This window comes from Amblyomma maculatum, chromosome 5, assembly GCF_055883805.1.
Source record: "Amblyomma maculatum isolate TAMU_Amacu chromosome 5, ASM5588380v1, whole genome shotgun sequence".
NCBI lineage: Eukaryota > Metazoa > Arthropoda > Arachnida > Ixodida > Ixodidae > Amblyomma > Amblyomma maculatum.
In genome coordinates, this window is record NC_139348.1 from 135,126,529 (window position 1) to 135,414,886 (window position 288,358).

Genomic DNA, 288,358 nt, shown 5'->3' on the forward strand with positions numbered 1-288,358 from the left:
GTGGCCAGAGGTGGGCCCATCATGGCAAGCAAAAAAGACATCGGCACGGAGGTCGGCTGGCACTACGAGGAGGAACACTCGGTCAACAGTGCTGGAGTTCTGTTTGTATAGAACGTCATTCCGGACACAGAAAGCAGACAGGTTCCGAGCAATGTATATATAGTATGTATATATATAGTCAGTATGTATATATATGTATATCTTTCTTGTATGATAATTAAACACAGTGCTCACAGACATCCTTCAATAGTATTTTCTAAGTAAACCTCCAATATATTGTTACGGTAAAAATAAGAAAAGGGGGTGTTTATTTACAGTGCTGAGGACGTGGGACAAGGTGAGGCCTACTAGCCCCCAGAAACCAATGCTTCTTTCTCCTCTTCTGCCACAACATCACAATCCTTCATCGTCGTCAGTAGCGTGACATTTCCCCCGTGCTCAGCCGTAGCCCTCTGGGCGTGTTCGTCAGTCGTGCGAGGCTGACACGGCTTCAAGCGGGCAATATGACATAGTTCGGTTTTGGCAGACCGACGACCCGATGCTGTAGGCGGGCTATTGCATAAGTTAAATCACTGATACGTTTGACAACCACATATGGGCCGTCATAGTGGACCAAATCTTATTTTTACCGTAACAATACCTTGTACTTAGAAACATTGAAAAGAGCCGTAGGAGAGCTGCACGACTTACGGGACTGATGAGGGCCAGTAACGCGTGCGTGGAAAACCCATTCGGTCCGGGTCAAAGCCTAAACAATGGGTCTCATGCGGTGAAATTACTGCCACCAGTATTAAGCAGAGCAGAATTAAGACTCATGGGCAAAGTTCAGCATGCATTGAATACATAGCAGTGCGCACAAAATCAAAATTAAGGCGCGAAGAAGAGACATACAGCACGGTCGTAGCCTTTCATGGGTTTAATAATGGAAAATGATATCACAGTAAATATATGCAGGAAAAATAGTAATAATTACAGTAAACAGGATCGCAGACAGGCATGTCACTCACGCATGCGCACAAAGCAAGATGAACAATGGTTGAGGAAAGCGTCAGTGCTCTAGCAAACGTTCAGGCAAGATACTTGTCATGTCCTCTAACCGAAACATTGGCACTCTGAGGCTTCCCCTAAACCATTGTTTATTTTGATTTGCGTTCTCTAAGAATTCCATGACGGTCCTTTCTCTCACACATTGGCAGTTATTAATCACTGATAGCTTTTTCTGCTTGGAATGAATCAATTAAGTACACCGAAAACAAGTTCTACCAGGCCTATACACATATCTGGAATCTTCGCAGCTCAAAAAATGGCGTCAGTCCGTGACTCGTGATTAGTCCACGAGTGGAGCCGTAGGTGTGTCGTGCGTAATTAAGCCACAGCCCATAGTTCTGTGCGACCTGTTGTATCAGGGATCGCCGATGCATCCCGCACTGTTGCCGAAATGGCCGTTCAAGCGCACGAATCCGAGTTTTCAACTCAGCTCGAAGCAAACCACGGCGGTATTTGCGCGACGGTTGTCGCTGTTCAACGCTGTGCGCGCATTGTCCTCTTCACCGTCATCGTCGGCCGTCGCTCCAGGTCCCACCTTTTTCTCCTCCGGCTGCAAAAACATCAAGGAACACAACTCACTCAACATGTTCCTTGTACAGTGCAGCAGCGCTGCCTTTCAGCGAATGACAACGGACCACTGTTGTAACTAGTTTACCGTGCTCTGAAAGCCGTACCTCGAGCACTCGACGAAGAGCTCGGAAGTGCCTCCACAAGTTCAAGAAGACAGGGCAAGTTAGGGGCAGATTCCGCTTGGTTTCACGCAGGCCACCTGCAACAGTCGCGAGGGCAGAGACGTGTCGTTACCTGCAGGTCATTGCTTTCATAACTAGCGCGGCCCAGATGGCATTGGCATTTCGTTCTCGCGATTCCCCATGCACGTTTTCATGTGCTGTATACAAACAAGTGTCAGGCTTAATTGGGAGACCGATGGCTTACACCGTATAGGGGAGCTGCAGCGCAACCACTTGACCGAGTGCTGTCCAAAAGGTCGGTGTATTTGCCTGCCCCATTGCACTCCATTTGTGCCATTCGTAATGGACTTGCCGATAACAAGAGCTGGAGTAGCGTACATGACACATTGTGTGCATTAAACTAAACATCACGGTCTCCTTAGGGTGTGTCATATAACTCGCTTAACGAGAGATAAAAGTGTTTATATTGCTAAGAACGGCTCATGTCGCTTCCTTTCTCCTTGCACGAAAAAACGGTGCTCTTGTCCCGTTGCTTGTTGCGCTATGGAACAAGTAAATTACCCACTAGCCTGACCCCTCGCCCTTCTAAACATCACAAACAAGTTTAGCTTCGCTTTTCAGAATATTAATTATTTATTTAACCTGCGGCAATAATATCAAGCTTACAAATCCACGCATTTTCTAGACGTTTCTCCTGCAACTACACAAACATGAATTCCAAAGCCATGCTGTCTTCCCACTAGATCTGGTTATAACAATCACAGTAGGGTGTGCTACGGGGGAGACGTCTCGGTCGATGTACACGATCTAACGTGGCGCAAAGCGCGCACACGCCAGAGGTAGGCTCCAGAACCAAGACAATGCCAACGTACGTCACTCTGTATTCTTTGCAGCTACTCTATCACGTCATTATGACGTAATCTTGCACTGGGTTTCCTGGGAAACGATGCCTGATGCGGCTTTTTCAGGCGAAGCGACGCTCCCGCAACTAATGAAAATTGACGGACACGGAGGAGAGATGTTTTTCTTTGGGTATATATCAGAAACTAAACCATCAATATTGCTATACGGAAATAAATATATTTACAAAAAAAAGGATTCTGAGATATGTACAGGGAAAGACAGCGCAGTGTTGTTGTTGGCCTCTTGAAAAATGGCAGTGTTTGAAAACACTTCGTCTTCCTCGGTGACCACACCCCTGCACAACACTTCGCCCTCTTCGTTCTCCAAGCTTAAGGCCGTGAAATAATCCTCATAGGCAAGTACACCGTCTCGGCGCGAAGGGGAAGACGTGTAAGAGGTGTTGTGGTGTTTGAACAGGACCACGTGAACGACACCATTCCCAAGGCGAGTGGATGATGTCTTCTAAGATACAGGACTGATTTCGCACACCCCGTTGGTCCCCTGCCAGACGACTCGATGAGGCCCGGTCTATTGGGGCAGCCGTTTTTCAAGAATTCCAACGCGACGAAACGAACACCACAGGAGGACGAGGGACGTCCTTATGGTTGGTCGTAAACGGCCTTCTGTTTAACTCGAGATGCGGTGAGACAAGACAGAGCAACTCTGCGCGCCATGCTGACGTGTGCAATGACATCCAGTGCCTACTCTGCAGTCGAAGCGATAGCAGGTGGAAAACTTCTGTCTAAAGGCAAACGAGGGTGTGTGCCTACCAAAATGTAGAACACAGAAAAGCCGGCGGAAGTGTCATGGCGGGACAATTTATAAGCGGATATGACAGGAGGCAAAACTTCGTCCCATTCGGGATGGCCGGCACAGAAGTGTACGTACGTACATAGCATATCTCTCAATGTTAAATTCCGGCAGTCGATAAGCCCATTAGCCTGAGGATGGTAGACTGATGAGTTTGTGCTGAAAGATCGCAGACCCATATTTGTGAATTCTTGCCGGATGACAGCATGAATTAGGGAAACTGAAGGAGTTCGGTCGAGCGTTCTTAGCTATCGACAGCTGACATGTCCTACGTAAAATTTGCGGCAGGCTCCCAGACGTAGGGTTGGGGAACTGCGGAGTCTGGTCAACGCACGACGACAGCGCAGCTGTATTCGGAAGCCATGAGAACCGGTGGGTGATGCTTCTTGTCGAATTATCTTGTTCGATGCGGCGATATTCCTGGATCATCCCATTAACCTTCGCACAGTTCTTATAAACGAGAATCCCGAAGGCGTCATTCGCGCTTCCCTCTCGAACCATATCACTCTCGGACATCGAGGGATCGATCGTAGAACTGCGTGCACGTAACGTTGGCGCGCGGTGTGCGTGCTCCTACTTGGCAGTAAGCTGTCGTATCGGATTATGAAACAGGTCCTCGTGCTTCTGCTTGCACCCACGCCATGTCCTTTACGTAGATGACGTCAGCTCAAGGGCAGAGTCCTCATTTTGTGTGTGCTGACGCGCTCGTACATCGTGAGCCAATCCTACACGTCGGCACCATCTATTCCGCAGAAGGTCTATAGGGATCGCGTGCGTGCGCAGTGATGACCGTGGGAGCGGCAGATCTCTTTCTAGTGGCATGGTGGAACAAGTTGGGAGAACGAGTCCACTGTGGAGGAACCACTAACATCCCACAAAAGCAGCTAAAATATGCAAAATAAACACCAAGACAAATTTATTTGTTTTGAGCAATGAGTTCCCGAGGCTACGCTATGACGTTACTGACTCCCAAACGAACAGTGATCGTGAAGTTATCCTCCGCCGTGACGTCATGAGTCTGATAAAAACTGTGGATAACTTTTGATAGTCATATTTTCTAGGCAATAAACACGTTCTTTGAAGCCGGACAAATATTAACATATCCGAGTGACCCACAGAATTTGCTTTTCTTAGAGCAAATGTTAGATGAAGTTGCTCTCAGTGTCCCGTCAGCGGTTTTCAAGGAACAAAATTGAGAGTTATACCACGAATAACATCCTTCACATGCTCTCCACATCACCTGATGACAACATGTACACAGATGGTAATCAGTTCTCCCACAATGAGTATAAGAATTTTTGTCAAAATAGGGGCATCATTTAGCCAGAAGGGCTGCCTGATGCCCTTCTGGCTAAATGCGTTGGAATCAAGCCAAGACACCTGGCACTCGCCTGTGACCAGACTGAGGACTGTGCCGAGCAGCAGCGTCAGTAGGGCTCCCACGCAGCACACCCACAGGAAAGAGAGCCGGTACAGCGGGAACATCAGTGCCGCCGAGGAGCTGCATAAAAACGGTTCCGGCTCACGCAAACAGGTACGTGCCACATGGCCCATGTCCCAAAACGAAACTGGCACATGGACAGTTTTTTGAATAAAGTAGCTGGTAACTGACCGATTTGCTGGAAGGATAGTTTGTAAAAGAGGCCTGAGTCAAACTCCGTCGAACGTGGCTTAAACGGATGTCAAGAAGGTTAAACCGAACAGTAAAATGGCATGTTCATGATGACATTCTTCTTACAGGCTTTAATGCCTTTATGGCTATGAATATCACTTTCGTCTATTTAGAGCCTATAGGTTGCATGTAAAACGAAATTTTATAGGAAATAAGATAAGAAATAAGACTAAGAAATAAGACTAAGGAAATAAGACTAAGAAAACTGCAGCGAACGGCTTGCGCTGTTTATTCTTTGAGACTAGTGTCTAATTCACATACGTGTATAGAGAGGCTAGAAGGAAGTCTTAGAAAAGGTCATTCCCATAAATTTACACATGATCTGACAATCTGTGTAGGTGCCCAGGATGTCCCTGCAGGTGGTATAGTACAGAAGTTAGTGTATAAAGTACTGGCACGTACAGTAAAAATAAATTTATACAAGGAAGGTTGTGGTCAAAAGAAAAAATAAAGCGGTTCGCTGGACAGCTTTAGGTTTCAATCGCCTGTTTGAAAAATAATAGATATACAGAATTAAAATGAGCTTTACTTCGATGACTCCTGAAATTGCCGAACGGACAGAGAAGACGAGTCTGATAAAATGCCCCAGCCCTGGCACAAAATAAAATACGGTTGCAAATGATACATGTGATACCCAAACTTTAATTGGTTTACCTTCCTTGTATTATCGTGCACAAATCTAAGTAAATTTTTATCTCAACCGTGATGTCTGCTTAGTATAGTCCGCAGCGCTCCCTACAAAAGCCCAACCTGCGCGCGAGACGAACCTAGTCTGTACTGTCGGCGGCGGTACTACTGTGCCGTTGTCCAAAGGGCAGCGGTCCACGGAGAGCGGCAAGAGTGGAGTAGGGTCCAGGAGGTGGGAGGACAGGCTCCTGCCCACGGCGTGCCACAGCTGTAGAGCACACACCAGCAGGCTGGCCCAAGCGGCCCCCTGCGACGTTCAGAGACGCGTGAGCGTGCTTGCAAGTGTGCCGGCTTGAATATCCGCTGGCTAGCTGAGGAGTAGTTTCGGAGTCGTTTCGTACATCTGAATTTGGGTTGAACTGGTTAGGAGTACACAGAGGGCAGCGCGAAACAAGGGCAAACAATAGCTGACTTGACGGACGCTGAAACTAGCAAGAGATCACCACCACCACCATCATCGGCAGCAGCAGCAGCCACCGCCAACGGCAGACAGGCCTCTCCCACATCCATTCAATCAACACTTTCCTGCATCAACTGTGGCCGTGCTAACCCCACAAGCATTACAATCGCATTTGCCCGCTTGACTCGTTGCCGTCCTCTGCCACAGAAGTATAATCTTGGCACTGCGTTTACCGAGCACCGGTCATCGTGCATTCGAATTACATGCCCTGACCATGCCAGTTTCATTTTCATAATGTAACTAGGATGGAATCAGTCCACGTTTACCCGCTGGTCCATTCTCCTCTCTTCCCCCTTAAATTAGCGCATATAGCACCGCTTTCCTTTCCATACATTGCTGCATGCGCCATTCTCAAAATAGTTGCAAGCCTCCATTTTTCTGCTCCATATGTTAGCGTCGGTACGATAGGCTTATACTCATCTCTTGAGGGATGCTGGTAAACAAGCATTCATTATCGGAGAGTACGAGCATTGGGAGTGAGACAATGACGGCGCTCGCCATTGCGTCTACTCTTCAGGCGAAGCTTAGGTGTCCTCCTAATTCTTTTGCGTTCATTTTTTTCTCCTGTCCCAATGCTCACGTCTCCTATAAATGCCTCCCTAATAAATGCGATTATGCTGCAGAACCCAGCAGTTAATTCACCTGATGATGGAGCTGCTGTACCAAGTAAAGCAGGCCTAGCTTGCTTCAACCCGGTCTTTGACAATGTTCACTTTGAAGCACCATTTCCAGCCAGGCCACATCACGTGGACCACAGCGCTCCTTGAGTAATGGGCTTCTTCATTGATACCGTAGTCATTCCGTCAAATGAAGCAAAGAAGCATGTTTCGCTCCTTGGCACAATTAGCCCGGGCGGTCCCGCACTTGCGTTTGCCCTGTCTTTTTCCCGCCACCAAAGCTAAGAAGAGGCCGCTGTCACCGCTGTCAACAAGGCTATTTGAACCAGTAAACACTTTTTTCCCAGCGAAGTTTTTTTTTTCTTCTTACATCGAAAACAGCTAGTATACAATGACTAGCAAGAGTGTGAGGATGCGAAATGTGGCGACCTTTGCGTTGACCCAAGGCGACGAGATGGCGAGGAGAAGCAGGCCGGCAAATGGACCCGCAGCCGAGCCGTAGAGTGATAGGAACAGCTGCAAACAGAATGAGAGAAGGATGGTACGCAGAAGCGAACAGCGTTCAAAAGCTTAGCGGTGGAACAAAGTAATCTGAACTATATACGCACCCGAGTTGCTGTGCCTAGAGCTGGCACCGCTACCGCAAAAGCTGTCATCACGGTGCCACTGACCACAGCTGGAAGGGAAGGTGTTGAGCGAAAATACTCGTGTTTTTCCCGAAATTGAAATATATATTAGAAAGATATAAAGCCCAATGGGCTGGCTTCTAAAAACGCCTTGTAGTGAGGCTTGTACAACCTTTTTAGAGTTCGCAATCTCCTAAACTTTTTCGAGCTTAGGCATACCAAAATGTGCTTTCGGGGACTCCTTTAAAAGCTTAGAAGCAAAGAACTTGGATTTATATGTTTGACAAATGCTTTACACGGCATGAACCTGGTGTAGAGTGTCCAGTTGAAACTATATGGCTTGTAACTTGCCGTATAACACTTACGTTCAGTCATGTTGTGATGTTGCTGATCGATTACTCAGTCCAAATAATATATAGGGACATCTAAATGTATTCAAAATTTCATGCAGTAACGTGCTGTATAGACACTGTGCATTGTCGCTAAGTAATGGCCCTAATTAGCAACATTATCAGTAGGGCTAACCAGTACGGCTACTGAGCAGAGCCCAACTGTACAGCTAAGAGCATTGCTTCTTAGAAGGGCTTAATAGTGCTAATTTTTCGTCTCAATTTAATTAAGGCAGTGTGTGGCTGCTGTCTACTCTACGGCGTAGAGCAGTCGCATAATCTCTGTAAACTAAACTCTGTATCAAACACTCCTCAGTTGTGTACCGGACGCGCGCTCGGCTTGCAACCCTAAGGAAAGCGGTTCGATTGCGCTTGAGCATCTTTTTTCTTTTCAGCAAAAATAACTTTGTTTGTTCAGAGGCCTCTTGCAATGCTGTTTTCGAGGTTTTGACCTTACAGAGCCTCCTGCATGAGCGCCTGCCTATTCGGCCATGTCATGTGGTACTGAAATGTCGCACGCGTTGCTCGGTCATATGTCACTTGCTGCCTAACCGAGTACAACCACCTCGGCAACGAAATTCTGTAATTGGTCAAAATATTAATGATGTGACAATGTCACACGACCCGGCCTAATGCAGAATGGTCGCGGGGTGTGTGATGTCAGAAAACGACGTAACTTTACCGACCAATCAGAAGTTTTAGTGAGAGACGCAAGGGTGCTACTGGTTTTTATCCGGAACGTGTGCTCTCATGCTATTGCATTAAAGTGCTGAGCTCTGTGGTTGCAGCAGTCAACCAGACTGTGCATAATGATTTAACAATTCAACTATCAATTGTAATTTGAAAACTAGACTAGCCTGATCTTCATAGAACACTTGAGGCCTGCGCACCCCTTCGCTGATGCCGCGTACCTGGACCGAGCAGGGTGAATCGCTGTCAGTCAAGCCGGTCTATCAAGTCCGTGCTTAATGTCCCTTCGATATTGCGAAATGTTCCTAAAAGAAGCACTACTCTTTCTTCTTTTAACGCTATTTGGCTTCATGCTGCACACGTGCGTTATATGCTTCATATGTGCTTTATGAAGTGAAAGTACCAGCAACACGGGCTGAGCATTGCTACGCACGAACTATCGCGGAAATTTTGGAAACATGCTAAAGGATAAGAAGTAGGGGTTTGTTAATATTCGTAATTCTGAATAGCGAATCGAATATCCTCGGATTCGATTGCTCGAAAAACTCAAATACTGCGGTTTAGAAATAATACACTCTGTTGGTAAAATAAATGATCATTGATTGATTGAAATATGTTAAACTTTTCGAATAACTGGCAGCAAGTTCAAATAAGACCCGCCGTAGTATATTTCCTTAATGACTGATCTAAAAGCAGGGCGCACACCAAAGTTGCGTGCCATCCTGCAGGGGTGAATATACATGGTATGAAGGGATCGGTGCTTCCACGAACTCCATTCGTGTAGCAGCGTTCGCACTACTCATACATGCCTTTAAGACTGGACGATGCGGAAAGGCTTACGTGACAACCTTGCCTTATTGCCGGAATCGGAGGCCGCGGCTAAGACGCGAGATTGCCCGCCTCATGTCCTGAGGTGTGGCTACACTTCATTCCTTTTCGTCATCGACAAGCAAGGACAACATTTTTTACTCGTATAACTTGACGCGCATAGTTAACATACTGAGATCGCATTGCGGCCTCATAGTTGTCTCTTAACGGCTGCAGTTTCAACTGCATAAGTTAGCGATCGCACCACAGTACGGTATATGGCGTTTCCACGTTTCACGATATTCCCTATTTCATCCGATGATTAGCAAATGTAGCGAATATTAGTACAAATATACAATTTGTATTTCCTTCGGTGTTGTAAATATTCGATTCGTATTCAATTCGGTAAGAAAGACACACTGTTCGTATTCGATAGGGTAGCGGAGATGCACTATTCGTAGTGGATTCAATTAAAAAATTATACTTATTTCCACACCCTACTAAGAAGGCAGCCACTGAGCGGCAAAAACTACAAACCTTTGAAATAATCAACAGTCGACTGCCACCAGTAATGATATGGAATAAATGTTTTCTGTGTAATATTTTTTTTGGGCTTCTGCCCTCTGATCCTTGTTGAGAAATGAAAGAAAACCAGACGTCGTGCTCTGACTCATATTGATTATAGCTTCGCTAACTATGTTGCCATTGTTGAAGAGCTAACGCTTCGAGTTCACTTGCGTTGCACATGGAGAACCAGCTTTCGTGCTCGAACAATGCTCTCCGTCATTGCTCGGCCAAATTGCGTGACATCAAGGAGAGAGTGTGCAGGTCACAGCCTTACAACAAGCATATCAAGCATGGTGACGGAACTCAATTGCTTCTGCACTTTCGCGCGCAAAGAAGTCACAGGTCCACACGCATATATCCTGTTTTAAAGCCGCATTCGGTGTCATAGTCTGCTGAATCTGGCTGGTAAAAAAATTTGGTTGCTACATTGATCGCACCTTGCACACATAATCGCGCTCGACGTTTCTTAGTGTATTGGGTGACACGGAAAAATAAAGCGCTATATCGATCGAAACCATAGATTGTGCGTAAAGCCAGAAACTTCAAAACATGCTTACTTCGTGAGCTTAACATGGTAGGTAAGCGGAAGACGGCTCACCCAACAGTCGCACCACGGTGGCAGCCGTCCTCTCACTCATCCTCACGTACGGCGCGACCATGTCGACGTAAATGATGGCCGCATGGGAGTTGACCACCGACGAGACAGTGCTGCGCATTGGAGATGACGTGCCCTTATTTCTCCGTCAAAGGTAATGCGTGGTATACGATGAGCAGATGCACACTATTTTGCCATTTTACTCGGCTCAAAGCTAAACTGCATGCGCACGAAAGGATTTCCAGCACAGAAAGCCTTCTTTCTGAGCCCCAAAACTTTACCTCAGATGCCAGGAATGCACGAAATATCCTTAATCACCACATATAAGCCCCCTTGGTGCTAGGGAGAAGACTGTGGTAAAATTATGGGTGCGGCCCACGAAATGGTCGCTCATAGCAAACATTTTATTTATTTATTTATTTATTTATTTATTTATTTATTTATTTATTTATTTATTTATTTATTTATTTATTTATTTATTTATTTATTTATTTATTTATTTATTTATTTATTTATTTATTTATTTATTTATTTATTTATTTATTTATTCGTTTATTTATTTATTTATTTATTTATTTATTTATTTATTTATTTATTTATTTATTTATTTATTTATTTATTTATTTATTTATTTATTTATTTATTTATTTATTTATTTATTTATTGTACCCTCAGAGCCAAAGGCATTACAGAGGGGAGTGGGTTAATTTTGATACAGAACAATGAATATAATACAGTGAAAACAAGTAGTACAAAATAAAATTCCTCCAGAATAAAACAAACAACATTCACAAAGCGTAAATAACATAAAATCAATGTACACAACACAGTGGAAACAGATATAACATATGATCAAATTCCTTCTTGTAAAGATAACAAAATAATATGTAACTTTCGTTGTTATAATGAGAACGGCCTGCTCTTGAAATTAGTTCGTGGTTTAGTTTGTGGGGTACTTTTGGAGAAGGTCGTCGGGGAAAGAGGAAGGAGGGAGTATTTGTGCAATGTTTACTACACTTTTAACGTATTAAAATAGCGTTTTTACTTTCTTTCACGAAGATCTAGCCTTAGGCACGGCAGGGCTAGATCAGACCACCCCCCCCCCCCCCTCCCCCTTCCAAAAAGAGCCTGAAGGTCATTTATATTGTTTCTGTAGTTAAATTCGCCCCTGCGATCAAGTGGCCAGTAGAAACTGAGGATATCTGTCGTCTGTTAGTCGGCCATTCATTTTGGACTATCAAATGACTCGAAAGCGAGTATCCCAAAAGCAGAAACGACAGGAAATGCACTGAATATGGTCTGCTTTACTTGAGCAAGTAGGTCACAATACCCTATTTACTCGTATAATTACCTCAAGATATAGTGGTTCATAATTACCCTTGCGATAATTGGTGATCAGATAACTATGATAGTGATGAGATAATTAGGAATATGTAGTTAGTCACAGGTACTTAGTGATAAGATAATCGTTGTAAGATAATTGGTGATAAAGCTAATTATTTCTAAAATGATTAGATAATAAATTGGCGATGAAAAATTATTAATATACTAATTGGTGATACATACTAGTGACCTGTAGTTAGCGAGGGTAGCTAGTAAACACGTCACGGCAGCCCTAACGCTTTCGCATTGTCCCAGTGCAGTTTCTGCAGTTTTTGGGAACATCAGATATTACATGACCCTTTCGTGCACCCCTGCTAAGCCAAATGAAGGCCTATAAATACCCATCAAGCATATAGGCTGACACTGCGAACAACGGCGTTTTGTATTGAACTTAGGAGACCAAAGCGCGCCAACACCTTCAAGAACTAAGTTTCTTGTGCACGAATCAATCATGCAGCATCAGTGCACGAGACTCGGAGCTTCCTGCATGCGACGTCTGGTACCTGCCCAACATGCAGAACCCCCCTGTGGTAACGCCCTGCCACAGCATCGTCCAGTATTATGGTTGAGATGCGTACAGCTTACCTTGTCGATGCTCCGAGGATACCAGCCAGGAATAAGCCCCGCAGGGACGTCACGGCGGATAGGCTCTCCATCATGTAGTACGGAACAATCTTAAAATATGACAAAAGGAAGTTGGCAGACACACTTAGACTGCAACCAAGGTCGTCCACTGTGTATTATCGAATTACTGTGCATTATCAAAATACATCACAGTGAATATAGTATTTTTGTTTCAGTATGTACAGAAGGTATTCCTACATAAAGGCAGATAAAGACACGCAGGCAAATCCATGCAGGAAAAAGAGGTAAGCGCTTAAAAAAGGCCTGCAGGCCTGCAAAAAAAAAAGCGAGAGAGGCAACCAAAGAAGGAACGCGTGTAAACGAGGAATGTAGGCCAAGTATGTAGGAAGAAGAAGGAGGCATGCATGCAGGCAAAGAAAATAATCAGCAGATACCTTTAAGACTGCTTTGATGTGATAATGTGAAAGCATTACTGCCCCACACCGAGTTTTGTCTTCGGATGTGTCCGCCTTTAAATAGCAAGTATTCGGAAGGTACAGCTGTACAGTCATGGAGAATATTTGCAAGTTTCCGTTTTTTTTTTTTTTTTTTTTTTTACTTGTGCATATCCAGAGCGTATTCGTCTCGGCCTTTCGTTACCGAATCACTGCGTCTTGCTGGAGCTTTTGTCGCATCTATCGGCCCCTCTTAGTCGAGGTTCTTGATCGACATGCCGTCGGGCACGCTAAAGACACACACGACAAACACGGCGCTTGAACGGTGGAAGGCAGACATTTTTTTCAACACCTACTGAAGCATTTTTCGTCTGGAAGGCTCTCTTTCCATGCGTGCAACGACCCATCACTGCGAGGAAGAACGCAGAGACATGCTGGTAGAGAATATCCTTGGCGCGATCTCTGAACGATGGCCTTACACTCTCGCCACTACTTCCCTCGCACGTATGCTTAGAAGGGCTGCATCCCTTCCTTTCCACACGCGCCCGCTGGCTTCGTACTGCTGGCGACGGCAGGTGAGTTTTGGTACCACTTGAGTGGCTCTAACACCGACGGCTTTTTTGATCAATGGGTGGTGAAGCGTTCGCCTATATGTTCGCAGGCAAAGCTGGTGGGTAGGCAAGAATGTGGGCAACCAAATAACGTACACAGATAAAAAGTGAATTCAGGCAAAGTAAGTAAAAAGGTGAAGGCAAGCAGGTGAAGCCAAAGGCAGCCAGAGGAGACACTGAGGTAAGGGAGGCAAATGGGCAAAAAGGTATAAAGGAAAAAAAATGCTGTACGCCAGCAAAGGAGGCCGGTAGATAAAGAAGGTAAGCATGTAAAAAAATGCAGGCAAAGGAAGTACAGAGAGACGCAGGGAGCCAAGACAGCCACACAACTAAAGCAGGAACTGAGGCGAAGGAGGCAGGATGGAAAAGGGGACAGGTAGGTATAGAAGTGTGTATAGCAGCTAATGAAGATAATAAACATGCAGAAAAAGAGAACAGGTTGTGGGAGGCACGCAGGCATAGGAGATAGGCAGACAAGGAAGTAGGGGTTAAACTTCGCACGTAGGATTAGCCGGAACGCAAGCCAATGAGGCAGGCAGGTGAGGGAGGTATGCAGACAAAGCCGGCACGCGGGCAGATGAGGTAGGCAGGAAGAGTCTGCAGAGAGGCAAAAGGCATGCAAGCGAAAGCAGGCTAGCAGAGATAAGCGTGCAGTCAAATGGTTTGCTTTGGTTTGGTTTGGTTTGGTTTGGTTCAACTGCGCCACCCCGGCTTTTTTTTTTTTTTTTTTTTTTTTTGTACTCGAATCAATATACAAAGGTTCCATCGTGTATTTGCGGCCTTCATTTGGTCGTCCAACTGGGAACAAATTAACAGAGATAATCTCTTTCGGCGAGTTAGAGACGGAGGGTTGTCTCTAATGCATCTATATGTGCGGCAGATGGTTTTAAGGATTTGTTTCCTACGTGACCAAAAAGATGCATTCCTGAGAACCTTTATGCAAATCATGCTGTCCAGTGCAATTCCAGAGTTTATAGTCTCTTCATGCTCTGTTCGGAGATACACTGTGTCACGCTTCCTGTGAGAAGTGGTGTGGTCGTTCAGGTTTTTGCGCGTGCGGTACTATGTAGAGTGTTTAGCGACGGTACCACCTAAGCGGCTGTACAAGGATCTTATTTCACAATTGTTCCCAGCTCCATTGTACAGAACCTTATACTGTGAAGGCCCAGGGAAAGACGTGCTCAAGCGAGTTAAAAACATGGCTGTTGCACCGGGCGTAAAAACATTCTTTCTTAAATTGCATACAGGAACCCTCCCAGTCAAAACATGGATGAAAGAAAAGGGCCTTTTTGTACCTTGGGGCTCAAACTGTCTACTATGTATGAAACCTGAAACAGTTGAGCATGGTTTCCTGGATTGTTGGGATGCCGTGTTTTACTGGGATGTGTTACAAAGGACACTTAAAAAAGACCTGCCATTGACGCCACGTGGAATTCGGTACTTGACAACTGTTAATGATGATTTTCAGTATGGCCTCATCATACTATTGGGCCTTCACAGTATTTGGAGGAGTAGGATGGCTTATAGACACTGTGATGTCGATGCACGATCTGTATGTGATTATTTTGTTGAACAAGTGTATAAACTAAAAGAAATTTTGAAGCAGCAAGACGCTGCGGAGGAGGTCTTGAGTCTGACGGGCGAACTTGTGGTAATGAAAGTCCATTAGACACGGTTGTCAGCCCACGATCTTTTACTGATGTATTTGTACCAATTCATGCAATAAAGAAAAAAAATTGCGCCATGCCGGCGGGGCGTGCAGTCAAATGGATGGACTGACCACCTTTGAACCGGGTGGTATAGTGAGGACCCCTCACCTGGTCGTAGTAATGGATAGCCCCTCGCTGAAACGGGTCGCAGTCTCGATACCAGTAGATAATGGCCACCCCTGAGCACGCCACCACGAGGAAGAAGAAGAGCACGAATCCACCACCAGCGATAGCGATCCTGTAACGGTTCGCAGGCTCGCGCAGGATGCACGAGTGTATAGACTGAGTGTGTGTGTGTGGATTCGGTCCTTATTCAAATACACTGGCACATGGCGCCAGAGCTCTTATTTTGTAGTAAACGAACACATTTCCTTGCCAAATGTTATGCCCCTTATGGCCTTTTCAGTGGTATCGTATAACATCCGTCTATGCCTTTTGAAGCGACATCTTTACGGATTCCGGTTCATGATCTTAGAAATCGTTTAATTTTCATTTCAACCGTTTTCAAGTTCTCCAGTCCGTGACAATGCTTTGCCATTTGTGGTAGGGAAGCAAATGTTAGGCACGCATGAGCCCTGTGTGACAATGTTACAATTAACGAAAACTGGAAGAAAAACATATGGGTGACATAAAGGATATGACGCAACAACGTCAATGGCTCCCGTCTGCGGCTCTCTTTGTGGTTCTTCTCTCGCGCACATGTAGTTTCTGGTGGATTTATTATGAAACTCTTAACACGTGTCCACGACATCTCACACATTCAGATTATCATATAATCATAAGCTACTACATTATCCAACTCCAGACGTAAAGGACAACCTAACAAAGATATAAAACCCCCCTTTAACCAAGCTGTATAAACTGCGCAGTGTGCTTGACTCGACATATAAGAGCCCTGGAATGTTGACTCCTATTCAATGACCTCAGATGAGTGACCTGAGTTGCCAGCTCTTCCCAATTTTGTGGCAGCATCTGGCACCGTGACATTGCACAACTCATTTACCAACCAGTGCTCCACTAGCCAGCTATCACCTGCCAGAGCCATGCTCCTCATTTTTCGATCAAGACGCCAACACCAGATTTTCTGCAGAACGGAGCCTTTACCGATCTTGCGATAAAGTTCAGCAGTTGGAACATCATGCGTTGGACCAATGAGCGCTACTCTATCATCCAAGAGAGCTTACCAACAACAAGTGAAGAAAGCGTGCGGAAGATTTTCCTGTCGACCGAACAATTTTCATTTACACCGTCACTGCCTCCGCTACGGCGTGTTGTATATTATACTTGCCTTGTCGGATGGAAGGAAGCTAGGATGCGCCAGCTGTGATTTCCCTGTAAATGTATCACCTCAACTTAAGATCATTATCATCTTATCAGCGTATCAGTGCAACCGAGTGAAAGAGAGCCACGAGGAAGTCAAGAGTAAATGATAATTTCTCAGAAAAAGAGCCATCAGCTTTGCACGCCGCTCGATCATGGCCCTCCTTTCTCTTATTTCTGCGAAATTATCTTTGGCTCGTGAGAAAACTAGAGTGCTTTGTAACTGCACATACATACATACATACATACATACATACATACATACATACATACATACATACATACATACATACATACATACATACATACATACATACATACATACATACATACATACATACATACATACATACATACATACATACATACATACATACATACATACATACATACATACATACATACATACATACATACATACATACATACATACATACATACATACATACATACATACATACATACATACATACATACATACATACATACATACATACATACATACATACATACATACATACATACAAGCATTCCTAATTCTTTGCGTCAATATATCGCAGAAAGGCTTCAATAGTGGCTCTCAAATCATCCTCAAATCTCGTAATCGTCCTTAGAATGTTTTATTCCTAAATGTGCAATAAAGACATTGTTATTACCCTTTCTGTTCTTCGTTTTAGGATATTATCGAATGGAAACTTCATCCATGAACTGTGGGCTTGGCTCAATTAGTACGAGGTGTTGCTCTTTTGATCTGTGCTCTTTCCGTCAAGTATGTTGCTGGACCAGTTGGTAGAGCATAACGGAAAACCGCGCTAGCAGCTAGACGAAAGGATAAGAAAAAGGAAGACGCACAACAGCACAGTTGCGTGTCCTCCTTTTTATTGTCCTTCTTCTGCTAGCGCTCTTTTCCGTTATGCTGTTCCAGTCCACAGATGTGGTCGGCCTTCTACGACTTTTTTTTAGGAATGCAAAATTTAGGGCGCCTCATAGGGCGCTCAACACACCGCTGCTTTTCCGTTTCTCTTGGCTGCTTCCTCAAGAAATGGGACTGAGTGAAAGAGGAGTGTGCGTACCACTTTGCGTCTACCGCAGTCCTGGCAGCTACGAAACGCTGCACGGCCATCTGGTCGAATCCGACGCGCACCAGGCAGTACGGAAGCGCTGCCACCAAGTTGCTCCAAATGTTCTCGTCGCTCGACAGGTCCAGCTCTGTCCTGCAGCACGCGTCGCACAATAGAACACTGCAGGCACCCTGCGAGCAGCTCTCTTTCCTCTTTTACGAGCGTGCACAGATGCAACGTGAGACATATAGAAGCCTCTTGGACATTCAACGGGCCCCAGAAAGCACATCGGGCATGAAAATGCGGACGCATATACGTGCCGAAGGCACTCGGGGATAAAATATGGATGACATGAACTGTATGCCAAGGCACACTGATGGGGTGGAGCTGCGGGAGACGCAAGGATACTTGATTTATTGATAGAAAATACCACAGCACTCCAGTGGTGCATTGCTGTGGTGCAATGCAGAAGCATGAACACGGCCGCAAATGCTATAGAGCCTCTTCACATTACACCCTACAGCGCCGGCACGGCCTCCGCTTCACTGCTTACGCAAGCTTTCACGCGCTGTTTTAGCTTACCGTGATCCGCGATCTACTACCGTGATCCGCCACCGCGCGTTCCACTGCGCTTGCCCAGACCCCCCTTGACGCCGATAGATGGCGCCACATACTGGATGTCGGCACACAGACCTGCCGCGTTGGGACCAATCAGCTTGAGCGCCCCACCCACGCGCGGTAGAGAGTCACGGTGGCGGATCGCGGATCACGGTAAGCTAAATCTCTCTAATATCTCAGAGCGCACACATCCTTCTGTTCCCTTCTGTTGAACGCACTAACGTCTCCAACAAATTGCTGAGGTTCAACACTTTTTACTTATACAAACCTTTATTTATACGAAGTGAGAGGAGAGCTTTGGTTACCCTAAGTATTTCCGGTTAGGCTCTTGTGCATAGTAACGACGAAACATGGTAAGTGTGGCAATGATTTATTTTCGCATGCAGATTAAAGTGTATCTCTAATCGTTGCAGATACTATCTTATGGTCGTTGCGAAATACTCTTCGTAATGTTGTGAGATGGCCCAGCTACGTTTTGATCCATGGCGAGGCGCGCGCTGCCTAAGTGAGTAACTTTATATGAAAGCGCACGCCGTCTGACAGCACCGGCTCCAGCTGCGGCGCACGGCCAACTGTGTAGGTGAGGCGCGCGGCGGCGGTGGAACAACTGCGGTGAAGTCTCTTGGCTAATCGCGGGGCGAATGGCACGGTGCAGCTGGGGAGCGGCTCAAGGTCGTCTCCCGCGCTTTCCTGACTCTACTCGACAGCTTTTACATTTGTACCTATGTCACACGGACTGTTTCGATCCTCATTGAACTCGGTCTGCATTCAACTCAGCGCACATCGAGGTTGTCACACGGCAACTTTCAAGTGCAATCGAGCTCGAGCCTGCTTGACTTCAAGCTGCTTCCTCAATTGCTCTTCGGATTTCAAGCACACTCGAAAGCGGTCATCGACACCCTCGTCATCAGCGAGCTCTAAAATTTGAAAACGGATGAATAACATATAAATTAAGGCATGATAGAACATTTTTAGACATTGCTAGAGCATTCGTAGAGCATTAAGCTTGTGAGCTAATTTTATAATCTCGACACCACAGTCCACCACCAGTGCAAGCAAAGATGGCCTCTTCATCGACTGCCTTGGCGCTGAAACTGTGGAGCGAATGAGGAACTGCGGCACTCATCGACTGCTGGGAAGATAGATTAAATGACCTGAGGCGCCAACACGAAATGCTGCTGTGTACGCCGAAATCGCGCAATCATACCCCAGTCTTGCGTTTCCTTTCCTTTTGAGACTCGTTGCGACTGACGGCAGACGACAGAGAAGAGAGACCAAAAAGAAAACTTCTCAATGCTCATTGAAAACGCCCGTGAAGCACCAGATGCTTCAATCGTTCTTGAAAGCCTCAGTGTAGATCGAGTTCAACGAGGATCGGAAGTGTTCGTGTGACAGAGGTATTAGTGAACTGTTGTGTACATGCAGCCTGTAACGAAGTCGAACAAGTCAACCTACCCTTTGCGGCAAAGTTGACTCAACCCCTCGACTGCCCGATGTAGCCCGGATGCGTTTACACGAACCCTGTAACCGGTTCCTTACCCGATCACTCATCCACCCCTGTCGGGTAGATGTAAACGGCGCTAGTATGTCCCCTTACTGTAGGCGCCCGTAAGCGATGTGAGTGCACCTTTAAAGAACCCCCGGGGTGGTCGACATACCCAGAGCACTTTGCTACGGATTCCCTCACAGCCTGAGTAACTTTAGGAGAAGGCGTTGCTTTGGCATGTTAAAACCCTATATAACATCCAACCATAGCGTGGTCGGTGCCTAGCGCTTACACGTTCGCGCGATGCATTGCTTCGCCCGACAGAAACCGGCGTCGAACCATGGTATTAATCCAGCCGAAAAGTAATACAGTCGATGGGAATCGGATCGTTTCCCTTTCGGCAGCGATCTGGCCACGCTGCCTCTATACCGCTAGCGGATACGCGCTCGCTCATCAAGATAAATAGGATGCCTTGTGAGATCGTCTCACGTTTTGGAGTGCTACTTAACTCTGGTGATTAGAACCACTAATTATATGATCACTTAGAAACAACGAATAATGTCCATACGTCAATGCTACCGCTTCAAATCTTAATCGCGGCTATCTTTAACAGCTCGCTCGTATCACTAGGTTCAAGGTGCCGTAGTGGAGGGCCTCAGACCACCGCGCTGTATGCTTTCGCCTGGAGTTGGAAGGGTGGCTGTTCCTGGCCCCACGGGGCTGGGACTGGTAGGTCAACGCTGCTTGCGGTGGGGGCTAGCCTGCCACCATATTTTTATCTGTTGTAGGCCGTCATTGCACACGCCATCGCTTAGGTAGTGGACGACGGCTGTTGCGGCTCGCATCTTTCTCTCCCTCTTCCTTTTCTTTCTTTATTTTCTCTTCTGTCCACACGAGGCAGCGGAGGTGGCTCAGCTACAGAGCCAGTAGCAGGCCCGTGCATTCTCTCTTCCTTCTTCCTACAGCCACAACCACAACAACGAGCCTTAACAACAAGTAGTGTTCCTGTATATGCTCCCGCAGGGCTCTGCGGGAGCATATACAGGAACACTAACAACAAGTGGTCTAAAGTGCCCCCTAGCATTTTTATTGCGAAAGCAGTACTACGCCAGGTTTACCCGCTCGTTGCTGCGTGCCGTGTCCCTGCCCGTGGCCCTTCGCCTTACAGAAGAACGCTCGGTTACCCGCAGCAGCTAATGCTTTCGCTCCATATTCGGATCAGCAGCGTCGAACCCTTTTCATTTTTTCTTGTCCAGTAACAAACACGTTGATGCATGGCTGTGCAGAAGTTGTCCCATTGAAACCTTATACCAATCTTAATTACGAACGCTCTGTTTGACACCCTAGCGGCGTCATCTTATGGGTGCTTTAAATTCTGCTTTATCTTTTTAGACTGCCCATATTTTGTTACTACTTGCCCGCTCCTTCGGTAAAATCCCCTGCGCACTTTCTGACTTAACGCTCACGAATGTCCGGGGGGGGGGGGGGGGGGGGGGGGCTCAGTGATTAGACGTTCGACTACCGCGTCCATGGGATGCGGGATCGAATTCCGGCATCGGCGGTCGCTTTTCTATGGAGGCAAAAAGCAAGGCACCCGTGTGCTGTGCGATGGCAGTGCACGTGCGTTAAAGAACCCCAGGTGGTCGAAATTTCCGGAGCCTTCCACTACGACGTCTCAAATAGCCTGGGTCGCTCTTAGACATTAGATCCCATAAACCAAACCAAAGGAATGTAGTTCTATTACTTGATTAACAAGGCTGTAATCGTACGCTTGCTGCGGCAGTACACTCTAGCTGTCTCTCAGAACGCAGTTTTTTCCCACTTTTCTGAAGCATCCTCTATAAAGAAGCACATTAATCCAGCGACGGCAAGCAACACAAACTAGAGCACCACTTGCAGAGAGCTTTATCGGCGGTCATCAATAAGGCAAATCAGGTACTTGGCGCAGGCCGGAGAAAAGGGACTGACCTGAAAACGTACTCGGAGATGTTGAAGTCGGCCATAGACCTTAGCGGAGGACTAGCACTTTGTGCGTCGTGCAGCACTTTGCCGATGACGGCCAGGGGCGATGCAAACATTACCAGAGCCTGCGCGCAGTCCGCCCACACGACCCCACGCAGGCCTCCCTTGGACGGCAAAGGAAGCAGGCCGGGGAAGGGCAAAAAGACACCCAAAGCGCATGACCATGCTTGTTCACGAAACGTGCTGGAGCGCAAATATCAGACAACAGTTTTCATTCAAAATTCTAAATAAACAGGAACACTCTTGTCGGTTACTTGTTGTATACGCTTAGCTGGAATCATAAGCGTTCAAAGCACAGACGACGGAAGGAACGAAGTGGAGACGACCGTGGATTACTCCAACTTCCTTCCTTCTGTCGTGTGTGTTTTTGCGCCAATGATTCCAAGTCCAGCTTAGTTGTCACTGACTATTTTTTTGTTTTCCTATTTCAAGCAAACTTGTTAAAAGCGCCCGCTGTTCGTTATTTTATTACAGGCCAAGTACAATTGAGGTTAAAAGCTGGACCGTTTTTTATCTTTCTTCTACAAAACTGCTTCGCGGCAACAACCTGCACTTCATAGCGTATCTCCTTTCATTCATTCATTCATTCACTCGCACTTCATAGCGTATCTCCTTTCATTCATTCATTCATTCACTCCCCTCTAGGCCTCAGGTCATCCTCATGAATAAAGGTTTATGAATGAATGAATGAATGAATGAATTTCTCGCTTGCAAAGAACATTTGTTATTATCAGACTAATCCTCCCATTATTCACAGTTCAGCAATAAGTCCTACATCAATAAAACGCATAACGCGCAACGTGATATGTGTTTTCAAGCGCGCGTACGTTTCTAATTATCTCAGCTTCTTCCATGCCGCTTGCATATCATTGTTCTTATTAGGAACACAACTGGCGAGAAACTCATTCTCACCAGCGCCGTGTAAACTGTCCCAGCCAGACCAATGGCCACGTTCGAGTACAGCAGAGGCACAGGGAACACTGGAAGCAGTAAGCGTAAAAGGGTTTGCAGACGTTTCATTTCCTCCCTACAGTCTAAACCTTTTTTTCCTCAGCACCTTCCGCACGCCATCTTATGTTATAAACACTAAAACCATCGAATCGCTTTAAGCCCATCGATCGAGATTGGTTTTTCGTCGAAAAACACATTTTTGACTCTAAAATAACTACGCCTATCTATTTGACTAGCAGGCCTCTCATTCCATGTATTCGAGACGCATTTCAAAACCAGACTTTGGGAAATTACAGCTCGTGCTTCAATAGCGTCCATTTTGTTTTAATATCCATGCTACTTTTATTGAACTGAGCTAGAATTATGATTTTGCAGTAAATACTTGAAATTCTGTAACTTTATTTCCTTGAAATGCAATTTTTGGTCGTTTTCATGCTTGAATACTTATATAGAAAAACAAAACAGTTGCTTAGACGTGTATTGTTCTAGATAAGCAGCTTTTCATCTTTGTATTCACAAAACTGAAAAAAAAAAAAAAAATAGCATTCTACTTTTTTCAATTCCTAAAAATAGGTCCAATGAAAATATGTATCTTGATATAAAGATAAAAGAAATGTTTGCTACTCGATTCCGAACAACCTCCTTTCTTCGTACATTTAAATACAGGCATCAAGCAAAAAGAAAATCCGTACTTGTTGACACGGCCACTGCAGCGCTGTAGATTCCGACTGCACCGAGAGTTTGCTGAAACACAGTACGCGGCTTTTCAGTTCAAAGAACTTCATATGCAGTACTAGCTGTCCTCATGGAAGCGGACTTTTCGTTTGGCTCTCCGGTCATAGTTGCCAAAGCATAATTCAAAATGTGAATCGCACTCCAAGACCAAGTGGCTGTTACTTTTTCTCGAATCCGCTCATTCAGCAGAGGTGCCAGGCAGCAGGAGCGAAAGGAGTCTTGGAACAACGGCAGAACCACCCACCTCATCCTCAAACAACTCAGCATTATGGTCAATTTTTTTCACGAAGAAAACACCAAATTCATCATGGTCTACATGGCGGCATGTCCAAGATACAATCAAGCACCGCAACACAGCATGACATTTTGGTATACGGCAGTGAGAATGGCTCACTTCTAGTCCGCGGGTTGTCGCCGGCGGCTTTCTTGTGGCAAAATGGCTACTTTATTTATGACCATCTCTCGATGAACATTTCAGTTTAGCTCCATGTATTCTTTCTGGCTGCCTCAAACGGTTTCTTCTGGAACATTTACCAGCCACCTTTAAGTAACGAGGTAGCAAGCAATTAAATAAAGCGCATTATCTTCAAGCTTTGATGTCGTGGCAGACGATACGCGCGTGTCGTCCAGCCAGCTAGGATGATGTGCATGGATGGAGTCTTGCGCTCGCGTAGGGAGCCTACATAGGTGCGAGCAACCACTTCCTATAATAGACGCACTTCTAGGAGCTTGCAGGCTCTGCACTCGAGGGGGACACTTCACACTGTAAACACGAATAAGCCCATAAGGGAGTAAAAAGGTAGTAGCTTGTCCTCTACCACACTCCCTTGTAGGCCCACGGCATACTCTCTTAGCTCTGGGCTAGGTTATCAACACTAATGCACGGGATGTTATACTATTTACAATAGAGGCACATTCCCTCCTCAAATCAAAATAATTTCTTGCAATTAGCAATGACAGGGAACTTTTAAGTGTTGCACCAGGCGTTTTGAGGTCACCAATTAGCAGACATTAAAACTGCGGTTAAAATTCTAGCAGACCTCACATGTTTTAAGGTGTAATTAAGATTACCATTGCGGATCGTAGGCATTTTGTATTTCTAGCGATGAAATCAACTCCAAAGCTTGGAGCCAATACCGTAGCATACAAGAAAGTGCTCTATAGGACATGTTTTTTTCTTTTTCGAAAAACTTACACTCAGGACGAAATAGATGAGGCAGGCTGTAATGCCGACCTTGTTGTCAAACCGCATGCGTAGGTACTGCAGAGCAAAAAAACGACAGTCAGTGAAGATGTGTCAAAGTGCTGCTCATACCGTCCTAGAGGCACAGGCAAATAATTGGTATCCATTACCTGTGAGGACTGATGTGTGTGGAGAGATATAACCAGTTAAAAGGTCTAATAATGCTTAGCTCAGTGCGGTTCCGACTAAAACGGGGCCTCGTTTGTTGGTTCTGTAATTCACTAATCCCATGGACGAATTCAGATTCGGCAACATTTGACTTGCTAAATACAAACTTTCTAGGCACAGACGCACATGTTTTTTTAAGCTTTACCACAGCTTGACTATTCCAGTCACAGCCGATGCAATGAAGCGTTTTACATTCGCATAAAAAAGGCAACTACACGGAAATTGAACTGGGCTGTACACCGAAGCGAAGGACATATTCAAAAATTGCGTGACTGCAGAAACATCTCGCTTTCAGTGAGGCTATCTACAAAACACTAAACATGTTGCGAGCGTCTAGAAACAACAAGAAAGGGATACGCACGTAACGCGCTGTATAGAGGAACTTTTCCAGACGTTTGTATGAGAAGGTACTTCAGAAACGCCTGTAAACATCTAACTCAAAGACACGTGTAAAAGACGTTCTTGTGCTAAAGCAACTCGAAGAAAGACAACAGCCATTTGGTTCAAAGTTACCGCCATGAAGAAAGGATGTTATGTAATCACAGCAAACGTTTGTAACTGTCGTGTGTTTTATTCCATGTTTTGAATAAAACAGATACATGTACGGCAAGTAAATTATTAAATGATTAAACGTTACTTCAGTTAGCCTAGTCTCAGTCAAGATCGTGGTCACAACTCTTACGGGCGGACTTGGCTAGCATGGTGCTCCTGAAAGCTGAGTGTAGTTACGCGAATACTGAAATTGTTTCGTGTTGTGAATGCCTCTTCACTCCGGCTCATGTTTTTCAATGGTCCCACCACCGCATCTCCTCCACCCTCCTTCCAGCCTCCCCTTGCACGAGCACATTAGCTGCGCTTCTCGTCATTTATTTGCACCTACTTGCTTAATAAAGCATTAAAATTCTTATTGTATTAATGTCAATCAACCCTTTTTACATTGTTAACGACAGCCAGTACTCATGTCCTAATTGGTTTCTGTTTTTGTTTATGTACGTGGATACAGTAAACGATATCACAACCATTGGAAGAGCATTTTGTTCTCACCTTTAGCATCTGACTTTGTGGCTTTTGACTGTTGCTCTTTCCCCTTGCAATGTGTACTGGTTTTCCTCATAACTGCAGGTAAGCTTCGGGCTCCATACTTAAGAAATATTGTCGAGAAAAGGGGACATTTCTTGAGCTCTATAGTGTTTAAAGAAAGCATTAAAACCGAACTTAAAGAGACACTGAGGAGATTTTCAAATAAGCTAACCTTCTATTGTTCTCAAGTGGACTCACTGTTGACTACGTTCATTTCTTTTTATTAATTTTTATGCACGAAACACCGGCACGAGCAGTAACCTGCTAATTTAATCATTTTTTCATCCTTCCTCACATACCCCTTTGGTGTCCTTAGGCAACAATTGTCGTTAAAAAAAAGCGCGCCACTCAAAACGCCGATACCCCTCACCGGAATAGAATAGGGGAGAAATAAACCTTACCCCATTTGGCGTCACGCGGCTATCATCTAAACTGTTAAAAAAATTGTAACTAAATTTTTTCCCTCATCTGTTTAAGTTTCGGTTATTAGAGCAGTCGAATGAATGTTACGAAGTCAAAGTGAAGAATAGGTCACGTGATGGGATGAAAAAGTTAGTAGGGATATTTATAAGCTCCACTTTAACCATCTGACATGTAAAGCCTCCAGATGGCGCCGACACATGCGAACTTGTCTGCTTGACCTATAGGTTTAGCGTGCCCGACTTGGCATCCAAGAACCCTGAAAGGTTGACTCCTATCCCAGCAATCCACCTCGAATGAATAACCTGATTCCTATCCCAGCATTCCACCTCGAATGAATAACCTGAGTTCTCAGCTCCTCCCAACTTTATGACACCATGTGGTATCGATACATCATAAAACCCATCGACTAACCAATTCTCGGAAACATCACTTGCCAGGTATCACCTGCGAGAGATACACTCGTGATTATTCTTTCACAACGCCGACGAGGGATTTTCTGGGGAACAGGGCCTCCATCACTGTCGGATTAGAACTGAATGTAAGGGGCTGCTACTTCCGATTCTAATTCCATTACTTTGCTCCAGTTTAGGATTTCAGGTCTCGCTTGTATGTGAGCCTTTGCGCGATTATTGAAAGCGAGCAGTTCACGAAATGCAACCTATATAGGACGGGATGAGCAGACAGCTACGACGCGTGTATGTACTTTTGTGTCTCCTTTTCTTTCAGTTCAGTTCAGTCGTTCAGTCGTGTCCGACTCTTCGTGACCCTATGGACCATATCACACCACGCTTTCCGGTCTCTCACTATCTTCCTAGCATCATATAACTTCATCTGCAGCGCCTCGAGGATGCCATCTAACCATCGCGTTCGCTGCCTACCCTTTCTCCGGTGACCCTCAACCTTTCCCAACATCGAATCTTTCTCCAGCGACTCCTCTCTTCTCATCAGGTGACCAAAGTAGCTGAGCTTTAACGTTAGAATTTGACCCTCCAATGAGCAGTCAGGGTTTATGGTCAACAATATCACAAGGATAAACGCTGCAGGCTCCTGCATGCTCTAAATATCGCCTAAGTCATCAGCCGAACGTACTCCTGATCATTCGCGAGCGAACAGGCGATTGAAGAAAGCCTGCTGTGTCGAGGTCGTGCATGCTCGACGAGAAGCCTTAACACAGATACACGTCTGACCTGCTCGAGGAACCCTCTTGAAGGGTCAAGATTATGCAACGCTTCATAGCAAAGGTGCAGCATGCAAGCATCGAAGTGTCGACATGTTATATCGTAATTTTGCGCCCGTTTCTGCCTCCATCCCAATCATAACTACGTGACTGAAAAGGAAATGTTCGACACAAGTTCGTCTGGTTGGGTATACAAATTACGTGAGAAATGAGCGTCAACGAAGTTCTTGTTACGAAACTAGGCGTTTCGAAACATACTTTGCCGCCTTTATAATTTATAAACGTGTGGTAGCGGGCTAGTTCCAGCTTGGCCTAAACCCACGTATAGTTCATCAGGGAACACCAAATTTAAACATATTTGTACGAAGATGGAAGGATTCTAAGGGCCCGATTGAATAACCGTTTCCCAAAAAATCAGATCCTGCCGCCTCATTATAACGCCCAGCGGAAGTTAGCTGCGTTTTTGAAATAATGCCCTGTGACGCGAACTGTGGATTATAAGGCGGTTGCCTGTAAACTGTATATTGACGCGTATAGAAGACGACGCAAAAGATGAGATCGGAGGCGACAAGCGCGAGCCTGGAAGAGAAAGAAGCTTGAACGCAAGACTTGTTCTGGTTGACCATTCAAACCATCTATCGCTAGGTTCTCCTTGGTGTTCTACCGAGACTTGACACTGGTGGAGGTGCTGGGTATGCATAGGACTCCTTCCGGCAGTCCACAGCGAATCCCAAACATCGACACGCCTGTCCATCGTGCTAGCCGCCACCTTCTAGGCCTAGCGCCGGAGTACAGCCATCTGCCGAACGACTCCTCAAACGCCCAAGTTCCTCAGACCTCCCAAGCCATGGCACATACCAACCCTACGCCGGTGACTCTACAGAACACCAAGGTGCCAGAGTGCTTTCGCGGTGAAGCGTTTGAAGATGTGGAGGACTGGCTCGACCAGTTTGAGCGAGTGGCCAAGATAAACCAGTGGAGCGCAGACCAGAAGCTTTGTAATGTTTATTTTGCCCTTCAGGATAATGCTAGGACGTGGTTTGAAAACCACGAGGCCAGCTTATCCACATGGGACGACTTCCGCTGCCAGCTGGTCGACACTTTTGCGAGAACTGACCGACGGGACAATGCGCTGCGCCTGCTTGAAGTGCGCATCCAGAAGCCAAATGAGAGCGTGGCTATGTTTGCGGAAGACATGGCTCGCCTTTTTCGCCGTGCCGACCCTGATATGAGTGAGCCAAGGAACCTACGGCATCTCATGCATGGTGTCAAAGAACAAGTGTTTGCCGGCTTGGTACGCAACCCACCTAAAACGGTGAGAGAGTTCGTTAAGGACGCTACTGCTATAGAGCGAGCCCTACAAGACCGGTGCCGCCAGTACAACCGACCCGTTAACTGTGCTTCGATGACTGCGGCGGCGCTGAATGCAACCGATAGGACCGCTCTTCGAGACCTCAATAGGGAAATTGTTCTTGAGGAGCTCCAGCGAATCACGGCTACGAAGGCTCAGTCATCACAGGCCCTCGTGGAAACCGTCAGGAATGAAATTCGGTATGCCTTATCACCGTCTGCACCATGTAACCAGTCTCACCCCGTCGACAACGCGGCAGCTATTTCGGAGCCATACCACGCTCCACAACCGGTCAGCTTCACGGCCGACGTTCCTGCACCTTACCACGAGCCGCAACATGAGAGCTATGCCGCAGTCCTTCGTCGCCCGCCTCCAGACCACGCCCCACCGAGCTCATCGAGCCGTCAGGAGACGCGACTCTTCCATGGAGCTCAGTGGGCGCCTTCCAGGTGCTTTCAACCACGCCGAACTGACAGGTGGCGCAGTTATGATAGCCGGCCACTCTGTTTCTACTGCGGACAGCCTGGCCACGTGTATCGGTATTGCCGCTACCGCGAAGAAGGGCAGTCACCCTGGTACTAAGCCGAGGTGTTTCTATAGCTCGGGGGCTAGTCAACTTGACCGATGGACAGACCGAAGTGCTGTTGACAAACTTCAGCGACGAGCGTCAGCAAATTCCAAAAGGCACAACTGTGGCCTTTTTCGACAGCATCCTAAATGCGCAGCATTGCTTCTCACTGCAACAGGAAGGGTCAATGTGCAAGACGCCCGTAACCATCGTCGATGTGAGTCCAAATTTGTCTTCTTCAGAACGGGACCGCCTTTTGGATCTCATTGATCAATTTCGAGACTGCTTTGCTTCCGAATCACGGGTCGGCCAAACGCCCTTGACAAAACATCGAATCATTACGGATGACTCGATTCGCCCGATTCGACAAAATCCTTACCGTATGGCTCCGAAAGAACGTGAAGCCATTCAGCGCCAGGTGACCGAAATGCTTAGAGACGACGTTATCCAGCCGTCACAGAGCCCCTGGGCTTCCCCCGTGGTGCTTGTTAAAAAGAAGGACGGCAGCTTACGATTTTGCATAGACTACCGCTAGCTCAACCAAGTGACTAAAAAAGACGTGTACCCTCTTCCTCGCATCGACGATTCCCTTGATCGTTTACGAAATGCACGTTACTTCTCATCAATGGACTTGAAAAGTGGATATTGGCAGATAGAAGTAGATGAAAGGGATCGGGAGAAGACAGCATTCGTCACTCCCGACGGATTGTATGAGTTCAAGGTGCTTCCGTTCGGTTTGTGCTCGGCACCAGCAACATTTCAGAGGCTGATGGACACGGTGCTCTCGGGACTTAAGTGGCAAACATGCCTGGTGTATCTTGACGACGTGATTGTGTTTTCGGGCACATTTGAAGAGCATCTACGCCGTTTGCTAGCTGTGTTTCAGGCCATACGATCTGCAGGCCTCACCCTAAAACCCGAGAAGTGTCACTTCGGTTACGAGGAGCTGCAGTTCTTAGGCCACGTCGTTAGCCAAGAAGGTGTCCGGCCTGATCCTGAAAAGTTCTCCGCAGTCGCCAAGTTCCCAACACCTACGGACAAAAAGACATTGCGGCGCTTCCTGGGTCTTTGCGCCTATTACCGTCGGTTTATTGCTGGCTTCTCACGAATTGCCTGGCCATTAACTTCGTTGACGCGTGACAACGCTGTCTTTAGCTGGGGTGAAGAACAGCAACAAGTTTTTAATGAGCTGCGGAGGCGTTTACAGACACCACCTGTTCTGGCACACTTTGATGACGACGCCCCTACACTGCTTCATACGGATGCCAGCAACGTGGGCTTAGGTGCTGTGCTGGTGCAGCGCCAGGATGGTGTGGAAAAAGTAATTGCTTACGCCAGCAGGACCCTATCTAAAGCGGAAGCGAACTACTCGACAACCGAAAAAGAATGCCTTGCAGTGGTATGGGCGGTTATGAAGTTCCGCCCTTATTTGTACGCTCGCCCCTTTGAAGTCGTCAGCGACCATCACTCTCTCTGTTGGCTGACGAACCTAAAGGACCCTTCAGGGAGACTCGCGCGTTGAAGCCTTCGATTACAAGAATTTGACATGACGATTATTTACAAATCTGGAAGGAAGCACACGGATGCTGATTGCCTTTCCCGAGCGCCGGTCGAACCTTCCGCTATGACCGATGAAGGCACTGCGTTTTTAGGTGTCATAGATGACGCAACGCTTTCCCAACAGCAGCGAGAGGACCAGCGATTGCTCCCTCTTATTGATTTCTTGGAAAAGCGAACTACGGTTGGGCCTAAGATTTTCGCCCGAGTAATGCCTTCGTTCTTTATTCGCAACAACGTACTTTACAAGAAGAACTTCCGCCCAGGGGGAAACAGTCATTTACTCGTCGTCCCATCAGCTCTCCGCAGTGAAGTTTTGCAAGCGTGTCACGACGAGCCAACCGCCGGTCACCTAGGCTACACCCGCACTTTGGCTAGAGTACAGCATGGATACTACTGGCCAAAACTGCCGGCGACAGTGAAACACTATGTACGTACGTGCATAGACTGCCAGCGCCGTAAATCACCCCCTGTAAAACCAGCTGGCCTACTCCACCCTCTTCAAGTGCCAACGACACCTTTTAAACAAATCGGTATGGACCTCCTGGGACCATTTCCGACGTTCACAGCCGGGAATAAATGGATAATTGTCGCCACCGATTATCTAACCCGCTACGCGAAGACCAAGGCTCTGCCAAGGGGTACCGCCGCTGAAGCAGCTCGGTTCTTCGTTGAGAACATTGTCCTGAGACATGGCGCTCCGGCACTCATTATAACAGACCGAGGAACTGCATTTACGGCCGAACTTTTGGAGACCGTTCTCCGCCTCAGTGGCACCAGTCATCGTAAAACTACAGCCTATCACCCCCAAACCAATGGGTTGACGGAACGTCTCAATAAGACCATCGCAGACATGCTTTGCATGTACGTCGACGTGAACCACAAGAATTGGGACGAAATTCTTCCCTACGTCACGTTCGCCTACAATACGGCACGCCAGGACACCACTCGTATGACACCATTCAGCCTCCTTCACGGGCGACCAGTAACAACTATGCTGGATGCAATGTTGCTCCCGAATGCTGACACCGATGATCTCAATCAGGACGCCGAAGAATTCGCTCAACGTGCAGAGGAAGCTCGACAACTAGCGCGTGTGCGGATCAAAAATCAGCAAGAGCATGATGCACGACGCTACAATCAGAGACACCGACATGTCATGTACGAACCTGGCGACAAAGTATGGGTCTGGACTCCTATTCGCCGCCGTGGACTCTCCGAAAAACTATTGCGGCGATACTTCGGGCCCTATGTTGTTCAGCGACGTTTAACCGACGTCACTTATGAGGTGGTGCCAGACAAGGTGTCGACATCAAAGCGACGTCAGCAACAAGCAGACGTCGTCCACGTTGTGCGTATGAAGCCGTACAACTCGGACTGACCTCATCGAGACGATGCTTCCTGAGGAGGGGGGTAAATGACGCATATAGAAGACGACGCAAAAGATGACATGTGAGACGACAAGCGCGAGCCTGGAAGTGAAAGAAGCTTGAACGCAAGACTTGTTCTGGTTGACCATTCAAACCATCTATCGCTAGGTTCTCCTTGGTGTTCTACCGAGACTTGACAATATTTAACAAACCTATGTATCTATTTTTGGACTTCTTTACAAGAACTACAACCAGCAACTTTTTAAAATCCGCTCTTTTCATGTAGAAACACCTCTGATATGTCGCAAGGGGATAATTAAAAGTTCATTCCTATCTATTTGAAGTCGGGATACTATTTTGTGACGGCGCTAGATTGATGTTTCCCCACTGGTCTTTGTTGCATCTGCGGGAATGGCACATACCCATGATGGAGATTTGGCCAGGATATTTGTGCAGGGTTTTGTGGAAAACTATGCAGATGAACAATTCACCTTCAGTCACCTTAGTGCAGTTTGAGGGGCCAAGAACAAAGACACTCGTCGTAACACTGGTGATGATGCGAAAAAGGATGGCGAAATGCAGCCCCTTGTAATGAAACGTCAGTTAATTATACATGGATGCAACACGCTCTCTACGGATACGTATAACTGGAGAAACTCAGATGCTAGAAAAATGGTAGCTTACTTGGAAGACAGAGGTGATTCGCAGACGATGGAAGAGAGGGGCCACAGTGGCCGCGGAGACAACAACTGCGGCCGGGATGCCCGCCAGTACCCACATAACGTTGAAGCCGTACGCGTACTGGTGTCCCACGAAGCCCACCACGGACAGGCCGTTGGCCACCGACGCCATGATAGAGATGGCTAAGGCTGAAGCCGGAAGGCTTCGGCCTCCTAGACATGCCTCCTCGGCCGCGCCACCGGAAGCCGCCAGACGCTGTGGAACAGGCGTAGGTATTCATTTAGACCACTGCCACTACCGTGTATCGTGCTCTGCATGCAGTCATTCCAGTTGCAAAACTCATCGCCTGCCCAGACCCCCATTTAGTCTAGTTTCGAGCTCAAAGCTTATAATAGCATCATTCATGATATTTAAGTGATTATAAGCTTTACATTGGCGAAATAATATTGAGGGGAAAAGGGGGGGGGGGAGCATTCAAGATCCGCATTTAACGGTTTGATGCGATATAGTTATTGGTTAGTGTCTGCAGCTTCTCTAGCGGCCGGATCCCCTGTTTGCATACATCCACCACTTTACAACGCGCTTCATATCTGGTCATTTAATTTGTGCCTCTGTTTTCTGATACCTATTATCTTACAGCGTGGTAGCTACCCAGCTACGCCAAAGACCACCCGACGCAAATATAAAGTCCCGCTTAAAACAAGCCATACGTAAATGTCTGCGTGCCCTGAGAATAACCCACCTCTCAAGGTTCCTGAAAGGCTCCAATATCGACGGTTCGACCCACCCACCTGAAAATAGAAGCCCCGATGTCGGTATAGCATCTGCCATGTCATGCGGTCTCGTGTCGTCGTACAACACACCGACCAATCTGTATCCGGTCATAGCACCTGCCAACTAGCACCTGCCAGAGCCATGCATGCTAATTTCGCTCACAACGGCGTCCCCGCCAATGTTCTGCAGGACAGTGCAGAGGATGCTTAACTCATAGTATGAGTGGATTACGACATCATAGAAGCGACGTTGCTTCCATCGGTTTCTATCATTGCAGCCTGACGTACTTGTTCTAACTTTCTAATTGTGTGTTGTTTTTGTTTTTAGCGCAATAACGTTAAAGTACACGTTACGCAGAAAATTCGGCGTCAGCATCGATGTCATGGTATTCGTGAGCGAACGATCACGAGTGTGGACCTGGCAGGCAGATGACATTGTCAAGCACTGATTCTTCAATGGTTTATGCGACTTACCGAGACCACAGGATATCAGAAAGTTTGGAGGAGTTACCAATTCGGGTCGCTCGTTTAAGGTGGGAAGGTGGAATGGGAATCAACCGTCCAGTGCTCTTGAATGCCGAGTCAGGCACCTAGGCTACGCAGGGACGTTGATACGACTTGGTCACGTGGTCGCCTACACTGTCGCGACATACCCTTAAAGGCAGAGCTTAATGGTAACGCTTAATGGACTTAATGGTAACGCATAAAAACGTCTGTGTGCTCAGCGTAGTCAGCCCATATTACAAATTTCAAGGTGAACTAAACTGATAGGATCGCTTCATCAAGACATCGGTGCATTCACCAGAATGCACCAATATATAATTTTTTTTAGCCTTAAAAAAATGAGGGAACGATACTCGGCAACTTCTCGAAGACGGAGAAAGGCGCGTGTCAGAAAAACGCAGTACTCACGTGTCGGCGGGGTGCCAGCGAGAAGTATAGGCCCACTAGGTACCCGAGTGCGGTGAGGATGCCGAACACAGCGCAGTCGGCGGCGTCCAGGCTTTTGGGTGCCCCGCTCATCTCCGGTGGCTTTTCGGAAACTTTTGTCTATAGTCTCTTGGATCTGCAGATAACTGCGTTCGCTCAGCAACGCTGCATGGAGACGACGTTCCGGTCGAGCTGCACTGTGAAGACCTGGCAAGCACAGCGAGCCTTATCGTGTTAACGAACACAGCTGTTCAGCTCCGAATCTGTTCACTGCGTATGAGCGTTTAATTAAAACAACCGCACTTTGTCGACAGTAATAGTAATGGTAGTAGAGATCACCAGAAGGAGAAAAAGGGGAAAGTGTTAAACGAGCATGTACCTGGCTGCTCTCACTGCCATAATCACTGCCACTTGCGAATCCTCAGAGGAAGGGAGAGGGCAGGAAGAGGAAGGAAAGGATAAAAAAAAGGTAAGAGAAGGAGGGAGGGAGAGAGGGAGGGGGCCTGCTGGTTCGCATATAGCGTAGGAAGCATGTAACCGCGCTCGAGCACTGTTTCGCGTCCGTCAGGCGCGGAGCAGAGAGTTGTGATCAAAGACTGTACAGCACAGGTGGCTGCTGCCCTGAAATCTAAAAAGATGCAGAGCATACCGGCACGAAAGCTGTATTCGCAAGCTTTTGACGCGTGATCAACCTAGAAGCGAACTCACACATGGGATGTGCAGCGAAGCGTTGTGTACATTACATTCGTGTCACTTCGCGTTATGAGCTGTTTTATATCAACAGGACTGACCGCCTATACGTCTTTTTTAACGCAAGTTGTATCGTCATGTCTGTGCACTTTTCGCCTTCAGGCATACAAGTTTAGAGTTCCAATCCAATTTAGAGCTTATTGGCAGCGTTTTTCCAGTGAATTTAAAACTTCTTTACGACGTTATACTCCTCCATCTTCGATGTGTCCTTGTACATTTATCCTTGATTGGCCTGGTTTGTTTCGATTTTTCTTTGGCTTTTTTTTTACAAGAAAAGGGCAGGCAGGTACAGAGAGCTACAGACCCTTCTTTCTTGAGTGTATACTATGAAAATTGTTTTAACGTTTGCAGATTTCGTCTTAAATACAGTAAGAAATACGCCACTGCAGCGAGGTTGCACAGGAATGCAGATATTACGCACAAGATAGATCTCGATAACTGGACGCCTAAGAAAGTAAATCGACTAAAACCTTTAACTTTTGTTACAAAGGACAAAATTGTACAGGGAAATTGAAGGCTGTCAATATGCCCGCGCATGCTTGACTTCAGATCCAAGGGTTCCGGCGAGTTCAGTTTTCATCTCAAAAGTTCTGCCCATGTTGACAGTTCCTGCCATGGTCGCTTCAGGCACAGACGCCACCGAAGTCGGTCAATGGGACCTCTATAGCAAGCACACTGAAGCTCTTGCAGACGGCTACAGACCTATATTATGATTTTCGCTAAGTGCTCTAAAATCAGCCATACCTTGCAATGTATGGCTGAATTGAACTTCATCAAACATGTGGCTTAAGAGACCGCGGTCAATTAATACAGTTTAATCTATATGTGAGGCGTACGGTTTTGTATCATTGCAGGGACGGGCGGGAGGAAATGGCACTGCTGCGAATTGACCTGGCCAAGGCAATAGATCGAATGCCCAAATAGTTTGCAAAAACAAAAAAAAAAAACACAACCTCCCTCGGTTTGAACATTCTGGCTACAGAATAAAATGGCTAATATTTATGGCATGTTTGCTAAACTATCGCTACTTTAATTATTTCCTTGTACAGCCAATATATCAATATCATTATCCAAAAGCAGCTTGCTGACTTGGTACTGCTTACGCATACTTCATGCAAGGCTGTTACCCATTAGCAGTCGTTCAGAAAAATTAAACGAGCCGTACGACCTGACTACTTTGGAGCGAAGGTGGGCCTCGCGGTACAGACTGGCATGTTGCAAAAGCACCGCCCCGCAGCGATATCGCTAGCTAAACAGCGAGTATAGAATATTAAGTGTGATTTCTCTTGTCCATGTTCCAGACATATGTCCGAAGCCATTAAGCCCCACAGATGTACAGAGCAACCAAGAACGCAGGACTCCTCATGGCGAAGGTCCCATAAACCTAGTGGAATCCGGCTGGGTGGAATGTTAGGGCTCGGAAAATGATCAGCGGTGGACGGTTTCTCATACCTGGCCTTGCTGCGGGCATTCGTCGCGTCACTAACACGCGTTGTTTTGTACCCACACCACAGATTATGATGTCATATACGTAACTTAGATCCTGCTTCATTTGAAGCTGTTAGCGCTGCAAACCAGCGATGGCGCTTGCACCGGAGACACTTGTTTCGGCTTTTTGAACTCTCTCTTTAGGTTGCAGAGCAGGTCCGTGCTCACTGATCCTAATAAGTTGTGCCGACTGGGGTGTCAACGCCTTCCCTTCCGTCCGGTCCTGGTTTACGCGGCGGGCGTCCGCCTTTTCATCCATAAGGAGTTCTGAGAGGGGGGGGTCACTTCTCAAGGTCATGTAGAGCACTGGCATACGTTTCAACACACCGACCTTCAGTGTGAGCATAGTGATGATAAAGGCAACATCGGGGCCCTTGGCACCCACGTCGGATGCGTCCTGTGGACTTGAACCACACGCACAGAAGATCCTTGCTCTGGACAACAACAAGCGCTATAGCTCAACTGTTATATCCAGCTTGCGCGGAATTCTAACGTTAGTGATCCCGCTTTTCAACTTGAGAGTCGTTGTTCTCATTGTCGGTCACTTATCTGCAATAACGTTCCTTTGAAACGTCGGTCACACTCTCATATGGGAGCAGAGAACACGGATGTCGTCGTCGCTAACGCCGTGCAACAACCAGTGAATGTTGAGGCACACCTTCGCGTTCATAGCCGCTAGCAGCTTCTTCGATGTCTCGGGGCTCTTAATCGTAATTGTCCACACGTTATTCATCTGACAAACTCAATTCAAACACTTCGGGGAGTACACCGAGATGAACTAAAGTATCCCTGAGGTTTTCTACGTGATATGATTTTGCCATCGAGTCTACGTATATAAAATTTGTGTCCAGAGCGATTCAGGCTGTTGTTAAACGGGCAAATATAACCTTATTATCTTTATCGAATTAAGCAAAAGAAAAAAGCACCCTGTTTCCGCGGCCAGACAGGGCCGTTGACACCTCACTGACGGAGCTCGCGGCCGGAAGCGTTACATCATAGGCGACGAAGGCTTGTTGGTTCAGGCGTGTTAAAAGAGGCTCTAGTGAACACGTTGCAGCATTTTGCTTAATGGTTTGTGTTGGAGGCATATAGTGCTGCTAACTGCAATTAAGAGTATGCTAATTAGCAGTTAGTATTTGCACACAAAGCATCGTCGCTATAGAAAGCAAATGCCGTTGTGAATAAAAAAAAGGAAAGAATGTGCACACCAAAGCAGTGATTGTCTGAGTAAATCGATGAACAAGCTGGTGGTAGCGAACGACAAGAAGGATAGGCGACGACGAGGTTCATTAACACCATCGCGTTCAACTCGGAGCTTAAGCATCCCCCAAATTTTCCTCTGATCCTCACTGTGTCATCTAATATTTCTAACCAACCGTGTTTATGGGGCGTAAAGCAAGATGTGTGTTTGGCTGTTCGTCTTCTTTTTGCTTCTTTGTCCTCTGAGTTCCTGTTTTTTAGTGTTGAGGAAACGGTTGTACAGAAATTTAATTTATACACTCTCTCCAACACCCATGTGCCGATCTTTGTATTTTGGTTTATCGGGACAAAACCGACTCCTAAGAGTAGCTAAAACGACTTTGTCCCAGCGTGCAAAGGCTTTTCTATGTGTAAACTACACTCCTAAATATTGCCCTTTAAAATATGGCTAACCATCTTTTAAAGAAAACTGCCGCGCCTTTGCGATGCCCCAGAAGCAATTTAGTGTTGTTTCCTCAATCGCGAAGATACAATAATCTCTTTGGATATCTTGCAAAGGGCACGAAGAAAGACGCCATTTGACACGGCACTGTGCACGATATATCACTGCACTGCCATTTATTTGTTCATGAACCCTTAGACATGTAGCTTCTAATTACACTACCCAGTCTCTGCAAAACACTCTTGACGGCTCGGCATTGTGAATAAGCTGTTACAGTAAAATACCACTTCAGTAGAATGATTATTCCTTTAATGGAAGCGTATGCTCAGACCGAGTTCGAACCTGAGTTGCACTTTTCTAGTGTTTTCTTGCTTCTGTGCGCCGTTCTATGCATGACGTATTGACATATTTTTTTTAATAGTTCGTACATTGCTCATATACAGGAAGCATTGCTTCAGTGTAATAGATACGATGTTGAAGAAAAATTAAATGAAAGAAGTTGCTTGGCCTAGGGATTCCCGATAGGAATACAAGGTTCCCAGCTCCGATTCCCACCTCACACTTCCTAAATGATTTTTTTTTTCCTTTTCACCCCTGAATGTTCAACGTCAAACCTTTTCGACTAAAACAGATTTCTTCATGGCGTCAAGGGGAACTCTGCTAAACGGAAGCGTTAAGGCTCTCGCGTTAAATGTGTTGTCCTAGAAAGCTGAACATACGCGCTCGCTTATAAAGCATTGCAATGTAAAGCTTATCTGTTTTACATGGTCGCTGTTAATGCTTCAGTGCATCACACGTGCAGAGACCTACATGCATTGCACGAAGAAGGAAGTGCTGTACAGGAATATGTGCGCGACTAAATAATATATAAAAAGCTATAAAAAAACGAATATCATATTTAACAAACTTTATTTTAGCACGTATTTCGTTTTTCAATTTTTTTTTTCTTAAAAATTGTTATTTAAAAAAATGTGCTTTTCCTCCTGCATAAAAAAAAATCGCTCATAACAAGGAAAATTTGTGTCAAGGCAAAAGAAAATGGTCTAAAATTTGTATTATAGTAATTTTGGAGAATAACTCAATTTTTTAGCCGAAATTCGAATTTAAAAAATGCTGCCTGCTTTTCACCTATCGAATTTGGGGACAAAAACAAAAGCGTAAGACGGAGATCACCGTATATATGCAGCAACAACAAAAAAATAAATTACAAGGGTTCAATGCTGTTGAACCAAATATTGAGAGAAAGCATTAGCTTCGGGTGACCGAGCGTTCTTCTTCTCTTTTTCTTCTTCCTCAGCCCATATAAAGCCCCGCTTTAACCAAGCCGTATGAACGTGCCTTATAGTGGCCTATAGGGGTAACGTGAATACCAGGGTCTGGCAGGCTGATTCTGACATAACGGTCCCATCTGAAACGAGAGACCCAAGTTGGTAGCTCCTGCCAACCCACACCCTAGGGTCACGTGGGGTGTGACGTCACAGCGTCACGTGGGTAAGACGTGGCTACCGGCCGCGCTATGCTGAAGGCTCGAAACCTAGAGTATTGCTTTTGCAATAAAAACATCGTGTGTGAAATACATCAAATGATTTGTTTCCTTTCTGTTTAGCCTTAACGTTCCCGTTGTTCAGCTGGCCACGGTATTGAAAGACAGTTTTCGCTTGCGACATTTATCAGACTTGGAAAATTACGTGCGCGTCATGACAGCGTATAACGGTCGTGATGGGGAATTGCACTTTTGGGTTTGCCTAAATAATGAGGTTATGCATAGCTTTCTTTTGTAAGATTTCTCGCTAGGATAAAGGAGGACAAATCCGCCCCTAAGGGTGGCTGCTTTGAAACATGCGCTGGCTCTCAAAACGCACCTTGGCTGACTGAAGATGTCAGTCGAAGGGAGAAGCGCCTTACTGAGCGTCGAAGAGTTTCCACGAAGTAGTCGAAATGTTAAAGCACGAACCCGTGTTCACGCTGGCTGGCAGACCAGAAAGCCGCGATCAAGTTTCCACTCCGCAAAAACCAGCACAAACACTTTCCATATGTCATTTGTGGCCTCTATTTCGATTGCCACAGCATTGTCGTGCACCGTTATCGACACAAAAACCTCTTTATAAATGGAACTGATTTCCGATTTTATAGTGTACAGCATGAGTTCTTTTTTCGAACTCGGTCACACACCAGCACCCAGCAAAGCTGGCGGGGGAGAGCGTTCATGTGCGCGGCAGTAGTCGTCCAACTTTGCATCTGAGCTACGTAATAAAGCGCAAATAGCCGAAATGAAGCGATGTAAGACAATACTTTGATGACGAGGTTGAAGTACAGCTGGCTTACACCTCTGCGTGACACAACTGTATATCATACTTATATTTATTAATGTTATCACTATGTTTTTCTTCCGAAACGTTTCCGTCTCGTACAACTTGCCGCCCGTGTCTAAGCCGCTCCCTTATAATGGGTATGTACCATAGTATTTGAGACCAGCCAACCAACCACACATGTGCCCTCATCTGTGCTAACGGCAGATGCGTACGTAAGCAAACGAAGCATGATATTCCGTTCTAAGTAAAATTATAGCATTCCGAGAGGAAATTATAAAACATAGCTTGCTTTTAAATGAACGCGCAGGCATCCTCCACTTGTAGTCACCTACTATAGCCGGTAGTTTCAACTAGCGAACGCTTGAAAAATGTTAGAATCCAGTTGCGAGCTCTGCTTGTTTTCGTGCGCGCCTGTACAGTACGATAGAGCTCACCACGCCGTTACTGGGTATAACCGCGACCATCAGCACAGTGAGTTGTAGTTCAGGGAAAATTTCAAAGTTCAATTCTTCTTTGTTTCTCTCCTGAGGCAACGTGGGGTGAATAACTGCGCAGCCCAGCACTGCCAGAACAACTAGCATTGCATTTCCGACGAATTTGCTTCGAGCGGCGCTCATCAAATGTCTTCATGACCGACTCAAGGACGTGCATAAGTGCGCAAGGTGCTGCCGTAACAAATGTTAAAAAAAGTTACGATGGACTTTAGCGACTAAAGTAGTGAAAGGCGAAAACCTGATTTCCGTATTTTGCTACACAACTTGCACTAATTAGTAATAATTAATTGTCTAAATAATCATTTGCTTTTTGATCAATTATTTAGTTATAAAAATAATTAATAACTTAAGGAATCAATAATTGCTCAATAATTAGTTATTTTGAATTACTTAATTAGTCATTGATTAGTAATTGATGATTGGCATATGGCAATATAAGGCACGCATTTGCCCATACTGTGGTGGTGCTCTGTGATTGGTCGAGACCTCTATGACGTCATCCCGCCTCGGCCAATCAGAGCCGCCGCAAAGGCTGGGCAAATTTTGTCCACGACAGCATGAGTCATTAAAGGCTTTCGTTAACATACCTTTTCTCAATGCTGACGATCTGGTATATTGTAAATGCATATTCGCTTATAGGAAATTTGAAAAAGCGCAGTGTTTGTCACACTTCTCGGTGCGCATCGCGACCTCACCGTAAGAGAAAAGAGGATAAGGCAGGAGTGAATGAAGAAATAGAGAAAGTATTGGAGGGCTTCAGAATAGTTTCGACCACCTGGGGATCTTCAACGTGCGCTGACATTTATAACTGAAATTGTCTTTACATGGTGGCTATAGGTTGTGTTATTTTTTTTCATTGTAATAACGGCATTACTAATAGAGACACACAGCGCACCAAGAAGGCGATCGTTGTGCTCGGGACGTTTGGCAATAGCCGTATTACAAAATCTGGTACCTCGGAGAGGACCGTGGTGTCTCCGATTTTCTCTGGTGAAGATGGTTTATTCGATTTGGTCTATAGGGTTTAACGTCTAAAAGACTCAGGCTATACGGGACGCTGTAGGGGAGGACTCTGGATGATTTAGACCACCTGGGGTTGCACGCTACACAGGCGCCTTGCATGCTTTTCTCTTCCATCGAAAAGCAGCCACCGCGGCTGGGATTTGACCCTGCGCTCTTAGGTACAGAAGTCAAGCGCCCCGAGAATTAAGCCGCCGTTGCGGGTCTCCAGGGAAGAGGAGGTCGAGGTAGGGCACATACCCCATTTTCTTGAGGACGATGGCGATGGGAATCTTCTTTTTGCATCGGGCGCTCACAGCGGTCACAATGAATGTGCTTTGTAGCTTACACGCAAGTTTAAAAAACACACATATAAATAAAAGGATTAATGAAATCGCATGGGGATGCCGGCTGTTTGTCCTCAAGTCGCGTTTCATGAACACTATCCTAAGCATTTCACCCCAGAATAGCCGCTCGAGCATCAGCCCGAGAAAAATCTTGTACCCATTGAAAATCATTGGGTACCGGCGGCTGCAGGGATCGAACCTGGTACCTCCCGAATGCGAGGCGGATGCTGTCAGCCGTCAACAGCCAAGACGCAAAAACGAATGAGAATATTTTCATTCACAATTTAAAAAGAAACTAAAACATCATTTTAAGTGGTGTTTGTTGATATTTTGTTGACTACCTTTTCCGAGCATCAGGTCGGCGGAAATCTTGCACTCATTGGAAAACCGGTTGGTAGCTGATGACGTCAGGAATCGAACCTGGTACCTCCCGATTGGAAGGTGGACGCTCCTGCACAATTGAGGTCATATCGCTTCATTCTCACTGAACTGTTTGGCACTTACTGCCATGCGGCACATGGTGGCCGCTACGCAGACTAGAACAGCTTGTCCGCGGATTTCCTGGGTTTGGTTCACCACATGATTTCGGATCCATGTCGCTCTCAGTGAAGAAAAAAAAATTGGCAGTGGCTTAGCTTGGTTAGGCCTGCTAATTGCGAAAGCAATAGCTGTGGCTACGCCTAGGTTCAGCTGGTGGTGTAGCTGGTTGTGGTGCTTGTGGTTATGCTTATGGTTATGCAGTGATTCACTCTGGCCACGGAATATGGTTCAACTATTGCTTATTGCGGGGTGCTACCTGGGTATTCTATGTATTAGTAGTATCGAGGCAAGGAGTGCCGTGGCTGCAACGATATACTTGGTTGTGGGTGAGGTTAAGGCAGAACGTACAACTGCCGCTCCGGTACCGGCTGCAACGGCATTCTTTACGCCAGCAGAAATGAAGGCATCCCTGGAGACTGCGTTGGTTCCACCTGCCCCTAGGCCACCTCCAACGTTGCACCCCCGGCGGTAGCTGAGGTAGGAGCGGGAGTTAGGCCGCGGTTGGTAGCTACCGCCTCGCGAGTTGACGGCGCGAGTTGGGGGCCCTGTTTTTGCAGCAGATGGGATGACGTCACAGCGCTCCCTCACGGAGGGAGTGGGAGTTAGGCCGCGGTTGGTAGCTACCTCCTCGCGAGTTGACGGCGCGAGTTGGGGCCCCTGTTTTTGCGCAGCTGTGCTTGGCGGCGCGCCAAAGGTCACGCTAAAGGTCAATGGTAGCTACCGCCTCGCTACGCGAAAGGCTGAAAAGTGAAAGTATTGCTTTCGCAATAAAAAGAGTTGAATATTGTGCCATAACACCGATGTTTGGGCCAGTTGGTAATGATCCATATTAAAACCCATTCGCAGCACGAATAAAACAACGACAGGAAGAAAACACACACGACAGGACGAATGCTGCACCTCCAACTAAAGTTTATTATGAAAAAACCAAGCTTAAGTACAGAGCTACTATCACCTTCTGACAGTCAAACATGCGTGTCTAAAAAAGCCACCTCATTATCATGTAGATAGAGGGATGGGGTAATGGGGTAATCAAGAAAACTAACTTCAAGAAGAGAATACAAAAGACCACAGCAATAAGGATGCTCCAGGATCTACACCTTGATTCGCTTGCAAAGAGTGTGAAGAATTCGGAAAGTTGCACACTAGAAGCATTCTTCTCATGCCAACCGCACAAGCCTGATTTCCCATTCAGAGTGATAGTATCGGAGAAGGGTAGTTGGCAGTCGGTTATAGGAAAGTTTCTCCAAAAGCAGCTGTCGACATTGAAGACAGAAGACCCCTTCCTAGTCAGGAGCTCGCACCAGATCGTTGAAGCACTGAAGCAAGGCCTCGGCAGCACCACATCAGCCACCTTTGGATTCCCTACTGACATTGAATATTTTGTATTATTCCATACCGCACGAAGATTTGTTTAAGGCTGTAAGGTCGGTAATTGATGAGTCGGGAGAAGTGCCTTTTCAAAACTTGTCGGGTGCAAGTAGCGACCGTTTCTTAACCCTATTAGAGTTTTATCTACAATCCATTGCCATTAACTTTAACAACAGGTTTTACACGCAAAAAGCAGGTATTTGCATTGGCTCGTGTGTGGCGCCAGTTCTGTGTGACATATTTTTATCTCGCGTTGACAAGAGTTTGTTAAACTCGCTTCCTGACGTGCGTATTTTTAGGTATGTAGACGGCTATCTAGTGATAATGGACAAGCCGCACAATTCATCTATTGACGAGGCTGTTGCTGACGTTCTTGACTCATTCAGATCGGTCTCAAATGGTTTAAAGTTTACCCATGAGCTCCCACATGACAATAGCATACAGTTTCTTGACCTAAGAATTTCATTTTTAGAAGGACACATATGTTGGATGTACAATCCAAGGTCACAAAAGGCACTCCTCCCCTATAGTAGCGCTCATTCTAAAATAATCAAAAGAGCAATTGCCATGAATTGCCTCAATTCCGCGTTAGAAAAATCGTGTACGCACCTAATGTCCGAAAGTGTCAAAATGCAAACAGAGCGATTGCGTATGTCTGGCTTTCCTCCTGATACTTTATCTGCAGTTGCAGAGAGCCTGCTTCAGAAGAAAAAGGCTATTTAAAAGAAAGATAAGCAAGATCAGAGGCAGGTCACTCAAGTAATTCCGTACCTTCATAAATTATCTCACAATCTTAAGAAAGTTGCCAAAAGATATGATGTAAACGTGGTCTTTTCTGCACTGAGTAAGCTTTCAAAAATTTGTCCTATGATGGTGAAAAAAGAAAAGCCGATTTGTTCGATCAAGCACCACCTTTGGTTCACTCGGTGCACTACTAAGATAGTGTACAGCATTCCACTCACCTGTAATCGTGTGTACATAGGTCAAACTGGACGCTGTTTTAATCAGAGAGCAAAAGAACACCACGATCAGGTGAAAGAAGGAAAAGGCAGCAATCTCGCAATTCACTGCCGAGACTGTAAGTGCAAACCCATTTTTCGGAAAACTAAGTTTCTTGGGCGGGGAAGGGATCAGGTAGAAAGAGAAATAATTGAGGCATATCACATCAGAAAAGCAGGCGATCAATGTGTCAGCACCCCATCCCTCTATCTACATGATAATGAAGTGGCTTTTTTAGACACACATGTTTGACTGTCAGAAGGTGATAGTAGCTATGTACTTAAGCTTGGTTTTTTCATAACAAACTTTAGTTGGAAGTGCAGCATTCGTCCTGCCGTGTGTGTTTTCTTCCTGTCGTTGTTTTATTCGTGCTGCGAATGGGTTTTAATATTGTGCCATAGGTGACGCTTCTGTGGGATGGACTTAGGGGGAGCGTTAGAGACATTGAATCATCAGGGGTCGCAGCATATTTTCACGCAGGATATCTAAAGACAACGTATTTAAATCATCTATCGGCTGAGGAAGACGCCGGTAGCTTTTTTTAGGAACAGTAATTGTCTTCACTAAGGAATTCAGTACAGAGTCTAGATGGTGAGACACTTTTATTTCCTTCGTATACCAAGGCCAACAGAACAATATGCGCAAAACCTTTCCCGTACTCAGCGTCATACCCCCTTCCCGACGCACAAGAAGCGTCCTTAACACCCTCTCCCCCTTTAACTTTAATGCGCGGAACACCAGAACAACCTTCGAGAGGAGGAGAAAAATTCCCCGTGCTCGCAACATTGAACATTTTCGTTCGTTTTCTTTTTCAAATGAACGATAAGTAAAACCGGAATAAGTGTTGCGCGCGAAGTGAGTGTATACTCAAAAACTGGAGCACATGCGCCTCCTTCCGCGGCGGTAATCCGTCACCGAATATCCGCCGCACACACCATCCACCCCTTTAAGCAAAGCAAGCCTTGGCGAATCAACGCAACACTACTCCAAAGCGCCAACAAGCCGCCATTTGCGGGCTTCTCCCATTTAGCCTAGAATGAAAGTATAGTTGGATGAAAATGAAGCCGCCCCTAAACACAAAGCGAACAGTTTGTGTGAGAACAATGTCAGTGAATGGTGAGTGCGGTGATTTCTGCTCGAAAGATGTGAGCGCGAATTCGAACTGCGAGTGAACGCGAATGAAGCGACAGAAGGAAAGCATCGGGCTGCCGAGTGTTGCCCCTTCTGGTGATGCATATCGCCTCCCGACTACGATACGCGTTGGGTGCAAGAAGGGTCACGTCTGGGCCATTGGGAGGTAGGTTTCTATTAGGGAACAAACAGTTAGAGTACGCCTCAATGTAAGCCATGTAAAGTGGCTCATCCGGAAATTGAAAGTTTGTCTAGTTGGAGGTTTTTGCCGCGTTATATAATTACGATGTCGGCCGCCATTTTTGGAAAATGCAGGAAGCAGAATACAGCTTGAGGGAGGCGAATATCTTTGTTTTATGATACAGGCCCAGTACAGGTATCTTCCTCGGGAGTACCGCTGAAGAAGAACTGAGCAAAAATTACGCTCGACGTCAGTGGTTACGTTCGATGGTGCGACAGCAGTAGCACGCGTTAATATACTTTCCAATGTCGTCTCTTTCACGCCATGTACTTTAGCACCGTGATAAACAGAAGGAAAAATGCGCCCAGGAAAAGGATTGAGTAAAGTAAGCCATGGTTTTGAAGATAATGCAGCAAAGAAAAGGGCAAAAGGGCCAAGAGCAGGAGAGGGCAGCTTTTACTGGAAAGGCTCCCACGTGAAGTAGCTGGGAGTTCGAGGTATCTTCTACAAGTGTGCGATGAGGAACAGAGCAAGGAGGAGGAGGAGTAAAAACTTCATTTAATGAAAATTAAGTCAGACACTCCCAGGAAGGCTCCTTAGTTATGGAGCCCTCTGGCCGTTCCCTCTAGCTTGTGCCGCTCTACCAGTAGTAGCTGACCGGCTGGTTGCGTGGCCAGAAGGGCGGCCTCCCAGGAAAAGGGGGAGGGGTTTTGATGAAAGGAACGCGGACGGGATTTGGGCATTCTCATAGGTAATGGTAGAGAGTGGGTGGGGTGGCATCACAAGTGTTGCAGTATGGTGGGAAGACCGTGGGATGAAGGAACAGGGCGAAAAATTCTGGAAAAAGGTCGAAAAAAGGTGGGTTGCGCATGTTATTGACGGAGACACCAGAGGGGCAGTGCTCCAGAAAACGGTGATGGAAAGGAGAGAAGGTGCGAAGAAGGTGCTCCGGGTTTTTCTTTTTTTAATATTTATTGTCATTTGTCGAGCGAGAGTTGTGGCCCAGTCGTCGCTATTTATGCACACAGCTCCAACGCTCGCTGCGTTTTAGAACGGACCCATGCCCTGTGAGACTGCAGACACGGTGCGACATTTGTAGCGTGGGCGGATGGTAACATTCGCTGTTAACGGCGCGGAATATGGCACATCTAACGTTTTGTTGAGAGGGCTAGAGAGAAGAGAGAGCAAATAGACATCGATCTTTTTTGTTCGTTTGGTTCCAAACGAGGCAGTCACCTCGGATGGTTTCCCTGCCTACATGCGCTGGACAAGTGTCACATCCTTGCTGAAACCAAATTCCATTTCATTTTCTTAATTTTCTGCCCTTCACTTTTGGCTGAAGTGACGCCATGCTCCCTTTTTTTTCGTTCTTGTTTTTGTTGTTGACTTAAGCCCAGGGTTTAAACCCAGGAACGTCGCTGCAGCCGATATCGAAGGGCGGAAAATTACAAAATGAAATAGAATTTGGAAAAGTCCATTTCTTACATCGACCTCGGGTTTGCTCTAGTTTTTGTCCAGCGCGAACGCTCAGACCACACGAGATAAAAAATAGGGTTTCACGTTCTTCGCCTTCGCAGTGCGAGTGCTGCTCGTGGCATTTGACACATCTAGGTAGTGTAGCGTCCGTTCGCTGCTTCTTTGGTTTTACTCAAGTCATCACACTTGTCCGTGCGGCAGACTGGCCCATGGTGAGCTCTCAGGCGCTGATTTCGTTGCAGGCTGTGCTGTTGCCTCCGCAGTGGCAGGTTCGCCCCCACTGTCCGCTGGGTAGGCACAGGTGTCGGCATCCTCCGTTGAGATGACTGCACGCGTTGGCCACTGCGCACAGGAAGAAGAGCGACACTGCATTAGGCGCGCCAGGGAACTGCGCTCTCTCCATCACTCGATCCAGACCCTCATCATCCCTTCCCTATCTAAAACCGGCGCACCAAAAACCCGATGACACAGAGAGAACAGGACGGACAAGGAGCTTCGTTTTTGATGGATCATTACAACTGCCCCAACTTTTTACTTTACGGATCCTGATGCCAGTGGATCATTGGTAACTTTGTTCGGGCCTTGTCAGTGTCTTTTGTCTTTCGCCGCCAATATAGGCGCCGAAACGGAGAGCCGTGGTTTAATTTAGGCCGCCTGAGATTCTTAAACGTGCGCGGACATCGCGCAGCGCACGAAGGCCTTTAGGCACGAGAGCTCTTTCTGAGAGGTCATCTACCCCGCGGACACACACACGAAGTTCTTTAATAATTTGTAATGAACGTTTACAGCGCTCGCTCACCCTAAGCCGCTGCCTAATCTAAAAAAAAAACATGAGAAGACGATGAAGCTCCGCCTTTCAGGGCATATGACTGGATCGTCTTAATGGCTCCTGCCAGCGACACCCCTTGCAGACCCCGTTCGCGTGCATGCATTTGCAACCCCTTTATCCCTAATTTCTTAATATGCGCATCTATTATCCCACCCATACTCTTTAGCATGCAGTCGAAGAGCTACGCACTACATTATGCCAATGATCGCCCGACCAGCCTCAACCAAACCGTACAAACGTGCCTTGCAGCACTAGGAGCTGTGTGTGACTCGGGTACAAGATCTGCGAAGGATGCGATTGACACTCGTACTCTTATCCCGAATGAGTTACCAATTGTTAGCATCTTCTCCAATATCGGCCATGTCAAGTCGCCTCATGACATCACACAGCGTGCCGATCAGGCTTGCTCACCAACCTTCCAACTGCCACTACCATAGAAATGCTAGTGATTCTTTGTTCACAGCGCCAGATTTTCGGGTAGTGGGGCTTTAAACAATATTATGCCATTAGGAAAGGAGTGATAGCAATCTTACATAGTGGGCGCACATGAGCAGCATCATGTATGCCGTAAGCAAAGTGGGGAAAGATGCACAGGTATTAAAAAAATAACGTCTATGCCCACCCCGCTGGACTTCAGGACTTAGGTAGAACATAAGCGTATAGACACTTTTGTCATTTTGTCAAACATGCGGCCTCGGCAGCAATGGCGATGGTGGATAATTAAATCAGTAGCTCACTCGCTCAAACCGTCACCTATCTAAGCTATATCTGCAGTACGTGCGCGCGCATATGTTTTTATTAGAATTGATCAGGTACGGCTTCTGGAAGGAGCCAGCCGCGACACGAGCGACGAAACAGGACTCACATTGTGGGCAGCGCTCGGAGACGGCGGTGATGCCGTACAGCTTTCCGTTCCCTCCAAGCGGCAGTTTGAAGGGCTCGGCAGTGCCGCCGTTTCTGTCAACCATGTGAATGAACGGGCTGCGCGAGAAAAGAAAAAAAAGTCATTCCAAACAAATGCTGACGCTGCGCGAGTTTCCCAACGCGCGCCGAGTGAAGAGGTTGCGAACCGTTTCAAGACATTCATCATCATCATCATCATCAGCCTGATTATACCCACTGCAGGGCGAAGGCCTCTCCCATATTTCTCCACTTAACCCGGTTCTGTGCAAGCTGCATCCACTTGACCCCTGCGAACCTCTTAATCTCATCCGCCCACCTAACTTTCTGCCGCCCCCTGCTACGCTTTCCTTCCCTTGGAATCCAGTTTGTTACTCTCAGCGACCATCGGTTATCCTCTCTTCGCACTAGATGTCCTGCCCATGTCCATTTCTTCTTCTTAATTCCTACTAGAATGTCGGTAACTTGAGTTATTTCTCTGACCCACTCTGCACGCTTTCTATCTCTTAATGTTACCCCTACCATTTTTCGTTCCATAGCCCTCTGGGTTGTTCTCAACTTAAGTAGAACTCTCTTGGTTAGCCTCCACGTTTCAGCCCCATAGGTGAGTACAGGCAAGATGCAACTGTTGTATACTTTCCTCTTGAGCTATACCGGTAAGCTGCTAGTCATAATCTGCGAGTGCTTGCCAAATGCGCTCCATCCCAATCTTATTCTTCTTGTTATTTCCTTTTCATGGTCCGGATCTGCGGTTACTACCTGTCCTAAGTAGACATATTCGTCCACTACTTCCAGTATTTCGCTACCTAATGCAAACTGCTGTTCCTTCCCGAGGCTGTTGAACATTACCTTCAAGATATTAAGGAAATCTTAACAACACTCACATGCTCCAGTCGGTCCAGTAGACCCTACCCGCTGCCAGTGCAAGCCCGAAGGGGTATTGGGCGGGCGTGTACACAGTTCGCCGACCCAGTCCGTTCAGATTGACGCACTCGATGGTACGGCGACCGGCATCCGTCCAGCACAGGTCGTTGTGCTCCAGGTCGATAGCAAGCATGTTGGGCGTTTCCAAACCGCCACCTTGAACCAGCACCATGCGACCGGAACCATCCATGTGACACGACTCGATACGCGGTGACTGCCTGTCCCAGTCCGTCCAATACAGTCGCCCCAGTGCGGGATGGACTGCAATACCCCTCGGGTTGACGAGCCCCGTGCTGACGATAACATGGCGGTAGGCACCGTCCAGGGAAGCCACCTCGACTGTGTCGTCTATTGAGTCGGTCCAGAATAGGTTGCGGGAGGCCCAGTCTAGTGCGATGCCCTCGGGGGACCGCAGGCCCGTGAGGAACACCTCGGGCGATGAGCCGTTGTAGTAGGCGCGACGCACGGCACCTGAAGCGGCGTCCGTCCAGTAGATGCGCTCCTCGACGCAGTCTGCTGTGATTCCCACCACCGTCTGGTGCTGCTCCATGAGCAGCAGCTTGCCTGGGTTGCTCTTGGTCGGGTTGAGAGGCATCTGCAGGATGGACATGCCCTGGCCGAACAGCAGGTACTCTTCGCCGGAAGCCCGGGGTGCCGGCGCACACGTCTTGCCGTCACCCGTGAAGCCCGGCTGGCACTGGCACACGTGCGATACCCTGCGAAGCGAACACACCGCGCAAAGTGGCGGCCATCAGCACGTAAGAAAAGGTAAAGTGCAGGTGTGATTCTGTTGCATCTTCTTACCGTCGCTTTCGTCCTCGTCCTGCCGCACGGTTTCATTTTTTTTTTTCGGGTTAATTTTTGGCTGACTGTGCTGCCTCTGCCATCTCTCCCGAAACATCCCAGTCGGAAAAAAATACAGAACATTTTCTGATGTTACGACAGAATTTCTGTACGGTTTTTGACGGGAAACCTGTTGTGACAACACAACATTCTGTAGTAACATCAGAAATTTCTGTGGTTACAACAGAAAAGTGCTACAGAACAACGGACAACAGAAATATACTACAGAAAAGTACTACAGAACTACAGAAAAATCTGATGGTTACAACAGAACTACAGGATATTTTGTCGTATTTTTGACACAGTTCTGTAGCTTTTTTTTCGACTGGGATATGTCAGTATAAAAATAATGAACGGTTTCTATGTCAGCGTATTAGAAACCCTCGTAAGCCATATGGTTTGTTTACCAAAAGCTTTAAGTCAGAAGATGGTACCGGGTTTGTTTATTTCAATAAAAATGCGTCAGATGTATTACATAGCCTAATCTGCGGTAGCGCGAACGTGGAAATACGTGACAACACACTTGTTAGTGTCGCCTAGCTGTGACCCGCGCTGTTCAACATTAGGCCCATTGCGCTGCCTTAGAAATGCACCGACAGACATTAAAGGCAGCTTTAACTGCTTTTGCCCCTCAAGGCGAGATAATGAAGCCGATCGTGGGTGGCAGCGTTTACCACTAAAGAAGGTCGCGGCCTCTGATGTGCCCAAACTTCCGAAAGCACGCTTGTACTTTGAGCTACGAAAGAAGCTGAGCTCTCGTTCGTGTGTTTAACCCGTCGAACAATAACTGCTGGTCAGGGTACACGACCGCCATACATTAATGGCACACAGGGGCCGAGTGGCCACAGGCGACGCTTCTGAAGCATTAACATCGAGCGACTCTCACCCATGTCCCTGGGCGTTTCGGGCAACGCAGTCAGCGTTCCTGGAGCACAGGGACGGGTCGTCTATGCACGACAGCGGCCTGACGGCCGAAGGGCGGCACACGTAACCATCCCCATCGGTACCCGGTTCACAGATGCAACGGTGCGACTGGACCGAAGGGTCATACACGCACTGGGCGTATGGGCCGCAGTTGTGGGCCACGTTGCACGGCAGGGCACCTGCAGAGGACGGTGCAGCTGTTAGGAAAAGCGTGTGGGAACCTCGTGCACAGCACTTACCGTCTACTCCACCAGCAGGCCTGCAGGTTTTGCCGTCGCCCTCGTAACCGTGTCCGCACTGGCACCGATAGCGCTGGCCGTCATAGGCGCACTGCGCGTTCGGGTCGCACTGGTCTGGTGTGGAGCATTCATCTACGGCCTGGCACCGGTGGCCGTCACCTTCGAAGCCGTCCATGCAGCGGCACGCACGGCGCCCGTCCGCGCTGGCCACACAAGCACCTCCCACGGGCGCGCAATCCCGCGACGTCTCGCAGCCGGACTCTGCTCAGATCACCATGCGGGAACGCTCGTTGTAATGATGGCAACCTGCTCATTGTCTCGAAATTTTCAGTAGCATGTACATTGGGGCTTGTTGGTGAGTCATGATGAAACGCGCCCACGACAAGACTGGACACAAAACGAGAAGACAGAATCAACACCAGAACACGTTGATTCCCATCGTGTCGTGCGCCGCTGTTCATCAAAAATTCCACATCTTGTTTGGCAATCAAGCCATAATACAACCACCTCACGGTGGCTTCCGAATTGAGGCTCGGTTTGTTGTATCTCGAATTATTTTGCCAGGAACTGTTCTACCGTGTGAAAACATTAAACAATAATTAAAATATGTAACATCTATAGTTCTGCAATCTAGCAGATTTTTGTCACTCATGCAGAAAGATTATTCAACTTTCACTGTCATTTTATTGCGATAGCAATACTGCGCCAGGTTTCGAGCCGTCACATGGTCCCGGCGGAGGCCACGCTTGACCTTGAACAGCCGACAAGGAGGAGAAGGAGGAGCAGAAGAAGAGGAAGAGGAATAGGAAGAAAAGGAGGCAGAGGAAGTAGAAGAAGAGGAAGAGGAGGAAGAGGAAGAAGAAGAAAGAAAAAGAAGAAGAAGTAGAGGAATAGGAAGAAGAAGCAGAGTAAGAAGAAGAAAAGGAAGAAGAGGAGGAAGGGGAAGAAGAAGAGGAAGACGACTGGTAGGTTACGCTCTCGCGTCACACTCCTAAAGGATGAGCTTAAGTGTCCCCAATAATGTTGTAACTTACACTGATAGTGCGTGATAGGGGAATAATGTTCTTGACAAAAACGAGGAGGCCCAACCCCTGAGCGGAGAGGTCTGTACAACTCACTAGATTATGGCCTCCCTCGATCACCCCAAGCACCACACTATCTCCCATGGACAAAAGAAGAAACTCACGGCTCTGGACGCAGTGGTAGCCGTCACCGCGGAATCCCGGCATGCATCGGCAATGCTGCTGGCCTATGGACGCGTTGAAGATGCACTGCGCCCTGGGGTGGCAGTCTGAGTGCGAGTTGCAGCCGTGGCCTCCTCCTACGCCTTGCGGGTAGCATACGTAGCCGTCTCCGGAGAAGCCCGGATTGCAAGCGCAGTAGTGCGAGTCGACGTGCCTGTCGTAAACGCACTGCGCTTCTTCGTGGCAGTCATCCGCCTCCAAGCATGACTGCTCCACGCAGAAGGTGCCGTCACCGCGCCATCCAGCCGGACACCTGCGCGCAGGAGCATCATTGACGCTACTCTGTTCGCCTTCTCTGAGCAAGCACGGGGGGACCTCGCACCCGTGTCAAACACTCTACGCTACGCAAGCACGATCTTATGGACTGGTTAAACGAAGCTTTATAAATATGTTGGGGGGGGGGGGGGGCTCTAACAAAATATGGTAGCTTATAACTGTACACTCACGAGAATGTGTCAGATAATAGGGGCAGAAATTAAGGGGTCAGTGGTCAAGCGAGTAGCATGTACGCGAGCCAAAATGCAGTTGATCCACGGACAAAAACCATTATTACAGCCGGGTAATAACCGTAAAAACGAAACTTCAGTGGCCCGAAGGTCTGTCAAACGCCAAAGAACATTTACCAGCGAAACATCGGCATAGATCTTTCCTTCCGCAACCAAGAAACAATGAAAGATGTTAGCTACTCTAGAATCACTTCTCTCCCTACAAAGCTGTCTCTCATTTCACAAAGCATGATCATCTAGCGTGCTGTAGAAAAGCAACGCTCATGGGTAAAGGTCGCATAAATCTTATCTATTGTCTGCGAATTCTCGAGCTATGCAACGTCGAAAATGAAATACAGGCGTTTCCATCACCTGGCGCATCGCAAGCCCACTGCAATGTGTCAAGAGTGATTTATATACTGATCTGTGACACTGACCTATACACTATCATTCCGTTTAAAAACGGTGGTAACGGGATCCTTCTGTCTTGACGTTGCAATTTTGAGTGGATTAGAGCTAATTTTTGCGCATCTTTTTTTTCCCGAAAACTAATGCGCCCATTTCCAGTTGGATAAACGTCAACGTAGCCCGAAGAAAGTTTTGGTTTGGTTATAGAGTTTACCGTCTCAAAACGACTTAGGCTACGAGCGACGCCGCAGTGGAGGGGCATCAAGTTTTATAGCAGCAGTCTTATACCTGCATCCGTAAGTCCTGGTGCGGGAGTCATACTGGCACTGCGCTTTCATGTGGCACATAAGTGGCCTCTGTCGGCAGTCGGTGGCTTCTGGAACGCAGGTGGTGCCATCGCCCGTGTAGCCCACGGGGCAGTGGCACTGGGGAGGGTGCCGAGGAGTGGGCTGTACGCACTCGGCCGCCGGATGGCAGCGCAGAGACGCACACGTCGCTTCCGGGAGCCCTGTGGAAGAAAAACATGCACAAACTCAAGCAACACGAAGGACAGCGCAGCGACTGATGAACATAAACCCGATAGTTAATACAAGCTCACAGATAAGATTCATCAGCAGCTTTATCTAGTGTTCAATATCATACTGGTTATGTATCATTATTTGCCATCTCCTCTGATGGTGCGCGCCAAACTTCACTGCTGCTGTCCCTCGGGGTGCTACTCTGATCGGACCACTCGGCGCAGCGCACTATAGTGACGTCACTCATGACTTCCTTACAAAGTGACCAACCAGCGTTGCGCAGTATTTACACGTCGACGCTGCTGAGCCGAGAAAAGTGTCCGTGACAGCTGTCAGTGTAGAAAGGAGGGTACCGCGGGCCAGCGAACAAAAGAGAGCCGTTGATATTCGGGCCTCGATCAAGACGAGGGAACAGAACTGCTCTTTGTGATAGATAGATAGACTGTAAATCAAGTGTATGCCGAGAAAGCTGAATTCTTGGGCAATATGGGCGAGCTAGAGTGTCCGCGACAGCGGCAAGACAAGGCTCGTTGAATATCACCCGCTGTTGACTTAGTTGTACAGATGGCGATCTGTGCCGTGCGACTTCATCGAAGGGGGTTTAATGTAAATGCTCACGCTGGCAGCTGGCGCCGTCCCCGCTGTATCCTGGCTGGCAGCGACAGGCGAAGCCCCCGTCCAGGTTGATGCACTCAGCGTGCACGTGACAGTTGTGGCGGCCGGTCTGGCACTCGTTCACATCTGCGCACCATAGCCAAAAAAAAATAAAAGTTATCCAAGCTGCTCAGGATCAACAACCAGTGCATTACTGGTTGCCTTCCTTTACACTATATTAAGCGCAGCGACGTAAGACACACATGGACAGATAATAAAAGAAAGGCAGGGAGGTTAACCATACAAGGCCTCTTCGGCTAACCTATACACGTGGGGAGGGGAACAAGGTCATCGAAAAAAAAAAGGGAGGAGAGCAAAGTAATGTCATTTCTCATGCTGCATAAAATATGTCCAGGTTGAGCCGTGCTTAGTTTGCGTCCGCTGATGCCTACATCAGAGTCCTTTATTACTCCTGCGGTCCTAAACGTCTGTTGTAGTACGTAGCGGTGAAATTTTATTTCGAGCAAAATTATAGCTGGGCTAAGGTTTGAGCCGTCCCGAAAGCCGGTACTCGACGCGGTCAGAGCGTTGGGCTCGAGCCGCTCGGAAGACCTCTGCATCGGTCTCGGGCCGTGCCCGGACCGGGTAGATCTGTCTCGGGCCGTTCGGAGTAGAGCTGCTCAATACCTTGCTCAATAGCTGTTCTTGCTTGCATAGTCGTTCTGCCACTAGTCAGGACTCAGAACCACGAATGAAATTGCCGGATTTATAAGAAAGAAACGTCGCATAATTTTAATGTATAGTTTGTTGTTTTTGCATAACTTACAATGATAAATGTGTGCATGCGTTCAATCCTGCGCCTCAATATATTCCACAAATCTCTCATCTTCACCTTATAATGCTGGAAAATTATTATTTTTCTTCTGTACCGTCGCTTCAGTTGCAAATATAGCAGGTAAAGCCGCGCTGGACCACCTGTTCCAGCATCAGGCCGTGCGCACCTCACAAGCTGTTCGAGACAAGGTCGACTATTGTGAAGACGTCATGTAAGTCGTGCATAGACATCTTGCAGAATCAGGCGTCCTTCCAACACCTGGAAAGGATCTCCTGCCACTGTACAGATCACGAGACCTCTATTATATAACAATCGAGAACAAGAACAGGAGTGTCCGTTGAAGAATAATTATTTGAGGATTATGTGTTGGCAACTATTTTTAAGTTCGCATATACTCTATTTCTGAGCTCTATGGAGGAGGAGGAGGAGGAGGAAGAAGATGAGGAGGAAAGGCAGGGAGGTTCACCCGTAACAGTAACCGGTTTGCTACCCTGCACTTGGGGAAGTGGGTGAGCGGATATAAAAGCTCTATGAGTTCACGTATTATTTACCTGGGAATATCGCAAGATTTGAATACTTGAACAGCTGCGCTCAGATTTTTCCTTACCCTAAATTTATTTATTTTATTTGCTGAGAGGCGCCGCTCGCCCTTTGATGGGGTTGTGGCAAGATCAGAGAACAATGGCTAACAATAAAGATACATCTTCTCAGGAATCAGAAAACAACATTGCACGTTGACAAAGTCAGACATAAAGAGGCGGCGTAAACACTTATAATGGCATTTACACCATTCCTTCCCGAGCTCACAGTGGGTTGGCCGCACTGCCTTCTCAACAAGACCAATCACAAGGGCATCGATTTTCCTTGCTCACCGACGCAGGTCGAGCCCCGATCTCTGTGCATCAGCGTCTCGTAGCCGGCGTCGCACTGGCAGCGGTGCTCGGTGCCGTCCGCCACACAGATGCTGTGCTCACCGCACTCGACGCCATGGCATGGGTTGCTGCCTGCACCGATACAGCGAGGACAGGCTAGTGAATTGCGCGATACTGGAAGCTGAACAGGAGGAGTAAAAAGGATGTTTTATCTCTTATCCCTTTTATCACTTCATCGACAAAAGGCCTGTGGAGGGAGTGAAGCTCTCTTGAGTAAATACTGAAAGCGAGAGTAATCGCCAGAATTGGCTTAACAATTGGATTCACCCCTACTTTGGCAGGGGATAAACCCACCTGTGTATTTCCGTGCAAGAAAATGCAGACGGAGGATAGCTCTGATATTTTTAACTTTATTACCAAGATCAGCCGCTCTATCTTATGACCTGCATTTCTACAAAAATTCAGTTAACAATTTTTCTGACTACCTGCAATTATGCCTTGTGCTTTTTGAGCAGACGAAAGAAAATAGCTTATACTGGCAAATATATTCAATCGGTACCTTTTATCGAAAGGCATAAATTTCGTTATTTCGGTTTCAGAGTGTATGCACGTCGCCAGGCGTGCGTTTCACCTCCATAGCAACACACAATTCCTCTCTCGCTATATCATTATGTCCTTATCACCTTCTATCACCGTCTGAACAACACCCATCTTATCACACTATGTAACCGTAACATAGTGATAATGCATTTGTAACATCCAGTGATACAAACAAAAGGTTTACCTCTATCCTTCAAGTAACACGGCGCTGTCGTAGCTATGGGGTCCCGTGCTCGATTCCCGCGACTGAATTACTGAGTTCGAATCCACTCTACCGGATTTCTAAAATTTTCTTGTTTCTTTAAAATACATACATACATACATACATACATACATACATACATACATACATACATACATACATACATACATACATACATACATACATACATACATACATACATACATACATACATACATACATACATACATACATACATACATACATACATACATACATACATACATACATACATACATACATACATACATACATACATACATACATACATACATACAGTTCTGGTTAACTTATGTCCTGATTGTCACCACGTCCTTTTCAAGCTTTCCGTTGTTCGTTCCTAGCACCTCCGGTACTGTGCAGACAACTATCTGCGTTTGCCGTGTTATCGCCTAGGTACGTCAATTCCCTTAGCTAAACTTTCCACCATTCCTGCAAGGTCACCATTTAAGACATCGTTCAGCACCGCGGCTACTATCATCATATTGCGCTGTGTGGAATTTTTCAACAGCCTATTTTTACGCGCTACCGTGGCTATCGTGTTCGATTCCAACGACTGAATTCCTGAGTTAAAATCCACTCTTCCGGATTTTTCTGCGATTTTCTTGATTCCTTTAACGCACGAAGACTACAGTCATATCGCTGAATTCGCTCACCGCGGCCATTGACGCTAGCGCATTAAAGGACTCCAGGAGAGCGGGGAATGTCCTCTAGAATGGTGACGCTGAGACCCAGTCATAAATTTCCACGGGGTCTCCTTTGGACCGACAGAATCCCTGCCAGTGGCACTCACCATCGACGGCAGTCACCTTGGTGGTCTTCGCGTAGCGCACGATGCCGTCCTTCATGTCGAAGTCGATGAAGTTACGCGACACGTGGACGCGCTGCTGCGGCGAGTCCGCAGGTGGAGCGTGCGGACACTGGCTGAACGCCACGCTCGTGTCCACCATGTACTCGATGGGCAGTGAGCTGCCCTCCAATTGGAACGAGTGCGACAGGTGCGACTTGATCGAGCCTGCGATAGAAACACGCAAGTCACGGACGCTGATCAGCTCTTTGCCGTCGCTTCATCGGCGACTAAAGGACCATTCAACTGAAATTAGTTTACACCGCAGACAGACAAACAAAGAAAGAGACGAACGCACTACTAACAACTGAGTTGTTAGTAGCGCTCTGTCCTGTTACTTCGTTTCTTCCCGTGTTTGTCTGTCTGCGCTGTAAACCATTTCAGTAGTGCACCAACCAGCCTGCAAAAACGTTCTCGCAACCATCCAACTCATCAGCATTATAAGAAAAACACGCCCCTCCTATACGAGCTCGAGATGCGTTGTTTTTTATCCCTTTTTAAGTACTAGCTCACGCCCCAGGTCATTGCAGTATTCCTTAAAGACAACCGGTTCAAATTAAAAACCACCAGAGAATAATTCATACAGCAGATAACGTTCAAAAATGGTTCAAGAAGAGATGGCGGTCTCCAGCACTCGGTGAACAACGTTAAAAAGAACGCTAATCAAACCCAAACGTAAAGTGCCCGAATCCGAAATGTCTGCGTTAATCAGCAGCATCACCACCACACAAACTGCGACATCATCGAAACTTCATCATTTTAATTCAAAACACGATGCGGCCAGCCTGCCTCAAAAAATGGAATGATAATGAATGAAGAAGGCAGCGATTATAGCTGATTACCTTCAACGGACTCTGACGTCACTGTCATCTCGCGGCTCGAGTGATTTCCTTGAGCTTTTTTAAACCGAGATAGGGACAGCCCAAAAAAATAATTTTGTAATAAGTTACTTAAGAGGTCGGAAGCAAATTGCACCTGATGATCCATGTCACTTACGCAAATTTACAAAGAAGCTAACGTGACTATTAGCGACCTGTTCATCCTACGCGCCCCATGTGTGCTGTGCATCAGGGCGCAGCGTGGTTCATGCCAATACGACACGCTTCAAGACTAGATGTAACTCACCGGGTCCGACCAGATTGTAGTCCTGCGTGAAGTCCCCGACGGTGACGCCCGAGCCCTGGGCAACGGAGGGCAGGCTGCCGCGCACCTCCAGGTGTACCTTCATCATGTTGAACACATCGAAACCCTGGAAGCTGCCCACAAGGGTCACGTGATGGCCCGTCTGCTTGAAGTGCACCTCCGAGGTGAGGTTGCATTCACCGCCTGAAACAAGTGACCTCTAAATGGGGGCCATCGGCGAGCTCCCATGGCAATATTGCAAGGGATTCCCCCGTGTGAATTGCTGCGCTAGTAACATTGTGATAAGAAAAGTACTTAACGATAAGTTAAGCATGCTGTTACGGAATCATATGGTTGCAATACGGCATAAACTCTGAACATACTCTGAACATACCACATGTATAGATTGGTTCGGCATAGACTCTGAACACTACAATAAGCCTATAAAGGAATAGAATATTCTTTAGCGCACTCCCTTGTACGGGGCTAGGGGCGCAGTATTCTCTCTGAGCTCTCAAGTTGATGTTTTCCACTAAAGGTACGGAATGCTATACTTTGCCAACAGGAGCACATTCCCGTCTCAAATTACATTTATTTGATGTAATTAGCAATTAAAGAAAAAATTTACCGTTGCAACAGAGGTTGTGCAGTTATCAATTACAGGACATTGAAACCTCAGTTAAAATTGCTGGAAATTCCCCATAGTTTGAACTGATAATCGGCTTCCGCATTTCTTGTGACAGAAATCTACCGCAAGGCTTGACCAACACGCTCTAACCCTATTAGGAAGTGCGCTAGAGTACATTACTCTCTTTTTACTCCATTATAGGTTTATTCGTGTTCGGAGTTTAATAAGAGCCGTTTGAAATTACTCCAGGGCCTGTTAGACACATGCGAGTGCCGTCCCTTCGCACTGTGATACGTAAATGCGCATGCGCGAGGCCATAGTGTGGGGACGTACCTGTGAGGACGAAACCACTGCGCGCTCTGTCGTCCTGCGGCAGCGCGAACAGCCATCCGATGATATCGCCGAGGGCGAGAAGAGCACGTAGGTCGCTGCCCAGCGAGGTTGGAGAGACGCGGCTCAAGGCGGTGTAAGTGCGACCGTTGGCCGTGTCCACGTACGAGTGGAAATCCACTTCGCTGCTGATGGCCTGACCGTTCAGTGAGCCTGTCAGCTTGCCCGTCACCCGTAGCGCCGACCCTGCGGAACGGCAGATCGACCAGGTTTGTGGGCGAGAATGAGGTAAAATTTGACATGGGGCAAAATGTAAGTTTCTCAGTTCACGCCATCTAGATTTTAAACACATGGTCAGAATATATAGGCATAAGTTGGCGTGCCTACCACATGTATAGATTGGTCTTTTTCAAGTAGGGTAAAAAATCGCAAAATACTTTGGGCGAATCAGAAAGGGGTCGGAAAGATTCGAATTTCTGCAGCCACCTATTTCGGCATTGTGCAGCTCAACAAACCAAGCGTCCTGTATTAAAAAAAAAAGAAAGTATATATTAGGACTCATACGTTCTAGTCCCCGGTGCGGTCCTATTTCTTTCTTCAACTATGCATTTGTGAAAGCTTAATAGCTTTCATTTGTAACCGTTTGGTTGCGCTTGGATACATGTTGATGAGTAATTGCTCCGTCATTACAAATATATGGTACCGGTGGGAGGATTTTGCCAATCTGTGTTGGGTTTAGTCCACTCTCCCCTACATAACGGACGACATCCGCGTTGACAACCGAGCACTGACCGTTAGTGACGCAGTTCTTGCCGTTGCCGAAGAAGCCGCGCTCGCAGTGACAGCAGAAGCCGGTCGCAAAATCGCGGCACTCCGTGGACGGTGGGCAGGGCTCTCTCGCGGTGCTGCACGTGCCGCCGCCGTGGAGAAGCTCGGCGCTCACCAGATCGGGACCGACCGCCTGGTGGTCCGAGATGCGGTACAGCCATTGCCCTGGCACGGCCGTGTTGCTCATCCGGTCCAGGTTGATCACGTGGTCGGTACCGGAGCCCCGGAGCGCCGTGAAGCGGTGCTCGTCGCCCGCCATAAAGCCCGCCTGAGCCTTGGCGTCCGGTAGGTCCGGATTCTTGCCATCGCCCATTATCCACTGTATTCCTCCGCGCGGATAGAGGAGCAGGGCGTAGGCTTCACCGCCGCCTTCGGCCGAGGAGCCTATTACCACCTGGAAGTACAGTTACTTCAGAGGAGGCAGAGTTTAGATTTCGCTTTCAACGAGCCGCTTGCGCCTCTGTCGGCCGAACGTTATCACGTGTCTCCAAAAGCAACCGCACATTTCGTACGAGCCAAAATCACCTCCACGCTGGACACCAGGCGAGTGCATCTGGAAGTTCATACGTTCATCATCTGCCATATCGCGCTTTGGGGGCTTACTTTTCTGCTCAAAAGCAGATGCTTTGGTTGAAAGGTTGTTTAAGTTGAGCGCCGTTACATGGGACCTGACACCGACTGATTATGCAGCTGAAGCCCATAAATCCGTAGTTGTACAAATCCGGATGTCAAAGCAAGCCACGAGTGTGGGCAAAACACAGAGTCGAAAGGAATAAGCGAGAAAGCCAAGAGGGAGAAGAAGCAGAGAGAGAAAGAAAGCGGAGGGAGGAAAGAAGAAAGGAAAGAAAGAAGGAAGGGAGAAAAAAGAGAGAGGGGGCCAATGAGGAGGAGGATGAGGAGGAAGGGAGAGAATCAAGAGATGTCACTGGCTGTCGACCAACGTTCACTGAATCGTATACTTGGGCGCGGGTGGGCCTCAAGCAAAATTCTGTATACTGTACCATAGTGTATACATATTTCTTTTATTTTTACCTACCCTTTTCTTTCTCCCTATCGCTCATCTCTTTGATTTCCTCTACCTCTTCCTCGCTATCCCTGTATATCCGCCGCCCCAGTTCAGGTGCTTCAGATATCAGATAGCAGATACCGAGACTGGCAAACATCTTCTCCTTCCTTTTGTACATACAATAAATAACCACTACCACCACCGCCAGTCGCGTTTAAAGAATGATAGTGTTCTGCAGAAAATACAGGGCCACCGCTGTCAGTATTGTGAAGGACAAATCCCGAGAATGCGTCCGGCAGGTGGTTGTTGGCAGGTGATATCGCCGAGCACTGATTGATCGATGGTTGTGTGACGTCACGAGGAAACACGACATGGCCAAGCTTCGTGTCTAGAAGACGGTTTTATGACGCGTTTTCTCTTCTCATTGGAAAAAAAATAAAACTTTAGTGACGGCCTCCAAGCAGGCATTGGTGCAGCCGGCGCACTAGTATCGTCCCAGTCGCTGCAACAGGGGCTTTTCATAGCGTGGGGTGCTTGAGAAATCCAACATGGCGGACCTACGCACAACTTCGTTCCCGTAAGAAAAAAAGCAGTAACCCTACCTGGAAGGTGTTGAGCTTGTCCGCACGGCGTTCATAGTGGCCCACGGCGTCCCACGTGGCTACGAACAGGCTGCGCGCACGGAAGGCGCTACCGGCCGCAAAGTTTGCCGCCACCAGCTGCTCGAAGCGGGCCAACAGCGAGGGTTCCTGCGTCTCGCGGTAGAAGACGCGGCCCGCTTCGCGCGTATCCACGTCCGAGTAGAGCGGCGCAATGATGGGGTACCGCAGCGGGAACGGGGCGCTGAAGAAGCTTGGCACCTCGGTGAGGAACGACACGATCCCATTGTCGTTCACCTGCGCAGCACCGACCTCTCTCAGTACTCGGTACGTCACTTCGGCGCAGTCACATGCATTTAAAAGTGTAAAGACATCACATTTGTAAACTAGATTATATAGATCGCTTTTTTTATATATAATGACCGGAAACTGGAGTCCACCACCGGATAGTTCTTTCCAGCAATCAGGCGACCACCTCGCTCACGAAGTGCTAGCTACTTTGCTCCTCGTGCCTCCAGCAGTGTTGCACGAGGCGTTTCAAAACGTTTAGATGTGTTGGGCGTCAAACTCGGCAATGGGAGGGAAGGTTGTGCCAGGCGCACAGCATGGGGTGGTCACATAATCGCGGGGGAAGGCTACGCGTGAATGGTGGCGGACTACTTATCATAGCCCTTTGCATAAACAACTTCGAGTCTGCCTTAGAAAAAGTCGCAGTCCCATGTTTATCTTGCAGACGTAACACGGCATGGCCCTCTCAAATCTCTGCGGACAGACAGGCGTATACGTTCCGAAGCATGTCTGATATACAGTTTTCGACGTAAAAGGTGCTTGCCAAACCAAAGTCATAGGCCTGGACTCAACGGCAGCTCCCAGCACAAGCGCAGCACATAATAACAATAAATATATCCTACTTCAAAGCAATATATTCATTAGAATCAAGCAGTTCGCGAAGGAAGTTGGGTCATCCAGTGAAATCTCAACTTGTAAATACAATGCACAATATCAATAGCTATCATCGAAGCCAATTAAACAAAATTTTATACTAACCATTAATACAGCAACTGCCCAGCTAAGTAAGGCTTCGAATGATGACTCCTATAGTGTGTAAGCGCATTGGGCGGCTGAATGATATAGGCCTAACCACCGATGGTGCACGATTAAGCGCAGGGCTCTTCACAGCAGCTGCAAATGCAGTCGCTACCGGATATATCGAGTTCGAAGAGGATCGCGAAATAGTTCAATATATCCATAATTCGATATACAAAACATGTCACCTGATGAACTATTCTGTAACACAGAAAAGTGGATACGGTGTACACATCCTAGCGGCACGCTTTCTGCCACGATGGGCTGGCCGCCGGCATGCTGACAGCTCGCAGCTGGTGCGGCGACTCGAGAAAAGCACGCGCGCGCACCCGCGCGCCGAGATCTCTCGCCAGGTATCAAAAAGAACTAGTGCACCTCCACGTGCTGCTCCGTGGACGCCTGCGCGTGCTCCAAATATTTCGCACAGACAGATAAGAGCGTCGGAGCTCAGGTTGCTCGCACCTTGTTTCTCCCGCCGCGTAGTAACAGTGCCTTTGGGATTCACATCAAAGCTGCTGCGGAGAGTGGTTTAGGAGGAAGAGGAGTAGAAAAAACCTTTAATGAAATGCAGTATCATCTTAAGCATGTCGTGGGCCAGGGACACCAAGACCAGCTGGTGCTTCAACTGGTCAGAGGCTAAGCTCACCACGTTGAGGGAGAAAGGTGTAGAAAGTAAGGTGACTGAAGTATCCGTAGGAGGAGGATCTATGCAATTGGACCGAGCGTGTCACTACCTCGCTGCCGCTCTCATTTCAGTAAGCAGGCTGAAGTTGAATCCTTCTGCGTGGCTTGTCTCTGGGCCTGCTTGAGTACCTTTGTCCAGCTGTGAAGACTGCCAGTCGTATGAAAGGTGACGCGAATAGCGAGAAAGGTATTCCAGTTTGTGTAGCAAATCTTACGTTCACGCGGACGGGTACAGTTAGGAACAGTGATTTGAATAATCATATAATGTAATGGTCGCTGAGCTTTTTTTCATTTGTAACCTTCGAGGTGACATCTCGTAGTCCCATGGTGGAGTGCTGGTACCTGTAACCTTCCGGGTAATGAAATTGGGGGTTTTATTATTAGTTATTGAGATCTGTCTAACGTGTTTTTGAGTATGTAGCCAGGTCGGCAGGTGCGTGGGAAAGCCGCTGATAGTCATAACCCTACTGAAAAACCAAAAGTTCTAAGGGGCAATAACCTCATAAAATCTCATTTAATCGCATAGAGTCTCATACGGTGCACATCATTATCATAAAATATCGTACATAATTTATGATAATGTACAAGAAACTATGAGAACTTATGTAATTATATGCGACTAGTACGTGATTTTTTATGTGAATTGAGTGAGATTGTGTGAGAAAATGTGAGGTTATTGCCCCTTACAGTTTTTAAGAGGTCTAATTATCTTACCGGCAGACTATAAACGCAACAGTTTATAGGGTACAGATGATTTCTCCGTCTCCTTCAGCAGCGGAGCAGGTCACACGAGAGCAGCCGCAACCCTTCGTTCATCAATGCTGGCTTGGAGCATTGGACGTCGGCTTCCTCGCATCACAGCAATGTCGCGTTGAAAAAGCGCGTCAAACTGAATACTATTTTCAAGCGAACACGACGTCCCCCGGCAAGCAGTTTCACAGCAATCACGTTGCCAGCATGTACTCAAGGCTGCGGAAACCACCCGGCTCCGGGCGCACGGATCGTGGGGTACCGTTAAGAGAAGGGCACCATGCAGTCGCGCCGCGCGCAATTCGATATATCGAATGTTCTGCTGAATGGGAATTCGATAAACGCGAACACGTCTTCTATACTTTAGCGTGGAAGTTTTAAAAATATTTTCTGAAAGATCGATATAAACAATAATTCAGCATACCCGGGTTCGATATATTTACGGGATTGATCGGCTGTACAAAAATATCACCTAAATTGCATGTAATTATACAATGACAGGTTTGATCAGAATGGCGAGAGGAAGAGAACTACAGTATGATTCATCAGCCTTGAAACGCCCAAGCCATACAGTAGTCAGATAAAAGTTACTAACTTCCACATTTTCATCATAATTGGACCCTGCGTTTCAAAGAGAAAATAGAGCTGAAAATTTTAGTTTAATTAAAAACTCACAGCATAACTTTAATTACACTTGGCGATTTCTGAATGCCTAAGAACGATTAAAGTAATTTGGTAGTATTTATTTCCACTAACAACGAGGTACAAGGTGAGCAACATCCAAGAGCAACATCCCAAACTACTGCATCCTCTTCCACTGCAGCATTACGGCCGCAGAAATCACAGGCCGTTTTGTTGTTAGGATCAGTGTTTACACGAACCTGTCAGCACGAGAACCTCTCGTAGCTGACATTTATCCATGCTCTAAAGCATATGTTGGAAAAGGCTATTTCTTCAATGATAGTAACAATTCATTGTGTTCTCCAAGCAAAAAAATGAGGATTTTCCGCATTTTCACACGTGCTGATTAATCCAGATTAAACCTCTAATTATCCTGCGCATCATTTAATGTTAGATAGCGAAGTTACGCATCCAGTAGTACAAGGTTATCACTGTGGAGTGAAAAAGAATATTCGGGCAGGCCTACAAAGCATGCAGAACTTGTCGAACAGAAGATGTTCTCGAGTGAAGCGCTTTTCAATGGTACGAAAACAAGTGCTTGGAGGCCGGGTTCTCACGCCCGGAGGATGACCTGTTTGGCGCCTGCCTAGCTTGTTATCGGCGCCCCCTATCGGGGCCCGATAGGGCGTTTCGGCGACAGGGCTGTTCGCCGGGTCCTTCGATGACGAGCCCCTGCGACTACAAGTGCTGCATGCCACCGCGGCACGCAGGCACTTGGCGGACACCGAAAAACTGCTCTCGCAAAAACGCTGTTGCCGTCACTACAGTGCTACTGAGAACTGGACGGTAATGCTGCCACGTTTAAAGCCAGTAAGGCTGTCCACACCTTCCGTTATTTCCTCAGCGTACGATTCTCGGTCTATAAAAGCTTGAAACTTAGATATGGGTGCTCTGCGGGCTGCAGGTTATGTCACAGGAGGTTTGCTTTTGCCCACTATAATATATTCGCCCAGATCAATTCTCCCTACCACCAGGTCTCCTTTTTTTTTTTCTTTCTTTTTTTACTGTTAGCAAATCTTCACAGTGGCACCCTGACATCGTGTAGCCGCAGCGGTGACTCGGTGGTTAAAATGCTCGTCTCCTTAGCCCGAGGAGCCGGGTTCGATACCGGCCGCGACAGCCGCGCTTCCATGGTAGCGAAGTCAAAGGGCTTGTGTTGTGGTTCAGGTGTCCCCAGAAACAAGTGTGACAGATTCTACGCCTTTCTCTTCCTGTGAACCGATTATTATTATTATTATTATTATTATTATTATTATTATTATTATTATTATTATTATTATTATTATTATTATTATTATTATTATTATTATTATTATTATTATTATTATTATTATTATTATTATTATTATTATTATTATATGGCTGTGTTGTGCGGATAGACAGTGGACATTAAAGCACTCCAGTGGTCGAAACTTAAACTGAAACAACTCCCATCTTCCTCCTCCCCTTCCCAACGGAGTTCGTCACAACCAGTGCGTTCATTTGGGGCGTTTAACATCGTATGACATACCATAAGTAAGCTCTATATACTCTATACTCGTACTCTATATGCAGTGTCACGATGTCATGCCTGAAACATGAAAGAACGCTCATGATTCACAACAGTGACGATGCTATATACTTGACATTACTCATGGGGCTGCTCACTATATGCGTGGTTTACAATGTAGTTAATAAGGTAATCGTTATTTGTACTCAACAAGGGAACCAGACTGGCTTTCGGTAGGACTATTCGACAATGCTCATGGACATACAGGAGCGCAAATAAGGTAACTTAGAAAGAGAACAGGAGAATAGACCGTGATCGCATCGCCATTCACGTGATAGTAAAATGATGAAAATGCAATCAACAACATACGTAGCCTTCATATATTAAGAAAAAAATATATAACACAGTCGTAACATCGGCTTTCATGAAGGCACTGCGAAACCAGTTTATAGAAGATAAATATGTAAAATTACTGAAATGCATCTAAAGAGAGACCTTGGTCCTTCAGAAGTGATAAAATACCAGTAAGGAAGGACGTAATACCGATATTAGGAAACCAGGATGAGAAGGAGGGATATGTTATAAGTACTGAAAAATATTTAAAGCAGCTGCACACCCACTATAATCTTCTAAGGAAAGAGATAACATCCCATTCAGGAAGGGTGTCAGAGAGGAAATCATGAGTACTATGCACCGTGTGTGCAGATGAAGTTTTACGAGAAATGAGCTGAGAAAAAAATATTGGATAACAGCTAATGAAAGATATCTTAGTAATTTTCAATTTTCACATAACAGTGTCCGGCAAAGAACTCAAAGTACAAACTGCAAGAGATCATCGAGAACCTAGACCTGCAGACGAAACAGGGTCTGAAAGTTAATATGCCGGAAACTGAAATGTTAACCAGCAGCTTCGAAAGAGAACAACACTGTACGAAAGGCATCGACGCATTGAAAATTGTTAAAGCGTATCTTTTTACTAGAGGCAGGTTTCGACCGCAGATCCGGATTAACGAAAGTGAAAAAAAAATCGTAAATCGGAGAATAATAATAGGGTGAAATGAATCATGCTGATGCTTTCAAGCCACAACTGGTACCTAACCGCTATGAGGAAATACACACCAGCTGTATTCTACAGGTACTAGAACATGAGGAGAAACTTGAAGCCCAACGAAAAAGCCTCTCTTAGAACAGAGCATTCACCACACTGGACTTCTTCCGACAAACGCGATTAGTCATTATCACGTATATACCCTTGACGACTTCTAATGAGGCGTTACGTAACAATCGTATAGTCAAAACTCGCAATCAATAAAACACCTGAATATAAATAGCAAAAGAAGTCAAAGACAGTTATGCGTATTGCTCAAAATATTACGATAAATGGGCCCTGTGGACTGTGTACCAGGCTCGGACCTTCCCGCATCTTTTCTTTTTTCAAAAATTCACTCTACCACCACTGTGCTCTACCGACTATAGTCTAACGCTTGGTGCTCTTCCTCTTGCTCGCCATCATCAGTGTATCTCTGTTGTTCCAGTGTAGATAGGGGAACAGCCGCATTGGCAAACCTGGCAGTGATATATATAGCAGTACAGGCGCTAGTTATATCTACACACTAGCAATAGCATTAACAGCCCGATAAGCACAGCAATATCAGTTGATACATTAAACCAAACACATTTCAGTTCAGTTCAGTCGTTCAGTCGTGTCCGACTCTTCGTGACCCTATGGACCATGTCACGCCACGCTTCCTGGTCTCTCACTATCTTCCTAACATCACATAACTTCATCTGCAGTGCCTCGAGAATGCCATCTAACCATCGCGTTCGCTGCCTACCCCTTTTCCGCCGACCCTCAACCTTTCCCAACATCAAATCTTTCTCCAGCGACTCCTCTCTTCTCATTAGATGACCAAAGTAGCTGAGCTTTAACTTTAGAATTTGACCCTCCAATGAGCAGTCAGGGTTTATGGTCGACAATATCGACTGATTTGATCTTCTGGCAGTCCAAGGAACTCTCAAGAGTCTTCGCCAGCACCACAATTCAAACGCGTCAATTGATTGAGCCACTTCAGCACAACTGCAGTTACAACGTTGCAATTGTAGCACTGTAAAGTATATGGTGGTGGTAAAACGTTTATTGTGGGAACCAGGGTACATTACAAGGGTTGAGGTGGTTCCTGATCCCGGCTGGTATCTGTCAGGCCGTGCCTGGCAGCGACCGCTTCAGCCCAGTCAACCGGCACCTTTGCGCTGCTGGGTCCGAGCTAGATCTCACAACCCTCTTGATCCGTGAGGCCCCAATGGGGCGGTGACTTGAAATCTTCGCATAGAAACATTATGTGATTGAAGGTGGCTCTAGGTGAGCCACATAACTCATGGGTTCTTGCCGTAAATGAAATCTGAAAACTAGCGTCGTGTTCTTTTGCGTAGGCGATTTCAACTTCTCTTTCATGCTCTGTTTTCCTCGGGTCGGTAAGTTATGGTCATTTTCGTTTCCTGCGCTGTAAAATCGCCACGCTTTTGTGTGTGTGTGTGGCAAGTGCAGTAAAGAACCTTCTATCAGTGAAAAAGTAAAGAAACTGTTTTTAACGTCCTCCGCGTTGCAAAACTAATAATTATTGCTCTATTTCCTTGTTCTCTGTGAACAGCGGTAAGCAAAGCGGTCCCGTTTCGTTCGTACTTTACATCCACTGAGCCCTGATGTCCCATTTTGACGCCGTATCTCCAAATTCATAAGTACTTGCACAATGAGCAACAAATTTCTGCTGTGTGGTAATGGGAAATTTCTCGCAAAAAAAAAAGAAAGAAAAACGAGAGAAAATATTTGTTGCCGGAATTGAAAATCCGGGGCCGAAAGGGTGAAATGTCTCTAAATTTAAGCGACGGCAACTATGGAGCTTCCAGGACTGATTTGAGCTTCCAGGAGTGACGGCAACTATGGAGCTTCCAGGAGTGACGGACAAAGTGGTGTGTGCGGACAACCCGTAAACGCTTTGAGTCTTTTTTCTCTCTCTTTCTTCCCCCCCCCCCCTTTCTTTTCTTGTTTTTTTTTTTTCTTTTTTTGGTCACATTCAGCTCAGACTGTGATGCTGTGATCGCCTGTTCCAAAGGGTGCGGCCCCATCGCCATCGCCATTGTGCCTGGCAACAGATCAAAGTGCTCTCAGAACTGCTGCATTCCCCTCTCCAGTGGTGTCCTATGCAAAATACGCAGAAAAGTTGCATTCTGCACAATTATTTTCGACTTGCTAAGCCGGGTCCGTGATTAACAATGAGGAGGAGGAAGAGGAGGAGGTAAACTTTATTAAAGAAGAGGTCGTAGGCGCGGGGTGGGTTGGCGTTCCCGTCCCCGCGGTGGGCTCCTCTTCTAGGCCGGACGCCAGGTGGCCGACCGACGATGTCGTTCGGCGACCTCTTCGGCTCGCTCCGTGACTCGGAGTTGAACCTCCGGGTCGGAGCTGAGCAGCGCGGCCCCCCACTGAGATTGGGTAGAGAGCTGCAGACTCTGTGATGGCTTGTCTTAATTACATGAGTATAGGATGTGTGGTGTGTCTGCCTTTTGATGTCCACAGAGAGAACAGACAGGGCTGAACTGCTCTGGGAACCATATGGAGTACATGTATGGATTAAAGAAAGTGTCTGTTTGAAGCTGGCGCCAGGTGACTTGTTGTGTTTTACTTAGTGATCGATCTGGTTCTGGGAAGATTTGTCTTTCTTTCTTGAAGTGGGTAGTAATTTCTTTGTAGGTTGTCATCCGCTCCCTAGCCGACCTGAGCTCAGGGCAGCGCACCTCCCGGTTAACTACGAATCCTCGGGCAAATTGGTGCGCTGCCTCGTTCCCAGGATGGTCCGAATGGGCAGGGACCCAGATCAATGTGATAAGGCGGGTATGGGAGATTTTTTGTAAGATTTTGATGGCTGCGGAGTGGGCCCTTCCTTTTGCAAAATTTCGAATTGCAGTTTTAGAGTCGCTAAGGATGTATTTGGCAGTGGTAGAGGTAATGGCTAAAGCTATGGCAGCCTCTTCGGCCTCCTCCGGAAATTCTGTTTTATTGATTGTCGCCGATGCGAGGGGAGAACCTCGATGATCGACAACTGCCAGGGAAAAGGCATCTCTGTCCGCATGTTCTGCCACGTCCACGTGCGCCGTGTCTTTCTGTACTGAAAATCTTTCGTGTAATTTTTGTGCTCTAGCCCTTCTTCTGTCCGTATCATATTCTGGATGCATGTTTTTAGGCAGAGGACGGACTATTAATTGCTCGTGCACGTGTCTTGGAATCGGCAAAGTGTGGGCCCGGGTTCTTTCATATTGTATTCCTGCTTTTTTTAGGATGAAACGTCCCGTTTCAGTGCTTGACAGTCGTTCGTACTGTGCGGTGAGGTGTGCTTCCACCATTTCCGCTAAGGTGTTATGAATTCCTAACTTTAGTAGTGTTTCATTTGGGGTATGACGAGGGAGGTTTAGCGCAATTTTATAGGACTGCCTAATTAGTGAATCCAGGTCGTCTCTTTCTCTAACTGTGAGGGTGACGTATGGTGTAGAGTAGATAACTCTGCTAAGAACGAAGGCTTCTACTAGTTTCCTGGTCTCAGCTTCTTTAACTCCTCCACGCCTATTCGCGATTCGTCTGAGGAGGAGGGAAATTTGGTTCACGGTGTTTTTCAGTTTCTTAATTAGTGTGTCGTTTTTTTTTGGTTTGACTGTATGAGCATTCCCAAGATTCTTAGTGTTTCCACTTCTTGGATGGCTGCACCTTCCGCGTAGATTTTTATCGCAGGCGCTTTATTCTTTCTTTGACGCTTTGGGTGTAGAATGAGTAACTCAGATTTCTGGGGGGAACACGCGAGTCCCGCGGCTTGCGCCTCCTCTACGACTAGTCTACCGCTTGTTGTAGCGTATCTTGTATCGTGCCAATACTCCCCTTGGTGGTCCAAAGGGTGATATCGTCCGCGTACAAAGAGTGTTCTAGGTCTGGGATTCTTGCGAGTTCGTGTGCCATTTTGATTAGGGTTATGTTGAATAAAAAGGGGAGAGGACCGATCCTTGCGGAGTTCCTCTATCTCCTAAAGTGAAGGTGTCGGATTTGATAGTGCCAATTTGAATTTTAGCCGTCCTATCGGAGAGAAAGTCTTTGATGTAGTTAAACGTTCTTGCGCCTACATTCAGCAGTGAAAGAGATTCTAGGATTGCTTTGTTTTTAACGTTATCAAAGGCTTTGGTTAAATCTAGGGCTAGGATTGCCCTGGTACTCCTTTCTTGCTCATGAGATAGGACTTCGTTTGCTAGTCTTAGCATCGTATCCGGTGTTGATAAATGTGGTCTAAAGCCGACCATAGTGTTTGGATATAAATTCTCTTTTTGCATGTGGGACTGGAGTCTGTCTAGTATGACGTGCTCTATCAGTTTTCCTATGCAAGAAGTAAGCGAAATAGGTCTGAGGTTTTCGAGCGCGAGCTTTTTGCCAGGTTTTGGGATAAATTTAACGATGGCATGTTTCCAAGACGCTGGGAGTTTTCCCTCCCTCCAGCACTCGTTCGCAAAGTCCGCGAGGGCTGTGATAGAAGCGTCGTCTAGATTTCTGAGTGTCTTATTGTTAATGCCGTCCTCTCCTGGGGCGGATGTTGTACGTACCTTAAAGAGGGCTGCTCTTATTTCCGCCAATGTTATGTCAGCATCCAGGATGGAGTTAGGCTCTCCTTTATAATTGGGCAGGGACTTCGTCTCACGGTTGGTTGGTTTGGTTGGTTTGTAGGGTTTAACGTCCCAAAGCAACTCAGGCTATGAGAGACGCCGTAGTGGAGGACTCCGGAAATTTCGACCACCTGGGGTTCTTTAACGTGCACTGACATCGCACAGCACACGGGCGCCTTGCTTTTCGCCTCCATCGAAAAGCTGCCGCCGAGGCCGGGATTCGATCCCGCGTCCTTGGGAACAGTAGCCGAGCGCCGTAACCACTGCGCCACCCCGGCGGGCGTCTCACGAGTTGTGCAGAAGTATTTCTGCTGTAGCGTGTCTATAATATATTGATCCGTGCCTGGGTCTATGTTTAAAATTTTGGTGATTTCCTTTTGAGTGGTAGCTTTGTTGGATTCCGGATCAAGGAGATGCCGCAGAAGATTCCACGTCTGCCTCGTGCCTAGATTGCCATTCACATTTTCACAAATATGGCTCCACTGCTGTCTCGCTAGTTCTGCGGTGTGGTGTTGAATTTCTTTCGTGAGTGTGACGGTCCTGTTTCTAAGCTTTTTGTTATATTTTTGCTTAAGCCATCTTTTTTCTAGGCTCTGCCTTGCCTCCCACATGTGCGTAAGTCGGCTGTCAACCGTATTTACGCCTAAGTCATGTACTAGTTCCTTAGTGGCCTTTCCCACATCCGATAGGAGGGTCTGTGTCCAGTGTTCTAAGTCTATGATTGGTTCGTTGTTTTGGTCGCGGATAGTCCTAAGTTTGTCCCAGTCGGTGATTTTGTTTTTTCTGGGTTGGGGTTTGAGATTGGCAATGGTGATTTTAGACATTATGATATAATGGTCACTTCCCAGATTTTGTCTGGTGTTGCTCCAGCTTAAGTCTGGGAGATTTTTGCCTATCGTTAGGTCCGGGCACGTGTCCCTGGTCACGCTGTTTCCTATCCTAGTAGGTTGCATGGGGTCCGTGTATTGGGTGAGCCCTCTTTGCTGGATAAAATCCATTAGGGCCGTTCCTTTCCTGGACATGGTTGCGTGTCCCCATTGCACGTGTTGAGCGTTGAAGTCGCCCACAATTAGGGTTGGGTTTTGGCCTGCGATTTGGAGGGTTTTGAGTATAGCGGCTTTCGCTGGTCCAGCCGGTGCCCTGGGGTGGCTGCAGATTTCAGCAGACTGAGTTCAATGTAACGCGCCTCGGCGCACGTGCGCAAACGCGGTGCTCACGTGCATCCAATCTCGCGAACGCCAGTGATCGAGTATTACACGCCGCTCAGCCAGCACTGGGCGTTGCACCCCTGAAACCTCGTGTGACGTAATCTGTGACGTCTAGAAACGCATCGAATGTGAAGGAGGCCGATATTATTCGATTGTAGAGCAACAAAACCTCGCAGATAACGGAGACAGATAAGGGTCGTTAGCCTGAAGAGGCATTTCTTCCAGCGCCGATTCCACGGGACCGAAGGACAGGCTCAGTACTGTCTTGTTTATCCTTCTTCTGCAACGTGAAATTAGCACCGGAAAATACTTGTTCCGATTATGACTAGCAGCTTACCGGTATCGCTCAAGAGGAAAGTATACAACAGTTGCATCTTACCTGTACTCACCGTAGGGGCTGAAACGTGGAGGCTAACCAAGAGCTTAAGTTGAGGACAACCCAGAGGGCTACGGAACGAAAACTGGTAGGGGTAACATTAAGAGATAGGAAGCGTGCAGAGTGGGTCAGAGAAATAACTCAAAATACCGACATTCTAGTGGAAATCAAGAAGAAATGGGCATGGGCAGGACATGTAGTGCGAAGAGAGGATAACCGATGGTCGCTTAGGGTAACAAACTGGATTCCAAGAGAAGGAAAGCGTAGCAGGGGGCGGCAGAAAGTTAGGTGGCGGATGAGGTTAAGAAGTTCGCGTGGGTGAAGTGGATGCAGCTAGCACAGAACCGGGTTAAGTGGAGGAATAAGGGAGAGGCCTTCGCCCTGCAGTAGGTATAGTCAGGATGATGATGATGATGATGATGATGATGATGATGAAATACTTGTTCATGGCAGGTCTCGCAACATTGCTCGTTCGTCTGCTTGTGTCTCGCGCAGGCGCAGAAGTATTCATTGATGATTCATGGAGGACGCGTGCATGCATTTCAGCAGGAAATCGCGGAGAACCCTCGCTAGCGACCGATAAATGTCGGACGCCGAGGAGTGCCGCCGTCGCCGCTCCATATTTTGCCCCGCATCGATATCTCGCCTGGAGATGCGGGAGGTTCCCGGTCGCTTATCGGCCGGGTCTTCGAGGTGGCTGACGCCGTCTGACCGCGCGCCCTCGTTGCTTTTACAGACGACACCTCCCAGGCTCGGACTTGGCGTTTCCTTTGAAACTTCCTAAGATTCCTCCGTTGGAATTAGCCTTCGGTGTCAAGCCAACTAATTATTAGCGCCAACTGAAGCTAGAGAAGTCATATAGCTACAAGGATATCTTCCACAGAAGCTTCGTGACAAAAATATAAAAGGGTATTGAAAACTTTCAAGAGTTAAGTTTTCTTAAGCTACGAAGTTTTTATAGAAGCTTTCCTCTGTATCGACACAGCTGCGATTAGGTAAATACCATAATGAGCAATTACTGGCTTATTTACTAATTAGTCTACTTTGGGCAATTCCCTTAAGCATATTAGGCTGATGGAATACCATTGCGCCTATACATTGCTGTAGAATTGCTGTAGGAAGGAGACTGCAGCCATGAAATTAGGAGACGCCTGCTTCTGGGAAAGAGAGCCATGGCTAGCCTTGACCGCCTAGTAAAGAGGAGGGACATTAGACTGCCAACCAAAATCCGTATAACTCGTGCTATGGTCTTTCCAGTTGTGATGAATGGATGCGAGAGTTGGACTGTGAAGAAGGCTCACCGCCGAAGAATTGACGCGTTTGAATTGCGGTGCTGGCGGAGACTCTTGAGAGTTCTTTGTATTGCCAGAAGATCAAATCAGTCGATATTGTCGACCATAAACCCTGACTGTTCCTTGGAGGGTCAAATTCTAAAGTTAAAGCTCAGCTACTTTGGTCATCTGATGAGAAGAGAGGAGTCGCTGGAGAAAGATTTGATGTTAGGAAAGGTTGAGAGTCGCCGGAGAAGGGGTAGGCAGCGAACGCAATGGTTAGATGGCATCCTCGAGGCGCTGCAGATGAAGTTATGTGATGTTAGGAAGATAGTGAGAGACCAGGAAGCGTGGCGTGACATGGTCCATAGGGTCACGAAGAGTCGGACACGACTGAACGACTTAACTGAACTGAACTGAGAATTACGAGAATTACGAGGCCGAAGTTAGAGGCAGGAGCGTAGTACCCCAGAAGTGTACCGATTTGTCAGACGCCTCTTGTACACGCGCAATGGCACCACACATGCAACCGCTCGTGCTCAGGTGGTGTATAAGTCTGCAGTATAAGTGAACAAGACATCAACGTTTAAATTATCGGAGCCTCCATCTTCTTTTTGTGCGAAACTGCATGCAGTGCAAGAGGCGATTCGTTCTGTAACCGTCATTGCCATGCCTCCCATTGACCGTGTTGTCATATGCGCTGACGCCCTCCAGGTGGCAAAGCAACTTAGAGGCGTTAGCGGTAGCGCAGAAATCTGCCAAAACATACACAGTCTAGCGGCCCGTATACCACCGCCAATCCGTATTGAATGGACTCCGCGTGACCTTTTAAGTGCTCTAAGCCAGGCGGATTCAGCGACCCGCCTTTCACCCTCAACCTCGACATCGCCGAACCTCATAAACTTGGGCAATGCTACCCTATTTTTTACAAGAAAGGAACACCTCCGACGCCGTACACGTGCTCTGATACCTCCGTATACGGTAAGCCTCCCCCGCGGTCTAACCCGTGCAGGGGGCGGTGGCGCTTCGGAGGATTAGAGTTGAGGTGGCGCTAACACCGGCAGTGATTCGAAAGTGGCCTCAATTTCGACATCGGTATCCACACCCTGGGTGTCCCGTCTGCAAATCCAGAAATAAAGAAGCTGACATCCATCACCTGCTGTGGGAATGTCCCGCGCTGAAGCCAACGCGAATTCGGTACCTGGTTGCAACTGGCCTCTCCCTCCATAACCGCAGTCATATGCCGCTTGGACGCAGGGACCACTACATCATTCACTCCTCGACTTCATTGTATCAGCCAACCTTTTTTCATTTATTTGACCACACCCTTCATCTTTCATAGCATTTTCATGCCCTGAGGCAACAAATATCACAAGAAAAAAGTCCAAACCAGTATAAATGTTCTCTCCTCCATGCTATTTATTTCTCCAATTATTAAATTTCGGTTCCGTTTCTTCGTCAAAAATGACGGTGTCCCTGCCTTTCTAGTTATTCTTCAGCGCACTGATCTCGCGATGGAAAGACGATACGTGGAAGTTGTGCTCCGCCTCCTTTCTTTCCGTGCAGACACGCGAACAGCAAGCACTACGTCGTTCTTTCCGTTCCTATGAGCTGTGTACGACTACGTCGGATCAAATTTCTCGCGGAACTCAAGCTATGACGGATCTCTTCAAAAGAATCCGCTCTGAGGAACCAAAAGAATACAGAGCACTGAATAAATACAGCGAGCGCCACCTTTTGTGGTTCCACAAAGAAAGCTCGGAAGCGTCGCAGATTTACATAAACAGAACCTAGATCTCCCGTCGTCAGTAACTAGTCTCTAAGCTGCGCCATTTGTATGGCGGGCTGCCTCGAAACATGAGCGAAGCAGCTGTTCATAATAATAATAATTGGTTAACAGGAAGGGAAAGGCGCAGTATCTGTCACACTTGTGTCTGTGGACACCTGAACCGCGCCGTAAGGAAAGGAAGGAAGGGGGGAGTTAAAGGGGAAAGAGAGAAAGAGGAGCCGTAGTGGAGGGCTACGGACTAATTTCGACCACCTGGGGATCTTTAACGTGCGCTGACAGCGCACAGCCCACGGACGCCTCTTCGTTTCGCCTCCATCGAAACGCAGCCGCCGAGGTCGGGTTCGAACCCGGGAATTCCGGACAGTAGTCGGGCATCTTACCACTGTACCACCCCGGCGGGGCGAAGCAGCTGTTCAGGATAGGGAATAGTGCGCCACTTTGCGCAACGTAGTGCTCAAGTTGGTTGGTTGGTTGGTTGGTTCATAGGAAGGGAAAGGCGCAGTATCTGTCACACTTGCTCTGTGGACACCTGAACCGCGCCGTAAGGGAAGGGATGAAGGTGGGAGTGAAAGTGGATAGAGAGAAAGGGGGGTCGTAGTGGAGGGCTACGGAGTAATTTCGACCACCTGGGGATCTTTAACGTGCGCTGACATCGCACAGCACACGGACGCCACTTCGTTTCGCCTCCATCGAAACGCAGCCGCCGAGGCCGGGATCCGATGCTCAAGTTGAGAAGAAGGCGGCCTTTCAGTCAAGATGCCACGCGACACAGCAGATTTGTCATCTTGTTTATGGCAGAAATTGGCAGTCAGCGTCTCCGCCCTGAACGACGCTGCTGGCATCGGGGCAGGGCGGACTTGGGAGCATCCGAGATTGAGATTCCAAGAGACAGATAGCTATGCGGCGACCTCTGTGCCCGAGTGGTTTTCCTGCAGTAGTCCAGTGGGAAACGGACACTCGAATCGCCGAAAGGCACAATGCCAGATATCGTATCTGGGCGAGATATTTTAGCTCAATTCTGGAGACTGTGTCAGAAGCATGCGGCAAGCTATGTTCTTTGCGACCGGCAGGAGCAGTCTATGTGTTCACTGGGAAAGCATCCTCGGAGAGGGGGGGGGGGGAGGGGGGTACACGTTTATACGCGACGTATTGCATCGCACACTTGCGTTGTTTTCAGTAGGGAGCTGTGCGAACAGTATATTTTTCCAAACCGAATCGAATGCGAATAGTAGTTGAAATTGAATCGAATACGAAGTGATTAGTGATAAAGTCGAATCGATTACTAACACATGTTCCAACTTTTCCAATATTACCTTTTCCAATGTTCATAAAATAGACGAGCAGTAGTACTTGGACAAACATGCATGAGCTGCTTGGAACTTAAGCCCAAACGTTTGCACTTAAACATTTCTGTCGCATTTTAACCTTGTCAATGCAAATCCCCAAGCAGTGCATGTATTATTGTCCAAAAAGTTCAAAATAACCCGATAACATGCACTACTTCAGCAGTTGTACGCAGCATTTGAAGTGCCAGCGAGGAACTTAGCGGTATGAGCGTATAACTCATGGAGTTATAGCTATTACAGTTAAAGTCTAAAGCTATTGAAAGACGTAGCACAAGTATTCACTGATGGGTAAAAACACCAACTTAGTATACGCGTATTAACTCTATTACCGTGAAGTTATAACGACAGGGGAATAATAATAATAATAATAACTGATTCACAGGAAGGGAAAGGCGCTGTATCTGTCTCACTTGTTTTTTGTGGACACCTCAACCACGCCGTAAGGGAAGGGAAGAAAGTGGGAGTGAAAGTGGAAAGAGTGAAAGAGGAGCCGTAGTGGAAGGCTCCGGAGCAATTTCGACCACCTGGGGACCTTTAACGTGCGCTGACATCGCACAGCACACGGACGCCTCTTCGTTTCGACAGGCGAACCACGTCTTACATTTGATGATGGTAGAGAATAAGCTACAACCACGCATCTGTACAAAAGAGCACACGGACGCCTCTTCGTTTCGACAGGCGAACCACGTCTTACATTTGATGATGGTAGAGAATAAGCTACAACCACGCATCTGTACAAGAGGTCGATGGTGACAGCTGCGTAAAAGTTATATGGCATCTAAGATCGGGCATGAAGGGCATCAAGGTAGGGTTCGTTGAATCTGCTTGAGCACAGCCTCGCCCACTCTTAAATGCCATGCATCATCAATATGAAAGCCACAGAATAAATGGACCTCGTCGCTGCGCTGAATCATTCCTCTTCCTTCTCCCTTCCCTTACGGCGCGGTACAGGTGTCCACAGAGCAAATGTGACAGATACTGCGCTTTTCGGCTGCGTTTCTATGGAGACGAAACGGAGAGGCGTCCGTGTGCTGTTGTTGTGGCTGTAGGAAGAAGGAAAAGAAAATGCACGGGCCTTTAGGTGGTGTTGGCCTGCTACTGGCCCTGCAGCTGAGCCACCTCCGCTGCCTCGTGCGGAAAGAAGAGAAAATAGAGAAGAAAGGAAAAAAAAAGAGGGAAAGAAAGACGCGCGCCGCAACAACAGCAGTCGTTAACCACCGAAGCAGTGGCGGGTGCAATGAAGGTCTACAACAGATAAAATTCAGAAGCTGGCTAGCCCCCACCGCAAGCGGCGTTGACCTACCGCCCCAGCCCCGTAGGGACAAGAACTGCCACCCTTCACCACCCTCGCCCCCTGTCCAGCGCGATGTCAGTCCCATCTTACCCATTTTTGTAGTCGAAATTACTCCGCAGCCCTCCACTACGACTCCTCTTTCTCTTTTTCCACTTTCACTACCATCAACCTTCCTTCCCTTACGGCGCGGTACTGGTGTTCACATAATAAGTGTGACAGACACAGTGCCTTTCCTTTCCTGTAAAACTAATTTAATTTAATCTAAAAATATAAAGGTATTCACAAAATTAAAAAGGCGAAGCATAAAATTTTCGGACCAGTCGCCGAAATAAAAATTAGAGGGACACCTAAGCTCCGCCGTTACAGGTATGATGCGATAGCACTTCGCACACACAGAGTCGTTTGTTTTGCTCTAATATTTTTATACACCGATACTTATCATCCGCAAGCATTGGCTTTCCATTCTGAGCAGTTTGACGCCCTTTAAATGCATTTTTCATTTTTAATAATTTCACTTAATTAATTGATCCGTTACAGACTCCAAATTTTCTAAATAGCATTATCAAGCGTTGGCTTTTAATCCTGAGTATTTCAACGCCTTTGATCCCCTTTTTGCTTTTTTTTATTTCTTTAATTCATCAATTAAATATAATTATATCATTAACTTGTCACCGCCTGTCGGTCACCAACCAATTAGTAGAATCAAAAATCACCATGATATATAAGACTTTTTCTAACTCAGCCCCCGATTATTTTCGACACGCGGTGCCGACTACTACTACTACGCCGACGTCTTTTTGATCGAGCAAGCTGTTTAAGCTATCGCTTAAAAAGGTCATTTTGAAGATTCATGAATTTATAAGAATGATCACACAACGGATGAATGCGCAGGCGTTTGCATAATAGATCAAAACTTCAAGAACACAATTCAAATTCCAATCTGATCTATCATTTTCCTATGCACTATTGTGACTGCAGAGATATTGCACAGCCAGCTTTTGTGCGACCACATGTGGTTTACAATCTATGGATGTTCTATAGCAGGTATCAAAATTGCATTTTTCATGCACTGCACCGCACATCTCCCGCAGCGAATTAAGCCGTAAAGACAGTGTTGCGGTAGCAGAATGGAAACGTTTAAGGTAGTACAGGTTTGGAAAATTTGGAGCTCTTGCAAATGACATCGATGACCTCCAGAGATCATTGACATGGCACTCAGCTCTACGAATGGCGGCCGTCACAATATCGAGGTGCTGACGAAGCTGCATCCGATATGAATTGTCAGCAGCTGTGGATGGTGGAAAGGCCCACTGTTCGAAACAGCTTTGCGGCGTCTCGGAATACGCACTCGCACCAAGGAGGAAAGCCAGCGGAAGAGAGCGAGTGTAAAGCTTCGCACGCAGCGCTGTGGGAATTACCGGCGGTCGCGTGCCGAAAGGAAGCACGGGCTGTTACACCCTCCTTCCTGACCTCAGCAGTTCTTCGCCAGACCCATCCTTGCGAACAACGGCGACATTGCGGGTGTCGCTTGACAACACATTTTTACAAAAGCAGGGGTGCGCAGGGTCTCTTTGATCTCTCCGGGTGCGCGGCTACGCTGAGCTGAGCTTCAGATGGTACGAAGGAAGAGTAACGGTTATTTCTATAGCGCACATATGGATCTTTTTTTGTGTGTGTGGTGATGGGGGAAGGGGGGGGGGGGGGGGGGTTCACTTTTTACTTTAAATGATGGCCTTGTGGCAGAGCATCCACCTTGAATTCGAGAGGCGCGAGGTTCGATCCCCGGTGCCGCCGGATACCCACCGGTTTCCATGGGTACAAGATTTCCGCCGGCCTGGGGAGGTGAAATGCTTGGGAAGAAGGCCATGGGCCAAAAATGTTAGCCCCAAAAAAAGGCAACATAACGGTTTCTGCCGCACGAGGCGGACTTATGGCTGTCCGATGGTGGAACGAACCCATGGCCTATCGCACAACGTTAAAAACGTTGCGCAGAAGGATGCATTTATAGGACGCCCGAGTAACGTACAACGAAAGTTAGCGCTAAAGAGCACCATATGGTTGATATTAATCCTGCAGGGCAGCAATTGTCGCCTGTTAATATATTTCTTCTTGTACTACTAGAGCCCGGGAGACAGCCCAAACCAATGGTATCCTGAACTGAGGAAATCACCCACGCAATTCCGTTAACCAATTAAATTTTACTCTCTCTCTCTCTCTTTAATCATGGTGCGTTTGAGGTGTCCATCGAGAAAGGAAGCCCTTACTTCGCCGTTTCCTTCCCTCAAAACTACTTTTTCTGGACATCGTTTTAGTGTAATAACTGACTTTATAGCAAAAGTGGCGAACAGATTTATATGCCTAGTCGAGGCGGAAGCCATTTTGTTAACGCCTCTAGATATCCCGCCGTCGTTCTGCCGTCCGAGCGCAGTGCGAGTTAAATTTGCAAGTGCGATTTCGTCTGATCCCGTGCCTCTAACCGGTTACATGATGGCAGCCACAGATTTCGACAATTACAGTGTTGTTACTTCCGGCGGTTTTCGAGATCATAGTGCTCGGAGGTGATTAAATATATTCTCTTGAAGAAATTCCAACGCTTGGTGAAGCAGTGATCAGTTGTCGATGTGTCCCTTTCTGCATGTAAATTCTGAGCTGTACCGCGATGGCGGCGGAGAAGTTTAGAACTTATTATCAAACATCTTCCTCTCTATGCTCTTTACCACGTATATACATCTAGGGAGAAATGTAAGCGCGATTTGTGCGCCGAGGGATGTGAACACTAAGTGGCTTTCCGACTGAGTCGCGCAGGATGTGGCGCGCCTTCGCATCGCGTGTCGACCGGAACGCGGAACTTCCTGCCGCGACTAGGCGTTTAATTCTATCCGCAGCCGAGGAGGCGACCAATTTCGTCGCCCTTGGCCTGCTGCGCGCACGATTTAGACACGCTGAGCGGCGCAATGCGCTCCTTGGGCCGTTGTGTGTTCGAGTAATCTTGTCCAGACGAGGAGAATGCCATGTCTAGGACGAATTACCCTTCTCGACACTGACGAAAGAGCTCAGGATCAAGGACGGTGGAAGAAGCACACCAACACGGCTCTGACTACACACGCTGGATACTTTTCTACTCCCTGCACCTTCAACTGTGTTTTATCAGTGTCAAATCAGTTGGAATAAGCGTCCATTTAGCTCACCAGGACCCTTATTGCGAGTTTGCGTCGTATTCACGAGTGTCGTTTTTTTTTTCGTTTTTACCCTCATATAATTGGTGGAAATTCCGGAACCGGAAGTGTTGGCAACAAAATTGACATCCGGTTTGGGTTTTTCCACCAATCATATGGTTCGTTGTTGTTGTTATGGCTGTAGGAAGAAGGAAAAGAGAATGCACGGGCCTGCTACTGGCTCCGTAGCTGAGCCACCTCCGCTGCCTCGTGCGGACAGAAGAGAAATACAGAAGAAAGGAAAAGAAGAGAAAGACGCGCGCCGCAACAACAGCCGTCGTCCACAACATAAGCGGTGGCGGGTGCAATGACGGCCTACAACAGATAAAAATTTGGTGGCTGGCTAGCCCCGCCGAAGCGACGTTGACCTACCGCACCAGCCCCGTAGGACCAGGAACTGCCCCATATGGTTCGAGGTGAAGGCGAACACGGTACTTCTGAAAACGCACTGAATACTGGCCCAGACGAAATTAGGTGGGCGTTTTTTTTTTGTGTGTGTGTGTATAGCGAACATAAAACGCAATGCACGAAGAAGCCGAGGGAAGAGTTTAATTTCAAAGTGATTATTTATTGAAGACAATAACCGGTTTTCATGTCGTTTGTGTTATCATCAGATGTAACTTCGGACTCCTCATAGCACGGGTTGAACAAGAATCGGATTGCACATGCAGGTTGCAAGAACTTTTTGAAGTTAAGGACTTATGTATGTGCGTGTGTCTTTTTTACATCTTCGTTTTGCTCGCATTTCGTTTTATGCGCACTCAGAATTCTAAACTAAAACAAATCTAGCTTACAAAAAAAATGTTGAATTTGTGATGATGTGATCAGGATGATTGACCATAAATTTATCACAAAAGTAACATCTATTTTGTTGGTGAGTTTCTTGATGAAATCCTGATGGTTTCTTGACGAGTTTTTGCATCAGTTTTTTTTTTTGTGCTTCATACTGGCGCCATAAAATCTAAGAATCTTTTTCGGTAACTTTTTAACATTATACTGACATCATTATCTTGATGACTTCTTGCATGAACCACCTTTCTTATTTAAATAGTCTGCAGAAGTTGTGATGCATGAAGACATCAGAGCAACATCATTTTCAAGCACTGCCAGTATATTTTTTTTTATTTTCTCGCACAGTAATGATGCACCTCAGTTACAGGCCTTCGCATGGGGCTAAATCTTTCGATTATTACCTGCTATTGACTGCATGCATGACGCTAGAAGTTTTTCAGAAAACTCGGATTTTTATCAGTCCCCCACCCACACTTGCTGTGAGCCTCCCACCGGTGACATATAAGCATATAGGCGAATAATTTTTAACACGAAATATTAGAATTGTTCGACGAATCGAAGAGAGAATTAAATTCGCTATTACCGATTTCCGAGCATTCGTACACCTCTACTTCGACGACTACGCAATGGCAAAATAATCGTAGTTCATATAAAACTGCGATCACAATACGGAAAAATGTGAGTCCATAGCTGAGAAGAATTAGCTGTGGAGGCCACGGCTCCAGCGCCGCGGGCAAGGATGGAGCAAACTCGCGGTGTTCGTATTGACTCCGAAAAGGAGCGACGAGCAAGCGGTGAACGCCGATGAGGGTGTGGGGTATATAGATGTGGCTTGTTTGACACTTCATCTTCTCCCGTGTTTCAAGTGTCCTCAAACTTCCCCGCCCATTTTACTCTAGCAATCAGAGCAGCTTCCACATGCTGGTAAGGTTTATATGATTTGACGGCACAAAGCGACCCATGCTATAAGGGGCGCCGTAGTGGAGGGCTCCTGATAATTTCCACCAGCTGTGTAGTTCTCTCACGTGCACTGATATCGCACAGCACACGGCCGCCTTGGATGAAAAAAAAAAAACGTTTTCCTGTTATCACAGTGTGTTTGTATAAGTTGTCATATAAAACCACTGGGGTTAGTTTTTTCTTTTTAACTAAACCGCAAAAATTTCGTACTTGCCGAGGAAGAATCAGCGGGTATTGAATAATTGATATGGTGCAGTCATACAATATACAAACAATTATGCTCATAAGCTCTTTCCCATAATTTTTAAAAATTTCTAGGTATGTACGGCGTACGAGGGCTGCTTTTTTACCACCTCCATCAGCAGCAGCTTGCACCCACCACCGAAAACGAACCATATCGTAGCACAACAGCAGCTCTGATGGTTAGATCGAGCCCTTAATTGGCACTCTGCCATATGTTCTATGCAAATCTCCCGGAGCTAGTTTCTACAACAACACAGGGATGGAAGGCGGGAGCCCTGCATTCTTCCAGCGCGAGCTACTGGGAAAAGAGACGTGTGTAGCCCCAACATCTCGAAAGAATAACCAAAACACGCAACTTCTGGCATAAAGAACAGTGCGTGTTGCCAAGACAGTGCGCGCTGTCTCGTAGAATGGATGGTGGTATACTGTCCCCGGACGCGCTGGATACGGTCTTGAACCGTTGCTCGAGTGAACCAGTTAAGTAAGTGCAGGTCAGTGCACAAACGCTCATCAACAAGAAACGCCATTGAACGTTTCTCTGCGTATGACCAGCTTGAAAAGTCGTGAGCAAAAACGCAACAGGAACACGCAAACGTTTACGCCCCTGGGCTTTCATAATGTTTGCAAAGTCCTGCGCCGTGGAATACGTTGTATCTCGTTCAGGCTTGACGGACTGGATGCGCCGAGGAAGGGTAGCATTTTGCGTCGGCATCCCTGTACGAAGCTGGACCTCAGGGTGCCGGTTTGTTTTAGAAATGCTTCTTTCCATTTCTGCGAATTTGCCCCATTTCCTGGGACCATCATATTTGTACAGTGCCGTGATTGGGCTTATCGCTTCCACATGACTGCATCCTTTTAGCCCGTTATATCGAACCATTCAGTGGACAGTTCTTTTGTTTCGCTTCTTTCACTGAAGGCTGCAATCCCCTAATAATCCGCGAGCATGTGCCCTTGTAGGTCCTCAAGCCAGAAATAAGAAGAGAATGGCAATCACAGAAAGTTTCAGTCAAGCTAATTATGTCTGTGCCCGCTTCCTACCATTCTACGCATTTGAGTAGTGTACAGAAATGTGAAGGCAGAGACCCAGCAAAATTGTCTAAGGGTCCCAATTATGCAAACTGAACATTTCTTTTTATGCAAACCCTTTTTGTTTACTGTATGCAGACATTGCAGACAAGGGAAAAAAAATCGTTTCCACCTGTTGTGAGCATCCCCTATTACGCTCCCTCTTAGCATCCATAGAGATCACATTTCATCGTTGATATTTGCGCAATGAGGGAGCATGTTTCAAGATAGCGGCCTGCACTAAACCATCTATCGTCCGCATACACGAAAAGTATTTACTTTGAAAAGCAACACTTTGCTCTTCCCGCTAGCAGTGTGCTTGCTCCGACGGCACTGCAAGGCTAATCATCCTCCAGTCATATTTTTTTCTGTAATGCACGTCGGTAACAAACGAAGCAGAAATTATCCCTCACAACTCGTCTTTAACCTTGAGATAGTATGGACAGGTGTCCCCAACACTGCGGGACTAAATTCATTATGCGGAGCATAAGGAATCTCGCAGCGTTCCCATTTCGACGGATGCAAAATGCAGGATGGCCATTTAATACGCGATGTCAGTAAACATTAAGCAGCATCCGACGATCACAATTTCATCCGCAGCCGTCAACTAAAGCGTCCTTCAGAGCTCACGTGTCTTTTCGGGACACTAAATCCCGAACGGCGATTCCTAAACCATGTTCTCGTGTATCTGGCGTTTTGCAAGCAAGTGACCACGTTTGCTGTTCCTAAACGACCAGTATGGAACCGGTCACACCATAACCTACAGTTGTGAGAGCAAAAAGGCCGCTTTACTGGAAGCCCAGGGTCGCTGCACGCGAGTGCCAACGGAAGCATCGTACGTGCGTCCCGTCAGCCGCGAAGACGAGGCCCTGGGGCGCGAAGAATTCGCGATAAACGCGAGGAATGCGCGCTAAAGAAGCCGACTCACATATAGCGTCGAGTACTCTGTGCCGTAAAAGGTGATAGGGCTGCTGAGCTGGACCTCGGCCGAGCTGATATCATTCTCCCGTGGAAGCTGCTGATCCTGGTTGACCCCGTAAGGGAAGAGGTCGGACACGGACAGAGAGTTGACTGAACCCTGGAGCACCAGCAGCAAGGCCAGAAGGAGGAGCACGGTGCATTGGCACGCCGGCAACGACGCGCGCCCGCTACCGCACGCCATCGTGGCAGGACGTCGACTGAGCCGATTACGAGGAGATAGGCGCTCCGCAGAAGAGCCAGAAGGGCGGCCCCAGACGACCCCCAGATGGCGTTGCCTGCCACACCCCCGGTTTGCTCGTTTCCGAGAACGACCACGGTGGCAGCGGCACGCTTGCCTTCTCGGAGATAGGCCCCGCCATACACGACGGGATGCTTCACGCCCGACCAATCGTAACAACACCGGTTAATCGCCCCAATCGCAGGACGCGGACTAGACGACCACGTGGGCCGCGTCGCTACAAAGGCGCCATTTTCATTCTCGGAAGGGGTGCGCGCTCTACTCGCTGCGGCCTGAGGCGAAAAGTTATTTTCGGGGGGACGCCGCCTCGCGCGTGGGCTGCTTCTGAAGTTGGTCTGCTTTTGTTTTTTCTCCTCAGAATGGGTTTGGGGACTTGAGTGCTGAACCGTGAGACAGAAGATGTATAGCGCCGGGAGGCCCGACTTCTTTTTGTGTGCGCGTGTGTTTACAGTCTCCTGTGTCGGCTTGAATTTAGAGGCCAGACAGGAAGTAGCAGAAAATAGACGCTCTCTTCTCCCCGGTAGGCTCCATCTTCTCACGAGCCGACAAGAACTGGCTGCGACAGTCGGAAATCGAGAAGTGTCATCCATTAGCTAATCAACTCTCCCTGCGAGGCTGCTGCTCACAAATGTAGCTTATGCGGCCAGAGTCGTTTTGAGGCAAAGGTTTAAAAAGCGCGCCGCGTTCGAATCCCATTTTCTGTCCGCCGGCACATCGGTCTGCTGCTACCTGCTACCATGCACTGTGAGGGAGAGGCTTGTTAGACGAAGACAAGGCCGACTGCGTCGGTTGACACTGTTGAAGAAAACTAAGTTCGCGCACTGCCTACATTATGTCCTGCGCGCCTGCATAATACTGAGAATTTGAAGCGCTAATTTTGTACATAGAAGATTTGCTACAGCGATCTCATAGAGGCAAAGCATCCGCCCCGAGGACCATGCTTCGAAGTCGGTGCCGCACCATTCTCCGCTGGCTAAAACATATCAGTAGTGCCAATGGAAGTGCATAACTAGTCGTGGCCTGATCACGATGGCCAGAGTCGACAATGCGCTATCTCCTACCAGAACAAAATTTTACCACCCTGGTGGAGCAGCTAGAGGCAACCTTCTAGATGAATACACCTATTAACCCCCGGCCCTCAGTACCATCATCTGCGCAACGACTGATCACTCTAGGCGGAGTTCTTTGTTGTGACGAAGCGGAGGGTGCTAATGACCTCTAACTCCGGACAGACCGCCACTGAAATATAAACCTTGCTAAGTTTAATGTTTTAAGCTTATTTAGAGAAGCTGGTCCGGTAGCGCTGTAATAGGAATTCATCAGCATCAGTATTGCGTTCATTGCTGGGCAAAGGTCTCTCCTCCATTTCTCCAAATTATATCTGGTCCTGTGCTGATGCGGCTTGCGGCTACGTTATCCTCGCGAATTTTCTAACCTCACCTGCCCATGTAACTTTCTGCCACCCGCTGCTACGCTAATCGCCTTCTGTCGAAATTTGGTCTGCACTCTTAAATATCATCGGTTATCTTGCCTTTGCATTGCATGCCCTACCCATGTCCGCTTTATCCTTGATTTTGAGTAGAATGTTATTAACTCGATTTGCTCCCTCACCCACAGTAGTATCTTCCTTTCTTTCAATGTTAGACCTACAATTTTCCTTCTCATACCGGCTGCATCGTTATCAATTTGAAATTCAACCCATTTCTTTTGTCTTCATTTTTCGCACATGTGATTGTCGAAAAGATACAGCTGTTATATACTCTTAATGCGACGACATTAAGAATGTCTTGTCGATGTTGGTGTTTATTCCAGACAGCGAAAAATTCCCATGAAAGCAAGGAATTGTGGGAACCTCTGACTGGCAACCTCTGACTCTGCCCGGATGCAAAATTATCATGGCGGTTCCTGCAATCAAAGGAAAGCAATTGATCTGAAAAGAAAATTCGTTTAAAGTGGATTGGGTTGGATTCGAACCCAGGACCTCAGACCTAGGAAACAGGTTCGCTGTCCACGGTGGTCAATGGCTCAAGCTGAATAAGGGTGGACCAGTTCGATGCGTTGTGGGCCTTTGGTCGTGTGGATTACCTAAGAGATACGTACTTCTGCGTTCGTCACGAAGACAGTGCTTGGTCTTCGCATTCTACGCAGAATAGAAGAACTTAGTAAGAAAGAAGCTCATCGATGAATTAACGGCAATAGGGAAGGCAGGATCTTGCTTAAAATCAGATACTCAGCTTTAAAGAAGGATGACAGCCAGTGCAGGCGTATACTGAACGATAATTTCAGAGATATCATTACCGAGCCTGCAGTAGAGGCAAGGGTCAGATACTTAGATAGAATAAAGGCAATCTATCTAAAGATACAAAAGATGCGACAGACAAGATAGAACTGATAGCACTATCAAAGCTATTCGGTAAGCATAAGGTAAACGGCATAAGGAAGTATTATAAGGAAAACATTGAGCATATTCTTAAGTACGGCTGTAGCCTGCAAGGGGTCAAGAGGAAACAGGAAATTAGCAAAAATCAGATGTATGCAATAAGAGACAAAGCGGCTATGTCATTATCGATACAGATAAAAAAAAGTTAGTACATCACAGCAGTTCTACACTGATCTATACATATTGTTACAGGCTTGACATTGCAGGGCATATCTCTAGGTGCTGCCGCCGTCGTTTCTCGACTGCTCAGGACTACCGACCCCCGGTGAACATTCGCGGACGACTGCACACCACACAGCAGCGATCCCCAACTATGTCCGCTTGAGACACGTACCATTGGACATATTTGCGGAGTTATCACCTGCATCTGATAGCAAGTGTGACGCCGCCACCCCAGCGCCAACGGCGGTCACCTTCCCCTCCACGTCGTTCTTCTCACCTGCCTTCGGCAAACAATAGAGGCGCGGTCGATGGAGATGAGGCCGCTGGCGAGTCGGCGACGTCCGTACCTCTACTTGCGTTTATGCTAAAGAACAAATTGGAAGTGTTTGCTGACGGTGTGAAAACAATGGCTCTTATAGACACTGGAGCTACAGTAACTGTTATGAGTTTGAGGTTTAAGAACCGTTTTGGCAGGAAAGTAATGTTTAGTGGTGACCATGCAGTGTTATTCCATGGTGTCGGCGGTGAACCTTTGGGCTAACGCATGATGTGATTCTTGGGACTGCTTTTCTGCAAGAATGTGGTGCAAGTTTAGACTGCCGTAAGGAAGAAATTGCTTTGAATTCTTCAATGGGGGTCCACGGACCCCACAGGGTCCGCGAATCCGCACGCCCACACACACATAAAAGACACGCGATAGCTCTAACCTGGCTAGAGACAGTTTTGCAGGTCACGGAGGTTGATTGATTGATTGATTGATTTATAGGAAGGAAAATGCACGGTAACTATCTCATTTGTTTTCTTTGGACACCTCAACCGCGCCGTAAGGGAAGGGAGGAAGGTGGGAGTGAAAGTGGAAAGAGAGAAAGAGCAGCCGCAGTGGAAGGCTACGGAATAATTTCGATCGCCTGGGGATCTTTAACGTGCGCTGGCATCGCACAGCACACGGACGCCTCTTCGTTTCGCCTCCATCGAAACGCAGCCGCCGAGGTCGGGTTCGAACCCGGGTGCTCCGGCACAGTAGTCAGGAGTCTTACCACTGCACCACTCCGGCGGGGCGGTCGCGGAGGTTCAAAGCCATTTCTCAAAGCGAAGGAAACGCGAGAGAAGTGGAAATAGGGAGCACGCGCGAAAAAGAGGGAGAAAGAGGGAACGTCTACGGCGTTTGTTGATGCCGGCATCGGCGAAACTCGAGCTCTGGCTGCACTGCTAGGCGAGGATGCAATGCAAAGCCTCCAGGGTGTCCGACAAGTTAGCGGCGCGATGTTAGGGAGAATCGTACCCGTTCTAGCGGCATGCATACCGGCGCCGACGAGTCACCTCTTCCCCGCATTCTCCTCAGGCCATGGCGCGCTGGCTTATCAAATGCGCATTTTAAGAGGTCAGTTTAGCATTTACGAAGTTCTAATTCCACAATTTGCTCCCGGCATTGCGGCAGCAGTGCACACACAAGACCCCGACCCCCACCCCCCACCTGCCTTCCGAGAGCCACTGTCTTGGGACGCAAAGTACCTGGAGAATTACAGACCGATCAGGTTACTGTTCGTTACCTTCAAGGTATTTACTAAGGCGATCTCTAATAGAATCAGAACAACCTGAGAATTCAGGCAATCAGAGGACTAGGCAAGCTTCCGTAAAGGCTACCCGAAAATATATCATATTCGTACTATCAACCAGGCGATACAGAAATGCACAGAATACAACCAACGTTTCTACTTACTGTATAATTACCAACCGTTTACGGCAAAACCATACAAATGATCGGCAATAGCTGTCTCTCGAAATGATTAAAGAAGTTATGTCACAGTAGAACTATTGCGTTCATAGTAGAATGCCTGTATAACACAATGTAAGCAACCACGAAGCGGCTTCGTTGTTCAGATCAACTCGTTTTAAGTAGCTTGCCCGTTTCTCAAGGGGGTTTCTCATTCCGGTAGACAGGACAAACGAGGCAGGAGCTGGTGCTTCTCCTGTCCATCGAATCGGCGCTCTGCGAGACCAACGACCCTTATCCTTCTCTGTTATCTGCAAGGTTTGTGGTTCTGCAATTCAATAATATCGGCCTCCTTCCCACTCGATACGTACCCAGACGTCAAGGTTACGACACACGATGTCTCTGAGATACAACGCACAGTGCTGGCTAAGTGGCGCTACCAGAATAATTCGGTTTGGTTTACGGAGTTTAACGCCCCAAAGCTACTCATTCTATGAAAGACGTCGTAGTGGAGGGCTCCAGAAATTTCGACCACCTGGGGTTCCTTAACGTGCACACGGGCCCCTCGCTTTTCGCCTCTACCGAAAAGCGGCTGCCGCGGACGGGATTCGATCCCGCACCTTTGGCGACAACAGTCGTACGCCTTAACCACTGCACCGACACGGCTGGCCTGAGACTGGTATTATCAAAAGATTTAAGTCTGCTTTATTTGGTAATTATGTCAATGTTCACTTCGATATATTGGGCGCAGTTGGAAAGACCAATTTACCAGTTAGCAAAGATTTATCCAACTCAGTATAAATTTGAGACATGAAAAACCAATATTGCAGCGGCTGTTACGTTCAACGATATGTTTATATAGACCTTACATTGCTGCTATCCAATTGTAAACAACCGAAGTCCCTTTGGACTGTCCTACTGGAACGAAAATTCCAAAGGGAATCGATTAAGTAACTTATTTGGGATGGGAATTCGCATTGCAGTGCAATGTGAATTGCAGCTGGAACCCATTAGAGAGCAATTTAGAGACCTTACATTGCTGCTATCCAATTGTAAACAACCGGAGTCCCTTTGGACTGTCCTACTGGAACGAAAATTCCAAAGGGAATCGATTAAGTAACTTATTTGGGATGGGAATTCGCATTGCAGTGCAATGTGAATTGCAGCTGGAACCCATTAGAGAGCAATTTAGAGACCTTACATTGCTGCTATCCAATTGTAAACAACCGGAGTCCCTTTGGACTGTCCTACTGGAACGAAAATTCCAAAGGGAATCGATTAAGTAACTTATTTGGAATAAGAATTCGCATTGCAGTGCAATGTGAATTGCAGCTGGAACCCATTGGAGAGTCAATTAGGACTGTCTAATGGAACCTATTGAGTGCCATTGGATTCATTTGGGATTTCGATAGGTGTAATGTATTTTCCTTTTTTTTTTTTTTGGCTGTGTACATTCTCCACTGGATTCAGCTCTCACTTTTCCAAACTCAATCCGCCATCAACACCATCGTTTCTTTTTATATGTTTACAAATCGTTATTTTGAGCCCTGCGAGGGATTATAGGTCTGTGCAGGTGGGCCTGTGCAGCAAGGTGAACATCGTGCACGTGATAAAGCTCAGTGACGAAACGAATAATTATCTAAAGTTAACCAATTTTTTCTTAACTTCCGATTTCAAAAACTAATATGAGATCAAGAAATTTAAGGCTGTCAATATAAAAGCTGAATTCAATTTTAATTTCTTTTATCGACCGTACATTTTGAGATATTTTTAGGTCGGAAAGTTGGCTTCCCGCAAATCCTTAAAATGGTGTAGCTGAACGTAAAATAATAAGGGAGTAATTACTCATTGACATCCACCCAACCGCAGCCATACGGATAAAAAGGAAGGCTGTATTGCTTTCTCAGAAACTTCGTTGTTAAAGAGAAATTAATCCTGGTCAGGGGAACGAAGCCCGGGACCACAGCCTTTCCGGGGCAGTCGCTCTACCAACTGAGCTAACCAGGCCGGTCAGCAGATCAGATGATCGAGCGAAAGTGAATTGATCAATAACTCGAAGTGGGAACGGTGTTGATCGAATATTTAGGGGAATACCCCAAAGGGGAGCAGGTTTGTAATAAGGGTGGTGGTGGTGGTGGTGGTGCACGTGGAGGGGAAACTTTATTTCCAGCAGATACAGACAAGCGACCCGAATGGTCGCCCCCCGCTTAAACGACGGCCTCTATCCCTTGGGCAACTAGCAGCGGCGTTTTCAGCCAGCTGGAAGTAATTATTCATTGACCCAAGCGCAGCCCCGAGCCAGGACGAATTTCTCTTAAACAAGGAATTTTCGAAAAAGCGATTTAGCTTTCCTTTGTAGCCGCATGGCTGCGCTTGGGTGGATGTGAATGAGTAATATTACTCCCTTATTACAAAACCTACTCCACCTAAATATTCGATTAACGTAAAATCACTTTAACTGCTTCCACGGCGTAAAACACACCAATGGCTTTCGTATTCGTTGTATAAGAAATGTAAGCGATGCCGTTATAAATGTATGCATTGTGAAAAGCCACATTTATGAGCTAAGCATGCCTATTTTTGAAGTTAAATATTTCGAACTGCATTGCGAAGTTAAAGAAAATTTAGAAACTAGACTCAGCTTTTCTGCTGACGGCTTTCAATAAAATCAAAAGTAAAAAAAAGATATGATTGATTAATTTTATTTAATTAACTTTTTCAGCACTGTGCTCTACAATGTGAATAATGTCCGCTTTGTGCTGACAGCATGCACCGATGTATATCTCTCGCAGGGTTCAAAATAATGATATGTAAACAATAAAAAAATTGTGGGGGTTTAAGCATGGCTTGAACCTAGTGATAAAGCGAAAGCTGTGAGCGTTGCAGCGAAATTTTCGGCGGACGGACACCTGGATTTAATGTGCCGCCGTCACAATGTTCGAACGGACCTTCTGTCCTAGAAACTAGCTGCTGTCGTTCGCCTCTACAAACTGCTGAGTTATCTGTCTTCTTCTTCTTCTTATACTTCTCCTCCTCCTCCTTCTTCTTCTTATCATTATTATTATTATTATTATTATTATTATTATTATTATTATTATTATTATTATTATTATTATTATTATTATTATTATTATTTACACTTTTTATTCTTCCTTTTCTTCTTTTTTCTCTTCTTTTCTTTCTTATTCTACTTCTTTCCTCCTCCAACTCCTGGTCCAGCTTTCGGTCTATACAACGTGACAGTTGCTAGGCAACGGTCACGTGGCACGGTGCCATGCCGACGGCATGAAAACCTAGCGCAGTATAGCTTTCGCTACAAAAGTCACGCACCCGGTATTTTAGATGCATGTTCATGTCAGTAACACCCCTACTTTCATTCATATCGCATGGACGTGTGCGCATAAACCGCACCCCCTAGAGGCGCCCGATTAGGTGTTGGAGCAGTGGGAGGTTCGGCTGACTATATAGCCCCATCCCGGCGCCATATCGCCATATCTACATGCGTCGGCCGAAGCCACCGAGGTGCTTGACTGCAAACTCCACCTGTGCTGAAATCAGTTTTTCGTCCCCGAATAAATGGTAGTTCCTTCACTCCTAATTGGTATGATCAAACCACAGAGTTTCTTACTAAAACTCTACAAACTCTATAGACCTTTGAATAAAGAGTTCTAGACCCGTATCCTGAGTTTACGTCGTTATCGAAGTGTCGCTATCTCACGTGACCTCGGGTTATCTGATTGGTCGAAACACCGGAACCGGGTGTTGCCACTATGGAGCCGGAAGAGGTGGGAACATGTTCCGGCGTTTCCACCAATCAGATGGCTCGAGGTCGGGGAGACATCGACCCTTTCGATACGACGATGCAAACTCGGAATACGGGCCCTGGTCTGCTACAGTGTCTTTTCTGGTTCCCGCTGTACCTTGATCCCTGGATTGATTACGTATTATATATCAAACCTCGTTGATGCGTTCTTAAAAAATGCGGGGAAACGTATGACCCGAACCGCCTGATTTTGAGAGATTTAACTGTTGAATGAGCTACAAATTTAGGCATTTAAAATTGAGACTCACTGCATAATGGATTTCACCGGACGGTCTGTACAGGAATCAGATCGATTATATTATTTGCCGACAGAGATGGAGAAGCGCTATACAAGCAGTAAAAACAAGGCCTGGGGCCGATTGTGGCACCGATCATCAGCTTCTTGTTGCCAAAATTAAGCTTCGATTGAGGAAAACGCAGAAAACTAGAAGGCCTTTCAGGTATGATCTGGATCAGATTCCATTAGAATATGCTGTGGAAGTGAGGAATCGGTTTCAAGAATTAGATCTAGAAGACAAAGAGCCCGAAGAGATGTGGACTGATGTTCGTGATATAATACAAGAAGTTGCTACTAAGGTAGTTCCAAAGCAAAAGAAATGCAAAAAAGCAAACTGGTTATCTGAAGAGGCTTTGCAAATAGCTGAGGAAAGGAGGATGGCAAAAGGTATGGGGGAAAGAGAAAGATACAAGGTTCTCAATGCGGATTTTCAGAAAATAGCAAGGAGAGATAAGAATGCCTTCCTGAACATACAGTGTCGAGCAGTTGAGGACAACAGCCAATTAAGGAACACAAGAGCTCTGTATAAGACAATCAAAGATATCAAAGGAAGCTTCTGTGCTAAGCTGGGCGTGATAAAGGACAAACAAGGCAAGGACCTCACTGAAGCCTCAGAGATAAAGAAGAGGTGGCAGGAATACACAGAAGAACTGTACAAGAAGGACCCGGATGTGCAAACCCAACATAGGACGGTTGTGATTATTGATCTCGAGCCGGGCATCCTGAAGAGTGAAGTTGAATGGGCCTTAGCCAGCCTTGCTAAGAACAAAGCTAGCGGAATTGATGGTATTCCAGCTGAGTTGCTTCAAAACCTCAACCACGACGCTGTTAACACACTGCATACATTATGTCAAAAGATTTGGACAACCCTGCAGTGGCCACAGGATTGGAGGAGGTCAGTTTACATCCCCATTCCAAAGAAAGGCAGTGCCAAAGATTGTTCCAACTACCGCACGATCGCGCTTATTTCGCATGCTAGCAAGGTGATGTTAAAAATCCTGCAAGGTAGGCTGCAGCAGTATGTGGATCGGGAGCTTCCGGACGTGCAAGCTGGGTTTCGCAAGGTCAGAGGAACTAGAGACCAAATTGCCAACCTTCGCTGGATCATGGAAAAAGCAAGAGAGTTCCAGAAACCCATTTACTTCTGCTTTATTGATTATGCGAAAGCGTTTGACTGCGTAGATCACAGTAGATTGTGGCAAGCTCTCCAAGAGATGGGAGTTCCAATTCACCTCATCTGTCTCCTCAGGAACCTTTATGAAGGGCAAGAGGCCACAGTCAGAACTGGGCATGGTCTTACTGATTGGTTTCCGATTGAGAAAGGGGTGAGGCAAGGCTGCATACTGTCGCCCTGCCTATTTAACCTATATGCAGAGTGCATCATGAGGAAGGCCGGTCTGGACGAGTCATCAGCTGGAGTGAAGATTGCTGGAAAACGTATCAACAACCTTAGATATGCAGATGATACCACTTTAATGGCAGAAAGTGAAGTGGAACTCAAGAGACTTCTGATGCGCGTACAAGAAGAGAGTGAGAAGTTTGGGCTTAAACTGAACATTAAAAAGACGAAGATCATGGCGTCTTGCCCTATCAAGTCCTGGAGCATGAATGGACAAGAAGTGGAAGCTGTGACAGATTTTCTGTTCTTGGGAGCCAAGATTACCTCGGAAGGAGACTGCAGCCATGAAATTAGGAGACGCCTGCTTCTGGGAAAGAGAGCAATGGTTAGCCTTGACCGCCTAGTAAAGAGCAGAGACATTAGTCTGTCTCTCCATGGTCTTTCCAGTTGTGATGTATGGATGCGAGAGTTGGACTGTGAAAAAGGCTGACCGCCGAAGAATTGACGCGTTTGAATTGTGGTGCTGGCGAAGACTCTTAAGAGTTCCTTGGACTGCCAGAAGATCAAATCAGTCGATATTGTCGACCATAAACCCTGACTGCTCATTGGAGGGTCAAATTCTAAAGTTAAAGCTCAGCTACTTTGGTCATCTGATGAGAAGAGAGGACTCGCTGGAGAAAGATTTGATGTTGGGAAAGGTTGAGGGTCGCCGGAGAAGGGGTAGGCAGCGAACGCGATGGTTAGATGGCATTCTCGAGGCATTGCAGATGAAGCTATGTGATGTTAAGAAGATAGTGAGAGACCGGAAAGCGTGGCGTGACATGGTCCATAGGGTCACGAAGAGTCGGACACGACTGAACGCCTGAACTGAACTGCATAAAAGTGTAGGTTAGCATTTATAGGCATTCAGTATGAACAGCTCCTTTTTTAGCTCTCGCAGAACTGAGTCCTTATATGCGCTGTCCTAAGTGTGGAAGGGACTCAGTGGCAAATTCGGTTCGTAGCAGGCAACGAGAAGCCGGAATCACTTCCTTGGTTGTTTTCGAATGCTTCACCCCTTCACATTACTGACATGTGGAAAAGCCATCGCGATAACTTACAGCCGTCGAGTTTTTGCTCAGGCGGCGTCCTCCAGACCCGGCCCACTCGTATGCAAGCGAATAGCCGTAATTATCAAATGGTTCACCCACATACCCCCAAGGCACCGCAAAGAAGCCACTGCTTTTCTAGTGTTTCCGCGCGAATGGGTGCCTTGTATGTTGCCTTTTTTTTTGATGTTTCGCCCCTTTGCACCTAGGCACTGCAGAAAAGCAACTGTGGAGGGTGAGCGCCGCTTGGCATGTGGCGAGTGCGCGTTAGCACATTTCCGCTGAAGACGCAAAACGTATCATACGCCACAATTTGTCGATATTTCGAAATTAGTAACCGGGAAATTGAGTTATCCGGGAACGTATTAACAGGGAGAACTGGGGAGATATCGTACTGCCCGCAATTTTGAGAGTATGAAACGGGAGATCGTATGAACCAGGATCGTGTTAACGAGATTCAACTGTACAAGGTAGACTGGTTAGCTTTTTTTCCCCCTTAATGTTTTAACCTACGCCTTCTCTCCACATAACCCAAGTAATTAAGGTACAGGTGCGGCCATAATATTACGGAGCAGGCGTCCGGTGTTTGAAATTTTATCACGCCTTTTGCAGAGAATATTTGATGGTTATTTGGATTCATACCCGAGCGCACCAGTGGCATGCATTTATGTATGTATAAGGTGTCTCCTTATATTCGCTATATTAAGAGTGATTAAAGATTTTATTGTCGGGGCATGCCCCGTATTAATATGACCGGGATTGTACATGACCGAACTTTCTAAAAGAAATCTCAACGTCAGTGCAGGCAATACTAAATGGGGAGAACCGCTGCAGTGTTCTACGTGAAACGTAGGAGCTTTTAGAACTCTATAGCTAACTGTGGCGTGGAAGCAGACGACAGCTTGCCGCTTCTTCTGCTGCAGCCGCTCGGCGCGCGCCGTGACGTAGCAGCACCCGCTGCAGCTGGCGGCGATCGGCGGCCGAACGAGCCTCCGAACATGCTCCGTACGCTCGCGACACGAGAAAATGACGTCACAGCTCGGTGATGCTCGGGCCGCCGGCGGTCGACCCGGGTTGACATTCGAACACGGCCAACGTATGTGTAAATTCCCAGCGGTTATTACTTTCTCCGTTCATCTCGCTGTCGCGCACCTTATTTTGGCTGTATGAATCAGCGGCTCTGACAAGTACGTCTGAATCCTTTCCGTACTGTGGCGAGCGCTTGTAGCCGTTGCTGCTCGAGCGAACCGAGACGTCAAGGTCTCATTTTGCGTACGTGCGACTCTGATGGCATCGCGTGATTGTGCGCGCAGGCTTGCTTTTTCTTTATTGCTGTTCGATGCATCTGTTCACGAACGCTTCACGATGTAGGAAGTCGGTGGTGGTTTGTAGTCATCAATAAGCGATTACCGCGCAAGTGCCATTATTTGCTCCTTGCGTTTCGGTTTGGGAATCCCGCTCGAGTTTCGCGCAACGGCGCCGTTTGTGTCAAGGCGGCAGAGCTCATCGTTTGGCAGATATTACCCTGGTTGCTGCTCTGTATAATCTTTGGCGAGTGTTTAGGTTTTACGTGAAGTTTTGAGTCATGCCCGTGCGCAGCACGCCGCAAAGTGCTGTTGATTGGTTTCTTTTTCATCTGAAATGTGTGCGTTTTCATGGTCACGCATGGCTTGCAGACATCAGTCCGGCACTAGGCATGGCCTTCCTGCGCGGATTTCTGGACAACCTGAGGTCCAGTCGCATGGAGCCAGAGCCTAACAAGGTGTGTGCATTGCGTCACATTATCACGTGATTGTTCATGACAGTATGGGTCGAGCGAACTCCAGGTCGACCCTGTCATTCAGCTAACCCGCGCAATGTTTAATCAGTGTTGTGCTTTAGCATTGGAGTAGGGGGTTCCAAAAGAACGAGGACATGCTTGATTTAAATACCAAGAACTGTTGTGCAGTCTCATGACCTCGTAGACATTCGAGTTGAACAGCTAGCGAGCACCTATAGCTATTTCTAATATGCAAACTGGATATCACAGACAAACTTGTCTGTTGAACTGCGGTATACCATCCACAATTCTCGTCAAAATCTCGTCAAAAGAAGAGACCTCTACCATGATTACATCAAGTAGTAGTGAAGTGTTTACATAGTACTCTGCTGAGACAGTCAAACGGTTTAGCACTTACTTTCATTCGCTGTGATCATTTGCTGTGTGCTTAATGCAAGTTCAATGCAAGAAAAGCACAAATGCTTCACCACATGATCCACTAACCTAAGGCTTGCGCATTGTTGCCAAATTGCTATGCTCTCTTTTCAAATAAGTCGGCACATTTCACAATCAGACTGACAACAAAGCTGTCTGATGGGTCAACTTTATGCTAAAGTACAGCTTATATGCACAAATGCTTCTGCTCGTCCCGCTATGGTATCTCGGTGGTTGGAGTGCTTGGCCACTAAGTCCAGAGGCCTGGGTTTTACCTATTCTGGGGTGGTTGCATTTCAGTTGAGCCGAAATTCAAGGCATCCATGTACTTTGCAATGTCAGTGCACATTAAAGAACCCCAAATAATTGAAGTTATTCGCAGTCCTCCACTACGGCATCCCTCACAGCCAGAGTCTCTTTGGCATTTTAAACCCATAAACCAAACCAAACCACACTAGTTTCTGCTGGGTTGTGCTGGTCTCCCAAAAGCAATTCAGTGGTCATTACACTTGGCGCACATAAGCAACAAGAAAAGCAGATGCTGAATAAAAAGGCTCATAATGGTACAAAGTAATCTTTACTGGGTACCACTGCGACCTTATGTGGCGTGGTGAAGAGGCTGGAATGCTTGTGAGATCTGCGGTCATGCCTTAGTGAGGTTGAGGGGCATGCATCAGTCCATATGCCAATCGTATAGAAGACACAATCCTAACATCCTAAGGAGAAGGGAGTGATACTAGCAATACAGAAGTGCTACCACGGGAGCTGACTGAAAAGGAGCGAGGAAATGAAAGGCTGAAAGCTCAGCGAGCGTCCCAGACACCCGAACAACGAGAAGAACGTCTCGCTAAACGACGCAGCAAAGCCGAGTCTGAAATGCCTAAAGCATAACCATAAGCTAAACCGTAAGCATATCCATGAGTTAGACCGTAAGCATATCCATAGCCTTAATCATAAAGCATAACCATAAACTAAACCGTAAGCATATCCATAGCCTTAATCATAAAGCATATCCATAAGCTAAACCATAAGCATCACCGAAGCCTTTCTTGGCCCATGGGTTGCAGAAATGCTCACAGGAAATGTTCACAGGAAATGTTCACACGAACTTGCGCTTAAAAAAACAAAAAAACGGCTCCACCGGGAATCAAAGCACTACCCCTCCGATCCCCAGCCAAGTGTGCAAACCACTACTTTGTGTCGGTCTTCTTCTTTTCTTTTATTAAACAAAATGCTCTTATTTACATACATATGTGCAAGGCTGCTACTAGGCCAGAGCCGAGAGCACATATTACTTAACATGTTAACATCGCCTTAAAGAACCGGGATTATTTCATGAGAAACTGATCGCAATACTCCTTGTCTGGTGTGAGGAGGACAGTAGTAATCAAGTGATGATGCAGTAAGTGATAATAATAGTGAGGATAGTAGCAGTGATGAAGACGGTGCAGTTAGTGATAATGATAACGATGGTAGTAGCAATGACAATGATAGTTCATTTAGTTGATAATGACTAAGAGCAGAAAACTTTTTCTTTTATTTTTCATTGCTTGAGAGGAGTCAGTGAAGCCACCACCAGGAAACACAACAACAAGGGAACATTTGTAACAAGCCATCAACAAACTGGCCATCTGAAAAAAGGCCCAAAAAATAACTTTGTGAAGCATATGTACATGTGGTAACACTAAACATCTTTTATGCATAGTGGAGCTTGAGAAAAATAAGGGAAAGCATTTTGTTGTATTTCAAGACTAACACATTCTTTTCCATCCTGCCCCACTGCAATGGCTCGGTAGTTCAGAAACTTGACAGATGAACCCAAGCACGCGAGATTAAATCGAGCCACTTTACTATGAAGGCGAAAAGCAAGGCTCCTGTGTGCTATGCGATACTGGTGCGCATTAAGGAACCCCGGGTATTCAAAATTTCAGGAGTCCTCCAATATGGCGTTTCTCATACCCAGAGTTGCTTTGGGCTGTTAAACTTCAAAAACCAAACCAAACCAGTCTTTTCCATCCCAAGTTTCTCTTAGGATAGGATGCAGTTCTAGATTTTTCTGCTTATCTCTCTGGTCCAAAAGGAAGGAATTATTGTAGGCGAACTAGCGTTAAAATCTTCTATTTAAAGCAGAGTGAGACTGTTTAGTCAAGAAAAGAAAAACTTCGATATTTTACAAATCATTGATAGAAAACATCGCCTTAGCATCCAGGAAATATTATGCACTTATGTATTTGCGACTTCAAAAATGTTTTCTTGATTGTTTTTCATGGTGATTTCTAGCAAAAATGCGGGAGTTTTCGTAGGATTTTATTTACACTTAGCTTGTTTTGCAAAAAAATGTCAGTATTAGATTCAGCAACCTTCTGATGGAACATTTCTTTAGCTTTTAGAAATATATATTACACTTGGATATTCACGAACTCGAAAACACTTTCTTTAGACTTTTTCATGATCATGAGCAGAAAGTTAGGAAACAAAATTTTGCACAGATTTTTAAAATCGGTGCATTTTATATGATCTCAGCTAGAATTGGCAACCTTTGTCGATTTTTCTGGTAAGAAAAAATTGATGAAGTCTAATTTCAAAGCACTGAAATAAAAAAAAATACCAAAATCTATATTTACTATATATTTAGAAAAATTACTGGTGCAAGTACAAGTGACCTGAGTAAAAACTACAGTGACAACATCTGTCACAAATTAGAAACTTAGGTTTTATAACTGGTAAAAAATATCAATAAAAATATCCCATCTACAATTAAGTACACTGTGTGATGTACAATGTGTGCTGTGCCTGTGCGATGTCAGTGCACATTAAAGAACCCCAGGAGGTCGAAATTTCCGGAGCCCTCCACTACGGCATCCCTCATAGCCTGAGTTGCTTTGGGATGTTATGTAAACCAAACCAAAGCAGATGCCAATACTTGGTAATAAATTAGTTTATTTAGAGCGACTCTTGTGCAATTCAAAGTGCATAACAGAGAGATGGAAAACGCGTGTACGCCTTACGACATTCTTTTGTCTGTTTCTTGTGTTCTGCATCATACCATTGCTATGCAAGGCAGCTGGTCGAGAGATGGTTTATCACACACAACTTTAATTCAAGTCAGGTTTAGAACATTGACATCAGTTAACTTAGTCGTTAGACAGTCTTGGTGCCAGACACCTCAGGTCTTGAGAGTCTACAGCCACCCAGTTGGTTACATTTATAACCAGCCAATAACCAGTTTATCCAAGAAAAATGCCTCGGAAACTGTGTGAACTTTACCAGTAATGTCCTGAAGGAATTCTTCTTCGGCATGCAAAGTAAGTGAAGCGGTTTAAGCATCCAATATTTAGCTTACTCACTTTCCACAATTCCTCTTGATCTCCTATGCTCTCCCTGAACCTGTGCTTCAAAGGGTATTGCTGCACCTAGCAAAACTGCAAGCCAAGGCAAACTGGTTGCCACTGCTGCTGCAGCTAACAAAAAGATTACGTTCAAAGCAGGCTGTAGAAGTGTTAATACATTAATATTGCATTATTTTAAAACAGGTGCAGGAAAAATAAATCGAAACCTCCCACCTTTTTATTACCTCTCCATGGTCATAGTAGACAGTAACAATCATTTCAGCATCTTTGATCCAACAAGCTTGACAGTGATGTAATTCACTTTTGCAACCCATGCACAGCGCAAATTTGGTTGCTTGTGCGCCCAGTGCTCCGACCGGTGCACAGGTCCACAGGTGCCTTTGGTGTTCCTCTACACCTGATGAGATTTTTGTGTGGTGCGCCAATGCACAGACACTAGTTGGTTTGGTTTATGGGGTTTAACATCTAGGTGATGAAGGACACCATAAACGCGGCAGTTCCTGCTTGCGAGATTGTGCTTTGTGTGCATTGCGCTCACATAAAAAAAACAGCGTTCACTTGTGGTGGCATCATGAATACCAGCTAACGCTCTGAACAGGCAGGGTTAGGAAGAAGAAGAATTGGGGAGAAAGATGCAGAATGGGGGTCGGCTCTTAATCTCTGCTACCTGTGGAGAGGGAAGGGAGGCATAAGGAAGAGGGCGAGAGTTCTTGGCTACAACACAGCATAGTGGAAAGCACAGTGGCATAATGCAAGATAGCACTGCGCAGGCAGAATGGTGCGGCACTCTCCACTGCCCCGATTCAGAAGGGATACCAGTAGCATATCTGTCTGTGGTGTGCAAAATGAAGGGGGAGTGCCGCACTAGAGAGAAGTGTCAAGAAAATGTGAGAGATATGATGCAACAAGGCTGAGTGACTTTAAAATGAATGCCAACACCAACAAAAGTGGCACGTAGATGTGCATGAACAATGGTTGACATTCATGCAATGCATGATGAAAACAATGTCATTTAAATGAATGCTACACACACACCCATGACATCTATTGTTGGGTTCTCGCATCGCATAGAATAGAGTAAACATATTGGGAGTTGTTTGTTTCCTTAGATGTCCTGTACAATAAGCACATAGTGAGAAAGCACTGTAAAAGTTTGCAGCTGTAAGCACGTTGTCGATATTGGCTGCTACATTACAGAATCATGATTGGCAGCTGTGTTGAAAATATCTGAGTAGAGGTAAATATGCAAATGTTAACAAATAAGGCTAATTTGCCACTATAAAAAGATAAAACAACAAATACTGCTCTAGCTCGGTTAATAAATGGCCAGTGCAATATTTATGCCTTTTGATGTCCAAAGTTATTTCACCAGATGCAGTACCAAACCAGTTCCAGTTCTAAAATTATTTTAAAAAATGTATCTTGCATAATCATCAAAATCTGGCATTCTTTATCTATTTAGTTCTGTACAGTATATATTTTGAGATCTATTCACTTCTGTACAGTATACATTTTGTGAGATGTGTCGAATTGTGAGGTTATGTGTAGTTATTGCCTCTGATTGTTGGAGAAATCTGTAGTGGGCAACGTTTCCTGTCTCTTATGTGGCTGCTGATGCGTTATAATCAGGTTTAATGATCATTTTCTGTGTGGAACCCTAGGATCACCTCCGTGCAAAACCAACCTACTGTTGAAACCTGAAACATATGCTGTACAATCTTAACTAGAGAAAATCTAGCAGTGTCTAGCCTGCACCTGATTCAACAAATGTTTGTACGTTAGCAGTGATACTTTTTAATGATGAACTGTTCTCACCTGGTCAAAGATTTTGCTTCTGGGTTGCTGTGGGCACAATATGCTAATGCTGTCACTGCATGTTGTTGATATCAAAGTTCGTTCTAATAAAAAAAATCAATACGATGGTTACCACTGTGTAATATGAGATTTAACAATTGCCCGATGTGAAGAATATAACATTGTTCATTCACTTTAACTTGTATTGTTTGCTAGAGTGCATGTGGTAGCACTTTGTTCATACCACTCAGCATGACTCATAACAGTGACATCATGCATGACTTCAGAACATACTAATTAACATGGCGTGGTTACGCAGAACCAGGAAATGTGCAATTAACAGCTATCACTGTATAATGACAGAGCAGTATTCCATGATGCGAACACGTGCTCTAATAGCATCCCTTGTAACCTCAGATATTGTTACGCACATGTGGCACACAGGTGCTGGAGGTGAAACCGGACGAGTATGCCCTCTGCAACATCTTGGCACGAGAGGACTCCCTGGTGCTGTACCAGTACCCGCCCAGCACACCTGTCACAGAGGACTCGGCCAATTACGACGTAGTGCTGCACAAGGACGTGACGCGGTCGCCACATGCAGCGTTCAGCCTACTGCGCACGCGGGACCAGGTGGCGGCCGAGATGTGCTTCCTGCTGCTCAAGGACAAGCTGCCCCTGATGCTGGAGTGCGTGCCAGACGTGCTCACCAAGGAGCTGGTGCAGGAGGTGGTGCAACTGGTGCGCTCCAACCCCACCTGGACACTGGCACACCTGGCCGCCCATCTGGGCCTCGTCGAGTGCTTCAAGAATGCCCGCGTGGCCGCGTAAGAAAGCACCAATGGATACCTAGGGCTCCGCAGTGACTCCTTTTGCCTTTGAAGCACAAGCTGCACAACCGGAACAACGCCTTTGTTCCTTACATAGTTTAATATAAGTCCCTGGTTTTAATTTTTTAATTGGTTCACAGGAAAGGAAAGGCGCCGTATCTGTCACACTTGTTCTGTGGACACTGAATCGTGGGGTAGAGGAAGGGAGGAAGGGGGAGGGAAAGTGGAAAGAGAGAAAGTGGAGAAAGTGGGATCTTTAACGTTGCAGTTCATACATTTCTTGTTATCAGTGGCAGAAGTAGGGGATTTTTTTTTTTTTTTTTTTAATTTTAATAGGTTTCCCAGGTATGCTATGTTACAAGAAGTGCCCATAGATGGGCAGCAGCTACATCAGCGAAGGAGGGGAATAACTGCTCCTAAGCTGGCTTGCTAGGCGGAGTTATTCGACACTCCACCGCCATAGCTTTAATTTCATTCCCAAGAAAAGTTGTCTCAGAGTTTGGTAAAATAAAACTCAACCCCTTCAAGCACTAAATACTTAACACGTTGGGAAAATTTTCAGAACATTTAATTTTCTAATGATCGGGGCATGATTTTGCGCTGGATAAACTTTCACCCTTTCTGGTGAATAAGCACGCAGTTGTTATCGGATCCTCCTGTCCACTCTGTCTGTGGCTGAATTGTGCTTTCGAGGTCCGAGTTATGTTACTTATTCTGAACCATTGCTTCCATAAGCTGTTACGGGAATTTTCGAGTGCTTGTGCTTGCAAAACTACAAAATATTACATATTAATACTCTCCAGAGTGGTGAAAGATGTCGCCAGAATGCAAAGGTTCCATTCTAAAATGGATTTCTGTGGTCATTTTGCATGTCTGGCTTGAGACAGTTGTGCAGACATTAAATACTGAATGCATCTATAAAAGGTGACAGAGAACTTGAAGAGTTTAAGGAAACAGAAGTCTGTTAGTGATCCACAGGGTCCTGTACTACTCCTTTAACCAGTTGCTGCAGGAAGTAAAAGCAACATTTGAATGTTTTGCTCTATTTAATAGGTCGCAGGCGCTAAAGTCCTTTCACTTATAATTTAGTGTTGTGATTAGGGTTTTGTCTGGGCAGCAATAAAGGCTGAATTCTAGCTACTTTGGCCGCATTTTAATGGAAGCAGAATATAGAAACACCCGTGGGCTGTGCTATGTTGTGCCCGTTAAGGAATCCGAATTTGTAGAAATTAATCTAGAAGCCTCCACTAGGCATCTCCACATCCTATTTATCACTCTGGGTCGTTAACCCACACATATTACACCGCAGCATACCAATCTATTTTTTCAGACTTTTCAGACACTCTACACAAAATTTGCTAATGCTGTTCGAATATTCTTTTTCTATATGAAGTTTTCTTTGTAACACATCTCTGCATTCTTATTCATGTTCTTCAAATTTTTTTTCTATGTTGCTAAACTGTGCAGGCAGCGCTTGAATGTGGCCAGGTAGACCAGTTTTCAGGCTTCATTTTAGTTCTCCATGGTACTTGTGGCTTTGAAGAAGTATTCAATGAATGCACATTCCTTGAAACGTCTGTCCAGCATGCCGCAGATTTCAATATAGTGGAATATATTTTATGATCACTGCCATTGGTGTATGGGCTCAACTGTGTTCAAAGTATCATGTTGGCATATATAATGTTTGTGCGGCCTGCACGTACGAGAGGAATTCACGTGGTCGAATAGAAGAGCTTCCAATAGTAATTATCAGCTTAAGATTGGAGCAAGAAATGCTCCAGTGCGTAGACACGAGGAGATTGCAATGGCTTTGCAAGCCACAGTTGTATCCGTTCTGTCACCTTTTAACCCTGTAATTCCTTGCGTGCCAGCTGGGACGCAGATTATACATAAATATGAAGTCTTCATTTGATCTCGCACTTGAATAATTGAGCAATTGCTCATTAGCATATTCTCTCAAGTAGCCCCAGAAATGCAGTTAAACCACTAATAGCCAACATAATACTCAACATAGTACAGATAACCTCTCGAAAACATAATATAAAATTCTGCTGGGTACCCAGTCATGTTGGGATAAGGGGAAATGAGAGAGCAGACACATGTGCTGCTCAAGCCAAATCCATAAAAATAAAACATGAGAGCATACCTTACCGGGATTGCATAAGGTTGGTGCGGAGCAAACTAAGCGCTAGATAGCAAGCTGCTTGGGCAAATAGCAAACAACAAGCTACATTCTGTAAAGCCCTTTTTAGAGGAATGGAAATCGTGCCGACATCAAGAACGTTTTATCGAAGTTATTTTATGTCGTCTATGCATAGGACACACACACATAAACTTCGTTAAAACGTCAAGTTGGTCTAGTTGGTAATTTCTTGTTGGAATCATTTTGTAGCGGTAAGAACACGGACACAAAGAACACGAAACACAAGGGACACCCGGTTTGTCTAGCGGGTGTCCCTTGTGTTTCGTGTTCTTTGTGTCCGTGTTTTTACCGCTACAAAATGATTCCAACATCACATATAATTTCCTCTTGACAAAAAAAAGACAAACCAGTGTGTGAAATGTGTGGTGATGAGCTCACAATCAGTTACATTTTAATCTCATGCCCGCTACTTGAGAATCTTAGGAAAATTTTTACTGTATTTTATAATGAACAGATTACATTTCATTCCGCATTGCTTTTAGGGAAACAAGCAATCATCAATCTTTCATTTGCTTATACATTTCTTAACAAAGCCAATGTTTTAAATCAGTAATGAGCACCATAACTCTAGGAACTTCACATAGCAAGTCATCTAACCTAGTGTCTGGCACATCATAGCCAAAGTTGCTTTTGCACCATAAAATCCCATATAACTAACTACTACGAGGGAAAGCTACCCAGCTTTCATAGAAGCTTGTAAGCTAAGAAAAATTTATTGTGGTCGGGTTATCTAATGGAGATGCAGGAGGCGCGCTGAGAGTTTAATTCATGCAAAAGCTAATTTTGACGTAAAGCAGCTGGAAATTTGATTTCATAATGCTGCGTTGGCCAGTGCCGGCACAATTTTAAATTTCACTTAGATTCACTCCGTGGGGGTTTCACTTAGATTCACTCTGTGGGGGAGCATATTTTCATGGAGCTTGATTGTCTCGAGATATTCAGAAATCATCAAAATTTGATAGAGCCTAATTATGTTGTAATGCATTCATATTTCTGTTACTAAATCTCCTGGTCTTCTACATATGCAATGAAGGTTTCATTTTTGACGAGATCTTCGAAGCTGATAACTTTTATCTGAAAATTTTTATGTCCGGGCATTATGAGGTTCAGTGCTCTTTTGAAAGCTAAACATTTTGACAGATTTGCCTGTCTGGTTGGGTTGATAACTAAGTGAAACTTGAAATTTCCCCAATCAACACTTTATTTTACAAAACCCGATGTTTTGGAGCCGGCTCTGTTCCTTCTTCAGCTGCACGCAGCCCCGCGTCATGCACCCTTGAAGAAGGAGCCGAGCCAGCTCCGAAACGTCGGGTTTTGTAAAATAAAAAAGTGTTGGTTGGAGAAATTTCAAGTTTCACTTAGAACTCTTTTGATATGGCAAACGTAAGATGTAAATGTATTCTTAGTTTATTGTGCTCGTACCCACTCTGGCATTTTGAAAGGAGAACTAGCCTGTGTGAAATATGCTGCGAGTCCTGTGATGATACATAACACTAATCGAACAGTCCAGCAGCCATCTTTATATGTGTGCTAGTATTGCGAAGACTAACCTAGTGCGTTTGCAAGCTGTTACCTTTGAACCTAGTGCATGAAACTTTTAATTAATTGCGTGTCAGTAACAAGTTTTAATTTGCACTGGTTCGAATGTGTACAGAAAGTAGACAGCAATTGCTTCAGGTTTAAAAAAAAATAGATTTTTTTTAAACCTGAACCAATTTTTTTTCCGGAAAACATCAGCCGCCATTTTGGCGGAAATCTGTCTCGTCATGGTAAGAAACGGCCACTGACCGTAGTCAAAAATAGACATTTTGTGAGTGACTTCAGATTGTGACCTTCAGATTTATCCTGACTTTCAGTGACCTTCAGATTTATCCAGGGATAGGAGACCTGATGCATGCCCGTTGCTAGAACTGCTAATCACCAGACCGCATCAGAAACATTGAATATGAGCAGAGGTACCTTTGCATGCATCTGTGTCTTGTCATTATGTCATTATGACACGACCAGTCATGTCTCCCTGATCGTGAACAAGAAGTAGTGTTTGTGTCCCTGCCCTGTGCAGGCAAATATCGGAGGCGGCTCAAGACACCCTGGCCACACCCCTGCACGTGGCAGTGCGGGCCCAGAAGCTCAACTCTGTCCAGGTGCTGATGGCCATGGACGCCCCGCTCAGCCTCACCGACCACAATGGCGACACCATCTACCATGCTGCCGCCGTCACCACCAAGGAGCTCATCAAGGTGAGGAGGTGCCCACTTTGAATGCTTTTTAAGCGTGTCATGCGGAGCAGTGAAAGTATGGAATGAAAATAATGGTCTGCCAGTATTTTGTCATTAGGTGTTTCTGCACTGCACAAATGTAAATAAACTGGTGATTCGGTTAAAGAAAGTGCAATTGGTTAGCAAATTGTTATTATTTTCAACATCTGAGCATAAAACTGCACACAGGTCTTGCAAGTGCATGCAATAAATATGTATCAACCAAGACGGCAGTTTTGACCACTTCAGTTCTAGACAGTTATGATGCTGGGCCTCTTGCATCTCTAGTGGCTGGAATTTTGATCTTGCTGCATTAACTATGAAAGTTCGGTATTGTGGTAACATGAGAAGTTGTTGCACATTTCGGACCATAAATGAAAACTGTTGACATTTTTACAGTGTGTGCAGTACACAATGCACAAGGTTTTACAACCTTAACCACTCTTGCAAAAACAGGAGGTGCCCCACTCTTTCGCTTTTCATTGCCCCGTTACCATATCTAATGAGCGATCGCTCACAGAATGGCAGGCCCATTAAATTAGAGGCCTCGGGAGGAGGGAACTGCTCATGTGAAGACCACATTTCCTTTCCATGCACTGTAATTCAGTTCACTACCAAGGCAGGCACACTTCGTTAACAAATTTTTCTGCGACCCGCAGTGGTTTGAGAAAGAAAACAAAAATTTGGATCCAGTCGGGAAACAGTCGGCACAGTGGAGGCAAAAATGATTTCCTCCAATTGTCTGCAAATGTCCACTCATCCTTTGAACATTGTTTTGTTTCTACGACTGTAAAAGGAAGTTGCAAAAAGTCCGCGATTGTTTTTGTTGCATTCAGGTCTTCAGTTACTGTGTGAATACATTTCATGAAGACTTGAAAGGACAATTTGCAACGGAAATCGGATTGAGCAATAAATATATGTAGATGAAGTCACCTTGCAAATGCTTACACTTAACCCCCCCCGTCCAACTGCTGTCATTCAAATTTGTAAACTTGGGCAGAAATTTTGTGATTGCATTGATAATATGACTGTGGCAGCAGCTGCTACGATCTTTGCCGCTATCTTTGCATTTAGTATATATGTAAATGTGCTCACATGGTGGGGAGAGTCCGAGGCACTTGCCTTTTCCCTCTCGTCGCCCCTCCCTGCATGTATCTGCTGCTTGCAGCTGTATAAATTAAATTGTGCATGCAAGCAACTACCATGATCACACGAGCAACTGTTTGACAGTGAAGGGCATGCTTCACTCATCTTATGTTTTTGTTCTGGTACAACAGCAACTGCTTTTGAGTGTCAGCATAGAGATCACACATTGTGATCTTGGACATTCTGCTCATGGCAGTTTTATGTCATGAAACGGTTGCCTAGTTTGGCTAAATTTCAAGTAACAAAGCACTAGTTAGCAGAGTTTAGCAAAGTGTTTAATTCACGGAGGGGGCACCATTGGGGATGTGAGAGGCTTATTAATACTTAGGAATTGGTTGCATGAAGGGTAATAATATTGAGGCTTAACTTCTTTAGTCCATGTAGTTAGCATGTCCCCTTGTCTTCATAGTCAGGTAGCCGGTGTACAGTTGCAAATACATGGGCACCTGCATTGTTATCCATGTAAACTCTGGTTGTGTAGATGCAAGAGTGTTGTTGCAAAGTGTGGACCCAACACTTTGCCTGGAAAAATGTGATAAGCACACCCTGGAATCTCTTCAGTATCATTATTAAAGTAATAAGCAGTAGCAGCAGCAGCAGTCTAACTAGTCACATGCAGGATAAATGCGTCTCCCATACCTGTTCCATTAGCCCTGTCCTGTGCCATCTGCCGCGGCCGTATATACAATGCTCATTTTAATCGTATATTTGGTGCGTGACAGCCTCAGTTGCTTATGCCCCATAAAAAACCAACAAAACACAACTCTGTATCCTCGAATTCCTTGATGTCATCTACTCATCTTATTGCTGATGCCCATTTCATTTTTTCTCTTTGACTTCATCTAGAACATCATTAACTCATGTTTGTTCCCTGGCCCACTCTGCATGCTTCCTGGCTCTTAACGTTGCGTATGTCATTTTCCTGAGAGAGGTCCAAGGTGGAAGTTGCCCTTTGGTGCAGGCTCTAGGTGTTCGGCCAGCGCCTGTTGCGGTCATCAACCAGGTCAACAATGATGGCTACACCCCGCTCCAGCTCGCGTGCCTCACGGACAAGCCAGAGTGTGTCCGCGAGCTGCTCAAGGAAGGCGCGGATGTCAACTCTGCCTCCGTTAACCTGGCCGATCGAAACAACAGCACCTGGTCAGTACTATGGGGCGTCCCCGAACTGGCACAATGCCACGAGGCATGCTATTTGGGCCATGTCAAGATTGGCATGTTTAAGGAGAGCAAGTCAGCTTCTTAAGTTGATGAGTGCTGTCCAAAGCTCAGTCTACTGCACGTGACTGCTAGCTTCGTCACAGGGACAGTTTCGAAGCGATTGCTTCACTACACAAAGTTAAGTCAAGGTCACTGTGTGCTTACAATGACCTTCAAACAGCTTCAAGGTCAAGTTGAAACTGAAGCCACAACCACTTTGCGCAGCTGTTTCCAACAGAGATCAAGTTCAAGGTCAAAAGTCAACTGACGGGGGAAGCAGCTTAACGTGTGAGCAGCTGCATGGCGAGATCCACGATCGCCAACATCAACCTCGAGTATATATAGAAGCGCGCCGCACGCCTCAGTTGGTGCTATCGCTTTACACTAGGTTTACCCGAAGATAAACCACAGCCAATGTTGTTCATGTTTCCAGCTTCTGTGGTGCTGTTTAACATGAGGGCAGAAAAATGAGGACGACCGAACAATGTTGCCCTTTTAATTCAGCATCACAGACTAATACAGTAGACTCCTGTTAAGATGAACTCAGTTAAGATAGATCTCAGATAACATGAGCAGTATGAGACCATTATTTTGTTTCCCATTGCACTCATGGTAAAAAAAGATCCGCCTAAGCACCATGAAGTAGTTCCAGCTGCCTCATATTTCTGCCCCAACCAGCTGTAAACTTACTATATTAAAATGCCTGAAGTGTGATAGTTTGATTCATACTGTGCTGCACTGTGATGTGGCCTCGTGTGTGTCCATGCATATTGCCCCGTGCCTTGCAACTCATTCATTGAGGGCTCGTTTCTCTGGCTATTTCAGTCTGGGACGAGACCACGTAGAGCAGAATGTCCACAACTTCCAGATAGAGGACATGAAGCACGGTGGCACCCCGCTTCACTGGGCAAAGACCACTCAGGTATGTCCAACAGCTCTTACCCCCTCAACTGTGGCCACACTTTTCACTTGCCTGCCACTGGCCTTGCACAGTACTGTCACGCTCAGTATGACTGCAGCCAGCGAGCATGGGGGTGTAGCGCTTTCTAGATGCACGATGGTGTATCAAGTTGCGAGTGTGAAAACGAAGTGAAAAGGATCCTGCTGCTTTGGCAGTCAGTTGCATCCCCCGCGTCGTCTGCTCAGTGCAGTCTGAAAGCGTAAAGCCTTAACCGCATGGAGTCTTTATTGCGCGCCTAAATCGCACCGCATGTGAAACGCAAGATGCGCTGCCCCCCCCCCCGAATTCGCTACATCACAGGCTCAAAATGCGAACATGATAAATGCCCATGGTAGTGTTGTCACCTAGACATCACACAGGCATCACACAGGTGAACAGTATACACACAGAAACAAAGCACCTTAACTCCTTTCTGCATTAAGGAGTATAGTAATCATGGGCTAGCTTTTTCTGGCATGGATGCTTGCCGGTCAGCTCATTAGTCTGCATTTTTAGTTTGCATGCTTTGCTAATGTAGTGAGCGTTCCTTGTGGGGCAAGCTTGTGGTGTATTGTTGTGTATTTTTCTTTAGAAAGGTCAAAGGCGCAACATAAAATTATACACACACTAGTGTGTGTGTGTATGCATGCTTGAAAAAGGTGCTGGCACTATATATGGTACACTTTGGCAGCGACATTACATAACTTCGACATACACGGCTCCAACACCAATGCCATTTATTCCTTTGCTGTCTACCCTTCTGTACTGTCCGTCCTCCCTGTGTTGTGCCACACCTTATTGCCCTTCCATATTTATTCCCTCGCCCACAAGGTATACCAGTGGCCTCCTGTGACATTGCCCACAACTAGGTCTGTTGTAACGTGGCCAGTCTCGATGAGAGCGCGCTCTTTCCTTTAGGCTTTGTAATCGCTATGGAAGCGATGAGAGCTTTTCCCCTTTAGTTACGCTCTCTGCCACCACTAGGGGCGTAACATCCCCACTGCTCGCTTCCCAATTGCTTCTGTGGTGGTAGGTGATGTGCGCCTTGTGTCATCCTGTCGCCTGCAGGTTTCAGGCCAAGTGCAGTACTGAAACACGTGAACAAAGTTCTTATAACAAAGTTTGCCTGTTAGAACCATCAAAAAGTCAAGTCATTCTTTTTTGTCAAAAGTATGATCATTTAAATATATAACAGATATTACAATCTTAAATGCAAAGGGTGGTATATCGGTCCCATCTCTTGCAAATGTCTCCAAATTCTCGTAGTCTATATCAAACTGACAAGTTCTAGAAGTAAGCTTGGCTAAGGTAAGGTTAGCGTGTTCAGTTTTTTGAAGAATGCCTTTTTTCCTCGTTTGCTGAAAAGCTGTTCTTTCCCAATTTTGTGATCAAAAGTTGTGGCTTGCTCATGTACTGAATCAACCACATCTGTCATAGATGTGGTCGTAAAACTAAATGCATGTGTAATCTTTCAGCCGACTGATACTTTCTGAACGTAAAGCATATTCAAGTTAAAGAGGAGAGTTCAATGCATTGTACAGCTGGAATTTGAAACTATGAATACATTTTTGTTCTTTACTCTGAATCTGTGGAGCACCATGAATTCTCATTAATTCTGCTTTCGGGCTAGCTGAAAACAGCGGTGATTAAGATTTCAGGATCTTTAGTACCAGAACGTCTACTCCTCCGAAGCTTGCCTTGCAAACACTTCAGATTACTTATAATTTGGCACACTTATCAATACCTACCAAAAGGCACACTGCATAGCCTTGTAGCTTTTTGTTTGGGCAAAATATAGGGGGTAGAAAGTATCGACGACATATGTGCGAAGGTTCATGCTAATTATGTGATCTTTGTATAAATTATAAATCGTAAGCGGTGAAAGATGCAAGTTGCAGCTGGTGCGGACAGGGCGGGGATCGAGCGTGCACTCTTCTTGCGCATGAATGGCGGAAGCAGAAGCAGTTCAGTGGCTAACCCACTGAGATGTAGCAAGAAATGGAAACTAGCCTTATTGGGTGGGCCGTAAGAAGTGCGCACCCCCCTCGACACCAGCTGTGGTTGTAGCAGGTGCCTTTGTCACCACGTACTGTTAACATGTCTCCTTCTTTCAGCTTGTGCTCTTGTTCTCTGCCTAGGCTGTGCAGTGTAGCAGAAGCACCGGGCCATGCATTGCTTGCCTACAGCTCTGTTAGTGTGTTCTCCTCTCCTTGATGTGCAGTGCCTGGAGACCATGATAGAGCTGGGTTGCGACTTGGATGCCAAGAACTTCCAGGGCAACACTGCCCTCCACATCATGGTTGCCCGGGGCCGACTCAACTGCGTCATCAGCCTCCTTAGCCACGGGGCCAATGTCAACGCGATCGGAAGCGACGGCGACTCGCCGCTGCATGTGGCTGTTCGGGTGCGTTTCCCTCAGGGCATCGTGAAACAGAAAAGCTGATATGTGGAGCAGCCTTGGAATGCATTGTGCCAGCAATTAGCCTTTTGCATTCCATTGAGTCTGCTAAGGCTGCAATGAGGGAGTGGGTACCACCACAGTGCTAGGCATTCTTGGCAGATCTCACGTAAGCCCAAGGATTGTTTGTCAGGCCTGGTAAAATACATGGTGTTTCTCAAGCTAAACAGAACTCCAGCCTACTCTAGGCTAGTGTAGCTGGTAGCGTCTGTGAGAGGACTGTGATTGAATTAACTGGTGGAATAAATTAAAGGAAAGGAGAAAAACAAACGAACAGCGTAAGTCCCGACTGCATGCTGCTTTACACTCTACAGTACTTTGCAGTTGTAAGCTGCCACAAGTTAAAATGTGCATGACGGAGTATACTCGCATGGCACCGATATGTACAGACTGTTGACAGTGTGCCTCGACAGCACCGAGTGTAGCTGCAACATCAAGAGTGAGCCATAAATGAAGGAGAGGAGGAGGGAAAAAAGGAGAGAGAGGGAGCAAGTCTATTTCTCTCTACTCTCTCTCACAGAGAAAGAGAGACTCTCTCCTCTCCATCTTTATTTCACCTCTCTACCTCGCCTCCCTCTCTCTTTCTCTCAAGAGAGAGTAGGGTGAGAGAGAGAGTCTCTTTTTCTCTCGAGGAATCAAAGGTGTTCCAAGTATCGCAGCAGGGCAGCCAAAATGCTTTCACCTTGCTGCATGCGAGAGTCTCTTTCTCTCTGTGAGAGAGAGTAGAGAGAAAGAGAGACTCCTCTCCATCTTTTTCTCACCTCTCTCCCTCACCTCCCTCTCTCTTTCTCTCAAGAGAGAGTAGAGAAAGAGACTCTCGCATGCAGCGAGGTGAAAACATTTTGGCTGCCCTGCTACGATCCTTGGAACACCTTTGATTTCTTGAGAGAGAAAAAGAGACTCTCTCTCGCCCTACTCTCTTGAGAGAAAGAGAGAGGTAGGCGAGGGAGAGAGGTGAGAAAAAGATGGAGAGGAGAGAGTCTCTCTTTCTCTCTGTGAGAGAGAGTAGAGTAAAATACACTCTCGCTATTTCTCATCACAGACTGTCATTACCTATCAGTAACTATAGCTATCGGTCACTAATACCAGAACCCCACTGATATCCTGCAGAATCTCGCAGACACATCTCGCGCACAGTTTCTGCGCACAGTCTATGGAGAAACCACTCACAAACTGCTAAAATCTTTGTGCTTAATATGGGTGGTGTTGGTTGCATTGGTGCAGTGCACTAGGTGCTGCTTATCGCGCCAGTTGGTCAGAATGGAATCTGAACTGATAGCCATGCTAAGCTGCCTGCACCAGATCAACGCAGAGAGGACATGCTGGATTGGGTGCTTGCTTGCTCAGGGTGTACTAGACAAGAGCTGCGAATGTTGCCACTGTAAGGTGTTCGTAGTTAAAACGGACTCAACTCTGATGTCTGCAACTCCGCGGCAGGGCTGCTGTTGGAAAACTGTGAATTGGTGCGACGCAACATCTGTTCTTGTCTCTCCCGCCGTAGGTAGCGGTCCCCAACCATGAAAACTGGTCTATATTTCTCGAGCAGGTGAGTATGGGATGGGAGGCGTAGCTGCTGCTAGTCTTGGGGAGCTTGTTCCCTCACAGCACATAGCCTCGCCACCTTTACAGCGATAGTGTATCAGTAACCTTTGATCAAGCATGAACCAAAGATTGCTAAATGTTTTTGAAATAATTTGTGCTTGCTTACGCAAAATGCACCGATTAATCAAAGTTCATCACTGTAAGGTAATCAATGAAAGCTCTCTGTTACATTTTTGTTTGAAGGACGACATTGGAAGAGTTGCTGTATGTATACCGGCACACGGGTTGCATTAACTAAAAGAGCTGGAGCGAGAATTTTGAGAATGCAACACGTAACCAGTCGCGATGTGTAGTTACCTGTGTTTGGCATTGAGGCCGGAAATCTAACACTCTGCATATCAGTATAACGTCCTGCATCTCTTTCAAAGGTTAACATGAGGCATGACCACACAGCTCTAGAAACGTTGCTACCATCAGCATCAAATATGGAATGTGAGTGGGATGGCTTTAATATGAATACAAGATCACAAAATTTCTAGCTGTCCTAGAAGACAAATAAGAAGTTTCCTTAACATTTCCTTATAATTGGAGAGAAATTCAAATGGACAAGTATTCGGTTTCCCTAGACTAAAAATTGTCTCATTTCACTGTTTCCTTTTCCATTTTGATACTCGCTATGCATACCTGTCGATGCGTGCATATTATGATGTTGATGTGCACATTCATCATGCGTACATACGTGTGAGGGAAGTTAACCCTAGGGCAATAACAGAGCTGACTTAAACGTCTCAGGTTCAGGCATGCTTTCACTTGTGAGGTGTGTCTAAACAGCAGCACGAAATTTTGGGGGGCCTTCTAACAATATGTGGGAACTTGACTGTCCACACTGGTTTTTGCACGGCCTTGATCAGGTCGTTAAAGGCAACAAGAAGGCTCGCCAAAAGGCAGAGCCTCCTAAGGTAAGAAACTGAATGCGCAGTAAGTAAATGCACCTTTGTCCTGTTCTTCCTTTAGGGACAAATTTTCAGATCTAGGCTGTAAAACCTTTACAATAACAGGGCGCATCACGGTGCATTTCGTAGGCTATCGTGAATCTGTGGTCTGTAAGGAAAACAGTCAATAAGCACAACTGACTGAGAAACACATGCAATATTTTATACCTATTAACATGGCCTCGGCACATCATTTTCTTTTTTGGGTAATTATGTGTAATTTGAGCATATTGGCTGACACAATTTTGTGCAGATAAGCATTTTCTGGTAACTGATGGGAGCTACCCATTGGCATTACACTGTAGAGAGTGATAGTGTAACTTAATGACTTCTTGCACTTGTCATTTTGGTACACCGTATTAACCAACTAACCTGAGGAAAATGCTGAAGCATTTTAATCTTGTGTCACAAGACGTGTATGAGCCAGCCATTCATTATCTTTGGCAGCGTTACAAGGTGACATCATTTGCATTCTCGTGGTCTGCATAATTGACAACACCTTTATGTTCCATGCTTTTTCTTTGGGTGTAATTTCAAACATTTTGTTTTGCAAGTGCTTTGTACCCTTTACCTGCTAAGGAATTTCCCTGGAGTCGGTACCAAATCAGCCTGACCAGTTGTCTCTGCTTTATGTCTGTGAACTGAGCAGTTCATGTACTGCACGTGTTTGAACAAATGGGGCACCATAATGTCTGTGTATTGCATCACACCTCTCTTGACATGTGAGCCTCTGCAAGAATGTAAGTAGCCACCTAGAGCTTGTGCTCTCGATTCGCTGCACATGATATGATGGCGCTCCGAAGCCGAGCAGTGGGCGGCTTGCAGAACAGGCAGGCGCAGCACGCTATGCTCAGTAGTTGGGACTCTGCACTGTACTCTTGTCCTATTTTAGTGTTACTGAAGAAAGTAATAAACCAGCTGTGGGCAGCAAAGATGTGCACATGACTGGATGCAGTCATCCTGAATTTGTGTCACTGCATGTCTTTCAACTTTACATATTATTTTGGTTAACTGAAGCTATTTCCACTGGAAAAATCACAAAATTGGCCGTCTCTGGGGATTGACCTGTTAGTCTAGTTTTGTTTAGTTATCATTCTTAATGTCTCTTAAATCTTGCACTTGTTACTGTTGTGAAGGTAGCTTTGTTATAGGCCTGTTGAAGTAAGCATGCAAAACTGAGGAGGAACAGGGTATAGATTCAGCTTCCACATACAGTGTTAGCGACCAGTGAAAAACTCTGCCAGGTACCGTATTCAAAATGTGTTTTTCATAGATTTACTCACTTTCTTCTAAGTGGGCAAAACATCTTCATAGTTAAGCTACTGTCACGATAACTATGCAAATACCAGTTGCATACATATGAGTTACTTTAAATACTCAATCTTGACAGGCTGGAACTTGATATAATTTAAATTTTTGCAAATTTGAAATTTATAGTGGTTTAAAAGTTTATTTCGCGTCATCTGCCACTTAGCTTTGCTGCATAGTCAGGTTGAACCATGCTGGCGCTCTAAAGAGACGTTTACGTGTTCTTCCCGAGAATTGACGGCCCTGTGCATTCTTGTACGGATATGGATTCATACTCTTGCCGCCCCGCCGTGATGGTGCAGTAGTTTAGGCGCTCAACTATTGTGCCCAAGAATACGAAATCTCATTCCGGCCGCGGTGGGCGTTTTTTGATGGAGGCGAAAAGCAAGGCACCCGTGTGCTCTGTGATGTGAGTGCATGTTAAAGAACCCCAGGTGGTCAAAATTTCCCGAGCCCTCCACTACGGCATCTCTCATAGCTTGAGTCGCTTTGGACCGTTAAACCCCACAAACCAAGCCAAGCCATTCCTTCGCCATCCTGCTCGCTCTCCCAGCTGTAGTGTGGTGCGCACCGGCTAACACTGCCATGTATTGTTTTGTGCCACGCAGAGCGACGTGTCGCTGATCCATGCACTCATCGTGTTTGGGGCTGACGTAAACCAGCGCAACCAGAAAGGGGAGACAGCGCGGCATCTCGCGGCCGTCTCCAAGCTGGGCAAGAAGGACATTGTGCTGTACACGCTGCACGCGGTTGGGGCACAGCGCTGTGACCAGGACCGCACCTGCAGCGACGGCTGCAGCCCCACGGGCACCTTTGACGGTGCGCCCCCCGACAAGCCAGACTTCCTCCGCTCACCCCGTTGTAAGTCTCCCACTTCCCCGTGAGCAACCTGGGATCTCTGTCACAGTATCTCTTTGACACTCATTTCATTGCTGTTAGTGACATATGAGTTTGCATTTTCCATATTCCGAGTTTGCGTCGTTATCGAAAGTGTCATTATCTCCGTGACCTCGAGTCATCTGGTTGGTGGAATCGCCGGAATTGGTCGTGGAGGCAACTAAGGTGCCATCCGGTTCCGGCGTTTCCACCAATCAAATGACTAGGTAAGGGAGATAGCGACACCTTCGATAACTTAAACACAAACTCGGAATACAGACCCTGGCTACCTTTTACTTCTATATTTTTATTTAGCTGTTCTAGTTATCGTTTGTTTATTATTACCTACGAATTCTCACGGAGCCCTTTGGAGAGACATAAAGGGGTCAGGTATAAAAAGAATTGAACTAATTTTAATAAAAGCAGTTCAGATATTCCTTAGCCCGACTGAATGGGGAAGACTAACAAAATACATTCACTAGGAAGTATAAAGCATGCACTAAAGATAAAAATTGTTAAAGTAGAAAACTGTACGGCAGAAGTGCGACATAAAATATGTTTATGCGCTGCTCTCCATGGCAGACAAAGAAATGGCCGTAACACTGCTTCATCTTCAGGAGTGAATTCCATTCTTCAGTTTTATGGCAAAACGATGAAAGCTGAAATACATTTGTGTTTTTGCCAACAGACTTCCTGCAGCTGTCAACTCTCATTAGCTTGCTTAATTTTTGCAGCCCGTTTGTTCGATTCTTTTGCTTTGTTCTTGTCAACATCAGTATGCAATGGAAACGCTCTGGTTAATCCAAACTCCACCAATTCCAACAGATTTTTGCTTTCTTTATCGCATTATTAACATATTGGCTGTAAAATAAGAATTTGAATGTAACCACCCTTCAAAACCGATGTAGACAATATTTTTCATGCCTTCAGCAGCTTGCTTGCCTGCCAGCATCCTTCGTCTGGGAAATGAGTCTTTTCGTGTGCTCAGACAAATGAACAGGCAGCTTGTTGCAATTTCACATTAACTTGGTGTCGTGCGTTGTTCGCTGAAATAATTATAAAACTAACTACTTTGCTTTCACTTCGGAAAATTCTAGCATCACGGGCAGCCAACCATCAGAGTGTGAATGTCATTGCCATGTGGGTGCCTGATCCTGCCCCTCCTTGATGTTACTGATGACAAAGGCATTTAAACACATAGTTACCAATGAAAGTCACAGCATTCTTAAAACTATTTAATCCTTATGGCCATATGGCTGTGGTTGGCTAGAGGTTGATGAGTAATTACTCCCTTATTACAAACGGGCTCCAACATTTGGGAATGCCTCTAAACATTAGACCGTCTCTCGTAGCTTGAGCTGCTTTGGGACGTTAACCCCACAAACCAAACCAAACCAACCAAACCACAGTTGCTAGCTAGTGCTTGTGTTATCTGTCTCCTTCCATTCTCCCGTCATCACGCTGTTCGTGTTAAGCTTGGTTCACTGAAAAAGCACGTTAATGACTGCAATTGACTCTTGGCTAAGAAAAATAAAAGGGATAGAGGACTCATCTGTTTTCATTCTTCATTGTTTTCTTGCCACTTGCCAGCTCACATATTCGGTGTGTATGATCTGAGCGATGCATCCAATGTGTGCAGTGTACGATGAGCTGATGGGAGCATCCATTGTGCGAGAGGCCGTCCAGCGGCGGCTACAGGAGCGGCGCGAAGGGCGTCCGCAGCTGCGCAGCCGTGTGCTGTGCTTGGATGGGGGTGGCATCCGCGGCCTCATCATCATACAGATGCTGGTCGCCCTGGAGGCCGTCATCGGCCAGCCCATCCTCGACTGCTTCGACTGGGCCGCTGGCACCAGCACGGGGGGCGTCCTGGCCCTGCTTCTGGCACGGGGTGGGCAGCTTGTTATTTTCATTTTAACCCCATAGTGTGACCGATTTCCAGGCATTGAAGACATCAGATAAATGTTGTGAAATTTTCAAGACCTTTGCACTAATGGTGCCTTCTCTGCAAAAACAAAAAGAGGAGATTTTATAAAAAATATATAATTTGCATATAAATAAATTTAGGTAACACTGATGAATTTTGAAGCTGTAAGCATGATAATGAACTGTGCGTCTATACACAGACACGCACTTTTATACAGAGAGCAAAATTCAGAGCTAAATAATCGCTAACCAGTGCAGTTTTACAGCCATGAAGTTTTAGGTCATGTTACTGTTGGTTGCAGCTTTTGCTTGAATTTATGTTTAATTAAAATTCGTATGAATGAAGTTTCTTCAAGACTGCTTTCTAATGTGGGCACTGGGTTTGGACTGGTTCAGATTGAATGCCTGCAGCTGTGACTGATATGTGGGGAATCATTCTGGAGCATGCAGCCATCTTTATTTTAATGTCCTGATGCATTGAGGGCATTATCGTACTGAAGCGTGCAGCAGGTGTCCAAGCACACACCGCCGTCCTCGGCTTCTGCAGCATGAAAGATGTGGGTACGGTCCGGAGCAACCATTTGAATGGTGTGATCGCTTGCAGGCAAGACACCCCGCCAGTGCCTGCAGCTCTACTTCAGCCTTAAGGACAAGGTGTTCACGGGTACACGGCCGCATGACGCTGACTCGCTCGAAAAGTTCCTCCAGCGAGAGCTTGGCGAAGACACCCTCATGACAGACATCAAGCACCCCAAGTGAGCCTCTGGGCTGTGTCGAAGGGGACTCCTCTCATTCTATTCCGCTATTTGCGATGTGGTTTGTAATTCATGGGCTGAAGCCATTGGCCAAAAAAGTAGGGCTGCTTGCTTGAAAATCACACACATGCAGTCTATCAGTGGACAGACAGAAAATAGAAACTTCCTTAAGTAAAGGCAAGCACATAGGCATCGTTCTGAGTAGGCAACTCAAACGTCTCTTAGAGGAAAGGTTGGAGGGAGTGGAGGAAGATAAAAAACAGGCGGGGAGGACAGGGCAGAGGGCTGCTGTGTGCAAAGGCATTTTCTGCTAATTGCTATATTTAAAGAGGAGAGGAAGGACACTGAAAATAAATTAATCCATTGGTGCCCACATTGGGTTTATCTCTGCAGGGGGCATGGTGTTCCCTCTTTGTAGTAAATTCCACCAGGGTATAGTGTTGCTGGTGATTTATTTCTGGGACTATGAAGGATTAAGAAAAAGTTTGTAAGTACATAACTGTTTTAAAGAGCATCCTGTGATATTTGCAAGTGCACTGCTACGGGCTCCTGTGTAGTCCATCTTAATCACCCCTTGTCCGTGCTTTTCCTTCCTGTCGTGATGTTATATTTGTTTTTGCCAAGTTCGAGCAGTGCTTGCCTTTGTAATCCTGCAAAAACATTTCTAAATGAATTCGGAAAATGTCTATGGCCACGGAATATAAACAAGGTTGCTGGTGATGTGGGTGGCGACAGGTTGATGATCACGGGTGTGCTGGCGGACCGGCATCCAGCGGCGCTGCACCTCTTCCGGAACTACGATTCGCCCAAAAAGATCCTGGGAGTGGCAGAGGATGAGTCCGAATTCCCATCGTGCACACCACCGCACGGTGTGTATTGCATGTGTTGTGACAACAGGTGGTGTAGTTTGCTTGCCCGATGCAGGGCTCCGTGGCATCGGAAGAGAGTTTCCCGGTTACTTTAATTGGGAATGGTTTTGTTCAACATGTTTTCAGGAGGAATTCTCTATGGCTGACTAGATCTCAGATGCATAAACAAATATTAACAAATATTGTGTGTAAAAAAAGTATTAACAAATTAATATTATCAAATATTATATTATGCGTAAATAAATATTACCTTTGAAATACACCTAAATGCAGTCAAGAAGTTCACCAAATTATTTATTTGAAATCTTCTCCACCTGAGTGGTTCTCCCAAAACAGCCTGTTAGACATGCAGTAGCATTTACACCACAAAACAAATTCAAGAGAGAGTTCGATACATATGTCCTCAGTAATTTCTTTCTAAGTCTAGAATTATTGGAAACCCCAATGAGAAGTCAAGTGATGTGACTGATGTATCACGAGTGTGAAATGGGTGGTACTGTTTGTAATAGTGGCAAAGCTGCAAATTTTACCTCGGTGTTTAAACAGTACCAAGCATCTGTGATAACTCGCCGTGAACCTTTCCACGCTTACAGCAATGACACTCACGCTTACAACAATGATAGATTGCTTAGCTAAGCCTCGTTAACGGTTTGCAGAAATAGGCTTGCAGTTATTGATAGAGCAGGACATTCCGTAGCTCGGAGTGGTTAATTCAGGAAAGCATTTTAGTACTAGAACACGAGCCAAAAACAGTCATTGAAAATGAGATAATTCCCACTGTTGCTGCCACGCACTTCTGATATCATCTGTAACAGAGGAATGGGCTAGTTGATGTCGGCAAATATAATGGAACAAGCAGCTCCATAGCTTTCTCTCTTCGGTGTGACAAGTTTGCTTTCATCACCAAAAAGTGCTTTCCTACTGCGTCCTTTTCTTATGCGTGTATTTTTTCACTGGTGTCATGTTTGCTGGCATAGCTTCAGTTTTTTTTCTGAACTGTGCGATTGCGCGGCCTGCACGCACTTTGATATAGCTTTGCATCTGTTCAATGCGCTTTTGACAGTGTGAACTATGCCTAGCACACGTGTTGGCACTGCATCTTACATGCGATTGAAGGACAATTGTGTTAGGGTTTGAGGAGTAGAATATGATATCGGGCTAGCTGGTGCATGCCTTCAGACATGGGAAGGTTGTTTGAAAAATAGAAACACAAAATAGGGCACAGGGAACAAGTGCAGTAACTTTATTAGATGTTTGCCTCCACATATTTGAGGAAGGAAATTGAGCAAGCGTGGTAAGAAACATTCAACACTTGGGATGCAACAAGGCAGTATATCAGAGCACATTATCTAGAAAAGCTGATTTGCCTTCATATGCTGGTACTGAATTCTCACTAATGCATTGATGGAGGTGTTTTCATAAAAGGAAAGAAAAGGTCAACAAAAAGATTGTGTGTGCTAGGCACAAGTTGCAGTGTACAGAAGCGCAACTAAATAAGGCCTTCCAGATAAGAAGCATCAGGATACTACTGCATTGCCATCCCAGCGTTGTGTTTTGAAGCGGAAGTTTCACTACGCTAAGTAGAGCCGGTCTTCACAGGGCACTAAATTTGACCTTCAAATGACCTTGACCTAATTAAGTGTTGGTGTCCACAATTCCGTGGTGTGGACCCAAAAGTGTGCTGCACCTTCCTTTCCCCAAATTGTGACTTAAATGGAGAGGCAGCCCTGTTTTGTGCGATGTCAAGATGTCAACCCACATTAAAGGCCCACAAGTGGCCAAATTACTGCCACTGTGAGACCTCTTTCTCTCCTCGTCCCCTCCCATCTTCCATCTGTCAAGTCTGGCAAATAGTGCGCATTTCCTTTATTATAAACCAATGACCATGACCAGGTTAGGTGTAGGTGTCCACCTCAATGTGTTAGGCACCTTACTTTCCCAGAAACCTAACTTTCCTCCCTTCCCTTAGGGTGCGGTTCAGGCGTCCACAGAGAAAGTGTGACATACTGCGCCTTTCCCTTCCTGTGAACAAATTATTATTATTATCATTATTAAGGAAAATTATGAAAAACTGCAGATTGAAAAGGCAGTGTTACAGAGGCTATCACTGCAATGCTCACAGCTTTCACTCTATCACTAGGTTCAAGGCATGCTTAAACCCCCACAATCTTTCCTTGCTACATATGCTTGTGCTTTTAGCTCAGATGCTTGGCAGCAAACCTCGAATAAACTTAATTGCTAGTTGCACTCGTTTCATGTCCCATCTTGTTTTTGCATCCTTCACACTACCTTTCCACCTCTGAAAGGGTTGTGGAACAACAGATGTGGCCTGAGCAGATTGCATCATGTTCCCATTGCAGAGCAACTGGTGTGGCGGGCAGCCCGAGCGTCGGGGGCCGCGCCCACTTATTTCCGACCATTTGGGCGCTTCCTCGATGGTGGGCTCATCTCCAACAACCCAACCCTGGATGCCATGACGGAGATCTGCGAGTACAATGAGGCGCTCAAAGCAACGGTGCGTTGGAACGGCCTGTGCTTCTGCATCGGCCATTTTGCATCACTAACGAGAAACGAGAAGTTGCCAAAAGTGCACTGTCTTAAAAACGGCTGGTTAAGTCCAGTGCGCCAGGTTCGTAGATTCGTAGGCTTCCCGATAGGCTCTGTCCTATAGAGCTTTCATTTCTTGTGTTTGTGTCGTCTCCATACAAGTCCTAGCATACTCGGACGTAGCATTCGGCATGTGGATTTGTACCCAAGCCTGGCCCTGGCAAAACAATGCCCTTGAGATGTGCACTTAGGGTTTTTCTGACATTTGCTGTGGAAAGCGCCTTGCTGTACTTGTTTGTAAGCAGCAGATGAGTGACTTCTTCCTCGCCAGTATTTTTGTGTGGAAGGTGCATACATAGACAACAGGACACCTTCAAGTTATCAGCAGAGGCAGCAAATGGCATGGTTATATTGTAGTGCACACCCAGTTCATATAAAGCTGTTTGCCACGACATCGTGGTTAATGCCACTAATCCTTGGCTAGTCCGCCTGCAAGGTAATGCTAACGAGTGCATGGGGTTAAGCACTATGCCATGACTAAGGCCCCAAACTTTCTGCGGTAGAAAATTTGAAATGTTCCAGATTGTGAGCAAAGAATCTGCAAAATTCTGTAAGAGACATCGAATGATGCTTTAGAATTAACCTTGCACTGTGTCATGGAACATAGACGTAAGTTCAGGGTTTCTCTCACAACTTGTACCATGGAATAAAAAAAGGGTGCACTGCAGCTGAGTTAAACCAAAAACATATTGTCTCTCATCATGTGACGCTCCTCAAGACATCTTTTTTTCCATTAATTTAATTAATTACACTGAGTTAAGCAAAATTCTTGGCATCACTTTAGGATCACATGCATTCCATTAAGTTCCAACGAGGGACATGAAACAACCAATCCACTTTTTTGTGCATTATATCTCCTTTATGGCCCTTTCTTCAAGTCATTTCAAGAAGAAAAAAAACGCGATTGCATTCGTGCAGTACTGTATTGCAGCACTGTCAAATACGCTTCGAACAAACAAAGCGTACACACACATCGTCCTGAAGTGAGTGGCCGATGCCGCTATCAGCATAGTCTTGATAGTTTATCAATACATTTTTTCCCTGAACACTGAAAGCGTGCACAGTGATCTGCATTTTGCATAATTGATCTTAATTGACTAATTAAACAGAATACAAAAAATATGCCGAGGAGCATTATGTGATAGCAGGCAGTGCAATTGGTTTCATCCAGCTTAGGTCTCCTGCTTGTTTTCTAGATTGTCGCAATGGTTACAAATAAAAAAAACTGACAAAACCCAAGAGGTGAGGGGAACCTATAAATGTTTCCAAAGATACACATGGTGCTGGAAATTTTGCCAAGAACAAAATCGACCTACATGCAAATGGCGAAGGATTTGATACCAATCTCACTGTTCCAAAAGATGTTATAGTTGCTGTATTCACTATCGAAGGTGAAGAAGCATTCCGGTTACAGCATAAAGAGCGGCGAATTTGTTTAGAACTTTTTGCATAGAAAGCACCTGAAAGCATTAATGGTTTGCTAGTTGCACAGATGTGTATGTGCTCTCTGTCCAGGGCCAAGCAGACAAGGTGCGTCCACTGGGTGTCATCGTGTCCCTAGGCACGGGCAAGGTGCCTGTGGTGCCCGTCACAGTCATAGACATGCTCCACATGGGCACGGGCATTTTGGGTGCCGCCAAGATGGCCTTCGGGGCAAAGGCACTCGGCCAGCTCATTATCGACCAGGTATAACATCCCCCTAATGGACGCTCATTCTCGTAATGCTATCCGTCTGTCTGCGCATTCAACCCCGTAATGCCCAGTGCATCACATGCCATAGAGGGTATGAAAAATGTGATTAACTTTCCTTTCTGCTTGAAGAACTAGGTGAAGTTTGTTAATATAATTTAATGTACAGGGTCGTCCACTTCTAGCTATAACGCGGCCACTCCTTTCAAAGCAACATTGCGTCCAACGCAGGTGCATATCGAAGCAAAGCAATACAAGCACATAGGGACCCGGAAGTTGTGCTTCGCAAGGCCTGCCAATTAACTCTACAGGGTTGCATGGTCAGGCACAGTGGCGCTTTTGAAGGGAGAGAGTGTTACAGCTAGAAGTCGATGACCCTGTACTTGCAGAAACTGTCATTTACAAGAAATTTTTCGAAGAAGTTTCCCGCATAGTTTACGAAGAACTCGGCAAGTCTGCTTGAAAATAAATTCATTAAAAAGCTAGCCCTAGCTGCAACACAACTAGAATTTCTGCAGTTGTAATGCTGCTTTGGCAGGTGATCAGAGTTTTTGAGTTTTGCTTAATTTACTGAATAAAATACTTCAAAATTCTGCTTGAGCATTCAGGAATCGGCAAACTTGTCGAAGTTTAATAATATGATAATCATCTTTCTCATAATAAATCTCCCAGCTTTTTATGTTTCTGCTATGTGGGGATCATAAGCAGAGAGTTGATTACTTTTTTTTATTCAGCATTTTCAATGCCTGGGTAGGTTTGGAAACGAATGCATCTACTGCCAGCCACATGGCACACGAGGTGGTCGCATGCACCTCCTGCTTGGATTTAAACCACAGACAGCAAGATAAGCAAAAGCGATGATGAAGCCAAGGCATTGGGCACCGCCTGTTCCAAACGGCTTTCTGAAACAGCAGTTTGCGAGATCTTTTTCGCTGCGCCTCGGCTATTGCGATGCTGAAGAGGGTTTTTCTCAGTCTTGCCGTGGCGTGCACAAGGTTTTTACCAGTCCATATAGAGCCAGTTAACGCTAGTGTTTATTTGCTCCGCTCATCTTTCCTCCTCTGTTTCATTTTTCAAAGCCAATGCCACCGACAAAGCAAGACCGGGGTATGCGCCCTTAAAAGCGCTGTCACGCTAGAACTCGACGCCACTGTCATTTCAGCTGCAAGTAGTGCTGCCTCTCGTCTTATGTCATGGAAACACAGCTTTACAGCATTGCAGTTCTACCTTTGCCCAGTTGATCATCAGCTTTGGCTCTCACTGCAGGCTCTGCTGCATGACAGAGGAGACACAAATCAACTGGCAGCTGGGAGGAGAGAGGGGGGTGGGGGGAAAGCAGTGCAGTGAAGAAGCAGTACTTTGCTGGGGCACAGGTTCCATTTGTAATGCTCGGGCTGTATGCGATGGCGTTGCTGGAAAAATAACAGTTTAGTGTTCAGCATGTTTTTTGTTTCTCTGCCTCCTTGGCACTGCAGCTTCTCACTGTTACCATTACCGTTGCATGTCTTACAAGGCAGAACTTCCACTTTCACGTAACTCTGGTTCTAGGTTTCTTTAGAGCCACTCGCACGCAAAGAGGACAGGTGAGCGGCGATACTGGCATCAGCGATCAAAGAACACCACCAGCAAGCTTAAAAGACATGACATTGAAGAGAAACCGTAGAAAAAGTCGTTAGTATTTTGGCAAGTATTGTAGTGTGGCAAGAAAACTGCACTAGTGTCGAGACGAGTGATTTTTTTCTTGTTGTTGTTTGTTTCTTTTAGTACCCTCCGAGGCTTCTTACCACTGCCATTCACTTTCAAGCGCTGAGCACTGATAATGGAGCCAATTTCGCCCTTGGCATCAGAAGCTCTGGTGGTAGTACTTTTGTATCCTGTTTTCTCGCCAATAAATGCACTTTTTAATACTAGACGAACATCACTTTAGCATGAGGGAGCCACGGAATTCATTCTTATCGAAAACAGAGGTTGGAGAGAGTTGTCCTCAGGGCACCATTAAAAGTCGTTGCGCAGTGCTTTTTTTTTTTTTTTAATCTTCAAGCAGTCACCGAAGCACTGTTCCTTACTGTACACCCCCACTGTGCAACACAGGCTACCCAGGCCAACGGCCGTCTTGTTGATCGAGCCCAAGCCTGGTGCCAGACCATCAACGTCCCCTACTTCCGCCTCAACGCCCCCATCTCCGCCGATGTGTGCCTCAACGAGACGGACAACAAGCTGCTCGTTCGTGTGCTGTGGGAGACTCTAGTCTACATGCGGGCCCGTCGTGCCGAGCTTGACGAGCTCGCCGAACTCTTGCGGCCGTGAGAGCTGACCCAAATCGCCGCCACTCGCTGCAAAATCCCCATCTACGCACCACCACTACACCCGTACTGGTGCAGATTTTTGAACCAGAGACAGTGACCGGTGCAAGTCTTGTCACTTTTTTAACGCCGTGACTGCAAGGTGGAAGGCCAGTAGGGTGTGGCATATGGCTGCTTGGTGCCGAGCACAAGTTAGGAACGTTGTGACCGAGGGCCGGCCGGCGAGCGTGCTATGCACGCCCCCTTTGTGTGCGAGAATCTCCACAAAGGCTGGCCTCCCCAATCTGGCCTCTCCACAAGCTCCACAATCTCCACAAGCTGGCCTCTGGAGAAAAACCCGAAGTTACAGCTGAAAGGAGTTTGGGGGGTAAAGGCCTGCGTCATCGGTTCATGTCTGCTGAGCGAAAGCAGCCAGCTAGCTGACCACGACCGGTTACGCGTGCACCCAGGCACCACTTGTGCCTTCCGTTCAAATTATATAGTTTTTATTCTTAGCGTGTTATATTTAATTATAGAAAAAGTAACGTATTGCTCATTTATTTTACACTCTTGTCTCTCTCATGGCGTGGTGGGCAGCAAGCTACATGCTGAAACCTCATGCAGTAGGTAATAAAAGAAATTAACCGCCCGTTGTGAGTACGCAGAAAGTTTGTGTGTCCGCATGTGAGCACAAAGGTTACACGATGATAGACTCCCGTAAGATTCACTAGTTTCAGTTTGTTTCGTTATGAAAGTCACTCGTGTGATTCCTATATCACCTGCATATAGATGTGAATCATATTTTGTTTTGTTCCAAGTGCTCATTGTAATTAGCTGTCCTAATACTCGTCCATTTAAAAACGTTTGTACAGTTTGAATCCTATTTTTAGTCTGTGGTGTGAAAACAATCAGGTAATAAAATGCGACGCGATTGATTTAGGAATGCTACATAACGGAGTGGCATCCATGTGCTGTGCAATGTCAGTGCACGTTAGAGAACCCCAGGTGGTCAAAATTTCTGGACTCCTCCACTACGGAGTCTCTCATAGCCAGAGTAGCTTTGGAGTTAAACCCTACAAACCAAACCAAACTTAAGTTGTGGATTGAATAAGCACTGCACCATTTGGCATGTTTGTTTATGTGTATCCATTGATTGTTATGAGCCAGCTTTGTCATCCCATGAAATTCCACTACTTATGCAGCAAACTGCATGGTAGTGAGGTAGTACAGTTTGGATGTTGGCTAAACTTTCATGACATTCTGTTGCTTTCAACAGTTGGAGAACGGGAAATTCGCTCTGTTTGAAGGGCAATGACAGTTTGATGTTCATCCCAGACAAAATCCCTTCCAGTTACAAGTGCATTCTTGTATCATGTGTTGTCCTAAAGGAAGGCAATGACTACAGTACACTGGCAAGCCAGTCAAGAATCGTTCTGCATTTCATCCGTTTTTTGCTTACTTAACAAACGCAATTATATGTAACCCTTCTCTAGTTTAAAACTGAATTAGTAGTTTCGTGAGCGCTTGCAATGGATTCTAGACCCGACACTTTTTAATACCCAAGAATTGCTTGAACCACCTTCATTCCTTCAATCCTTGAAGCTCCTTCTTGGGAGCCTGAATTAGAGCACGTACTCGGTCTGGCAGCTTCACGACCGGCTGTTTTCTCGCTTCTCATTGTTCAGGAGCAAGGAAAGGGTAATGCAGGCAAGCAAAGTCTTGCCACGCTGTTTGCATGGTAAGAAATGCCACTTGCGAGCCCTTTCCCATCGTGTGATACTTCTTTCCCAATGTAATACATCTATTGCAATGTTTCGAGACGTTTTTGCGGTTGTGAGGCCGAAGAACAGTGCCGTCCAACAGCACAACAGTATTTCAGACATTGCCTAGCATAACAAGTAGTGTGCTCCAGCGTAGCTATAGGAAGGAGCCTTCTTTTTTTCCATTGTTTATACGAAGTGGCAGAATGGTTATTGCTTTGCCGCTTATTGTAGGCAAAACCTAAACTGGCGCTTTTTCTCGTATCTGTGTGAGGTCGCAACGCACTGCTTTCAGGGTTTTAAGGTGCTCATCGTAGTTCAACTGGAAGCTCTCAGCGAGCTAGTCGTTCAGTTGCAAGGGCTCAGTCAGTGTGACGTACCCCAGCTGTATTGAAAGCGAATTTCAAGAAGCATGTTCAGCGAATATAGATTGGTAAGCAGGGCAGTATTTTCAGGTAGTTGAACGCAAGCATGGTTGAGACAACGAGCGCTTGCCACTTCTGGCTTAGCTGCTACGCCGTCCTACTGCCAAGCGAGATCTCAGAATGTGTGCCAATGGGCTTTGGAGTGTCTGATCGATACAGCTGGTTTAGTTCGAATTATCCGAAAATTCGAATAATCGCGGTTTGAATTAACAGCTGCTGTGTGCTGAATTCCACTTTTTCTTTCTGCTTTCCCCACCCGCTGTACTGGGTTTGCACAGGTTTTTGGCAGGCCTGGGTTGCCTCTTGAAATATTGCCGAATTCTGTGCACACAATGCAATTTACTGCTTTCCCCGTAAGCAAATGTACAGAGAAAGGAAGTATTGGAAACTATCGATGCCTCTTGAAATCTGTACAAGCTTCTTATAATACATCTCAGTGCCTCTACGCTTTGCAAACATATTTGTGCCCTCTAAGGCACTTTAGGAATAGGTAGTTACATATATACTCACGGGCTATTTAAATGCCTATATTCTTCAGCCCTAGGTGGGCGCTCATCTTGTTACTACATTGTACAGACATGGCTCTCTGCATTCCAAGCATTTTTGCCTCTGGTTTTTTCCATATTATTTGTTTACTGTTACGTTGCAGTTTTATTGTTAGTAGTAAGGTTGTTCCAGTTTGCCCAGGGTTTTGCTTTTTAATGAAAGTTGCACTGGCATCTTACAAGGGCTCTCGCATTTCATAGACGATTCAGAGGGGCCATATGGGATTTGCATATCCACTTTTGGTCATGACATAGCTAGTTGTGAAGGGTGTAGCAGATTTATGAGAAAAAAAAAATACAAAATTGAAAGTGAAACAGATGTATGCTATATTTCATAGTGCGTTATACTTTGGACATTTACAGGAATCAGTTTGTGCACTAAGTTTTTCTTGTTTGTTTCCTCGACCATTCAGAGTTAACTAGGCGGGCTAAATGTGATAGGTTGGTCTGGCAAGGTTATTTTGAATGGATTTTCTCTTGAAGCTTAGCCTGCAAGGAAAACTATATGGAGAATATACAGGGTGCCGAGTGAGCTTCCCAGAATGGCAGTGCTATTCGGCATACCATAAGTGGAACATGCATATTGGAAAAGGCTTTCTTGGTGTGACCAAAGAATATACAAGAATCGCGCTGCAGGATAGGTTCTGCATGGCCATCAAAGACAGTCACTGCGCTGTCATATGTGCATTGTCTGCATGTTTGTTCGTTGAAACACGTACACATGTGTCTGATTAAATGCTGTGCAAAGCATTGCATGCATGGACCTACTACACGACACTACAAAAGAGGTTGCGACACTCTGAGTCTAGCACAAGGTTCTCTGTACACGTTTACAAAGGTCACAAAGCTAGCCATACAAACAAAAAATACACTAATACTGTTTTCAGAATTGCTCTTCAGCTGAACGCAATTCTTGCTACGAATCCCTGCTAGCGTGAAAAGCTTTTGTTTCAAGGGACAGTCTACTGCCGGGGACGAGTATAAAAATATTGGCATATTTTGGTAGATCTTATCACTTCGTGGCAGTGGCAGCACCTAGGGAAAAACTCGCGGTTTAACAAGGAATTTATATTGTAAATTGATCAGGTTTTAGCAGATGGTGGCGCCATGCTGTTTTTCTTTGCTACTAACATTTCACCTGTTTGGAGCATCTGAAGTGAATATACTACGCTTTATGACTATGCCACAGCATCATACAGGCTGGTATTTGTGTTCTTTCAATAAATTACAGCTACTTCTATTATTCTTTAACCTTGCTTGATTCACTTTTAAAATGCGTTTAAAACAGAAAACCGCGCAACCAAAGATGCTACCATACTTGTAGCAGCGCTACTGATAACAGCTGTTAGAATCTGTGGTAGATGTCACTGGGTTTATTTAGTTTACTTATTAATTTCATTCTGTTTCAGTACTCTGTTACAGTTTTAACAAAACCTGTGCATCTTAGTTAATTACATGTTCTGCACGAGACTTGGGACGCGACAGTAGTGTTCATAGAGTTGCTGTACTAACTGTGTCGTGTCCACATCGTCTGTGTTTGCAGACGAGGACTACCATACGGAAAAATAAGTTTTAAATGGTTCTGCCATGTTTCTTAGCTCCGCAACCTGGTATTGGTTAATTTGGGATAGAGCTTTCCGATGAAGCAAGAAAAAAAGATTGTTGACAAAGTCTGTAGACTGTCCCTATACGGCCACACAACGATTATTGAAAAAGTCAGTAGACTGTCCCTTTACGGCCAAGAACTACATTTCAAGTCCTTTGTATTCTGTGCATTGCCTTATGTAGTCAAAAAGTTCTATATATTTTATTACAAGCTGCATTTTTCTACATGTGCAAGGCATGTTTTCTGTTGCTGCCTTATGTGTACTATTTATTTACAGAATGTTTTCACTGAACAGGTTGTGTGCTGTGCAACCTTTGTTATGGCTGCTGTGCTTGGTTGCAAAATATGCACCTTTTGGACACGTTTGTAGTCAATAAAATCCCAAGTGCTTTCACTTGAAAACACGCTGGTCTCTCTCTCGCTCGTCCTTGCGCATTTTCTTCTTCAGTCTGGTAGAATTGAAAGGTTGACTAAGTGACGCATTGTAGGCCTCCCATGCGGGCAGTTCTGTTGGCAAAAAAAAAAAACAGGAATGCACGTCCCTAAATAATGCAAGCAGTAGAAGCTTGGAGACATTTCCTCCAACCTGCAGCTTAATGGAGAGCCCATTGCAAAGCGATTATTATTCACCGTATTTAGTCCTCTCATAATGAATGCACTATAAACACAATTTTTACAATTGTCCTGCCCAAAATTATGAGATTTTTTGCGAAGAAAACGTGTTAACGCTAGTAGATGCAGTAGACCCATGAATAGGCATTATTGCAGGATTGTTTAGTTGCAAGGTTCCATTTGTGATCCATCAATGAATGACAATGAAAAAGCACACAGCATCCTAAGCACAAACGAAATAGGCAGCACCTGAAAAAGAAAGAATGCTTTCCATATCTCTCAAATTTAGGCGTAGTCGTCACTTCATTAGCCAATTTCAGTTATGTAAAATTTTTTTTTTCATTATTGCCATTAAGTGTGGGAGTGCACGGCACGAAGTTTTTTACTCACCCATGGGTGGTCCAGTTCGCCAAGGTGGCCGAGAACCTGAAAAAAAAGGTTGCAACTCGTTCTACAAAAATACTACTATGTAATTCTGTGAATACGAGAGAGAGAGTTGGAGGACAACCTGACTAGTGAAGGTCTGACATGCTACTAACCACACTGAATGGAGAAGCAGGAATCAACAAAGGAGCTGGGTGGGTGGCTGCCATAATGGGAAAACAAGAGGCACCCTGACTAACATGAACAAATAGACAACTGTGCGGACCACCAGTTTAACCATGCACCACAGTGGACCACCAGCACAGTGTTCACTGACCAGCTTGACACTGCCTGAGCTTACTTGAGCTCGCAGAGCACCTCATTCTTCAAGGAAAGCTCAGGGCACTGCACGTACCTTCTTCATGGCAGGCACAGTCAAGGCGGTCCCCACCATGACCGATTTACGGCAGGCACGCGAGGCAAACATCTGCCGCAGCTTTGAAGGCCTGCAGACTGTGTGCTGAGGAAAAAGTATCCGAGGGAAGTGAGGTGAGGCTGCCAGGCAAAATAACACACAAAGCTTGAGTACTCACGGGGTTGTCGCTCAACATGAAAATCAACTCGTCCACATCTGCAAAAAAAAAAATGCGGAGAGAAGCAAAGGAGTTGCGTTACAAAACTATTTTGGGAGCTATGAGGTGAGGCATCGTTGCAAGGACAAAACAAAAATCAAACATCCACATGAACACTACCCAAGCAATAAAAATTTATATTTTGCTAAGGGTAATCAGCATCACCATCAAAACGAACCACTAGTGCCTTCTGTCTTGATAACAGGGCACAATGTATCCCATAGCATGTGTATATATCTACAGATATCTTTATGCACATATGAAGTTGCCTAGCAGCATTTTTTCAACCTCGAATTATAAACTTTCCCAGTGCGTCCTCCCGGGTTTTCTAGTCGCTTGCACCAAACTTCGCAGTGCTGCAATGTCTTGTTGCAGTGCAAATTAATTTTAAAGTTCTCGATTCACGGCATCGATCGCGGACATTTCTATGAGCGACCTTGGGCATGTGACTTCTGTGTTTGCTACAGGACAAAATTTTTAGCTTACTTTTAATCAAATAGTGACCCCCGACTCACTTTTAGCTCATTATTTTGCTAATTAACGCATGCACGATTGCTTTCGCGGTCGTATCCGTGACGTCATAGCTTGGTATCTCAGGATGTCATAGGCTGGCCGAAACCAACTTTCGATTTCTTTATTATTACTCTTTAAAATAGATCTACTTGCTATTTTGAAAAACTGTTTTTCTTTTTTTTTTCTTTTTTTTGTACCTGGGAGAGCGAATTTAAGGCTTGTGGTAGGATCTACGAACTCAAAATGTTCAAATAACCCCTGGAGATGCCCTTCAATACCCCTGCAAGACTGCAGAAGAAAATGCTTGCCTTCCTTGCCAAACTGCCAGCTGCCGCTGACAGGGATGCTGACCAACCGGACACGTCTGCCCGGCAGTTGGGACTCGTCCATCTCAAAGTCAAACCCGTTTTTCTTGAATATCTCGAGGTTTTCAGTGAGCACCATCTCGTTGACTGCGGTGAGCTCGAGTGTCTGAGGCCTGGAATCGGAAGCCAGTTACGAAGGCACAGGAATGAAAAAAAATTAAAAATCTGCAGCAATACCATCAATCGCACCTGCATCAAAACGAATGCTTTCTATAGACCAACGTTCATATGCAATGTAATAAACACGGACTGCGCAGAATTGAGAAAGCTGGATGCTATACAATTCCTGAACACTGACTGCACCTTACTTGGCGTCTTAAGGCATCAGCAGAAGGCACTGACCTGTTCATAAAGGGTGAAATTTTATAGTGCTACGCATTAGCTTCTCGAATAAAGGCATTTTCTTCACAATGGCAGGCCAAATGACCACCATGGTGCAATGAAATGGTGCTAGTAAAATCAAATCTTGCACCATCTTGATTCTGTGGAATTAGCCACTGCATCGTGTGGCTCTATTCCTATGGCCCGTGAATCGCAAACAAGAATTGTGCGGCTCACATGGCCAGGACTCCGTAGCTTGTTGAGTGCACATAGGCATAAGTACATGGGCATAGGAGGTACAGTCGCACAGATATAACAAAGTTGCTTTGACGCTCGCTTGTCAAAAACTGGGGAGACACTGAAGCGCCGCCTTTAAGGGCATGATAGTGCTAATGGTTTCCAACTGCAGCTCCTCTTGCAGATCCTCGTTTGTTCACATGTACTTTGCTACTTGCCGAATTACTACCTCGGTAAATTGTGCCTCTAAAGCGTGGCGTGATATGGTCCATAGGGTGACGAAGAGTCAGACACAACTGAGCGACTGACCTGAACTGAACTCCATTACCACTTCTTTTTGGGCGAGTTGGTACATATTTGGAAAACTTTGAAAGAGCGCAAACACACACAACCACTAAAGACAAGAGACGAGACACAAGCGCCGACTGTCAACTGATTACCTCGCATATTCATCAGCATAAAGTTGTATGCCACCTAGTTACGTGAAGGACCACTCGACACAGATACAGTCATGGGCAACACCATCTAGCAACAGCTATCCACGCCACAATTGTCTCGATCCCAGATAAGCCCTGTACGGCTTTTCAACCCCCTTGGGAAGGTTTCTAGTGAATGGCACCTTTGGTGCGTCATCCCCAAAACACTTCCAAGTATGCTTTTGTTAGACGTAGACTTTGCACAATTGTTATAGACAAACAGGATTTTTTGCTGTATCACGGAAAGTTCACACACTACGTACATTAGATATAACAGGCGACGCCTGTGTGATCATTGGGCTTGTTATAAGTGGGCTCGACTAATAAGCAGACTTACATAAGCAGACGTTGCGTTTCCATGACAACCTCGCGCTGAAGTGTCTCAAAGTTGTACTTCTCATCAGCAGCATGCTGGTCAACGATGAAGAGGTCTTCACCAAGTTGCGAGATGATAAAGCCCAGGTTAAACTGTTAACAAGAAATGCACGCAGGTGAGTCACAGCGATTGATTAAGTTGGACAAAAAAGAATGACACCTGTGATTTTGATCCAGAGGCTAATGAGAAAAATCAATATAATGTGCGACCAGAATTCTTATTTGAAATTATAGACAAATGCACCCGGATTAAGAAATCTAGTCACGTTAGCAAAGAAACATGGTAGCCTTCACTATACCTTGCACCAAGAAACACACGTGCAATGAGAGCAAATTTTGCACGAATAGGAAAGGCACGCTTACCTGACCTATCACTTCCATCTTAGCAAACATGTCCTTACTGTAAAAAAAGAAAAAGAAAAAAAAAACAAGAAAAACATGTCATACTTAAGCAAAATGTGCATCGCAACAATTCAAGCAATGCATACTGCTGCAGTGTAGTGTAATGCATTTGGGAATAACTGCTAAATAAAATCCACCCACGTAGAGCCACACAGCTGGTAGCTAAAGCTATACAGCCTTCTCAAGTATTTGTAGTAGTAAGGAAACATGCTCTGATTTAGAACTCAAATCTGGACAGCGAGTGTACCAAGTAGGCTAACCAAAACTAGATGGCAAGGTATGGCTGAATTGACCTACGGCAGGGGACCTCAAAGTGCGGCTCGTGGAACCTTCGTGGAGCCAAATCAGCAGTGAGTGGCCACAGTAGCAAACACTATTGTCTCATTGTGTGATCAAGAGCAAATGGATTGCCTACAATCCGCTTTTGTCCCTACTTTTCTTGGCCAATCCAATGAACTTTTCCGACAGACTTCATTCATCTGGCAACCGCAGCTGTTTGTCCAGTGGTGGCTCCAGCATGCTGGAGTGAGAAACCAGGTGCAATAACGCACACACCTTATTTGCTTGCTCAGCTCCTTTTCAGCCGTTGCATTGTCACCAGGAGTGATGGCTGCCCGAAAGCTCCGACACTTTTCCGAACTACTGCTCTGATCTGAAAAGGGGCAGAACAAGACGCACTTCCTAGCTTTTAAACCTTTACTTTTTTTTTTCTTCTTCTGATTTTTAAGTTCTTTTGTGTGTTGTTTTTGACACATATAAATTCTACATGTCAAGAGTGCAGCTCAAGACACGAAAAAGAAAGCATGCGCTACCATATTAGTTCTTCCATTCTCATCTGTGTTCTGAGTTGTGCTCTTGTGAACACACTAGCAGCTCTTGTGAACACGCTAGCAGAGAATAAAAAGGAGCACTGATATAGCTAAAAAGCACACTGTGCACAGCCCTCACTGTTTCACCTCTTATGGGCAGCCAAGTTTAGACCAAGCAGAACGAATGTAACTGCAGGAAGGTGATTGAAAAAAGGACAACACTCACCAGGCATGCTGCGCTGACGGTCCCTGAGATGTTGGGCTAGGCTCTGACTGCTGAACCTGAATGGCTGTGTTTTTCTGTAACCCTTGGCATGCTCATCAACTTCAACCTCTTCACATTGCAAAGTCGGCTGACTTTCTACTCCGCACAAGCCATCATCTTTACCTAGACCCCCTACATACAAAACTTCGCTTCTCTCGGATCCTCTCTCGGATCCTGAAGATGCAGTGTCAGCGAGTCCGTCTTCACAATCGCGGGAGGAAACTTCGTGAACTGCAACCAATTCTGCTCCACTTGTGCTAGTTCCGTACCGAAACCTGTCCAAAGAGCAGGTCCCAACAGGCCCACTTTTCTTGCCACCAGGCTTGCTTGGGCATAAGTTGGTTCTGTGTGTGGTGGAATGGATTTGACTTGAAACATCCCGGGTACCACTATTCCCTGAACCAAAAGCACTTCGAGGAGTAACTAAACAGTCACGAGACAATCCTTTCTTTTCGCTTGCTGGGGATGCCGAGCCATCTCCGCGTTCAGCAGCACGAAACTGCACCAGGCTGTCACTGCTGGCCAACTCTTCAACTTGGTTAGGAGCGGTCCCAGTACCTGGAGATGAGCTCCAAGAACCAGAGCAAATTTCTTCAGATGCCATTTCCTCACCGGAGTTGAGCGGTTCAAGGGACTCGGATTCAGCTGTACTTGAGCCTTGGGAGCAACTGACAGACACGGTGGACTGCGAACAGCTTAATGGGGAGTCATCGGCTGAAGACGTACCTACCCGATGGCTGCTACTCCCAATCCGACGAACTGGAAAGGAAACCATCCCAACTTGTGAGCTTGCTTGTCTTGCATCACACTTCAATGCCACGTGGAAAAACGAGGAAGGAAATGAGAAGTCAGATGGCAAGCCCCACTCCCACACTGCTACCGTGCTTATGTATGCTCCATTCTTTGTTTAACCTCTATACCTTGAAAATCCCCTCGAGCAGTTTGCCAATTCTGGAGTGAATGTTCACACTGGTTTTAACATTGCTCTCAATCGAGACTTAAGCAGGAACAAACTGGTAACGACATTAATCATTTCTTTGCAGTTGTCGCCCATAAATCACTGCCATTCTTGCAGCATGCTGAGTGCCACAACCTGTTTGTTCTATTCTAACATTTGTACCAGGTTTTGGCTTTGCCAGCTGCACCTTTGAATTTCTGTGAAGTCACATTTAACACAGACGTGGCAGCTGGCCTGACCACAGACACTATTTTATTTCCGGCGCACCAAGCATCTACATCAGCAGAAAGCACTCAACACAACACACCACCAACTGCCCCATCTTAGAACATCAAAGCCAGAAGTTGAAGACGATAACGATAATATGTAATGCATTGCACCTTTCATAATGACGTGACAGTCAACACAGTGTTTTTGCCCATGTGCTCTGAAATTTCACACTCCAAGATACAAGCCCACGATACTTTAACACCGTCATTTATAAATATGTATGCTTGGCTCTCATGGTGACATTAGACAAGAGACCACCTTCTATCCTAATAGCATTAATTCAGATGAGGCAATCTGAATAGGCTCCCCAAACTATCGAACTACAATGTAACATAATAATCCAAGGCTCACACTTGAAGTTCTGCAGAGATGGCGACAATGTGGATGACGAAGCGGCACCCAGAGCAGATGATCGCCTCTTCACTGGAGTGCTCAAGGGGTCTTCACCCTAACTAGGCATAATACAAGAGGAAAAGGTTGGTTGGCTGACAGCTATCCCATGCTGACCCCTACAAAATGCAGTACTGCACGCAAAAACATTGAACTACACCTCGTCTAAAAATATTTGTCTGCATTGCCTCTTTTAATACAAACAAAATATGCAAAGCCACTGCATTTTGTAACAAGCCAGAAAGTGATTATGAATAAAAGACAGTAGCCACAAGTTTGTGGTAAAGCAAATTTCAGCTGCAGTGAGCACCGCAAGAAATGCCAAAACCACTCGGAGCATTTACTAACCCTGGATACAAAAACGCAAGCACATATACAGATGAACAGATCCATCCAAAACAATGAAACCACGAGTGACACTACTGCGTTTGAAGTGACCAGTGTGTTGCACTGTCATGCCATGGCACGTAATGCGTGTCATAAATTCAATCTGACGAATTAGCATGGTGCTCTCATGACATCACATGTGAATTCACTCTGTTTGACCAGTCTGTATAATGAGCTGTCAGGACATCACTTCTCACCAGCTGTGGATAATAATTAGTAATTGCAAGAGGTTAATTTGATAACTTTTAACATCGTTAAATGTGAATCGCAGCAATACATGCATGTAACTATAGGCAATGCTTTTTGTTACATTAAAAAAGGAAAACGACATCAGTAAGAAAAGGGCCCACAGACTAAGACGCATTAAGCTTCTGACCTTGTTAGCAGGTGACAAGTTCTGCAGGCGAGGGCTTAAATAGGAGTGTATGGGACCTGCAGGCAAAAGCACAAAATTGAGAGCAAACACACAAACAGAACATCAGCAGAGGCATCGGCACTCACTCTGAAGTGGCTGTGACAGGGAAGGCGACGAGGAAAAGTCGCGCCTCTCGTACGTGGCTGCAATGGGCTGGAACATTGCCACCAGCGAAGACTGCAGCAAAGGCAAGGAAGTGGACAGTTTCACACTACAGTCAGACAGAGCTTAAAAACAAAAAGCAGTAGGCAACAATGCACTATGGACCATTGCTGCCAACTGCACTAACCACCCACTAATTCATTTCAACGTCTGACTATAGTAAGTAAATTATATAGGCATCAAAAATCTTGTGCCCACAATTCATCCTGTGATTAGACTTTCGTACAGGTTAGGATCAGAGGGGTAAAGCGCGGCAAGGAGGTTGTGCTACACTCGTGTAGCGCCGTGATGGTACCCCTATTAATTATTTTTACTTTACTCGCACAAAAGAGTAAGCCTATAAAGCATTAAATATCACAAAGAAATGTTTTCACATTTTATTTTCTTACAGCTGTAAAATTTAAGTGATATAACAGCTGATAAAAGCTTACTTGCGATAGTTTCATGTTGTTTTGTCTGCTGTATGCAGCAGCGTACATATACGCGAAGTATCATCATGGCTGCCAACACAATTAGCAAAGGAGTGGAGAGGGTTTACATGGGAGTGCCGCCGTCGCTTTCGCTCTAGTCTTGGTTAGGACGGCTAGGACGAAGGGCTTCATCGACAAACTATTTTTTTGTTAGGAAGGAAGAGTGCATGACAGCCAGGAATGTGAATGAAGCTTTGCTGCTGCAGACTTTAGTTGCATATCAGATTACAAGAGGCAACAACAGCAAAAATAAAAATAGCGAGAATTTTTCTGCACTCCAGAATACCTGACCGTTCATACCAGCTCTTCTTTTGCATCTCATTACCCTTAAATGCACCTAATAACGATTATGCATTCTCACTTTTTGCCCGTTTGCATCAACAAATGGCAGTGGAAGATTTTCTCAGAAACACAAAATAATAAAGGACTCTGCGCAGAACAGCAGCACTGTAAGGATGCTAACAAGACAACATCGTGCAGTCCCCGAAGATGTGGTTAAGCAGGCAAGAACCCTGATTATATAAAGAGTGGTGGGCAGCTCACCTTAACAATGGCTAAGAGGTACTTCTCATGGTGGACAAAAACCGAGCGTTTGTCGGGCGTCACGTTCACATCCACTGACTCTGTGCAAAGAGAAAAGAAAAAAAAACATGTACCAGAAATCAATGTGAAATTTGGATGCTATATGGGAAAAAGCCCACTTGAGTATGCATTTAGCGCAAGCTTAAAACGACATGTAAGCATGGCAGAAAATAGCACATAAAGGTGGGACAGGAAAGAGAAGAGACATGCAATTCCCATTTAACCAACCAGCCCAACTGTTCCCAACTTCTCCAGATAATGCTCGATATTTCAGATAAAACAAACATCTTTCAACCTAAGTATTATGCACAGGCCTCAAGAAAGGCAATCTGTGAATTCCCAATACAAAACCTCGAGGCATGCATAAAATTTTGTACAAAGTCGGAATGGTTCTAAGCTGTCATGTCAAAACGTCAGGGATTGTAACATAAACAGAGGAATTGTGGGAAAATTTTTTCTTTTGGAAGCGTGCACAATCCTAGAAATTCAGATAGAAGGAAGTTTGACGGCAGCAGATGCGCTACTGCATTCACTGTTTTGAAGGCTACTTGTTAATCGCGTTCACTAGTTGACTCAAATCATCTTATTGACAGCATGAATGATGGCAAATTCATCCAAAACAAAAAAAAAAGTCACTGCTAAGTGTAGCAACGAAAAGCAGTGAGTCCACAATGTAATCAATTGTGAGGAGAGCATACTTAAAAGTAAGCAGAGAAATCTAAGCCCTACCACTGTGGCTTAGCGGTTACGGTGCTCAACTGTTGAAACCAGGAATGCACGCAACCATTTTCCGATGAAGGTGAAAAGCAAGGCACCTGTGTGCTGTGCAATGTCACTGCACCTTAAAGAACCTCAGATGGCCGAAATTTCCGAAGCCCTCCACTACAGCGTCTTTCGTAGCCTGAGTCTCCTTGGACATTAAACCCTCAAAAGCAAACCAAACAAATCTAAAAAGGGGGCTGACAATTATAGCTGAAAGAAACAACCGACCAAATGTCACAGCCTGATGATACAACTCTTATATTTAAAAATAAATTTCTACTGTGCAACACCTCACTACGCAACACCATAGAAAAAAAGAAAATGCAGCAGGGCCGCGGCTTACGTCGTTCAAGGTGGATGTTGATGAGCAAGAAGGGGTACTGGTCACGGTTGAATGTGTGGTAAACACTGTTCACCAGTTTCGTAAGCTGCGCAGGAAGCAAAGCAAATAAATTGGCAGCACAGCACGTACAACTAGGAACAAAAAGGCTCGCAGGAAGTGCAGAATTTAGCATCAAAAAACTTCCTTTTTTTTTGCGCAGCAAAGGTCTACAGACCAAGAATCGCAGCAGCGAGAAATTCTGCATGGTACACGGTGAATACACAAGGTATATAAAGAACTTTCAGATGTGAACAGGGACAACACGTGGGCACTGATGAAGGCGTTACTATGTGGGCATGCTACTTTTACACTTTGCCCTTCTTGCAAAACTGCACCCACCAAGAGAGGTGTATTAAGGGAGTAATTACTCATTAGCATCCTCCAGAACACAGCTATACGACTACAAAGGCAAGCTATACAGCTTTCTCAGAAACTCAGTAGTAGTTAAAAGCAAAACTCTGTGCAAGTGCGGCACAGTCGCTATACCAGCTGAGCTAACCAGGATGACCAGCACTGAGATGGTAGGGCGAGAGCAACTTATCAGTAACTCAAAGTGGGACAGGTGTTGGTGCAAGATTTTGGGGAATCTCCCAAGGTGGAGTAGACTTGTAATAACGGAGTAATTATTCAACTAAGAGGGGTGAAGCCCCAATTGGAGAGAGTAAAATTTTCTCACACTTCTGTGTGATGTCCTCAATTTCCTAGGTATTCTAATGTGTAACTATTATTAGCCCCATCATGAGAAAAGCCAGCAGCATGTGTAAAAATGTCAAAAGATCCCTTTGGCAAATTGTAATTGGTTAGAGATATGGACTGTGGGCTCAGAAATGGCATGCAGTGACATCATGAGACATGTCATGGTCGAATTTGCAGCTGCTGCCAATTTGGGCACCACATTTGAGAAGAAAATCGATCCTACCAAGATTCTTGGATCCCGAAGTCGGACATGCTGCTCCTATACTACATCCCAGAAGTTCCTTGTAGCACTACCAAAGCTACAGTGAGCGCAGCGGCAACATTCTCACACTGCGAAATTTTAAATGGTGCATCAGGATTTTTTTTGGCCTCATCTCACCTACAGCAGCAACCACGAGTGCAAAATTTCTTTCCTCCCCCCCTTTTTATTTTGACTCCAGGTGCTGCCTCTCCTCAGCCTAAAGAAGAAAGTTGGTTTGTTGACAAAAATGGTTTCAGTCTGAAAAACCTGATGTCGTCACTAGGCTGAAATTGTCATTACAGTCTGATTTGCATCCGCTAAGCTAAATGTATAGATGTGGCAAACAGCGTAACCTCACCCAATTATACTATTCTAGACTTCTGGATGTTGTTTCATGGTTTGGTATGAAGACGGCATCTATTTATACTATTTTGCAGGCATATCTGCATATGTCGCTAGCAGACGACGCGGCACGGAAGAACACGTTCAATGCACTATCATGATAGGCTGAAGAGGTCTCTTAGTTTCCAATATCCTGCAAGTTAGTTATGGGATGGAGTACTATAGGCTATGCAGACACATTCATACAGCTTGGTTGAAGTAGGGCTTTATATCGATCTTGTTCTTGCCAACTTATACAGCATACGTCATGGTCCTACTCACAAGCATGTATCTGGCAGATGGCAAAGCGTGTTGCACAGTTATATGCATACCATAGGATGCTTCTCCTAGGTAAACCGTTGAGTCCTTCGAGCTCAAATTTTCCACAGAAATGACATCTGGTTGTCAGTATTTTTTTAAAAGAAATTTGTTTTAGAGTGCTTGCCTGATTGATTCGGTCAACAAAAGTTGGATATTCGCATCTTCTGCAGCAACAGCAAAGCGAAACAAGCTGCCATCCCAGCAATGACACCGGTAGCACCATCTCGTTGCCTTCGAAGCTATAAAGTATTTATTGCAATACACACCAAAAAAATCTTCACATTTAGTGCAGTTCTGGCCAAACTAAGTCTTGGTGATTATTACAGATAGATCAGTTGACAAAGCTCTTCAAACTTTCTACAAAACAACTCCATTTGCATACCTTCCTTCTAATCTCTATGGCAGTGTTGCTAAAAACAAAACTAGTAGGTGGCGACACCAGTGTCATCATTGGGACAGTGGCATGTTTTGCTTCGCCATCACCGCAGATGATGCAAATATCAAATTTCTTCTGAGCATGTCAGATAAATAGCTTGAACAAATCTGGTAAGATAATATACCGCCAACCAAATGCCATTTCTGTGCAAAATTTGAGCTCTAATGGCTCGACAGTTTAGCTAGGAGAAGCATTCTATGGCGCGCGTACAATTTCGCAGCGCACTGCAGATGGCAGATGACATGGCCGGACACTGACTGATAGGCCGGTAGCCATAAAAAAATTTTATGGCCATAGACGAGGCCATAAAATGGAATACAGTTGTTGCCATCACCAGATGACATTGCAAGCGAACTGTGCTGCATCAAGACAGTCGCATGTGAATAGATGCCTGGGCTAGGCTACAAACACCTTTCACTTCCAAGTTGTGGTCACAGAGTCCCGTTAGATCGTGACATCATGAGTAAACAGAGTCAAAGGAAAGGTCTTACATCTAATTTCCTTGGAAACAAATGTGTCTTTTGATGCTGAAACTGACAGTTAACACCCAGAAAGTAACCTAGAATCTGTTTTTACAAAAAACAAATGGATAAAGCTGTTCTCAAAAGCTGTCCCCCATCTCAAATGCACAGGCTTGATGACCGACCAACACAGTGTAAAGCGAAAATAAGCTTGGCTGGACAGGGAGATGGAGAACTCACCTTTGCCATTTCGCAGGGTCGAGAATTGACAAAGACAAACTGCCTGTCACAGGAGCTGCGGCCCGAACCGTGCGCACAAGAAGAAATGTAGCCTTCGATTCTGGATTTAAAAAAAATTCAAACACAAGAAAATGAAAATTTAACAAAGGCAGCAACTCTCAGCAGCTTCTTCAGTCTAGTATACGTGAAAGAGGGAAAAACTGCAGAATACAGCCTTCTTTTAAACACAGCTCGTTTCCCTGCATACAATGAACACACCTTATGCTGGGCGGCTCAGCCGACAGCCTGGTGAGAGCAAACTCTTCCAGAATGTCTTCAGTGGGAGCATGCTGCTGAATGTCCAAAAGCTTTGTAACCTGCACAAAATGACAGATGGAGTCACTGGCTTGCCTTCTTCAGTATAAGATTATGCACCAGTCTCACAGTATCTCAGTACAACCTATTTTGCTCTAGTTCCCGGTAGGGTACTTGTTCTTACTGTGATAGCATCAAAGGCCCTGTTCTCCAGAAAATCTGCCATCAGCATTGTCAGAATTTCGAGCAAAAAATCACTAGCACGGCTCTAACAGGTGACAGTTGGCACGTGACATGTCCACACATTGACTGGCCGGCGGGTCGTGACGTCACGAGGCCACATGACATGGCTGAGTTGGCAGAAGCTACTCGCCAACTCGAGTAGCTCATTTGAGATGAGAGAGCGGGACGGATCCATAGATACCGAGGCAGACAAGCTGCTCCTAGGCCATGCAGGCACATTCCTATGGCTCGACTAAAGCGGGGCTCTATATCTAGGTGGGGTGGGCTTTCACGTAATGTGGTAGCTTGACAAATGTACGCTAATCAGTGTGTGAGAGATATTAGAGGGATTAAGCGAGTAGCAAAGTGCAAGTATGCGAATGAGGGTCTGCAAGGAGATCTGCAGAGGGGAGCTATTGTAGCATTGTTCCAGTGTCCCGAAATTTTTATTTTCTTAGGGAGCTTGTTCTAACATGTGTTTTTCCCTCTTAGTGCGAGCTTGGCAATTTTATTTATTTTTTTTTTCGAAATGCCCTAGCTAATGAATGCCTCTCTCTCTAAGCAAGCTGTGCATTAGACAGTGCGAGCTTGGCAATATTTATTTTTATTTATTTATTATTATATTTTTTTTTACTAAATGCCCAAGCTAACGAATGGTCTGCCATATATAATGTATGTCTTCCTTTAAGGAGGCCTGGAAATGAGCCTGACTATATCAGAATCGATTAGTAAAAATCTCACTACCTCCATTCCCATCCAAACTCCCCCATGATCCTCTTCAACAACCTAGTTCTCTTTCCCTACATCCCACCTGAATGCACCTTTTCCCAGGGAAAACCAGGGGATCCCGAAACCTGCTCATCAGTAAATGGTTTCCCCATAGCTTCATCTCCAATGTTTTAATCTTCACCTTCTGATGCACAAAAGGCTCCTTGCCCTGCCTTGGACAAACTGATTATGCTTATCATTGAGATAGGAGCACTAACTTGTCATCACCAAAAATGAACTCAATTCCTGTCACACTTTGAAGCAAGAGATGATAGAAGCAGCCATTTTAACTGGTTAACTGTTTTTATTTTGTCTTCTGTCCTTTTTTCTTCCCTACCATTACCATGCATGTGATGTAAGGCTGCCTCTGCCCACAAACAGTGGCAGCATGTTACACGTGCCATTGTGTTCAAGTGTCGCACCAAGGTGACGAAGAACAGAAAGTAATAGAGGACACCTAATTCCACTATGATGTATTGGGAATGCAACAGTATCAAAGTCTGAAGTCAGCTTGACCTGCTTCTCTTCCTCTGTGATTGCTGCTTGCCATATACACTGGACCGATGTAGCTGCCAGCGCTTTGTCTTTAGTAACAAACTTCCATGGTCGCCGGCTCCACTGGTTGTGGCGTTGATTCTGGCTTCATTCGAACCTAATATGTGGAGCTGTTTGGACTTGTCTGCACACTGCCAAGTGCAGCCGCTAACTGCCGCCTGGCCCATCATTGTGCTCGGCCATGTCATATGACCAGCGAAGCTGCAAATTCAACCATATCACATCCCACACGCCGGTGATCAATCATTGCTCTACCACGTCATCTACCAACTGCCACTAGCTAGCTCGGCCGTGTCACATGACTCTTGACATCATCACTGTTTTGGCTAATCAATGAATTTTATGACTAACCAAGCCGTTCTTTGAAGTGTGATAAGGCTCGATACTATCGCATTAATAAAATCAGAAACCTGGCAACAGCAGACCACCTCCTGGGCTTCTTCGCCATCAAATCTCAGGGCTACTGCCTCAGAAAATTCCTCAAAATTTGATCCTTTTCTAAACTTTCATACTAAAGAGCAGGCATCATTTCAGTTCTGTCCTAGAGATTGGAAGAAACAAATGCTGCTTCAGCAGTACCTAAAGTCTATTCATTTGCTTTGCTGTTGGTTTATTTATTTATTCATTTCATTTATTGATATGTTTGCCCGAATGTCATGGATAACATTGCAGGGCAGGAGAATTGATTCAGTTCTGGCATGAACAACTTATCATACCTCTTTTGCACTATACACGGTGGCGATTCGCTCACGGACGGCTTGCGATCCCTGGCTGTTTAACACAACTTGCTTGCGCCTGTGGAAAGGGACAAACAAAGGCATTAGTGTAACCAGCCAGTTCTCTGCGCTACACACGGCAAGTCTATATGCGAATAATGCAGTAACTGTACTACAGGGTTCGAAGCCATTTGCCTGGAACCCTAGTTTCAACATGCTCAAATTGGAAATAAAGTGCCGCCATAATGTACAACAAAGCAGGAAGGTCTATTTGATCCAGCCTCAGTAGAAACGGTGCCAGGGTGTAACCAGAATCTGTCAAACTTGCAAAACATGTTTTTTTTTTTCTGCCTCGAATGTTCTCACAGCACAATACACTTTGTAACCGATATCCAGCAGCAACAGTCATTAGTTCACCTGTCTACAACACCATACAGTGGGGGAGCCCTTCATAATAGTTTTATGTGCACACCCCCCCCTCTCTCAAATTTACTGGGCAATGTGCAGACATCTGAATAAAATAAGCTAAACTGAAACAAAATTTTCTCACTATGAAGAGCCTGAGGAAGAGCTGGCAAAATGGCGGTCCAAGCTCTGACAGTCAATGCATGCCATGCACTAATGGTACAGTCGTAGCCGCTGCCCTCTTTTTTGTTACAAAACAAATAAACAGCTAGCTCAAAGCAGCACCTCACAGCTTTTTGTGTAGACAAGTGACCCTCTTTGGGAGAAGTAACTCACCCTCCCTCAGTAAAGTTGGCACATGAGATATTGACGCCCGTGACGATGAGGCAGTATCCCGTCAAGAGGGACACCATGCGACCAAACTCGCGCTTTAGGTTAGACAGGAACTCCCGGTGACGTACGGGCAGGGTGGAAAAGAGATTGTGCAGGCTCACGGTGGTTCCACGCTTTTGAGGAAAGAGAAGACCACGGCAGCATTTGTGGTAAGGGCTTACTAACACTAGGAGAGTCAAACAAAATGAACACTGAATACCCTCGCACCACTCATCCTCAGAGAGCGCTAAGCGATGGCAGGAAATCTGAAAAGTACCTGCAGTATGAATGAATTAATTGAACATTCCTACCCACAGAAATATGGTTTAAAATGCAATTGTATTGGGCACATTTCTAGCCAAAATGTGCGTGATGGAATGTTTGCACTAAAACTGCAAGCCCTTAAATTTTGAGGAAATAGTGTCAATCACAAATGCTCTCATGGAATGCAGGCATGCTTACTCGGCAAGCAAAACTGATACAGTTCATTTATTTATTGATTTTACCCTCAGGGCTTACAAAAGCATAGTAGAGGAGAGGGGCAAAGGTACAAATGGTACAGTGGAATTGAATTGAAGGAAAGAAAATGGGGGAAAGAACAACAACAACAAACAACAAAACTGCACTTATTTTAAACACACGTGTAAGTTGCAAAATATCAGGTCATTGCATGTAAGATCAGTTGCTTCTGTACCAATGTATGTAGGAATGAAGTACACAAAAAAATGAATGGGATGTGCGAGCAATAAAAAGTTTCACGGTAAGTTAGTAAGTGAAATGCGAAAGCGATGGTTGTTGGTGATAGCGACCAGGTCAGCAGGTAAGTTGTTCCAGTCATGCATGTTCTTGGCAAAAATGAGTGTCCATACATCATAGCGTTTTGGAGAGGTATAGCAACTTTATAGCAGTGATTGCCACGTGCAGAAACATAAGGGGCATGTATAAGAAGACCCGATCTGAGTTGGTCGTTGTGGTGATAAATCTTATGAAAAAGGCAGATACGGGAAATCTTATGACAGACAGTGAGGAGCAGCAAGTTTAGACATAGTTTCAGGTTAGTGACACTTGCAGTACGGTGATAATTATTGATGATAAAACGAACTGAGCAATTTTGTAGTCTCTCCAAGGTGTTATTTAATGATACAAGGCCGGGGTCCCATATGGAAGAGGCATACTCGAGGTTGGGCCGGACATATGTAGTGTACAATTGTTTTTTCAGTGAAGATGATGCAAGTAAAAAGTTCTGTTTTAAATACTCAAGCATATGATTGGCTTTGGATGTTACATAAATAATATGGGTCTTCAAAGAAAGGTTATTTGTAATATGTACGCCGAGGTACTCATAAGCTGAAAGAGAATCCAGTGGGGAATGATTAATAGAGTAGCTGGGACAGGGTAACTGACTGCGAGAAATTCGCATTGTTTTGCATTTCGTAGCGTTCAGTTCCCTTTGCCAAAGAGAGCACCAAGAAGCGATGCTATTTAAGTCACTCTGAAGTAATGGAATATCAGAATCATTAGTTATTTTGCGGCAGATTACAAGGTCGTCGGAAAAGAGACAGATGGAGCTAGGAACAAAATTGGGTAAGGCATTAATATAGATAAGAAAAAGTAATGAAGCCAAGACGGATGTCTGAGGTACCCCTGATTGGACAGGTACCTGAGAGGAGTTCGTCTCATTAGCTGTGACATATTTGGTGCGGTTAGAAAGAAATGCAATTATCCAATTAAGTACTACAGGATTGATGTTAAGGCAACTGAGTTTTAGAATAAGAAATTAATGATTAATCTTATCAAATGCCTTGGAGAGGTCTAGGAAAGCACAATCAGTAATGAACCCTGAATCCAAAAATGAATGTAGATCATTAGTGAACATAAGTAGTGGTGTTTCGCACGAGTAGAATTTGCGGAATCCATACTGGGAAGGGTGGAAAAATTGGTTAGATTGTGCTGTTAGTGTTTGCCAGTTGTTATGCACCTCTCGAAAGCGCTGCCAAACAATGCAACCAATTCTGCTTCTATACTCATTCCACAGCTGTGCGCAGACGACACGGCCACCATACGTCAAAACATGTGGGTTAAGTTTCTGGCATCTGTTCTTCCTTAGCGGCCCACACAATAAGAGCAACATCTGCAATGATTTCAGTAATACCAATGCATTCTCTCCCATGTCTGCAACATAACTGACAGAACACAGGATATTGTTCATTTCAATTATACGCTACGAAAAACCTCTCCCAGCATAACCTTTCCAAAGACCTAGTTACCACAACTGCCCGCCAAATTTGTTCATTTTTTTTATTATTCATCACACTTCCAAAATTATGTTTGATGTACATTGAGATGTCTTGCAACCAGACTCATTGTATGAGGACTTAAATATAACATGTGGTGCAATAACAGCATGCCCTCAAACTTTGTGCCACAAGAACATTGCACCAACATTATGCCCACATCTGAACTGCCGATTAACCTTCTCTAGCCTTCCTGGTTAGCTCAGATGGGACAGTGACAACTCGCAATTAGGTACGGTCCCGGGTTCGAACCCCACACCAGAACAAACTTTTCTTCAATCGTGAAGTTTATGTAAAAGCTGCACACCTTTCCTTTGCAGCATTGTGCCAAGGTGGATATTAAAGAGCAATAACTCTTTTACTGCAAATCTGCTCCGCCTTTCGGGATTCCACTAGAAACACTGGACCAACTCCGAAGTACCTGCATGGGCATGCTTACCTCTCTAGCACATGGTGACTTGGAAATAATGACTCCATTGTGGTCAAATTTGAGCAACGTTCCCTGCGTTGCATCCTTGTGGCATGTTGACACAGTGACGTCACTACACCGGGGGTTAGAAAAACAATTGCCACAGTTGGTTTTGCTTGTCTAAGTTCAAAGTGTAAAAGGCCGCCTGCCACGAAAACACAATGCACATTGCATAAATCTTTGGCATGTTATAAACACAACTGTGTACAACATGAGTTTGTAATTTTTTTTTTTTTTTTAAGAGTAAGCAGGGTATCCTGTCGCCAGTCTTTTCTGTGAAGGCATACTTTGCCACCAACAGTGATACAATTTTTCGCCCGCAATTTCAAGTACAATGTGCATCTTTGAAATAGAAATTCTTTCCTGTTGCGACCTTCTTTAACAATATTACGCTTTATACGGCATTCTGCACATTTGAACAAAAAATCAACCGCTAGTATTTTGCATCCTAAAATAACAAATTACCATTCTCAAGGCCAGAATAAGCTATTTAGGCTAAAAATATTTCTTTTCAACAGTAACAAAAGATACACAGTGTCAAAGGGTCAAGAATCAGATTCAAGCTCATCTGAAGAATGGCGGTCCCCATCAAGCCACTTGGCTTTTGCTTACCTCACAAACAACAAATGCGGAGCACGCCCTAAGCCTTATCCTGGCTCGCTGTGTCACAAGTTAAGAAAACAAGGAAGGAAAGAAAAGAAAAATATTGAAGACAAATTGACACTGAGGCCCAAGAAGAAGATGCGGAATGAAAATCTGGCAGGAGAAGAAGGAGATAAAGCAAGAGGTAAAAATCATCATGCAGGGTTTTCTTGACTCTTCTATTAGATTTGTTCTTATTTCATTTGTATCACGCCCTAATTATCTATTTTTGTTGCTTACATGCATGGCCGATACACCCCCTCCTCCCTCATAGGTATAAGGGCACAGCAACAACAACAGTCATGACAAAATCTTTTTCAAATAAATTTCTCACTACCCCGTAACTATGGGCAATACCCCCTATGGGCACAGCAGCAACAACAACAGCCATGTTCAAATCTTTTTGCAATTAAATTTATCACTAACCTTGATCCTTAAATGATTATTTACACACTGTGAGATCCAAGTTAGGGCAAATTATGTCTGCACCAAACCATGGCCAATCCCTCATCATGGGTATTTGCCATTTCTTCAGAGGCAACAAAACAACACAAGCGCAGACAGGTCTGAGCATTAATGATGCAAAAGTGGACTGTTTCCCTTGCTAGGCTGTCTATCACTCCTGTCTCGTACTGAGTGATGATAGACATACTGTCTATCACTCGTCTCGTCCATCACTCACCCCTGTCAGTGCAACAAGGACTGGGAGTGACCAACACCAAGTTACTGCCGATACGATATGGATCTCCCACCACTTCTGCCCGTGACCCCTATCACTGTTACAAGAACTTGTTTTAAAAGAACACCGAGGTGCACTCCATTCAATTTTCATCTTCAGTTAGAACAGATTTTAAGGCTCATTCAGGCTAAATTGATCCTTGTTCAGCAGGAAAAGAAACACATGTTGACGAGAAAAGTGCATTTAAAGTTTTTCCTACCACTTTATCGAAATTGGCGACGTCTACACTGAAAATGAGTCCGTGATCACCATTTTGGTTCATTAGTTTACGAGTTTATTTTCCCAAAGCAGCTCAGGCTATGACAGACAGTGTTGTGGAGGGCTCTGAATAATTTCGACCACCTGGGTTTCTTTAGCGTGCATTGACATCGCATGGTACACGAGCACTTTGCGTTCCACCTCCACCAAAATAGTTAGGATCCCAGGTACCCCGTGCTCAATAGTCAAGTGCCCTGACCACTGAGCCACCGTGATGGACAATCGTCGTTTTAAAGTACATGATGGTTTAGCCTAGTCCCTGGGATTCACACCTGTATCTATCCACACAAGTATCTATCCTACCTAAGCAACGGTTCTTAGGACTGTGCTACGTTCTACTGTATAAGGACTATGATTGGCTATGCTACCATCAGAACTTTGTGTCTAGGCTTTGTTTACGAGGACTGTCTTGCTGTCTTTGCTCGTGTCAGTGGCGTGCGTGCGTGCAAGTGGGCTTTATGAAGACGTGTTATAAAGTGATGTTTCTCATGTGAAGTTAGCCTAGCAGTTGTTTAAGCTTATGAGGCAACTCCGCATATACCGCTACCAACTCCATGACACAGCGTACCATAGCAAGCTCTGCTTAGACACAGCACAGTTTATCATCCAAGCATTAATGAGGAAAAGTGAGAAAGAGTGAGCAGTGCAATTGATATTCACAATCTCCTCCAACTCACCAGAGTGCGCAGAGAGAGCTAAGAGCCTCTCCCCTGAAACCAAAGGTGGCCACATCTTCTAAATCAGAAAACTCCCGCAATTTTGACGTATGATACTTCAAAGCTGCAGACAAGAACAAGAGTAATCATGCACTTCATTCACTCACAATAAATTACTCACTTACATGCAGGCAAAAAAATTAATTCAGAGACAAGGCAAATTAAACCTTTCAAGTACCACAAAAATACAAGTAAAGGTATACCAAGATAAAAGTTATAATTTGCTGTTCACAAAGTACAGCAAGGCAATGATATATAGGAAAAGACCCAAGATTAAACTATGAAATATAAAAATGACCAGTACACTCGCCACGACGAAAGGCAAGTCTAAAAGTCAGCACATATTGTGCCTTCATCTCATGTCCTTATCTACATTCAGCACTGTTAGCTTTGGAACCCAACTTTAAAACTTCTGCAGTCTCTTTAAATTCACAAATAATGTTAATGTCACTGATGCCGGCAGATGAAAGCCTTGATGCTCTAGTGATGAATAAGGAATAGCTTAATTCTGGTGTGATACAGTGCAGCAATGAAAGATGCCAACCCTGCATAATAATTCATCTGCAATGAAATTCACAGAGGCAGAAGAATCAAGCCATCCCCGAAGGTCTGAGCAACAAGTGGCTTCTGATCATGCTATAAAAAGTCTGGAGAACAGCATTAGGCATTTAGCATTGACAGGGAGACCAGTGCAGGAGTGATCTTCCTCGCTGGTCTCACAAAGTGCATAATGTCAAAGCAGCATTAATGCAAAAAATACTGATAATAAGACTTGCCCCAGAAGACATGAAGCATTAATAGTTGTGTAGAGCCAGTATGGATCTGGCAGGGCAAATAAATTTTAAAGGGCTCAATGCAGGTCTTTTTCTTTTTTTTTTTTTAAGAGACAATCATCTTGGTAAAAAAAGTTGGGCATGCGCTAGTTACACAGGTTTTCAGTAGAATCAGGATCAGGCCAAGCATTCATAATCAACACTTTAACAGACACATAAAATTGAATGGGATTATATTTCTCTTTCATACCAGTGTTTTGTGACATCACTGTTTTTGTTGTTGTTTTTGCATCTGTACTGTCTACTACATCCACTGCACAGCAATATACAAAATGAATAGTTGCTAAGCTGCTTTAACAGCCATACAGCAGTGAAGGTTTCCGGTGCATACACATAAACAAGCATATATAAGCAATACCCTATAAAATTTGCAAATGCAATGGTAGCAAGAAATAAGAAACCTCTTGCAAGCCTGACGTGAATTAAAAAAAAAAAAATGATGTTGAATTATTAGTCGCAGCTCGAGTGTCCCCTTCCCTTCTTGAGTCATTTTATTTTATGTATGTGCTACTTTTCATCAAGAAAGGCTACTGACTATTCCTAGGTGTTGGGAAAAAGAAGGAATCTACTACTTTCGTGCGTGACTAGCAATCGAACGATACGATTCAGCAGGATGTACTAGTCATAAGCATGTAAGCTGCAAGCGCTTTGCATACAGTATCGTAATGCGAACGCGCAGAATCGGAACTCAGAAAACGGGCAAGCATTAAATTTGCGCACTCACCAAGGCCGGCGAAATTCGGCTCATCAACACCCTCTCCGTCATCAACTACTTCGACAAGTTTGCTGCCGTAGTCCTTCAGCTTGACACCTGTCAACATCACGAACAAGAGCGCGCTTTAGTATATTAGTCAAGCCACTGCATTGGAAGTCCCGCCAAGCATCGCATACATGCTTACTGATGTTCTTAGCCCCGGCATCGATACTGTTCTCGACCAACTCCTTCACAGCTACGGCCAAGTTTAGTACAACTTGTCCGGAGCATATCCGATGCACCGCGCCACGGTCTATTGCCTTTATTTCCTTACTCATTATCTACGCATCGCAGCTGATGCATGCTGAAGAAGTGGTACACAGGACTCCAAGCCCACGGTATGATTGCCTGCCAGACAGAGCGAAAAGAGCGGAAAAGCTGTGGCGCGCACGAGGCTGCGTGCACCGGACTCCACGATATGATTGGTTGATTGAAAAGAGCGCAAAATCCATGCAAAATCGAAAGCTTTGGCGCGCACGAAGCTGATGATGATGATGGTAGGACGCTCCATCGCGGTCAACTTTATTAAGAGCACAGAGCCGTGATACAGAGCTAAATGCTAAATAGCTCACTTTAATAAAGCTCACTTTTCGGCTCCATGTAGAGAGGCTTTAGCCGACTTTAATGTCACTGGTGGCCTGCTGGCGAGGCTGGCAAGGCGCAGCAGCCACCAAATCTCGGAGGCCACAATTTAACTTTCGGTTTTATTTTTTTGTATGCATCGCGCAGCCTGCTGGCTAGGTAAAGTGTACTAGCCTAGGCACTGTAGTGCTGTAGTTTCATTCAGGCGTTTGCGCTCAGTCACCGTTTACATCTTGTAAAGTCACTGGAACTGAGGAAATGCCGCAACCGCCAGAGCTGCGCCATTGCGCGCCATCGCGGCCAGTGGCACTTTGTGAATGGTAATAATAATAATAATTCAACCTGACAATATTTAACTAATTATAAAAAAAATGAGCAGTGGACATGGAGGAATTCCTTCCTCCGTGGCAGTGGACGTTGAAATTTATACCAATGTTTTCTACGGCTTTCTCGGGACTGCACGGCCGCCGTCGACACAACGGCGCTGAAGTCGCATCGTTTTTGTATTTTCAAAAGACGGATGGACGTCGTTAACCGCGAAAGCCGTTGGTTGGCTGGCGCTCCCGCGTTCCCGCCACCAAGATGTCCGTTCCGTTAAGCCTTTCTGCGGTGGCATCATTCAGTGCTTAGCTCGAGCGCTTTCAATTAGCGCCAGTGCAGCTGCGGCTGGCTCGTTAAGGCGCGTGTCACTGTCGGCCGCGCAATCTTGTACGCACTTGGAGGCGTCCCGTGCTGCCAGCGGCGTCGTCATGTCGTCGGACGGGCTAGACGAGCTGGACGATCTGCCGGCAGGAGGCAATCAGCAGAATGGCGAAGCCGCCGCCGGCGGCGGCGGGAACAAAGGAGGCGGTAAAGGCCGCCTCTCGGTGGAGCGCATCTACCAGAAGAAGAGCCAGCTGGAGCATATCTTGCTCCGGCCCGACACCTACATCGGCTCCGTGGAGCCGATCACACAGAGCATGTGGGTCTACGACGGCGAAGAGAACGGCGGCATGAAGAACCGCAGCATCACCTTCGTTCCTGGCCTCTACAAGATATTCGACGAGATCCTGGTGAACGCCGCTGACAACAAGCAGCGCGACAAGAGCATGGACTGCATCAAGATCGAGATCGACGCCGAGCAGAACCGCATCTCTATTTGGAACAATGGTAAGGGCATCCCTGTCGTCGAGCACAAGGTGGAGAAGATGTTCGTGCCAACGCTCATCTTTGGGCACCTGCTCACCTCGTCCAACTACAACGACGAGGAGAAAAAGGTGACCGGTGGCCGTAACGGCTACGGTGCCAAGCTGTGCAACATATTCAGCACCAAGTTCACAGTCGAAACCTATTCCAGGACCGAGAAGAAGCTCTTCAAGCAGGTAAGACGGCGCGGCGACTAATTCCGCTGAAGGCTGCGATATGCGTAACCTTCGAAATTTTGTGTGCACGAATTGTCTCCTTTGACAAGAAGGCTAGTGGAAAACCACGCTTTCTATTGATTGCGCTGTGTGACGGATTCCTAGATCCTGCAGTTTTCCTTGTTGATCACTCGGGTCGTGGTCATGACTAGTGAAAGTAGTACTTTATGAACGTTCTTTTTTTGCATAATGATGAGCAGTGTAGTTGGCCGTGCGCAATTGGCAGTGAATGGGGAGGCATTGACCACTTACTCGGTGTGACCTCATTCATTCAAGTGTGCTATTTAGCGGTTGTGGAAGGAAGAAAGCGCGGTTTTGCTACTTTCATTTAAATAGAACATAATTACGTGCAGGTGCTCAGAAGTTTTCCGTGCCAAAAAGTTGCGATAAAGCTTAATTGGTGGCCAGGTTAAGATATGCTCTCAATATGAAGGGTGTGCATTGAACTTGCCTGCGCGAATTTAGTAATACAGCTCGCAGTGCCTGACTGCGATCCTGGTCGCCGAACAAAGGATTGTTTTTGCATTTTCACACCTGTGCATACTTTAGTGTGCTTGTTAGAGTCAAAATCAGCGCTGGGACCATTGACAACACGCCTTATTCAAATCACTGTGATTAGCCTGCACTAGTTTGGCCTGACTGTAGGCTGACTACAAAACAACTGTGGTGATGTCATCATAGCTCACACTCAGTGACATTAACAGGTCATCAGGCAATCCCAAATTAAATTCGTATCATTTACAGCTTTAAACAGAAAGGAGATTGCAAAATAAGTATTTGGCAAACTGTTTCCATGAGATAGGGATTAATTACATTATGGTTAGGTATAGCTAACCAGTTGCTTTTATATGTTCATGGTGCTTGGGAAATTCAAAGAGCGGGCCAAAATTAGGACCTGCCTTAGCCACAAGAAATCTTGTAAGGTAAGGCAAGGAAGATGACAGCATGACATGAGGAAAGAAAAAAAGCACCCCGAAAAGTGCTAAGAAGCTTGGAGTGTGGTGTTATTTCAAATTGGGAGTGTTATGACAGAAGCATTAAAAATATGTAGTTTTACTTCTTTGTTAGATGTAAAACAATAAAAAATGTATGACGTTAAAACATTTCACCAGGGAAGCTTGTTAAGAATCGATTGAAGTAGTCGGGGTGAGCATGTTCAGTTTACCTCTCATTTAGCTTGCGTCTATGCCACAGAGACCACTTGTGTCGTTTTAGGAAGGTGATGGGTGTGTGTATACTACACATATTTGAACCAAGCCTGTGCACTATTCCAAGGACCAGGTCTGTCCTCTACTAGGTAAGAAGTTGCTCATTGCTTTCACCTATGCTCTCCTAGGTGTGGGAGGATAACATGAAGAAAACCACTGATCCCAAGATCCGGACCGAGCCAAAGGGCGACGACTTCACCAAGATCACCTTTCAGCCAGACCTAGCCAAGTTCAAGATGGAGAAACTGGACGCCGACACAGTCGCCCTGCTGTCACGTCGTGCCTATGACGTGGCTGGCTGCACACGTGGCGTCAAGGTCAGAATCGTAATGTTCATTTTGCAGCAAATGATGCGGAAGGCGCTGAATTAATCAGTTGAGTCCTTACCTGCCATTTTACAAACAGTATCACATAGAAAATAATCCCTTTCTGGAATGGAATTTAATTGCAGTGTAGCCTAGTGCTTTAGATTTGCGCCTGAAAAACTATGTGGGCACGCCGTAGTTTCCTTCCAAAGTCAGCAGTTGACAGTGGCACTTGTATTTCATTTTCTTTGTCTTTTCTAGCTTTATAAGCTCTGCTTTCAATGAAAATGGCCTCTTCACATATTAGAGTGCTGTAATCATTTGATGCAGACCAACTTCAACCCTTTGTTAGGTGCTGTAAGTTGTGCATGAAAATTTCGTACAAATTTTGGTCCCATATGTAGTCTCCTACCGGCGTGTCATGTTTGCATTGTTGGTTTTTTAGTTTGCTGCGTGTTTTCTATAGGGACCGGACAGCTGAACGGGTGGCGACGCCTCTCGGCGCATCGCTCAATCACAGGAATGCGCCGGCCCCGGTCGGCGCATTGCCAGCGCATTGGAGCGTACTGTTTGTCGTTGGTTTGTGTGGAAATTGGAAATCCTAAGGTTTAGATGACGTTATGCGTGAATATATCCTCAAGAGAACAGAAAGTTGGGCTACTTGTGTGTGAATATGTCCAGTGAAATGAAGTCTGGCCAAACAAGGCTGGCGAAACGTGGTGCGTTGTTGGCTCCACTGGCAGCTACGCAAACTCGTCGGACGTTTTTAAGTCGGTTCATTTCTACGGGCTTTCACTGAAGAATGAGTGGCGGATGACCTAAGCATGGTTCTTTGAAAGGCAAATGCACGAATCTACGTATTTGGTTACTGTGTGGACATGGAAAGTGCCGAATTTTTTTAAATTCCGCTTGCTACCGGATGCTCTGTGCCTTCTGTTCCCCTGGAGTGACGGCACGAGAGTCTCGGAGTCGAAGCTGCAATCTTTCATCTGTAGTCACTCTATTGACAATTGGAAATCGAAGTAACCCAACAGCATAAGTTACAACGCTAGCATTTCCCCGCCTGTGCACAAGAAAACCTGTGCCTGTGCACAAGGAAAAAGAAAAGGCAGTTCCACCATCGTCGTTCGGGCTGCGTCACGATCTTCAGTGACGAGCAGAGACAATGTTTGTGCAGATACTTTCACTGACATAGTCAAATTTACTTTTTTCTCTTAACAGAAAGAGCAGATAGGAGACATGAACAATTCCTATTACCATGATCTTGTCATTTTTCCTCTTTTCGTTTGTCAACCAATGAAAATGCGCTGAGAGCTCTGCGTTGATACTCTTGGAATTTGTTAACATTTGTTTGTGGCATGTCCATTTCGCGTAATAAAATCACTCATTTCACAGCTGAATCAATACCGCATGGTCCCAAATTGTGCTATCGGCTTCATATAAAAGTCGAACAAGAAAAAAAAAATACAACTGAATTGGTGGAAACGAGCATAAAGGTAGCATTGTTTTTTTTTTTATTTCGAAGGCGTGGAGCAGTTTTTTTTTTTTTCGCATTCACGTTGCACCTGACACGGCTTTGCGCATTTTCTCAGCAGTGTCCATTTCCTGGCCCGCCTAAATACACGTGTTTCTCATCGGCGTTTTAGTGAACGTGAGACTTCCTGATTGTGGCGTAGTATGACAAGACCGTTTCACCTCTCTCAGAAATTGCTTCTATGGCCAATGTAAACAGATTTAGCAGCAGTCCGGCAAGCTGCAGTGACAAAGTTGTAAAAAGAATGGCTTTCAGTTATCCGGATTCCTTTACGTGCAAATAGAAAACTACATACATGGTCGTGTCCCCTCACACTCATCCGGTATCGAGGTCAGCTAGGTATCGGCCCCGCAAGTTCGTGGTACGCTGAGAAAGTAGACCACCTTAGCGAACGAGCCAACAGAGGGATTCATTTAACAAACAGAATGCTCTCTTAGTTGTCGGTGGCTTATCTTACAACACATCACACTGTGTGTGTTTTTTTTTTTTTTTTCGATTGTATTTAACAGTTTGACAGTATTGAACTATTGCCTTCAGATGTTCAAGGCAGGTGCGGTCAATCGCAATGAACTTCCTGCGCTGAGAGAACGCTAGCAGGAAATTTAATTTTTTTTTCTTTTCACAATCTCCGCAGCATGTCGGGAGAAAGGCATGTATAGTATCAAATTTTCTAAGTCAATTATATGTAGCAGCTCCGACGTGTTCAACAAGAGCATTGCCGTATATGTAAAAATGATGCTGAGGTGGTATTACTCATTTGGCTTACATTATGGTTAAGTTTGATAGTCTCAAGGCCGGGTTCAGTGAGCTGTTGTAGCGTAATTGTGCAGGAAGTCCTGGAAGTATACGTGTGTTTGTTATTCCAACCATAAATAGGATCCTACTTTTGTCTTGCTTGTTTATTTTTTTCCTTTTACAGCTCTCGTTGCAAGGTTGAAACTGGAATGTCATTTGCTATTATTCTACTCTGAATCGTTTGAGTCTAGCTATTACCAAAAAAAGACAGGTGCAGCATCTTTTTCATTTTACATGAACGCTGACCATTACAACTACCCCTACTACGACGCCACGGCTCGGCGGTATTTGATCTTCAGGCAGATTTCGACTAGACCTAATATAAGATAGACGCGCAGTGCAGGCGCAATTCCCGTCTTCGAAGTCGCCTTAACAAGTGCTTAACGAAGGTGTTCCTAGCGCATGGTGAAATCACGCGCGCAGCATTTTCGAGTATATAACAGACATACCATGCGCCGGACGGTTTCAAAAAAAAAAAAAAAAACACGCACGCCCTGCCGAGAACGGCCCTTTTCTTTTTCAAGATTTCCCGATCAAAAAATACTTGCGATTACTCAAAGCAGCTCAAAGCTCTCAAAGCCACACCGCAAAACGACGGGTAAGGACAGGCTCAAAAACGCCTCGCAGAACGGAAACGACTGCGCCGCTCAGCTGCCTCGCCATTCCGCTGTTTCGGCACTCCGCCGCGGGCGGCGCTGTTCCACCGAGGCGACGGTGGCGCCATGCAACGGGCGCCCGGTCCCTATACGAATGGTGTTTTGTTCCCCTCCACTGTAGTGTGGGTATTGCAATAAATAAGTGAATAAAATGAATTAAAAGCCAAGGAATACTTTAGCACAGCTCTCAAATGTGCAGTAATATATGTGCGCAAAAAGACGAGACAAAGAGGTGAAGTGGACAGCGACGGCGCAGAACTGACAACTCTGTCAGTTCTGTTGTCAGTTGTCAGTTCTGCACCATCGTTGTCCACTTCTCTTCTTTGTCTCGTCTTTTTGCACACATATATTACTGTCCATCATGGTTCACCAACTCGCCCAATCAGCCGTTCTTCTACAGTTCTCAAATGTATTCATAAATGATTCGAACTTTAGAAATGAGGGTCAGACATCCTGCACGTGAGGACCATGGCCTCTCTGAAAATGTTAAGCAAAAATGACCCCATGTGCAGTTTCTTTTCTTTGTAACTGAAGTATTGACTAGTTCTGTTTGAACCTTCAAAATACCCAGAAATGTGGTGCAACGAACACAAACACATGCGAAGAGAGACAACACACGCGCACACTACCAACTGTTGTGCCTTTTCGCATGTGTTTGTGTTTGTTGCGCCACATTTCTGGGTATTATGCAGCACCAACTAGCCCCTCAAGTTGTTATTTTGAACCTTCAAGTCTCTGTCTCTGTGGGTTAAATGCATTAGTTTCCTTTGTGAAAGGGCGCAAATGATATGTGTGGCTACGGGGCATGTATCTTGCTCTAAGTTGGTGCGTGCTTTTTTCCGAGTTGTGGAGCACGAGCAGCAGCTTTTCTTTGTTAACTTGCATTGGGGGTGGAATGTAAAGCCTAGGCAGTGCTTTGTGTTTGCTCTTTCTGAATATCCCAACCTTTCGCTGCTTGAATGTATATCTTCTCACAGATTAGTGGCAATCCAGTGCTAATCGAAACCATGTGTAAGCTGCCTGGTTGTGCACACTGATCTGCTCTAAAGCTGGCATGTTGGTGCTAGTGAAAATGAAATGGCCATTTTTTTCCTTGCCTCTCAATAGTATCGATTTCAAAAACTGCAAATGGAGAAACCTGCGAGGCATGTTTGAGAAATAGCACAGGCTGGCTGTGTTCCGGTAGAAGTTCTCTCGTACTAAACTGCAAACTCTACATGATTTTGGTGCCATCTGGTGACGACAATAGACACTGTTAGAGAATGTTTTCCTTTCATACGTGAAGTGGGAGCACTATACAAAGCAGGTTAGAATGTATGTTGTGCTTTTCTGCGGGTTCTGAAGTTTAAATCCTGAAGTGGGTTAAATTTGACCCCTGGCAATGCAAAAGGGGCCATTCTTTTGAGGGTTTTTTTAAGGGTTATTTCAAACGTAATTCTAAGATTTGTAACCCATTTGATGGGTAACTCAGGGGATGAACTGCAAGGAATGATTGATGGGCTAGTCAGGAAAAGTAGAAAGGGAGGCTTCAAAATCAATACGCAGAAGACTAAGGTAATGTTCAACAGTCTTGGGAAGGAACAGCAGTTTACATTAGGTAGCGAAGCACTGGAAGTAGAAGGTGAATATGTCTACTTAGGACAAGTAGTAACCGCAGATCCTGGCCATGAAAGGGAAATAACAAGAAGAATAAGATTGGGATGGAGTGCATTTGGCAAGCACTCTCATATTATGATTAGCAGCTTACCGGTATCGCTGAAGAGGAAAGTATACAACAGTTGCATCTTACCTGTACTCACCTATAAGGCTGAAGCGTGGAGGCTAACCAAGAGGGTTCTACTTAAGTTGAGGACAACCCAGAGGGCTATGGAACGAAAAATGGTAGGGTTAACATTAAGAGATAGGAAGCGTGCAGAGTGGGTCAGAGAAATAACTCAAGTTACTGACATTCTAGTGGAAATGAAGAAGAAGAAATGTGCATGGGCTAGACATGTAGTGTGAAGAGATGATAACCGATGGTCACTTAGGGTAACAAACTTGGTTCCAAGGAAAGGAAAACGTGGCAGGGGGCGGCAGAAAGTTAAGTGGGCGGATAAGTAAAGAAGTTCGCAGGGGTCAAGTGGATGCAGCTAGCTCAGGACCGGGCTAATTGGAGGAATAAGGTAGTGCTCTTTGCCCCGCAGTGAGTATAGTCGGATTGATGGTGATGGGTGTTCTACCATGCTGCAGGTCTACCTGAACGGCAAGCGGTTACCCGTCAAGGGCTTCAAGGACTATGTGCAGCTCTTTCTCAAGGACAAGGAGGACGAGGTAGGCAACCCCCTCACGGTGGTGCACGAAATGGTCAACGACCGCTGGGAGGTGGCCGTGGCGCTGAGTGAGACCGGGGAGTTCCGCCAGATGAGCTTCGTCAACAGCATCGCCACCACCAAAGGTGGCAGCCACGTTGACTATGTTGCCGATCAACTGGTCAAAAAGACCCTGGAGAGCGTCAAGAAGAAGAACAAAGCAGGCGTCAAGATCTTAAACAAGCAGGTCAAGGACCACTTGTGGATCTTTGTCAACTGCCTCATCGAGAACCCCACGTTCGACTCCCAGACCAAAGAGAACATGACTCTGCAGGTCAAGAAGTTTGGTTCCAAGTGTGAACTGAGTGACAAGTTCTACAATCAGGTGAGATAATCATTCCTCTGCACTGATATCAGGTGTCCATACCTTACACAGTGTGGTATGGATCTTTCTTGTGGGCTATAGTGGGAGTTGCTTGGAGACTTTCATATACGTATCAGGTGATTTAAATGTTACACAACATTTAAAAAAAAATTCAACAATTCGAAAAGTATAGATCGCAGCTTCATGTGATTTTTCACAGAAAAGGACAGGAAAACAGAATTTTTTTCTAATGATCAAAAATGTTGCTGGAATGGTTACATTTCACACCAAGATGGCTTCTGCGAGACGATGCCTGCCGCTACTGTAGCAGTAAATTTTAAACTATTGAAATGAAGACCATGTTTCGTTTTGTGCGGTTCTGTGAAAACTGTGTTGTGCCATTGTTTACACTTTTTAGTTTATCGAATTTTGACTCCTGCGTTTTGATCACTCGTTATAAACTAGCATGCAGTGGCCTTAACACTGCTTTGGCTTTCTGCGGATATTCATTGCTTTGACCAAAATGCACCCTACTTAGACTGCAAAAGCGCATTTGTCGTTAAAATGTGGTGCCCCATGCCGTTGCTGCTTGCGCAGGTGCTCAAGTGCGGTGTGGTGGAGGCCGTCATGTCCTGGGTGAGCTTCAAGGCCCAAAAGCAGCTGGGCCAGAAGTGCTCGACCAAAAAGCATTCCAAGCTGAAGGGCATACCCAAACTAGAGGATGCCAACGATGCGGGCACACGCAACTCAGTCGACTGCACGCTGATCCTCACCGAGGGGGACTCGGCCAAGAGCTTGGCCGTCTCTGGCCTCGCAGTTGTCGGCCGGGACAAATTTGGTGTGTTCCCGCTCAAGGGCAAGATCCTCAATGTTCGGGAAGCCACCCACAAGCAGATCTTAGAGAATGCTGAGATCAACAACGTCATCAAGATTATGGGCTTGCAGGTGGGTCGAGGAGTCAGAACTGGTCTTTAGTGTAGCTGGGAAGCATTTATCAAGATCTTGCAGTTGCACTCTGCTTTTCAGAGAGCTAAAGACTAATCAGCACAAGAAATTCATTAGGGAGTTGAGATTTCTTGGTTGAATGAGGTGATTTTTGTGGTGTGTCAAGCAGTTGTAAATGTTTGTGGGCATGTACATTCTTGATGATAAGCAGTGCCGTTTCAGTGAGCTCCATTTGAGTCTGAATTGCATAGTCTCCAGCACAGGTCTTAAAGCGAAAGCTTTACAAGCCTAGTGGCACAAATTTGGCCGTGTATGCACAATTGACCTTGAACAAGAGGAGCGGAGCAGTGTAACCACATGACTTACCGCTTCGTTGAGCTTAGCCTTGCTGCGCCTGTACCACATAACTAGACTTTGATGCAACCGCATGGCGTAGCTGCCGACTTGATGCTGCCTTCACTTGCTTAATGAAAGGCAGTGTTCGTGCATTTCCTATTCAGAATAGTTTCTTGCTATGGATGAAGCAAATTAGCCGGAGCTGTCGTTCGAGGGGGTACTCGCAGATGTTGGGCTTAGTCCGTTTATCCGGTCGACATTGCCAACATTGTGAGGGATTTAGTAATCGATAGGGAGCGTGAACGCTCTACACGGACAGCCAAAACTGGTGAGTGGGAGTTTTGCCTGGCTCAACGGCTAGTGAAAGGTGTAATAACTATGCATGTCTTGTTAGGCCTGACCACAGCTAAACTGAGGCTTAACGAGGGTTGGTTGAGCTTAGTCACAGCCATTCTTTTCTTTTTTAATCGCACTGTACGAACTCTCCTCTTTCGTCTCTTATTGCACACTCTTTGAGTGCGCAGCCGCAGTGTAGGAAACCAAGAGATTCATTTGGGAAAGTTCTGCTGGAGCGGACTCTCGCGTAACCTTCCCTCACGGCCACCCCACTCCGTTTTCTATTTAGCCGTGCTAGCTGTAAAGGAAAGGTGCGCGAAAGCTGCTTCAAACCGATTCTTAGCTCTTTGCCTAAAATTGGAGCAGGTACAGTTGGATGCTGAGATTTGCCTCCCTCTTCTGTGCAGTATAAGAAAAAGTATGAGTCGGTGGAGGACCTCAAGACTCTACGTTATGGCCGTCTCATGATCATGACTGATCAGGACCAGGACGGCTCACACATTAAGGGCCTGCTGATCAACTTCATCCACCACAACTGGCCCTCCCTGCTGAAGCTGCCCTTCCTGGAAGAGTTCATCACGCCCATCGTCAAGGCCACCAAGGGCAAGACAGAGTTGTCCTTCTATTCGCTGCCCGAGTTTGAGGAATGGAAGACAGCCACCGACGACTGGCAACGCTGGAAGGTGAAGTACTATAAGGGTCTGGGTACCAGCACGGCCAAGGAGGCCAAGGACTACTTCATGGATATGGCACGGCACCGCATCAAGTTCAAGTACCAGGGAGGCGAGGACGACCGGGCCATTGAGTTGGCCTTCAGTAAGAAGATGATCGAGCAGCGCAAAGAGTGGCTCCGCAATGGCATGGAGGAGCGCAAGCAGCGTCGAGAGCTAGGACTGCCGGAGGTGTACCTCTACGGCAAGGATACGCACAACGTCACCTACGAGGACTTTGTCAACAAGGAGCTCATCCTGTTCAGCAACATGGACAACGAGCGCTCCATCCCTTCGCTGGTCGATGGGCTCAAGCCTGGCCAGCGCAAGGTGCTCTTCACCTGTTTTAAGCGCAACGACAAGCGTGAAATCAAGGTGGCGCAGCTGGCCGGATCCGTGGCTGAGCACTCGGCCTACCACCACGGTGAGGCGTCCCTCATGTCCACCATCATCAACCTGGCGCAGAACTTCGTTGGCAGCAACAACATCAATCTGCTGCAGCCTATTGGACAGTTTGGCACCCGCCTCCAGGTGAGTCTCTCACTTTGGATCCTTATGTTACAATGGTAGCTGTTAATGGCGCATTTCCCGGATTTGCTGCAGCTGTGTAGCAGGAGAAGCAACTAAGAGCAATGGGGTTGGTGGCATTAACCACACTGCAGGCTTTGTAGAATCCTCTCCGTGCATTGGCAACAACTGTACTCATGACTTCATTGCAGGAGGGGGGAAGCTAGGAGCCCTGTTCAGCCAATAACGAGGGAGCGTTAAGGGGAGACGCGGGTCTTAAAACGGTCGAAAATGGTCAAAAAGTCGATTTTGGGAAAAACTCATTTTCGGAAGGTTTATCCTTTCGAGCATCTACAGTAAAATTATTAACGCTGAATTCGGTCGGGAAATGCGATAAAATCGGCTTTCAAAACACCACGGCAGCGACGAAATGGCCCCGAAAAGAGAGACTTTGTTCGAACTTCCCGCGCGCGCCGCCGGCGTTGCAGCCGGCCGATCGCCGCCATCTTGGGCTTGTTTTGAAGCTGGTTTCTTTGTGCGCAATTTGAGCTATCTCAAAATGGCGTCGCTCAAGCCGAGCGGCGGTTCGGGCCGGTTTCCCGAAGGCCGTTTTCGGGTCGCTGATTGGCTCGCACGCGGCGCGCTTCGCGCGCGCGCCGTTCTGCGCCTCCCATTGGCTGGTGTGACCGTCTACGTCATTTTTTTTTTTCTTTCTCTTGCGTTCGCCGCTGTGGCTGTCGCTTCGTGCGCGTCTGTTTTTGCGCTCGTGTTTCTCTACACGCCGGGTTTCCGCCTTGTGCCGGGAGTTTCTCTTTGCGATCGAGATGCCGGGAGACAGTCGATTGAAACCGAGCACGCAACGAGCTTTTGGAAGCCGGAAGAAACGTCCGTGGAACAAAAAACAGCAGGCAGCGGCCACCAGTGCGTCGCCGGGGCCTGCAGTGCCGGACTCGTTGGATCCGCCGGGTACATCAAGCACGCTGCCCGATGACGACACCGCGGGACCAAGTTGCAGCACGAATCGTATCTCGGATCGTGGCAAACTTCGTGTTGATGCTGTGTACTATTCGTCGACCGAGCAGGCGCAGCGTGTTGAGCGGTCGGCGCAAGCAAAGTCCGTTCTGTCGGAAAAGTCGGCAGCCCAGCGCAAGTTTGACCTTCTTGGCGTCAGTGCGGATTACCAGACAGCTGATGCCGGTACCCAGTTCGCGATTGTGGACTTGAAGGTTTTGAACAATTTTTTCGCGCAAGCGAAGTGCGGAACCTGCGGCGCAGGAAGTCTGCGTTTGAGCAAGGCAACAGATAAGGAGTACGGCCTTGCTGTAAAGCTTCTGCTTGTCTGCAAAAACTGCGATTTCGAACAGAAGCAGTTCTCTTCCCCAACTGTTTGCCTGGTGGAGCTCTCGTCTCCTTGGCTCCGGTCCTCACTTTCACCTCAAAAAAAACACACACACACAAAAAAAAAAAAAGTCAACCCCTAACTTCTCGAAAGTAACCTCTATAATTTCATCACACTTACACATTCGACATTTTTTTTTTAAATGTTTCCTTGGATGGAATAGGACACTTTTTGTTTTGTTTTGTAGGGAAACAGATAGGGAACATCTGAGTAACATCCGTTGTCGAAGATTCTTCCCAATATTTTCTGCACTCAGTGTCAAAACTTCAAATGCGTTTTTCTCAGCTTCATGTTTTTTGGTGACATGACTAGCCTTACGGAACTTTTCATTGGGTTTTTGTGGTGCAATTTTAATAAATCTTATACCGTTGAATTCAGAAAGGTTTGAACTGTGGAGCTATGCTATTTTTATATTGCTAAGTTGAACATATCAAATTTATTGAACAATAATGTCAGCTAATTATATTTTCGGATTGTGGGGCATCTACATAATTGAATATTTTTATACTGTGATGTACATCAATGATAATATAAATAGCATAGCTCCACATGGCAGGTCTTTGGCTACAACTACATTTTAATCGGAACGAGAAAATATTGAGGGAAACTGTCCTAACGACCCGTAAGAAATTACCAAATTAGGCTTTGGTTATTTCCCAATAACATTAGAACTAATTGAGATAGAGTAAAACTAATTACATTTTTGAAAACAGGAGGAAGAAATACATATACACACCCAATTTCGTTATTATATCTCTAAAAATAAAAATTTTCATTTTAAGACCAGTGTCTCCCCTTAAGTGGGTTCCTCGGGGCCTTGTCATCTGTTCGCGGCTCATGCAGATGCGGTCGTAAAAGACTGAAATGATCCCGTCTAGTATGTACCAAGCCTCAAAAAAACATTCAAATGTTTAGGATAGCATTTTTGGGCCGCGTTACGCTTTTTGTCATATCTGCTCTTTTAGTTTGTTGCAAGCAGGTGAAACCACGGTGGCAACTTTAGCCCAGCGGTGCCATCTGGTTTTCCAAGCTGAAAGCATTTTTGTTAATGCACCAACTTTCTTCTTTAGCCCTGGGAGAGGCAAAAATCTTCGTCCAAAGTAGGATACAAAGATAATTTAGCACTCATGTATGTTACTGTGGGTGGGATAAGTCCAAGTGAACATGCAGTGCGCCATTCATGACCATTGAACAAGCCGCAAAGGAAAAAAACATTACCAATGACAAGTTGACTCTGCAACGAGACGGCCTGCTTCAAAGTGCACCGCCATGTTGAAACCGTGATTTCATCATACGCAAAAGCCGCGAGCGCTAAATTCGGGAAATAGCGTATGTAAGTCGAGTTTACATTAAGGATTGATTTCAAATAGCACTTTGGGAATGCGTGCTTTAAAAAAAAAGCATGTCATTCCATATGACTTACGGCCACTTTATACTGGCACTACATTCCGCAGTGTAGGGCCGTCGCCTCCGTACTCATTGTAGCTTTGGTAGAGCGGCATGGAACTACTCAGATAAGAGTATCTTGCATCATCCCATGTGCCTCTGAGCAGAAGGGGTGCCAGTGTTGTGCAGCTGCTGCAGGTGATGCATTCAGTTACTGGCTGTTGCTGAATGTTGCATTACTATGGTGAGGTAATCGTAGCCTGGTTATTACTATTTTTTGACTGGAGCATTTGGAAATCTGGGAGAATGCCAGTCCTATTTAAATTGATAGATTGGGGTCCCAACACTGTGAAACCAGAGAGTATCGAATTTGAGGGTGTCATGGAATAGTTGTGCAGGTAATTCAACATTTTTATTTTTTTAAAAGTGGCAGTAGATTGGCTAATCTGTAACCTAGAAGCACAAATACGGTGCACCCACGGCAGCGGCAGGCGACTTGCTAGCGTGCCAACAGCCCACTGCTCGTTATACATTCAAAGCCAGAGAGGAACTAGCCACTAGCTATTATGAGGTATTTAATCATGTTCTCAGTAGAATGTAAGTAAAATAATTGCTTATTAAAATAAGAGTACAGTTTGTATGCCTCAAAGCCTCTGGCAAAAAGCTTGCGGAGCAAGAACTGCTGCTAGGCTTTGAAGGCTCCGCTCTCTAGAAAATGGGTCTGCGAGAAACAATCCACAGTTTGTATAAGTAACACCGGTTTATTCTGGGTCAACAAAAAAATCATATCGGAACGATACAACATGGGAAGGCATTGTAGAGTGAAGCATACATTCGAGGCTTGTGGCATCACTACGACATGATTACAAAAAGAAGAGGGACTGTGCTTTTACACGACGCGGTAAGGCAATACAAACTAGGGCATGAATTGGGGGTGCGGCACCAGAGACATTGTTTCGCGCGTGGCAACAACTCGCGCAAACAGCCTAACCCTTCTCTGGAGGCACTGTTTCCGTCTTCGTCTTGGTCGGACGCTGCTCCGCCGTCCGTGTTCAGCCAGGATGCATCGCGCCACTTGCTGACAACATGACCGCGTCCTAGCCGCGCTGTCCCGGCAGAGCACATGTCACGCCCCATGCCTCCGCAGTTGCACGATCTCTCCGTGCGCACCAAGACTGAGTGGAAGGAGCGCGCATAGTTCAAAAGGCCAAGAGGGGCACGGGAGCCCCTCAACTTTTAGTTTGGTTTTACTGCATGCATGGAGAAGGAATACAAGATACGGAATGCCCCACCCTCAAACATACCAAACATCTTGTCACATCGTTTTTGGCATTTTCACAAGCTAGCTGGTGCCACACAGATGCCTCTGTGTAGGGAGTGGGATCAAAGAGTACCTCTAGGACAAGCACTACTTGTAGGGGTGCATATCAGTGTATCCGGTAACTGAGGTTGAAGTTTAATTTATCCTGCAGTTTTGCTGTATACTAGTGAGCAGGATTTTCTGTGTGGGATTATTTGTGTTCAATATAGGCAATATTGCGAGAAACCGAGGTTCAATATATAACCGGGCTCAACTGTATTGCAAGTTTATGGGCCGATTGAAGAAGACCCGTGTCAAATAGAGTGTTGATATGTTCAGAGTTGTAGCGACTTGCTTGTTTTGCAAACCTATCAGTTGTTCAGTGCTCACTGCCATGGTTGCTTCTTTTCCATGTGGCCTCCAGGGTGGCAAGGATGCTGCCAGTCCTCGATACATCTTTACAATGCTGTCGCCACTTGCCCGGCTCATCATGCCGGCATTAGACGACTCAGTTCTGGATTACCTGTTTGATGACAACCAGCGCATCGAGCCAGAGTACTACATCCCCGTGCTCCCGATGGTGCTGGTGAATGGTGCTGAAGGCATCGGCACGGGCTGGAGCACCCGGATCCCCAATTACAACCCACGAGAAATAGTGGCCAACTTGCGGAAGATGATTGCTGGCGAGGAACCAAAGCCCATGAAGCCCTGGTTCAAGAACTTCCGTGGGTCTGTGGATCAGGTATGGTGGGAACGTCATTCTTTGTTAGATGCGGGGCTAATAATAATAATAATAATATAATAATAATTGGTTCACAGGAAAAGATAGGCACAGTATCTGTCACGCTTGTTTTGTGGACACCTGGCCCGCGCCATAAGGAAATGAGGAAGGTGGAACTGAAAGAGGAGCCGTAGTGGAGGGATACGGAGTAATTTCGACCACTTGGGGTTCTTTAACGTGCGCTGCCGTCGCACAGCACACGACGCTTCTTCGTTTCACCTCCATCGAAACACAGCCGCCGCCGGTTGTAGATGTGGGGCTAGGCACTGTTGTTGAGTGATGTCTCCAGCTGCCCTTTCTAGGATTGCCAGGTCTTCTGGGAAGAAAAGTGGCAAAATAATCTGAAAGGTAGTGGAAAATGTAGTCAGCTGGAGCAAACATTACATTTAATGGCTGAAACATTCGGTGTGGTATGAGAAAGCTAAAGTTTTCAACTTTTATTTTACTGCGATACCTGTGTCAGTTTCTTTTTTTTTTTTTTTTTTTTTTTTTTTGATCACTTTCAAGCACCTGGCGAATAATTTCGTAGTCGGTGAGTTCAGCGCGCAGAGCTCGATCTCACTGTCAGCGTTAGCAAACTCCATCATCACTTCCACGGGGCTCCTGCAGCGCGCAAGTACTCGATGAAGTCAGCAGATGAAGACTGCAAGTCAAACAGCTGTAATTTCCTCGCTTCGATGGTTTTGTCCAGGAGGCGGATGAGGACGGCGGTGTCCGCGCCATCAGTAACTGCCTGTAGTTGACGCGGCGATGTAAACAGCGCACCACTCGTGAATGGCGACCGCGACGACCGACGACTGTGCACGACGGCAGTACGGCAGAGCTGGCACTGGCGGGACGGTGCAGCAAGCGGTGCCTGCTATCGAGGCTATACCGGGTATGCGAGGTTCCGATGGCATTATCAGCGGACGATATGACACGTGGGTTCGAGGTTGCAGAAAACCAAAATAGTACCGGCATTGTTTTCGTTTTTGGATAGCTTTGAGTCTCGAACCGAAATAAAAAGTCCGGAAAATTGAACGAGAATGATTTCAAACATCCGACATTTTGGTTGATGTTATACATTCACTCTGAAGAGCGTGGCGGTGCCCTGGCAAGGTTCTGATTTTCAGGCAGGTCCGGAAAATTTGGCGTCCAAAATATCGGTCGGCGACTGTACTAAAGACTTAGAGAGACGAGTTCACCCTGTATCACCAGCTGGCCCTTATCGGTTTTGTCTTGCTTGACCCTACCAGTTTTTGCCTGGAAACTGCTTGTAATGAAAAGATGCTGACTGTTCCGATTGTGCTATGTCTGGGTTTAACTGGGTTTGCACTTGAAGGTTGTTTATTATGAGTGGTATGCCGAGCATCACAGGGCGTGCCATGTTTGTGCAGGTGGAGCCCCAGCGATTCCTGATCAGTGGGGAGGTGGCCATCCTGAGCTCAACGACAATTGAGATTACAGAACTGCCCATCCGCACGTGGACCCAGGCCTACAAGGAGTCTGTGCTGGAGGCAATGCTGCATGGCAGCGAAAAGGTGCCCCCGCTCATCACAGACTACAAGGAGTACCACACGGACACCACTGTGCGTTTTGTAGTCACCATGACCGAGGAGAAACTGTCCAAGGCCCGAGACGAGGGCCTGCACAAGGTGTTCAAGCTGCAGAGCTCACTCACCACCTCTTCCATGGTGCTGTTCGACTCCAAAGGCGTCCTCACCACCTTCCGCACGCCAGAGGAGATCCTGAAGGATTTCTACACCACACGCCTCGAGGGGTGAGACTGCTCTTTTGGGCCTCCAGTGTGGGGTCTAAAAATGAAATCTATAACGGCTTGTGCCGCAGATTATTTGGGCAGTGGTGATGAAACTGCGTAAAAGTTGCCAACTGATTCTTAAGCCTCAGTGGGCCCCCACCCTATTAAAAATTGTGGGGATAACTGTCAAAAAATTGCTTTCCTGCCAAAAAAGCAGCTTTTAAAACTTCATTTCCCAGTCATACTTTCCACATGTCTGCAGCCAGTAGTACCACAGAAGTGCGGCTAAGAATCATGCTGCAGGTTCACTATGCATGGCGAAAATGTAGTCCACTTTCTTAAGGCAACGACAGTCACAAGAACTGAGGGAGAGAGAACCCACGGGAAGGAGCTAGTTGTAGCGAGAACTTCTGACTGTGCTGCTGCCCGGTTTTCGGTGCAAGCGCATAGTATTGTGTGACGTACGATAAGGAGCAAATAGCCAAGGCTATCTAAGCCAATGCCTCAGATATAGTGCTCCAGAAGATTGGGCAGTGTGTCGACCGCGCCGCGAAATGCATGGGAGCGAGGGGCCGCTTTTGCGATGACGGAGGCGCCGCAGCGCAGAGGGCGCCACCAGCAGCTGGTGTGTCAGCCGTCCGGGCGCCCGCGTATGCGCGCTGTGCGGCGGGGCGGATACCGCGCGGACTGTACGTACGTTCTTGTTTGCTTGTGCGTCGTCTCGAGCTGTTCGCGACAAGATTTTACAAATATGCCGGTTAACGGTGCTCAGTACTGTTAGCAATCACCTAATTTATTTCCCATTTTGGCCGTCGGCAACACCTCGGGGAAGTAACATGACAGGAGTTGGCTCCGAAGAAAACAGCTTGGAGAGGGCCGGCATACGACTCGCACAGCACGCTTCACTCGCCGTACAGCTTGCTTTAGCATTCCTAAAGCACCCAATTCACGTCCAGAAATGTAGTCGTTTTGAAAAGAGGGCTGTGTGGAGGCAGGATGTATGAAGAAGTGAAACATACAACACGTGCGTTTGAGCGCTGACTAAAACTGGTCACAGTAACCCCATTATCAAAACAGTCCAAAATGGTATATTCCGTTGTTTTTCACGCCAACTATGCCGACTACAGTACGTCACTGAAGCCACAAGAGAAGTCGGCATTCAGTTTGAATGAATTAAATGTGGACTACCCCGCATGGAGGTAGAGATAAATAAAGTAAGGACATGAAAAACGAACGACACCACGCCAACTGGCTACTGAATAACGGAACACAGTGGGTCAGGAAAGGTGGAAGAAGTGGGAGGTAAAGGTTTCACAGGGAAATAAAAAGAAACATGTCGCCTACCAGGGAGGGAGAAAGGGGTTGGTGGAAGGCACGCAGCGCCGTGAAAAGAGCGACCGCGAATGTGAATAAAGGTTCAGAATTTTCGTGCGGCACGGCAAACGCACGACGAAGAAAGCAGACAGCTAAAGACGAAGAAAAAGAGGAAACAACCGAGCATAAGAACCAAATGAAGGCCCGGGAAGAGGAAAGTAGTGCACAAACAGGCTGCAATCGAACGCGTATAAAGATATAAACGTCGAGATTTAAGAGACAACAATTTGTGAAACTGGTTTGGTTTGTGGGGTTTAACGTCCCCAAGCAACTCAGGCTATGAGAGACGCCGTAGTGGAGGACTCCGGAAATTTCGACCACCTGGGGTTCTTTAACGTGCCCTGACATCGCACAGCACACGAGCGCCGTTCTTTTCGCCTCCATCGAAAAGTGGCCGCCGAGGCCGGGATTCGATCCCGCATCCTTGGGCACAGTTGTCGAGCGCCGTAACCACTGCGCCACCCCGGCGGGGTAATTTGTGAAACTGTACACTAATCTAAGAACACACCATTTTCTTTTCTCTCCATTAGCTGAAACATTGTTGTAACGGGTAGCTTTATAAATACCCAGACCAGAAAATGTTTCCATTCTAGGGTGCGCAAGCCACCGGTAATATGCAAGTCATTGCCTCCAGAAGGTCGCTCCAGTCCTGCTTTATGTACATACAAAAAAAAAAAATGAATAGCTTTGAAAAAGAAATAACGACGGAAAATAGAGGACGCAGAGCCTATAGGGTATGCTTAATTCGCTTCCGCTAGATCATCCTTCTGCGAAAGAGAGGTTGTGAGGCCGGCACGGTTTCTCACCACGAACAAAAATAGCGCCATAAATTCGAATCTAGGTCGCAACTTACTCAAAAAATTTGGCTCGGATGCACGGTCCTTTTCGACTGCTTTGCACTTCAGATTTTGCAAATTTCCTGTAAAATGTGAAGGTTCAAAACGTTTACCTACTTGAAGCTTCAGAAAAGCTCCCACTTGAAGCAATGAAATTTAATGTGTTTTTGCGGCTTCGCTCTTTGCGAAGTAAGCGAATCACGACAAGAGTTCCCAAAGGGAAAATAATTAAATTCCCTTGGAAGTATTTCACGTATAATATTAACCTTGTTAACAATTATAGTCTGGTTAGTACTGCAAAGAGCACCCGCGGCAAGTAGCCCGATTATATATAGTCCGGTAAGCAGCAGTTGCAAGTATATCCAGTCAATTACTGATATTTCATACCACGCACTCAAAGAATAAACACACATTATGTCCGCATTTGATTTCGGCATTATATTAATTGCTTGCGTATTAGGTGCTTGTCATCTTTTTCGCATTTTTCCGCTTTCTCTCGGTGCGCGCTAAGAACTGCGTCATAACTGCCAATTTGACGCGCAAATATCAGTGCTTTTATTTTTGTTTGTTTGCTCCGTACCATTTGATGCCAGTAAAGCGTCCGCACTCAAGTGCCGACTATGAACGTATTACGTACGTATGTGACGGGTTTAATTTTTCATATTTTATTTGAAGTAATGCCCCAGCTGTACTTGACTTTTTGTTTTGTTTTTCATCTAAGCAGCTGGTTCACCCTTTGGTTAGTGGCACGCAAACAAATGTCCCCGATATACGTAATTGTTAATCACGAACAAAGAATAAATGCTTGAGTCGCTTATACCTTGTTTCATTTATTTTTATTTTTTTGTCGGTAAATACCACAGTGCTTTAAATTAGTACGGTAGTGAATAAATGTGTTTTGCTTGCACACTGTATTTGTAATTTCTATAAGCGGTGATTAGGGCACATAAAGAACACCGATTAAAGAGATATATTACAGATTACTGACGATTTAAGATAACCGTTGTTATGTATTAATAAGCGCAAGCTGCAAAATGTAAGCAGGTGTTCGTAAATAAGGTTTGTAAAAAATAGGTGTTCCTAAAGAGGCCTTACGGAGCACAAGCTTTGATTCGCAGCCTTTATTTCCTTACGGGAAGAACAAATGCAAAACACCACGCTTCATTGCAAACATTAAGTACAAATTGCTCATCTGGACGATTTGTAACTGTCCGTAGGAAGAAATGTTGAGAGTTTCAGATAGCGATTCAAACAGCGCGCGCTGCTCCGAAGGACTACCCAAGCGTGCACGATGTCTCCCGATAGACGTAAAAGAATGGCAGGGAGCAGTTTAAGCACCTGGAATAAGTAGCCTCTTTATTAATTATCACACTAATTGCGTAGCGTCTGAAAATCGCTCCAAAGAGAACCGCAACCCTCCTCTATACTCCTGCTATCCCGCGGCCGCTACGCGCCGAGCGGCGAACGTGGCACCCCTGTTGCACGTCGCGCCCTCTCGCGGGAGTCGGTTCTTGTCATCGCAAAAGCGGCCCGCTCTCAGGCGCCGGTCGTCACACTGCCCAATATTCTAGAGCACTATACCTCAGACTCCTCAAACTACAAAACATTAGCCGTGAATACATAGCCGTTTTTATGAGGCATATGATGATTCCTCAGTCAAGTCCATATTTTCGAGGTTTCGAAAGATTGGTTTGCTACCACCTCTCCGTGTTGTACAAAAATGCCTGTGTGCAGGGCTTACAGCCCAAGTGTCCTCTAAGATGTTGAACCTGTCAATATTTTTGCTGTATTTGATCTTTGCTGTGTTGAATCCATGCATATTCATTTTTTTTTCTTTGCTTGCAGCGATTTGCATCACAACATTTTGCAGCATGGAAACTATGTCAACAACTTAGTATGACGTCTGAAAAGAGTGCATGCTTTTTAATGCGTTATCGTTGCTACTGTTATGTTTCTATGTTTGCAAATGTGATGTGTGAGTGGAGATCACATGTAAACAATATGCCACTGAATCGCATTGTTTTCTTTTCTTTTTTTCTGCAGGTACAAGAAGCGGAAGGCATACATGATGGGGCTGCTTTCAGCGGAGGCCAAGAAACTGGAGAACCAAGCTCGTTTCATCCTTGAAAAGATTGACAACCTGATCAAGATTGAAAACCGGCGCCGCAAGGAAATGATTGGGACGCTGCGCGAACGGGGTTATGACCCAGATCCGCTGCTCGAGTGGAAGAAGCAGCAGAGCCAAGAACAGGACAAAGCGGACACGCAGGACGATGGAGAGGATGAAGCGGAGGAGGGGGAGAAAGAGGGTGAGGCAGGCAGTGCCAGCTACAACTACCTGCTGGGCATGCCATTGTGGAGCCTGACGCGGGAACGCAAAGAGGACCTGCTGGCCAAGCGGGACCAGAAGCGGGAGGAGGTAGAGACACTACGGAGGAAGACGCCCGAGGACCTCTGGCAGGGAGACTTGGATGTATTTATGACCAAGCTGGAAGAGGTGGAGAAGGCTGAGCGAGACGAAGAGAATGCATCTGGGGCCAAAGCAGCGGGTCTGAAGTTGGCGGCATCCAAGGGCGGTCGGGCCAAGGGAATGTCGAAAAAGATGGAAGCCGAGACACAGCCATCGCCATTTGGCGAGCGTGTCGAACCAAAAGTGGACTGGGAAGCGAAAAAGAAACCAGAGAAAGGCGCGGGGCCTGGCCGGAAGCCCAAGAAGGCAGAGGAAGGCGGACCGAAGAGTGAAGGAGGAGAAGATGGTGATGGTGTGACGCCAAAGGCTGCACCACGCAAGCGGGCACCTAAGGCCCCGAGCGAAAAGAAGAAGTCGCCAAAGAAGCGGCGTAACAGCTGGTCGGGGTCTGACACGTCGGACGAACAATCGGCAATGAGCTTTGGCTCGGATGATGAAGAAAGGCCAGTGATCCCGCCTGAAAGGCAGACATCACGGCGAGCGGCACTAGCCCGGCCAAAGTACAAAATAGACGACAGTGAGGAAGAAGATGACGATGATGACATGGGTGAGGCAAAGCCTAATGAAGGTGTCATCGAAGATGGTGGAGACTCTCAGGAGGCGGCCCCTGAGGAAGATGGCCAGGAGAATGGCAACCGCGTTCGAAGTGCATTTGACAGCGACAGTGATAGCAACTTGGAACCTCTGACCAAGCGCCTCAGTCAGGGTGGGAAGGACAGCTCTGAGAATGCATTTGACTCTCTTTTTGGTGGTGCCAGCTCAGCAGGTGGATCTAAAGCCAAGGGTAGTGGCTCTGACGGTGAAGCACCACGTCCAGCACCCAAGCCAGCTCCCAAGAAGGCACCAGCAAAAAAGAAGCCCCCAAGGAGCGACTCTGACGCTTCGGACATCGATGAGGAAGAAGCGCCCAAACCAAAGAAGGCTCCGGCTGCCCGCAAGCCCCCGGCTCCCAAAAAGAAGCCGGCACGTAGTGGTTCTGATGCGTCTGACTTGGATGACGATGATGACTTCAAGCCCAAGAAGGCAGCAGCCGCACGAAAGCCTGCGGCTCCGAAGAGCCGAAAGAAGAAAGCTGCAGACTCTGATTCGGATGGTGTTCCAAAAAAGGCGAAACCGGCAAAGAAAGCAAAAAAGGCAGCGTCCTCGGATGACGATGACGGCGAAATATCGGATAAAGACACTGCAGTGTCTATGGCACCACGTATGACAACGGGCCGTGCCAAGCAACCGGTCAAATACAACTTTGGAAGTGACAGCAGTGACGATGAATTCTAAGCAGCTGCACCCACCTTTGTTTGCTTTTGGATCTGTTGTGTTTCATTCTTCGTAGCTTTGCTTTTAGACTTGTTGCACAAACCTGTCATTTTCCCCTCTTTTTCATGGATGCCACCCCATTCACTTTCCTTTTACATTCCATGTGCTTCTGCTCACCGTTTTCTTTCGTTTTCCTCGCAACCTCGTCATTCTCTGTTCTCTGGACACCCTTTCACTTCTGGTAGGGTGCTCTAGAAAGGTCTCTACGGGCATAAGCATCTCACTCTTGCTTCAGCAAAGTGCCCCTTTGGGGCTTTCATTACTTTGCAGCGATGTACCTTGCACGATAGTAAGTCTACGACCGTGTGCTGTGGGGAGAGCTGTAGAGCAAGCAAAATTGTAAAGCAGCTCTGATATCTTGCTTGTCTCTCCATTATTGGCAGTGCCACGCATTGATTTGAATTGTAAGTTGACCCCACCTCCCCCTCTATACTTCGGAATTTCAAATTTCAAGAATATGTAGACTTACAATCGTGTAAATGTGGTAGTGATTCAGCAAAGCTGTTGGCATTGTTCTTGTTTGCTTCATGTTCATTTTTTCATTACCGGTGATGTATCACTTTTGTTCATGTCAGCACAGTCTGTATTACATCTGTCCTCGACGCCAGAGGACTCGGCATAGATCATCACATTTTTTCCATTACGTATAGGCTGAAGCAGTCTTTATTCAAGCGGTGGCAGCGGACACGCCTGATACATCAAACGCGAGCACTGTGTAAATAACGCACATCAAAGTTTTGAAGCATCATTCACCTGGGATGCTGGATTGGTTTTTTGTTGGACTTATGCTGATGTTTAGCTTAACCACGAAACCAGGTTTATCATGAACTTGCTCATCAAGACTGCGTGCTTTTGCTCACTATTTGTTTTTAGTAGCTTTCTGAATGGTTTTAGCTCTTGTGAGATGTGGAAATGCAATCCTGACAACTTTCACTTAGCATATGCTGTCATGTTCATTGCTCGAAAACTGTAATGTACGCTTGTCTGCCTACTGAACCTTTCTAGCGCATTGTACCACCACATCCTCCTCAGCCTTGCATTTTTATGTTATTGACTCTACTACACGATTTTATCCTGCCATTGCGTTAACACGTTATTTGCTGGCATGCTCTTGACTGAGGCATATACTGGTGATGTACTTTCAGTTATAGCTACCATGTGCTGTCATTGTTTCGTTATGCATTTAACAAACCGAGGTGCAAAGCAAGGAAGCTTCTGCTGTTTTGTAGGCCTTGGGTGTGTGCAGGCGTGGTTTTTAGGAAATGAATACTTATTTAAAAGAAGAACATTACCCTCATGCAGATTTGCTCCAGGCATTTTCCAAGTAGGGAAATGCCTTCATTTGTGATGTGTTTTTAAGTGTAAGATACAATAAATGGTTTGTGCATATCTTCTATTGAAGCTTCCATTTCTATCACTGCTAGATTTTTGGTGTTTGTGCATCAAATACATCCCTGATGACCCTCAAAATATTCTGCAGGGAATACATTGCTAGGAGCTGGTATCTGACGTGCACATAATACAAACATTTCTATGGCAACCCAGTTCGACATGTCAATCACACAAGAGACACTGAAAAAGTCTGCTCTGCCACCATTCGGAGAATATTATGCATATGCATTCGTTTAAAGGAGTATAGACACCATTTTTTGAAGCGTCGGAAGGAATACGATTGCTTTCCTTGTTATACAGAGATGCTCCCCAAGCAATCCCAACCTCGCACGTTCCGCGAAGATATTTTAATTTGATTTTAAAAGCAAGCCAGGCAAGAACTCCGTTTTTCAAAACCCATTGGCATCGACATCTCTGTGACGAAAACGTGTACATAGGTAAACAACATGACGTAATCAAGCAACTGTGACGTGGAGTCGGCAAAGCAAAGAGCAGTGACGACACATGGCCGGACTCGAACAGCGCCGCCGCCGCTTCCGACCGTGCCCTGAGAAAGAACTACGCTTCTGCTCGCTTTACTCGATGGCTTCTTCGTTGGTGCATGTTACAATTACCTCACCGGTGTACATATGGAGACTGCCTGCTAAACTCGGGCCACAACAGCATGCCTGCACTAGTGCAGGGCATGCTGTTGCCTCTCAGTGCCTCTCGATGGCGCGCCGGGAACATACTGCGCCGCTCCCCGCCTACCCTAGACGTCGCTAGCCCTAGCTGGTTTCACATCGAAGCGCCAGCAACGGCGCTTCGGAACGGGCTAACGCTGTAATAAACGTCGGAGTTTTGCGCCGCTGTACTGGCAAGCCCATCTTGTAAAATATTTTCTTGCTTTGCGCGATGCCTTCCGCAGCGGTGCTAGCAGACATCAGGTGCATCGCACCGGGCAGCAGCTGTAGGAAAAATAAAAGTTCGCTTGTATCACTGTAATTACTTCTACCAGGACCTCCGTATTGGCCGAATAATCCTCGCAATTTAATCGTGACTGACAGTCCTTTGTACAAATAGTTATGTAAGCAAATGAACAGCGATCCGCGATAGCTAGATTACCGATAGCGGATGCTATGAGACTTGGGAGCCGATCGCGGCGGCCACGGATTTACGCACCCAGATTGCCTTGACTGCGCCAGATGGCGCCACGTGCTTGACGGCGGCACGCAGGCCTGCCATGTCGGGACCAATCAGCGCTTGAACAGGCGTGAGCACGGGAGCCACCGGGAGAGCTTACGGGTTACGGTGGCTGATCGCGTCATTACTAAAACATTTTTTAGAACAGCTGGGCTCACAGCATTGGCCAACCGGACTGATAAAGCAGCATCTCCACGGCTCCTTTGTTCAACATTCCTACCAGTTGACATTTCCTGCGCGTCAACCCACCAAGCTTTCGCGGCTGCTGATGATTCCTGCTTCGTCACAATTGAGCTTGAGTCGCAGACGAGCGGGTTGGGATTAAAGAAAGTGCCCGGCAATATTAGTAACATCTACGCTATTGGGCGAAACAACGTCGCAGTACTAATTATGCTACGCTGAAGCGCTGCTCGACGACGATATTTTCTTGCACGTGCGACAGCAAGCAGACGAAAAACGCGACCCGAATGCGTCATCAGATTTTGTGTTTACACGATCAACAACCTTGCCAGTAGGGAAGCTCGCGTGGCGTTCTCGTATCTTTGACGTCATCGAGCGCTCGTGTCCGGAGAGATCGAAACCGAAACTAGCCCTGATAACTGCACTGATAATAAATTACTTGATCTGTGCTGGGGCTTTTTGGGTCGCAGTCCCTCTGTTTTGGACCACTGTGGATCGATTAAAGCAAAAATACCGATACAGAAAATGTACGTGTCTATACTCCTTTAAGAACATGCATGCTAATTCTCAACAAGCACCTTTCTGAGGCCTATTTATATGTTGCTTTTTAGTAACATCCAGTTGCACCAGGTTCGCAGAAAGTAGCAGGATTCAATAAACTATGGTACCAGCGCATACAAATGTTACAAATTTCAATCTCACAATTGTTTTCCAATTTGTGACTGGAAGACATGGCCAACCTCGAGGGCAGCCAACCACAGCTCCACTTTATAGCATTGTTTGGCTGCCTGAGCATTAGGTGTCGTCTAATTGTCTACATTTGTCGATGGTTAGTATGAAAGCTTTAGCCAACTAGGTCCGACCTTTGGGCATGCATTGGTTGACCGAGAATATCGGCTGTCAGCCAGTTTCAGTTGCGAACCTGTTATCTATTCGCAGCAATCTAAGAAACATTAAAGTTCTTTCCTTATGCGCATGATTGCCTCCTACCTACTCCCAATCATGAATGTCTGCTGAGTGGAATGCATTTGTGGGTGTAAAAATGCAAGATTTTGCTAACCATGGGTGCGGTGTCCTATTACTACGCTGAGCAGTAAACATCCTGTTTTTAATAAGGGGGTCGTCTTGCTTGCTCCATGCCTGCTACAGAGCGCACGACTGAGGCGCACGGGAACCGCTGTTCCAAGAAATTCACGAGTTTGTTCTATAATAGTAACGTTGCGTCCGACGCCACAGATTTACGTGCATGGGCGTCAGCTGGGGCTGCGCTTAATTCTTATTCAAATTATGCGAATTTCCGAATTTGCTAGGACCGAACTAAAACATTTTCGTTTTACTGTATCGTCTTTCCTCCACTGGCGTCGAACATGTCGCCAAATATATCGAATCGTTATTCGAATCGATTCGAGTCGAATTTCAATCAAGTCAGGCAGGGAATTCTGGCCTGTTCCTCATCCAGAAAAGCATGTTACAGGCATGTCAAGCAAAGATCCTTTTCATTATTTAAAACTGCCTCCTCTTGGAAAAAAAAAAAAGAAACAAAGGAACGTCTAACTTTTATTTTTATTGTTATCATCACCATTACATTTACAAGGATAGGCCAACGGTAGCCAATGCAATGCAATCCGTAGACTATTTTAGACGAGCTGCAAAACAGTGGATATGGCGTCTGGGTCTCGGTGAGCGGAATTATTTGGTCATTGTCACGCTACTACCTTGTTGTAAAGCTCCTTTTTTTTTTTTTTTTTTAGCCTCTGTACGTTATTGAAAGTAAGCGTTGTCCCTGCGAAGAGAAGGGTGAGAGTGTCGAAGAGTGGCCGCCTCAGACAGCGATCACACTGCTTGTCGCCAAGGTTTCCATCGCATTCTCACTTTCTTTGCCGCCTTCGTGTGTTTATCTATTTTCGTATTCATGGAAGCGGCACAGTGAAACTCTTCCTGGGCGCGTCAAGCAAAATTGAGTTGAAGCGGGCGAAAAGCGAAATTTACTGCGAGCTTTGTGGCGTGTTTTGCAGCGGTCCGAATTCGCGGGTTTTCTGCACCGATCACCCGGATGCCGTCCTGGTGGAGGACTACCGGGCCGGGGACATGATCTGCCCGCAGTGCGGCCTTGTTGTTGGCGACAGGTGCGTTTTTCTTCTTTCGCTGTGCAGCCCGAAGACGCCGGTCTGTGTCACTCAACGAGTGTGGTGGCGCGTTTTCATGCCACATCGGGCTTAAGTCCCCTCGTAGTTGCAGCTGGCTTTTTCAGAACTGTTGGCTTCACGAGTAGTTGTGCCATGGTTACCTAGTATGGGGACAACTGCGTTGCTGTCTAAAGCGGATAGCCATGCTGTTCAGCTGGCGTATTTGCGTATTCCCCCTTAATTTCTATGTGTGCGCGTTTATGTCGGGACGAAACATCATGACTGCTGTTTGAGCTTCATCCAAACCCTCGGTTGCCTCGATGCTGAGTATGCTTTCAGGATTTGATGCCAATGCATACTATCACAACATGGACAATATTCTTTGCTGCATAGTGTGTTTTCACACCCACTACTCAAGTAGTTAGGTTAAGGTTAAGTTCGCTGTCGCAGAACTGAAGCAGCTGTGCCTGCTTTTCAGGATGTAACGCTGGAACTGAAGCGCTGCAAAAAAGCGGCCGCAGTCTTCAAAACAGTTCAAGACAAACACGCAGCTTGCCCTCCCATCAAACAAGGCTGTCGGTTGCTTCCTTGTCCATCAGGTGGAGCAACTTGTCAGACCAGGAAGAGTCTGCGGGAGCCAGGGATGCAGACAAAATCAGCAGTGGAAACATGCACGAGCATTCACACAAAAAATAGCCAAAGAAAATACTCTAGGGGAGGCTGGTTGTTCAAAGCCAGGATAGGAGTATTGCGGATTCACTGTGTCAAGTAACAAGAGGTAGACACGAGGTGCTTGTGGACAAGGCGAGGAAACGACTGAACACTTGATACTTTTTGCAGAGGGCTTTGCCTTACAGTTTAATGCAACGGGGCTGATTTTATTCAAAGCATTGGGGTTTAAAGATAATGTGGAGGAAAAATAGTCATTGAGCAGGTAGAAATAACTAAACCGAGGTTTGTGATTTCTGGCCAAAATCAAGGCAAAAGTCTAAAATATAGTACCACTAGGTGGTGTATGCTGCCGCCTCCCAATTCATGGGGTTCACCCTTATCCACCCAATCAGCTGCTTGGCTCGTATATGCAAAATCTGTACTCACAGATAACGGCAGTTTAGGCGGCTAAAGTGTGGATGTTTACTTATATCTCAAAGAATGTAGACCACAATACGCTACCTTGTGAGCAATGTTTGCTTGCGATTAGGTCAGTAATTTCCACACAGGAAATTGTTTTTAAAATCTGGCACCGAAATACGAAAGTGTCTCTATGTCTACAGTCTTTGTCAAAACCCGAAGGGGTTTGCTTTTAATGCCTTTGTTACACAGGTTATCTCAATGCCCATTGTTTAAGCATATGGTCCAACAGATGGCGCCACGAGTAACAGTTTTCAGTTAAAATATGAAGTTAAGCAGGATAAAATGAGGCAGATATCGAACTTAGGGCTATTTCCAATTGAAAGTTCATTTGGAGAAGGGTATTCAAATACCCTACAGCTTGACATAACCCACAGGCAAGCAACGACGGAATGACAATGGGCTAACGATGCGCAGTCACCGCATTCATTTTGCGCCGGCAACGCTGTCACAGCTCGGCGGTTGTCTTCGCCGTGTACGTAGCTGCTATCGTCAGAAGCACTTGTGGGGCTATTCCTGGTCTTGGTTGTCGCAATGCGCACTGAAAGGAGAACATGAGCGAAATGCTGCGGTACGCTGCACTGCCACTGAAGAACAGCTAGACACGCTAGAACACCGTCAGTTTGTTTACACCTGAACACTGCACATTCTACAGAGCGACCGATTTCACTGCCGAAAAACTAGTTGACTTACTGGTTAATGTAGCCTAAATAATTTATACCAGAAGATGTTTTGCTTTTTCTCAAGTTTGCCTTGTTTTTCACCTGTGGTGAGTGCAGGGTTGCTCTCCATATTCCTTGGCATTCCAATGGTCATTCAGAAACCTCTTTTAGTCAGTGCTAATCGAGTTCAATTTGTTATTGAAAACCGCCGTGTGGCAGTAGCCGATCCGCATCGAGTTCGATCTCCATAATTGAAACTGGCCATGTGACAGAGGTATAAGCCATGCAATGAAGCTCCTTTAGCATTCGTGGAAGCTTTTTATTGTTTTTTTGTTCTCTTCCTAATGTTGGCCTTGTAATATTGTGAGACATTGTGCAGAGCTTTGAAAGGCGCAGGATGATGATAGCGTGAGCAGGCAAGCATTTGTACTGTCCTGTGTTCATCTCTGCATTTGTCCTGTGTCGCGCACATTTCAACTTGAGGTCATGAAATGGCCAACACTCTGAAAGTGCAGGCAAGCAGCAGTGTTCATTATTGCTCACTGTTGCTTCAGTTAAATGGCCATAAATGTATTGGCTGGCAAGTTCTCATTCCATGCTTTGTATGCCATAATGCGCATGACAAGTCAGGGTAGGACCTTGGATCACTAACATATTTGTTGCCGAGGGAGTTGTGTTTCCTGACACTTCGCTCAAACTTGCAATTTTACGCACAGAAAAATGGACTTTGCGATCACTGCTTTGAAGTGGATGGTCATGGAGCCTACCGTCAGTATTCACACCAGGAATACTTCGCCAACTGCACCACAGTTTAAGAGGTCAACCTGCATAGTGACACCTGTATTTAATTTTTTGCCTTTATCTAGCTCATAGAACACTTTAACCTATCGGTTACAGGCTGTCGTCAGTATATATTGAATGTGCCTTTCATAGATCGCTTCAAAAAGCGTCATGTTGGCTCTTTATTGCAGCTTCAGATTCTTATCTCATGTCACTGTCATAGTTTACGAAAGCATTCATTGTACATTTCAGTTGCAATTTCCTAGCACTTCTGGATCACCTTTTTTGCTCATTTTTGATCAAGACAGTGATGTATTGGGACTGCAGGTTGCATCTCCCTAATTTTAGATTGAGAACAGTCACCAAGCCAAATTGCTTCGTGGAGGGAAGGGAGTGGAATTTGTTGTGTGGGTGGTAGGTGGGCACTAAGTGGGAGGCCCAGGTACAGAAGGTGGAGGCTTCACGCACCGATACCAGGCACTTATTGCATTAATGGGTATTCTGATGCTAATACACAGAAAACTCTCCTCTCTCATTGTGGTGATAGGATAGTGGACGTGGGCACTGAGTGGCGAGTCTTCCCCAATGAGAAGAGCAACAACGATCCAGCTCGTGTTGGAGCCGCCGAGGCAAGTAGCTTGGGGTACTCTTGCATGCTCAGGTGCTCCTTTGACTTTGATATCCGAGAGTGATGAAGTGTTCTGAAGGTTGACATGTGACCACATGGATCCAATGGATTTCATATGCTACTGCCGAGGGAAACTCCATTTTAAAAAGTGACCAGTCTAGGAAGCCACCTTTTGGGTGCTTGAGGATGGCTGCACTGTCTGGAAATGGCAATTAAAAGCTTTCACCTATTTCTTTATTATCTTCTGAAAACTTCTTCTGTGCTTCTTTTACCTCTAAATTTATTGCTTGCACTGTTATTCTACTAGTGTTTGATAGTGAATAAACACCTCCAACTTTTGCCCAATCAGCCCTCTATTTTTCTGATGAATGGACCTCATGGCCAGTTTCGCAACCGGTAAGAGTAAAGAACACTGAAGGTTGTGAAGCCAGGTGTCGCCACAATCCATAAACACCAACTTTTGCCCAATCGGCCCTCCATTTTTCTGATGTATGGACCTCATGGCAAGTTTTGCAACCGTTAAAAGTAAAGAACTCTGAAGGTTGTGAAGCCAGCCTTTCTCCTAGTGTGCCCATGTTTTCTGTACAAGTATGCGACATTTTGCGTAGCTATCATTATAGTGTCGACACACATTATTAAAGAAACCCAAAACTAACCCTGCACTCTCTGCTAAGGTGTCTTGTCATAGCCCATGCACAGCATGAAATTACAAATATTTTGCGAGACAGACATATTAGTATTTGATTTGTGTGGCTTGAGTTATGGAAACTAGAAGGTCTTAGCACGGCAAAGAATTCCGGAAATTTTTCATGGAGTCGGAATATTTCTATACATTTGGAGCAGACATATATTATCAGGAGCTTTATTTGCGGCCGGTTCGAAACATACGTTATCACAGCCCAATCTGAGCTCTACAGGCAGAGTGCTGCAATGGCGTGTTTAGGATTTAGCTATCGTCATATTTTATGGCTCCTTTCATTGCGGCAGAGTGCACTCAGTGGCTTCGGAGGATATAACTTTTAATTGGCTTCCTTGAGGCCTGCATACCTGCACACATCTGAAATGGCTAACAGGGCAGTGGAAGGCTGACCAATTGGGAACAGGGGCCTCTTGAAATTGTCAGTCCCTGACAGAGGGCACAAACAGACTTTAGTTTGTTTTTTTATTTGCACAGATGAAACATGGAGGGGTGGAAGTGCTGCTCCAATTGCTCCATCCTGCTCCAAAACTGCTCCAACTGGCTGTTTTGATGTTCTGCCATTCAATTTAGCAGAACACGGGAACAGTGTCATTACACCAGTGGCAAAGATATAACGCATCTTACACTGGTCTTAATTTTGGAAGGGAAGGAAGCATGGAGAATAATAAATATTTGTTCTGAGCCACCAGCGATTGGAGATAATTGAGAAAAAAAAAATGCACTGTGCATGTGACATAGCACCTCCTCTCAGCCGTTGAATCGCCAGTGGAGCAAAACGAGATCAGCAAGCAAGTAGCGCAAACTACTGTGAGCCGTTACGAAGGAAGCTCGTCAGACTGCAAAAACTGTGTGAGTTATTCTAATGGCTCTGCTGTGAAAACAAGCAGGTACTTCATCATCGAGCCCCGTTGTCAGTGACAAGCATGCCAGGCCTACGACAAACGAAACCATACTTGAAGCGTTACGGATTGGTACGCCAAAGCTGCCAATCACTAGGAAGCTTCTCAAGAGTGTTGGAAAGACATATGGGGCCTATCGCCAGAATATTAAAAATGAGCCCCAGCATTCCTCATGTAAGGAATGATGAGCAGTTGGCAGGAGGCAGTGAAGTAAAGAAGCTGCGGGATGGAAAGGCTACCCTTCAATGCCATCTATCTATATCCCAAAGCTGCTCCAAAATGCTCAAGCCTGCTTCCACCCTTGAACATGTAGGTTATAGATCCCCAGGTGGTCGAAATTACTCCAGAGCCCTCCACTACAGTATCCCTTTCTCTCTTTCCGCTTTCACTCTCACCTTTCTCCCAACCCTTAAGGTGGGGTTCAGGTGTCCACAGAACAAGTATAGTAGATACTGTGCCTTTCCTTTCCTATGAACCAATTATTATTATTATTAACGCGATAGTGTTAAGGAGCTCGTGTCGCAGAAAAGCCGGTGTCGTCGTCGGCGTTGGCCGTGAGCGATAAATCCCGGCATGCACTTCATAAATAAAAAGCAACTTCCAAGATGGGCTGGGTGGGAATCGAGCCACTCAGCCAGGAGTTCGATGCTTGAAAGCGGTACAAAAGCGCTTCTAGTGAATGCGGTGTTGCCTTAGAAACGTGCCGTAGAACGTTATACTGCGGTGTATATCGGTAATTATGAGCATGTTACTTACAGAAGTCGCAGTTACACGAGTAGCGGAGTACGTTTCCGCTACATTTCTTTTGCGCTCTGCGCACATGCAGAGCCATCTTGCGGCAAACACAGAAGAACCCCTCCTCGCAATGTGCGGCGCTGCCCCGACACGTGGTGCGCCACTCGCCCCTGACGTTTCGCCGTGCACCCTCACGGGTTGTAGAATCAAGCGTCTTTCCTTTCTTTAGATCACTATCTTCGCTCACCCGCTTCTCCCCTTCGGGCCGCGCGGGTACCGGTGCGAGGATGCCCCAATACCCTTGCGTTTAATAAGTTTTCTCGACGAGGTGCAATAACGCTATCGCGTTCCACTCTTGAAGGCGAAGCTTAAGCGTCCTCCAAATTTTATTATTATTATTATTATTATTATTATTATTATTATTATTATTATTATTATTATTATTATTATTATTATTATTATTATTAATTTTTCAGTGTGAATTAAATACAAATGTTACATGCACCAGAGTTTGGGCAACCCGCGTTTTTGGAGAATTGTGTGGTTACTATACTGTGTTGCTAGCCATGAAGATTTTGGTTTCTGGTGAAGTTATTACAGTGACTAAACTGCTTTGCAGAACCCTCTGCTGAATGGCAGTGACTTGGCCACGATGATTGGCAAAGGTACGGGTGATGCCAGCTTTGACGAGTCGGGCACAGCCAAGTACCAGAATCGCAAGACGGTGAGTGTGCTTCGAGTCCTCCAGAACTCAGAATTTGTTTTTAATACTGGCAAAACTTAGCCATGACTTATTGTGTTGGGTGGCTCTCAGAACTTTTGTGTTGACTAACACAATCCCGTAACGCTTAAACAACAGTAATAAATTTTCAGGAGTTCATCGCTGGGGGTTCCTTCTTCGTATAAATGTCTAAGGAACTGGGAGTTGCTATAAATTTTTGCCCCGAGGTCTAGCTTTTGCTTGACTTTATTTCTGGGTTGGCCTCCTGCGTCTTTGGCAGATGGCGCTTTGGCATTTCTTCAGTAAATTTGTTTGTAAAAGCTATTTTCACAATTACGCTGGTGTTTAACGTAGTTTTCTTAATGGCTACATCAAAGCGGTTTTTTTTTATTATTATTTTTAATTTTTTTTCGATGTGAGCCAAATCCTCCTCGGCAGAAATCAAGCAAAATGCGGACGTTTTTTTTTTTTTTTTTTCTATAGTGACACATTGTCGCTTTATTGGGATATGCTTTAAAATTGTATTGATTCACCCATAAATATTGATTTTTCTAAGGAAAGGTCCCTGGGCAAAGTCACAGTTACACTTGAACTTTACCTAATATCAGTGCCTGGATTTGGCTCATTGAGAGAAAAGTAAAAAAGACCTCTTCACGCTTTCCTGTTGCCTGGGCTGTTTTAGTGCGAAATGCTTGGAAAATAACTATCTGACCTGATCCTGTGTGGATAGAAAATACCTTGTGCCTTGATACCTTCTGGCTTAAGCTGCCCTTGCAGCTAAAGGCTGCCCTAGTTCGCACGAGGCAGGCCACCTTACCGACGATGGCTCTGAGGCTTCTTATCTTAAATCTGAAGGTTCGCTGCTGATCGTTGACTGTCTTCTCCGATCCCACCTCTTGCAGATGAGTAGCGCGGACCGAGCCCTCCTGAATGCGTTCAGGGAAATCAGTAACATGGCTGACAGGATCAACCTCACAAAGACCATAGTGGTAAGGACTTTGCATTTACTGGGTGTAATGAAGTGCTTGCTCTATGTTGACTACGGTATCCATGCTATGAGCTTGTCTTAGAAACCTTTCTGTGTTTTCGCATATATTGCATCCTAGCATGTCTTCAAGTTATGTTTGCAGATATTACATCTGGTATCAAAGATACCCACATGCACAGACACCAGTAGTAAATTTCAGGTGACGACCCGAATTGATGGTGGCGAAGACTCTGAAGTCTTTTTTCTTGCACTAGAAGTGCTCCGTCAGAGACTGCTTATCACGACTTCCACAATGACAGCAATGGGGATTAAACTTGAATTTATATGTGCAAACTTTACATAATTGCAAGTCAGACACTTTGAGGCATATTTACATGAAGTGGTAGAAGAAAACAAAGCAAAAACTATGAACTGGCTACAGGGGGGATCCTTACTCTGCATAGCCGACAATACATTGCATCTGCCCGTAGCCCAGAGCACTCGACTGGGCCTTCGGGCTCGGTTTTAATCCTTCGGCGCCCAGCCCACACTCAAATCTTAGTCATTGCAGTAAGCATCGGTATGATTGGTTACTTGGTGCCTACCACACCTCTTTTGACTTTACAACTTTGTTTCGAGACATTTGTGCCAGCAAAAAGAGTGTGCAAAAAAAAAGAAAGAAAAAAGAACATGCCTCATGGCAGCAAACCGAGTGACCACAATTGGCTTGCCAAACTACAGGCTCTGCTGCACAACATTACCCTGTACACGGGTCCCTCTCTTACAGAGAGGGGGAAAAAACAAATGCGAGAATGCAACCTTTCGTTTCTCCCCGTGTCGCCTACGCGTCGACACCGTAATTGGTCACTTCAACGCCACGGTTGCCAATGCCAATTTGGCGTCGTTTCGACGCATCCTTCTTGTACTGCTTGGCGCCATGCACCACGATAAATTACTAGTGACCTTCGTTCTTGCGAGCACGTTATTGTTGCTGAAACTACATGCCACGAACCCCCGTCAGCAGATATACATCTTTCTCACCCAAATGACTAGTCGTCGCTGGACAATGGCCCCACCCCTCTTATCGGCTGTGCTTAGGTATACCTTCCTGGCCCGCTACGAACAGCGATAGCTTCTTTGTTAATGTGAAGCCTGCTTCACAGTTCCGACTCTCTTAGGGATTAGTGGGCTCTGCGTCTGCTTGGCAGTGGCTTTTTGAGTGCTACCACCGCGTTTCCTTCCTGTGTGCTTATTCAGGGTTCAAGGCGACCACCAAACAATGCCCTGCTGTCTGGGCGTTGGGCTCCGTGCATGCCTTTCAACCGCTTCTTACAGGCTTCCAGCCATCGGAGCAATGAACGCCCCTGCGCGCTTCAGACGATCCCCTACACCAGTGTTTGCTTTTCTTGGGATCATCAGATTAGTTGCAAGTGAACATAGACTTGTTGATATCTTGCACATGCTTTCATGTTACGGGATATTTTGAACTTCCATGAACTGTTACATGAAGTGTTGTCAGGACGACATCCGATTTCTCACATCACCCATGTTCTAGGAAGGCGCACACAATTCATGACACTACAGAGGTGTCACGTGTAGTGCATGAGGTAAAATGCTTTTACAGCTAGAGCTGTGTACAGTATTCTTCCTTCTACCAACCATGCATGTCTTTTAGTGAACAGATGCCTGGACTGTATTAAGCAGAAAAAAGATAAAGGAGCAGAGATTAAAAAAGAAAAAAGGGGGGGGGGGGGCGAACGCTTCATTTGTACTTTCGCATTTTCAGGACTTGAGCAGCATAGTGTTATGTTAATTTTTTGGGGAGTTTTGTTCTAGATCAGAAGCCATGAAAGGTTTTGTGATTGAACTGAACTGTGGTTATTGGCAACATGACAACCAATTCCTTGTTTTGGACCTTGCTGACCGTTTTCATTGGTGTTCATAAGATAGTGTATTGGCGATGAAAAGTTCAGTCGATGTTGTTCTCAAGAGTCGGAGGTTTGTCAGATCGCTGTGGCTGGATTGTTTTCTTTTCCTTTTTTTTTTTCTTTCTTCTTCTTTTTCTTTTGTGTCCAGTCATCGGGATGGAGCATTTGCTGGTTCTGTGCTTCATAAACGTGGCTCTCTTCATTCCCAGGACCGCTCAAACCTTTTGTTCAAGCAAGTGCACGATGGCAAGACACTGAAAGGGCGCAGTAACGATGCCATTGCATCAGCATGCCTCTACATTGCTTGCCGCCAGGAAGGAGTGCCACGAACCTTCAAAGGCATGCTACCCCTTTACTTTGTCGGTAGTCAATCACATCGAACACACAACCACTCACTTCAGCGATTACAAGTGTGTTACCATTATGCTAACTGAAAAACAATTTGTTCTTTTCTCCATGCCACCTAATGCTGAATTTTCGCATTACTCCCATGTAATTGGCCTGCAATTTGCAAGTATTATGGTTGTAATTTCCACTCATCTTTAATTGTGGTAGAGGGAGAAAATATCTGGGAGTTCTCTCTTCGTCGCGCTCGACTCATTTGAAGGAGGTTGTTGAGAAGAGGTTGTAGCCCAGACCCACTGGAGATGGGTGCTTTTTTTCCAGGCTTGCTAAGCCTTGATGCGTGATAAAAAGCTGGAGGCCTAAGCGGGAAGTTTCGGCACTCATATAATAGTAATCGCACTTTTTCGGATTGAATGATGCCATCTAAACATGCGTTTACAGTATTTATGCACAAATTTGCAGCAGCACATTTACTCGGGAAGCAACATGTTCTCTGGCATTTTCTCCATCCTATCTAAGCAGGTTATGAGATAGTCTGTTTGTTTGTTTATATACTTATCTATTCATTAGTTACACTTGCATTGCTAGAGGCATTAGTTACACCTGCATCGCTAGTAAGGCAGTATTTTTGGAGGGTTAACTTACGCAGGTTTTTACAAATTTAAGGAACTCTCCAAATACATGTGAGCTGATCAGCTATTGATCAGGAAGGCCAGAAATGGAGAAATAAAAGGGATGATCGGCCTCTTCCGGTGTGCCACCTGCAAGGCATTTCCTAATGACATGTATCTTCTACCACAAATTCTTTATGCTGGTGCAAGAATAAGGAAGGTGCGGCTTCAGATATGGAGCGCACTGTTCCAAGGGTGAGATAGGCTTGAGTAGCAGTGCTGTTATATGTTATGCCTTGGCTTCAGATATGACATTTTGCCTCACTTGAGGTGGACCGAAAAATAGGTGGGTTTCGCTCTTAGACAGGCTGGCGGGAGTAGGCAATGTTCTGGATCAGAAGCGCGCTGGCCGCTTGGGTAGTTTGTTTGTTTTTTTTTTTTTTTATTATTATTATTTATTTGTCTACAATTCTCTGGGCTATTTATTCTATTTGACTACTCTGTGGTACCATTTGCATCATCAAGCCATATCTTTCCACCCGCACAGAAATATGTGCTGTGTCAAAGGTCTCCAAAAAGGAGATAGGCCGGTGCTTCAAGTTGATCCTCAAGGCACTGGAGACAAGCGTGGACCTGATCACGACGGGAGACTTCATGGTAAGTGAAGTTTTCTTACCTGACACCTTCCATGCATCTCCCTGCTTCTGTGTGCGAAATTCTCAGTCTTCTTTTAGTCAGAGACCAGTTTCAAGTCTGTGCCCTCACCTGTGTTTAAAAGTGGTGTTAGGGAACTGAGGACAAATTCATCAATCACTGCTGTGTTCTGATGATAACAGTAGCTGCATTAAATACAGAGCTTTTGTTAGCTACAAAAGGTCAGAAAAAACTTCAGGCTGTTTCCGTGAGCAAACTGTGGTACATTGAGGCAGATTGCCGTGTTTGGTTCCATAATTACCATGCTTGCATTATAAAAACGCACCCCCTCCTTTGCCTGCGAAAGTGAAATTTCTTTCTCCTATAGTGGATGCTAGCAGATACTGCCTTTTATTTGAGTGCCGCGATAATATGCTGTGATATAAAGCCCTCTCTTGAATGTCAGGCCTATTATACCTCAACCTACCAGACAAACAGCCGATAAAAATGGCAAAAAAGAATATTTGTTTGTTTATTTATTTTTTATACTGTCAGCTCTGTGTGGGGCTTTTACAGGAGTGGCAACAATAAGCGTGAGAACAAGTCACACATCCTAATGCAGGTATTTAAAGAATAATTTGACAACCAGCGAAGGCTATGCCAATCTACAATATTTCTCTTTTCATATTAAGGATTGTAGCGAATCGTTCCAGTTGGGCTTTATGCTTAACGCTGCAAGTTGTTCTAGAGCGAACTGTAGTTGTGCTCCGTCTTGACAGATTGGTGAGCGGCTCATTTGGGTTATACGCGCGGGTCTAAGCTTAAGATGTGTTCGTTATGCTTTTTTCAGCGCAGAAACTGTGCTAAAGGATGTACTTCGCTTTATTTAGACCTTGAGCCATAAATCGACGGAAGTAATCATTCCACAAGCCTGCTCTTTGTTTCATTTTTGACCGCTACAAATTTTTAGTAAATGTTTTATTTCGCGTAATGAACACATCTCCCAAATGATCGGGAAACTTCTTGGGCGAAAAGTGTGTTCTGTATATGCGAGTCAATATGGTATTTGGTGCAGATTTCTCAGGCTGAGCAGCATTGTCATTCGCACAAAAATGTTCATCGCGGTGCCCTCTTCGGATTTGACGTCACAAGTTTGTATTGAGAAAGAAAAATTTCTGAAGCTAGTTTCCTTGGCAGTAAATGTGTAATTTTACAGTGGAAAGAAGAGCGGCTGCGTCAATGATGCCAAGCCCTGTACAGTGTTCATTAGAACTGGCAAAAGCACCATGCCACTTAATGCAAGTGATTTGCTTCCTGACTGAAAACGGTGATGATGAGCGCTCATTCTTATTTTTTTTTTCCAGTCCCGCTTCTGCTCGAACCTGGGCCTGCCGTCGTCAGTTCAAAAGGCGGCCACACACATTGCCCGCAAGGCTGTGGAACTAGACATTGTCCCCGGGTAAGTTTGGGTGCCCCCTACGCTCAACCCTGAGACGAAGGTGGTGGCGATGATGAATCTTTAACAGCACAAGGACCGCTTTGTCCAAAGAGCGTAGTGACACAAAGTGCTTTTTGTGTCTGCTTGAGGTGGAGTCGGAGACCCATTCGCTAAGCATTTTCAACCCAGATAAGCTGAGTATTGGGGCCAGGGAAAAAGTGTTCCATTAGAAAAAACGGTAGTGAAATACGATGGTTGCTGAAACAGCGCTGTTCTTGTGTTTTCCCAGATTTCAAAATTACTTTCTTCATTGTGATTGTGCCAACTCGTGTAGTAGTTGCACTGCACAGAGACTGACATATCTGTGCTCGTGCCTAAAGGAGCACCGAGGGCAAATTGTAGTTGGCCCACATCGTTTTATATTACCGCACCTTAATGACTGAGAAGCTGCCGTCACTAGGCTACACCACTGTTCCCTCTCCAAACGGTGATCACGGACTCCCTTCTGGTCTTGACGTTGCGAGTTCAAACCGAGTGGCGGGGAGGAAAATTTAACAACACAGTATTCAGATTTTCTTGGCTCTAGATGCGCCTTCTTCCGCTAGCGAAATATAACCACAGCCAGAAAGGCAGAGGTAAATCGGATGGAGTTATCCTCAGTTTCCTTTTAGTGAGTGCAAAATTTTTGTGGTAAAATTACTCGCAGAAAGCAAATGATAGTGAGCGAACAGTGTTCAAATCACAAATGTGCACAGACTAGAAGGGGACATGTGACGCTGCTCTCTGCTGCTGCAGAAATGCAATTCCGTCATTTGTACTTGCAGTTGGTAATAGTAGATTACTAGCTGTTTTTTTTTTTTTTTTTTTTTTTTTTTTTTTTTTTTTTTTTGTACGCAAACTTGCCATAAGACATATTATATAAACTCATGTAAATGGTTTTCCGTGAGGAACCGGAGCAGGCTCCCGCTCTTAGCGTTGTCGGTGAGCCATTTAGAAAAGTCATCTTCCCTTGTTGTCGTTAGACCCACTTCGCGCAGAATCTTTGTCCTTGATTCCCTTGTCCCTGCACAAGTCCACAGCAGGTGACGAACATCCACTTCTGCAGCTGGTGTGGAACACTTTGGGCATGTTGTTGGTCCGATTTCAGCTTGCGATTCCCTCTTTTCTTTTTTTTCCCTCTGCCTCTTTTATTTTTTTATTTTTTGAGGGAACTCCATGGAAGCTCCTGTCGTCATAATGTTATTTAGGTGGGGACTGAGAATAAGTCAAGTAATACCATGTAAAAAATATAATACTGTACAAGGTAATGCAATTTAATCTGCTCAATAGAATGCGGATGACATCAAAGCGGGGAAAAAATGCCCAAGGATGCAGAAACAAAAATATGATAAGGCATCCGAGCACTGGGCTGAACACAGGTGCTCATTGGTCGACGTGGTTGATTAATGCCTTTCTAAATATATTAGGGTCACAACTGCTTACCATATTTTCTACTCGGACTAGCTTCTTCTCCATCCACTATTAGAGTGAGTTTTCAATAATTTTGATTCAAACGGGGACCTGATGCGAGGACCTGATGCACTACGCTGTGTAGGTTGCCATATTTGGAGGACATGTTTAACATTGCATCGTACTGTGTCATATTGTATTTCACTCAGAACGGAATGTGCTTTTGGGTGCAGCAAACTTCGAGTGGGGGAGGGGAGGGGGAGGGGGGGGGGTTGTGGAAGGCTTGCAGCGGGAAGCCAACTCTCACCTTCTTGCAGGAGGAGCCCCATCTCGGTTGCAGCAGCCGCCATCTACATGGCATCCCAAGCGTCCGAGGACAAGAAATCTCAAAAAGGTGGGGGCTCACCACCGTTTAGCGTCCGCGCTCGTGTCGGACAAGAAGTTCGACTTTGGTATTTTACCCTCAATATGCTCTTGCAGAGCTGTGGGAGGCTGTCGTGTGCAACAGCCTCTCAGTGAGTGAATGCGTTTGATTTTAAGTGCCGGTCTCTGATGAACTGCCTGTAGACAGCCATGAACATGCAGCATTTATGGCATGCCTCTGTGGCTGCATACAAACAAACGCGCTTGCCTCGGTGTGTTCGGACATAATGCGCTTGCATGGTAAACGATGTGCTGAGCAGCCTTGATTCTGTTGGAGTTACTCTTCAGCTCTTGCACTTCTCTGACTTTTCCTTTCTTTCTGGGCATCCTTTCACCTTGCAGAAATCGGGGATATCGCTGGTGTGGCGGACGTCACCATCCGGCAATCCTACAAGCTCATGTACCCCCGCGCTGCTGAGTTGTTCCCCGAGGACTTCAAGTTCTTCACTCCCATCGAGCAATTGCCCCAGTCATGAGAAAAGCCACTGAGCTTCCCTCTTCGGCTTTTTTTTTTTTTTTTCTCTTCCTTTTTTCGTGTTGTCAGTTCAAGCCACAGGAACCTGGCATTCATTCGTTTGCATTTGTAAGCAAAAGGGTTTTTTTTTTTTTTTTTTCAGCACATTGTTGCCAGCTCATATTGCTTCCGGCCCTGGTGTGGGATGGGGGAAGCATAATGTCAGTATGTTGAAGAGCGGACAGCGGGGAATTCTGGGCCTCATTTTCTCCGATTGACATGTTGGTTGTGTACAGGCTGTGTTTTTAAGTAAGCCAAGGTCAGTAGCTTGCAAAGGCCAAAGTGATTACAATAGTATTTTACTACAATGCTCTATACGAGGGCTGTGCAATTATTGAAATCTTCAAATACAAATGTGTGTGTGTGTGTGGGGGGGGATGCTTTCGAATATCTAATCAGTGAAATAAATATATATATAGACCAACACCGATCTGTGACGTAAGCACGATGCGGTGGCGCTTCTATCGCCAGCGTGGTCCGACTGGGGGTGAAAAATAGGCTTAGCGCCCATAGGAATACATGGAAGCGAAATATTCCAAAGCAGTTTTCTAATTTCACGGGTCCTCTGTAGTGTCGTTATTCGGTACAAAGCAACCATGAACATCCTGGAACAGATCACGAAAGTATGAAATCTCGTTAACGAGGCGAAGTATTTTTAAAACACCGCGAAACGTATGCGGGCGCAAGTTGGGAGGGCGACCCATTGAAACACATGTAGACACAACTTACCGCAACAATTTACTCGGTTCAGCAGCGTTGAACCCTTCTCATTTTTTGGTGAGTGTCTTGTACGACGCCCCTACGTCTTGTTGCATGACACATTACATTCTCTTGCAAGTAATGCAAGTCTGACGACTTGCGGGACCGTTCACAGCACGATAAACTAACCGCGCACAGTTGCAGACGACTATGCACCACCGGTGCTGTCACTAGCAGAAGCTCCGGAGCTGGAGGCGGCCGCAGTGGGTATCGCCAGCTGCGCTGTCGTCTGCTGCAATGCGCGAATCTCGTTCGGTTCATATTGTCGTATGGCGTTTGACAACTGCTTTTTAAATGTAATTCTGTCTAGCACGTATCACTGGAGCGACAGTATTATCAAGCTTATTTACCCTATGCAGCAGTATATCAGACTAAGCAAAAGTGCGCGATTCGCTACACCCAGCTTGCCTTTTGGCGGTGTCTGGATTCATAACACAGGTTATTCGGGGAGTTTTAAAAGCAGACTGCCTCCATAATGACGCACCATACTTTATCATACACTTCTTCAAAGCGCTGGTCAACGTTTAATGACCAGCCATCACTTCTGATGCTCTGCGAAATGAGAAAAATGTTCCGGTAAGTTGTGTTTACATGTATTTCTACGGGTCGCCCTCCCAACTTGCACCCCCATACATTTCGCGGTATTTTAAAAATACTTTGCCTCGTTAATGAGATTTCATACTTTCGTGATCTGTTCTAGGATGTTCATAGTTGCTTTGTACTGAATGACGCCATCACAGGTGCCCCGTGAAATGAGAAAACTGCTTAAAAATATTTTGGTTCCATGTATTCCTACGGGCGCTAACCCTATTTTTCACCCCCAGTCGGCTGCGACGCCGCGAGCGCCCCCTTTGTTTGTAAACACGGTGTTGGTCTATAGCAAGTATTGTTAGTCTAGGATTATGGTGAAGCGCGCAGTGTAGTGAATCTGTGGTGAATTCGAAAATTCTGAATACAGAAGAACCCCGCTATTGTAAACTCGCATATAGTAAAAACTCGGATATAGTAAAGTGAAACTGAAGTCCCTGTTCATCTTCCATAGATGACTGCACATTTTTCCCGCTTTATAGTAAAGGCATTCATGGTAAAAATCAGTTATAGTAAAGTGCGTGTGGCTGCGGCAACGACTTCCCACGAAATGACATCGCCGCATGCTCGCGAGGCAATTTTTTTTTTTTAAAGAAAAACACTGTTCTTTTAAATGGCTTTACCACCAGGCTTAGCAACACTCAGGAGAAGCCAAATTTGCGTAAGCCTTGGAGCCGTGAGGGAAAGCATGCACCGCATAGCAAAACAAAAAAAAGGAATAGCTGTCTGCAGACATGGAAAGAAGGTGGATCGGCCCGTTCAGAAAGTAGAGTCAAGATGCAGCGAGAAATAGGGAAGGAAAGAAACGGCCAAACATTTGCAGCACTGTGCAGTATGAAGCATGGTGGCAAGAACTGGAGGCGTGTGCAGTTTCGCAGCACTTGACTGCGGCGCGTTTCTCATCTGTTGCCTTTTAACGACAGAAACAGTGGAAGATAATGCCATGCTTATGAAAGGCTTTGGTTTTCACATTAGCCACGTTGCCCTCATGCTTCCTTCCACAAGATGTAAACAAAACTGAAAAAATGGCATGAGGAAATGATGAGAGAGATAGAAGGTATTTTAGAGTATCTCTTCATTAAAAAACAAGACGTGCTCGGTAAGTAGCCATTTAATTACCAGATGGCATCTTCAGGATCTTTTTATCACCAGCAACTGATATAGCAAAGACCCTGATATAATAAAGATATTTGCCAGTCCCTGTGACTTTACTATACAGGAGTTCTACTGTACAAGTTTTTTGAATATGAATTGAATAACAGACATATTCTATTTGTATTCTAAGTTTAGAATATTTGCACAGCCCTACTTAATCTTTTCTTCAACACATAGAAGTGCTCTTGATTGGGTTTATTCATCTTAATATGCTAGTGATGCAGTTAAATGCCCCCATATGTCAGCCCTCACCTGTGTCCTCTTAAGTGGCTCCAAGCAATGCGATGCTAGCATAATAAGTCAGCAAAACGTTAAGAACAGAGGGTTGAAGCAGCAAAGCCTTTTATTGTCAGGTTAGCTTATCTTGACCGAAAGTGCATTTTTTGATCGTTTCTGCTTCCAAGTTATGACGGTTCTAATACGTGATCACTTCCATGTTCCCAGTGGGATTTTTAATGTGTAGGTCCAAGATTTTTGCACAACTGTGCACCTTTCATATGTTAAAATAAAATTGGTTGCCAGCACTGTGTGTGTAGCTATTCTCATGCACTGGGGCCTTATGCATCACGCGTGAAGTAGATCACAAAACACTAGTTATGCCACTTCATACACGAGATAATCGGGCTTTGGCCCACAAGCATGTGCAGTATGTGGTTAGGACACTCGACTGCTAAACCAATGAACATGGCTTCAACCCTGGCCGCAGTGGCCATTTTTCAATACAGGTGAATAACAAGGCATTCACGTACCATGTGATGTTAGTGCATATTAAAGAATCTCAGGTGGTCAAAGTTTCTGAACTCCTCCGTTGTGGCATTCCTCATAGTCTCCTAAGCCATGAACTTCAACATGGTGACCATTTGGGCCAGTTGGTGCAAATCTAACATACACACGAAAAAAAATTCTAGAGGGCACTTTGGACCGCTAAAGTGCGATGAGGCAAAAGCCATTATAGCGTGGTGGATCGTAGCCCTTCACTACGGCACCTCTATCTCCCTCTCTTCTTTCACTACCACCTTCCTCCCTTTCTTTATGGCATGGTGCATGCGTCCACAGAGAATTGTAACAGATACTGCGCCTTTTCTATCCTGTAAATCAATTTCAAACGCTGCAGCAGGCATCTGGGTCTGCTTCTGTTTGCTGTGTGGTGCGGCGATTGAGGAAGCGGCAAATGAAAGGTGCCGTATGGACGCCTGGGTCGAACGCCCGGCGGGGTCAGCTTCGTCTATGCATGAATCACCTGGTGAAGTCATGACCTGTCATGACTACATCGCGCATGACTACATTGAACACAACCAGCATTTCATTGAACACATCGAGGTTCACTGGCGTTTCACTATTCGGGGCGTGGAGCAGTTGGTAAAACACTGGGCTGGGGATCCAAGTAATGGATGTTTGATTCCCGGTAGAGAGAAGCTTTATTAATTTATTTTAACTCTTGCTCTTGAAAGCGTGACACCTCTGCTGACAACCGTCCGTCGACAACGATGAGGCATTAAAGTCTTTCACCTTAAAATCATGGGAACACAAGAAAAAGAACTACACGGGACAGTGCTGGTACTGAGTACTTCCTGTGTTCCAGTGTCTTTCATTATTCCAGTATGTTGGACTCCTAAGTCACCTCGATTTGAAGTATTTCTTGAACATGCACCTTAAAATGTTATCCATATAAAGTATACGGGAACCTGTATATTATATACTGGCAATATACTTTTTCCAGCATCAGAATGCTGCCTCTGCACTCATCATAGCTTTGGTAGTGCTGAAGTGAACTACTGGAATAGAGTATGTCCAGCTTTACTTGCGCTGCCCCTACTGAACTGTGCTTCTCTGGCTAATATTGCACGACAGCATCATCAAGTGGCAAAATTGCTTTGCATGAGAACAAATTTGCAGCAATGCTCATGTTGCATTTATTAAGACAAGACCACTGCAGGCTGCTTTTCCAGTGCCAGTGAAGGCAGGCCTAGGCGCACTGGTTAGACGCTTTGCTGCAACTGGAGAGTGGCTTAAAGGTCACCCAGCTGTGGACAGATCCCGAGATGTGTCTGCATTTCTGCAGAGAAAGGAGAGGGGAAAAAAAAGCTCATTATCACGCAAGACGACAATATCTTAACATAGACACCAAAGTTTTGCTTCTATGTTTTCTTCTTTAAAATGACGCATTAGACATCTCATCACAGTGGCTGCCTTCAACATCAAAATAAATCAAGGTTAAATTTATTATTAGTACTGTTTTTGTGACGTGTAGTTGGTGTTTAGGACGCGATAAGCAGGGAATGAAACAGCAGTACGATTGCTAGTAATCAATCTGTTGCCAATGCAGCTCTTGAAGCAGGCTGAGTGAACTAAAACTGCATACATATTGATATCCCGCACCTCCACCAAGATGATACGTGGCAAGGTAAGTCCAGGATGACACAGCAGCGTCAACCTTCTTCTATCACCAACCGTTGCTACCACTTTGTCTTCTTCTGGGTCACTGTTGCTGATCATTGTCTTCAACTTTCAGCTTTGAAGGGCATATATGTCACAATATTACTGATAATGCAGATTTTTTCGTGCCTTGTTGCATGTCACAGCCATCATTTGACTGATGAAACTGAAAAAGTGTTAAGAAGGAATTCAATTTATAAATTATTTAATGGTTGTAGGCAGCATTTGACAAAAGAAGAAAATTCAGCAGACACACTTGTGAACGCCTACATGTATGAGTGCGAAAGCTGGCTCGCACTGCCACAACGGCCTTTTTTCCCAACGCTCCTCCTTTGGCGCGCGTCACCACATTGCCAGTGGCACAATACTTCCTGTCCTGCCTCTCTGACAGCGCCCTCTTCATTCCTCCTCACTTGATTAGCAGATGCATGCTAAATGAGATGCAAAGTGGTACCACACCACCCAGTATGCTGCATGAACGGTCGTGCCATATTTGTCAAACGAAAGAGGGGAAATCTAGAGCAACACAGTTAATGACACTGTAGATTGCGACTCCATCTTCAAGTGTACTGTACGCTCTGGATTCATGTTAAGGATACACACAAGGATACACATTCCAACGTGCCTTCTTCGCGTTCCGACGCGCTACTGTAGCAGGGTATTCGTCCTCCTCCATTTCTCGCAAAGTTGTAACCTAGGCAGGAGCCCTGAGGCTCCTATTTATACACGTATTGCCCCTTTAGCGCCCTCTACTTCCGCGTCACACTGACGTCACCTCACATGACCTTGAAAATGGTCACGGGCCACTTGGTGGCCTACATGACTATGCTCCAGTTACATGGCAACCACCAGGTCCCGTGGCCTTGACAGTGGTCACGGGCCAATTGGTGGCCTACATGACTATGCCCCAAAGTCACATGGCGACCACCAGGCTTAACACACAAGTTTGACCTCTAAATCTTCTACAAGGTGAAAGCTGTGCATATCCGACGGCTCGAACTATCTGGCGTAGTAAAGTTTTAGCTTCAAAAGCAAAAATGCTCTACACGGCAATCCCTGCAGCTTTGTACAACTCTACAATTTTCTAGCAGCACCATGGCACCATAGACTAGACAGCTGCTCAACATGCCATGGAGTTTCACTGTGAGAAAGATGATGATGTATAACCACATCCGCACAGTCCATATCGCATTGTAGCAGTACAGTCTGTTCAGGCGTTCCGCCGACATGACACAATTTTCGCTGCTCATCTGCTGTCTGGAATAGCCAAGCACACAAAGTTTTGTGCACGATATTATATCTTGTCCATTTCATTGCAGCAGTCCCACACAGAATGCTTAGCAACTGCCTGGTGAACGGTACCATGATACTTTGTACTAAAAAAAATTTCTTCTTTGCAGCTGTAAGAATGCGCTGCAGTACTGCATTTCAGGCAATAATGTAATAGGCAAACAATGGTCACCACCTTAAAGCTTGACAGAAAAACCAAGAGGAGATAGGGTACAGGGACAGTGCTTTCCCCAAAGCCAAGAGGGAGGGGAAGGAGAGAGTATGTCAAAAGGTGGTTAGCTCTCTTGGCTGCGTTTCTTGGAATTTTTGGGTGCTGCACAATACCCTTTCATTCTAATGATGTACTCTACCAGTGTAGTAGAGCTGGCATTGCACAATAAAGTAAGAGATATGGCTTACACTCTCAATGATTGTGATGCCATTTTTTTATACTTCTATGTCGTCTCTTCCTATCACTGTGGAGCGAAACACTACGCCAAGCTTCCAATGTTTTGCCCATTAGCAGGGGACATCAACCGAGATTAGACTATATCTAAGAGAAATTAGTTTTGGCTTAGTGACTACACACGCTTAACCACTGCAAGAGTAGTTCTGCTCAGTAAAAGAGAAGCCCCTGATTTGGACACTTGTTTGGCCGAGAGGCAAGCGATGTGAAGCTACATCTGTCGGATCATGGCCAAAGGCCTCCAAGCCAGAATCCCATCTAAGCACTGCAACAATACCAAGTGCGCTTGTGGCAAGACCAGCTGAGAACAGTGCCAGAAACAGGCCATGGGACTTCAAGACACAAAAGATATGTACCCAAAGTGCTGCGTACTGGAGACGGAGTTTTGAGAAGGCCACTTATTCTCTGCGGCTCCCATCGGGCTGAATCACTGACGCGTCAAATCGTCTGGAGAAGGTCCACAGTGGATTTCCCTGCTGCACAAAATAGATTTATACTTTCTATTGAGGCAAAAGTGAGTCTGCCCAAAGGCCTTTTTACAAGCTTTTTTTCCGACGGGATACGAGCACTAGATCAGGGGAAATCTTGTGCCCGGTAGGAAACCGGGTGGGTATGTTGGAATCAAACCCAGAACCTCCCAAATGCAAGGCAGATGCTGAAAACTACACTATACATACTTTGATTGTCTCGAACTTCAATTCATCTAGAAATGTGTTGTTTTTAACACAGCAAATTAATAACAGTTTACTGCACTTCCATAGACTAGAAATACTTCACGCTATGAGCGCTGCCTTATTTCATTTCCGTCCACTTGTCTCGTCACATCTGGTCTTCCTGTGCAAAGGAGTACAAAAAGTCAACACCCAAAATGTGGCAGTGAGGACAGGAACGTACCAGAAGGTGTGGGAGGCTTTACGAGCAAACACTTCTGCGCTGGCAGCAGAAGCCGACGCGGTGGCTTCCGTGAGTGACCACGAAGGTACCCCTCTCCCTGGCTGGTGCAGGCTGCTGGAATGCCTGGCTCTCTGGGTGGTTTAACCATATGGGCAGTGCCCTCTGGCTGTCTGGAGTAGGCAGTTAGATTGCGTCTCTCTATGGGCGGCTGGGACATTTGAGCACTGTCTTTTCCTGCCCAGTTGGGAGTAGGCTGTTGGAATGCCTCTTTGTGCAGGTGGCGGGGCCATTCGAGCAACATTCTCTGTTGGGCCAGAGAAAGCTGCTGGAGTGCATCGCTCTTCAAGCGGTCGGACCATTTGAGCAGTGCTCCTTGCCCGGCTGAAGTGAGCTGTTGGAACGCTGCACTCTGTGGGCGGTTTAACCATATGAGAAGTGCCCTCTGGTCGTCTGAAGTAGGCAATTGGATTGCGTCGCTCTGTGGGAGGCTGGTCGATTTGACGAGTGCCCTCTCCTGTCCTGTTGGAGTAGGCTGTTGGAATGCATCGCTCTGTAGGCTGCTGGGCCATTTGAGCAATACACTTCTGTAATCATAAAAAAAAAAAAGAAACAAATGTTTGAGAACTTTCAGCTGTATGAAGAATGTAACAAGAAATTCCTGCAGAGGTTTGAATGAGAGCATATTTCAAAAATCTTAATTTGAAGCAGGGGGGACAGAGAAGCTAGGGTCTTGGAAGAAAGATTTTTTGTTCATGAACATGCGAATATCAAATATTCAGGGGATGCTTATTTCTGTCTGCCGAATCCTTGATCCAAATATGCCATTGATTTCATGTAAAACAAGTCCCTCTGCTCTTATCATAATACTTTGAACCCCAAATGTTACAGTTCATGTTCTGTGATAGATGGGATAATAATCTCACTTTGCTTCTTGATCACAAAAGATGACCAGCAGCTAAAATTTCAGTAACTTTCTTGCGATTAAATTTCTTTAAAGCTCAACCTCTCATAACATATTGCATAAAAGTGTGCAAGGATTTGTTTTACATTAAATGGCATGTTTGGAATTTCCGGGAAAGTTTCACAACTGTGTTTAAAACATTTTCATATTGGAAGGGCACAGCGCAAAAAGACATGGGACAAAGGAAGAAGACGTACACACGAGCGCTCGTGTGTACATCTTCCTTTGTCCCGTGTCTTTTTGCGCTGTGCCCTTCCAATATGAATTGATACCAACTCGCCCAATAGTCTATCCTTCTTAAAACATTTTCAGCCTAAGATATCGACTTGCACGTTCAAATAGACTGCATGACCTGTCAGTCGCAAGAGCGACTGTATGTACGACCAGAAACCCGTGTGATGTCATCTGACAGATTCACCGATCTCAATGTCCAATAGTATGGCTGACAAAGTAGGGATTGAGAACACTCCTATGTAACTATCCACCAATCAGGTGACGGGGGAAAGGAAGAACTCGAAAACGAACAAGACATGGGCAAAACCCACACATTAAAAAGCAGAGGGACTGAATGCGGACTCACGAAAGCCCAAAGCTTGCCAAGCTCAAACACGTAAGCAAATTTCACACAAACTGCATGCATTTAAGGTGAAGTGAGATCTTATTAATAGTAATTGTAAAATACTACTCTGTAGCTATTCCATAATCAAAGCAATGCTTACAAAACTTGGCACAGACAAAAGCACAGAAGCTGTATAGTTATAAAAAAGGTTGGAAATTGCCGACAAAGTTTTTACAGTTCATTTATTCATATTTTTTTTTATAAACACTTGTATCTTTCTTTTTTCCCCAGAAATGGCAAACACAGAGCTGAAACTAGCAGTGTAATAATAATAATAACAATTGGTTCACAGGAAAGGAATGGCGTAGTATCTGTCACACTTATTTTTGTGCACACCTGAACCGTGCCCCCGTAAGGGTTGGGAGTTAAAGTGGAAAGAGAGAAAGAGGAGCCCTAGTGGAGGGCTATGGAGTAATTTTGACTATCTGGGAATCTTTAATGTGCGCTGACATTGCACAGCACACGGACGCCTCTTCGTTTCGCCTCTATCGAAACGCAGCCGCGGAGGTCGGGTTCGAACCCGGGTACTAGAGAGCCCATTTATGGTGCAGAAGTAGAACTACAAATATGGGCCTAAAATAAAGTACTTTTTTTGGTAGTTTTTTTTTCTTTATCTGATGCTTGTGCACCATAAACAATCTCCCAGGGGCACTCAAAGCCAAACAATTGAGCTGAATCAACTCTTGCATTAAATGGTGCCTCCTGTACTGCAACATGGCAGTGTGACGGTATGGCACTTGTACAGAAATTGTGTACAATTGTAAAAAGCAAGCAAAAAGATGTGCTTTTGCAGCTTGCATAATGCTAACAATGCATAGGGAACACAAGCAGCCTGAAACAAAAAGTAAATGGTTAGCAAGGTGCATGTTATGGTCACAAGCACCTCAGCTGCTAAAAGCTTCGCCCAGAGGTAGAACTTAACGTGGGATGACCATTGATAGAACTGCTGTTGGTCAGGGTGATTGTGGTGTGCGCATCGTCGACTTAACATCAGTAAATGACATCATGTTTCTCTGTCAATGACACCAAGTATAAAAAGACAAATAAAATCCATGTTGCAGAAAAAAAGATTTCTGAAGCAGCTGACACTTCACAGGTACACCTGGACAGGTGACTTTTAGTCAGTGAACAGAGAGACTTTGCGCACTCAGAAAATGGCTGGAAAATTTTTACTCTAATGCAACTTTTCAGTGACTGACAATTTTCGGTGACAAGCGTGAGGCACACTTGCAATCGTGTGTGATGCATGGTCACTCATCCATTTGTAATCCGTGCATACAAGATGGCTGTGAAAAGCAGCTTAGTAAGCAGTCAAACGGTGAAGGCTGGGGTTAGAGGTGCAAGGATGGGTTGTTCGTTGGAATTTTGTGATACACGTGCATACCTCGGCAAAATCACAGATGCTCACTCACGAAATTTTGGTTAACCTGCAGGCTCAGTCAAGCTTGGACTCACGCATGCTCGTGCTCACAGAACTCCTGAATTCAAATTTATTTAGACTCCCAGCTCACGACTCATCTAGGCTCCTTCGCTCATTTTGACTCCCTCTCTGAGCTGGCCCGACCAAGGCAATTATCTTTAGGTAGGAGGCCTCGTTTCTTTGTGCTTCAAGCAGTCTGGTTGATTGTTTTTCATGACGCGAGTGAAGTTCCACGAGTGGTTCTCACTTTGTAATGAAACAAAATCAAAACTTAATATCATAAGCTGCCAGCAGGAATGCACAAAAAGTCTGAAAGGGCTTAACTTGGTCTCTGTCCAGCTTGACTTGTGCGGCAGTGGCAACATTCATTGCATGCAAACTGGAAGCGCACGCAGGAAGATGTTTCACAGAATTCTCTCTTTCGGTCACCGAGAGCTATTGCCAAGCAGGTGCATCCTCAATGGTCCTTTGCCGCAGCAATAATTTTTTTTCTCCCCTCTACTGTCAGAAAGTGAGGAAAAAAAGGTGCACACCACCGTCAAAAAAACGCAGATCATGATCCGAATTCGAGTCCATACTCATGACTCGAACTAAACTTGAGTCCACACTCAGGCACGAACTGAATCTGAGTCCAAAGTCACAGCCATAGATTGGTGGAATCACTCGTGGATTGACTCACTTGCGCTTACATTCAGATTAAGATCTCAGACATGAGTGAGTACGAACTCACATTCAGATTGTGAGCTGAGGCCCGATTGAATCCAGCCTCATGTTCAGATCATGATTCGAGTTATGAGTCTGGACTAAAGTTTAGATCATGAACTCAGATCATGATCTAAGTTGTGGGCGAGTCCGCACGCAAGTGCAGATTAGGGTCTGAATTGTAAGTGAGCCCGGACTCGCATTAAGAGTTCAGAGTCCGGGTCTAGGTTAAGACCATACTGTGTGTTTTTCTGGCAAGTGTGCCTCTTATTCCTCATTTATCGACAACAGAGGGGAGGGGATATTTATTGCTGTGACAAGGGATGCTTGCAGATGCAATGGGCTGGCGACGCCTCTGACAGGAAGAGAGAAATCTGTGGAATGTCTTCCTATGTACGATCCCTGGCAAATTTCGTGCACTTTGCACACGATGAATAGTATTGCCACGGGTATAGAACCTAACGTGAATAGAGGCATAGACAAGCCCTTTCAAACTTACTGTTTATGCCTGCTGACAATCTAACTTTGATTGCATTTGATAACATAGCATAAAAATCATATGTGGCATTTCACTCACATAAAAAACAATCCACCAAACCAAAGCATAAAAAATGAAGCCTCCTACCTGAAGATAACTGCCTTGGTTGGGCAACTTGGGCTAGAGAAGTTTCTCAGCTCAGTGAGTGAGTGAGCCCAAATGAATTGTGAGTCATGAGTCAAAATGAGTGAGTGAGTCGAGATGAATAGCAAGTGGGTCCTGAGTAGTACTGAGTAGCCAAATATGAATGAGCCGTGACTCGGAGTGAATTGTGAGTCTAAACGAGTTTCGAGTTCCTGAGTTCGGTAATCCCAGCGTGCGTGAGTGATTCTGAGTGAGCCCGCAGGTTGACCACAATTTTTTGCGTGAGCTCGAATAAGTACTCATGATTTCACCAAGGTATGCTCACTACTCAGATCATGACCTGAACATGACTCTGAGCTCACTCCCGGCTCAGGTCATGATCGAAACATGAGTTCGGACTCACGACTGAGGTCATGATCTGAACGCGAGTCCATGTGTACTTACGACTTAGATCATCACCTAAAGTCAGCTGTGTAAGCTGGCCATGATTTTGCAAGATCAAGAGTCATGTAATTATAGCTGCAAAATGAAGCCAACTCAAAATAATGGTGTCCTAGTTATTTCAGCAGCTCTTTGGCTGAAAACAATGTAACCAGTCAGGCAAATCACAAGCAAATCAAGCATACCTTCCACGAGTCAGCAATGCCCCTCCTGGGCGTGGGCAGGATGGCAGGTTCTGGATCAGCCGGCTTTTCTAATAGGCCATTGGGTTCTTCATCAACTGTTCAGATGCATAAGCGAATAGACAGCCATGTGTTATGCTGGATTTCTTGATGCACAATCAGCTGGGGCTACCATGCATTAAATACAGGGCTAGAAAAATCTGACTGTGCTAGTGGACTGCTAGTTTCTAAATCAACAGCATCATTTCACTTTGAAGCAGGCCAACCACGTAGTCGTCACTGTAAAATACTGCACACGTGGTTTACAACACAGCAGAAGTACAAAGGTTTACCGTCCAGGAACTTCGAGGTCATGTTGAAGGTGGGAGCACGAAGTGGTCTTTGACAGTTCCAGTATGCACCGACAAAATCTTCGTTGCTGTCAGACATGTCGTCTGGTATGGGATACTGCACGTAAATTACAAGGCTAATGTACCAATTAATGCACTATATACTAACATCAACATGCCACTGTGGTACCCACCTAGCTACTTGCCAATATTAGACAGAGGTGCAGTTTATGCAACGCTCGCATTAACGAGTCAGCAAAATTAAATTTCTAGACTCGACTACCAGCAGAATTAAATTTCTAACGCACAGCAATGGGCGTTAGAAATGCATGCATGTCGACTCCATTAAAATGCGACCCGGATTCAATCCTGCAATCAAGTACAGCACCAGGGAACAGCACAGCGGTCATTTTTCAACGCAATCTGACAATTGTGTCGCAGTGCGGCATGTAAACTTTTTCTATACAAGAGTTGCAATTGCATATAAACAAGAATGCTCCAAACAACCACTGCTTGCGTTCATAGAAAACGCAACGCGTCTACTCCAGGAGGGTAAGCTAGCTTCTCGGTCTCCGCGTGGACACAGGCGAACACAGCGCAACTGCACTCACCGAGACGGCGTTGGTGGGCCGCTCTCTCCCGACGCCGTCCGCTGCATGACGACTCTGGAAACATGCGCAATTTTATGCAGCGTCAGATGGACACCCTTGACGAAATTTTACTTTCGGATAGCTCAATGGGCCCAGCTTACATGCATGACTTACCAAAAAGTTTGGATTTTCTGACGCCTGCTTCTTCAGTAATTGGAATAAAGGCAGTTCTTGTAGAGGGATCAGCTGGCGGCCGCGGCCATAGCAAGGCAGAGGTTCGCATTCAATTACTTCGTCCAAATCCGACGTCGTCATAACACACTGGCTATACTCTATATCCATTTCTCGGGAAGCAGCGACTGTCACGCACGCTAACTGTTCACTTTTGCCAATTGTGGCCTGAACCACACGTGCAGACAAGCATTCAAACACAAGTGAAAGCTCGCGTGCTCGCGCAAATCACTTGCTCATGCGCAAGTTCTAGCGCACGGTGTCCACTGTCCACGACACTTTCTTTTTGTTTCATCTTGGTGGTGGTAACAACTTTTATTGCCACGAAATGAAAGGAATTATTTCGGGTTGGGGCGAGTCTAGGGTGGCCTCCAGTCGGGAGCGACCTCTTGAGCTCGCGTGACGAGGGCCAGTTGCGTAGTTTTTCTTGGGCTGGCCAACAGCTTGTCCCATTCCTCCGCTGAGGGAGCTGGCAAGAGTGTCTTTGGAGGGGGATTGTTGGCGCATTCCCACAGTATATGGTCTTGAGTGGCCTGCGTCCCGTCACCGCAGTGCCGGCATGCAGGGTTGAATTTTGTAATTAACGATAGTCGGTAGGGGCTAAGAATGGAAAGACGCGGTACTGTCTCACTTGTTTTCTGTGGACACCTCAACCACGCCATAAGGAAAGGGAGGAAGGTGGGAGTGAAAGCGGAAAGAGCGAAAGAGGAGCCGTAGTGGAGGGCTACGGAGAACTTTCGACCACCTGGGGATCATTAAAGCGCACTGACAGCACACGGATTGACTGATTTATAGGAAGGGAAAGGCGCGGTAACTCTCTCTCACTGGTTTGCTGTGGACACCTCAACCGCGCCGTAAGGAAAGGGAGGAAGGTGGGAGTGAAAGTGGAAAGGGAGAAAGAGGAGCCGTAGTGGAGGGCTACGGAGTAATTTGGACCACCTGGTGATCTTTAACAAGTATTCGGAAGTCTCCCCTGATGGGGCTGGTACAGGTAGGCCACCGCTGCTTGCGGCGGGGGCTAGCCTGGCACCGAATTTTTATCTGTTCTAGGCCGTCATTGCACACGCCACCGCTGGTGGTGGACGACGGCTGTTGTTGCGGCGCGCGTCTTTCTTTCCCTCTTCCTTTTCTTTCTTATCTATATTCTCTTCTATCTGCACGAGGCAGCGGAGGTGGCTCAGCTACAGAGCCAGTAGCAGGCCCGTGCATTTTCTTTTCCTTCTTCCTACAGCCACAACAACAACAACAGCGCTGACATCGCACAGCACACGGACGCCTCTTCGATAACCATCAAGGAAGAGGAGGAAAGATACTTTTTCATTAAGAGGTCCCAAAGCATAGTGTATTACAAGGTCTAGTACACTTTACAAGGGAGATGATAAACACAATCCGTCAGAAAATTAAACCGCTTCCGAAAGTTGCAAGAAAAGTTGGCCTAAAGAGGCTTGAATTGGATTGCGGCATCCTAGTTCTAGCCAAAGTCAGCGCAGGCAACGTTTCACGGCGTTGTCAAACAAGTTATATCAATTTTTCACACTGTTCTAATATTCTACTGAAACTAATAACTTATGCAATACGAGTGTAAGGTACAATTAAAACTTACGTTCGCCAGCAAACAAGAGTACGAAACTAGTGCTGCGTATGGTGTCTGTGTTTTGTTTTCGTTTTTGTGATGGATGTGGTTGTGGTGGTTGAGCCTGGAAATCGTGGTCCTCAGCTGCTCGGACGGCATAACTGACATTGTTTGCTTCGTGATAGTATCGCAATGATGAACCTCTGGCCAGGTAATCGTTACGGAAATGGTCTCTTATTCGCCGGCTTCAACCAGGACCAAGGTGAGCGGCGTCAAAAACCTGCATCGCAGGCGTCCGCCCGTCCACTGCGTGCTCCGTTTATTGTTCTCTTGTTTTGTTCGCGTCGTAACTGTCACCGTTGTCACTGTGTCATCAGCTCCCTAATTAGTGGCGCCTAATAGCTACCCCATGAGTGCGTGTGTTCACTGGGAACAGTCGTCCGCGTTTCATGCATAGCTTGACACACTGAGCGGCTTTGACATCGGCGCGTCTCTGTTCGAAAACGCATTGTTGCGTTGCTTGGAAAAAGAGGTCAGCGCTCTTTAATCTCTTGAAGCAAATTTCAGCCGTGGTGATGTCGTAACAGCGTCTTGCTTCTATTTTCGTCTTTTTGAGTGTTAACTCCTCTTCCTGGCTGTTCACGCCGTTAACAGGATGCTTCGCGTGCGGCATGGAAAACGGATTCAGGGTGTACAACTGCGATCCACTCAAAGAAAAGGAAAAACAAGGTAAGGCATCTACACTCTTCCCGTAGCTTCATTCAATCAGGTGGCCCGTTCTTCATCTTTAAGTTAATCGTCGGCCACGCAGGCAGTGCCAAAGCGAGGGCGTTGTTTAATTAAGCAAAACATGTAACAACTCGATGCTTGTCATATCGACTGCTGTCTGCAGTGCTTCAGCAGCCGAGCCAGTTTTTTTGTGATTGCTTTGATTTTCACATGTTATTTGGCACTGTACTCATATCACTTGGGGAAAGAACGACACAACAAATAACATTGGCAGTGTGGAAAGGACTACATAAAGAAAGGAAATGGTAGTATAGCATCCAGATTTAAAAATGCGATCACAGAGTTGTCACATTTGTCGCTATTGGGCACTGAGTTAGGGTAATAATCGCTCAGCACACATGAACATTTTTGTTTTCTTTTCATGGTCCAGTACTTTCATTCATGGTTTAGTTCTGTCAAATCCTCACTGAAAAGTTAAAGAAAAAAAAAACGTGATGGAAGGGTTGCTTGCACATAACTATGTTTAATCTCCAAACTTTTCTAGTTATCGCACATATTGGATTAATTTGCTGAAACCTCGCCTTTGCAGTGTTCCACTCATTGTGTGAAGGGGGGTGAAACTTGACTGGAATGTTTTGCTGCAATTCAGAATCGAAAGTATGTGTGTAAGTGGTCAGTCTCTTAGTGTGTCTGTGTGCTATCAGACAATATAGCACAGATAACAGAAGCCAGAAGCTGAGTAAAAATAGGTTGCCTGCTGCTATCATTGTGACATCTATCTGCTTTCCGTCAAGTACCGCGGTACGGACATCATGGACAACCGTTCCCAAACGATGAGACAAGAAAAGCTGTGACTGAGTGCATGTGTGTTTCAAACACACCGTTGTACTATTACGAGGAACTAGGTATTTAAGCTTTCTGCACGGGTTGCTCAGATTTTTTACCGTTTGCTGTGCACAGGTTTTCTGCATATACATAATTTCAGTGTGACCTTTGTATAGTAAAAAACTCGTGTCCAGTAGACTCCCAAAAGGCTCTTACAGGCTGCGAAAACGTGTTATACTCCATAAAACAAGTACAATACTATTTAAGTAGTAGAAAAAATATTACATGTTTCTGTGCTCTCTATATGCAAACAGGAAAAATCACTCTTATCTCAAATGATAGGAAGGTGCACTGAAACAACATAATATATTTCTGCATCTAAATTACGCATTCGTACTGATAAATTACTTTGCACTAAGGAAATACAAAATTTGTTCTAATAACTTGAAGCCTCTTTGAAATTTTTTGTTAGGCCCGTATTCGTTTGGAGTTTTTTTTGCCAGTGCTTGTACTCAAAGATGCAACATTGTCCAAATACCCCTGAGCATATTTTTCGTTGCCTTCACCATTTCTCCTCTTATGCGTCCTGTTATGCATACAGTGCTTACTAGTATGTGTTTGTTAGTTGAGGGCCAGCATTCCGAAGAAAGTCTGTTCACCAATGCCACCTGCAACCACGGTAGAACAGTGTGGGCAATTTGTTGGGGTGCATGTGATGAATGCTTATTGAATGGTGTCAGTGGTTAGTTTTGGCTTGAAGTCTATGCTGTACTTGGGAGCAACTTTCAGTGGCGATGCGGCACAAGCTGCAGAACCAAAATGCGCATGCTTACTCCGCAGCAGAGAATAGTCTCTCCCTAAATTTAGTAGACCTTGCTGTGTATATGCCTTAACAGAATTTTCAAAGCTATGAATACATCACCGTGCACCTTCCAGTGACTACATCACCTGGCATGTCTCCCAAGCCTGCCAATTCCTGTATGCTTACGCAATGCCTTGATTTGACAACATAATGCCGTTTGGACTATTGCTTAGTTGCAAATTTATGCTCACAGATGCCTTATGGCGTAATACCTTTTAGCGTAATTTGCGGCTTGAAAACTATTAATTCAACGTAAAGGTGGAACTGAAACTGAAATCTTAACTGAGGCCAGATATGCCTGAACTATCTGGTGTAGTAACACTGTTAGTAATCTGTCCCTTTAACCTTGGCTGCATGTATGCAGAAGGAAGTTTCGGAGTATAGTTGTTCTCCCATATAACTTTTTCCGTTATTGTAAATACACATTAGCATGATTGTGAAATGCGACCACTGCAGTGCTTGACTACTTGAACAGCATAGATTGTGCGGTCACATTTCGATTGAGGCGAAACACAAGGCACTTGTATACTGTACGATGTCAGCGCGCGGTCAAGAGCCCCAGGTGATCGAAATTAGTCCGGAGTCCTCCACTACAGCATTCTTCGTAGTCTGAGCCGCTTTGAGACGTGAAACTCGACATACCTGCCATACTGACATGCATACCAGGGCATGTGACCAGCAAAGTCAGTTTGAACCAGACATAGTGTGCAAAAATGTAGCTATCTCAGGTTGGGCTCACAGTGTGGCTGGCCTCATTTCATTTGGCTTTGACTGTATTGTGCTCTTCGTGAGCCTGCTTGCACATAGGGCTCTTGCCAACTTCTTGTTGATTTATTTGGAATTGTGTTGGCCCAATAGACTTTGCAGATGGCGGAATTGGCATGGTGGAGATGCTGTTTCGTTGCAACTACCTTGCTCTGGTTGGAGGTGGGAAGAAGCCTCGGTATCCTCCGAACAAAGGTTAGTGTGCATGACTTCCTTGCGCTGTGATTGCGGGAGCTCAGCTGCAGCTCCAGCTGCGCAGTAAATTACTCTCATTTTCAGCTCGCTGCATTGTTTTTCGTCATGTCACTTTGTGACTGTGATAGGGTAATTAAATGAACTTGCTTTGGAGTAGTTCTCAGCTGGGGCATATTTGGTGCTTATTGATTGTATTTCAGGGTAACTGAACATGTTTTACCCCTCTTTTGATACGTGTGCATGAAATTTTTTTTCTCCACTTATCTCATCATTGTAATTTAGGAGGGCTGCTTTTCATCAGTTTCAAAGGCAGTGAGTCAGAATCGCTTGAATCTTGTACAGTCATTATGGCACCCGAGGCTCACGCTGGTCATAGCAAAGTGGTATTGGGCATCTTGAAATTGTTTATGCTGAGCCAGGCTTGAAACACATTTGCCTCTAGTGCATTTCAGATTTATTTCTTTTTCAGAATGGTTTTCCAGTTTTTACCCGGGGGATGAAAATAAAAAATGGAAGTGAAATCAAAAGGGCCCTTTTGATTTTACTTCTTTTTCTTATTTTCATTCCACGTGAATTCTTATTTCTCTGTCAAGGGCCCTGAGCAGTTCTTGAACTGGTTCTTATCAGTTTGATTCTCAATAATTTGTACAAATTATTGAGTATTTGCAGTGTGTCATAAAATATTAACTCGCATGCTTTATGCCCTTCAATGCTTTGCTTTTTGTTTGGGGTGCACGTTGCTGTTTCTTTCTGTATTCCTTTTGTCTTACTTCAAGGATGGAAAGAGAGTGCAATTTCTTTGGCTTTGTGATTTCTATAAATGTAACATTAACCTGAGCTTTCTATCAAAGTAGAAATTTGCCTTGCCAGTGTGTTTTTTAATAAATAGCACAACCTTTGCTTAACAATTTATAGTAATGGACTTAGTCGGGAAAACATCCGTATCAGTGAGATAAGAACAGCACAGTGATTAATTTTCGCCTGTTTAAGAGACTAATTTACGCAGACTGGTTAGTATTGTGCAGATAAGCAGTTCATAAAGCCATTGTTTTCTCCTGCGAATGCATATTGGTTGGGAACAAGCTGCAGCAGGTTGAAGCTTATTTTCTTCTGATCCTGATTGTGGTGAGGTGAGGGGTTGGATATAGAGTTGAAGTAAGCGTGTCTGACGCACTGCAACTTGATCAAAAAACCTTTTCATTTGTTAAGAAAGAAAGGTGTTCGCAGATTTCAGATGGCTTTTCGGGAAATGTATCTTATATATAGTGTCTCATTCAGGATTGTTGCTGGGCAAGTTGGCCTGATTTTCTCCCTCTCATAGCCTCCCCAGCAGATCTTGTCAGACCTGGTTCGCCGATCATACTTGCCAGTGTGGATGACTTTCACCTCATTTATTAGTCTGCTTGTTTCTTTAGTCGCTGGCTCAATCATTGTACGAATCGCCTTGAGGGCATTCAGAGCAGCTAAGTTTTCAGCTATTATAAAAGTCAGTAATTCAGAAATATATGTTTCAGTTCTTTCTTTCTTTCTTCCTTTCTTTCTTTTTTTTTTTGTTTTTTTAGCTGTATGGCTGTTATCTTACAGAGCGGAGGTTTTCTTGCCCACACTTTCTTTTCTGTTTACACGGGCTTCATCGCGACTTTGGATGCAAATTCAGTTTCAAACGCGGAATGGCTGGACAGTGGCCTAAATACCACCTGTACCAGAAGTAAACCTGATGCCAGGCAGTTTGACAGCTCTTCTTTCTTTATCTTTGCCAAGTTATAAGTTCATGCTAGGTGTGTTAGCCAAGGTCTTAATGAGTGTTTTTTGTGATTTCATTGTTTTCTTTTCTCCGAAGGAGACTCTCTTCATCCTAATTGAAGACTGTGTTAGAGCTTCAAATTTGCCAGTGTGAGCAGCTAACTGTTACCTCCATTTATATTTTCTTTAAAGCTGCCATTGGAAATCAGCAGACTTGTTAAGACGCTGGCTCTAGTCTACTACATTATGAGCGCGCAGACTGGCGAGCCAAGTTGGCCCTTGACATTAGCAGTTTTCTGTTCTTACTGCAGTAATGGTGTGGGATGACCTCAAGAAGCTGCACGTCATTGAGCTGGAGTTCACTAGTGACGTAAAGGCGGTCAAGCTGCGGCGAGACAGGTGATTCTTGTCTTTACCGCATTTTTTGTTGCTCAGGTGCACACCTGACAACCCTTCATCTATTGTATGCGATCATGCCGGTCAGTGAACTGGATGCATGGAACACCGTGCAGTGTGTCTGTGTTGATATTTTGCAATTTTCATGTATTCTCAACCAGTACACTGCCTTCTCAGATACACTGTGGTTGGTTGCAGGACCTTAGCGAATTAAAAGTTCTCCCTGGAGTGTACCTGAGGACTCGCTTTTTCTCATATCCGGCTCGAGGGAATTGTACAAGAAGTGTTCAGTAGCAGCTAGACAAGCCTGGCTTGAGTTGTAGTCTGTGGTGAACATCTGAGAAAGTCTATCGCTGGGTAACTTCAGTGTTTCTGGAGTCCAGCGCCATTAAAGTGAAATTGTGAAAAAGCTTCTGCTTGGCATAGAGCTTATTAGTTGTTAAGCAGGGTGACTATGTGACATTTCATGGTATGGTACCCTGTCCTAATATTAACAAAAATAATGTTTGTTTACTGTTCCTTGAAGTAAAATTTTTCTCGCACTTCTTAAGTCTGGAAAAATATGCTAACGGTGTTTTAATCTATAGTGCTTACAAAATGAAAAAATTAGCTGTGGTTTAGCTTGTAGTTAAACCTGGAGTCATGCAAAAGCAATCAGCATGGCTACGCTTAGGTTCAGCTTCAATGTAAAGACGTGGCTTTTGCACATAGTAGTTTATTCTATGGTTTCAGCTTTATTTATGCCATAGGGGAATCACTTCACGTATGAGCACCTCTTGCCTCTCGTCGTTGACCATTCTCATTCGGGTGTAGAAGACTTCTAGTGGTATGACATCATCTCTACGTCGAACTCCGAGGCACACCGCCATCACAGCGTTTGAACGAACATTCTGTCCTAGCAACTCGCTGTTGTCATTTGCCTCTACCAACTACTGAGTTATCTATCTTCTTCTTCCTCTTCATCTTTTTCTTCTTTTCCTTCTTATTTTCTTCTTATTTTCTTCTTATTTTTTCTTCTTTTACTATTTCTTCTTTTTCTTCTTCTTTCCTTATTTTTCTTTTTTCTCTTCTTCTTTTTCACGGTGCCACGCCGACGGCTTGAAAACCTACTGCAGTGTAGCTTTCGCTACAAAATGTACTTAAAAAACTGTCATAGATGGCGGACTGTTGTCAATAGCAAGAAAACTTTTATTCGAAAAGTTTCACCACCATCTTAGACATGTCTTGTCAGTTTTCATTAAGACTTAAGGGTGACATGGTGCGGTCTCTGTCATGATGACAGATACAGCGCCTTTTCATCAGTCACTAATTTGCGTGTGCTAGAGACAGCGAAGACCACTGTTCCTAATTTACTACTAAACTTATTCAACTAAATTGGCAGTCCAGAAAGATGCCTACAAAAATTGCAGAGGTCTTCACAAGTGTGTTAGCTTACTGCCAGTGTAAGCATTTCCCTACCGCGGTGGCCGTTTGGTTTTGGCACTTGACTGCCCGTTCCAAGGTCGCGGGTTTAATCACCTGTCTTTTGATAGAGGTGTAAAGCAAGGCACCCATTTAGTGTGTAATTATTAGCGCACATTAAAGAACCCCAGTTGGTCAAAGTGGTCAGGAACCCTTCACTGTGGCGTCCCTCACTTTAAAACCAAACCAAACTTTCTTCTAAGTTTTTGCTTTACTCCTGTTTTAAGCAAGAACTCTATTGCTAATCCTGGCTTTATGATTTTGTCATGAATACAAAAAAAAAAAGGTGATTGTTTTAACTTTTGTCAAAATAAGCTAGTAGGTGTTATAGTCACTGACATTTGTAAATGTGTCACCTTGCTTGTGCCCGGGACATTTTCAGAAGGATCGCTGTCAGCACGCCATTATAATTAGGTACTAAAGCACTTTTTCCCAGCTTGAGGTAATCCTGTGGCAATAGGTAAGGTAATTGGCAGGGTGGGTTTTTTTTTTCGTGTCCTGTTTTTTCTTTTTGTCCGCATTTTTGCTAAATTTGTTGGCATCCAGACTGATGCTTGTGTATTGGTGTGGATTTTTTTTTTCTTGTCTTGTTTTTTCTTTCTTTTTGGTCTACTATACTTATTCACTAAACTACTACTAAACTTGTTGGCACCCAGACTGATGCGTGTGTATTGGTGTGCTCTTTATCCTTGCCAGGATTGTCGTTGTGCTGGAGTCTGTGATCAAGGTGTACACTTTCACCCAAAACCCACAGCAGTTGCACGTCTTCGAGACTTGCCCAAATGAAAAAGGTAATGCATTTGCATGAGCTGGCTTTTGCGACTGGCATTTATTAAGAGTAAAGGAAAACGCTTTTCCTTTGCTCTTAATTCCGTTCTGACACAGACGTATTATATCTCTCCTTTTGTGTTAGATGGGTTTGTGGTGTTATCATATTTATTTCAAATAATGGTTGTATCTTTTCATCGGAGCCGGCTCGAATTGCTTGCTGGTGCATGGAAAGCCATTAGGCATGGATTCTCTGGGGATCACACTGTTCTTATCTCGCAGTTTTCAGCAGTGGCTCTCTGTTTCTGCAGCTTAGTTTCCCGCTTTGTTTTGAGTGAACAATGTGCACAGTAGACTGCATATTTTTTTTCCAGATCACCTTGCTATATGTAAAAAAACATGGGCCAACTGATGCTGCAAGTAGCATCCGGATTTTTTATCGTTTATGACACCAAGCTGGAAATTTGTTAGGAAATGGTGGCAGGCCAACTGTAATACCTAAGTTACAGCCATATCTGAGCTGCTATAATGTACTGATTGAATTTCATTTTGGTATTTTCTGCCTTTTTCGATTGCCCAAAGGATTGCCATGCCCCCCTATCTTTGGACTTGCGCCAGTAATGAAAATGAAATACAGGGGATGACAGCAATTCACCCAGTGGAAAAAAAGGGGAAATACGAAAATGGTCAATTTTACTCGCCCTGATTCTTTGACCAGTGGTCATCCAAAGCAATATTGGTCATGAAAAACTAGCAGTAAACATCATTACACTTGTGCATTGCTAGACTGCTAAATTTTTAACAAAGTTGCCAGAGGTTGAGGCATCAGCCACAGCTATTCAGCGGCTGTGGTGTTTGACTTGGGACTCCTTCCTAGGCTGTAGGTTCAAATCTATGCTGTGCTGTGCAGTCTCAGTGTGGGTTAAGTAAACCCGGCTGATCAATATTAACCTGCAGTCACCGACTTCAATGAAAGCTCGTTTTGACCCCCGTTAACTGGCAGCACTGTCTCTGCCGCCGCTCTTGTAACTTTGTGGCCCCAGACACCCAGTAATTCGGATACTACAGGTCTTGCACTGGTTAATTCGAATGGGCTTCAGAAGTGAGGTTGCGTCCAGGTATGAATGACGTGGAAAGAGTTCTTCAAATTAACCCTGCCCAAACCTTAGCCGCGTGACTCCAGAGTCGCCCATGCAACCCATAGTTGCGCACATGATGAAGAACAATGGACTGCCCTGCCTGCGATAATAGTCAGACCGCGCAGTTTCAGTTTCTTTTTTTTTTTTTTTGAGCTTCAGGGCAGTCTGCGATGATGGCAGTTATTAGCCATGCATCGGCATTGGCCCAATAGCGCATATTTTTCGGATGTTGATTGGCACTGCTGCACTTTTCTCCGATTTCCGCCTGCGTGTTTATTCCGTAGCATTGGTACAGCATGCTCGTCATATGCCGTTCAGTCGTGGGGAAGCCTCCTCGCCCATGATGCAGCGGCAGCCGCTTGTAACGGGGTTCCACCCCTTTTTCATCGCACCATGGAGGATGTCATGGGAACACTTAATGTTACGGAACAGTTCTATTAACTGTCACGGTGTTCGTGTCTCAATCATTGGCAACCAGTTTGATCTTTCAACGAATAAAAATTACTGTGATGAAAGTGGTTCTTCACAGTCCTAATGCAGAAGCATTGCTACATGTATTCTTGGATTTTTCTGAGGCTGTTTGTGAGGCCTACTAAGGTGCCAGTCTTTCATGCTGCGCTTTGGACGTCGTCTTCTTCGTTTCCTTTGTCAGAGTTGCACTAAAGGACTCTAATTAGACCTACTCCATGTTGCGCTTTGGACGTCGTCGTCTTCGTCTCCTTTGTCAGAATTGCACTAATGGACTCTAATTAGGCCTTCTTCATCCTAATAAAAGGCTAAAGCACCCATTAAATACTTAATTTGAATGTGGCAAGATGTGGCAAAGCAAAGCTAAACGAAGCAAAACTTAGCTAAACGAGTGCTAAATAATGCTTCTGCATGTGTATTCATGCTTAGCCAAGATAAACTGCCGCTTCATTTTTTTTTTAAGGGTGATTCGATAAAGCGAACGTTTTTCCGGTTCTTTGAATTTCGAATTAACGTGCTTTTACCGTACTGCGCTCCGCCTATCCTGATAGAGCTTCAGGGAAGTTAAACACCCCATACCACCAGAGGCTGATCTTGTGTTGTAATTTTTTGCAGGTCTCTGCGTGCTCTGTCCGAACAGCAATAACAGCCTGCTGGCGTTCCCTGGGCGCCACGCGGGCCACGTGCAGATTGTGGACCTGGGCCAGACAGAGAAGGCACCGCTGGACATTGAAGCTCACGAGGCGCCACTCAGTTGCATTGCACTCAACCTGAGTGGCACGCGGCTCGCCACAGCCTCCGAAAAGGTGCCTTATTTCGGTGCTTTATTCCGTGGCTCCCACGAACAAAGCCTGTCACGGTCACACTTTGTGACACCATTTGGTTGGTGATGCACGCTGCCCCGTGGGAGCCTTTGTGCTTGAAAGGCCGTGGAACAGCAGATGGGAGTCACGTCTAACAGTTGTGGTGGACGTAGGTGATGTGGAAAATTGATCCGTATGCGTCCATTACATCTAATGCAGAGTTACTAAAATCACCACTTTCGAGAATTCCTTAAATAAATTGAATAATAATTCACTAGCGATCACCTGAGTGTAGCCACATAGTTGCAGAAACAAAAAAATATCCTTAACTAAGAAGAGCCTTACTAGAACGTCGGAGGTACTAGAAAGCTATGTACAGTACAGTCTCAATGACAGGAACGTGGTTAAGTTACTCGGGATGATACAAATTTGTAGAATTCCTTTGGACTTTCTGAACATTTTTTTTACGCCGTTACGGATAAAAGGCCATTTGAGGTGCATCCGAACCCTCAATCTTTTGGTCTGCATGTCTCCAACTCAGAACAGCACTAGCCACTCTGCTGGAACAATAAAGTTGGAACTCCTGGATGCTGGCATTTTTTCACCATTAGCATTTCACTCCTCTCTCTCTCATACGACAACGGTTGGTGAAACAATTTATTCCAAACAGCATGAGCACCGTGTTAACAGTTGCACTGTACGCACTGGGTGATGGTGAGTGGCCTGCACATAATAAATAGATCTTTGTAAATGCATTTCTCATGCTTCTGCGTGTGGATTTTGTTTGATGCAGTTTTGAATGATACAGAATTTTGTATGACAAACATTTTGCAACCTCATGGGAGAATCTGTGGAGAGTCTTTCCTGAACACATTGGTCAGGAAATTCCTTCTCTTCTGCAGCTCAGTTTAGTAATTGCTTTTGGTGGCCTGATTTCCTCGCGAGTTCCACCTATGCTATGTTTGGTAGCCTTGTTGGTATTGTGCTCATGCTGTTTGGGATAAGTTGTTTCAGTGATCATTGACATGTGAGATAGCAGCCTGTGATGTAAAAGTCGCGTTTAAGTCATGTACGATAAGGGCAAGAATATGTCTTTATTAGTCCATATTGAATACATATGAAATTTTTCCAGAGCTGCTGAACCTTGTATGTGATTTGCAAGGCAAATCTCTGCAAGGCAGAAGCAGAGTTCAAAAACAAAGATGTATGCTGGCTAATGGTAATAATATTTTATTTAATACGTGTTTATTCAGTTACACAAAAGGCCTTTATTATGGGGGTATAAAACGTGTTTATTCAGTTACACAAAAGGACTTTTTTATGGGGGTATTACAAAGGAGGAGGGGGCAGTAGAACTTAACATAAAGAATATAAATGGTATGTAACGTCGGGGGAAAAAAAATTACTAACAAAGCAGTAACGTAAACAAGAGCAAAGAAACTTGTAACGTCGTAACAAGCAGAATACAAAGAATAAAGTGTAACTGTAAGAAAAAAAATCAGTTGTACACATTAATGCACCGCAACACTTACTCCAGCCTGTTCCAAGATTCAGATTGCCAACAAGTGTAGCTGCTCTAACGTCATGGTTTTTACAATGTTTCACTGGACGTGAACGAAACTTTAAAGTCATATTGCCCTCCCTCTAGCTGGCTGGCAAAGCTAAAACGAAGAAAGAGTACATGAATTCGATGTGTGGATTCATATGTTATCATGTCTTAAGCAATTTGTAAACAACAAAATGCCCAATTGAAAAATTCATCTCTACTTCCATTGTTCAGAAAGAAAATGTTCTGAACACCTTCCGCTCTTTCTGGCAGGCTTTTACAGCACTAATTTAGCAGGAAGTTGCCTCTTCCTAACTGGGCAATGGTTTTGGGGTGTCACGCTGAGATGGGGCTTGGCAGTAAGTAGATGGCATTTAGTAGCATACTGGGTGTTGCTGCATCTCTTAAAGTTATGTGCCTTTGCTTGGCTTTGCATTTTCTTCTGCCCTCTTGATTTCTGCTTTGGTGGGTATCCCATCAGAAGCGATTTATTTTATGTGGACTAGACTAGCGTCTCAGCGGGGCGCGTTGCTCTTTGGTTCTTTTCCTGTGTGCTGTTCTTCGAGGAAAGGTGTATGCGATGTTTTAGTGAAAACTGGAGCACCGTCGAGGCAGGTGGCGCACATAGGAGGCATATTTAAGTGCCTGGGAATGTCTCCTGCCTTATCCTATTCGCCTCATTCAGTCGGCTGGCTTTGTGTAAGCCGTGCATTCGTCAACGTGTGCGTCATGCAGGGCACACTAATCCGGGTGTTTGACACAACCACGGGGAACCTGGTGAATGAGCTGCGTCGTGGTGCCAACACTGCCAGCATCTACTGGTAAGTGCCCTTGTGAATTGCTTGTGTCTCTCTTGCGTACAGCCTGGCTGACCGAACACCTAGTTCGCTCGGCGTAACCATTGCAGTATTGCAGCACACTGTCTTATCACTTACCCACTTCGAGGTGTCTTGTTAATGCTTGTTATTGAAGTTGAATAGAAAATTTTGATCAGATTGACAATTTTATTTGCTGCGTCCCATCGTAAATTGTATTAAGGAATTTTTTTTTCATCTCAATCCAATAAACTGTATAATGGGTCACATGGCCTCTTTATGTGGTGGGTGGTGTGGAGAGTGGCAAATCTAGCCATGCCCTATTCAAGCGTGCTTTGGCAATGAGTTTTTTTGAAATGACTGCGAATTTTCATAAGGGAGCATAAATGTTAAGACTGAGTGTAAAATGGGAAACTCGCTTAGTGCAGCTCCGCTGTGGTTGGCTCGTTTGTTACGGCGCCAAAGGAAGTGGGATGAATTCTTATCGCTGCGACCACTTTTCAATGGAGGCGAAAAACAAGGCACCCACAGAGTGTGTGATGTCAGTGAATGTTAAAAAAACACCAAGTAATTGCATTTCCCGAAGCCCTCCACTACTGTGTCCCTCGTAGACAGTCACAAACCAAACTTAACCACTTAGTGCAGAATTTGAACCCTACTGTGGTGAGGCCAGTAGTTTTTTTATGCTTTGGAGCTGGTATATTGTTTTTATTTTAATACACTAGCATTATATTTCACATTATGTGATTTTGCCTTTTATCATTCACAAAAGTCACTGATTAGTCAAGAGTTCAGTGACATCACAAGGTCATGTGATGTGGCCATGTTGACAGGTGCTCTGGCAGGTGGCAGGGGACATGTCACTCGGTGTGTGTGATACCGTGAGACCATGCGGCATGGTGGAGTTTACATGTGACATGGCCAAGCACGAGGGCGAGCTCAATAGCAGTTGGCAGCTGTACTTGATTGCGAGTAGACATGTAGTATAGACAGCTCTGTGTATCAGCTTGGAAAGGGACCAGAGTAAGAACCACATGTATCTACTGTATGAGAAGAACAACCCTTGGATTCACGGCCTACTATAAGGACCCCTCCCCCTCCCAAAATTATTAAAATGAGCACGTCACGCTGCAATCATAAAAGCATGTAGCAACTACATACAATGTGGCGTGACCATGGTGCTAAAATTTGAAACTGAAGCACAGTCCAAAGTTGCTGGGATGGATCAACGACCTACCATAAATGTCTCGACAGCTGCAGGGAGTGCAGACTCGCTCCCCGGTGCTTCCACAGCGTTCAATCAAAGTAACTAGGAATTACCAAGGAAGTATGTCGCCATCCAAAGAATATCGGAAGCAGCACAGTAACAGAGAGCATGTATGGTTGCAGTGAGAGAAAAATGTTTTGGTGGTGTTGCTGGGAATGTTGTTGCATTCCCATCTTACTGTCGATCAAATTACCCCCCCCCCCTGCATTTTCTTTTCACCGCAGCATCAACTTCAACTTGGATTCCTCACTGATGTGCGTCTCAAGTGACCATGGCACTGTGCACATTTTTGCCGTTGAAGATTCGACCAGGAGAAACAAGCAGTCAAGGTGATTCTCTCTTTTTGCTTTGCTTCATGTTCGTTTCTTCTTTCGGTCAGGTAATGGCCGTTTAATAAAATCTCAAAAAGTGACAATTTTTATACCGTGCTGTGTAATGCCCCATACTCGGCTATAGACAAAGCGCCAATCTGGGATGTAAGCAAGATGCTGCGGCGCTGCTGTTGCCGGTCAGAGATAACAGCGACTGTGGTTACAGCCCATAGGAATGCATGTGAACCGGAGCTTTGAAAGTAGTTTCTGTATTTTACGATGTACCTGTGAGGTCGTGCCTTCATTAACTTGAACCGAGTTCTTCCCATAACAGAACTCTCAAGTATGCAACATCATTTTGTCTTTCGGCAGTAGTTATGTGTTGTGGTGCCAGGTGAAACCGCAGTGGGTGCTATGTCAGCTGGCTATGCCTCCAAGTCACACAAGTTTCTCGTGGTGTTCTAACATGCTTTCGTGTATGCTACATTTGCTTACCAGTAGTGTGATTGAAATTAGAGTTACCGTACTTACTCGAATGTAACGCGACTGTGAATGTAACACGACCGCGAATGTAACTAAAGGGGCGACTTTGCGTATTGCCCAATGGGAGAAAATAAAACCACGAATGTAACTCGAGATGAGTGCTTGAATAAGTACCTTTAATAATCATCGTGGCCCTTGCAGTCTCATCAAAAATGCTCATTCGTCGTCGTCGGAGGCCAAGTTCTCGGAAGCCAATTCTTCCTTTTCGCTCTTGTCCTCCCAGGCGACGGCGTCGGATGCCTTTGCAGTCAGGCTCACATTTAAAAATCACCTCCTGCTGCATCCACCACCCACATATGGTAGATTAGTTGACGTCGAGCTGTCGCAGAATTTCCGATTTCTTCTACTAGAATAGCTTTTCTTTTGAAGCTAGCGTCATACTGTGTAGGGTGCATTGCGATTATGTGAAATGCAATAACAGGGATAACCGCACTATCCAAAGTCAAAATGTTGAGATTTTAGCTCGTAGGCTCAGGATCATGTTGTCACCTTTACCCGAGCTTGCCGCATCTTTCACAGTGGATCAGTGCGGTTATCCCTGTTATTGCATTTCACATAATCGCAATGCACCCTACGACAGTATGACGCTAGCTTCAAAAGAAAAGCTCATTCTAAGTAGAAGAAATCGGAAATTCTGCGACAGCTCGACGTCAACCGGATTGCATTATTCGATTATAATGCAAAGGTAAACTTCGAGAGTCAAAAATCCTGAAAAAGAAAGCTCACGTTACATAAGAGTAAATATGGTAGTTCTGTGCGGAAGAAAGTTTTCGAACAGCATTCTAAGGCACTACGAGTGTCTTTGAAAGACGAGGACCGAGTGACCTGTGGCAGTGTAGGGACGAGTGCAGTGGGTGGTTATCATACTAATGGCTCTCGTAGCAATGGAGAGAACGGCTGTGGTACGTTCATCCTTGTCTGCTTCTCTTGGCCGACATAGTCCAAGCAAAAAGTGGACCACTCTTGTCCAGAGTGTGAATGGATGCGTGAAAGCTTTAGTTAAGCACATTTGCAGTACGTCATTGTACTTGTGAGCCGACTGAAGTTTTCGCTGAACAGTAGCACTTGCTGACTTTGCTTGCAGCTGGGCTTCGGCGAGTTTTCTGCCCAAGTACTTCAGCTCCAAGTGGAGCTTTGGGAAGTTCCAGGTGCCCGGAGGAGCCCACTGCATTTGCGCCTTTGGGTCGGACCAGAACTCTGTCATTGGTACGTGCTCATCAGAAAACGTGAAAGTGCATGGGTGAAATGGTTGTCACTTTTTGTGACATTGGTGGGTACTCCGCCCACTTGGTAAAAGTGATCGCTACACATTTTGTGATAATTAACCTCGCCAGTATGCAACATTAGTTGAATGCAGGAGTGTAGAGGCCACGCGTGACCATCATGAACGTTGCCACATGAATGGACCACATAGCAGCGTTAAACCCTTCATGCCACACACACTGCAGGATAATATGCAGCGTCAGTGTGGGTCTTCTCTGTTTTGAACAGGCCTCGAAGAAAAATGCTACGGCACACCTTATTCGAGCATCGTGGCAGTTATTCAAAAAGTTCATAACGTGTTCGATTCGAATGATCCTAATAAGTTAATACGGGAGTGTGCGATTTGACGTTAGGAACTGTTGTAAAGGGTTAATTATTGAGGACGGATATGGGAACTTACCAGTGTAGGTAATTCTAATGATAATGGTCAACATGAAATGCATAAATGAGCATTCCATTTTTCCCTTTGCAGCCATCTGCGGTGACGGTAGTTACTACAAGTTCGTGTTCAACGCCAAGGGAGAGTGCACGAGAGATGTGTACGCGCAGTTCCTGGACATGTCGGATGACAATGGCCGCTCATAGGACGCCGTCGTGGAGAAGTGCGTTATGCACTCGCTAACGGAGAGACGAGGAGGTTTCATCGCTCTACTGGCCAAGACAGTGTGGTGATCCACAATAGCTGACCACATGGGTGCATCGCCCATCAGCTGCCCCTCAGGTGGTGCACCACCACCTGTGGCGATAGCACCACTGTGGCAAAGCCCGTATTACAATGGTGCCTCAGCGTGTGTGTGTCTGTGGGGTAGCTTGCCAGAGCTTAGTGTCTGCAGTGTTCTAGAAGAAGTACTGTCGCTGTTCATATTGAACGGGGCAATGCTTCAACCAAGCCATATATATACTGCAGCATTCCTGGTGCCTGCCTGGCTTGTGGCATTGTTTGAAACAGGACAGACTTTGGTGCTGTTGTGAGAGACTAAGTTTGTTTGTGAGAAAAGCTGTTGATTGTTGCGTAAATGTTTTCGCCTTAGCTTCCTTTCCTCATGTGCATACTGGTGGCGTGGATGCTTCTCGTAGATGGATGGTCATGCGAGTGCCTGGAAAGCATCGCTAGCTCTGGAATTACTATGGACAGGGAGAATTGTTTTTCCCTTGCAGGCCACATTTCCTAACTACACAGCTCTGTGCAGTGTGCGTCACTTACATAGGGGGGGATTTACCGACATTTTCCTCGTGGTAGTTGTCAAAATTGCTGCAGTACAACACCTTTTTGGGCTTGGTTAGCCTAGGGTTACCATTTCTCCTAGTTCAAAAGGAAAAATGAGCTTCTGGTTCTGAAGCCAGTTCCGGCAGTCATAATAGTTAATAATGGCGCACTTCGTTTTGAAGGTCTAGTTTTGTGAGTTGTGAGTGCTGCACCGAATAGCACCCGCCTCTTGTGTTTACTTCTATTTATTCGTCCTTGGTCTAAACTTGTTTTTGTAGCAGGATGAGCAAGCTTACTGACTGCTGCAACCTGACAGCTTAAATTTTGAAAGCTATGCTGTACACCTCTCTGCTTGTTACTGGCAACATAGTGACTACCACCACTTTATTTGGCTCTCACTTCTGGTGTACTGCAGTTTGAAGGAAGACAAACATGTTGCACATAGTGAAAATGTGTACAGGAATTCATTGGTGTGGCTATTATGCTGGCGGCTCCATAAGAAAAGCATCACTTTCATTCATGCTTATATTTTGTCCTGTAAGGTGGAATGTTAGCTCTAGTGTGCTAGTTGTACCGAAACAGATTAGAAATGCGAGCAATAGTTACTGAGCTACCTTGTGTAGCCTTGGATGATTCAAAATTAGGCTGCTCTCAGCCAATGTAGGTTTTCAGTGGCTGGAAAAAGGCGTTGACTCTCTTCTTTCTGATCAAGCCTTTTATTTTTTTTTATGCAGCCCTCAGTGTTGCTGCTTAAGCAAATTGTGAAATAGCATACACTGCTCGCCTGTAGTTGCCACCTTGAGAAAGACTTACAGTGATTCATACTTACGGTTTTGTCTCGCAGAGTGTACCAGCCTCGAGAATAGTAGACACCTCCCAGCATTTGGCATTCCAGTTTCTGTGTTGAACTGAGGTTAAGCCTTAGCCTAATGTAAACGGCATTTGACATGTACTTGCATATGTGACAGAATCATTACTGAAATGGTTATTTGTGCAGGCATGTTAAAGGGCTGACTCCCATTTCTTTTTTGATTTGTTGCTTGGAAATAGTAACTGGCTGAATGGCTCGCTGAACGACTGCTACTCTTTGATGCCACTAAGAATGATTCATGTAATTCTGTACTAATTTTCGTAAAGAGTACAGAATTCCATGAACCATTCTTAGGAGTATCACAGTAGCAGTAGTTCAGCGAGCCATTTCTCGTAAAGAGTCAGAGGCGTATATGCCATACAGCTCTTGTTAACCATTTATAGTAATAGTTGAATGCTGATGGTTGTGCGGCCAAGTTCTTTTGATGTCTTGTAGACTTGTTGAGTGTGGCAGGAGGACTCCCAGGGTTCTCCTATGCACCATGACGTTGCGTCAGATGCTGTGTTTGTCGCTTTGTACATTTGAAGGATTTTCTGGCGCGTGCGAATGGGTGGCCCATGCGTGGTGTGGTACAGCACCTTGTGTGGCTTCTCCGTTCCTGTTTCTTCAACATGTTCACAAGAAGTGTTCCTTTTGTTACCATGTACTTTCAGGAAATACATATATTTATGGACAAAGAGCATGCCTTGGTGTGATGAACTCTGTTCCTTAGTTCGCAAGCCAAGCCAGCGTTTCCAGGTACTGAGGATCCCCCTCGACCCTTTTTCAGTTACTGTGTGGCCATCGTCCTATCCTTCTACGCTGAACTCTGTTTTGCCACTTTTAACCTCATGGGTCATTATGTCATGGTACACATAGGATAGAAAATAAGGAGAAACACGAAGTGCAAAAACATTAAGGATACCGAATTTTTATTTGCATATTTACTTATCATTAAGTGATGCGTTAGACATTAGACCACCAATAAATTATTCATAATTGAATTTATTCTTGGTGCTGTTTCAGTTTCATCAACCAAATTATTGCTGTGATGTTAGATAAACGTTTAGATCATGTGAGGCATGTAGAAACTGCAATAGTATAACCAAGAATTTGGCATGGTTTATGGGGTTAAAACTAGACTGTGAGGGTTGCCGTAGTGAAGGGCTCAGGATAATTTTGACCATGTGAGAGACTCTTTAATGTGTATTGACATTGCAGAGTACAAGTGCTGTAATGAATAAAACGGCGTATTAAGGATTGTTTTGCAGGTTTTTTATCCCAACAAGGTTAAAGGTACTTTTTTGCAGAAAATCTGATCTTGACACCTTACCAAAAAAATGTCTGATCTTTCAACAAACATGATTCATGCAATTGCTTTCCTTCAGGCTGTCATCCTTGATGATTGTGCCCACAGATTGTTATGAATTTATGCCCCACTCATTTCCGGTTCCTTCAATATCACATAACTTCTTGTTGGTGCAGTGAATGAAAGATAATTATGATAATTAAAGAGATGTGCCACTAGCTGGTCATGTGATAGCTTTAATTCTCTGAAGAGCAACTCTGGTATTTTTTCAATCCCAGCAGATTTCATAACTTTCATTGTACATTTGCCTTTATTTGCTGGTCATTTGTGCCAATATTTGTAGGGGTTCAATATTTTGCGCCAGCGCAAATGAATTGAAAAATTTCCCATTTCATAACCTCAATCGAGGAGATTTCTATGGACAACCTTGGGTATGTGAGGCTCAAGACTGGTCGCATAGCAGTCTATTTGGTCTGTTTGCTGCAGAATTTTCTTTTTGGTCATTTCAGAGAAATAGTGACTCCAGCTGTAACAGTCTCCGGCTTAGCGTCCAGGTTACGTCTAGAGTAGTCGGTAATGATGTCGCAGGCTGACCAAAATTAACCTACTTTGAGTTTCCCATTTTTCGCTCGCCTAAAATACTTTTTGCTTTGAAGAATGCTTTTTTTTTTTGTACTGGGAAGAGGCGACTAAGAATATGATGCAGTTATGAACCGAAGATGTGCAAAAGCCCCTGGAGGTGCCATTTAAGATAGGTATGAAGAAAACGTAAATCTGGCTAGACAGCGTCGCACGATAATGAATTGTATTTTATTTTCACCAAAACATTTTTATTGCTCAGAAAATTGCTTAGAAGCGAAGCACCCGTGGCGCCACCATTTGCATATTCGTACACTGCCATCAGTAATGTAGTCTTGAAACTTCTCGAGGAACGCTGTTTCGTTGTTTCAATGGTTATAATTGCCGTTTGAATAAGAGAAAGCGTGGTAAGCGTCGCTGAGTACGCGAAGAGCCTGAAATGAAATACCACTGCATTAACGGAGTGAAAGACTAGTAAAGCTTTTACTTCAAAACACCATGCGACCATGCTTTTCGTAGACGTCCACGGGCAGTCAAGGCACCGACATGAGAGCACGGTGAGTCGTTCTCCGCCCAGCTGCCCGTGCGAGAAGACATAAAATGGTGCCTGCCTATTTGCCAAACTCTTACACTATCGATCAGCTCTGTGCGAGTTGATTGGCATTTGCCGTCGAAATTCATTATGGAATGGTAGAAGTCTCCTGGTTGAGCGCAGACAGCAGGCTCTGGTCTCTATCCCTGCTGTTTAGCAAAACCCCGTAGAGCAGTTCGAAAAGACATCAGCGCCTGTGGTGCACGGCACGGTTGCTGAAGCGAATGCGGCCACGTGTTTAAATTCGGCTTGCACGTGCAAGTGCCTGCATGCATGGTCTTTTATTGGGGCACAACACGAGAGTTTTAGTGGCTGTTTAACACTATGTGAGTCTGCCGTGGTGATGGCTTAGCTAATTCGACAGCCAAGGAAGCTGACCTCGAAAACTTAGGCCGCCGTCGCTAAATTCAAATCGCTTTCGCACCTACGGAGCCTATTTCTGCCGTACATGCATTGTAACGAGACGCAGTCGCACGCGGTGCAACGGTGAGCGACAGCAGGCTCCAGCGATCATAATGTAAGGGTCACTTTTGTAACGAAAGCTTCTCTACGACTTCTAAGGCCAAGGTCGCCGTGCGTAACACAAGACGCTACTGTGCATGCGCCGTAACTATGGCAACCAGCCGCGCTGTTCCGCCGCTGCGTCGCACCAGTCTCCATCGCTGTAAAGCCCCTCAATACATCGCTGAGCCGACTCGAGACTTGGGTCACCACCGCTTGCGGTGGGGGCTAGCCTGGCGCTGAATTTTTATCTGTTGTTGGTCGTCATTGCACACGCCACCGCTGGTGGTGGACGACGGCTGTTGTTGCGGCGCGCGTCTCTCTCCCTCTTCCTTTTTTTCTTCTCTATTTTCTTTTCTGTCTGTCTGCACGAGGCAGCGGAGGGCCCCGCCGGGGTGGTGCAGTGGTAAGACGCCCGACTACTGTGCCGGAGTTCCCGGGTTCGAACCCGACCTCGGCGGCTGCGTTTCGATGGAGGCGAAACGAAGTGGCGTCCGTGTGCTGTGCAATGTCAGCGCACGTTAAAGATCCCCAGGTGGTCGAAATTACTCCGTAACCCTCCACTACGGTTCCTCTTTCCACTTTCACTCCGCCCTTCCCTTACGGCGCGGTTGAGGTGTCCACAGAAAACAAGTGAGACAGTACCGCAATCAATCAGGCAGCGGAGGTGGCTCTACAGAGCCAGAAGCAGGCCCGTGCATTTTCGTTTCCTTCTTCCGACAGCCACAACACGTCCCGTTGAAGCCTCGCTGCGCATACGCAAACCGTTATTTTGTACAATGACTCGTCAGGTACGCGGGGTTCGCCACAGAGGAGTAGGGTAGCGGCATGCCAGCAGGTGCGTGCACCGGCGCGAAGAGTAGTTTACACATTGCGCATGCGCGCGCCGCCGCGGAGAGCTGACCGAGTGGAGCAGGCAAATATCTGCCGGCATCGCACGCGCAGGGCTTGGTTGGTTGGTTGGTTGGTTCACAGGAAGGGAAAGGCGCAGTAGCTGTCACACTTGCTCTGTGGACACCTCAACCGTGCCGTAAGGGAAGGGCGGAGTGAAAGTGGAAAGGAACCGTAGTGGAGGGTTACGGAGTAATTTCGACCACCTGGGGATCTTTAACCTGCGCTGACATCGCACAGCACACGGACGCCACCGTTTCGCCTCCATCGAAACGCAGCCGCCGAGGTCGGGTTCGAACCCGGGTACTCCGGGACAATAGTCGGGCGCCTTACCACTGCGCCACCCCTGAGCTCCTTCTTCCTCCTCGCTCTCCTCATGGTATGCTGCTGGCATCGTCTGAGCTGTCCGAATTGTCGTCTTCAGCCGAACCCCGGCGGCCACTGCCTCCCCCGCTGGCACCACCGATGCCGGAGCCAGCACCCCCACCACCTCGACGGCCTTCCCGCTCCTCGGTGACTTGATCCATGGGGTTGACGGTGATTGTGAGGGAGGAGTCATCCCAGGCCATCTCCTGATATCCAATGTTGAATATCCAATGTAAATGAACAGAGCGAGTTTTGGAAGATGTCAAGGTGAGGACAAAAAGAGTTAAATAACCAATTATTATTATTATTATTATTATTATTATTATTATTATTATTATTATTATTATTATTATTATTATTATTATTATTATTATTATTATTAATTGCTTCACAGGAAGGGAAAGGCGCAGTATCTGTCACACTTGTTTCTCTGGACACCTGAACTGCTTGCGCTGCCTCTGGGGGCGGTAGATGCTAGTCGGAACAGCCCGCTTTCTTTGTCTGTTCTGTCATTTTCTATTTTTCGGAGCCACCGTACCGAGCAAACCGCGAACCGAAGTTCCCGGGTTCGGCCCCGACCGCGGCAGCCACATTCCGATCAATGCCTAACCCAATGTGTGCGGTGCGTTGTCAGTGCACGTTAAAGATCCCCTGGTGGCCGAAATTACTCCGAAGCCCTCCACTATGGCTCCTCTTTATTTACGATTGTACTCCCACTTTCTTCCCTTCCCTGTAGGGAGCGGTTCAGGTGTCCACAGAACAGGTGTGCAGATACTGTGCCTTTCCTTTCCTATTAACCAATTTACAATTTTAGTTCTGCTGGTTCTAGAATTACCTCAAAATACAAGGTGGGGGGGGGGGGGGGGTGGAATACATTAGACTAACACCCTTCCCTCTCTATGTTGATCAGGTGGGCCTCGCCATGATCATCATGACAGCTTAGCTGGCAGGCCTACTGGTGTGGTTAAGACACAGCGCGAAAGGAGCACGCACATTAGTCTCCAAAAGGGAACCATCTTTTATTTGCCATGAGAGATAACCGTCCAGCGAACGCCCTGCCAGGCGGACGTTTCTATCATATCATTAAAAAAAAGTACAAAGTTTTGCGTTCAAGACTGCAGTCAATAGAAAGACAAGGCATAAGTGGATTGCCTTTCGTCGTCGCCTGCAGTGTAGCACAGCTTTTCGCAGTGTATTATAGCTGCTCCAGCCGTCACGTTACAGTAGCATTTTCGCCGCTGATTGCCTCAAATTGGCGTTCTGTCCGCGAGGATGGCGGCCGGCACTCTTTTATTAACTCGGCGCCTGGGCATTAGCACGCTGCGTGAGATGCTTATAAGCCTAATGACGTAATCTTCCTAATTATTATTTCATGTACCTCGAGCACGAGCTTATATAAAAAAAAGCGATTACCCTTTCCATTTATGCCCAACGCGTTCTCCTCCATTTTGTGGCTTTGCTGTTTCCCCTTGATGGTCCGTCGCGGACCAGTTATGACGCGCTTTCACGGCTGCCAACAGGGCGGTCATTTTCTCGTTCTTTTCTTCTGCGCGACAGCTGCAGAGTACGGGACTGGCTTTCCGCAGTGTAATTTGGAAGGAGCTATAGCTGGCTTCGGGATTCTCAAACTCGCGCAAACCGTCCGGCATGTAGTGCCCAGGATGTGAACGGTTCTAGCGAAGCTTTAACGACGCCCAACTTCAGCCAGGACCGGTTTGGACAAGCATTTCCACTGATCGCCTCTGCAGGTATGGCGATAAGAAGCACAACACGCAAGCACTACGCACAAACTCACCAAACAAACAAACAAACAACAACAAGGTTGCCACGTAGCTTCAATACGTCTCGCATCTGGTTCTCTTCCGGCGAAAGGCTAAATGTCCACAGAAAGATAAATCTGTTTCTAAAATTTGATTCCTGAATGCTTTTTTCAACAAAGCATGTTAAGATTTGAACTGAATATGCATACTTGGACCGGCCGCTTCAAATTAGTTCTGTTTGTAAGAATCCTCCAAGATGGAGTAGGTGTATAATAGGGAAGTATAGTTACTTATTGGCATCCACCCATGCGCAGCAGTATGGGTGCAAGGAAATATAAACTTAGTAGTTCAGAAAAATATGTTCTGGTCCGGGACTCGAACAGGGGTCTCCGCCTCATCGCGGGGCAGTTTCTCTGACAATTGAGCTAACTGGGACGGCTATAGCATACGTGTACCAGAAGCAGTGCTCATTGATCAACAACTCGAAGTGGGAACGATGTTGGTCCAATACTGACTCTCTCGACCGTATATGGAATTCGCGTTTGACATCGTTGTCACATCTTTGTTGTGACATCGCTATAGCTACCAAGCCTAGTAAATGTGTGACTGTATTCTATAAGCTCACATTCCCCTTTTCGGATCCATTTGGTCATCCGGTATTATTTTGCTGACGAAGCCGTACCTTTCAAGTACCTGTGGAAAGCGACCGCACCATTGCCGTCATGTCGGTGTTCACGCGTGAAGTACGGCCCTTGAACAAGCGTTTCTATTGCTTCAACGGCTCCTATTATTTACCGCGTAGCTGAACGCACAAAACAACCGCGGGAATTTTGAATGTTCGGTATGGTCCCTTCGATTTATGGCTATCATAAATAGCTGATGCGAGCGCAGGAATAAGTTTATTCAGGTCCGATTTTGCGGTGAGCCACATATGTCATCCTGTTTGTTCAGAAGCTCTCAGGGCTAGTTTTCTCGATATTGCAAGTTCAGAATACTGAAGGCGCTAGCTGCCATGCCGAATCTGCAGGAAAGTTTGTTCGCGTTTGCTTTCCAGTTTGTTTTGTAAATTTTAGCAATTATACTATCATGGTCGAATATGGCCTACCCTACTCCAACGTGACCTGCACATGCGAAATTATGGAACTATATAGTCTGAGTTAGACAAGCCCCGAAAAACCGGACAAACCACGGCCAGTCTAGAAAGGAACCTCAAGCACCTCAAGTTTGGCCGTCTGTGAAGAACACTTTTAGTTCGGGTGGCGGCCGCCACATGCTTCATGGCGCTGAACATCATTTTTTCAGTCATCATTTTGCGCACAAGGACGGAGAAATAAAGAGCATTAAGCAACAGGTGAAAAACACAGAAGGTAAAAATTGGATAAATTCGATGGAAAAGAATCAGAGTGTGGAATTATACCGAAAGTGGAAAATGCAGATCAGGAAGGAAGATTTCTTTGATAACTCAAGAGGCAGTGCCCTACTTTTTGAAGCTAGATCAGGGTGCCTTAGAACATGCAGCTACAAAAAGAAATTTAACAATGGAGATGACGCATGTGCTGTATGTGGAAATTCCAGGGAAACAATTGACCATATTATACTCGAATGTAATGGTATCCATCCGGAAGTTGGTGCAGGCGCAATCACTGTTCCTGAAGCTCTGGGCTTTAGAGATAACAGTGGCCGGGTGAATAAACCGGCGGTGGAAACTAGCAAAAAACGACTGGAAGATTGGTGGCTTAAAAGCAGAGAAGTGACATAATGTTAGTAATCTAGGAACAAAATTTAATAAATAGAATGGTGGTTTAGTTAACCATTCTAAATCAATAATTAAGATATAGGGAGAAAAATGAGCATGATAGCTACTGCTACCACCCCATTTCAAAGGGGACGCTCTTATATTCCATCCATAAATCCATCAGTTTCCTTTGCCAGCCAGGACTCTGTAAGTATAGATTCTGCAGCGCATAGAGTAGAGAATACGTCATCAGTATCAACACCTTCCCGTACCATCCTGCTGCACTCTTTAGCTTCTCATAATTACGACTGAAACGATCCCCATTGAGCTGCGGATTGTTCGGTACCGGCGCGTGAGAGATGGCTAGTTGTGACGCGCCTATTCCCCCGTATGGCTTCCGATATGTGTGCCTATGATCATGCACAATCCTATGTTGCACACCAACAAGCACCAGCCAATACAGCGGTGGAGAACAGGTCGCACTTATACTCTGGAGATGTTAAACGTAGCTGATGACGTAGACGCAAGCTGCGATGGCAGCCACGAAGCATAGCATGAATGCTCAAGGCTTGTATTACCCTCCGACACGTACAGTGTAGAAAAAGTGATTGCTTGGCTGATGTTTTATGTGACTGATTGGCGCATTGAATTGGAAGCTAGCAAATTCGAAAATAACACATGCACTGCATGCGGTGAAGTCTCGGACATCCTTCACATGATATGGAACTGCAAAGAGCAATTAGAGAAATATAAAGCTCGAGCGCTCAGCCAAGCGGAGTGGGAGGCAGAGCTGGTCCACACGGGCCTCTCTGAGCAGCGCAGCCTGCTCACCAGGGCCCGGGAGACAGCCCAGGCCAATGGTATCTTGGACTGAGGAAGCCACCCGCTATTCCGTTAAACAATTAATGTTTACTCTCTCTCTCTCTCTCTCTCTGGCGCATTAAGCGGACGATTAGCAGAGAGGTTGGTTCAGTTCTATATACACGTGGCTATCAAAATGAGTGTTATCACTCATTCTGACAGTGTGACTAGTATAGACCTATTGAATGACCGAGTGATGAGGGGATAAACTAAATAACTGAATGGCTGTCATGGTAGGTGATCGATTATGACATCGTTTGTTTCAATGCAGGATCCTTTCCTCGCGCCTCCTCCACGTTTATTAAACGCGTTTCACTTGTAGGTATCACTGTGACGCGTGTATTCATCAAAGCAATATTTTTTTTTTTTTTGTAGATTTCATCACAGTTTAAGAGGGACTCCTAGCAGCAGTAGACCGTCCTCGGCACACTTACGTATCCCTTCAGAGAATTCAATGACTCCGCTCCGTCCCACCATCTGGGCCGCGCTCTGTCCCGCCTAAACTTTCTTACCTTTCATAAATAAATAAACAAAGCAGTTCGCCTTGCGCGCGTGCCCAAGTCACGGTCGAGCGTTTTTCTAAACATTCGTTATTTTTTGTGTGTTTTTTTCTAGACATATGCAGCAACGGAAGGCATATTTGACATGCTGTGGAAGAGCCCTTTTTTCTTCTTAAATTATTTGTTTGTTTTCCCGCGGACGCTGTTTTCGACACCGCACTGACATCTCCGACGGGTGAGACCCGCCCTCGGGCAAGCGAACACATTTCCGCGCTCGGCGATATCGGAGAGCTGGACGCATCTTTCAGAGCCGGACGTCTTATTAGGGTGAAGGAACGGGAGAGGTGCACACACGTACACGCGAAGCCGCCGTGGGCGCGACGAAGCCGTGGAGAATGTGATTCCAAAAAGCCTGTTAGATCGAAGGAGACCGTTCTGCTGCTGCTGTCGAGCTCTCAAAAGAACAGAGAAAAAGGGTTGCGGCCACCGGCCACGGCGACAACCACGAGGACCGGTTTGCCATCGTCGACGGAAGAATTCGGAAGAGAGATAGCCCACACGCGGGAGGACGACTGTGGGCGTCGCCGCACGTTAGCTAGACGAGCGTGCAGCCAGCGACAAATTCACTGTACACGGCCGCGGCGCCACGGACACATTTCATGATCAGTCGCAGCCTCTACCGGGTCCATATGCTATCTGGAAGGAAACTCGGGTTGCCTGTTCAGCAGTGTTTGTCCAGCAGCGCTGTGTTTGTTCCCTTCTCTCGTCTTTGCCACAGGCCATTGCGCTGCACCAGCTTTGTCTGACCAACTAGCCGTCCAGTTCACGTTGTACAGCAGTGTAATGCCACAAAACCATCTGGACGATTACTCTATCCGCTTGTTTCTACAAACATTTTGGACCTTTTAGGCCAGCATTTTGACTTCCATCACCATCATCATAATTAATTCTGTTACTGGCCGCTGTGCGACAACAGCCCTTCGCACGTCTCTATATCAGGGGTTTCCAACACGCGGGCCACGTATAGGCCCGCGGAGCTCTGTGATGCGGTTTGCCGGCTTCAAAAATTTCAGTCTGTTCCTAATGCACGTACCAGCATCACGAGTTTGCTTTGCCGCTAGACCCTTGTTCCAACTCAACTCAACGAAAAACCCCTGTTCTCAGATGGTACATGTTCTCTGTGGAAATGAAAAGAGGCATTGGCGGTTTAATCTGCGTGAGCTTCAGACGGGTGTCAGCTGCTTTCTAAAGAAATCACATTAAAGAACGAGGCACCGGATAACCCATACTACCTTTCATATCGAAGTTGACATGTTTTCTTTTTAGGATAAAACGACTGTAGCATTTACTAACCGTTGTAACTTAAGTAGCTTTCTCTGAGCCGTTCTGAAGCAGCGCCCGCGGTACGTTTAGGTAGATTTGGAGCACAAGTCGGCCTTCTTTTCCTCAATGAATGGGAAAGTGTGATTTGGGATTGAAACCAAGGTTGATTTTGTTTTATTGTAATTTGCTGTATTTATTTTTGGCGTTTATTTATTGTTTTCGTTTTTAATTTCCGGCTGCTGGCTCGCGAGGTGCGAATTTGCTCAATGCATCCCGTATATCAATATGAGTTTGAGATCCCTGCTCTAAATGAACTTGTCCTGTGTCGGCAAGAACTAGCGTGCTGCCGCAAACATCCCAAACTCATCCACCCACCTGACTTCGCGCCGCCCCCTGCTACATTTGCATTGTTTTGACTATGTCACGTTCGAGGTCAAGCAGCACGAAGAGCAGTATGGAGTGTCTGGCGGACGTTGTGTTTGTCTTGATCCGATCCTTCTCTCACTTTTGGCCTTTCAAATGTAACTGAGCCAAAGGGGGTCATAGCTGCAGCTTGCACAAACGATATATATATATATATATATATATATATATATATATATATATATATATATATATATATATATATATATACGTAAGGGCTTCTTAAAGCTCATACTCAAACATGAACAGAAACTAGCGCAAACATTTCGGTACTAGGAGTAGGGCAAAAAGAGACTGCTATATTTTTTGTTTTCTACTGCAAGGCAAAAGGCTAGTTAGCAATAGGAAACTGCGTTATGCCCTCATCTTGCACGGCTGTCGCGAGTGGGATTACAGAGACGAATGGTCGTTGGCTCTGGCGCTATTTTCTTCGACCAGACTATCGGCTGATAGCAATATCAATTAATAGGTAAATCACGGATTAAATCAATCAATCAACGACCATTATTTTTATTGACACCTATTACACGGGACTTTTGTTTCCCTGCGCTATTCAAAATGAGCACCTCAATATGGCTTAACCAAATTGAGGCTCTTGGAGCTAGTGTCTTAAGTTTTAAATACTGTGTGCCTTTCGACTGATACTGATACTGATCGACTGATAGCAATATCGATTGATAGGTACTGTACTCAAATAAGTGTGCAGCCAGATTGAAATGCGCAGGCGTTTGTGTTTTCCAGAAGGTGTCCTTCACTTTAGCTTCTGCTCTTCACCGGCAGCATCATCCTGCGTCCACAGACAGGAGACTTCGGTCATCATTACAGCGGTGTCCCATCTCCGTCATTATAAACGTACTGTGCCTCGGAAAGAGGGCGGGGGATTACCCTCAGCCAGGTTAGAGCTGCTGGAATAATACAGCAAGCCGGAACCAGGAAACACCGCACCGGCGAACACCTTAAACTAACCTGGGCACACGGTGACGAAGAGACTCCATTCCGAGCCGACGGAGCCCCGCCTGTAACGCTCGCCGAAGCATAACACCACCGCGAAGGGAACGCGTAACTATACACGCAGAGGCGACGGGTGGGGAAGGGGCAATCATCTGTCGGCGAGAGGAAGGCAGGAGAAGGTGAACGAATGCTTAATGCCTTCTTGCACGGAGATGCTTGTTTTCGGGGGCGCACAACAATGTGCCGAGAGGGCAGAGTTGCCCCCTTCTGGTCACTCACGCGCAGAGACACTGACCAGAAATTTCGACCCCCTCCGACACCTCCTTCGCTTTCAACTCGGCCGGCGCAAGGTCCACGACCCCATTCATGAGCGGGATGCCCGCATCTTTGGCACCGTTGGCGAGCGTGCGAAGCGGACGCCACTGCGCTGTTCCTCGGGGGCTGGCCGGACTGCGCGCAGTGCAAATTGATTTACGCTGATAGGGCGGGTGCAGGAATTCGAAAAACGACGTGCGGAGGGGCCTGATGAGGGGTGAATGAACGATTCGGACGGACCGACGACAGGTTGCATGCTCGCCTTTGAGAGCAGTAGTGTAATGCCAGTAAACGTCATTGGTCATCTTCATCCGCGGTGAAGATGTCTTTGTTAGTCACTGAACTCTTGAATTGCCAAAAGGCGAGTTATCAAAGATTCCTGATAGAAGGTTGCTTATAAAGAGCCTCTTTCAACAACTTAATACAACTTAATACTTTGGTTTGGTTTGTGGGGTTTAACGTCCCAAAGCGACTCAGGCTATGAGAGACGCCGTAGTGGAGGACTCCGGAAATTTCGACCACCTGGGGTTCTTTAACGTGCACTGACATCGCACAGCACACGGGCACCTTGCTTTTCGCCTCCACCGAAAAGCGGCCGCTGAGGCCGGGATTCGATCGCGCGTCCTTGGGCACCACATCGCGCTGTCCAAAATTGCGGACACATATGCAAACCATATATTTCAAGTCCGGGTTTGTGGAGTCACCGGTAGTCTCCTATCATTTTCGGTGCGATAGTGCGTATATAACACTCTATCGCGGAGCTAAAACTGCTGGAATGAATACGACATATCTCAAATTATTGTTCTGTCGGTTGACTAGAGCTTGACAAAATGACGCTACAGATGCCCCGACCCCCTACTACACTGAGACACTGTAGTAAAGTGAGGAGAAATGTAGTGCGCTGCAGGAGGATGAAACATTGCAGATGGCTTGTATGTGACGCTATATGCTGCCATTGTAATGAATCACGCATGCTTCCACGACGCACGCCAACAGGAGTCAATAAGCTGATTAAAAGAAGAAGAAAAAAAACGCGGATGCAGTTTTTCACCGTCCCGCGCGGTTAGCCATGTATGGTGGCTGAATTGCGCCACAGGTGCAAGCTTGACATCGCCAACCATCGAAGTGACCGTCGAAGTGGCAAAGGCCCACTAGCCACAGCACGCGAAAATGCGTCTGTCGGCGTTGTCAACACTCGAATGTACCTGTAATGATGGCACGCAACAGCCGTTGTCTAGACAACGCTGATATGCACAACAGATAACCCTGTGTGAGGCGATAGGGATTCGAAATGACGTCATAGAGAAGGCACTGACATACTCAAAACCTCGTTCTCAAACATTTACAAAACATTTGCTGCTTTTTCATTTTCCTTTATTTGAATACTCGTATCCATTACTCTCCTTCAGTTTTTAGTTGATTGTAACATTATCATTATGTGTGATGTGATCGTGATATATTTTTCATTGTGTTTTAGAGATGTTCAAAAGTGTGTTTTTTTTCTGTTTATCCTGTTTGTATTTCCTATGCCCATCATATAGTATTTTGTTTTCTGTGTATCTTTTTTTTTCTCTCTTTTTGTCTCACTCTGCTGCTGCTGTACGCCTTAAGGGGGCCGAGGACTTCTCACGCCGTAGGCACATGGCTTTTCCCTCGGCCTCCTTCCACCAGTTCGTGGTAAAATAAAGTATGTATGTATGTATGTATGTATGTATGTATGTATGTATGTATGTATGTATGTATGTATGTTGGTTGGTTGGTTTGTGGGGTTTAACGTCCCAAAGCAACTTAGGCTATGAGAGACGCCGTAGTGGAGGACTCCGGAAATTTCGACCACCTGGGGTTCTTTAACGTGCACTGACATCGCACAGCACACGGGCGCGCCTTGCTTTTCGCCTCCATCGAAAAGCTGCCGCCGAGGCCGGGATTCGATCCCGCGTCCTTGGGAACAGTAGTCGAGCGCCGTAACCACTGCGCCACCCCGGCGGGGTGTATGTATGTATGTATGTATGTATGTATGTATGTATGTATGTATGTATGTATGTATGTATGTATGTATGTATGTATGTATGTATGTATGTATGTATGTATGTATGTATGTATGTATGTATGTATGTATGTATGTATGTATGTATGTATGTATGTATGTATGTATGTATGTATGTATGTATGTATGTATGTATGTATGTATGTATGTATGTATGTATGTATGTATGTATGTATGTATGTATGTATGTATGTATGTATGTATGTATGTATGTATGTATGTATGTATGTATGTATGTATGTATGTATGTATGTATGTATGTATGTATGTATGTACCTCCCATTGTATGCCTTAACATCGAGGCTTCGGCGATTGGGGCGCCAAGATGTCGCGTGAAACAAGACGGTCTAAGTCCAACATGCAAACACACCCCCCGAATCACATTCTTACACGTGAACTGTCAGTGTCTCTGTCGAATTTTATTAAATGGGCTTAACGCACGTGGTTAGCAGAAATCAGAATGTGAAAAACAGAAAAAAATATATAAATTGGTTTATAGGAAATGAAGGCAAAACAAAAAAGACCCGTACTTTATACAAAGGCAACGCCCTCCAAGACATAGCACATCAAATCTGGGCGGAATAGAGAGGGCTTGAAAACCGCATAAGATATAGCAAAACATTTTCTGCTCAAACTGGTAGCTATACTGGGCTGTGTAGTACGTAAAAGAGTTTATTTGGCGTCGATGTTCACCGGAACCTGCAATAATCATTTCGAACACATTACCACTCATGCTCAAAAAAAGAGCTTCGAAGTGAAAGTGGAAAGTGAGAAAGAGGAGCCGTAGTGAAGGGCTAGGGAGTAATTTCAACCACATGTAAGATCCCCAGGTGGTCGAAATTGCTCCGTAGCCCTCCACTATGACTCCTCTTTCTCTCTTTCCACTTCCACTTCCACCTTTCTCTTACGGCGCGGATCAGGTGTCCACCGAACAAGTGTGACAGATACTTCGCCTTTCATTTCCCGTGAACCAATTATTATATTAGGTCTAACGCGTATTGTATCATTCTTTTGTAATAGATTCTCCCGTTCAGTGGTTTCACAACTAAGCTTTGAAAAACAACTTTATCATCGACTTTAAGCAGAAGAATATTACTTCTTTAAGTGCGCGCCTCTGCGCTAGCCTTAAAAAGGAATTAAGTTTATATATTTGCATTTATAATTTGGTTACATAGTTTCGAAGTTTACCGCGCACCATCAAGAAAGGCTGTGCAGCCGGAAAACACAGATACCTACCTACAGGCATACTTCTTTTATCAGCAAAGGACTTGGGGCTGTGATTTAGAAAAAGCGGGGGGTTGGAATAACATTTCGTGGAAGAGGTGCGGGTGAAGACAGAGAACAAATTCCCCCCTTCGACCGAATCAAAAACGCATCTCTTGAAGGCAGCATCCGACATGTATGCTTTGCCATGACCCATTAAGGGCAGGCCTTAGAGGTCTTCAGATGGCTGAATGAAGCCGCGCGTGGCGAGGCATACCTCTTCTCTGTCGGAAACGTATACACGAGTGTACAATACCTCCTCTTCCCGCTTCCCCATCGGCAGCCCGACGTTCGCTTTCGCCTCCTGACGTCGCCGAGGCGGCCGAATTAGTACGGGCGGCGGCGTATCGGCTGAACATCGCGTTTGTGTACCTGTGTGCGTCGATGCAAGATGTATACCGCATATGACGCGATACAGCCAGCCACCCTGCAGCGTACAGCTTCTAGACTTAACAGCGAAAAGCTCCACATGGTGTCTATTTCGTCGTGCTTCAAGAAACTTAGCTCCTTTTAGCATTGGAAATTTTCGAATGGTAATTCCCGCTAGTGGGTGGACCTATGACGGCCCCCCATAATAAATCGATATAGCAACCCAACTGGTGATTGTTGACGTCATTAGTATATCCAATTGGTGCTTGATTTTGTGACGTCACTGAAAGCAATTCAATATTGCGGCCACCATAGTAAATCGATATAGCAACCCAACTGGTGATTGATTTATGACGTCACTGATATATCCGCCCGGCAACGGCAGTGCTGTGGTTAAGATGCCAGACTGCTGTGCCGGAGTACCCGGGTTTGATCCCGACCACCGGCGGCTGCGTTTCGATGGAGGCGAAACGAAGAGGCGTTTGTGTATGCGATGTCTGTGCACGTAAAAGATCCCCAGGTGGTCGAAATTACTCCACTACGGCACCCTTTTTCTCTTTCCGCTTTCACTCCTACCTTCTTCTCTTCCCTTACGGCATGGGTTAGGTGTCCACAGAACAAGTGTGACAGATACTGCGCCTTCCCTTTCCTGTGAACCAATTATCTCTCTCTATCTGATATATCCAAGGTGGCCGTCAATTGACGTCACCGATAAATTTAAGATAGCGCCCTCATAGTAAATAAATAGCAACCCAATTGGCGATTGATATGTGGCGTCACTGATTTATCCAATAGGTGAATGATTGGTGACGTTACTTGTAAATCTAGGATGTGGCGTAATAATAATTATTTGACGGTGTCATTCATTATTCCAAGATGGCAGCCAAGTTAGGACGCCGCGTGACTATGACGTCATAATTAAAAATGGGGACCAAATTTTGGTGCCAGTGATGACGTCATAATCAAATATGGCGGATAGAATTGAAACCGCGTGATTACACATCATAAGCAAAGATGTCGGCATAGTTTCGGGATCTTAAATTTAAGATGGCTGACAAACTGGGTGCCAATAATGACGTAATATTCGAACATGGCGGATAGAAATGAAACCACGTAAGCATGACATCATAAGCAAAGATGATGGTATAGTTTCGGAATCTCAAATCGAAGGTTTCAGTCAAATTCGGGTGCCAATGATGAAGCCACGGTAAATATGGCGGATAGAAGTGAAACCACGTGATTATGACGTCAGGGGACAAAATGACGCCATAGTTTCAGCATTCTTGTGTTACCGACGTTATAGCTGAAATACTTTATATGCTGCGTTGGTGTGTGTGTGTGTGTGTGTGTGTGTGTGTGTGTGTGTGTGTGTGTGTGTGTGTGTGTGTGTGTGTGTGTGTGTGTGTGTGTGTGTGTGTGTGTGTGTGTGTGTTTGTGTGTGTGTGCGCGCGCGTGTAACACAACCCACCAGACAGCAATCGGGACCCTAAAAAGGCAAGCGCGAAGGAAGTTCAAAGACGCATAGGCAAAGTGGTCATTCTAAAAGCGAAATCTACAACTTATAATGCTACCTCAAAATTCTTCCATTACATCGTATGATCGCCTGTGGAGTTTTTTGTCCGGGCAGTTAGCGAGTGCCCGAGAAGCGTCCGTGAGAAACGTATACTTGATGTTTCAGGTGATCAGACAAAAAAAAAAAAAAAAAAAAGAAAAAGAAAATGAGGAGGCGCGAACGCAATGAACCCATCAATGCGCCCGATTAAATATTGCGCATATCAGAGTAACTTATTTGTCACCATCGGGATTAATCTGATCATTTGGTGACAATCACCAAATTAACATTAGCAAAACTGAAGCGAAATTTATTACATCGTAACTGCAGTTACATACAATGCAAATTACGCCATTGATTAAGTCAATGCTTTCATATTTCAAGTTTGCAAAGTTTTCAAAGATTGCACAGCTGTTCAGATGAAGGGCGGCTTGTATCGACGTTTGTACGGTATGTTACCCACCAGCGAGAGACGACTTGATGCATGAACGTCTGACGCGAGTGAGAGGGGGACTGCATCGACGGCCATGCCTCTCCAAAGGCGCAGCACTTATCCCAGCTAGGCGACGCATAACCACGAAGCGACTGCCTCGATTGACGAACAAAAATAAAAAAGGCAAAAAAAGTAAGCAGCGGTATAGGTGTTTCCGAGGAAGGCTAGTGGCAGTGACAAGAAGAACGGGAAAGCGTGCTGAACACACGCACAAAAAAGTAAGATAAAACTAATAAAATAACAAGCAAGAAAAGGAAACAGCAGCACAAACCAAACGACGAAAGAGGCGAAAGGAGATACCCGAAGAAACGAGGTGCCTGGCAGCCTTCACCCAGTGTTCGTCGGCGGTTACCGTGCTTAGGGGAAATATTCAAATCGCGTCTGTATGTGTAGGTACGCGCGACCCTCCATTGAAGTGAATAGATTCGCTCGCGGGTCGCGACGATATGAGTGTGTCGTCAGCCGGAGTGACGTGGCCCATGTGGAGGATGTGGAAGGGAGAGTTCGCGGAGTAACGACGAGGAAAACACGGAATCCTGATTAGCGCGCGCGCTTAGCACAGTCTCAAAAAAAAAAAAAAAAAAAAAAAAAAAAAAAAAAAAAAAAAAAAAAAACTTCTGGTCGATGTGTGGATACTCCGAAATGAAAAACGACATCTTTGTGAAGAATTGAAAAAGAAAGAAGAAAGTCTGGCTGTGGAAGAGGCACAGGAGTGATCATCCTTCTCATCCAGTGCGTGATGCCTGATTGCAAAGTCATCGAGTCAGAAATGCAATTGAGGATGAGCGATCGTAACCGGTAGAGAAACGCATATTAAGGATGCGGCGCGGTTGGAAACGGTAAAGGCCCGTGTTAGGCGCCCAATTTGTTCGATGTCTTCATCTCGACGTGTACATCCTGGAAGTGGTGTACGCGCGGTACATGTCACAGTATATATCCGCGTTCACACGTTCACGATTAAAAAAAGGAAGATGGAAAAGGTGGCATTGAAAGGTAAATCAAATTCAGGATTGTGGTGCAGATGTAGTCCTTATGGTCCACCAATGAAACATTTACACAACAGGGCTGAAATTTCGCGATAATTTCGCAAATTATCTTTCGTGCTTCTGAGGCCTTTCTTTCTAAACTTCTCGAAAGTTGCCTTTTATTTTTATTTTTTTTTTGAAGAAATTGACCTTTCCCGGTTGTTACCGCTTATCTAATCCCAACCCCCTTCCTCCCGCCCCCAAGAGAGCGTCGCGCAAGGAAAATTCGGCTGATCGAGACATTCAATATTGCTTACGTGTAAAAAGAGGGAAGCCTATAGAGTGAAATATTCGAATGAGCCTTTTCGGCCTGTATTAAAGTTCTTTCTTCTGATCATGGCTTAGTGGACGTTGACTGTCATGCAGCGTGTGGGGGCTGTGCTCACCGTAACCTCGTTTTGAGGAATAAAGTTAAAGACACGTACGCCGTTGGTTCGACTTCTTAACGTGAGATAGTCTCCAACTTGATTAAGAGGTGAATCAAACTCAGTACTGTGGTGTAGTGCTATGCCATTGTATCATTTACACAGCAGGGCTGAAATTTAACGAAAATGTAGCAAATTATATTCGTGTTCCTAAGAAATAATAAATCACATGACACCACCCAGAACCCTGTACGACTGGTTGCATCACCATTTTGATATGAAAGTCACGGAAGAGTATGTAGTTTGGTGTACGCACATATGCATGCCGTTCCTTCGAATCTCTGTCGCGAGTTAGCCTTCACCTTCCATAGTAGATGTATACGCTGTGTGCAACGAGAAATGGTACGACATCGCCCGGAATGCTGTACGACGAACGGTTTCATTAGTTTTGATACACATGTCGGGAAAACTGCCGCCAAACGGAGGTCTGTCAGTGTTGTGTGCATCATAGGCGAAGAAGGTATACAGCAATTTCTGAAGGGGGCGTGGTACCCTCGCTCTTGGGTCGGTCTGTGTCACGATATTATGGCGCCATAGAGCTGCGTGATCGACCATCACTGTACACGATGCCACCAGCTTTTCTCGTTGAAGGACTTGTAATGCTATCGCATTAAAATATTAATTACCTAGTCGGTAAAAACTACAAAAACTTTTCTTTTTTTCACGACAGATTTTTTTTTTTTTTTGCGTGGTTCTTGTAAGCTAACCTGTTGTGACAACGGTAATTTTTGTAGTAAAGTCAAAGTTTTCTGTAGTTACAACTTACAACAGAGAAGTACTACAGAACTACAGAAAAAGTTAAAGTATACCACTGGCAGGAACTACAGAACTACAGGAGATTTTGACATTTACGACAGAAACTTTGTCGTACACATTAGAACTACCTACAGAATATTTTGCCATATTTTTGACACAGTTCTGAAGTTTTCTCGACTGGGTACCTGCACATTTGTACGCGTTTCTCGGCGAATTTTGAAATACAGACGGCGCAAAATCGAGAATATTATGAGGAAATGCGGTGACCGATCAACCCACGAAAGTGTTGATTCCCAATTGCTTACATATGTTACATTTATCACTCACAGTTCCCTTTTCCACTGCCAAAGCACTGTAAATTTGATTGCAGCGCACGGCCGAACACTGTACAGACATAAAGAGAATTTATTGGGTACATACATACACACAAAAACTCACATTACTCACAGACCAAAGCACTGTACAAAATACTCTATGGTACATATACATAATAAATTGAATAATATGATTCCCCAGAAAGGGGAAAACAATAGAAAGGGGGGGGGGGGGTTCTAATAAAGGACGACCGGCATATCAAGTCTGCTCCTCCGTACAACATAGAAGCGCGTGTGCCAGCGCCGCAGAAACCGCGTCTCGCCGTCCGTTTCTAACTCTCCAGACAGATATTTCCAGATGATGAAGCTCTAATATTGAGAAAAGCTTGCAGCAAGATACGATGTGCAGAACAACTATAGTCAGTATATATGCCTCACTACTCTCGTGACCATCGTGCGTCGTGTATTAAGTCAGCGCAAGGTCTCTTTATCCCCCTTTCCTCGTATAGAGACAGATGGCTACGGCTACTGGTACATCTGTTGTTTCAGTAGGGCCTCTTTCTTCAGGTATTCAGTTTTCCCGTAAACGCAGCGCTACAAACAAGCAGATCATAAAGCATCGCGACACTCACAGGGTCGATAAATTTTATTGGCGCATCATTTATATAAAGGAGGCTATGATAATACATACATGCTATTTGTGTATAGTTAAACTTCACCCAGTAAGGTTAGTATATGACGTAGCAAGTAGGTTAAGCTGCGTTATTCCTAACGAGGGTCTCGTTATCAAAGGGCTTCTGTACACATTGCGATAACTATAGAGTTCCTGCTCTCATGCGACCCCGGTTCCTCTGCGTGAAGCGATCCTGAAAGCCGGACATCGGCCGCTCAGTGTGCCCAGGAATGCAACGATTCCCTAGCCTAGCTTCGATAATCTAAGAAAAGTAAACCGGAGCTCTGCATACGGCATTTGATATTATCAACAACAACAGCAGCAGCTAAAGAAGAAGCAGCTTCGTCTATCCCAATTTTCGCTCAGATAGGCCGGGGCCTGAATAAATACTCCAGATTAGCGTCAAAGAACGCCGGTGAACCCTATACTCACGGAGGCAGCCGGTGGCGCGACCACTCGCTCACGAGTGACAAATTACGTTGTTTTGTCGATGAGACCCGATAAAAAAGTGCCCACGGTAAACAAACTCTCGCAAGGCCATTCCGCGGAGAGGTCTGAGAATCATACAGCTATAAGGGCTACGAGAACGCGATCAGTTTTGTGACTTTCCCTTTCTTTTTATTTTGGGAGTTCATGTTTGTGTGTACTTCCATGTTTCAGTTCGCCAGTCAGACGCCTCGTTTTTCCTTTTCCAGAAAAAGGACCAAAGTCCCAATGGGCAGAAATGTGGATGCCCTGGCCGGTCGGTCGGTCGGCTGGTCTCATGCGGGGTCAAGGTCGGATGGTTGTCGGTCGGACGCAACGCTTGGCTTCTGCTTTACACTCTGGCTCGCTTAATCTTCGCGGACAGCCGTAGCGAAAGGGTTGCTAGTCGAAGTGTCCTCCGTCGAATCGAGGGAAGAAGAGTTCGGCGGTGCTGTCGACAAGACGGCTGCTTCGCACGGACGGCTGAGCGTGGCTGCGGTCGCTGTGTGAGGTCAGTGCCACGAGTGGACGCGGGTGACACGAAGTCTTCATTTATGCGGAAGGACCGTGGAAGGGACTGGTTCTGTTTCTTTCGAAGCTGGGCTCACGCTATACATTTTTCCTTCGGCGTGGCACATTCATTACATAACCAGAGAATAGGCTAACCGACCTCTGGAGAAGAGGCCAACATCCTTTTATCTTAGATCTAAATAAAAATGGAGCCGCTTTCCTCTTGTTTATTTTTATTATTTTTTATTTTTTTTTTTATTCGAGGAACGCCCCGCTTTTCCCCGAGACGCTGCAGCAGTGGGGTCAGAGTGATCAGAAAGAAATGTCTTCATTCATGCTGAACACTTAGTTTTTGTTTGGCAGGCGATTTCGCCATTTGACGATGAAACAATAAATAAATAAATAGTGTACATATATATATAGAGGTTTTGGTAATTAATGTATATCAGTGTCCTAAAAGAACTATTTAATTGTAGGCCCAGATATGCAATGAGGAGCATCTTTTTTTTATTGTATAAAGAGGCACATATTGACACGTTGTGTGCTAATTACTGTATCTAAGTAACTCCCGTTGTAAATAATATATTTAAATGAGGAAAAATATACTTACGCTTGAGCCCGAGATATGCCTGATGACGCATACTTATTGCATGCCCATGAATAAACCGCTCTCACTTAACAGCACACTATCACTTTCTGGAGAAAGTGCAATCATACGTTTTGACTGAAAGTAACGATTGGCTATTGTGAAATGCTTTTTAGATGCAGCGTAGTGTGCGCCTGAGAACTTTGTTCATTGCTGAATGTGCACAGATCGTTTGCAGGGCTAACCAATATCCTAATTACTCTTGGTTCTGACGGTGCTATGTAGAAGTGACACCCCATGTGTGAGCAGCGTACGAAATGGTGTTCGGCAGAAAATCGAAATTTAAACTAACGCTCTGGTCGCATTCCATGTTCAGTGTTGTATCCGAATAAAAATGAATTGTGCTGGGGCATCATCATCATCATCATTACAATCACCATCATGAATATACTCAGCAATCTATAGATCAAAACTTTGAAGTTTACGCCGCTCAATGTATACTCCCTGCTCACCAGACGATTGCGTCTATGGGAAGTTTCCAGTGCTTCCTTGGCTTCAGTGGATTTGCGTTAACGTTGCCTAGTTAAATTTGTAGTTATAGTACTCAGATACACAACAATTTGACATTGCTGTGCGAGCTACGAAAACGGCGTGGTTGATTCCTGAACTTAGGGGCGGGTTGATCCTCAGTGGCTTGTGCGTGAGCAGCTAATTCACTTTCGGAGAAAAAACAAAAAAATAAATAAATTTATTAATAAACTACAGTGGGACAAAACTAAAAGATAAATGCGGCCTTTCTTCCTCAACCAAAGAAACCAATATACGCTATTTATATTGACAGAAAAGTCAGGTAGGTTCAGGTTTTCCCGCCACGAAAAGAAGCTGGCAAGAAAAAAAGTTTGTTCAAACAGGCGTCTCCAGGATGACTAGATTTCTAAACTGGTGGTTTTTGAAACCAACTAGGCCAACCTGCCACTTTTATCACTATAGGTTTTCCTGTGTTGGCTTCACGGAGGGGAGCCTTATTGAGTAAGCAATAAAAATGTCCCCCGCCGGGGTGGCGCAGTGGTTACGGCGCTTGACTGCTGTTCCCAAGGACGCGGGATCGAATCCCGGCCTCGGCGGCAGCTTTTCGATGGAGGCAAAAAGCAAGGCGCCCGTGTGCTGTGCGATGTCAGTGCACGTTAAAGAACCCCAGGGGGTCGGAATTTCCGTAGTATTCCACTACGGCATCTCTCATAGCCTTAGTTGCTTTGGTACCAAACAAACCAACCAATAAAAATGTTTTGGGGATTCAGTTTGTCTTCTTTCATCTTGCAGTGCTTGCTTGTGTGCGTTCGCTGTTTCTAATGGGTTCCACTCCTCTAGAGTTGGATTGCATCCGCTGATAATTCTCTTCCGAAGAGCTATCAGTGCCAGTTACCTCAACTTCACCTTTGCCCTTCTTATGACCTCTTCACCTCCATGTCCATCTTATAACACCCTTCTTTCTACCTTTATTGATTTATAAGTAATAAAAGTATTCCACCAACACTAAATTAAATAAAAGCATCTGTTAATACTCCTTTATTTATTAGAGCTAGCGCATTAGTGATTGCAGAATATTATTTTGAATTTTGGAGGGTATCAAAACAAGAACGGCGTCGTGTCATCCGATGGCCAAATGTGATTGAGCCTATACATTGAACTTCTTTTTGTATGGCGGCCCTCGACTTTAGTTTTTACCAGCAGATCTTTTACTTCCAAAGGCAGCGCTGCATTTAGTTCTACGTTTGAGGCCAGGGGATCTTCTCCGCAAAGCTTTAGTGTAGTTAGGTGCTGCGGAGGAAGGGCAGGAAATGGACGATGACAGACCTGAGACGAAGAGCGAGAAGTCCGTCTTTTTTGACCATGCACCTCAATTTTCATAATCGTATTGGCTGGTAGTACGGATCACAAGAGTGCTGCGTCGTCAGCAAATGCTTAGGATCTCAAGCGGGCACACATGTTACAGGCGATGTGCTTCTCCGCTATATAAAGGCAGCTGACGGCGGTCAATTGTTTGCCAAAGACCTGATTCCCTTGGAGTGGCTCGTTGGGTCACGTATGATTGGGCGGGCGCCTGCGAACTTGACAGCAGAGAGCCCCCTCTTCACTACCTACGTGGACGGACGATGCAAGCTTGGCTCGTCACTTTACCGAGGTTGTACATTGTTATAGTTTGCGTCTGTGCAAGTGGCTTTGAAGTTGACGAGAACAGCGTTACATTCTAAATGACCTCAGTCGAAAACATGGATCGAGATTGGGCTTTCTAAATCACTTTTTATTTACACTTGGGAGCAAAGTCCGGGTACCCATTCAAGGAACACTGTATCGTTCCGCGCTGCTGCAGAGTTCGTGGCTACCGGATCCGGTCCGACCGTTTGCAGTTCATAGTTCTACGTCCTGCGCCTTTTTCCTTCTTCGATGCTACGGATTGCGGAGCCTTCCACTGCTCGCGTAAGTCCGCGGCTTAATTCCGCTAACAGCCGCTTTTCCGCTTCCCGCATGGAGATATCCCGTTCTTCATTTTATGTTGGGTCTTCTTCCCTCTGAGTTAAGTTGCCATAACGAAATGTTTGCACCGCCTGCACTATATACGAGGACGGCCGGGCGTGCCGATGCTGAGCTACTGGAAATGTTTTTGGGATAAGATTACGGGTAACTATTTTCAGTTGACTGCCATTAAAAGTGTGTATAGCTGCATTTTGAAGAATCCCAAATGGCGACGGCATTCTGTAAACTCTCGGGAAAAGTTCCGGCAGATTCTTCAAAATAGAAATATACATACGTGGCTTTTCTTCACAACTCCAATTTTTTGATCGTTGTGACTCTCAAAAAATATTTTAGCCAGTGCGACGTTTTCGCCGTGGATATTAATTCCGCAGAGCTGTTGCAGGACCACCATGGCTGATGTCACGTGGTCATTCGCACTACTCGCTGCATTCTCTTCTGGTTTGGTTTGTGGAGTTTAACATCCCAAAGTGTCTGAGGTAGCGAGAGACGACTTAGTAAGGGCTACGGAAATATAGACCATTTGTTTTTTTCTTTTTCCCAGCCTGCAGCCTCTTCTGTACGTCACGTTCTGTCAAACAAAGCCGTCCCGAGAATCCGTGTCTTTGTTTTAGCTCTTAGATCTTGACGTCTGGGGATGCTACTTTGGTCTGGGCTGATCAAACGTGGCTCAGATCGGTGAGCTATCTTCTTGGGGAAGTACTTAATCAAGCTAGCAAGTAAAAAAACAACAACTTGAAAAGCAAACATTTTTCCAGACGAGCGTTCGCGTCACGCGAGGGAAAAAAGAAAAGCAAAAATGTGGGCTTGAGTGTCATCGATAAGCACACTAGTTGGTTGGTTTGTTAGTTGGTTTGTTGGTTGGTTTATGGGGTTTAACGTCCCAAAGCTACTCAGGCTAAGAGATATGCCATAGTGGAGGGCTCCGGAAATTTCGGCCACCTAGGATTCTTTAACGTGCACTGACATCGCACAGCACACGGACGCCTTGCTTCTCGCCTCCATATAAAAGCGGCGGTCGCGGGTTGTCGATCGCAAACTCCGCAAGTCTCAGCATCACTCTTTTAAAGTGACGCTTGGAACAAATTTAAGATGGCACATGTCAATAAGATACCACACCTCCTAGTCACACAGACCATTCTCGCAGAAAACGGAGCTTTCATAAACTAGAAAAAAAAAAATATATAATACGGCGGTCATCGCAATCGGCCAATTTCGCAACTAAAATTATTTCGCCGACACTGAATTCTGGGCGTGTATCCCGTTGTACACATATGATATACCTCTATTTACTTTAAAACGGTGACAACCTGTCCTCTTCGCAAATGACGTAACGGGTTTCAGTCGGCTGGCGGGAAGATTTTCAGATTTATATTTCTCATCCTGGGCGCATCTTTTTCGGCTGGACAAAGGTCATAATACCAGGAACAAGACATAGATTCAAATTTTACCAAGACCAGGCAATGGAGGAGGAGGAGGACAAAACATTTATTGACGCGAAGGTATTCGGGGCCCCCTGGCCCCCTGGGTCTCCGTACGGCCCCACCACACTCAAACGTTCATGTTCAATCGATCCATGGCGTGGCTTGGAGTAGTACTTAGTGTCCTTTCAAAGAATGACGCATCTTCCCAGAGTAGCTGCATATATTATCAAAAACTTCGTAACGCGTCGCCCAATTCCGGGCACGTGACGGCTATCTTTGCGAGCCTTGTCGCGAGGACATAGCTGGACTGGCCTCGAAAGAGCAAATTTACAAAGTCGAGCACAATCAGGTTGGCGCAAGCAACGCGATCGAAGAACGATGGACAAAGGAGAACTGTGCCTTTGTGTTATGTGCATGCTGAACCCTCATCTTCTGTGTACATCAAAAGGAATAATGTTCATGGTGGTTTGGTGGGCGCTGATTAACACACAGACAAAGAGAAGAAAACACGAGACTGGCGCCTTGAACAACCTACAACTCGCCCAAGTTACCCTTCTGTTGAATAATGTTCCTTTTGTCAGGAGCGGCAGCATCGCGTTTTACGGTGAGTCGATCGTGGGTATCTGTAGCGAGCAGTGAATCAAATTTAAATACTGTGTCACTTCGGAGGCCAGTACCTTTTTGCACGCAGGATAGCTTTTGTATGCGTTGTTTACGCGGTTGATGAACGTTGCATCGTCATTATCGTCGTCATTATCATCACAATCAGTCTGATTATACCAACCGAAGGAAAAAGGCTTCTCTCTCTAACCCTCTTTCATAATTTTCCTCCACCTCATTGGAGTCGTTAAATGCGGCGCAAGTTTAGAAGGGAACAAGTAGTTCGTATTCAACTGACGATCATTATATGTAAGTAAGAATAACGAACGCACATTTTGAGGCGAAAGCCTTTATTGCCACATCGTTGTCGTCAGCAAAAGTGTCACGCTTTTGCGGCGGCTCTGATTGGTCAAGACGGGATGACGTCATGGAGGCCTCGACCAATCACAGAGCAAAGCCACAATATTCGCGGATGCGTGCCTTAAGTGGCCATATGGCAATCAATGATCAATTACTAATGAATGATGACTAACTAAATAGTAATCAATTAATAAATACTAATTAAGACTAGTCAATTAATAAGTAATCACTGGCGACCATTGCGTAAATAATTATTTAGTAATTAATGTCGTGCACCCGGTAAAATCAACCACACAACAGTAAACGTAGAACAACTGCGAAAATACTAGGAGCGCGATCTAGCAGATCTAGGGGCTGCCAAGCAGAATTCACTGAACAAATGCACTCGCAGAATGTGAAAGAGTAGTCGCTCGCTTTACTCGTAGCAGCCTTCATCGCTACATGCGCAACAGTCGAATAGCAAAATGCAGCACTCAGGCTTTCGCCTTTCATCACTTTAGTCGCCAAAGTGTCCTCGAATTTTTTTTCTTTGTTCTACGTAGCATCCGTCGTTACGAATAAAGCACCAAGAAATTATATTTTTGACTTCAGGACAAAAATCGGAACGCAATTCGTTTTTGGTCAGATTTTCTGCTTCGCACTGCTTTGCAGGTGTGTATGTGATTTTGCGTATGCTGTGCAAGAACCGCCGTCCGTGGCGGTGGCGGCGGTGAGACGGTTGAACGCGGAAGCGCCCCTCGGTTGGTAAGGAGGTCCCTGCGGCGGGGTGAGCCGCCTTGACCGAGAGAGAGAGTCGGAGGCCGTTGCGGGCAGCTCCGGACCGCCGCCGCTGCCAGGGCCGCGCAGACCACGCGCGCACCGCTTTTCTTGCCAGGCGTGACTCGGCCGCGATTCTGTAACCCGTGCCCTGTACAGGTAAGGATAGAAACAAAACGACTCGAATAAAATAACACGCGCTTATTCGCAGCCGCAGCGTACTGCCAAAACCCATAAACACTCGCAGAAAGACTTCTTCTTTCCTTTTCTTTCGCTTTTCGCCCTCTGGCAAAGCTTACGCCGGCGGGGTTTGTGATGTTTCTATTAGAGGCCGAGGAGCAACTTAGGACTGCGAGCTTGCAGTTTCTTGCTTTAGGCTCGATTCGCTGCCGGGTTCATTTAAAGCCATCCGAATGCTGCGATGATGGACTCTCCGGAACTGTCTGTTTTAAGTGAGATGGAAGGCGTCGGCGATGTACGTTGGCTTCGAGCGGACTCATACTCAATTTAGCTAGCGCATAATTTAGATTAGCCTCTCAGTACCTGCTGGGCATTACTGAAGTGTTCTCTCTATCTCGCCTGAACGATATCGTGAAGCTTGTAGCGTCAATAGTGCGTCATTATATGCTACTGTCCTTCCGTAAAGACTACTAAAGGTCTGCAGTATGAAAAGTCCATTGCGCGTCTGCCATGCTATGGTGCGCTCGGGTTTTCATTGGCCGATCAAAATTGCCTTCCTTCTGCGTGCATTGCGCACATGCTCAGCATAGATGCATCGCTCAATCACACCAATTTCAATGAATATCTCGCTTCGTGGAAATGGCAGACGTTTTAATTGGTTCTTCATCATGGTCACTCCTTTGACTTTGCGTTCTAACTTCTTTCAGACAATCAAAGCGCATTTTAATGCACTGACAATGCTAGTTTTAATTAGCTGGAGCCTGTTCATCTGGTGCTGTGTGATGCCACCGCCACCCTATAGGTGGTCTCGGATCACTACCCACTCACCTTTGCTCTCCGTACATTCATCTGCACCCTTCAGTATCCTCCACCCACCACCAAGAAACCCATTTTCTTCCTCCAGAAGATTCGTTGGTCACCTACCACCATCGCCCAGAATTTTCGGTTTGGTTTGGTTTATGGGGTTTAGCGTCCCAAAGTGATTTAGGCTATGAAAGACGCTCCGGAAATTTCGGCCACCAGGGGTTCTTTAACGTGCCCTGACATCAGCGCCTTACTTTTCACCTGCAGCGAAAAGCGGCCGCCGCGGCCGGGATTCGATCCCGCGTCCTTCGGTTCATCAGTCGGGTCGAACGTGTCACAACGATGCTGAATATGCTCTGGGGTGCTAATGGGTGTGACAACGTCACTTCTAGAACTGCCACAATCACGGTGGACAAGACCCAGCTATTAGGCGGATTCTGTCAACTCCGCGGAGAGCAGGTCCCAATGGGTGTCGTGCGGCAGCGCAAGCAGCCCGAACAAGCGCAGAGAGTCTCATCTGGAGTGGCAGTGCTCGGATTTTCACAACCGTGTAACGAAGAAGCCTGGCAGGATATTACAATGAAAAGCGTTTGTCAGGTATGTCTTTAGTTGGACGTAAAACTCTTCCGCCCCGTTGAGCGCACTTACTCTCTGACCTAAATGACCACGCAAGCACGTGGCTGCGGTTGCGGTTACTTTCCAGAACGTCCTCATATTCGTATCCAATCCACACAAAACTCAATCCACAGGCCAGTATTATTATAGGCACTATAGCAGTAGGAATTCCGACAGGAGGTGGAAAATGTCAGAGGAGCTGAGTTTTTGCACTTTCCCACATATTAACACAGGGAGGTGTTGAGGAATACGTTGTAGTTATCAGTGCTACTATAACTACATTCTCACACTTCACCAACACTATGACTGCATCCAGTGCAGGAGTCCTCTACTCATCTCTCTAAATAACCTTAACCTTTGCCTGCTGCAGTGACGTTATCCGCAGACCTCCTAATCGCATACGCTGCCCCAAGACCCCTGCTAAGCTTGCCTACACTCGGAATAATCTGTCCTGCCAATGACAATATTAATGACAATATGAATTTGGCCTGTAGAGACGCATTAGAGCGTTCTAGTGACAATGGTGATAATCTCGCCGATAACGAAGCAAAAAAAAATGATCAAGAAAAAGCGGAAAAATAGAATTCGTTTCGTAGTCAATTTCGGATGTTTTAACATGATAGGTGGAAAAAAGAATTTGAGAAAACTGGTTTTAATATGATAGTGTTAAGGCTTCCACCCAGCGAGAAAAATCGGTGTCGATGTCGTCGTTTTCGGCGTTTTCAGTTGCCGGGTGACGTCACCGGTTACTGATTGGTCGGCGGGTTGTGTGGCGCCGTAAGGGCTGCAAACTTGGACATCTCCTTTGAGGTGGGAATCAAACCTGGTGCGCTCGGATCCCAAGTCAGACACGCCAGGCCATGCTAGCACATTTGTATATGGACTGGTTAAAGCGGAGCTTTTATACATTTCGAGTGATCCTCCAAAGAACATCACAGCTTGCGACTGTTATGCTGATGGAAATGCCCTTCACATATTGAGGGACTATAGTGATTAAGAGAATAGCAGAGTGCGTGTATCCGAACGAGGGTACCGCAAGGCGGGCGATCTGCGACTGGCGGCTCCTGGAGGTCGCGCGACCTTTTTTGGTCGGAAAGCGATTGTCGCAAATGGTCGCATAGATCGAAAAGCGACAGTAGCAAGTCGTTCGGTCATTGCTCGATTTTCCGGCTTTGCGACTGCTGGTCGCAAACCGGTAACCAAACAGCGACTCAGCTGAAGTGAACGCAAGTTAGCTTTACTCTATGTGGTGAACAGTCAAGATAAACAAGATCTGCAAAGCGACCCGCCGGTCGCATTTGCAAGTGTGAACATCGGTCGAGCTGCGCAGATCTCTGGTCGCATGCGACAGCCGGTCGTACGCCCTTCGCGACTCGCAAGTGTGAGTAGACCTTAAGGTGGAACTTAAGTGTTCCTCAAATGTTTGAATCAAATTTTCAGCAACAAGAGTGCATTTTTCTTCCAGCTAAACATCATCGGAAAAAAATTATTAGAAAAAGCTTTTGTAATTTTCCTCCTCGTCTCATTTTTATCATTTCTAATCTGACTGGCCGAACACGCCACCCTGGTCTGACTCCAGGCCACCGTCATAGGCAGCCGCCTATCCCCTATCTGTTGGACAAAAACTTTGAGAGCATTGCAGAGACCTGCACTGGAGAAATGCCAAAACGTGCGCGTTGACCGCTCTTTAGTAGCTCCTATAGGGTCCATGATGACCTAGACAGGAAAAGCAGAAAGTTAGGCCCAAAAAATAATATGCAGAAGACCAAGGTAATGTTCAACGGCTGTTTACATTAGGTAGCGAAACAGTGGAAGTGGTAGGCGAATATGTGTGCTTAGGACAGTTATTAGCCGCAGATCCCTATACATGAAAGGGAAATAAATTATCAGGAGAATAAGACTATAGGATGGAGCGCATTTGGCAAACAATCGCAGATTATGACTAGCACCTTGCCGGTATCGCTCAAAAGGAAAGTATATATAATAGTTGAATCTTACCTACCTGTACTCATTTTTGGGGCTGAAACGTGGAGGCTAACGAAAAGGGTTCCGCTTAAGCTGAGGGCAACGCAGAGAGCTATGGAACGGAAAATGATATTTATGACATTAAAAGATAGGAAGCTCACAGCGTGGGTCAGAGAAATAACTCACGTTAATGGCGTTCTAGTGGGGAAAAAAAACCTATCTTTGCGCTACATGCCCTGCCCATGCCCATTTATGATAACCGATGGTCGCGAAGGGAAACAAATTGAATTCCAAGGGAAGGAAAGCGCAGCAGGGGGAGGCAGAAAGTTAGGTGGGTGGATGAGGTAAGAAGTTCGCAGGGGTCAAGTGCATGGATGCAGCTAGCACAGGACCAGGTTTAGTTAAAGTAATATGGGAGAGGCCTTCACCCTGCAGAGGGTATAATTCGTCTGGTGGTAAGATATGAGAGCGTCTTGACTCAGTACTTGTGAGTGTCATGACTCAGTACTTCTGAGTGCCATGACTCAGCACTCTTGAGTGTCATGGCTGAGCACTTTTCAGTGTCATGACCGCACACTTATGAATGAAATTACTCAGCACTTTTGACAGTCATGACTAGACCCTAGTCATGGTCATGAGTATGACTTACACAAGTCATGGACGCCAAAGTCATACACATCGGATGTCTGATCTGACTCATGACAAGTGACTATGACTCATCACTAAACTATAATGACTCACATGACATGACTAGGCATGACACGACGTTTATACACCACTTGTCATTACATACACATTCATTGACTGCCAGTCTCAACTTAATGTGACGTCATGTTACATGTTAAACTTGGTTTCTACGTTTTGCTTCCATATTTTACGGACACGTTTCCGCAAACATAGCCAAGTAAGGCCAGCGCTTTAATAAATATTCACCGCCACCACCGCTACTTCACCGACCGAAACTAAATTTGCCCGTGAGCGTCTGGGCATTAACCTTCAGATGGCGCTATCAAGTAGCGTTCTCCAGCTCGTGAGCCTGGTTCGGCTACTCAGTTTCGGCTCCCCTGCTTTCCTTCGCTTATTAGCGTATATATACGGTTCTCCGAGAACACTTACTCTTTGGAATGCGTTGTCTTCCGCTGTTACAGTGCGCGAAGCTAAAACCGGTGGCGCCAGCAGTGGGCGGCCACGACTGACGGGCAGAGCAAGTCATCTCGGTGAGCGATCGCTGGCTCGTCCTCAACGCGTTTACCATAATGAGCGACAACCAAAGGGTTCGCCGGCTCGGGCTTCAGTTCTGGCGGAGGATGCGTGGGTTCTCGTCGATGGATGGGCATAGCCTCCCGTTGTTGCTGCTTTTGTGAATGTTTCGTTGAGTAGCCTTGGAGTCCCAGCCGCCTCCTTCGGGTCGTTGTCGTCCGAAGGGGGTAGCCGCCGACAGGCGCGATGACCCCGGAACGTCTCAATCGCTCTGTGTTTAGCCCGTCGTTAAAGTTAAAGCGAACAGAGTGGAGTTTGATCACTATATTGGAAGCGCGAGCCAAAGGGAAGAAGGGGCGGAATTAATTATGGCCAAGAAATGGCGGGGGTGAAGAGGCTTCCGCCTATGCGGCCAGCTCATCCGTTTCATCATTCTTGAATTTCTTTGGTAAAAGGCCAAATGAAGTCACTCTAGAAATAATGCGCGATTTCATTTTTATTTTACCGTTTCTTCTGATGTTCAGGACGTTTTTCTGCTGTTCAGCGCGGTTCCTATTTCTTTCCTGTTTGGTAATTTCGTTGACTTCCTCATATGCTACCTTTGCGATGCGTTGTCTGCTGACTGTTTTTTTTTTTTCCACTGTTTAACATTTAGCCCGAGGCCGTTGTGCAGTTATTGACCTTGCGAACATCGTCGGTATACGGTCATACGCATTTAATCTTCTTGTGTGTGTGTGTGTGCGTGTGTGTGTGTGTGTGTGTGTGTGTGTGCGTGTGCGTGCGTGCGTGCGTGTGTGTGTGTGTGTGTGTGTGTGTGTGTGTGTGTGTGTGTGTGTGTGTGTGTGTGTGTGTGTGTGTGTGTGTGTGTGTGTGTGTGTGTGTGTGTGTGTGTGTGTGTGTGTGTGTGTGTGTGTGTGTGTGTGTGTGTGTGTGTGTGTGTGTGTGTGTGTGTGTGTGTGTGTGTGTGTGTGTGTGTGTGTGTGTGTGTGTGTGTGTGTGTGTGTGTGTGTGTGTGTGTGTGTGTGTGTTTTGCTTGCACCGAAACATTATCGCGTTGTAAGGACTGCTACACAAATCTATTAAATACTAAGCTTCATGGATCACTGCCTTGTCGTGGCGGAGGGGCTTGCGAAACTCGATGAAGTCGTGAGCTCTGCTGTGTAGGGCCACCCAAGATAGACAGGTCACGGCAGAGAGTTCTGACAAAATGTGATTCACTGGAGAAGGTAATGGCAACCCACTCCAGTATTTCCTGCCAAGAAAACCCTATGGCCAGTCACAATACCATTATCGATATGGCGCCGGAAGATGAGCCCCCCAGGTTGGAAGGCGTCCCACATGTTACTGGGGATGAACAAAGGGCGATTCCTAGTAGCTCCAGGACGAATGAAGCGGCTGGGCTAAAGCCAAAAGGACGCTCAGTTGTGGATGTGTCGGGAAGCGACCGGAAAGTCCGATGTTGCAAGGAGATATATCACATAGCAACATGGAATGTAAGATCTATGACGCAAGGTAAACTGGATATCGTCAAGCGAGAAATGGACAGATTGAACATTGATATCTTGGGTATCAGCGAGCTCAAGTGGACCGGAATGGGAGAATTTAACTCCGGCGACCATTATGTCTTTTATTGTGGGCACGAATCCAAGAGAAGGAATGGGGTCGCTCTCATAGTAAACAGAAGAATGGGCAAAGCAGTGCTAGGGTACAACCCCAAAAACGACCGAATGATTTCACTTCGGATCCAAGGTCACCCTTTCAACATAACAGTTATCCAAGTCTATGCACCGACCACTGCTGCTGAAGAAGCTGACGTTGAGAGATTTTATGCGGACCTACAATGCCTTTTAGACCGCACCCCATCATCAGACGTCGTTTTTCTCATAGGAGACTGGAATGCTAAGGTCGGGAGTGAAGAAATATCCGGAATTACAGGCAAGTTCGGTCTTGGTGAGCCAAATGAAGCTGGGCAGAGGCTAGTAGAGTTCTGTCAAGAAAACAACCTGACCATAGCGAATACTCATTTTCAACAGCACAAGAGGCGCCTGTACACATGGATTTCACCTGACGGTCTGTACAGGAATCAGATCGATTATATTATTTGCCGGCAGAGATGGAGAAGCGCTATACAAGCAGTAAACAAAAGGCCTGGGGCCGATTGTGGCACCGATCATCAGCTTCTTGTTGCCAAAATTAAGCTTCGATTGAGGAAAACGCAGAAAACTAGAAGGCCTTTCAGGTATGATCTGGATCAGATTCCATTAGAATATGCTGTGGAAGTGAGGAATCTATTTCAAGAATTAGATCTAGAAGACAAAGAGCCCGAAGAGATGTGGACTGATGTTCGTGATATAATACAAGAAGTTGCTACTAAGGTAGTTCCAAAGCAAAAGAAATGCAAAAAAGCAAACTGGTTATCTGAAGAGGCTTTGCAAATAGCTGAGGAAAGGAGGATGGCAAAAGGTATGGGGGACAGAGAAAGATACAAGGTTCTCAATGCGGATTTTCAGAAAATAGCAAGGAGAGATAAGAATGCCTTCCTGAACATACAGTGTCAAGCAGTTGAGGACAACAGCCAATTAAGGAACACAAGAGCTCTGTATAAGACAATCAAAGATATCAAAGGAAGCTTCTGTGCTAAGCTGGGCGTGATAAAGGACAAACGAGGCAAGGACCTCACTGAAGCCTCAGAGATAAAGAAGAGGTGGCAGGAATACACAGAAGAACTGTACAAGAAGGACCCGGATGTGCAAACGCAACATAGGACGCTTGTGATTACTGATCTCGAGCCGGACATCCTGAAGAGTGAAGTTGAATGGGCCTTAGCCAGCCTTGCTAAGAACAAAGCTAGCGGAATTGATGGTATTCCAGCCGAGTTACTTCAAAACCTCAACCACGACGCTGTTAACACACTGCATACATTATGTCAGAAGATTTGGACAACCCTGCAGTGGCCACAGGATTGGAGGAGGTCAGTTTACATCCCCATTCCAAAGAAAGGCAGTGCCAAAGATTGTTCCAACTACCGCACGATCGCGCTTATTTCGCATGCTAGCAAGGTGATGTTAAAAATCCTGCAAGGTAGGCTGCAGCAGTATGTGGATCGGGAGCTTCCGGACGTGCAAGCTGGGTTTCGCAAGGGCAGAGGAACTAGAGACCAAATTACCAACCTTCGCTGGATCATGGAAAAAGCAAGAGAGTTCCAGAAACCCATTTACTTCTGCTTTATTGATTATGCGAAAGCGTTTGACTGCGTAGATCACAGCAGATTGTGGCAAGCTCTCCAAGAGATGGGAGTTCCAATTCACCTCATCTGTCTCCTCAGGAACCTTTATGAAGGGCAAGAGGCCACAGTCAGAACTGGGCATGGTCTTACTGATTGGTTTCCGATTGAGAAAGGGGTGAGGCAAGGCTGCATACTGTCGCCCTGCCTATTTAACCTATATGCAGAGTGCATCATGAGGAAGGCCGGTCTGGACGAGTCTTCAGCTGGAGTGAAGATTGCTGGAAAACGTATCAACAACCTTAGATATGCGGATGATACCACTTTAATGGCAGAAAGTGAAGTGGATCTCAAGAGACTTCTGATGCGCGTACAAGAAGAGAGTGAGAAGTTTCGGCTTAAACTGAACATTAAAAAGACGAAGATCATGGCGTCTTGCCCTATCAAGTCCTGGAGCATCAATGGACAAGAAGTGGAAGCTGTGACAGATTTTCTGTTCTTGGGCGCCAAGATTACCTCGGAAGGAGACTGCAGCCATGAAATTAGGAGACGCCTGCTTCTGGGAAAGAGAGCAATGGTTAGCCTTGACCGCCTAGTAAAGAGCAGAGACATTAGTCTGCCAACCAAGATCCGTATAACCCGTGCTATGGTCTTTCCAGTTGTGATGTATGGATGCGAGAGTTGGACTGTGAAAAAGGCTGACCGCCGAAGGATTGACGCGTTTGAATTGTGGTGCTGGCGAAGACTCTTAAGAGTTCCTTGGACTGCCAGAAGATCAAATCAGTCGATATTGTCGACCATAAACCCTGACTGCTCATTGGAGGGTTAAATTCTAAAGTTAAAGCTCAGCTACTTTGGTCATCTGATGAGAAGAGAGGAGTCTCTGGAGAAAGATTTGATGTTGGGAAAGGTTGAGGGTCGCCAGAGAAGGGGTAGGCAGCGAACGCGATGGTTAGATGGCATTCTCGAGGCATTGCAGATGAAGCTATGTGATGTTAAGAAGATAGTGAGAGACCGGAAAGCGTGGCGTGACATGGTCCATAGGGTCACGAAGAGTCGGACACGACTGAACGCCTGAACTGAACTTTTAATACGCTTTCCGACCAAGTGGTATCTGCCTGCCCTAGCGAAAAAACTGTATGAGTCACAAAAGCTCATACAGATTTCTCATACGGAACTCATACTAAACTCATACAAATCTCATACAATCTCATATATTTCTCATAAGCTGGATGCTACTTGTATGAGATGATATGAGAATTGTACAAGTTTAGTATGAGTAATTTAGTATGAGAAATCTGTATGAGGTTATTGTGACTCATAGGGTTTTTTCACTAGGGCCATGGCTTGTGGGCTTACAAAAGAAGCAAACAAAGCAATGCGGTTCTATCTTGCGTCTCTGATTATTCGGGTGACAGCGCACACACTGAACCGAAACGATGATATTCTATAAGCAAGGTGTCTGGGATCCTTCGTTTCGCCTTCATTGTGAGCAAGGCTACCGTGTTGGACCCGAATTGTCTCCTTCATTTCCTTTGTTTTTGGCTTAGTTTGATCGGCGTCGTTCATTTTTCATCATTAAGCTGAGATATAGAAGGTGTGAGGTATTTAGGCGCAGGTATTCACTGACCGTTTCTGCATGTAAATAGTGGTGCGTGAACACGCTCTTCCGCGTGCTGATTCCTAGGGCTAGGCTACAGAGCCCTTCCCTTCAACACGGTGATCACGTGTATCCTTCGCATGTCATGAGTTTGAATGGAGTGACGGGTAAATATTTAAACCACTTTCTAGTCGGGTTTGGTCTCGTTTATAGGATTTAACGTCCCAAAGCGATTCAGGCTATGAGAAACACCGTAGCGGAGGGCTCCGGAAATGTTGCTAACATAGGGTTCTTTAACATGCACTTTAACAATCCTAGCTGCGGAGAGCATCACCCGAAAACGATGTCGACATTTTCATATTAAGTGCGAAAAATCACGGAGGTCTATCTCGGTTAAATCTAGTTCACTGAGCGTAAACCTTATTGGGCATGACTGCACGTCAGCCTGACGCCTGCCTCGATGCGCTGATGCACTCGGACCAGCACGCACCTTATCCATGGCGAGATTGAGCAACCAAGCGCCCAATGGCCATGCAGAGATGGGACGACGGGACAGGATGGGAATCAACCCTTTAGCTGAGACCCATGGGTACCGAGAGTGGTACTTTATGTCTACGTTAAGTTATGTTTCACATAATGTGGTCTACAATTGCATGCTAATGAGTATGTGCGAGATAAGAGACATAACTTTAGGATTAAACGTGTTGAAACGTGTAAAACAGTAGTTAAACGTGTACCCATTTGTGCATGCACATGAACTAGGATCCACAAAGGAGTCGACAGAAGGAAGTCATCAACGCTGCCGCGTCATACCCGTACAAGCGGACCTTTGATGCTCCTCAATCCTCCTTCCTTTTCTACCCCTTCGTTCACTACATGCTTCATTTCTTTCGTCGAGAAGTGAGACAGGAACCACGCCCTCTCTTATCCCGACAATTCCCTACTACGCAAAAAGGACACGGAAGGGAAAGGGAAATAAGCTTGTGTCATAATCGAATCGAGACCAACCTCACTGAAAGCGGGATGTTATAAGTTAGAGAAAAAAAAAATGAATGCAGGTGTTGCTATCTCTGCCTAATCTCACGAGCGAAACGCTAGCGTCAGCGCCAATTTCTTTGCGCGGATCCCAGATGCTGCGCGACTGCGCCGTTGGCACAACAAATGGTGATCACGGAGACCTTTATAGCTCTGGATGTTACGAGTTTGAATAGACATGGCGATGCTATATTGAAACCCATTTTTTTTCTCGGTCTATCATTCGATGGTGGTCAAACGTAAGCGTAGCCATACAGGGCCAGATAATTAATTTTAACCGTGGACAGTGATCATAGATGAAGTCATACAGTTCAGCATTCCCTGAAGATGGTCGGTTATACTTCCCTCCATCGTTCTTTTTCGGAGTACCGCTATACCTGTTTGCTTTTTCGCCCTCGCGGACCGGTGCACCGCGCGCTCTTCGCCTCGAATCCCGGAAGCTTAACTTATTTACTGTTGCCCGAGAAATGCGGAAAAGTATCCCCAACCCTTTTCGTATCCATCACCATTAAAATGATCAACGATTGTTCCTGGATCCGTGGTGCCAGCCACGAATGGCATCGATCAAAGGGATCCTAAACGGAGCTGCTGTTAATTTTTTTTTTCGGGTTGCTCAAGTGCTTTGCTAATTACAGTGCGGAATACATGATGAGTGTAATTTTTTTAGCTTTTTAGTTACTGTACTGGCGGTGCAAACGGGCGTGTGCGAGTGTTGCATCCGCGACAAAAATTCAGACTCCAGGCTGATTATTTTTTCGCTTCCTAACTTATTTCTTGGGCGCAGTATGTTCCGAGCTTTGCGTTAAATTATCTCCTGCCTGACAACTACTTACTTTCTAACGGAAGAAGATTAACGCGGTAGAAAATTTGGACCCTTCGTCTTTATCAGTGCAATCTATCCCTCGCCGCTGAGTGATAGCGCCATGAGGCGTTCGACTGAGAAAGAGGTAATTTATTTTCGTTTTGTTTCGAAGAACCAAGGTCAGATGAGATTAACGAAATTAGCAAACTCTGGGCCTGGAAGCTGCCTAAGAAGTAGAATATTAAAAAGCTGCAAGCATGCGGAAGACTCTGGCTGTACATAAAGTTTGTCCTAATGTTCAGTGTGGATGCTCCATGCAACTTTACAAAAGCAAAAAAGTAAGCAGAAAAAAAATTCTAGGGAGTCCTTTGGATTACTAAAGTGCGATGAGGCGAAAGCCTTTGTTTGAAACGCCGCTGATTCCTGCTTTACTGCGGCTGCATCTGTATGCTGTGTGTTGCGGCGTTAGAGGAAGCGCCAAATGGATAGCGCGCCGCACAAGACGCCTGGATCGGACGCCCGGTGGGGTCAGCTTCGTTAATTATGGAGGTAAGTCGTTAATGCGCGAATCGCCTGGTGAAGTATCAACCGAAAGTGGCGTCATGATAACGACACTTTCGGTTATTGGACATAACCAAATGTGACGTCATGGTGATGCCACATATGGTCATGACGTCATGTCAGACCCTAGCCGATGACGTCACCAGGTGATGACGTCATTGAACCTCGCCGAATCTCGCGGTATCCCGCGGAATCTCGCGAGGAAGTGTACACTTCTCGCCGATGCACGCACGCGCGGACGGATCTCATGAGTGCGAGATGCCGGGCTAGTTGGTAATGCATTCTTAAAAACAGCCCAACGTACGACACACGGACAAGCAGGAGAAAAAGAACACAGCGCCGTGTCCTGTCTTTTTCTCCTGTGTGTCCGTGTGTCGTACGTTGCGCTGTTTTGGAGGACACTCATGAACCTATAAAGAATTTATCATACTTACGCTTCCGAAGTGATCAAGCGAGAATGTGCGTTCAGTGTAGCGGTGCAAAGTGGGAAACAAAGCAACGGGACACTGCTCGAACCTTTGGCGTAAAGTTACGTGTCTGAAATGAAAGATCTAGTTTCGCCACAGCATCTTCGATTTCGTGCACTTAGTGAACATCCGCTTCCACCGCTGAAAGTCAAGCAAATAAAAACCTGGCTGGGAAATTGTGTTTAGTGAGCTGATAACAGTGGGAAGATGGTTATTTACCCGCCGGCGGTTTTCCGACAGAACCTCACTTGCCACGCGGTCTACCCGATTATCTCTCTTTCCGCTCTTTGCCGCATTGTATCGTCTCACATTTTAGGAATGGAAGTTTCAGCGCGTGTTCTTACTTGTTTGTCCTGCTTGGTCAGATAAAAGCTGGAGGTGATTTCAGGAGGGCGCTGAAAGGACGGTTCCGTGTAAAAGCTCACGGTACCGTGTAATAAAGAATCGTTGTTTTCAGAAGCCTAGTTTCGACAATTTCTCGCACACAGATTGGATTTTCTGATAATTGTATTACACCTGATTTCTACCCTAATTCAACCCCCTCGAAAGTGCAGCTTGCCAGTATGCCAAAAAACTGAAGGCCGCGCACTCGGTAACTCGTGGACATCAAATATATTTATAGCTTTGGTTGTTGTTGTTGTTCGTGGCATGTATTAATCTGCGGATAAAGTCGTAAAGTACGTTTTGAAGCAAGAAGTCGCGACTTTAACACTTATATGACGTTTTACTGTCGTCAACATATATCATTCACTACCCACGCTGACGACGTCTTGTTCACAGGACCGTGGCCGCTTCAAGAAGCAGCCGCTGCGACATTAATTGTTCCTGCGAGGTACAAATGGCAGGCAGTGTAGCACACGTGTGTAAATGTTTTCAGGGTGATGCTATTGTACGCGAATAAATAACGGCAATGGCAAAAACAAATACCTTACATATGTGAAACACTATATCGGAGAAAGTTGCCATTCCTAGGCTGTTTGGAGAAATAATGTAACAGAAATCACCTGCCTGAGAAATGAACAGGCTGATACAAGATTGATTCTGTGCTCTCTTTTGCTGTCCATCTTTATTTAAAAACAAAATAAAACATCATATGGCAAAAAGGGAGGGCTAAGGGTGTATATCTGCAAGCCATCGAAAGAGCTTGTATAATATGTGTCATATTCAGATAGTGCGCTAGAAAGGGTTAAATCGACTCATAACTCGAGCAAACTCCGTTTCGTTGTGAAACGAACAAAAAAGAAAAAAGGCGTTGATATCTTGTCAAGAGGAGTATGAAGTTATTTCGAGATCATGCTCCGCGTTGAAACTTAGGAGCATCTCTCGTTTTTCCTTTAAGTTTGACACACTGTCGATAGTCAGTCCATACGTACACGAAATGAACGCATGGACAAAAGAACCGATGTGGCAGTTTGGGTGATAAAGTTCGGTTTATTTTGCTTCAATTGCTTTAACATCTCGAAAACTTAATCATAATATGTCATTGTCTTCCAAATGACAAGAGATGATTAATATTGACAGTGTGGTATTTAGTTGGCGTATTTAGTTGCCCTGTGGAATGTGCTACCTGTACAGGAAAAGACAGCAAATAACCAGTGCTTCGCGCACTTGGAACCGCACTGCACAGCGTGAGACTGAATTTGTCTTTAAGAGAATTTTGTAGTTCTGCATGAACATCAGGATCAGTGCAACAGGGGACTTGCCGACGTACCGATTGGAGAGGCGTCAACTTACTAAGTGGTGATGCAACTCTGAGTCTGCAGGAACCGAAAAGCATAATTCATCAGCGACAGGAAGTAGTCCGTTAATTGGTAAGGTTTTTCTGATTACTCCAGTAAAAATAACGAATTAAAAGCGCAAGAATTCTAATGACTCTGTCTTGTTATATATCGTCAAATATTAGAAACTGACTCTGTTTGCTGCTCAGCGGAGTAATACACGTGCGGAATAATACACATAGTTAGAAATTGCTGTTGTTGTTTTCTTTTCTTTTTCAAGTTGCATTGTACTCTAGGAAAGGCATTGGAGGAATATGGAGAGGCCTTCGCCTTGCAGTGAGTATAGTCAGGCTGATGATGATGGTGATAGGAAAGCGACCGGTTTAAGGAGGTTGAAACGTTTTGTTCATAAAAGACTGCAACTCGAGCAAGAAGAATTAGCTAATCAATGCCCCTCTCTTTGTTCCCTCTCCTCCAGAACTAAGCCCTTCTCATAGCCATGGGTTCAGGAACGTCTCCCGAGTCAACAATCGAATCTTAACGGCGTGTCTCATCGGGCACGCACCACTGCGTCCCGCGATGAGAGACAGCAGCGGTCCATTCATTATACATGCGTCTGGGTGAGCTCAATTGGGCTTTCCTTCGGGGCCCCACCCAGGTCCGGCGGCGTGCTCTTGGGCCGTGACGCAACCAGCGCGGGAGAAGGTTGACTGGCGGCGCTCTCTGCGATATGAGTGCTGCTGCTCTGCCGGCCTTGTTCACCGTCGCGTCAGCAGACGAGACGCACGCGGAAGCGTTGTGGCCTGATTGAGTAGAACAGAACCCGAGCGAGAGTGGCCCATGGCAGCTGCGCTGGAGTTCGACGTCCCTAGAGGAGTCAGTGACACCCCAGACGGGGTGTACATGGGGTGCCATTGTATTATAAGAAAAAGGAGTTTTATTACTCCTTTATTACTCCAGCGACGCTTTTTGTCGGCATTTAGCACGGTCCAACGACTTGCTAATATAGAGAAATGAGTGGCAGTCGAGGCATTATGCTACTCGTATGTATATAGTATATGCACTAAGTGGCTGTATGCAGATCGAGCGCGCGAGTCTGTCGTCTGCAACCAACTGAGCCACAATAGCTAAGAAAGGGTCTGTATTCTGCCTCCATTTCCCATTTTCGTCGGGTTATGGTATTTTGGTGAAAGCACGTGAAATATGACGATACGAGGTAGACAAGTCGGCGTCTGTCGTGGCTTGTATGTCTTGTTTTAACGATTTTGTTTGCACTTTAGTGTAAAATTACAGCTCCTTTCGTAAACACAGTGAAATCCAGAGTGACTCGAACATTTATTGAATCAGTAGTTCAGGAGTGCAAACTGCTGGGTTAGTTGGTTCATATTGCATAAAAAGGGAACCGGCGAATACAGACGCAAAACAAGAACAAAGAAGTCACACACCACAACGCTGGACTTACAACTCTGTGCAGCGGACGTGGTGTGTTATGCAGCTAAGCATGGTTCGGAAATACACTTCTTGGAGCAGCGACTGCGTTCAGGTAGGCATTGAAAACTGTGTGTGTGTGTGTGTGTGTGTGTGTGTGTGTGTGTGTGTGTGTGTGTGTGTGTGTGTGTGTGTGTGTGTGTGTGCGTGTGTGTGTGTGTGTGTGTGTGTGTGTGTGTGTGTGTGTGTGTGTGTGTGTGTGTGTGTGTGTGTGTGTGTGTGTGTGTGTGTGTGTGTGTGTGTGCGTGTTTAATTATGAAGCAACTGCGGAATATTGTGAGAAAATCTCATCAAAGATGGATATTGATGGGTATGGTTTTTGTCTTGAAATGCGTTCCGAGATATTGCTTTTAAAGTTCGCCCTCCACTCGAAGCGAGTAGTTAAGGTTGTGATAGTACATTCATGGGCTACGATTCTGGCAACGAATAAGGGAGAATTAAAAGCGTCCAAGAGGGTTTCTTCGGATATATAGACTGTTACAGTGTCATTTTACGATAAGCAAGAACTGCGTTCATAAACCCGCTGTAAAATTGAAACAATTCGCTTGCGGCCATACTCGCGTGTGACCGCTCTTACGGCCAGGTACAAAGACTTTCTCACCGACTACCTCAGCCGCGAACTAATAGAGAGGATTCTAGCATGACTGTCACACTTTCAAGTACATGCATCCTCTAAGAACCAAAGTGCCGAACAGTCGCGTCGAAAACAAAACAAAAAAAAAAAACAAAAACAGCTGCAGCTCAGCATGCAATTTTTATGTGTGCGGTGCATTAATTTGCTGGACTCGGCAGAACCATCATATATATTTTTTTCCTTTTTCCTCCTCCCTTATACCTTTTTCCTTTGTGGAATTAATGAAATAGCCACTTATGCTAATGTGAGGTGAGGAACCACCGGCCGACGCCAATCTTCTTTCTTGATAGAGAATACTCGCTTCTTTTGAGGAACGTCTGTAGGGATGCCGGCTTTTTGAAATTTTTTTTTATGAAGTGCCTCGTGAGAATGACCTTATAATAAGATAGTGCTCAGAAGGAGGGCCCCTCCATCTCTATAACACGGGAATGTGCACGTGAAGTGTCACCGTACGCCATTCCTCCGCCAACCGCTCCGTTCAAATTAATCCGCCCTTGATTGAAATGCACATTTATCCAGCGTCCTCTAGCCAAGCCATGCCTTCGTAAGCCATGAGGTGTCTTCATACACTAAAATGTGTATTGTGTCGACATTTTTCGCAAAGCCAGAGAATTGAGCAAACAGAAAACGCGTATATGCACGTCCAAACGGTTAAACGCCTAATAACAAATTGCTTTTCGCGTTAGCGGCAGTTAAGGAAACGTTCACGCGAGCGTTACCCGCCGCACGGGGCTCTTCGAAACGCGGATCTGGCACGACGCAAAGAAGCATTTGATCAGCCGACTGCGTCGAGCAATCGAACGTCCTTGGCCAACGGCCCTGACGAACTCCGCGGCGAGCGTAGACAGCGCGTCTCTTTGCCAAACTCACCGAAACGTCCTGGCGCTGTGAGTCAGCCAGAGGCGTCTGGGCAGTGGCTGTTGATGTGGGTGCGTCTGCGGTGAGAAGGATGAGATCCCGGGGGCATCAGAGATCTTTTTTATTACTTCAGCTCAGTAAAGTGGAGTCCGCCACCAGGGAACGAACGGCTTACTTCCTTTACCAGGAAGAAATGTGCGAGTGTGTTTCAAAATAATTTTTTTCGTGCTTGGTTGAGTTCCGTCACGAGGTCGACGTCAGCTTAAGTGGTTGGAGCCAAAACCGATGTGGACAGTGAGCGGTGGTGCCCCAACTGGAAATGTGCGATGCGCTTAGCGGAAATTAGGAGGCGTGGTGGCTGCCGTTCCCTGTATGGTAAGAGTTATGATTAGCTCGTAAACACATTGAAACTCTGAATCTTTGGCTACGCGTGACGCGAAGAAGCAGACGAACCGTGTTCGGCGCTCCGCGCACTACTGACGTCGTAAGCACGGGGCCTGAAGCGAACGACTGTTTGAAGGAAGACGTGGTTAGTGCGATATTATGACAAGAAAAAATGCGCAAATATCTGAGGCTCTCTTCTCACGTCCTGTCTTTGCGAAGCTCCTTATTTTATGCCATACTTGAAAGGTGATTGGAATTATCATGCGACGAATTCGATCATTAAATGCGCACTACTATGGATCTTCGAGTGATGTTAAACCATGAAGTGATGAGATGCATAATCCGAAAAATGTGCTTACAAAGTTCGAAGCGTGGAAAAAATTCGTGAAATTGCCATGTCAGTTGAAATTATAGCTTGTCAAGATGTCCTTTTTCTTGTAAATGCACTACTTTCATTTCTTTATTTTCCACACCTTTCCTTTCAGTCTTTGTTTCCCCAATTCCCCTTCCCACGCAGAGTAGCATGTCAGCAAATTGTAAACACCGGCTCAATTCTCATTTTTTTTTTCATTAAAGGTTCTCTCTCTCTCTCTCCCTCTCATCATTCGATGATGGCATCGGCAACACGGGAATTTTCGCACAAAGTGCAGCATTGACCTGCGTCATACACTTTTGTGCGACACGTGCTCTCCCCAAGGCAAGTGTAGTTAACAAGCGCAACGAAAAAGTGGTTTCACGCAAAGTTTCACTTTCTTTTCAGCCAAATTATTACGGGTAGAATGGGCCTTGAGTCATATACGTGTAAACGAATAGCCATTAATGGCCTATTAGATCAGAATATCACACAAGATGGGGAATGTGATCGGCTGAAGCATAGAATCGTGGGGGGTTGCGCAAAGATCGGGCAAACGTATAACTCGGTTATTTGAAAGCAGTAGAATACTAAAATTTTGTGGGTAGAAGCATTGAGCCTTCGGTAGTTTAGAAATGCCCTCCCAATGCATGATTCATCTGAATCACTGCACTGTGGCAATCTTTGTTTACACGAATGCGCGTTGGTATAAACTCTCGAGGTTAGTCATTACACCACTTTTTACGCACGCAGTGAGCTCACCGTCTACTTGTAACTGTCTCCAACGCAAGCAAATCTTTAAATATTCAAACAGTTAGAAATCCCAAGGTGCAAGAGCGGAACTATGCTATGGTAGTGACACTGCATTCTATTCTATTTGGCAAATCTTCTCAATATAAAAATGTACAACATGCGGTCTTAATTTATGACTACGCGACCTGATGTTCCTTACGTGCAACTCCGGCCTTAGCAAGATACGCCACAGCTTTTTCAAGGATGAACAATGTCATTATTTGATAGTGTTCGCTCCGCGCTCTGAGCAAGCCAATAAAAATCACCTTCCTTTTGATCCCAAAACAATGTCGTCTTTAGTTCGATATATGACCCGGCAAGTCGCGACTTCGTTTGGCGATGAGATCCGAAGTGCTTCCTTTCCGTAGACTATCTTTTTATCTCGGGATTCAGATGAAACAAGCTGGTTTCACCACATGTCTCCACGAAAGCATTGCGGTCCGTCCTCTGTGAAACCTTGGCGAAGATCAAATATGATCTGCCCGACTTGCATGACCTCCAGTCAAGAGCCGTTGGTCCAAGCAAGAGATTTTTGTTTGCATCCCAGTCGTTCTATTAATGCTAGCACAAATCATTTTGTCGTGCTTACGTGTTCTCATTATCTGTCTTGGGGAGGTGCATCTGTCACTTTGGCTGGGTTCATCGATGGCTAATTAATGCAGGTTCACCGGTTTTGATGGTAGGCAGTGTATCTAAACGGGACTAGTCGTGGATACTGCGCTCACTACGTTGACACCTCTAAAGCTATCGAAATACATTAATCATTTTGATCCATTATGTTGTCTCCGTATAAACTGGCAGCAATTATCCCAGATTTGTAAAGAAACTTTAGCAGAGCGTAGCGTAGCCTAGAAGGGCCTCAGGTTGACCGTCCATGTTGGCTTACCAGAACACGTTAAAAATAGATACAGTTCATGTAGCAAAGAACCAATGCTTCAAAATATAAACTTTCATTTTACTAGTGCTAGCCAGTGACGAGGAACTGTGCATTGAGCGTTGCTTTTGGGCCCATCTTTGAGTACAAGGTACACAAAACTCGAAGGTATATGTGGTAGGGCAGGACCCAAGGTTAATCGAATACCTTTGGGCGAGGCCTTTGTCCAAAAGCGGGCTTAATCTGATGACGACCTGCTGCGCATAGTTGCTTCAACCGGATGTGATGAAACACTCACCTGAGACGAACGTGCTGCTCGACGCATCATTCACAACCTACCCTCTCTCGTGTGCACAAACGACAGACACTTCTGCCTCGACGACCGTTGTAGATATATGACGACATGATCACACAATCGGCCTTTTTTTTTTTCGTGAATGTCCTCGCTGTAGAATTGTGACAGAGTCTACTCGCCTCTCTACACGGATAGCCGCGAACGGGCCGAGTTGTTTGGGCGGAAGATCCTCAGACGTCACGGTCTCGCACGTCGTTAGCGAACGAGACACCAAAGACACGCACACTGCTTGCCTTTCACTCAGTGCTTGGGCGACTGGCTGCTACACTGTAGTGCCCGTTCCCGCGCCTGTCTGCGCGCATTACACTCACCTTTCTATTTTCTTAACCGCTACTTATCCCCCCCCCCCCCCCCTTCTTCGTCTTCCTCTTGCTTCTCTTCGTCCAGTCGGTGAAGGTTTCTTTTAACGAGCTGGACAGTGTAAGGCTCAAAGGAAAATGTAAACTCGCGTTCTATTTCCGCTTTATCTGCTCAATAGACAACGGCATCAAATGAATAGTGCTCCATTACGATTAAACTCGTGCGACATTCGCAAGCAAGGGAAAGTTCTGGCAGCTTATGCATTCGCAGAGGAAAGACCCGTCACGTGGCTAGTGTAAGCACTCACGTCTTTGCCTTGCTTTCAGCTACAAGGCTCGTATTGATTTCTATCTAATCTCCCTTTTTTTTTTTTTTCACTTCTTTTCGGCACAGTGCAGCTGCAGTGGTTTGTCAATTTAGATAAACCCCGGGGATTCTGTGGGCACGTTCACCATCCCTGATCGAAAGGGGAGGGCGCCCGTTTAACCTTAACAGTCAGGTCTCAACGAGGGCAATCTGGATGCTATTTACGTGCGATCACGGCGTCTTCTGTCGCACGGAGGTCTCGTTCGGGTACCAATACGTGTGGTGGATTTCTTGTGTCTTGTCTACCCACGGCAAACCCATCTGCCTAACTCTTATAAAGTGCACTTTATTTTGCTTTCCAAACCTGCACTCATTGATTTACCTGGCCTTAATATTCTATAGTTTCGTGTTATCCAGGTGGTATAATACACCAAGTTTTCTGTTTTTAGTAATGATGTCTTACATTGTGCTCTTATTCTCGTTGTTTTTCAGGAATTGGAAATGCTTGGACATCGGACGGGTGTACGAAGATCTACAACTGATCGGTGGCAACAAGTGAAAACCTCAGTGGTGCTCCAGTTAGATTTCCCCTTCTTAAAGCGTCTCCGCGGCTTCTGCGACGCCTATTAGTTTGTTTGCTTGAACACCTCCGCCATACGAACAAGAAAAAGATATATATATCACTGAGGTACTCTGTTAATGGCGCTACATATAGCTTGTGTGTTTACCAGCAAAAGCTGCACGTCATTAGTTCATCGTTTATTTATTTATTTATTTATTTATTTATTTATTTATTTATTTATTTATTTATTTATTTATTTATTTATTTATTTATTTATTTATTTATTTATTTATTTATTTATTTATTTATTTACCCTCAGGGCCCGGGGGCATTACAGAGGGGAGTGGGATACATAAAAGTATATGAATGTACGTACAGTTACAGAAGAAAATACATTACAAGTACATAAAAAACATGCGCAAAAAGAACAAGGAAAACAAAACTTCACAATGCAGTGGGGATAAGTAAAAACTTTGTCAGGAAGTAAAGGGCAAACAGCATAGTAACAAGCAATATACATTCAAAGAAAAACAATGGCTTTCCGAAATGCGTCGTTATCTGTTATACGTGCGATATCATGGGGAAGGTGATTCCAACTGACACAAGTTCTAGGTATGAATGAGTCATGGAAACATTTTGTGTGACTAGATGGAACCCCGACTTTATGGCGGTGATCAATGCGCGCTGATATTGGTTGGTATTCGGTTGGTTGGTTGGTTGGTATTCGGCCGGTCGTCCTAGCTAATGACAAACCGGTGGCGTTATGGTGGGCGGTTGTGCATCAACACGCGGTTTGCAGTCTATAGTTGACCAGCATACTTGTTACGAACTTGGGGAAACCTGAAACAACAGGTCAGAGTTCAGAGTTGACGAATCTCTGTCACTGTGTCGGACACGAACTTAGCATTGCGCATTACCGATCGAGATACCAGTTACGGCCGGCAGGAATGCGTGCGACAGACATTGCTAG

The 288,358-nt window shown here is 45.7% G+C and overlaps 8 protein-coding genes across 14 annotated transcripts; 4 read left to right on the forward strand and 4 right to left on the reverse strand.

Moving 5' to 3' along the window:
- Positions 1–1,316: 1,316 nt before the first annotated feature.
- Positions 1,317–35,102, reverse strand: LOC146189645 (sodium-coupled monocarboxylate transporter 2-like). Its single transcript, XM_084603308.1, has 16 exons — positions 34,781–35,102; positions 33,099–33,350; positions 24,673–24,738; positions 23,435–23,486; positions 22,704–22,771; positions 21,738–21,895; positions 17,678–17,818; positions 15,393–15,522; positions 12,531–12,619; positions 10,566–10,675; positions 7,497–7,564; positions 7,318–7,404; positions 5,892–6,058; positions 4,844–4,953; positions 1,722–1,816; positions 1,317–1,597 (listed from the first exon to the last, which is right to left on the reverse strand). Exons 1-16 carry the CDS (start codon positions 34,889–34,891, stop codon positions 1,469–1,471), a joined length of 1,833 nt encoding a protein of 610 aa, XP_084459434.1. The 5' UTR covers positions 34,892–35,102; the 3' UTR covers positions 1,317–1,468.
- Positions 35,103–46,323: 11,221 nt separating this feature from the next.
- LOC146189646 (nidogen-like) lies at positions 46,324–89,474 on the reverse strand. Its single transcript, XM_084604404.1, has 15 exons — positions 89,213–89,474; positions 64,348–64,641; positions 62,704–63,133; positions 61,915–62,157; positions 60,957–61,157; positions 59,778–59,999; positions 58,144–58,275; positions 56,461–56,583; positions 55,613–55,832; positions 54,374–54,684; positions 53,188–53,448; positions 52,911–53,127; positions 51,142–51,897; positions 50,223–50,338; positions 46,324–48,870 (listed from the first exon to the last, which is right to left on the reverse strand). Exons 1-15 carry the CDS (start codon positions 89,444–89,446, stop codon positions 48,749–48,751), a joined length of 3,882 nt encoding a protein of 1,293 aa, XP_084460530.1. The 5' UTR covers positions 89,447–89,474; the 3' UTR covers positions 46,324–48,748.
- An 11,862-nt stretch (positions 89,475–101,336) lies between these two features.
- Positions 101,337–136,614, forward strand: iPLA2-VIA (calcium-independent phospholipase A2 VIA). Of its 6 annotated transcripts, none has more exons than XM_084604408.1 (15): positions 101,337–101,442; positions 102,023–102,108; positions 108,129–108,511; positions 112,756–112,957; positions 115,083–115,261; positions 116,144–116,240; positions 118,480–118,662; positions 120,218–120,262; positions 123,167–123,419; positions 125,074–125,322; positions 125,962–126,112; positions 126,848–126,981; positions 129,342–129,496; positions 131,104–131,274; positions 133,369–136,614. In XM_084604408.1, exons 1-15 carry the CDS (start codon positions 101,373–101,375, stop codon positions 133,582–133,584), a joined length of 2,574 nt encoding a protein of 857 aa, XP_084460534.1. In that variant the 5' UTR covers positions 101,337–101,372; the 3' UTR covers positions 133,585–136,614. The 6 variants fall into 6 exon arrangements, with proteins under 6 accessions (XP_084460534.1, XP_084460535.1, XP_084460536.1 ...); XM_084604409.1 differs by having other exon boundaries at positions 112,780–112,957; XM_084604412.1 differs by having other exon boundaries at positions 101,378–101,533.
- Positions 136,615–138,145: 1,531 nt separating this feature from the next.
- Pms2 (mismatch repair endonuclease PMS2) lies at positions 138,146–161,267 on the reverse strand. The gene is made up of 22 exons (XM_084604406.1): positions 161,002–161,267; positions 160,827–160,913; positions 159,231–159,333; positions 156,885–156,987; positions 154,116–154,285; positions 153,375–153,453; positions 151,078–151,175; positions 150,820–150,919; positions 148,005–148,089; positions 146,861–146,940; positions 145,772–145,862; positions 145,647–145,702; positions 144,845–144,941; positions 143,227–144,024; positions 142,747–142,843; positions 142,153–142,189; positions 141,752–141,882; positions 140,324–140,493; positions 139,464–139,501; positions 139,286–139,390; positions 138,898–138,933; positions 138,146–138,402 (listed from the first exon to the last, which is right to left on the reverse strand). Exons 1-22 carry the CDS (start codon positions 161,132–161,134, stop codon positions 138,340–138,342), a joined length of 2,757 nt encoding a protein of 918 aa, XP_084460532.1. The 5' UTR covers positions 161,135–161,267; the 3' UTR covers positions 138,146–138,339.
- Positions 161,268–161,939: 672 nt separating this feature from the next.
- On the forward strand, positions 161,940–186,816 carry LOC146189649 (DNA topoisomerase 2-alpha-like). The gene is made up of 8 exons (XM_084604405.1): positions 161,940–162,799; positions 164,175–164,363; positions 169,566–170,009; positions 170,586–170,933; positions 172,013–172,846; positions 177,332–177,649; positions 179,065–179,447; positions 183,680–186,816. Exons 1-8 carry the CDS (start codon positions 162,188–162,190, stop codon positions 185,379–185,381), a joined length of 4,830 nt encoding a protein of 1,609 aa, XP_084460531.1. The 5' UTR covers positions 161,940–162,187; the 3' UTR covers positions 185,382–186,816.
- A 2,946-nt stretch (positions 186,817–189,762) lies between these two features.
- On the forward strand, positions 189,763–207,890 carry TfIIB (transcription factor IIB). Of its 2 annotated transcripts, XR_014707675.1 has the most exons (11): positions 189,763–189,853; positions 190,190–190,300; positions 193,421–193,502; positions 196,455–196,559; positions 197,459–197,545; positions 199,661–199,790; positions 200,955–201,064; positions 202,405–202,499; positions 204,245–204,321; positions 204,693–206,785; positions 206,886–207,890. XR_014707675.1 is itself a non-coding variant. In XM_084604414.1 (10 exons), exons 1-10 carry the CDS (start codon positions 189,837–189,839, stop codon positions 204,824–204,826), a joined length of 948 nt encoding a protein of 315 aa, XP_084460540.1. In that variant the 5' UTR covers positions 189,763–189,836; the 3' UTR covers positions 204,827–207,890. The 2 variants fall into 2 exon arrangements, 1 of the variants encoding a protein (XP_084460540.1); XM_084604414.1 differs by having other exon boundaries at positions 204,693–207,890.
- Positions 207,891–209,282: 1,392 nt separating this feature from the next.
- LOC146189651 (uncharacterized) lies at positions 209,283–217,820 on the reverse strand. Its single transcript, XM_084603310.1, has 4 exons — positions 217,711–217,820; positions 217,382–217,476; positions 212,432–213,015; positions 209,283–209,422 (listed from the first exon to the last, which is right to left on the reverse strand). The coding sequence occupies exons 1-3, from the start codon at positions 217,805–217,807 to the stop codon at positions 212,572–212,574; spliced, it is 636 nt and encodes a 211-aa protein (XP_084459436.1). The 5' UTR covers positions 217,808–217,820; the 3' UTR covers positions 209,283–209,422; positions 212,432–212,571.
- A 2,299-nt stretch (positions 217,821–220,119) lies between these two features.
- Positions 220,120–239,584, forward strand: LOC146189652 (WD repeat domain phosphoinositide-interacting protein 3). Its single transcript, XM_084604415.1, has 10 exons — positions 220,120–220,363; positions 220,756–220,830; positions 223,376–223,477; positions 225,532–225,619; positions 227,774–227,868; positions 230,068–230,258; positions 232,537–232,622; positions 234,108–234,212; positions 235,822–235,943; positions 236,473–239,584. The coding sequence occupies exons 1-10, from the start codon at positions 220,294–220,296 to the stop codon at positions 236,583–236,585; spliced, it is 1,047 nt and encodes a 348-aa protein (XP_084460541.1). The 5' UTR covers positions 220,120–220,293; the 3' UTR covers positions 236,586–239,584.
- The last annotated feature ends 48,774 nt before the right edge of the window (positions 239,585–288,358 follow it).

Coding starts and splice junctions, on each gene's coding strand:
- LOC146189645 (XM_084603308.1), bottom strand. CDS start 34,891: ATGAGCGGGGCACCCAAAAGCCTGGACGCCGCCGACTGCGCTGTGTTC. Junction 21,896..22,703: donor GGACAGTTTACACGGCGCTG/GTGAGAATGAGT, acceptor TTGCCGTCCAAG/GGAGGCCTGCGTGGGGTCGT. Junction 17,819..21,737: donor ATCTCCGAGTACGTTTTCAG/GTCAGTCCCTTT, acceptor CGCGTGCTGCAG/GACAGAGCTGGACCTGTCGA.
- LOC146189646 (XM_084604404.1), bottom strand. CDS start 89,446: ATGGCGTGCGGTAGCGGGCGCGCGTCGTTGCCGGCGTGCCAATGCACC. Junction 58,276..59,777: donor CAAGGTGACTGCCGTCGATG/GTGAGTGCCACT, acceptor GTATCGGTGCAG/GCAGCAACCCATGCCATGGC. Junction 53,449..54,373: donor CTACCACTGCGTCCAGAGCC/GTGAGTTTCTTC, acceptor TGATCTGAGCAG/AGTCCGGCTGCGAGACGTCG.
- iPLA2-VIA (XM_084604408.1), top strand. CDS start 101,373: ATGACGTCACAGCTCGGTGATGCTCGGGCCGCCGGCGGTCGACCCGGG. Junction 120,263..123,166: donor GGTCTATATTTCTCGAGCAG/GTGAGTATGGGA, acceptor TGTGCCACGCAG/AGCGACGTGTCGCTGATCCA. Junction 129,497..131,103: donor ATGAGGCGCTCAAAGCAACG/GTGCGTTGGAAC, acceptor CTCTCTGTCCAG/GGCCAAGCAGACAAGGTGCG.
- Pms2 (XM_084604406.1), bottom strand. CDS start 161,134: ATGAGTAAGGAAATAAAGGCAATAGACCGTGGCGCGGTGCATCGGATA. Junction 153,454..154,115: donor GCCAACTTTACTGAGGGAGG/GTGAGTTACTTC, acceptor CCCTTTCCACAG/GCGCAAGCAAGTTGTGTTAA. Junction 145,863..146,860: donor ACCTCTTAGCCATTGTTAAG/GTGAGCTGCCCA, acceptor CCTTTGCTGCAG/TCTTCGCTGGTGGCAATGTT.
- LOC146189649 (XM_084604405.1), top strand. CDS start 162,188: ATGTCGTCGGACGGGCTAGACGAGCTGGACGATCTGCCGGCAGGAGGC. Junction 164,364..169,565: donor GCTGCACACGTGGCGTCAAG/GTCAGAATCGTA, acceptor ACCATGCTGCAG/GTCTACCTGAACGGCAAGCG. Junction 177,650..179,064: donor TCCGTGGGTCTGTGGATCAG/GTATGGTGGGAA, acceptor ATGTTTGTGCAG/GTGGAGCCCCAGCGATTCCT.
- TfIIB (XM_084604414.1), top strand. Junction 193,503..196,454: donor CTCGTGTTGGAGCCGCCGAG/GCAAGTAGCTTG, acceptor ACTGCTTTGCAG/AACCCTCTGCTGAATGGCAG. Junction 204,322..204,692: donor GGACAAGAAATCTCAAAAAG/GTGGGGGCTCAC, acceptor TTCACCTTGCAG/AAATCGGGGATATCGCTGGT.
- LOC146189651 (XM_084603310.1), bottom strand. CDS start 217,807: ATGTCTGACAGCAACGAAGATTTTGTCGGTGCATACTGGAACTGTCAA. Junction 217,477..217,710: donor GACCTCGAAGTTCCTGGACG/GTAAACCTTTGT, acceptor GCATCTGAACAG/TTGATGAAGAACCCAATGGC. Junction 213,016..217,381: donor GCATTGCTGACTCGTGGAAG/GTATGCTTGATT, acceptor TTATGATTACAG/AAGTGTATTGCTCAAATGGC.
- LOC146189652 (XM_084604415.1), top strand. CDS start 220,294: ATGATGAACCTCTGGCCAGGTAATCGTTACGGAAATGGTCTCTTATTC. Junction 230,259..232,536: donor TCGCCACAGCCTCCGAAAAG/GTGCCTTATTTC, acceptor TGCGTCATGCAG/GGCACACTAATCCGGGTGTT. Junction 234,213..235,821: donor AGGAGAAACAAGCAGTCAAG/GTGATTCTCTCT, acceptor CTTTGCTTGCAG/CTGGGCTTCGGCGAGTTTTC.